This window comes from Typopeltis vanoorti, chromosome 1 (genome assembly GCF_054136105.1).
Source record: "Typopeltis vanoorti isolate ZY-2024b chromosome 1, IOZ_Tvanoo_1.0, whole genome shotgun sequence".
Lineage (NCBI taxonomy): Eukaryota > Metazoa > Arthropoda > Arachnida > Uropygi > Thelyphonidae > Typopeltis > Typopeltis vanoorti.
This window is the reverse complement of record NC_143549.1, coordinates 98,217,398-98,505,755: the sequence shown is the minus strand read 5'-3', so window position 1 is coordinate 98,505,755 and position 288,358 is coordinate 98,217,398. Positions and strand designations below refer to the sequence as shown.

At 36.0% G+C, this 288,358-nt stretch overlaps 3 protein-coding genes across 8 annotated transcripts in view; 2 read left to right on the top strand and 1 right to left on the bottom strand.

The window, feature by feature from the left end:
- Positions 1-39,709, top strand: part of LOC150110248 (uncharacterized) — a 416,889-nt gene extending 377,180 nt beyond the window's left edge. For 2 of the 4 annotated variants that reach the window (XM_090398551.1, XM_090398530.1), the window contains exons 14-17: positions 7,644-7,922; positions 19,613-19,786; positions 29,709-29,812; positions 39,081-39,709. In XM_090398551.1, the coding sequence (XP_090254677.1) occupies positions 7,644-7,922; positions 19,613-19,786; positions 29,709-29,812; positions 39,081-39,176 (653 nt within the window). In that variant the 3' untranslated portion in view covers positions 39,177-39,709. Of the gene's footprint in view, positions 1-7,620; positions 7,923-19,612; positions 19,787-29,708; positions 29,813-39,080 lie in introns of those variants that run through there. The other 2 variants (XM_090398541.1, XM_090398560.1) reach the window with 2 other exon arrangements.
- A 25,959-nt stretch (positions 39,710-65,668) lies between these two features.
- Positions 65,669-218,430, bottom strand: LOC150110247 (transcription factor E2F5-like). Of its 3 annotated transcripts, none has more exons than XM_090392363.1 (9): positions 218,280-218,430; positions 193,311-193,420; positions 189,139-189,418; positions 180,200-180,307; positions 159,264-159,512; positions 132,772-132,958; positions 105,757-105,831; positions 84,305-84,346; positions 65,669-66,910 (listed from the first exon to the last, which is right to left on the bottom strand). In XM_090392363.1, the coding sequence occupies exons 1-9, from the start codon at positions 218,394-218,396 to the stop codon at positions 66,795-66,797; spliced, it is 1,284 nt and encodes a 427-aa protein (XP_090248489.1). In that variant the 5' UTR covers positions 218,397-218,430; the 3' UTR covers positions 65,669-66,794. The 3 variants fall into 3 exon arrangements, with proteins under 3 accessions (XP_090248489.1, XP_090248498.1, XP_090248508.1); XM_090392382.1 differs by lacking the exon at positions 65,669-66,910 and adding an exon at positions 72,713-72,868; XM_090392372.1 differs by lacking the exon at positions 84,305-84,346.
- Positions 218,431-247,781: 29,351 nt separating this feature from the next.
- LOC150110246 (BTB/POZ domain-containing protein 17-like) lies at positions 247,782-286,096 on the top strand. Its single transcript, XM_090392351.1, has 4 exons — positions 247,782-248,180; positions 259,876-260,124; positions 274,226-274,413; positions 282,762-286,096. Exons 1-4 carry the CDS (start codon positions 247,872-247,874, stop codon positions 283,564-283,566), a joined length of 1,551 nt encoding a protein of 516 aa, XP_090248477.1. The 5' UTR covers positions 247,782-247,871; the 3' UTR covers positions 283,567-286,096.
- The last annotated feature ends 2,262 nt before the right edge of the window (positions 286,097-288,358 follow it).

Below are 288,358 nucleotides of genomic sequence, written 5' to 3'. Positions count from 1 at the left end.
GTTTTCAACTGAAGATGAGTTAACTGTCTCATCGAAGAACACCCACTCGAGTTCCCCCCCCCCCCCCCACACACACACCTCCGACAAAATAGCCGTATTGTCAAAAATCCGTTTCTGAGTTAATAAGTATGATTCACTTTCCTCAGCCATAATTCCAGTCTCCAGGTCAGTTAAAATAAGTATTCTGCGAAGCTAGAAAATTATAAATAGAGAAAAGTCACTCTTATCAGAACATATTTTTAAATAGTAATATCTGAAAAATTATAAGTTTCTTTATTTTGCAATATTGATTTATACCTGTAAAAACAAATATTTTTTAAAATGTTCTGTTTAGAACTAAGGTCCTATGCTTAATAAATAACGTAATATATTTCAGTTGAGATTATATTATCTTTCATGAATGGTATTTCTGCAATGTTATGATCATTAAGTACTGAGAAAGTTATCATTGATAAAATTACAATATTCATGACTTAGATGACTAAGTACAGTATATTACATCTGAGATCCTAAAATCTGTAAGCTTTTAAGGGAATTATGGTTCTGATATAATATGTCAAAATTAGCTTCTTCAGTACCTTGACCACAACTCCAAACAAGCAGATTGACCTATAATTCAAAGCTTTAGTCTTATCCTTTATAAAGTGGAACGATTTTGCCATCTTTCCACTCCTTTGGAACCTGGACTAATCTAAGACTTATGTTAAAAATGTATGTTAAAGTTTTGTTAACTCCCTGGAACATTCCCTCAAGACACATGGTGATATACCACCAAGTCTCATGACCTTGTTGGCATCAAGTTTACTCAATTCCTTATATGCCTCCTGCTCTCTCACCTGTTCCTACTGCTGTCAAGTTCTGCATTATTATTGCATCATGTTTTACAAAAATGTGCAGGGAAACTGGCAAAGTCCCAAGAGAGTGGAAGGAGGGCAAAATAATTTCTTTGCTTAAAGGAAGATCTAAGTTTGTGGTAGCCAGTTACAGACCACCTAGTATCCCAGGAGTGGTGGTAAAAGTACTGAAGAAGTTGATGAAAAAGAGAATTCAGGAATGGCTGAATAAGGATATGATGCTCTTATGAGTGGCAGAATGGCTTTGTGAATGGTCAATCACATTAGTAATCTACTAACTTTTTTATAATAGAGTGACAACTGAGTTGGATAAAGGGAATGGCTACATGATGACACTGCTGGAATTTGCAAAGGATTTTAACAGGATACCACATGGAATTCTATTATGCAAACTTCAACAAATTGGGATGGATAAAAAACTGGTGATATGGATAAAAGGGTGGCTAATGGACAGATACCAAAATGTAGTATATGGAGGAGCAGAATCAGTGAGAAGGTTGGTGACTAGTGGTGTGCCACAGGACTCTGCACTTGGACCACTGCTGTATCATTTGTATATAAATGGTGTAGGAAATAATTTGAATGAGATAATTCAGTGTTTTCTGGTGATGCCAATTTGGTAGAGTAATAGTTAATCAAGGTGATGTAGAGAGCTTGAGGATGATTTAAATAGGCTGACAGTGTGAGCAAAACATAATGGATGTCAATTTAATGTGCAAAAGTATAAAGTTACGCATTTGGGATAAAGATTACAAGCTGTACTATCACTACTTCAGTAAATTGGAGTAGTAGTAGAAGATAGAGATCTGAAGTTTAGAGAGCATATTGCTAAGGTAGCCAGGGTAGCTAACAAGATTACTTGGTTATTGAAGAACACATTAACAAGCAAAGATAAGGGAGTTATCGTTCTCTTTATAAAGCCTCGATACAACCACATTTGGATTACTGTGCTCAAGTCAGGTCACCTTGGTTTCTTGATAATGATGATATGGTAGAGATGATCCAGCAGTGAGTGACCAATATGGTGAGTTTTCTGTAGAACTCTCCCTATGAGGATAGATTGAGGGTTTGTAGATTGCAAAAGTTGGTTGATAGACCAAAAGGGGGGAGGGAGTAGAAACGTTTTAGTTAAAGAGACAACTAAAAATGCATTCAGATCACCGTGTAAGCCTAAAAGAAAGGTTTTAGTTAAAGACTTTTATAGCATTGATGCAGGAGAAATGTTTCAGCACTTGGCCAGAGGAGCAGAACAAAACATCTCTAGAAGTTGGGTAAGAGCATGAGGACTACATTTTCTGCTTGGAGAGTGGTGAGTGAATGGAATAGGTTGCCTGAGTCAGTCAAAAGTGCTTTGTCTATTAATGGTTTCAAGGAGGGGGGGGGTATGATATTGTGTTGATAGTTTGGGCCTCCCATGATGAGTCTTAGAATCTTTCGGGTACCCATAAAATAATAATAATAATTGGAAATTCTTATTTATTTATCACCTCAGCATAACAAGAACTATGAGCTTGTTTAAACAAACTAAGGAAATAAAACAGCTGGATAACCACTCACAGCAGGTGCATGTGCTAAGTATGGCATATATAACAGAAAGGAATGAAATAGTAGGCTTAATACATGGAAACTGGTGCTAAATAAAAAATATATAACTAATAATTGATCACAGATGTTAAGGATCAGAATTTCCTATACCTTGAGTATAAATACCATCATTCCAATTCATGTTATTCAATCTGTACATTAATGACATTGGGAAGGATTGGCACATACAGCTATTTGCTGATGATGCAAAGATAGGTAGGATAATTAGGAATGCTGCTGATAAACAGTACTTGCAGAATGATTTAAATAGGCTAGAATTGTGGGCACATGTAAAATGTGGGATTATGCCTTGAAGAAACTGATTAAGCTAGGGAATTTGGAGTTTTAGTAGACAGGAAGTTGAAGTTCAAGAGGCATATAGCAAAAACTATAAATACTACTCATAGAATAATGGCAATGCTGAAACAAACCTTGACATGTAAATACAAGGAAGTCATTTTGCCTCTTTACAAGGCCTTGATAAGACCTCACTTGGATTTTTGTGCATAGGTCTGGTCTCCTGGTTTCCATGGTGATTCTGATACAGTGAAGAAAGAGAGTGCAAAGGAGAGTGTCTAAAATGATATCAGGCTTGTAAAATGCAAATTATGAAGACAGATTGAGAATTGTAGACTGTAGACACTAGCAAACAGGAGAAAGAGGGATGATATGATTGAGACTTACAAACTTCTGAAAGGGTTATACAAAATTTCAGATGACGGAATTTTTCATTTTATGGAAGGTGGGGAAAAGATTCGAGGGCATCTTCATGTCCTTTGGAAGTTAAGAATGAATGCCATCAAGAAGGGGGTGAGGGCTAGATTTTTCCTTTCATAGAGTAGTGCAGGATTGGAATGGATTGCTGTTGGATGTTGTGTGTGCAAGTAGTGTGAATGAATTCAAGAACAGATTTGATAGCTGGTGCAAATAGTATGGCCTCCCTCAATGAGTACATGACTCCCTGGAGGTCTCTCTTAATAATAATAATAATAATAATAATAATAATAATACAGATTAAACAACAGCAATCCCTGAACAGAACACTGTGATACCTTTCTTATCACAGTGGTTTTTTCTTTTCCTTTTTTTTTGCCCATGTGATATTTGCATTCTATCAAATGTCTTTCAAAATCTAGAAAAATTACTGTGGAAGTATCTTTCTATCCAATAGATTTGTCACCCTGTTATAAAATGTAATCAGGCTATGATAACAAGACCTCTCCTTCACATATCAATCTGTTCTTATTAATCCAAGTTTGCATTATATCTAACCAGCTTCTCTACCACTTTCACCACCACCAGCACACCTGATACATAAACTGGCCTCTAGTTTGACACCACTGACTTGGGTTCTGCCCTATGCAGTAGCACTGTTTTTCCCTCCTTCCATTCTTCTGGGATTTTGCTTTTTCTGAACAGGTCAAGAGCACTGTCAGCTCTTTTGCACATTCTCTTAATATACATCAAGTTCCACAGCATTATTGGCAGCAAGCTTACTTAAATTTTCAAACACTTCACTTTCCTTAACTGGTGGCATCACCTCTTTTTTTACCACTGTTATTCCATGCTACTCCAACCATCCAAGTTGAAATACACTGACAAAATGCCCATTGAACATTTCCATTAGGACTTCAATGGATGTAACCTGTATGCCATCTCTATACACTAAATTCCATATTCACCTTTTCTTTTTGCTAGCCACAAAATTGTAGAATATTTGTAGAATTTCAATTTGCTACCCAAGCCAGTGTTCTTTCTTATGGCAATTTCAGTTTCTCCATCTTCACTACTCTCATCACTTGCCTAGCCTATGCCAGTGAGTATCCTGTTCTTAATGTCTGTAACTTTTTTTTCCTCTGCATCCTATGCATAATTCTGTGATTCATCTCTTATTTTATTTATCCTCCTAACTCTTAGAATACAATCTGACATTGCCATCAGCAACTAATTGGAGCAAAATCTCAGACATAAGTTATTTCTCTTTCTCCTTCAACTGATCTGTAATCTGCCATGGCAGATTACCATCTGTTTCCTTAGTTTGTTATAGTCTGCTTCTCTGTAATTCTACATTTCTTTTTTTTTTTTTTTTTTTCCCATTTAAGCCTGCGCCTGTCTAACTGTTTTCCATGTCAAAACACCACAAAAACACCATTGCAACTCATCGAACTGCCCTAAGAGTGTGGAAACCTGACACAGTTTCCACACTCTTAGGCAATACATTCCACTCACCAATCAATCTCCATGCAAAAAATCTGCCTCTCGCTTCCCTGCTCACACCCCAGCTTCCAAGGATGGCCTCTATTCTGTCCTTGCCACCCTCTACTCATAGAGTAGAGTAAAGGGTGACAAGGGTAGAACTTATATGCCTTATATGTCTCAGTCATATTCCCCCCCCCCCTCTTCTTCTGCTATTCACGAGCCTCTGTAATTTGCATTCCCTCAACCTCTCCTCATATCTGATATTCCATAGACCTGACATTAACTTAGAAGACTTCTCTGGACCCTCTCCAAAACCAAGCAACCAAATATGTGCACAGCAGTCCATATGTGGCCTGATCAAAGCGTTATATAAGGGATCCATAACCTCATTCTTTCTGCATGTCAATGTCCTCCTCATTATTGCCTTTGAGATGTTCTTACAGTTTTAGCAATGTGCCCCTAAACCTCAAGTCTCTGTCCACTAACACCCCCAGATCTCTCATCTCCTCCACCTCCTTCAAAAATTCTCTATTAATTGTAACTCTATTAATTGTAACACTTTGCAACATTAAACTCATAGCTCCACTTATTTTCCCATTCACATAGTCTATTCAGGTCACCCTGCAACCACAATGCTTGCTCTGTTTCTCATAGCTGTTCCCAATTTTGCATCACTGGCAGTTTAAGCCAATCCCAATGTCATCAACATACAAGTCAAACAGATCTTCCTAGTGATCTTCCTCTTTTTGGATACCGCTCCATACATAACTGCTGATACCTGTCTGACAGCCAATCAGCTATACAGTTTACTAGTCTGTTGTGTAATCCCATATCTGTTTCAGTTAAGTACTAGCTTGTGTGGCAGTCTGTCAAAGGCCTTTGAAAAATCCAAGTACACCACCATATAGTCATCTCCTTTATCAAGTGAATTGGTCACCTTGTTGTAATACATAAGCTGATTGCTGAAACGTGATCTCTCCTTTCTCCCCTAACAAACCCATTATAAAGAATATTGCTATTATCAACCCACTTCTGAATACTCATCCTCACCAATTTCTCTAAAACCTTAGCAACAACTCCAGACACACATATTGGTCTATAATTTGTAGCCTCAGTCTTATCTCCACTTTGTGAAGTGGAACAATTTTTTCCACCTTCCATTGCTCTTTGAGACTTGCCCTGTTGCAAGATTCATGTTAAATAGGTACCAGAGGTGTGATAAGTTCCATAGAACATTTCCCTCAAGACAGGTGGCGATATACTGAAGTCCTATTGCCTTATTAACATCAAGTTTGCTTAAGTCCTCATATACTTCCTGCTCATTCGCTATCAGTCTCTCCTCCACCATATCCTCTATACTCCAGCTTCTCCTAATGTTGCCTTCATGAGGATGAAATACACTGATAAATTGATCACTGAATACTTCAACTGTATTTTCTGCATCAGTTACCAATCTGCCAGCATCATTCTTCCATAGTATTTTTTCTTCTAGTTGCCATATTGAAAGAACTTTCCAGGATGATTTTTCTTAGCTTGATTAGCTAATTTCTTTTCATACTGCACTTTTTTTTTTTTTTTTTTACCAACCGAGTCATCTTTCTGGCCTGCTCTTTGTACTTTTCATGCAACTGATCATTACCAACATTCATCTTGTGTTGCTTCCACAGTGCCTTCTTCCGGATTTCATGTTTAAATCTCTGTATTACTGGTTTTAACCGAAAAAGCATAGCATTATTAAAAAGCACAAAATTTGAATATAACTAAATATAACTTGATTGTAGATGATTTTATTAATCTCATGTGTAGCCAACTTTCATAACTATTTCTTATGTCACATTTTAATTAAATGATGTTCATTTATTGGATTCATTCATTCCTCCATCTAAGCTTACTTTTTACTTCTCTTAACACATTGAAATGTTTAAATTATTTTATCTCTCTCTCTCTCTTAGTTGTGAAAAGTACTTTCAATTATCGTTATCTGTGAATAACAGCATTCTGTATTTTTCCTCTATTGGATATTATTCTATTTAAAGACAGTTACAAATGAAAAAAAAAAAAATACAAACAAAAATTCCACCTAACCAATTGTAAGTGCAACTACATGTCAAGACACGTTGTTGCTGATCTACTGTTTACTCTGATTTCCAGTGAGCTCAATGAGCTCATAAAAAGAAATACAACGTATATATCTGTTATTTAAATTAATGATTCTAAATATGTGGTCATTTATGGCAGCAGGTAGTTAGGTAATATTTAAAACAGCATAGTCAACTTATTTCCATATATAAATTTTCCACTAGAATATCAGTATTGGCAAAATGCACTATTAGAAATGTTTATTCATCTCCTTCACTGAGCTTAGATCAGGAGATAAGAAACCCAGATCAGTTGATTAGCCACATCCATAATTTTCTTTAAATACTGCTATTCGATTTTAAGTTCCTCACTTCACTTTCAGAAAATGTTTGCCATGCTTTATTCAGAATTCATAAGCATTTGAAGAAATTACTATAAATGAAATTTCTGCATTTGCTTTATTCCTTATAAACAGCTTTTAAGCAGTAGCATCAGACTTCTATTTAAACCCATTTACAGCAGATCGAATTCCTAGACTTGCCAAAACTTTATATTAGAAATCTGAACTTAATTATCACCTGTATTTTGAATAAGTTTTCTTTCATTTTAATCATTTGGCTGATAATAAATCCTTCTAAATATGTATTAAGAAGGGTGTATTACTACTTCACTATATTATACACCCTATAGTGAGAATTTATAAAATTGCAAAAGGCCATTTTCTCTTATTATATGAAAAGTTATATTATAGCTTCTACTCATAATATCACAGTTTAATTATATATTTTCTTTTGCTGGTTATAATTTTCAAACTGATATTAATATTTTTAAAATAATTCAAGAAGTACATTTTTTTTAACTTTTCTAGATATTTTACATCTTTGTATATGAAATGTATTTTTAGAAGTTTTATTCATGGTTTGGCAGCTCATTTAAACAATGCTCCTCCATTAGTTCCTGTTGCACCTACTGCTTCTTCTCCACCTCCCTCAACACAGTTCAAGCTTCATCATGCACAAAAATCTTTATCTGCTTCCTCAGAAAATAGGATGTCTGCTGATGAACTTAGACAGGAGGAATCAAGAGAACGGCAAGTTCTGATAGTATCAGATTCTCTATTACCTGATCCTCGTACTCGCCAACTTAGCAAAGATTTCGTCCAAGAATTCCATGAATCAGTACTGCAGACTACTCAGATGCAACTAGGTATGTTTCTTAATAAACATGTATGTTATTTAAATTAATGATGCTAAAGATGTGGTCATTTATGGCAACAGGTAGTTAGGCAGTAGGCAATTACCACTTGATGAATTTAGTTAAATATTATATATTTGTAACTCCTTGTTAAATTAAATTAAAGATAATCATCGAACTCTATATATAATGATAGGGTGGGAGTGTACTGATACTTTGACAGTTGAATACCATATTTCATCACTACTTCACTCAGCACCTTCATAACCTGCAAAGTTTTACCCCCTCCTGAAAAAGTAGGGTTTATTATTATTATCTGAAACAAATGAACTGAATAGAGAATACATACACAGTTAACAGTTACACTGGCCTCGTGATCTTAATCATTATTGGTTATAATTCTACCAACAGTTTTCTTCCAAACTAGAGTAGTATCTGTCATTTGATGAGGCCCATGTAACCCTATGGAAATGGCATTTGCATCTGTTGTGCTAAACCACCTGAAGAAAGACTATTCTAAGTTCAATTTGAGTTGCTGACTAGAGGAACTTTTTCTAAGCCTTTTATCAACTGGTTCCCAAGTTGGTTCATCTCTGGCATGGGCAAGGATTTTTTTTTTCTCTCCTGTAAACTTGAGGTTTAAATTTCACAAAGTAATTTAGTCTTTGAACTTGCACATATTCCAGACAGTAATAGGGCTAGTGTTAGGGATCATGAAATGATGACAGTTGTCTGCTGTACTCTCTTCCTGGATGTCAATCAAAAATCATTGATAGGGCTTAGACCAGTTATCTTTATTTGGCTACCCTCTAGTTTCATTTAAAAAAAAAAAAAAAGTTGGGGTTAAAGGGCCTTACTTACTGCTTTTGGGGGGAAAAGGTGTCAACAGATTTAGTTGATTATCATTTGATGAGATTTTGCTTTTTTCTATTCCATGATATATCATTACAGATTAGCTGTGCTGAGACATTTTTTTAATGAATTAGGTGATTTACATATTTTAAGCAATCTCATATTAAAAAAAATTCAAAGAGATTAAATGTAAGTATATTAATCTCTTCCTTCCCCATTTACAGTAATATCATTTTTTTTATTTAATTTGTTGTGAAATTTATTGTTGTAATTAAATTTACTTGTCAATGGCTATAATTCTACCAGTATTAATTTTCTGTCAACAGTTTTCTTCCAAACTGGAGTAGTATTTGTCATTTGATGAGGCCCATGTAACCCTGTGGAAATGGCATTTGCATCTGTAGTGCTAAACCACCTGAAGAAAGACTATTCTAAGTTCAATAGTTCAATTCTGAGTTCAGTATAATAAAATAAATATTAATAAAGTCATTTTATAAGATTTAAATATGCTATTAAAATAGTTTGTAACTTAAATTTGTGTTATTAAGGATCACTAAACTTCATTCATGTTTTGTAATGGTGGCAGAGAGAGCCACAATGCATGAAATTGAGTTTTCAAATTTTAAAAACTCTACTCATTTTCAGTTAGCAAATATAAAAAAAAAAATTCATTTACTTTAATCCACTGAAACTGTGGAATAAAACTATTTTCTCTACCTGAAAATTTATTTATCACATTATTTGTCCTGTCTGTACAAGGAGAACTCCGTTAAGTTAAATCAGTCATTTGAAGTGAGATACATGCATGTGCAAACATCCAGGAAGCAGCATAACTGGGCATCAACAGTTGTGAATATTTTCTGTTGTTTTTCTGTTGTGGAGACTGGACTGAAATAGGATTTTGAGAGAGTAAAAAAAAAAAAAAAAAAAAAAAAAAGAGAGAAAGAAATGGATTGGATACCAATAGATACTGAAAGAATAATTCAAACAGTGAATGACCACCACCATAAGGAAAAACTAAAAAAGGCTTCTAAAATATTGTTTTTTAAAAGGTAGTCTAATCTATTTTAGATAAAGTTATTTTCCTTTAGTAATTGGAGTTCTGTTGCTGTACATACTAAGTTGCTGCCAGCAAAATTTTTTAACTGAAGATAGAACAATGTAAATTTTTCTGAGGAATATGCAGTCTTTTATATAGCGATCCTTTATATTTACATTTCCAAGTAAAATATTACTTGAGACAAGGAAGAAATATTCTCAAAACAAAACTTTGCAACAATTGTTTAAAACAAACTGTCAAGTCAAAGTTCTCTCTTCATGCATGTTTTAAGAAGCAAAGTAAATATTTAGTGAACCTTTATAGTGAGGCCTGCTGAGGTAGGACAGATTTATCCATTTTTGTTTCAAGAAAACAGATTCCTTTTTGAACATGGATGATGGTTTGAATTAAAGCAAGGAACTCTCATTTGAACTGACTGTATGTAGATACATATAACTGTAGTGCATGACTAATATTTTGTAAATCTTAAACAAATTAACAAAGGGTTTTGCTTTGTTTGTTTGTCAAACTTAAAACTTTTTTTTTTTTAAATTTTGAAGTTGAATTTAATTTGTATAGTGGAGGGGGGGGGATATTTCTTCAGAATTTTCTGAAATCAAAATTTGATACAATTATATTTGGTTAATTTTTATATTAATTAAACATTGTATTTTCTATATTATAATTCATTTGTCTTACTTATGAGACTAATAAGTGAATGCAATAAATAATAAGTTCAAAATTTGGGAAAACTAATAATCCTTTAGTTTAAATAAATTTTAGATACTGGAAAGAAACTAAATCCTCACATTGTGAACTTTTTTTTAAGTGCAGTTAAGAAAATATAAAATTATATAAATATATTTTATTTTTAAACATTGATTGTCATTGATACCATCTGTTCATGTTTCCATTTCCTTAGAACTCTCACATCTGTGATTGCCAGTTTTTGATCTACCACAATTTTCTTTGTTACCCAACATCTTCAGAAAATGTTTTAAAGTTGTTTAGAATGTTTCTATATTGCTAGTTTGGTGTTCTGACTGATTTCTCACTAGTTCTGTATAAATTTATTCAACTGATACCCCAACTATACCAACTTTAATTATTATTTTGTCTATTCTGGTATGTAATTTCTCATCTTTAGTAAAATTTGTGTCTAAATGTATTACTTGTTCCAGAGGTTAGCATGGAATGCAGAAAGTTTTTTCACTTGGTTACGAAATAAATGACAAGAAATTATATTCTTGTTTAATCCTTTATCCAAAGGTAAGCAAACAAATTTTGTCATGAAGTATCTTCACCACCAGGCTACTTGTATATATATGGCTGTTGACTTAACATCAATTGTCGTAGTATTCCATAGTGCAGAGTGCATTGCTTTAGGATTTGTATGTTGCTGTGCATTAAGGGAAGGTCACTACCCAGACTAGTTTCAGTCTTTATTGAGGTCTCCTCACACTCAATTTTACTCTCTTTATAGAGAGTAAAGTTGAATTCCTCAGAGGAGCTTTTTGTACTTAGGAAAGAGGTTGAAGTCATGGAAGCAGAGTGCGGAAGGATTTTTCAGGTGGTTTATGCAGTGAGAGTATATTGTGTTGCATATTGTCATTTAAGTATGAGCACATCTGTTTTCAAAGTCCTAGATGATTAATTGTTGCTTTTGGAATAAGGACTTGACAGTAATTTTTCCTTCCCTTTTGTCTTTTCCCAAAATCATGGCAATAATGAAAGGCATACTTATCATTTGTTGCAATTTTTGATTTTCTAACACCTTGGATTATTCAAAATACTTGCATGGCCTTTTCACAAAACATTCTGCACATCTGAATAGTATACTTTGATTTTTGGTATTGTGTGTGTATATATATATATATATATATATTAGAGCCCCCCCTCCCCCTAGTGTGTGTATATATATATATATATATATATATATATATATATATATATAATTAAAACAGAAAAAAAAAATTATATTTATTTTAAAATTTTTCAGTTTATTTAATATTTATGGAACTACAAAAATATAACGAAATAAAATATACTCTATACAAAATCAAATAAAAAAAAAACTAAAATAACTATTATCTAAATTTAAAACTAGTTTTTGAATATTACAAATTTAGTGAAAAAACTGGTTTTTTAAATCCGGTTTTTAAAAACCAACAACCTCTACACTCAAGTTCAATGAACAAAAGATGTAGCTATTTAGTTTGGATGCTGATTTTTTTATATGTGATGCAAGGATAATACATACAAAGAAACTAATAAGACATTTGAAATATAATGGAGCAAAATTAATGATCAAGTGACTTTGGCTGTCTTTATATATTTATTAATAATACACAATTCAGTGTTATAATAAATATATCACATGGGGGAAGAGGGAATTGACCTGCTGTGGGACCTGTTCATGAAAGTTTGCCAACAGGTAAATATACCCGAGGAATGGAGGGAGAGTACTCTTGTCCCCATCTACAAGGGTAAAGGGGTTGCACAAGACTGTAAAAATTACAGAGGAATAAAGTTGATGTCCCACACAATGAAAATCCTAGAAAGGGTTCTTGATGGAAGATTGAGGAAGGAGGTGGAGATTGCAAAGGAACAATTTGGCTTCATGCCTGGTAGATCAACAACAGATGTTATCTTTGGGTTACGGCAGATGATGGAAAAGTTTTGAGAGAAACAACAGGAGCTACATCTGGCATTTATTGATCTGGAGAAAGCATACGATAGAGTGCCAAGGCAAGAAGACTGGAGGTGTCTGAGGGAGAAGAAGGTTCCGGAGAAATATGTCAGGTTGGTGCGGGAGATGTACAGAAATGTGAAGACAAGTGTTCAGACCTGTCTGGGACAGACAGAAAGTTTTCAAGTAACAGTTGGCTTGCATTAAGTCCGTTTCTGTTTAACATTGTGATGGAGGTGGTGACAGAGGAGGTGAGAGAAGATGCGCCTTAGGCAATGTTGTATGCAGATGACATCTTGCTGTGTGCAGATTCAAGAGAAGAAGCGGGAACTAAACTGGAAAGATGGAGAAAAATACTGGAAGAGAGAGGCATGAGACCGAGCAGAAGTAAGACAGAGTATATGTGTTGCACAGTGGGCAGTGGCCAGGAGACAGATCTGGAGCTGGAAGGAATTGTCATCAGGAAGGTGAGGGACTTTAGATACTTGGGTTCAACAGTGGAAGAAGATGGAGGAGCTGAGAAGGAAGTGGGATGCAGGATATAAGTGGGTTAGAGGAACTGGAGGGAGATGGCTGGATTGTTATGCGATAAGAGGGTGCCGATCAATCTGAAAGGCAAAATCTATAGGATAGAAGTGAGGCCAGCTATGACATATGATATAGAAACTGTGGCCCTGAGGAAAAATAACATCAGCAGGATGGAAGTAGCAGAGATGGATGTGCAGTGTGACCAGAAAGGATCGTCTGAGAAATGACTATGTGAGGGGAACAGTGAAAGTTATGAACTTAGGAGCGAAGATACAGGAGGCAAGGTTGAGATGGTTTGGTCATGTGATGAGGAGGGAGGGCGAATATGTGGGAAGAAGGGTCATGCAGATGGATGTGCAAGGAAGGAGGAAGCGTGGGCGGCCAAAGAAGAGTTGGAGAGAGCTGGTAGAAGAGGACTTGAGGATGAAGAACTTGGATGTGGTGACAGCTTAAGACACGAGGATGTGGAGGAGACTCATCGTCAACAGTGACCCCACTTAAGTGGGAGAAGCTGCAGAAGAAGAATAAATATATCACATAAAGATGCTCTGAAAGCCACATGGATGTAAAACAATGGACTGGCTGTTGGTCTATTTTGGGTTATTGCCTATGCAACTACAACTTTTAAGACGAGTGGATTATGTCTATAAATCATGTATTCTTCTGGCTAGTTTTTATTAATATTGCATAATTCTGAGCTGTAATAAATATATCACATAAAGATGCTCTGAATGCCACTTACACAAGATTCAGTCAACACTCTCAGTCAAGGTCATGATTTTGCTATCACTGCTAAACAAGTAACCATTCAAGAAACCATGACTACAGGATGTGAAACAATGGACTGACTGTTGGTTTATTTGGAGTTATTGCCTATGCAGCTACGGCTCTTAAGATGAGTGAATTATGTCTATAAATCATGTATTCTTCTGGCCAGTTTTTCCATGTGTTTTTTAATTGGATTGAAGAAAAATCCTACCTTCTGTAGGAGACTGGCAAACTCACCTTCTTAACAAACTAAAGGTCAGCTCTCTATCTCCAAAATTATAACCACTAAAGAATTTGGGAAAAAAAATCAGAAAATGTCATATAAAAAAATTTGGAGCCCTCCAACCACAAAAAAAAAAAAAAAAAAAAAAAATCAGCTGCAACTACAACAGGTTCATGCAGTAATGAATTTATCATCACAGCCACTTACACAGGATGCAGTCAATACTCTCAGTCAAGGTCATGATTTTGCTATCACTGCTAAACAAGTAACCATTCAAGAAACCATGATTAATATTGAACATGGGATCTGTGATTGTCTTCTGCAGTTGTTAACAGTATTCATTTGGATGTGGTATATATTCTGATAAAATCCAAACCTCTCAAGAGCATCATTCCACCAAAAGAAACATCATCATTAAAAAACCTTATACAAAAACAATTTTTTTATAGCCAAAGCAGATAAGGGTGATGCAGTTGTCATAATGAATCAAAACATGATAGGAAAATGAACTGTTTTCTGATAGACTTCTTTACCAAGTTATAGATCAAGATCTACCTAAATCTCAAAAAGGAAAAAATATATAAATTATTTAAAAAAGGGAAAAAAAAGAAAGAAAAAAGTTGTCTTGGCCTAAGGAAACTACCAAAAATTCTAAAACTTTACCATATTAAGCCATCCTGGATATGTGGGGTCCCAAAAACTGACAAATGCAATATCCTCTCCTTAATCCTATAGTTGATGATAGCATAGACAGCCATATATAGAAACTTGCCAGACAGTTAACAAAATCACCTCTCTCCATAGTATTTCATTAAAAATTCTGTTATTTAAAAACCTATAAAAAAATGCTAACCTAAAAAATTGTGGATATTACTTCACTATTTATCAATATACCACTGACAGAGACTCCTGACCTTATTAAGCCAAATCTCCATATTCCATATTTTATATTCCATATAAAATTACTATGTTGATTTCCCAACATGTGAGTTTTGCATATTCTGTTGTCTAATTTGTCATCTTTGCTAAAAATTTAACTGAACTGTTTTACTTCACGTAGTTTTCCACTGAGAATGAAGTGGATATTTTCCATGTTCCCTCCTATTTTTAGTTTTTGTTGATTTTCATTCCAAATTTTTAACAGTTATTCAATTTAGTTGAGCATTTCCAAACACTTCTACTGGATTTATTTAAGAATATAACATCTGCAGTTAGCATATCCAATTTTGATATCAGGTTGGGGGGAATGAAAAGTTCTCTTAGAAACCCTACAACAAAAGTGATATTATAGTAATTGATACCACAAGAAAAAACATATTTTAAAACTCTTTAACCCCCCATTCTTCATCAAATTGTAATAATTTGTTATTTTTCTTTTAGGATATATAAGAAGACATGTCAGAGGTTTGAAGAAATTCAAAGACATAGAAGTGAGGGTTGTCATCAAGTTTTCATACTGCAAGAAAAGTCCGCAACTGAGATTCACCAAACTTTGTGTGAGACTTCAAGGGACTGTGCCCCAGCATATCCAACAGTTGCCAAATGGGTATTCACACCTGAAAAGGTCAATGACTTTTGGGTTCGGAACTTCTTTGGCCGTTGAAAACATTTGTGTCTCCATTCTATTGACTGTTGTTTGTTCTCTGAGTCATAGTGAGCCATATTTCATCAACAATCACAATATGAGCCAAAAAATTTGCACCTGATTCCTCAAAATGACCCAAAATCCCTTGAGATGACAGCACACATTCTCTCATTTGGCATTCAAACATTTTGCTGAGAGCGTCTGCATGTCCAGATATTAGTGAATGACTCCAATTTGTTCTTTGGATATCTCCAGAGTTTGGCCAACGAGTTGGGATCATTATCCACTAATATCTGGAAATGCAGAAGCTCTCAGCGAAGTGGGTTCTCAAATGTTTGAATGCTGACCAAAATCCTTACCAACTACCTCAAAAAAGGTTGAAACTATTACAACAGCAGTTTATTCAACAGCTGTGAAGTAATTGAAGGAGGTACTGAAGGGAAAACCCTGGAAAACTGAGCAGAGGCATGTGGCTTTTGCAGGACAGTGCACCTACTCACACTGAAACCCAACAGACAGTACAGAACTTGGGCTTTCAGTGTCTGTCTCATCCACCCTATTTGTTAGAATTAGCCCCATCTGACTATTCCCTATTCCCAAATTTAAAGAAACACTTGAAAGGAACAAAATTTATGAGGGTGATGAAGTCATATCTGCAGCTGAGGACTGGTTTGTGCAACAAGGGAAAGACTTTCTCTCAGAAGATTGTAAATGATGTAGCAATATTGTAACAAGTACAGTTGACCCTTAAACAATGCAGGGGTTGGGGGCACCATCCTCCCATGTTGTTTGAAAATCCGTGTATAACTTTTGACTCCCCAAAAATTTAACTACTAATAGCTTACTGTTGACTGGAAGCCTTACAGATAACATAAACAGTTGATTAACACCTATTTTATATGGTATGTATATGTATGTATGTGTGTGTGTGTGTGTGTGTGTGTGTGTGTGTGTGTGTGTGTGTGTGTGTGTGTGTGTGTGTGTGTGTATATACACACACGCACACACTATATTCTTACAATAAAGTAAGCTAGAGAAAAGAAAATGTTATTAATGAAAATCATAAGGAAGTAAAAATGCATTTATCATACTGTACTGTACTTATCAATACCATAAGTTTACATCATCGTTTACAAGATGAATCGTATGTCTGTCAGTACCTATATTATATTGTTTTATATGATACAAAACACTGTAGATGTTATATGTATTAATAACACTAAACATGCAAAAATGAAAAGATAATATGGAAAAAAAATCATATTTATTTACATGTATAACGATTCATGCATTGATAACAAAGAAGCAGCAATATGATTCAAGGCTTCATACTGGCACTGGAAATTATTGAATCAGTGGATAATAAATAAACAGGTTGCTTTGAAACTTAGTTTCAAAATTACTGAAGATTGTAACAGAAACATAACTGAGAGTAATCTGATCAGAATCAGAAGTTCAAGTAAAAGGATTATATACAGACTCCTGGACAGAATCCATCCATGTTCATGTCTTTTAACTAGTTCAGTACTTAGTCAACTCATGCCAAAGGTTTCTATTTTTGTAAAGTTTCAGATGTTTATTTACTTTTGGATTTTAAAATAAAAAAGTTATGGAAGGAATTGAAAGAGAAGTGAGCAGCACAAAGCATAGGCCAGATGAGTATTCATATTGTTAAGGAAGAAAATTAGCTGCGCAAGCCCAAAGGTAATCCCAAGGAGTTCTTTCAGTATGTCACAAGTAAAAGGAAGAATGATTATGGTAGAGAGATAACTGAAGCCAATAAAATAGTTGAATTACTAAGTGATCACTTCGCAAGGGTATATCAACCAGTTCAGATCCCACTCGACTGCAGTAACTATATAGCAGAGTTGCATGTCATTCAGCTTGCACCTGTGCATATCAAAGAAAACTCATACTAGAAGTGCATAATTTATACAGACTTTTCTTTACAGGCTATCTCCTCTCCACGGTATAATCCACATCCAGTGTTTCGTGAGGTACTTCAACTCTTATGCAGAGTAAAGAAACCTTAATTTTGATGTTTGGTTGTGTTGGATTCCCAGCCACATAGGAATTAAGGGAAATGACATTGCAGATGCAGCTGCTAGATCAGCTCATACTTTCTCAACATACTGTTTGATGGCCCCTTATACTGACTACATACAGGTTATCAACTCTCAAAGTTAATTGCCCAATGGCAATACTCCTGGCAGGAAGTACTGACAAATGAATTGCATGAGATTAAGCTTGAAATTAAGCACCTGCAGTCTAGTCAGTGTAAGAACAGAAGAAAGGAATTTGTTCTTGCCACACTTTGCATAGGTCACAGTTATCTCAGACATTCTTATTTACTGAGGGCTGACTCACCTTATGTGTGAGAAATGCAATGCCCATCTTACCATTAGTCATATTCTGGTGGAGAGCAAGTGCTTTACACAAAATGACATTTTTACTTATCTGGCTGAGCCCTACATCTCACTTTTTCTTTCTCACTTACTCGCAAGCAAGTTTAAATTTGTTTTTGTTAACTTTGACTTTGAAATATGTCAAGAAAAGTAATAATTTTTATTAACAATTTTAGTTCCGGGCAGAAAATTTTTTTAAATTGTTGATTGTGAACTATGTAATATAAGGTTTAGATATTTTCGAGATCCAAATTTGGTATTAAGTGTAGTGTTAGAATTATAGATAGATTATATTCACCATTATTAGTAAAGATAAACAAGAAGTACAAGTAGTAAAAGTCAACAAAATTCAATTTTTGTGATTGTTAAAATTCACAAAATTTGGATTTGGGCTTAACAAGCTTTAGATTGAGTCTGAGTAATAATTAAAAGAGATGCTGAGTCCAGGTACTCAAACTCCAAAAAACTCTAATATAAACAATACATCATTGAAGAATGCATAGGATGAAAATAGCTATATCATGATAACCATTGACTGGTAATAATAATTGCGACTATTAGACATGTGTATTCACAAGAATGAAGAATCATAATTTTAAAATTAAAATACATTTTATTACAATCTCATTTTATTTTGTAACCTCCCATATGGTGGCATTCTGGCACAGCTCTGTAAATAGGATTAATATTCTTCTTTCTAGCTTCATCTTGTGATTATGCTGATGTCCTATTAATTTTTGGCTGAAATATTTGCAATAATAAGAATTAATATTCTTTATTCTTGTGAATATTTGTGTCTAATAATCACTAATATGTCATATGTGGCATTAAAAGCAGATAATTGTAGTGTATGGTACTGCCTCTTTGAGATAGAAAATAGCAGTTATCATTTGAGTTAATTACACAAACATACCAACTTTTATTTTCAGTTTTAGGATTTTCTTCTTGCTCTTATGATTTTATAGGAAGCATAGCACTAATGAAGAATGGGAAAAGAAAAAGCAGTGAAATGATTCCTCTTGTGATGAAAAAATGCAATATTATACATATTTGGTACTCAATACTTGATTGTCATAAGTGACTGTGAACATAAGTGGGATTTTTTTGCCTAGTATACTGGAGGAAGATGAAATTTTATTTATTCAGAAGAATGATGGGTGTACATCATCCAAGCTTAGGTTTTTTAAAGATAAGAAAAATCGAGTCAAACATCTGCATCAGTATTGGTGAGAAGTAACACACACACCATTGATTCAAGTAAGTAAGATGAGATAAGGTGGTGTAGTCCATGAGCCAGTTTTTGTCTTTTGAGGAAGAGCCCTGTCATCAACTTATCTCTGCCTGAAAAGATTGCTTTTCAAATCAAGTAATGTCAATAAGAAAATTAATTTACAATATCCAAACAAACAAACAAACAAAAAAAAAAAAAAAATCACGATTCTCATAATCTGTGAGTAATTTTTATTTGGAAAAACATGTCAGAAACTCCAAACATTGAGCAGATTATAAAACGATAACCTTTCAGTATGATTTTTTTTTAAATTTAATTATAAAAGTTATAATTGTCATTTAGTGAAATCAATTTTTAAAAAATGCATTTTTTTTCCCTACAGAACAAAAAAATCAACAGGCTCCTGTCAACCATAGTTTTGTTCCCAAAGTAACTAGAAAATTTCTTTGTCCGCCAAAATTAAGAGAATGTCCTCAAGAGTCAGAAGAGGGTAGAAGTTCCTACAAATGGCCTGGCATAGAGACTGTGATGGAAGCATATGCAAAACATGTTATAGGTATTTAATTAATAATTTCTATTTAATTTTTTTTGGTTAATTAATTTATTTGGGCATGTTACAACCATTTTTAAATACAAGTAAACCCAGTTAACACTTAGTTACACCACGTTAACCCTGTGAAAATGTTTAATCAGAAAAATTGCAATAGAAATAATACCTTCATTTTTGTTTACAAAAATGCATAAAAATAATATGAACAGAAAATTACTAACTAACACCAAGCAAATATGGCTGAAGAAAACAACTGAAGTCGGTCCTAGAGTCCTAAAAAGTGCCCCCTAGTGAGATAAATTGGGTTGCCTTGGCTGTTGGGTTGATGTTCTTAGAATGCAAGCTTCCCATATTTGGGACAGTCTCGTGTCCAAATTTGTTGAGGTTTGGGGAGTTTTTAGAGCTGAGGCTGATTCCAGGAATAATCTCTCATATTTATACTTGCTGCAATGCAGTAAAGTGGTTTTCTTCCAGCGTATTTTGTGGTGGCTGTCCAAAGCATGGTCAACAAGTCCTGAGTGGCTGTATTGGTGGAACCAGATATAATCCTTATGTTCAGATATCCTGATATTAGCTGTCCTGCCTGTTTGCCTATAGTAGGACAGTTTACAACTACAAGAGACCTGGTATACTCCAGGTAGGTCTAAATGAAGTGGCTGGTCTTTGGTGGAGCAGATAAGAGATGCTCATTTTTCATTGTCTTTTCCTAAAATATGACAGTTATGTATTACCAATGCATAAGTTTATCTACAAGTATTATTTTAAATTCTTTGTTGCCTGTTAGTGCCCTGGAACAAAATGGGGGACAAAGAGAAATCATTGCTTAGATTGGTGCAAAACACAAAGTGAATGGCATGGATTTTTCAAGAAATGGTACAGTGCTGTGAGTGTAATGTGTATACATGGGAAGATGTTGCAGATGTTCATGTGGATAGGTTGAATAAGAGAGATGAGTGAGTGAGTGTTGGTAGACAGGAAGTGTAGTTGGCTGATGCATCATGAGTATGATTATGAATGTTAGCAAAGCATGGAGAGAAAGGAGTGCAGTTTATGAATGTGTGGGATGAGTTGTTTGAAAGATGAACTATATAAGAATGATGGATAGCATGTGAATGGTTTTTGAAGTGAGTCATCTGGAAAGACTGTTGGTAGAAGGGAGAGTAATGAGTACAGAGAATGGATCTGAGCAAGTAAGAAGGGATATGGAAGAGCAGAAGGGTGTTGAAAGAGGGATTGAAATAGTGCTTATGAATGGACATGTGGGTAGCATGAGTGTGGAGAATGAGAAAACAAGTGTTCAAGACAGGGAAACAGAGGAACTCAGGGGAACACAGCATGCGAAAGGTTGATGCATAAAGGAAGGCCACTACCCTTCCTTTATGCATTAAAGGAAGGGTAGTGGCCCTTCCTTTAATGCATAACATTAGACATATCCGCAAGGAGATGTGTTTTGCATTATAGGAGATACTGAGATAGGAGTGTTGGTAGCTTTCTCCACCTTTACAACGAGTTGCCCTGGTGTGTATCACCTTACCCTAGTCCTGAAGATACTTCAGGCGCAAACTTTGCTTGCTCACACTTGGATAAAGGATTAAACTAATTTTATTATAGGCATACAGTCAGAAATACATATCCATACTTGAAGTAGAAAAAGCCATCAAAGACTTGAAATGTGGAAAGGCAGCAAGAGTAGATGATATTCGACCAGAAATGCTGAAGTATGGTGGTATAAAAGTCTTACAGTGGCTGCACTGCATGGTTCAGAATGCCTGGACAGAGGGACGAATTTCCGATGATTGGAGTAGAGCTGTCATAGTACCCATATATAAAAAGGGAAATAAAACTGAATGTGAGAATTACAGAGGTATTTCCCTATTGAGTGTTCCTGGTAAGATATATGAGTATACTTGAGAAATGGTTGAGAAGAATTGTGGAAGAAAAGCTTGGTGAAGAACAAGGTGGATTCAGGACAAATACAGGCTGTCAGGATCAGATCTTCACTTTACGATAAATAGTGGAGAAATCATGAGAATATAACAAAGATCTGTATTTAAGTTTTTTCGTTTTGGAAAAGGCATATGACAAGGTGCCAAGAGAGAAGCTATTCAATATGCTACAGTTATATGGTGTCAATGGGGCATTATATCAAGCAATACTTAGTCTTTATTTGAGTTGTAAGTCAGCAGTTAGAATTGAAGGAAGTACAGGAAGATGGTTTAATGTTAAATCTGGAGTGAGACAAGGATGTACATTATCCCCTCTGTTATTCATTATCTATATGGATCACATTATGAAGGAAAGTGGTATTAAACATGATATCAAAATTGGAGACGTTAATGTCAGCTCTTTGCTTTATGTGGATGATGTTATACTTCTAAATAAATCCGCTACAAGTCTGCAAGATTCTCTGACTAAATTGAATAACTATTGTAATAGATATGGTATGAAGGTCAGCAATAAAAAGACAAAGACAATTAAAATAGGCAGAATCACTGAAAATGTCAACTGTGTTGTGAATGGAGAACCTGTGGAACAAGTAAAACATTTCACCCACTTAGGCACGATTTTTAGTGAAGATGGCAAATTAAATATAGAAATAGACAACAGAATCAACAAAGCTGGTATGGTAGAAAGTCAATTGAATAAATTCATATGGAATAAGAGAGAAATTAGTTGGAACACTAAATTAGCTGTATACAAGACAGTGTTCAAACCAGTTTTAACGTATAGATCTGAGAGCTGGATCAGAAGTAAAACACTTGACCAAAGACTAGAGACCGCAGATATGAGAGTCCTGAGAAAGATTAGATGCATGAACAGATGACATCAATGGCAATATCATATTAAAAACAAGGATATTAGGAAAGAACTTTATGTTGTCAGCATCCAGGAATGCGTTAGCAGAGCTAATCTCAGGTGGTATGGTCACTTAAACAGAATGGGCGAGGAAAGATTAGCGAAACAAGTGTTCTCTGCCAGGTTGGAAGGAAAACAACCCAGAGGAAGATCAAGATATAGGTGGATTGATACTGTACAAAGTGCCTTAGACGATAGAAATATAAGATCTGATAATGTTGGAGTCTTGACAAGTAACAGACTGATTTGGAGGAAAATTGGAAATAGAGTTAGTAATGATGTAAATTTTTCATGTAGTACTGTCATATCCTGTACACCCCTTGAGGGTACATGGCAGGAATTTGATGATGATGATGATGACTTTTTTATTTTAAATTATTTTCCTAATCTTTAATCATGAGTAAAAGAATTAGTGAGCAAAAAATAGAAGTGTGAAAATGATTCGAAAAATAATCTCATTGGAAGAAACACTTGAGATAATAAAGAAAAATGAACAAGGCAAGTGCTGAATACAATGAGAAAGGTCAGGCTGCTTCAAGTTCATCATGCATGCACTCGAAATCAAAGTATTATAATGATTGAATTAGAGATACTTCTTTTTACATGAATCAAAGATTGTAACCAAAAACGGATCCTGCTAAACACTGGCCTTATTAAATCAAAAGCATTGACTCTTTGTAACCTGGAAAGAAAGGACTATCAATGATGGAAAAGAAGAAGAAGAAGAATTCCACGTTAGTGCTGGGTGATTTGAGTGTTTCAAAAAAAGAAATAGCCTATATAATGTTTTAATCACTGGAGAAGCTACAAGTGCAGATACGGAGATATCCAGAGATTTTGAAGAAAATTGTGTACGAAGGAGACTATTGTGATCAACATGTATATATTTAATGTTGATGAAACCGGCCTTTTTTTGGAAGCGAATGCCTTCCAAGACTTTTCTAGCCAAATCAGAGAAATCTCAGCCTGGTTATAAAGTTGCAAATGCGAATGAAATTACTGCTAGCGATATGCGAGCCGTTTGGAAGCACATTCTCCCACATTGTGCAAATGATTTTAGAGGCTCTTCAAATTTTAGAGGTTTCACAGAAACAATTTGAAAATAGTTTTTGTACAATCGAAGTTTTTAAGCAGCAGTGCTTAGAAACTGACCCTGGTGAAGAGAGAACCAGGGCAGAAGAGTCACTAGGGCCACCATACCGTCCGTTGTATGAAAAAAAGAAACAGAATGCCCGCCAAACTACGTTAGCTCAATTCATTGTTAAGAAGCAGAATAATAAATTTATATTCTGAATATGTTTTATTGTCTTTCAGCTTCATGGTTTTCCTTTAACTAGGCTCTGAGACATATCCTAATTCTTTTATAAAAAAAATTAAGGGTCAAAAAAAAAATCTGAGGAACAAATTATACATTTTCCCATAGGTTATTATATTCGATGAGTGCATTTTCGATTAATGTGCCTGTTTTAAAGAATGCATTAGGCACACTAATCGAGGTATTGCTGTACTATCCAATTGCTTCTACCAGCTGCTTGTGCAAGATTCTGGAAAAAAAATTGGTTAATTTTGTTTTGAACCTAGTCCTAGGTTCTAGGACTAGGTTCAGAAAGTCCTAGAACCTAGAAAAGGTTCTAGGACTTTTTGGTCCTAGAACCAAAAAAGACAATTACTCTTGTCTTTTTTGGTTCTAGGAGGAGGGGGGGACTTTTTTTTTTTTTTTTTTAGAACACAATCTGGCTGGAGGCATTTGTTAAAAATGCCTTCCTAAAATGCAAACATCTAATATCAGTTTTCTTTGATATTGAAAAAAGTATACGACTCTGCTTGAAGATTTGGAATACTGAATGATCTACATAAATTTGGTCTTAGAGGGAATCTACCTCTTTTTTATCAGGAACTTCTTATCTAACTGATTCTTCCAATCAAAGTGGGAAACACTCTCTCCTAACCGTAAAATCAGGAGGAGCGAGTCCCACAAGGCCCAGTTTTTAAGTGTCACGATTTGTGTAATCAAGGTTAACTTAATAACAGAACAACTTCCTCCAACAGTAAGTAATGTCCCCCTCTATGCATGTGACTTCACCATCTTCTGCCATTCCTGTAATATGAGTAATGGAAAGACAGCTGCAACAAGCCACTGATAATCTCTCTCTCAAAATAAGTGCTTGCACATGAGTTCAAGATTTTCACAGCATAAGACGGTTTTGTGTGCACTTTTGCTGCTGATGTGGTCTTCATCCTGACCGAGAACTCTGACTAAGGCAAGTATTAATTCCAGTTGCAGCTCACACAGTTGAACCAGAAGCCAAGTTCTTGGGATTCATATTTGACTGCAAACTGTTTCCTGCCTCATATATGTCAGTTACAAGACAAGTGCTATAAAGCAATAAACATTCTGTGTACCCCCCTATCTTCCATTCTTCGGAGTGCTGATAGATGTTCTTTGCTTTGTTTGTACAGAGTATTGATAAGATCAAAATTTGTTTGTGGGTCCTAAGTCAATGCTTCTGTCAGAGGGAGAGTACACTGCAATGGCTAGAATCTGTTCACCAGCAAAGCCATCGGAATTGCAACTGGTGCATTTTGAATGTCACTGATTCCTAATTTGTATGTTGAGGCAAATGAACCACCTTTATCACTTCAACAACAACAACAGCTATTTTTGTTATATGCAATGAAAATAAAATCCCTGTCAGACCACTCCACACAGCCAACTGTTTTTTGTCCACAATGGGAGAATTTGTACAACATCCAATAGGCTGCCATAAAATCCTTTGATTTGTGAGGAAAAGCTCTCCTACAAGCTCTGAAGGTTGCAATAGACAACATAGCCATGACACCACTAAACACACTTCCACCATGACAGTCATATCATGTAGCTTTTCCTTCACAAACTACCAAAATTTTCCACTCTTCCTATCTGCGAGCAGCTCTTTGAAGCTCATAGAATTGAATACTCTGATTTTTGTGTTCATTTACATTGATGACTCAAAATCAGAGGATCTTCTGCCATCTTTCTAGAGACAGCAGAAGTGTACCACTTTTTGTACCTACTTGCACTAAAATACATCCGACTGCATCACTACTAAAAGTACATAATATATTTAGATTCACAAAGTTCTCTTCAGGCAGTAAAAAAAGTGTAGAGATACAAAAACATCATGTGCTTTCTCAAATCCAACACCTCTTCCTTCAAATATGGAAGCTCTACTTAGATCAAGTGAAATGTTGCTGCAGATACTGCATCAAAGTCAGCTCATTTTTCAAACAAGCCAGTACTATACACTGATTACAGGCAAATTATGAGACATTCATGTCTATCCCAGTGACAGTCATCTTTGAATATAGAGACTAATAATAAGGTCTACCAAATTAAGCCTGGAATTAAATTATGGCAATCTAGTCTGTGCAGGGTTTGAAAAGAGGAAGTTGTACTTGCTTGGCTCCACATAGGTCATAGTCATCTCACACACTCCTTCCTATTGAATGGTGATAACACACCTATGTGTGAGTTTTGTGATCCCAACTCTCCATCACTCATTCAGACTAGAAACTGGTTACATTCAAAATGCACCACTCCAATTCTGATGGCTTGTTGGTGAACAGGTTCTAGCCATCACAGTGTGTGTTCTCTGTCAGAGGCATAGACTTAGGATTCAGAATTCATCTGAGCCCAATACCCTCAGGCAGATTTTATCAGATTCAATAGATGTTTCCTTTGTTTTTATATTTTTACAGACAATTAATATCTTTTACCATATTTAGATCATTTACACCAGTGATTTTCAACCGGTGTGCCGCGACACATTGGTGTGCCATGAGAGATCTTCAGTTGTGCCGCGAGATTTGTGAAAACAAATTAATTGAAAGAAATAATGTCGTAATTTGCGCATTTATTCCCTTGAAGCTCCCAAAAAGAATAAGTAATTACTATTATTAATATCTTCTATATATAAATCAATCAAAATTATGCCTATTTTTTTTGCCAGATCGTCAAAAAATTAAAAGAATATATTTTTAGTGTGCCGCAGAATTTTAATAATTAGTCTAGATATGCCATATTATAAAAAAGGTTGAAAATCACTGATTCACACTATTCTTATTTATACAGTTATTTCTGTTCTCCCATCCTTTAAATTATAAAAAATCCTTTCTTTCATACATTATTAAAAAATTATGGAAACAGCTACCGTGTCATAGTAAAACTTCATATTCTTTACAGGCAGATCATCCCCTTCATTCACCCCCCCCCCACACACACACACACATATTTGAAAACAATTTTTATTGCTTTCAAATTCAAATTCTTAACATTTGTAAAACAGTAAGCATTTCAATGTGGTGGTATAGATGCATATTGTGCATCTAATATCCTTGTGCTTTATCATTTTAATTGCATTTAATTGGTTTACAAACAGGTTGGACAGTAGAAAATTCCTTATTAATGTTGGAAGTTTATTTTCCACTTGGTTAGACTATAATAATAGCTGGCCTGGTTCGCCAAGTGGTTAGCGTATCCGCTCTCCAGCCAAGCCAAAAGGCTGCAGGTTTGAATCCCGCCGTGGGTATGGATGTTTGTGATTGTCTGTGATAATAATGAAAATACTAGTCGTGGTGGTTGCCGGTAGTTGGCGTTGGTGTAGATGAGTTATGGTTGGTGGATTGGTAGAGACAGAGAGTTGTAGAGTAGGTGCCCTTCCTCGATGAGTCTTTGGACTCCCTGGAGGTGTTACATCATAACAATAATAATAATAAATTTAGTTTAATCCTTTACCCAGTGTAGGCAAACAAAGTTTGCACCTGAAGTATCTTCAGGACTGAAGATACTTCAGCACAACACGTGTATTTCTTTTTAAAATATATAAAAAGAATTCATACATTTAAGCTGCATTTTATGGCCTAGCTGAACACATACTTTATTAAAATAATCTGCCAATAATCAGAACAGTAGAATACCCATGCATGCACTGATGTAAGTTTTATAACCTCTCATTTGTGGAATTGATTATAAATAAATAAATAAAAAAAATATCAGTTAAAAGTATGTAGGCTATTATTATTGTTGTTATTATTATTATTATTCAGGCCTCCATGGAGTCAAAAGACTCATCGTGGGAGGTCCTTCCTAAGAACATAAAGTCTGTCAAGACTCATCGAGGGGAGGTCCCCCCTAAGAAACACAAAGTCTATCATACCACTCCTTAAACTCATTGACCGTTCTCGCTCCCACCACTCCATCAGGCAATGCATTCCACTGTTCAACCACCCTCCACACAAAGAAACCACTCCTTACCCTCTTACTCACAGTTTCCTTTCGTAACTTCCAGGGATGTTATGCATAATGCTTGAAAGATTTTGTGCTGGATCACCAGTCACACAAATAGCTCACTGGTCAGGTGTCAGCCTTAGTGAAGTACTACAGTTACTTAATATATCATAGTTGCATGTTTTTATTAATGCTGTGGCTTGTTATTATCCTGCATAACTACCAATGTTGAAGCAAATATTATTATTATTTTGTGACACCTCCATGGAGGCCAATGACTTGAGGGAGAGGTACCTGCTGTACAGATCTCGTCTCCAGTGTGTACACCAATGCCATCTACTGCCCTACAAGGTTGGTCGATTGGTAGAGCCTCTGCTACTAATGGCTCAGTTAAGTAAGTTTGAGCGCGGTTAGTAGTTGGAAGGGGACCACTCGTTCGATGCTGTCGGCACACTCTCCCTCGATGAGTCTTTGGACTCCCTGGAGGTGTCAAAATAATAATAATAATAATAAATTGTGTGTGTTATGAAGGCCGATTTGTGTGCATGTGGGATGAAAACCCCCAATTTCCAGAAGAAAAAATCCTGCTATCTCTGTATGAGATCGGCTAACTCACCTTCAATTGAAAAAAACCCATATAAAGATTCCTCCCATCATGACAAGAATCAAACTTAGGTCTTTTCTGGTCAAAGGGCACAGCGTACCATCATTTTACCAATTGTGCTTGGAGGCACTTATTAACATTTAGGTGGAAGATGAATTTTGTTTGGTGTGAGACTACAGCTCCACCTATGTTACTAATGTATTATGGGTATGACAAAAAATAATAAAAAAACCTATTTATATACTTATTTATTAGTGTGTTTGTCAGTCTGAGGCATAAAGAGAGAATCTTCTGTATTTTATCAGAATATTCTATCATAACAGTTTATTTCTTTATTTATTATTGAACATGATCATTGTTACAATTTTTTCAGTTTTAACATTGAAAATTCATGTCTTGAATCACTTATGGGAAATAAAATCACTCAATTAAAATAAGTGGGCTTTCTCATTTAATTGGTTCCAAAATATTGCAGACAGACAGGACTGGCAAAGTCTTATGTCATGGTAGCCAACTTAGAAAACAATCAAAAAGTATATAGGTTGCATATTTTAGAATCAATATAAAGAAATTAATTTTTTTGGACTAAAAAAAAAAAACAAAAAAAAACATAATTTCTCAGCTTTCCAATTTTCTACATATTCCATTAGTTGATATGAAATAAGTTAATTATTGCTCTCTGCTGAGTACCTATTTTAAGTTACTCTGTCATGATTAGTTGGTTACTATGAGGTATGCTTAAACTCTGTCTCTCTCTCTCTTTGAAGATAAAATGATATGCATGTTTGCCATTATGGAAAAATAAGTGAAACTTGACAAAACAAGCATTTGTTAGGTATAATATATAGGGTAAAAAATACAAAAAAAAACCTATTTACAACATAAACACATCAAAATTGCCACTTTAAATAAAACTCAAATTCCTCTTCTGATTTTTGAAATATATATGAGCTGAAAAACAAACTGTTAATTTTGCGTGGAAAGAGATCTGGTTTGGGTTACAAGATATATTGAATTATTTTGATGCAAGTTAACTGGGTATTTCCTTGAAATCATTTCCCTGTTGTGCTAAAATGTACTGTAAGCAGTGTTGTAAAAATTATTGATAGAAGTATTTTAGTAATTTAATATAAGTTACAATGTTTCACTTAATTTATTTAATGTAATAAGACAAGTATTCTACTTTCTCATTTATTTTACAGAACAAAGTTCAGAGCAAGAATTTCTAATAGATAGATGTCAGCATTTGCGAGAGAACAATCAACATTTGAATGCAGAAGCTGAGTGCCTTGGACAACGAATGTCAGTAAGTATCTGATTTGCTACTTCAGTCTTATAGAGGGAGCAGATATCTTATATTCTCATCCAACATATGTAATTTATTTTGTAAAATTTGTTAATTAAGGATACAAATGAGGGATTAATGTGAATATACAACAATATAGATTACATATCAAGTAATGTGGAAAAATTATATCTACTGCTGTGCAAGGTGAGACAAATTAGAGAACCTCTGGAATGTTGAGTATGAGGAAAGATTGAGAAGATGTAATTTTCAGAGTCTGGTGGAGAGAAGGAAGAGGGGAGATATGATAGAGACCTACAAGTTGGTAAGGGGTTGTTATAAGATCAATGGTGGAGAAGTTCTACAGAGAATAGTGGGAGATCAGAGGAGAACCAGAGGTCATCCCTGGAAACTGTATAAAGAGGGTGTGAGTAGGGGAGTGAGAAGCAGGTTTTTTTCATGCAGAGTTGTGAATGATTGGAATGCCTTGTCTGAGAGTGTGGTGACTGCAAAGAGTTTGAGTGTGTTTAAGACACTGTATGATGAGATGTGTGTGTCATAAAAGGACCTCCCAGATGAGTCTTTGACTCCATGAGGTTTTGGGAAATAATAATAATAATTGGAAGAATAGTTTTTGTCCTTCAAGCCACCATTAAGTAAGGTAGTGGTGTCACTAAATGCAACACCAGGACTCAACACTACAAAAATTTTTGGTAACATCAGACATAAATTTGTAATTGAAAAGTGTTTTACAGTCTCATTCTAGCAAACACCATTATTAGTAGCTTGCTGTAATAAACTACCAGAAGTCTCAGAAGCCTCATAGGTAAAATTCTATTCTAAAGAAAATGCATAACAAACTGTCCACTATCACAAACTTTTCCTGAAAATTTCTTATAGTGAGAGTTGATTGTGCAAACATCTATGCCAAGTAGAATTCAAAAATCCCAGCCTTTTATTGGTAAAGAGGCTTTTACCTTCTATAGCACTGAGGCCAAAATATTCTGATCATTTTGCAGTAAATCATTCTTATTGTTTTTGAAATGAATGACTGCATCTTCTGTATGGTGGTTGGCTCTGCATAGCTTGACTTCAGCTGAAAAATATTGTGCAACTTTGGTGATTAACATAGTATACCTGCTATTTTAATATAGTATCAATAATAGGTGTGACTTCATTGTAGAATCCCTGTGTCCAGTCCTAAACAAAATTCATCTAGGCAGTGTAATCAAAACAAACTAAAATAAAATAAAAAAGCCAATAATAGGCATCAACTAGTTAAATAAATAGTGGCTCAAATATTTTATTGAGAACCAATATCTAAGTATCTTTTGAAAGGATACCTCATTTGCAAGAAAATTTTCTGGTAATTTAACTTCAGTGATTTAACATTGCAAACTGTCAATCCTTTCTCATAAAATAAATGAAAAAGAACCATTAGTACCATGATGTTACAACATAATCAAATGTCATGGTAACTGGTGGATGGCTCTCATGCATTTACACTAATACCCAGAGCATCAGGAATAAAGGTAATGAATTCTTTGAAATGGTAAGTATAAAATGCACAAAAGTTATAGGCATTAGGGAGACCTGGTTGATAGAAGAGGATATCCTTACAGGAATAGAATGTGACTGGTATTAGTATATCCAGGAAGCAGGAACAGAATAGGCAGGGTGGAGAGTATTGCCAATGGATTAAATCCACCTATAGTAGAAATCTTAAATAGTGGTGATAGCATGTGCAATAACACAGACACTGGGTCTTGAACTGAATATTAATTATAATAACTTTAATTATTACTTCCGATATTTCAGCAATGTTATATTGCATTTATCACAGAACAATGATATGTGCATGTCGGCACTAACACTGGATAAATGAAGCCAAAGAAAGGCAACTAAAGTTGGAACTAGAGTCTTAAATGGACTAATGGGTGGTCTTGGCTGTTATGATGAACATCTGTGAGTGCTTCCCATGGTGAGTACTTCCCAAATTTGAGGTAGTTTCATGCACCCAAATTTGTTGAGGTTTGGAAAGTTTCTCGAGGCTGAGGTAGAGTCCAGGAATAATCTCTCATACCTGGTTTATGCTTGGAAGCATCTCAACTTTGGTTATTTTTAAACTTTCTTATATACTTCTCTTCAACATAATATTCAATTTTGTAGAATATAGAAGATAAATATCAGGAAGGTTCAAAATGTGCTGGAGGCTGTTGAAAAAGATTAGAATAGAAATGGAGGAAAGAACACTGCAAATGGAAATGGAGATTATAAATAGTTGTTGGAAGTTTTTCCACTTGGTTATACTATAAATTAAAGATACCAAGAAATTATATACAGTGATACCCCGAAGTTACGCAGTAGGTGGGACCAACGAAAAGCGCGTAAGTTGAATTCGTGTAACTCGTGGTATAATTTTGCATGTAATTTATATATACAAACATACAATTGGGAAAAAAGGTTTATAAAAACACCTATATTTTTTAAGAAATATAATCATAATTGTAGTTTTTCGTACATAAAAAAAAAGAAAGTTATTTCGATGTCGATGGCTTCATAAAATCTAATAGATTCGTCTGACGGCATAATGTCTTTTTCTTGTCACACAAAATTTCTTCATAGCAAGCCAGTGATTTTTTTATTCCTTGCCTTGTGGCTACAATTCGTTCCTTGTTAGAATCTATGTCCTCCAAAATCTGTAAACCGTTCTTAATTAAGCTGAGACTTCTGTTAATTTTGCAATTGTCATGTGCTTTTCTGGTAAAACTGGATCTGAGGTTTCGGTCTCATCAGTAGCGAAGAGTCTCCGATATCAGAGACTCTTCGCTACTGAAGGGTGTCTCCGATATCGGAGACACCCCAAGAATCTTCTATAATCCTTACAGCATCTAAAACATTAAACTGTTTCCAAAACTCTTTAACAGACAGTTGCTCATTTTGCCTCATAGCTTCGTTCAGACTTGCAAACGAACACCATGTGTAGTATGCTTTGAATGTTTCTCTTTTCTTGCTAGCTGTAGAAGAATCGGACTTGCTTCTTTTGGGCAACATTATTATTTTTTATGTGATAAAATTTTTATCAAGAACATAACATTAAAAAATCGCAAGGTTTGTAGACCATAAAAATCGTGTATGAATGGAGACCACGCGAAACACGTCAGTACTTGTTCACAGCATGTGCGACACTGGCGAATGAGGCCAGCACTGGAAAGATATGACTAGTGGTGAGGTGTGACAGGAATACGTACATATAAGAAACCGCATAACTCCGGATTTGCGTAAGTTGGGGTATAACTGTACTTGGTTTAATCCTTTATCCAAGTGTAAGCAAACAAAGTTTGCACTGAAGTTATTTTCAGGGCTGGGGCAACTTGTATATAGAAGCTAATGACTTCACATCACTTGCCTTAGTATCCTATAATGCAAAGCATAATACATATCCTTGCAGACATGTATAATGCTATGCATTATGGGAAGGGTCACTATGTATGTATTTTCATGTTTTCCTTTTTATTCATCGTCACCTTAAAACACAATTCTTGGAACCAAATGAGGGGCAAAGAACATGAGAATAGCAGAAGTGCTTCATTTAATAACTAAATTAAATATGAAGATTGTGTCTACACGATCCCAATTTTGAAACTGTGCATTATGCTACACAGAGAGAGAGAGAGAGAGAGAGAGAGAAGAAAATAGGTTTGGGTTGCATGTAGAAATGACCATCAGTGCTTTCTGGTAACACATCGCTATTGTGGAAGGTCATGTGCATTGGCTTAGTTAACCATTTCAGCACTCATCAGTAGATTGATTTTGAGATACAATTAGCCAACACACACACTCACAGCTAGCTGTGAGTTTTCAGTTTCTATGATGAAGAAAATGTGATCAGCATGATACAACAGATCATGTTTTCTTGATAATGCTAAACCAGTGATATCAGTACTTTATTTAGAAAAGTTATTTTTTTGTTTATCTCTCACTAAAGAATTTTCCACCTAATATAATTAATACCACACAGGGTTAAATTTCAAATGGCTATCTACAAATATAACAGGTTTGCATTATGAAAACTTTGCAGGCAAATAAAAATGGTTCATGCATAACTTGTTTTTTCAGACTACTTTTATAGTAAAAATAAACAAACACTTCTGTAATGCAAGCAACAAAAAAAAAAGCAACAGTAGTACTGCTGCATTCCAGGTAGCACACATATATATTTTGAGTTAGTAAGCTGAGGGGGGGGGGGGGATAGCATCTCTACTCTAGATATGAATTCCACTGTAGCAGAGTGCATGTTTCTATAGAAAATATTTCAATGTTATCTAACTCCTATCCTTAGAACTATAAGTTCATAGCCTTACATGGAGAGTGGGATTGACATTTAAAAAATATTGCTGATGTTGATTCTGGAGTATATTAAGGTATGTGCTGTACATTCTGCAAACCTTACTAAATACAAGAAATAATCAATCAGAGATAATGATCATACAAAATAACTTTTTCTTTTTTTTTTTTCCCCATGCATCTTTTATATATATATAGGGCAACTTGCATATAGAAGCTAATGACTTCACATCACTTGCTTTAGTATCCTATAATGCAAAGCACATATCCTTGCAGACATGTATAATGCTATACATTATGCATTGTGCTTTGCATTATGGGATACTAAGGCAAGTGATGTGAAGTCATTAGTTTCTATATATGAGTTGACCCAGTCCTGAAAATACTTCAGGTGCAAACTTTGTTTGCTTACACTTGGATAGAGGATTAAACCAAGTATATAATTTCTTGGTATCTTTAATTTATAGTATAACCAAGTGGAAAAGCTTCCAGTAAAGTCCCATAGGCATAATACTATTATAAAGGAAATTCACTATAGCAGACTACTTCTGTGGTTCCTACAAATTGACTATACGCATCTCTCAAAAAACATTCTGAATAGTTGTGGTAGTTTTAGTGGTTACCTAAGCAGGACATTATTTATTTCAAAGGCAGATAAATTGTGTGCAAAGAAACATTTAATAAAATTTAATTATTCTGATATGCATTCTTATTTGCTATATTTTCATATGTGAAAATATTTTCCATCATCCTTTAAGATGCGTGCCCATAAAAATCACTACAGTAATCCCTCGATTAGTGCGCTTATATGCATCTTAAAAATAAATGTTACAGATTTTAAAAATTTTGTATCTATACATTTTTTTATGGCTAACTATTTTAAAAAATCACTCACCAGAATGAAATAATTTAGTTACTGATTTAAAACATTTTACAAAGTTATTTTTAATGGCATACTACACTACTTCCATGTATACTATGTTCCAAATTTTTACTGCCAAAATTTATGTTGTCTGCTGTAGTACGTCCACAGATTCGAGACCCTTCAACACTTCTGCGCATGTCACAAAAAGGAGAATCCATTCCGATAATAGAGTAATCAATTCATCTTCTGGGATGAATTGTTTATTATTACACATCGGAAAATGAACTTCTCTTTTGTGATCATTGTAGTTGATCACAAAAATTTTGCTTGTGTAACAACTATTTTGTTAAACAAGCAAAATAGTTGGTAACTATTTTGCTTGTGTAACAGTTGAGAAATTTTATCTATAAAGCACGTGATTTTGCATGTTGGCGACGAATTCGTACGTCCTTCATTTCTTTCTCCCCTTCAATGATAATTAAATTAAATTTAATTTACAAGAGTTAATTAAATCTCATTCTGAAGAATTGAGTGATTCCGACCTGCTAAATTTAGATGCACAGCAGGAAGATCCTGAAGAATATGAAGAAAATTTAACCACTTATAGTCAGTCAAAAGAGATTTCACAGAAACAATTTGAAAATATTTTTTGTGCAGTCGAAGTTTTTAAGCAGCATTGCTTTGAGGCTGACCCTGATGAAGAGAGAAGCAGTAAAATTTGCAGAAAAGTTGAAGAGGCAATAGGGCCATACCGTTGGTTGTATGAAAAAAAAATGAAACAAAATGCCCGCCAAACTACATTAGCTCAATTCTTTGTTAAGAAGTAGAATAATAAAATTTATATTCTGAATATGTTTTATTGTCTTTCAGCTTCATGGTTTTCCTTTAACTAAGCCCTGAGACATACCTTAATTCTTTTATAAAAAAATTAAGGTTCAAAAAAGAAATTTGAGGAACGAATTATACTTTTTCCCATAGGTTAATATATTCAATTAGTGCGTTTTCAATTAGAATGCATTAGGTGCACTAATTGAGGGATTGCTGTATTTCAAAATAAACTAAATTCATATATATATAGAGAGAGAGAGAGAGGGTGGGGGCGTTGTGAATGAACAAGTTTATATAATAGCACTCTTAAAATAGATACAAATGTTTTTGTGATGTGAATTAGTAATTATTATAATTTGCATATTATGACTGACATGCAAATTATATCTTAACCTATATAAAAATATATAAGTTAAGATAGTGTTTCCCAAACTGTGTGCTGTGGCATCCTGGGATGCTTCAAAATATTCCAATATTTTTACTGAAATGACACTTAGTCCATGTTGTTTTAGAATCACCTCTGGATATCTAGGATATCTAACGGATATCTTTCTATCATCATATTGATATCACATCATATTGCAATGTTGTTGAAGTATACTCATCTGTCCAGAAGAAAGTAAAGGTGCAGTGCACAGAATGAAAATAGACGTTCCAATAAGTGCTTCTCTTTTGCTGCCATTCATTCCAAGGACCATTTATACCCATTTTCACATGGGTAGCACTTCTGAAGAAAATGGCATCAACTGTACATTCAAATAAACTTTCCTTCTTACTAGTCGTTTTTGACAAGTGTACATGTTTAATTCCAAGATTTGAGATGTGCAGTGAACAACGAGCTCACCCACCCCACTAATTACGATTTATTTATTCAATGATTTGATTGTTCAAAATATGTACTTATTTAATACTTTTTACGGGAATTGTTTGTGAATTTGAAATATGTGTTTCATTTATTTTTTTAACTTAACCAACCTAACTGCTCACTGCAACTGTTAGGTAGGCCTATTGTAATATTTTTTTGATGGTTGTGGTTTGTTGTAATGTTTGCAATACTTTGTAAATCACTTTTATCAATATGCTTATATCAATCTCTAATTCTATCTTTGTTCTACTTTAAGTATTCCTCCCCATGTCTGGGATCTCTAGATATTTATTTGTATTATTTTGACTGCGCCTCAGAAGTTCCCCTTATTACACAAGAAATCATTAATGCCCTCACTGAACAAAGAATTTACTCATATCATAACTTAGCCACAGTTTGCAGTCATAGCCAAAAATTTTCTATTTAAGCTTCTTAAATCATTAATAACTTCTGGGTTCCCTCCTTACAGTTTCGATTTTATTTAGGATCAGTGCATTGCAAAAGATTAAACTGAGCTAGAAACATTGTATATAAAAAAACAATCAACATTTAATAACAGGTCAAAGAATTATATACAGTGCAAGTAATTAAAGCTTCATTCACAAAAGAAATCCTTATTCCTAAACAAGTATTCAAGCACGATATTCAAGGTACTTTCATATATATATTCTCAGTTAAACTCAATTTAGTACATTCCACTTCACAATTACTAAAAATTCTTCACACATAACAAGGAACTATTTAGGTGCACATAGCAACCGTAATTAATCTTCTAGCATGCACCACACACACATCACATAACTCCTAAGCTCTCACTCTTAACTTTAAAGACTTAGTTATATGATTGGCAATTGTACTGACATACTTTCATCCCTTCTAAGTTAAACATTTCAACAAGAAATTAATTCAGCACATACAAAGATTAAAAGAATTTCAAATTAACCCAATTTCATCTTAAGGAAATTTACTACACTCACGCTTGGCTTGTTTACGATTTAGGACAGATCTATGGGTGACTCGTGCACATAAGAAAAATTGCTAGTTTTTTAATACTAATCAGTTCAGCAGTTCTTTAGGGGAATTATCTAAAATCACACACATAAAGAAAATGAACATTACAGATTCACGTGGGTCTCTGACTGTCTTGCATACATCTTCCCTCCTTGTTTGTTATTTTCTTCCGGTGCTTCAGGGGTCTCTTCTCCGTTCCGGGTTTTTACTTCTTTCCCTTCCTTTACAAGAGTTTCAGGGCACCGATGAGGAGTCGCTTCAGCTAGCGGGATACTGGATAGGTTCTTCCGGCGTCTGGAATTCGACTGGCGAGGAAACTGCGTATGACGGTGGGCATGCACATACTCGAATGGCACGGCAAGGCTTGGATTCACACTGCAAGATTTCTCCTTAGATTGGCCTCCAGATTATCCTTGGCTTCGCACTGGAAAACTGCCTCAGGTGGATGGACTCTGTCTTTCCCCTCCAGACTTATGGCACCTCGACTTCTCGTGGGTAGATCAGGCAAGATGAAAATAGGAAGCCCTTCTTAACAAAACTCCAAGCCTTATATCTCTCATTGCCCCTGCACTTTTTTTCAAGTATTGGACCCCAAATGTCCCCATACATGTCTTGCGCATAGTTACGAGAACCCCGGACAACATCACAAGATTGGCAGTTCTCGAACATTCACCGACAAATCTATTCTTCTCCTTAGATGTCCTTAATCCGATTTTGGCCTACGAGACTTTCCGTGCCGATTGATGCATGCCACACCCTTTCAATACTGACCTTGAATGTCACCTGCTACAGGACTGGTAAATACTTTTCAAAAGAAACTGCTGACTCCTAGATATTACTTTTGGTTTCAACATCGTACTTTTGCCTTTAAATAATGAGCAAGTCAATTCCCTTTGGGCTTATTTTGGTGTTTATACAAAATTTGAACATAAGAAACATAGATACACTTTATGCAAAGTTTTTAAGGTGTGTTCCTACTGTAAAAATCGAAGCACTAGAGTTTTTATATTTTTTCGTGAAATCAAGTTTTTACCCTATGTTCTGACTTTGGGCACAGTGGAAAAATCCTGATATACAAAGGTGTCATGAACCAAAAAATTTTAGGAACCACTGGGTTAAGATATATCTTTACCCATAAAATGATGAATTCAGCCTACAGATTTTCTTAGATATTAATGTGGCACTATGTGACTATCATGTAATTCATCCCATCCCCTCCCCCATAATCTAGTTAGCTTCCATTTCATATGAGAATTGCTGACTTTTTTTTATGTAATACTAGCATAATTATATTGGTATTCTAAGTTTGTTATAGGAGATTATAAATTATGTGACTTATGTAATATATTAATCTATTTCATTTGTGTTTATAGGAGTTGCTACAGCTAAGGCAACATCTTAGTGTAGACAGGCATAGTCTACAAAGTGCCATTGATGAATTAAAAAGGTATATGCGGTTGATGAGATAGTGGTGTTAGTGCAAGTGTAGTTGTAAAGGACATTTTCATCAGCCTGTGAAAGGATTGCAATGTTGTTGAAGTATACTCATCTGTCCAGAAGATAGTAAAGGAGCAGTGCACAGAATGAAAATAGACATTCCAATAAGTGCTTCTCTATTGCTGCCATTCATTCAAGGACCAATTATACCCATTTTCACATGGGTAGCACTTCTGAAGAAAATGGCATCAACTGTACATTCAAATAAACTTTCCTTCTTACTAGTCGTTTTTGACAAACTGTTAACCATATTGACTACTTTACATTTTGACAATGTTTATACATGGTGTTTTCATGAAATGCAGAATAGTTTTAACTCCAACGATCTGTTGCAAAGAAAATTGTTGCACATCTCATATTTTACTGGATGCTTTGCTCCCATATCATTTGCTGTTGCTATTAATAGCATTGCTCATTCTTTGTGATAATATTTTTTTTTCTGTACAGGATGACAATCTTGTAATGCTTTTTTTCTTTTCTTTTTTTTTTTTTTTTTTTTGTGTCCATTTACTTTGTATGGTTAATTATCTTGAAGTAAATCTAGATTATTAGAAAAATTAGATAATACAGTTCTTATGGAAAGTATAATACAGTGGAACAGAATATATGTACATTTTTACATCCTTATGGAGTATCCGAAAATAAAACATACAGTAACGTCAGCACAGAGAATTCCTAAATGTTCAGTTTGGAATTCTCTGTGCTGGCGTTTAATTGTGTGTGTGTGTGTGTGTGTGTGTGTGTGTGTGTGTGTGTGTGTGTGTGTGTGTGTGTGTGTGTGTGTGTGTGTGTGTGTGTGTGTGTGTGTGTGTGTGTGTTCTCTGGCTGGCCTGCTTGTTTTGTAGAATGAAAAACCTTACCATCCTAAAATGAGACCAGCTAACTCACATTCAAATGAAAAAACCTTATAAAGACTTCTTGCATCTTAGATATATTCAAACCCAGGTGTAAGATATAAGAATCCTTTAAGGGTTTTTATAGTTCACCTTTGCAAAATCTCCTGATTTTGCAAAGGTGAACTGAGGTTGGGAGGAAGAAAGGAACTTATTAATTTTGGATTTGAATATCTCTCAATTATGATTAAAGGATACACATAGGAAGAAAGAATGGTCCAAAATATGTTAGTTCACTGTGCTTAAATCTGTGGTGGCTTATTGCCTCATATGTTCCACATTCTTTCTTAACAATGTGAAAAAGGGGAAATCATCAATTTCTTTTATAGGTAAACCATTAATCACATAAATACATGAATTCAACCTGTATTTACGAGGGTGGTCTGAAAAGTTCTCACCCTCAACCAAGATTTTTTTTTCTGAGTTGGTACATCTGTCATAAGCATCCATGTGAAATTGCAAGTCATTCTATGAAGTTTTTTTTTTTTTTTTTTTTTTTTTTTTTTTTTTTTTTTTTTTGTTGTTGTTGTTGTTTGTTTGTACAGCTGTCTGAAGCAAAAGCGTTGTCTGTATCCCTTGAAATGGATAAAATTGAGTATCGTGCTGTTATAAATTTTTTTGTAAAAGACAGTTTAATGCCAAAAGAAATTCATCCGAAGTTCATAAAAGTTTATGGGCACTCTTCTCCTTCATTTTCAACAATTAAGAAATGGACTGCCGAGTTTAACGTGGCAGTACCAGCCTTGAAGATGATCCATGTGAAGGACATCCAAAAAGTGTAACAACACCAGAAATCATTGATCAAGTGCATGATATGGTATTGGATGAATGCTGAGTCAAAATGCTTGAAATTGCTGAGACTTTAGGCATTTCAAAAGAGCATGTAGGATATATTTTGCATGAAGAATTGCAAATGATAAAGCTTTGCGCAAGATGGATATGCTGCGCTTGCTCACAGCAGATCAAAAATGCACTTGCATGAAAATCTCTGAACAGTGCTTGGAGCATTTTAACAAAAATAAAACTGATTTTGTGTGTTGATTTATTACTGTGGATGAGACTTGGATTCACCATTACACACCAAAATCAAAACAGCAAACAGAAGCTGGTTGTTCAGCACCAAGAAAGAGATCAGCAGGAAAGGTCATGGTATCGGTGTTTTGGGATGATAAAGGCATTTTTTTATTAATTATCTTGAAAAGGGTAAAACAATAACCGGGGAATATTATTCCAATCTTTTAACCAGACCAGACGAAAAAATTCGTGAGAAAAGACCCTGTTCGCAGAAGAAAAAAATCATCTTTCGTCAGGACAATGTACCTGTCCACAAAGGTGTTGTGGCAATGGGAAATTTAAGGGATCTGCACTATGATTTGTTGAAACATCCACCTTATTTCCCAGATTTGACTCCTTCTAACTTCTATCTCTTCCCAAAACGAAAACTTTTCCTTGCTGGTCAGCATTTTTCTTCAAATCAAGAGGTGATTGCAACTGTAGAGTGGTATTTTGCAGATTTTACTGAGAACCACTACAGGGACGGAATAATGGTGCTGGAGCATTGATGGAATAAATGTATTAGTCTTAAGGGAGATTATGTTGAAAAATAAAAATAATTTTTGAAATTATAAATTTGTTTTTTCATTGTTAGGCCAAGAACTTTTCAGACCACCCTCATATGTATAAAGTGCAACAGATGCTCAGAAAGTAAATATCCTGTTTTGGGACTTACATTTGTAAAATTTTTAAGTTTATAATCAAATGAAACATCTAAGGAAGAGATTTTTGATAATTCAACTGGATGTTATTTTTTCCCAAATCACTAGTTATTTGCAAAAACACTTACACTTTGTTTTCATTCATTCATATTGACTGACAAATTCCACGTCATTTACTAAAATGGCTATGGAATTTGTCATTTGGAAAGTCACCTACACATAAAAAACATGTTTCTATAACGTGTAGCTTTCAGTTAGTTAGTATGATGTAGATCAAGAATGTAATAAATATAGATGCAGAAGACACAGGTAGTAGTATCTAGCAGTTGTAGATCATAGCAGCTTTGAACATTTTAGTAATAAGTCATAGCTTTCATGTTGCACCTGTGTAGTGTGGAACCTGTCATCTAAATTGAACATATACATGCAAGCCAGCCAACCAGCACAAGCTTTCAGTTTCTATGATGGGCAAATGTGATGCGTGATACAGCAGTTGAAGTTTTCTTGATAATAAAATAAACCTGTGATATTAGGCACTTTATTTAGAAAAGTTTTTTTTTTTTTAATCTTTCACTCAAGAATTTTCCACCTAATATAATTAATACAACACAGGGTTTTAAAATGAGGATGAAGACAGACATTCTCAAGATAAACTGCATCATTGCAGTGTTTAGGTCTAAAATACTGATGAAAGTGATGTTCAGGCTGCTGTAATGTGGTGAAGTTTGGTCAGTTTGCATCAAATCCTCAATTTTCAGCCTAGTGGTAGTGACAGCCTTGCATCTTAGATATATTCCCCAGCCAGCCAGTAGACATTAAATATCAGACCCAGAGTTATATATGTATGAATCGGTGAACCAACACAGGCGGGGATGTATGTTGCTACCCATATGATATAACCTAAGTGTGGTACCGTACCCATCAGAGGTCAAGCATCTGTTATGGTACTAAGCACCACTTCATGGTAGGTGACTTTCAGTTCTTAGCATAATATCAAACTGCTTATTGGAAACTTGAAATGTCTAAATACTAAGTTCACACTCGAGAAAAGACTGTTTACTTCCTCCTCATTTCTTTCTTTAGCATGCAGTATGAATTTTTTCAATTACATAATAGGGATCCAACATCTTCTTTTGTAAGGTACAGCTTTAAAAATGATTATTCTGCAGTTCACCTGTTAGACAGAATATGGGAAACCAAGGTCAGACAGTGAATAATTTTGCAACCACAACTAGGTACACCCAGGTCCAACCTGGTTATGTTTTTAAACTCCATCATGATCAAATTCCTGCCATGTACCCTCAAGGGGTGTACAGGTTATAATAGTAGTACATGAAAAATTTACATCATTACTAACTTCCTATCTACAATTTTCCTCCAAGTCAATCTGTTACTTGTCAAGGCTCCAACATTGTCAGATCTTATATTTCTATGTTCTAAGGCACTTTTTACCATATCAATCCATCTATATCTTGGTCTTCCTCTGGGTCTTTTTCCTGCCAACCTAGCAGAGAACACTTATTTTGCTAATCTTTCCTCGCCCATTCTGCTTAAGTGACCATACCACCTAAGATTAGCTCTGCTAACACATTCCTGGATGCCGACAAGTGTCAAGTCCTTTCCTAATATCCTTGTTCCTAATATGATATTTCCATCTGTTCATGCCCCTAATCTTTCTCAGGACTCTATATCTGCGGTTTCTAGTCTTTGGTCAAGTGTTTTATTGTTAACCCAGTTATCAGATCCTTAAGTTAAAATTGGTTTGAACACTGTCTTGTATACAGCTAATTTAGTGTTTTGACTAATTTCTCTCTTATGCCATATAAATTTATTCAGTTGACTTCCTACCATACTGGCTTTGTTGATTCTGTTGTCTAGTTCCATATTTAATTTACCATCTTCACTAAAAATCGTGCTTAAGTAACCGAAATGTTTCACTTGTTCTATAGGTTCTCCATTCACAATGCAGTTGATATTTTCAATGCTTCCGCCTATTTTCATTGTCTTTGTTTTGTTATTGCTGATCTTCATACCATATCTATTACAACAGTTATTCAGTTTAGTCAGGGAATCTTACAGACTTGTAGCAGATTTATTTAGAAGTATAACATCATCTGCATAAAGCAAAGCATTGACATTAACATCTCCAATTTTGATACAGGTTTAATACCACTTTCCTTCATAATGTGATCTATATAGATAATGAATAACAGAGGGGATAGTGTACATCCACTTGATTTATATAATTGTGCATCACCAAAATGAAGCCTTTTGGCTCTTTATTTTAGTAAACACTTTACGCACTGACCGAGAGTTCGCTTATGAAAAATACACCTCTCCGACACTTCGAGTTCCTTAGTACTAGGAAGATGAGATGGTGGTTTTGACAAGGATGTGTTCACTTTTTTCTCCTAGATAACTACGTTTGATTTCAGTAACATCTCGTGCTTTTCACATTGCACGGGCTCCATCCCAGCTCAAATTTCTACTTTCTTACCCTGTGTGTAAAATGTGCATGTGGTCTATCGCTGTGTAGGCCCACCTGATAAGAGAACCAGTGGTGGATATTTAGCTTTTAGGGAGTTAGAAAACTCTAGCTTAAGCCTAGTGAAAATCACGAGTTTTCCACTGTTACTTTGTGCGTTATTTCTAATGCTCAGTCTTGCTGGCAGCCCTTTGGGATTGCGGGATCTTTCTTTGCTAGTAGATCATTGATTTGAGATAGGGATTTCACATTTGGATTCTTGGACCTGCTTCTCAAACTGTCTACATAATTATCACTTATTATCAATCATGGCAAAATCTAAATGAAACCAAATTCGAAGAGTTATACAAAGAATTCCTAAGACTAGGAAAACTACTAAGTGACAACTGGCCAGGGAAAGTAAAGCTTTTTGATACAATCCCCCCCCCCCCATATCAGCAGTCACAGAAGACAAAATGGGTGACTTAAGTGTTGAAAACATAATGCAGCCACAATCGGACTTAGAATACTCCCCAAATCCAGATGCCTCAACCCAAGACAGCATCCATCAGACTTCAGAAACACACACAGAATTCCAAATAGTCAATAAGAAGAGGAAAATCTCCACCACTACAGAAGCACCCAAAACAATGGAAATGGAAACAGATAATGTACTTAAAGAAAAAGGTACCCCAATCATCCTAAGAGATAAAAATCACTGGGCAACCATTGTCACTATCCTCTGGTCATTAGAAATATCATTTACGAGAGCCACTAATACCAAAGAAGGAATTCGCATCCAACCAAAACTTCCACTGATTACAGAAAACTAACAAAATTACTGGATAATAAGAACCTACCCTACCACACATTTGCACTCAATAGTGAGAAGAACCTCAAAGTTGAGCTCAGAGGAATAACAGAATCAATTCCAGCAGTTGAAACTCAAGCAGACCTCCAAAACAGAGGCTTCAGACCTGTGAAAGTCAGCCGCATGCATAGAAGATTGAAATCATCAAAGACCAGAAACACATCTATGCTCTCCAAACTATATGTGATTTAGTCATTAAGGCTTTGGATTTACTTTGGACAGGATATCAGCTTCTAGTTTTTCCATGAACAAATCAGCGCAGGGAGTGACAAGGGACTGCCCATGGCTAAGCCATTAAGTTATTCATAAATAGTATTATTTACTTTAAAATAATTTGATTTGAGGCAATGGCGAAAGAGCTGAACTATGTCATGTGGATAGAGATTTTCTATAATCTTGATAACTTCTTCAACAGGTACGTTTGTAAATAATGACACTACGTCAAGACTTGCAAGTATGTCTGTATTTAAGATGGTGATTATTATTATTATTATTATTATTACGGGCAGCTCCAAGGAGTCCTTAGACTCATCGAGGGAGACCCAACATCATGACAAGAACAACTATTTGACATTCACACAGTATCTATCATACCTCACCTTGAACTCATTTACAGTCATGGCACGCACAACAGACTCTGGCAGCTTATTCCACTCATTTACCACTCTCCAAGTAAAAATCCTAGCTCTAACACCCTTGCTAGCCACACTCTTACCAAGCTTTCATGGACGGCCCCTAGTCCTCCCACTACCAGTCCTATTCTGAAAAATATCTTTTGAATTAATCTTATAGAAACCCTTCAGTAATTTGAATGTCTCAATCATATCATCCCTTTTTTGTCTATCAACCAATTTCTGCAGCCAACAAATCTTGAACCTGTTTTCGTAAGGTTCATTCCATAGTCCTGCTATTATCTTTGTCACTCTTCTCTGGATCCTCTCCACCTCCACCCCATTGAGAAGAAACCCTGGTGCCTATATCTGGGCACATACACAGTAGTATAGATGGGGTCTTATCAAGACTCGATACAGAGGAATAATAACCTGTTTGTCTCTGCTCGTTAAAGTGTTTTTCAGCAACCAAGTGATTTGATGAGTTGATTTTGCCACTTTTGTGATGTGTCCCAAAAACTTCAACTCCCTATCCACCAACACTCTCAAATCCCTGGCCTCGTCAATCTCCTGGAGTACAGTTCCACCAATGTGATATACTGCTGCTAATCTTTTCACACTAAAATGCAAAACCTTACATTTTTCCACATTAAATAAATTGACATCCGTTTTCCTTAGCCCAGTCCTCCAAACTATCCAAATCATCCTGCAAAATTTTGACATCCTGCGCATACACAATTGCTCTACCCAACTTTGCATCATCCACAAACAGATGCACAGTTCCTCTGAGATCCTTTCCTATATCATTAATGAACAAATTAAACAGTAGTGGTCCATGAACAGAACCCTGCAGCACACCACTAGTCACGGGCTGTCTTTTGGACTCTACTCTTGAATAAACCACTCTCTGATATATCTCCATCAACCACCCTCCTATCCATCTCACCAACCCTATATCCATTCTCATATGTTGCAGTTTACTGATTAGAATTCCATGCGGTATCCTATCAAAGGCTTTAACAAGGTCCAGTAGAATCACTGTAAACCCGTTGCCCTTATCCAGTTCAGCCATCACTGTGTTATAGAATATGAGCAAGTTACTGAGGCATGATCTACCCTTCACAAAACCATGCTTGCCCCCATAAAGTATCCCATTTTCATCTATCCAATCTTGTATTTTCCTCTTGACTATTTTCTCCAAGACCTTGACAACAATTCCTGATATGCTGATTGGCCAGTAATTTTCAACAGCAGTCTTGGAACCTCCTTTATGCAGTGGAACTATTTTCCCCTCTTTCCACCCCCTTGGGACTAACCATACCCGAGACAAAAAATTAAACAAAATGGTCAAAGGCACTGACAATTCTTCAGCCGCTTCTCGTACTACTTGAGCTGGTATACCATCCAATCCCGCAGATGAATTCACATTGAGGTTTTGTAATAGACTGTTCACCACAATTCCCATATAAACTTGGTTCTTCCATTTCTGCAATGTCACCACCTGGATGATATACTCTTGCAAAGTGCTCACTCAGTAATTCTACTATATCAACTGATTCGGTTACCTCCCTGCCATCGGCATTCTTTAAAATCAATCTACCGTATACATTTTTTCTTTTACTTGCAACATATCGAAAAAACTGTTGGGATTCTCTTTAGCCTGCATGGCTAATGTTCTTTCATAATCCGCTTTTGCTTTTCTTACCACTCTTGTTACCCTTCTGGCCTGGACTTTATACCGTTCATGTGCCTGCAGGTCACCTTTCTCTTTAAATTCCCTCCACAGTTGTTTCTTTTTTTCCAGCTCAAGCTTAATGGTGTTATTCATCCATTTAATCCCGACTACTTGAATTATTATTCGGACTCTAGGTATACAGTCAGCCATTGCCTCGTACAAACACTTCTTAACTGCCTCCCATGCACTATCAACATCCAGCCCTTGCAGTTTTACATGCCATGGCAATGAACTAATCAAACTGCTAAGCTTGTCATACTTACCAGCCTGATAATTCCACATGTACCCTGTCTTAATTGAAAATTCCACACCTTTAGCCACCTCCCAAGTCAAGACCCTATGATCACTCTCACCAATTGGTGGCAATGTGGTCATATTCGTTACATTCAAATCCTCAGATGCAATTACTAGGTCAAGCACTCTCTGACCCCTGGTATTTTCCATTACATGCTGTCGCAGATAGTTATCCCTTAATAACCACATAAAATCCAATTCCTTCCTCCCATGTGTCCTCTCCTCCTTCCAATCAATGTTACCATAGTTGAAATCTCCCATAATAATTACTCTCCTTCCACTCATTTCTTCTATTTGCTTATGCATACTATCACCACCATCTAATCCCATCACCTGGTCTATAGCAGCACCCAATTCTATATATTGTTCTGCTGGCATCAATCTGACACCAAATGGCCTCAAATGTGCTCTTTTCTCTATCCTGCAATTCAACTTCTATACTCCTTGGCTGCAGCTCATCAGCTATCATCAATAATACTCCTCCCCCATTTTATTCTCCCTGTCACTCCTGAACACACTATACACCTCACATTCAATCCCACTAGCTATATCATCTTCAGTCAGCCATGTTTCACTAATGCCAATAACCTGTGGTCTGGAAGTGCCAACCAAGGCCAAAAATTCTTCCCTCTTGTTCCTAATACTCCTAGTATTAATATACATGAATTGCAGACCCCCATCCCTACCTTGATGCCTTATACTAACTGTCCCATTCTGATTTGTTGTCCTTATTCGCTCCGGCATATTATACTCATTCATACACTCAACTGCCTCCCTAAGGTCTGCATATCTACTTCCCCCCCTTAATAACTCTAGTTTCCCTGATTCTGCACATCCACTTCATTCAACAACTCTTTTTCAAGTCTCATTACATCGAATCCATTCAAATGCAAACCATCCACCTTATATAGATCCTTTCGCCCATCGAACTCACTCCACGCGACCACAAATTCCACACCACTCATCCTGCATAACCCACGCATACAGTCATTTGCAATTATGGCCATCCTTCTAAACTATTCACTGTCATACCGCGGAAAAAGACTAATCATCCTAACTCTCTCACTCTTCTCTTTTGCTACCTCAAACAATTCCTTCAGGTCCTCTATCATTTCTATTTTATTTCCTTTCAAATCATTCGTACCTGCCATCAGTATCAATTGTTTCACCCTTTACTTTTGCTCCCTAATAGACTCACTTACATCCTTAATGGTCGCACCAGGTTGGTACGATTTTGTCAAATTCTCTTCTATTACAACCTTGTACTAACGAATCTCTATACAGCACTCGCTCCTTCATTTGGTTTACGTTCACAATCATACTCTTATTTTTCCTATCATACGTTTTTTTATTGGCTGGTGCACTCCGTAGACATTTGTGCATACACTCCAGCTGCCGCTTTGCCCTATGTATCGCTCCACTCAACCGTACGAACTCATTGCATCTATCTCATCTTTTTTATTATCTGTAAATTAGGATGCCTTTTAATTTTTCCGTGAAATGCTTAGAGTTCTTTATGAAGGAATCCGATTTCTTTATATTATCTTTCAAAAGACCAGCTAGATATTTAGCTAGTAGTTATGTCAGAGAATTTCTACTGTCGACAATTGGGTGGAGCGGAACTTCAACTTTGTGCACTTTTGGTGCACCATATAAACGTGGCGTCAATGGGTGTAGCGATTTTAGACTTCGTTGTAATTCTGAAGGCCACCTCGTCATATTACGTAATAGGAAATTAGTCTCGTTTTGATTTTTTGTAGTTGGATCTACATCCAATATGCGATAGGTTGGCGTGTCTGAAACTAAATCAGTGATCTTCATTAGGTAGTCTGGTGTTCAAAATAACAGTCGAGTTGCCTTTGCCTTTAGGATGATTTTTTTTGTTCCCTTTTTTAGGTTTGAGAGAGCATGCTTTTCAGGGATTATATTAGGTTTTTGGTGCTTGGCCCCTGGAAAGCCAGTGAATTTCAGAATGAAGCAAAAGTTTTACACATTCACTGCCCATTTCATCGCAGACTACTGAAAATAACCTGTTAATTAACGGTCGAGCCTTAATAAAAATTAACTAGCTTTACAGTGTTGTATAGCACAGTTTTAATTTCTGGTGACATTCCTTTGGAGGCTAATGCTTCCCTGTGTATGAAACAATGTATCCAATTCATATCTGGAGCTACTTCCTTGACCTTAAAAACAACCCCACTATGCCTGCCTGTAAGGGAGCGAGCTCCATCCGAACAGAAGCCTATACATTTTCCCCACTGGATCCCTTTGTGTATTATGTAAATATTGAGAGTGTGAAATATTTCATCTCCAGTTGTTCAGGATGACAAAGTTCTATAAAACAAAAGATCGTCATGAATGATGTTATGATGCGCATATGTTATAGCATATTAACTACGCATCATTTGTAACATCAGTCGTCTTGCCTATTTGTAATGCATAATAAGGGCTCTTCTTAACTCTTTCGATTAACTGAGATTCTTCGTCACCTGCCATATCATTAATTTTTCTGCGATTAATTCTGCGATCGACAGCGTCATTTGAAAGAGGAATCAAATCTTTTAGTAACTTGTTGCCAAACATAGTTTTTCCACATCTTTTATAGCTGGAAGTAGTTAATTTTCCCCGATAGAATGAGGTCTCCCTGTTTTTGCTATGCGCAAACTTAAGAGATAGAATGCTTCCAGTACCTTGCTGTTAATCGAACCCATGGCAGAAACTATATCTTTCCCACGATTTAATGTCCCTAAGCGTCGCTGAAAAAATTCAATTAGCTTATTTTTTACATCACAATGTTTAGTTTCTAAATGTCGTCGGAGTTTTGCAGGTATCAAAGTTTTAATTTTTATTAAACAAATAAATAATATGATATAATTATGTTACTACTTACTTTTATACACTCGTTCGACAACACTTCATAACACAAAACACATTGAGGTTTCTGTTCACTTTCATCCCCACACCAAATAAACCCGAATTACAAATAAGAACTGTTATATTTCCTACTGTATTTTTTCTTTAAACTGCTTGTTTTTTCTATCAGATTTACTCGCCGTTACAAGTGTATCAAAATTAGGGTTTGCATCACCTGTTTCATTTGCTTTTCTTTTCAAAGTCCCAGTTCTATGCCACTTTTCCATTATTAAAAAATGTTTCCGAAAAATATATAAATACTGGGATTAACTCATGACACACTTTGTCCAAGTATCACTTAGCAGTTCTGAATATACAGTATACTAAGCCTTGGTTGAAGGAGGAAAACCTTCAATAATAAAAATGAATAAACAACAAGCATGGATAACATGTTTACTTCAAATCTGACAAAACAGCAAGTTAAGCAATAAAACCATAATTGTTCACTTCACCCATCTTTTATTACTCGTCATGCTGCAGCTGTCGCTATTTATTGTTTTTTTTTAAGTATCCATTTCATTTCAATAATTTTTACTTATTCAATTTTAATTTGTTTTGTTTGGATAATTAAAATATATATATTTATTTAAGTCTGCCTGCGGACCACAGATTGAGAAACACTGTCATAGAACAATGGATCCCACGGATAAACAAACAGTTAACAGAGCAATTAACTAGGTTCGGTATGCATTAAAAGATCACAGAAATCAACTTTGGAACAACAAGATACAGCACCTAAACACGGAAGGTCAATCGGTATGAAAGTTATGAGATCGCTTCGCTAAAAACAAAACGCACTCCCTCCAGTCCGAGGTGAATGTGGAATTGACTATACAGATGAAGGAAAAGCAGAAGCATTTGCAGATAGTTTAGAAAGACAATGTAGCCCCAATTATGCACATGTAGAATTAAACTTCATAAGAAAGATCCACATCCAAGTGCGTAAAATAACTCAGAACGCCACACCCCAATTCAAGAACAAACTCATATCGCCAGCAGAAATGTATCAAATCATAAGAAAGCTAAATAAAAGGCACCGGATCCAGAGGAATCACGAACAAGGCGCTCAAACCACTAAAAAAAAATGGTATTATGCATCTAGTGGTCATCACCAATGCCATCCTACGACTAAATTACTTTCCTAACAGATGTCTTTGTAATTCCAAAAACCAGGAAAAAATATACAATTTCCACAGACTATCCACCCATTAGTCTACTATCATGTGTAGGCAAGATAGCCGAATGCACTATTCTTACACGGATTCACGAGGCAGATAAAAATAACCATGTCATACAAGATGAGCGATTAGGAAGCACCATTCCACAACTCTCCAAATATACAGAGTTATCGAATACATCACCCAAGGTTATGAATGGCACCAACACTGGAGCAGTCTTTCTTGACATTACTCAAACACTCGACAGAATCTGGCATTATGGACTAATTTTCAAGCAACACCAAGTTGGGAATCCCATTACCACTAGTTCTACTCATCAAAGCATATCTGAACAACAGGAAGTTTAGAATATAGATCAATGGAATCAGATCCACTGAAAAAAGTTATGGCTGGAGTCCCTCAACCCTGTCTGCTATCTTGCTTACTCTTCTCCATAATACATAGCAGATCTCCCCAATTTGTCCCCATCCATCACCGCTCTCTATGCCGATGACACGATTATCATAGCCAGGTCCCTCTATCTGCCACTGGCCATAAACAAGCTGCAGATAGCAATCAATGAATTAGAGAATTGAATTACGGAAGTGGCATATCTCAATCAACCCCCCAAAAAAGCTCTGTAGTACTTTTCACCAGACGTAAAGCAGAACCGAACACAACCATACAAATGTTTGGAAACTCATTCCTTGCCACAACTCAACCAAATATCTAGGAATTCAGCTTGATAAATGCCTAAACTTCAAGACACACATAAATAGTTTCTCCACTAAAGCCAATCAGACCATAGCTCAGGTATATCAACTCTTGAATAGGAACAGCTTCCTAAACATAAACAACAAAATTCTCCTCTACAAATCAGTGATGACACCTCAATAATTTACGCTTCACCAGCCTGGGGGACACACGACCAAAAGAAACATCCACAGATTACAAACGATCCAGAACAAATGCCTAAGAATGTCGTTTAATACCGCTTAGTTCACCAGAAAGCTCCATTTGTGCCGAGAAGCCAACCTATCAAGATTTACATGATAGGCATTGCAGAAAAATTCTTCACAATAGCAGCTAATCACTCAGGTCAGGTGATTTGACAGGCATCTGACTAAAAACCCTCAGATCAAACCTTCGAAACATAGACAAACCGAAATCCCTCATCGCAAAAGAAAGTTGATACAGCATAAAATGCTCATAAAAAGATAAAATACACACACTAAATCTCTCACCGTCAATCAAGAAATCAGATAATGGAATGAAGTGTCAAGGACTCATTCCATCAACAAATGAAGTTCCAAGTTCCGTAGTACTGATTGACTGAAACGATCAGAGATGAAAATTGAGTGATTGATGAGATTAGAGTTTTTGCTTGTCATACAACTTTAGCGTTCGATTAGGTTTTTATTTTTAGAGGTGTATGTGTTTCTCACATTGCACTGGCTACTACCCAACTCTAAACCTACATTCTTCCCTCTGGACGAAAATTACATGAGGTTTAATGGCTGTGTAGGCCTCACCCGAGATTAGGACCAACGGTGGATGTTTGGTTTTTATAGGAAGGTAGGAACTTTGAGTTGAAACCAAGTGAATACACGATTTTTTTCCACCTTTACTCAGCGCCTTTTTTTCAAACTCCAAGTCTTGCTAGCAGACCTTCGGGACTGCAGGATTTTCTCTGTGGGTAGATCTTTTGTTTTTATCTACGGGATATCACAGGTGGTTTTTCGGACCGTGAACATTAGTTCCGACTTAACATTTCCTTCCAATAATCATGAGTGAAATTGACACTGACGTCCTCATCGAGTCACTAGATAAAAAGCTGGCTCTGAGTAGTCTACTGAAAAAACTATTGAAAAAGTTTGAACTATAGTGATCAAGCTTTTTGAACTTATACTCCATATCAAGAGACGATGAGGAGGGTGATGGCACCGCTACATTCGCGGAGAAATTGGATTTGCCGGTCTCTGCTCCGACAGATTGCGGCGAAATTCATGTGCACAAGAAGCGCAAAACAACACCTACAGAAACGAAGCAAAGAAACGAAGCGATGTAAGATTATAATCCCATCTCTGACCCTTCTACCTCCACTAAAGATAAGGTACCTCCAATTATCCTTCTTGAAAAACAAAAATTGACATCTCTAAGGCCCACCATGAAAAATCTCTAAATAACATACACTACAGCTAAAAATGAAGACCAAGGTATGAAGATCTAACCCGCTTCAGTGGATGATTACTAAAGATTGACTAAGGCAATGGATAACCGAGGTATTCAGTACCGTACATTCTCCCTAAACTCGGAGAAAAATCTAAAGGTGGCTTCGAGGTATGTCTTAAGACATCAACACAGAGGAAATAGTAGCAGATCTCTGCTACCAAGATCTGCCACCAGTGAAGGTCAGCAGAATGCTAAGAGCTGATAATAGCCCGATGCCACTAGTCCTGGTAGAGATCTATAATTCCTATAAAAACATCAATGACGTAACTTCAATGTGGGCTCAAAATTACTCCAGAACCTTTAAGAAAAAGGGCTTCAACTGGGCAATATCACAGATATCAGAATTTTCGTCATGCTCAGAAGCTATGCAGAGCCAATACAAGTGCTTAAAATGCGGTGAGAGCCATCCCACTAACACTTGCACCAACTGAAAACCACCCTGGCTAAATGTGCAACCTGCAGCGGCCCTCACCCAGCCAATTACACATGATATATTTAACACCCGAAGAACAAGCAGACTGAGTCAAACTTCAAGAATTTGCTCATTCTACCTCTTCCTCTAGTATAAGATCATCAAAAGCTCCAATTCCTCAGTCTCCCAATGTTCAACATAGTGTGACAGAAGTTCATCTACCGAAGTCCGAGAGCTCCAAGAGAAGGAATCATCAACGTCAGAAAAGGACATATTTTGATGTGGCCCATCCTAAAAGGAAAACACAAGATCAGAATCAATCAAAATCACATCCAAATCTAACAGCAATTATTACCGATTCTCTTGCAAATATGCTTCTGGACGTCAACAAATCCAACCCTTCATTAAACTCTACAAATGAGTCCTGCACGATTTCTGATTATTTCTGATCATCAGAAATAATGATCAGAAATAAACTTATCCCAGATTCACTGCAGATTATAGCTTGAAATGTGAATGGATTAAAAAATAAAATCTTAGAACTCCAAGAATTTGCTCAGAGATAATAAATGAATCCCATCTAAGACTGCAGTTAACCCCAAACTAAAAAGATACCAGCCCCACAGAAACGACAGGCTAAATTACAGATGCGATGGCACTGCCATCTTCATTAAAAATTATAATAAACACCACTCATTAACCGACCCTTCAACCACTAATCTTGAGATCACAGGCATATAAGTTCTCACAAACTCAGCTGGAAAATTTAAAATCTATTCTGCCTACAACCCAGCGCTAAAAACTTCGATATTTTCTGATTTAATGCCACCCTTGACGTTAGAGAGCCCATCATTATCGCTGGGAACTTAAACTCCAAACATCCTTCTTGAAACAGCAGAACCACCAACAAAAATGGCCACATCCTTTTCAACTACACAGGAACTAATTACGCTGTTGTGGCAGGCCCCACTGAACCAACTCATCAGAGTTCTGTCAGCACTGCTGACATTCTGGATATAGTAATCCTACAGAATACAGTCTCAGAACATTGAATAAACTATTATCAGACCAGCGAGCCTATGTAACTCAGTGGCTGTGACGTTTTCACACCACGGCGTTCGGCCGCACGAAGGAAGACCTCTTGGTTTCGAATCTAGTCGGCGACTAGAGGAAATTTTTCTAAGCTTTTTTAGCCGGTTACCGAGTTAGTTGATCTCTGGCACTGGTAAGTGGGTTTTTTCTCCCGGAAACTCGGGTTTTTCGTCCTGTAAACTCAAGAAAATCGACCGTAGAACTTACTATTCCAGACATTAAATATATTTTGTTAGGGCTAGGGAGCACGAGATGGAGGCGCTTGTTGAGCCATCTCTCTTCACTGCATACCGCTTAATTAGTGATAGCCTTGGGCCAGCTATCTCTGATTGGGTACCAGTGGAGATAGAACTGCCCACTCAGTCTCCAAAAGTTAGATAGGGCTAAAACGGCCTTACCTACTCTCTATACGGGAAAAAGGCGTTAACTGATGTTTTTTGATCATCAGGTTCTCAGAATATATTTTATCTGTTCAACTGCGTATGTTCTTTCTATCAAGAGTTCATTTTTCGAGATGAAAAACAAGAGTTTCCAGGAAGATAACCTTACACCAACAAACAAGTGAGACCAACAAACTCACGTTCACTTAAAAATCTCTTGTAAAGATCCTTCCCTTGTCATCTTATATGGGGAGGATTCGAATCCAGATCTTTCCCAGCTATTGGCATCTTCGATACCGACTGAAGTAATTTTCACATTTGCTTACTAAAAATGATCATGCAATTCTGCCTGCTTCGGTCAGTGAAGATCCTTTCCTTTTTGCAGAGAATAATAAAGGGGAAAGGAATGAAACTCAGCGGAAAATAAGATGGGAATAATTGGTTTATTTTTGAACAATGCATTTCGAGGGAGTTGTTTGTTAAATCTGCTAACGCCTTTTATTTTCTTATAGGAAAAACCACTAATATCACTAATTTTAAGGGGCATCCAGTGAAGAGACTGGAAAATCAGTGCTGCCGTTTCATAGGTTCGTAACACGATATGTTATTATATGAAATAGTCTGAATTGTGCGGTCGATTATCGTCAGTTTATGCGACGAGAAATCAGGGTTTTTGGGAGAAAAAACATGCTTGCTTGTGTCAAAGATCAATTAACTCGGGATCCAGTCGAAGAAAGATTCAAAAAAACTTTCCTCTAGTCAACGACTAGAATTGAACTTAGGTCTTTCTTCAGGCAGCCTAGTACTGAGAAAGAAGCAAAAAAGCTATTTGCTACACAGGCGTTTGTTTACGGAATTTATTATTATTATTATTATCTGAAACCCCCAAAGAGAGACCACTACTCATCACCCAAACCTTCTGACATACCTGTTAGAGTCATTCATATTAGATAAACTCACTACTTCCACAAACTGTTCCACTTACCCACTGCTTAGTGAAAAAATCTAGCTCTTACGTCTTTGTTAAATACAAAGATACCCATCATGCATGGATTCCCCTTGTTCTCTTCCTACCTTTCATGTAACAAAAAATTTCATCAACTGATATCATATAACACTTATTCAGAAGTTTATAGACGTCTGATATCACCCCTCTTTTTCGTATTAAGCAGAAGTCCATAGTCCACTACTCTCAATGTGTCCTCATAATCTACATTCCATTATCGCAGTATAGTCTTTGTAAATCTTCTTTGCATGCTTTCCACAATTTCCTCATCTCCTGCGAACTGTGGAGATCAAATCTGTGTACAGCAATCCAGGTGCGTTCTTATTTACATGCCAAGGTTCATTTCAACTGCGCAACGATACTACTCTGAGTTGTATTAGCAAGTTTTTCATGTGACTTTTTAACTTCAAATTCCTATCCATCATAATGCTAAGAACCCTAATTTCATCAATTTCTTGTAGCATAACTCCACCAATATAATATGCCTTTGAAAATCTCATCATGTCAAAGTGAATAACTTCACACTTACTAACATTAATCTGAGAACAATTATCATTTGCCCAAATTTGCAGCACATTCAAGTAATGCTGTAACGGCTGGATATCAGCCGCATCCCTGATTGCCCTCCTATCTTTATACGCGAACAACTGATCTTCTCTGGTAGATTCTTTCTAACGTTGTTAATGTATAGATGGAACAACAATAACAGTGGTTAGATGACTGATCACTAGGTTTCCCCATTGGTTGCCTGAAATCTAACACATTCACGCTCAGCTCAGTGGAAGTGGCGCTTGCGTCTTCTGAGCTTCGTTGCTCGAAGTTAGACTTAAGTTCAAGTCTAGTCGCTGACTGGAAGAACTTTTTCTAAGCCTTTCTTCGACCGGATCCCGAATTAGTCGATCTCTGGTATCGGTAAGCGGGTTTTTCCTCCCGGAAACTCGGGTTTTTCATCCCATAAACTCAAGAAAATCGACCGTAGTACCCACATATCTTGTTAGGGTTAGGTACCAAAAGATGGCAGCACTCGTTTGCCGGTCTCTTCGTCGGTGGTTACGTATAATTAATGATAGATAAGGGCCAGCTATCTCTGATTGGCAACTTGGTGGGGATTGAATTGCCCATTCAGTCTCCAAAAGCTAGATAGGGTATAAAGGCCTCGCCTACTACCTATAAGGGAATAAAAAGGCGTTAGCTGATTAGTTTATTTTTATTTATAACTGTCTCTCAACCATCCCCTAAATCCAAATCAAGAGATTATATTCCAAACGCACATTCTCTGGTTTATGCAACGGCGTTTCACGGGGTATCCTAACAAAATGCCTCATCAAAATCCAACAGTATCAGACTGTATTTATTCCCTCTATCCAAGTCAGTCGTAAAATGTTATGAAATATGAGCTCATGACTAAACATGATCTTCCTTTAGTAAGTCATGCATTTCCTTACAGAATAGCTTGTCTCTCAACAAACTTTCGTAAAATCTTCGTTACCACACTAGAGATACTCTTAGATATATCGTTTTAGCGCTACCCTTGTTTACCTGAATTATACATTCTTTCCATTCTTGTGGTATCTTTCATCAGTTGAGACTCAAGTAATACAAACATGTCACAGGCATAACCAATTCGGATGAGCTTTCTTTTAACAAATGGGCTTGTTATACCTATCCTCTGTCCCTATTGCTGAATTCTTATCCAGATTATGGAACAGCTGTTCAAACTCATTCTGATGCACCTGTATCTCTTCATCCGATATAGTAGCAGCTTGCTCCATGTTCTATATTCCTGGTTGATATATCTCAGCAAACAAACATTCAATATTTGAAAAATCTCATCAGCTCCTGGCAAAAGAGTACTAACTGTATTCAGTAAAGTTATTCTTCCGCATTCATTCTTTCGTTTACTTGGGGAATAATGATTAAATTACTTTGAACTGCCTTTCTCCTGCGTAGCCAATTTATTTTCATACTCCAATTTAGGTTTCTATACAATACTGGTAACTTTTCTGGCCTGCATATTTTATATTTCATACTCCTTTCACTCGTGTTCTGGATATATTCCTTTCAGATTATATCTTTTTATAGATCTCTTTTTTATAAGACTGCATATCGATTTCATCATCTTATTTGTTCTTCAAAATATAAGGATACATTCGGATAACGCCTCATTTAAGAACTTTCTCAAATATTCCCATGCGTTATTGACATTTTTCCCAATTCAGTAACTGATATCACGGAACTAAAGATTGATCATAATTTCCAGCTTTGTAGTTCAGCATGCAACTGTTCCCATGGCAACATCAATATAATTAGATACTTCCCAAGAAAGCTCGGCATGAACATTGTCACTAGCTGGTGGTAAAATAGTCATATTATTAAGAAAAACCCCTTTTCACGCTATGAACGAATCAAACACTCTTTGACCTTCAGTTTCTTCTTTCTGCTGCTTGAGAAAGTTGTCTCGCAATAATTCAATAAATTCCCCTTCATTCTTGTTTCGAGATTTCTCTTGTAACCAATTAATGTTTGAATAATTTAAGATTTAAGTCACACATAATGATTACTCGTTAGTACTCATCAGGATCATTTTGCGATGCATTCATCGTCCTCAGGAAATGAACCGTCAGGTCAGAAATACATTCTGACCTGACGAAATACCCTATGAGTCCCTATACAGGGACTCATAGGGTATTTCGTTTTTAGCAACTAAGTGAGAAGAATTTTGAATGCTCTTTCATTATTCTTAGATTCCCATTATCATCAATTTTCTTTACAAAGTCTATAATACCTTGGATTAGGGGACAACTGCTTAAAAAGTTCCTAGCCTCTGGTTTGCAACTTTTTTTGTAATCGTGAACTTTACATGTAAATTGTCATTCATACTTGATGCACAAAACACTTTAAAAACATTTAAAACCCAAGGAATGATTCAGTTGCTAATTTAAACATACAGGAAGTTTGATGCTGTTGCATTTTTATCAGGTCACTCAATATTCCCCCCCCCCCCAGGAAGAAGTATTTAATACTTTTATCTGTTTTTCGTGTTGTCTTCTAACAACGAGAGATTTCTTGCTGATTAAGTGGTCAATGTATTTCTACCCATTTGCCATCACCTTTTCTTCCCATACTTTCTTTTTAAATTTTGCAACATTAATCCCACAAGTAGCGCCATCTCAGAGGAAAGAATTTTAATAGTTAACATTCTGACTGGATCAGTGGATAAATTCAGCCGAGGCCAGGCCCCAGAACTTTTTTATGCACTGGGCCCAGACCAAGAACAATTTTCTGTTTTGCGACTTTTCTCCCTTTATAGTAATTATGCCTACATTATTGTACTATTATTCAACAATTGTTTACAGTTTTGAATATGTATATAAAATCAATATCAACTGTCGCCTGAAAGGGTGGGGAGGTTTGGAGCTTCCTATAATGCGTTATCTTGCAGCGATTAACAAGCAAACATTATTGCAGCGTAGTATGCCTGAATTTTGACAGAATCGTAGCGATATTTTGTCTTTTCTGGTTGGCAACACTGTCAGCAACCAACAACAGATGTTTGTCAGAGTTTATCAGTGATTATGAGAAGCACAAAGAAAACCGTGTAATATTTTTGTGTTTATGTAGGCCTACTACCGTATTTACTCGAATATAACTCGCACTTTTCCCCCCAAAATTAAGGCTAAAAAATCGGGGAGCGAGATATATGCAGGTTTTTCGGAAACTAAAGTTTTCATGTTCTAACCTAGAGAGCGGTTTCCTTGTATGCATCCTACCCAAATAGCATTATCTTCTTTCCCCATTATTTAAAGCAAAAGTTACCAATAATCAGGGCCATCGCCAGATTAGACCGCACCCTGAGGTAAACAATTAAATATCGCCCCTGATGGATTATAAGAAAAATCTTTATTTTGTTCTTATTACAAGAGAAACATTAATTCAAACAATTACATAATATTAATTAAATGTCTGCTCTATGGGGGATATCGCACAATAAAACTGTTTTTAAGTTCTTCTAAATTTAAATTATAAGCTTTGTCAGCCTCTATCGATATAGTTGCTAAACCAACCAATCTTTCTTGAGTCATCGCTATTCGCAAATAATTTTTAATCAGTTTAAGCTTGGAAAATTTTCTTTCCTCACTTGCTATGCTAACAATATCCTTAGGAAAGTGGTTACGTTGGCATAAATTTCTACAAGATTTTGGTTCTGTAGCTCAGTGGATGTGGCGTTTGAACACTACGGCGTTTTGCCGCACGGAAGATTTGGTTTCGAGTCTAGTCGGCGACTAGAGGAAATTTTTCTAAGCCTTTTTTCGACCGAATCCCGAGTTAGTCGATCTCTGGCACGGGCAAGCGGGTTTTTCGTCCTGTAAACTCAAGAAAATCAACCGTAGAACCCACATTATTTCAGATATTAAATACGTGTTAGGGGCCACGAGATGTCAGCACCTGTAGTCGTCTCTCTTCACTGCATGCTGCTTAATTAGTGATAGCCTTGGGCCAACTATCTCTGATTGGGTACCAGTGGAGATTAAACTGCCCACTCAGTCTCCAAAAAGTTAGATACGGCTAAAAACAGCCTTGCCTACTCCCCATATATATACAGGAATAAAAAGGCGTTAGCTGATTTATATATATATATATATGATAAGATTTGGTGAGGACCACTTTTCTCTTATTTTTGGGAGACGTTTTAATTCTTCAAATAAATCTATTGCATCTACATCAGATGTGAAATATCTTGTTGCCATAATCCAGCGACTACCGCAATATGGCTGAACGAGCACCCTTATTAAGTAGTACCATGAGGCAGGCTGCCTCTATGCCACACCCTATCAACAGTACTGGTAGTAATTTACAAGACTAAAGATAAGTATAATGAACAATCCTTCATGAATGACTAGTGAAAAGTGAAAGAAGGGTGCAAAACAGACAGCAATGGTAAGCCAGTAGAGATAGAGCAGTTATGAAGACGTGCATATGATTGGTGCGGTATTAACAAAAGATCGCATGACTGAAAGATAAAAGCCAAAAAATTGAGTTAAAATGCTAATTTTCTTCAACTGAATTCCATGTGAAACTGTCATAAAAACATTCACTATATATATGTTTCTTAGTTTTAACACATTTGGTGGAATTTTATTGCTGCTTTGTGTTTGAGCTGGAGGGACGAATTGGCACACATCTAGTTTTTAGATACTGTGTTTGCCAGTGCAACATATGGTTTTGCTCGAGTTTATACAGCATAGGTTCTGTGGGAAAGGGACATGCGATTCATTAGTGGTTTTTATCCCAGTTGTCTGTAATTGCACTATTTGTTGAGAAATACATTACACAGACTGCAAATGTCTCTGTACCTTATTCAGTGATACAATAAAACTACTTGATTTTCTTGCATGTGCACTCGCTATTGCATGTGGTTTACCATGGGAAACAAGTTACTATCGCCCTGGCATGAATGTGTTTAAACTTTTTTTCCTGTGCGAGGCATAAGCGAAACTTTTTTAATTTCTTTTTTGTAAAGTAAAATCAGGGGTGCGAGTTATATTCGAGTAACTACAGTATTTCAACTATGGATAAGTACATTTAACTTCTTTTAACGGAAAAACAGCTCGGATGACAGTAATAATACAAAACTAGTTTGTCTAGTTTCTGAAGGGAAAGAGGTCTGTATGAATCCACAGAAACACAGAATTCCCATCAGTTGCGCGATAATATTAATACGTTGAAAGAAAGGAAAGATTTGCCGACTTGTTGGACACTCAACCAGTGGATCGCATTCAAAGGTAAATACAATTGGTTATTTTGTAAGGGCAGTGGTTTGGGGTATATAATATGTGCAGAAGTACAGATCCTAGATGCAAGTTCTTCACATCAGGGTATTCACTTAATATCAGAGTAGATACATGAATTAATACGTATTAAAGGGGAAAGGTCTAAACAATGCCAACAAAAGCAACTCAAAGAAAATTTATGAACATAGAGATACCAAATCTCAGAAAACTGTAGAAGCAATTATTAGAAGTAAAAGTGAGAATTCATTGCCACACATTGTAGAAAAACAGAACTCTTTAGCTCAAGAAATCATGTGCCGTGTGTTTCGCACTGCATATCATATTGCAAAGCATAATTGTCCTTTTTGTAGATGATCCAAAATTAATTGATCTTCAGATTCTTAATGGGCTAGATGTGGGGTGTGCTTTACATAGTAATGTGACATGATGAGATAGTGAATCATATTGCAAAACAAATGAAACACAAAATTGCGCACAGCATTATAAACCATAGAATCAAAATTTCTATTATTCTAGATGAAAGTACATTCATATCTAACCAGACTGTTCTGATAGTGTACATACAGGTTGTAATAGATGGTGATGTTATAACACTATTCTTTGATTTAATTCAGTTAGAAAGCAGCAAAGCAATGGACATATTCATCCATTGTTCTTCATAAGCGAGTTCTTATGAAGAACTCAGTTATGAAATGTCTTGAAAAGCAGTCTGAAAAAAAGAAATCCTGCATGAAATTCTAATTGGATGATGTATGGGTGGGGCATCAGTTATGCTAGGGAAACAAGTAGGTTTGATAACATTGATGAAAGACGATTTTCCAACAATTTTAAATCTGTATAAATATCTGTATAAAAAGGCATTATATAAATCATTGCTTAGAACTTGCTTTGCATGATTGAATGAAAGATGTTACGAGAACAGATCATTTTGTGGTGTTTCTTGATTAGGTATATTCAACTTTTAGTATGTCTCCAAAGAACTTACATGAACTAAGGAAATGTGCAGGACAGTTGTTCTGCAGTCTCACCAAAGTGGGAAAAATGTTGTCAACTTGTTGGATTGCATCAAGTTTTCAGGGTGTGAATTCTATTTGGAATAACTATGCATCACTGCACAGTTTCTTCCCACCTTCTTACAAACGAATTGATATAAGGAGAACTATCTTCAAGTTATTACAAATTCTGGCATATATTGCTGCTATGTTACAGGAAGGATGCAAACAGCAGTGTACAAAACCTTTATTATATTATATTCATATAATATATATTATAATAACTGTCTTTCATAGTTAGTGGCAATTCCCCCCCCCCTTGATCTATCTGCAGATGCAACTTTTGCTATTGGTTTTCCAGACTGTTAAATAAAGGTTTCTTTCACCACTGTTTGCATCCTTCCTGTAACATCAGCAGCAATATATATGCCAGAATTTGGGTTTTCGTCCCCTAGAACAGGAAAACCGGCCCGACGAACACACATGGATTACGGTCATGAATACGTCCCAGCCATATGCTGGTCCCGGATAAAATTGGGGCATTGGAGAAAGCAATGGTGAACTACCCAGTAAAAATCTCACCAGGAATACTTTGTGGGCAATGCCTACAAAGTCACCTATGGTCAGAAACGACTAAAAAGGGAAAACCAGGTACGTACTAAACTCCACATCATGCAGCAAAACTTTTCCAAGTAAAAGACATGATTCCATATAAAAAAAAAATTGCTATATCATGGTATCTGCGAATTGCTACTCAGGTACGGAATAAATCTATGCAAACACATCAAACAGCCATCTAGCGAAAATAGAAACATTACACTGTAAAATTATTTCAACAGTGATCTTGAGGCTTCGCATATAACAGCCAATAACCGAACCCTTTATGGCAATGCATAAAATCCTGAGCATAAAAAATCTGAAACACCACTTAATGTTACTAAGGAATTACTTCAACAACAGAGACACATATCACATAACATGACCCACCACAACTCTTAACATCCCTGGATCCTTCAACAACCCATACGGTTCCAGTGAGATCACATCTCATACCTATGCTACTCAACAAAACATGAACTGTGGAAGCTATACCAACACATTAATATTGCACACCTATTTTCACTTCACAAACCACCAGCATTCAATGCCTGCTTTCCACCATAAATAGTGATGCTAATCCCACACTCTTGATAAAAGCTAAACCTAGCTTCAAAGTAGGTGGGATTAGCATGGCTTAATCAAATAATCTCATTAGCCAATCACCATAATGAACTTCCAAGTCACAATATGCTAAACAATAATAAGGATGGTAATTATTGTTATATAAACATTCTGTACATATTTGGAAATGTATTAACATCAGGACATGATGACATCACACTTCATTTGACACATTTGATTAACAGTTTCATAATAAAATTATTACATACAAATAAATTTTAATTATACAAACAATGATTAATATACTTTTCATCTTTAAATACATTTTTCCTTAGGCAAAACTTGTAAAAATGAACATGATACATCATGTGAGATTTTACATCACTCATTACTGTATCAAGTGAAGTAAAATCTTACTGTGTTGAGTGAGATTTTATGTCACTCGACACAGTAACCCATGTGAGGGTTGATTAACTGAAGGTTTGTTTATTTGAAGGTCGAATAATTGATCAATAGTGAAGCATGCTCTGCTGAAAATGCAGAGCTACAAGTTTGACATGACTTCTTGAAGATGCATGTTGAGAGTTGATGAAATAAATCAACACCGTGCAAGAAATGAAAGAGAAGATAATTTAATTTTTTTTTTTTTTTTTTTTTTTAATGATCACAGAATTCATTGTCATGTAATAAAATGTTAACAAAAGCAAAGTTTAGTAATACTTTTAACAAGCTATTTTAGAAAATGATGGCATAAAGTAATAATTAAAATAATCTTGGATTTTATTTAAAAAAAAGTAGCAATGCATTGTATAAAACTGGTCAGGATTCTCTAAACATTAATGCAGAAATGCTGATGAAACTGCTAAACAAATTAATCAATATGCATAAAAAATGTAAGCAATCATAATAAACAACACAAGTTTGTCTGTCATTCCTGCACTCTTAACAATTACTGTAGATTTTAAAATTAAATCAGAAAGCAAGAAGGAACTTAAGAATCCTTGATTCAGTGAAATATGCTTACATATACAAAATCATTTTTTAACTAAACAGCATTATCATGAATCGCAAACAAACCTATTATACAAAACAGAAGAGTTATTTTTAAAAATCCTCCACACAGTAATGTATTTCAGAATATATAAAGATTATACTATGGATTACTGAAGGTCTGCATTTCAAGTAAAATGAAATGCAAGTTATACATGGGGAATTCCCCCCTCAGTCACAAACTTTAGAACTCAAGAAGTAGTCTGCTCTAGGGTGTGAGTTTACAAACATGAGACTTGACTGTAAAAATAGATCAAAATTTTTTGCTGAATCTGAATAACATGACTTGAAAATAGATTAAGATGTTTAGAGAAGCACGATCATTGTTTTGTAAATTATGCATTCAGTACTCTTTAAAATTGTAAAAGGAAATAATTTTAAGATTAAATAAAAGCAAAATGAAAGATAATACATTTTAAAAACGAATTTTTTCAAAAAACACTTAAAAAATGGATTTTGCCATAAATGCATAAAATCATCATCACAGCAGAAAATGCTATGACATTTATTCCACAGTTACAATAAATTTCAAAAGTGGAAATGAGCAAACTAGTTAAAATGACTAGAATATTCTGTATTTAAAAAAAAAAAAAGCACTTAATATACAATTATCACAGATCTTTTCATGCTTATAAGTAAATGCTGTATATAAAACTTTCAAAGACTAGCAGAATCTTCTAAATCAAGAAAAATTACCAAAAAGTAAAATTTCATGAAATAAGGAAAGTGATTCCTCAAGTTCCAGGATTAAATACAGCACAGATACTTTTAAACAATTACAAAAATTAGATGCTATCAGAAGATAACTAGGAGATGTTGCTTATGGTTGCACCATGCGAGCATCAAATAAGTTAGAAACACCTTCATTTCCATCTAGATTGAAGTAGTAATCATGATCATTGAAAACCGGACTAAGTTGCATTGATGACGAAAACACTATAAAGGAGAAAAAAAAAGTTCTGTTTATATATAGTAGTCAAACTGAATAGTGCACAACTTACAGAAAGGCTTATTATGAATGAAGCTTGACAAGTGGCATGTTGTGTAAATAACTTTTATTAACCATGCTATTGTTATGACATTTCATGAATATTTCAGTATGTGGTTCAGCAGTATGAACTGATTGGTATCAAAAGAAGAAACCAAAATAAACTATTTTAAAGAAATTTTATAAGTCCACGTGATCTTTAGACGCCACTAGTCCCAGTGGAATATTCCATATGCATAATTGTTTTCATTAATATTTTCACTCATGTTTTTATTAGTGGGCTCTTTCAACTTGGAGCTAATATTTTCTGAAGCCAAATTCTGTACCTTATAAATTCTAGAGATGTATTCATTAAAAGCTTGAAGAGACCATCAAATTGGTTAATTAGTACTTATGATAATGTCCATGTGCTCAGAACATGGATTAATGCATGAACTCACATTGAGAGAAAATACACCAATAGAAAAAAAGTCATTCTGATTATTGATTGTGGTAATCAAATTAGTATAAGATATAAAAACATGCAAAGGGGGGGGGGGGTTTAAACAGGAAGCGACTCCATCTAATGTATAATAAAATTCTTAAAAAGAATCAAAGTCTGACACCTCAGAATTATTATTCAAGACCTCTGGGAAGCAAGGACTCAATTGAGGAAGGCCATACATCACCCACACTAGCTGTCATACCTTCTCTTAAACACATTAACACTAGATGTACTCCCCACTACAACAGGCAAACTGTTCTACTCACCACTCTGTGAGAGAAATCTAGCTCTCAATTTCTTAACCACATGCAACCTTAACCTCCACATATCCTCTCCCCACTCTCCATATATAAAATTTTATCATCCCACTTTCTCCTGTTTACCAGTGTCTGCAGTCCACTTACTCTGAATCTGTCCTCATATCATTCCCAATATCACCTTTGTATCCTTTCTGCAGCTTCCTTGCTGACACTGAACCTAGGAGACCAAATCTGCACACAGTGGTCCAGGAGCAAAATATCTTCCTTATCCATACATATCAATGTTTGTTTCAGCATTGCAAATATCACTCTGATTTTTGTTTGCAATTTTGCTATATGATCTTTGAGCTTCAACTTCCTATCCAGCATAACTCCAAGATCCCTATCAGTTTTTTTTCCAAGGATGAATTCATCAATATAACATGCCATTAAATCTCATCACACCAAAGTGCATTACTTTACACTTAGTAAAATGACAACCTTGTCATTTTCTCACAGTTCCAGCCTATTTAATGCTGGGTTATTATTAGCCTCCTTGACTGCCTACATTTGCATCATCAAAAACAATTAAACATATCTTATCAGATCTTTCTCGATGTCACTAATGTGTAGAGGGAACAATAGTGATCCAAGGAGAACAAGTATTCCACTGGTTACCTTAAATCCAGCAGATCTGCAACCCTTATATCCACTTTTTTGATATCTGTCCAAAACCACCCACTTATCTAAGTCCCATCTATTCATTGGACATCATCAGATGCTGTATGGTTACTTAGCTGCTTGATGTACTACACCATCTCATTAATAGTCTACCACTTCCTCTTTTTCCAGGAATTTTACCTTTTATTACTGTTTTGAGAAGTCCTCCTTCCATCTCTTCAAAATGTGTCCAAAGTATTTCAATTTTTTTCTGTCAATATCCACAAAGTTCTACTGATCCTTTCTAGCACCCATCCATTTGTCTGCCTTTCAGTATATAATATCCTCAACAGCCTTCTGTTACATCATCTCTAAAGCAGCTATCCTTTTCTTATCTGACTTCTTTAGGTCTATTTCAAGTCTAGCATCCATAAATTGCTGTTGAAAAATAACTGCATCCAAAATCCTCCCGTGGAAATAGATCCATCCTTCCAGATTTTAGACAAGTCTCTGACTATTGTTTTAGCCATTCCAAATTATCTTCTGAACAGCAATTCTTCACATTAATAATGGATCCCAGGTACATGAACTTGCAGACTTCAATTCTTTCTCCACTAAGATACACTTGTTTCTCAGTAACCTCCCTGTCTGTATTTCCTTTGAGAGCCAAAATCTTTGTCTTGCTAAGATTGAGCTGAAGTCTTACTGATCTCATTAACTTTGTCAAGGATTTGTTCTAGTTCTTCCTTGTCATTACAAAAGAGTACTTATCATTACATCAGCATATCTCAGATTACTGATCAAGCTACCACCTATCCTAATTTCTGTGTTAAGCTCATCCAATGCTATACACGACGTCCTGAGCATAGATACTAAACAGGTGAGGAGAAAGTAGGCATTCTTACCTAATTCCCTTTCCAACCTGAAGCCAATCAGTTAATCCACCACCTGTTCTTCGAATAATGTTACTATATTCCTGTTGAAATGCTTGTGAAAGTAGATATAGTGTATCATCAAGAGTAATATTTGTGAAGAGAGACTCTACATCAAAGCTAACCACCATTATATCAAGTGGGTTGTAGGGAAACATTTTTCACTTTATCTAGAAAACTGGAAGATTTTTTTATGAATGAGTGGGAGTCACCAATCTCAGCTTTGATATAGAATCTCTGTTCACAAATATTCCTCTTGAAGATACACTACATCTACTTTCAGAAGCATTTCGAAAGGAGATAGTGAAACTATTTGACTTTGATATGCATGCTGGATATTTTATGTCAAAATAAATTTTACAGCCAAGTTGAAAGAACCGCAATGGGAAGTCCACTCTCCCCAGCACTTACTAAATTTTCTTTAGAACATTTAGAAGACATCCTTTTTCTCATCCATACACCCTCAGTCTTCATTTTGGTTTTGTTATATACACAATGTTTTTGCTATCTAGCCTAATAAAGAAATTACCGACATTACATTACCTTTTTTTTTTTTTTTTTTTTTTAATCTACTGGGTAATATAAACCATGAATTAAATTTACTATGGAAATGGAAAAATACAATAAATTGTCCTTTTTAGATATCTCACTCCTCAACTCGCCATCAAGTGAATTAATTACTTTGTTTATTGAAAGCATACGTTCAATGAATGCTACATTCAACATAAATCATTTCATCATCTATCACAGAAGACTGGAATTATAAAAACGTTATTGCAATGTGCTCATGCTATTTGTTCTAAACTTCAACTACCTGCAGCAGGAACTTTTAAACATCAAACAATATATGAAACTCAATGGCTTCTCAGAAAGAACCAAACAACAGCTTTTTACTTCCTATAATCCTAGCTCAAATAACAAGAAACAGTACATGGAGTTCTAATCCATTACATTTCTGGCATCTCAAAATTAATTTCCAGATTTCTTAAGAAATACAATTTAGTAGCTAATTTCTTCCTATCAAATTATCAGTATGGTTTCCATTTTCAAAAATAAACATATCTCCTCTAGTCTCCCCAAGTTCCTTTTGGTTGTCATTGTTCAATACTTTGGACAAACTGGATGCTCTACAGAATGAGATTACAACACTAATCTTATAATAGTAACAGTAAATCTAAAAAATCTGGCTTTGCACAGCATCCTATGGTCTGAAACACACTTACTTCATCAATGTCAGCATAAATTTGAACACTTGTTTAAATGCTGAGGCCTCACTTCAACTTAACTTGGAACGACTGCACAATACATAGGACTCGAGAGTCACCCATGTGTTTCATTTAATTATTATTATTCGTGACACCTCCAAGGAGTCCGATGACTCATCGCGGGAGGACACCTACAACTGTCTCAACCACTACACCGAACCTCTACTACGAATCATCTCCATCAAAACCATCTACCGCCCACCTCCACGACTACCACAACTAGTATTTTTTGTCTGTAAATTGCGTGTGTTCTGAAGGGCTGATTTGTCTGTATGCGGGATGAAAAACCCTGCTACCACCGTATGAGATCGGCTAACTCACCTTCGATTGAAATCGTCCAGATAAAGATTCCTCCTGTCGCGACGAGAATCGAACTTAGGCCTATTCCAATCGAAGGGCGCAATGTACCGTTGTTCTTCCAATTGCGCTACGGAGGCGCTTAATATTGTGCTGTCTTTGTGTGTTAGAAGTTATTTGTAATCCCTAAAGATGTCTCAGTAACAGACAAAATATTGAAACCATTAAAATTAGTTTTTAATCCTTTCCTAATGCTGTAAATATTCCATTAAATCTTCAACATGATGACCATTGTTTGCATTCTACTTTGTAATTAACTATTGTCACCAATGATGATCTATAATATTCAAGCTGAAATATATGGTCTTAAATAAATAGTATTAGTTATTCCTTGTGTAATGTTAATTTAAAGAAACCTCCGATGGCACGGCACAAATATCTCTTAAACAACAATTAGCTTTATAAAGAAAATCAGGACTCATCTGTAAGCATACTACACAGTGAAAGCAGATAATCAGAGATAATGGTCACTGCAGCCCATGATCTTCCTCTGATGCCCAAGCTTGCAAGCAAGTATACCAGTAGGTTTTATTAAAATGCCTTTCACGTGTTCAATGAAATGAATCATGTTTTTTGTTTATAAAAATTTGTCTTGCCAAAGTGAGGCCTTAGCAAGTTCACTTGATGCCTGGATAACAAGGAGGTTGGGGAATACCTGACATCTACTATTCATCTAGTGGTGTATCCTGCTTGTGTATTTTTGGCATAACAAATTCTTGGAACTGTGGAGAGGGGGGGGGGTTGACATGAGTCATTTTTTGGTGGCTTCAGGCCAGTTCAGTAGGTCTTTGAACATATTATTGTTCTTGCTGTGAGAATGACTTGGTCATAGTCAAGTTCAGTATAGGTTCTTTCACCATTAAGCAGATTTTTTTTTTTTTTTTTTTTGTATTCTTTGGTGTTCATGATCATTGTTGTATTGCCTTTGGTGCCTGCTTTCAGAACAAATGTTTTCACCATGTTTAATATTTCTTAGAGCTAACTGCTCCATTGTTGTAGAGTTTTTACTGGCAGCTTTGATTGAAGAGGTATGGAAGGTGTTTGCATACGAAGAAAATCAGCTATGTCTTTTTGAACTCACTCTTTGAAGTCATTTCTTGACATTAGCCATATCCGACATAGGAATCCTCTCTGATGATAATGTGAAATTTAAACCTCCTGACACAATATTGAGTTCAGACTGATAGTGTGTATGAGAATTATTATTAAAAATACTCTAGATTAGAGACAGATAGTTTTTAATTTATAATATAACCAAGTGAAAAACTTTCAACAACTATCTGTCTGATCCAGAGTATTTTTAATAAGGTATGACGCCTTTTGGCAACTGGTGTATGGAAATATGACTTCTCCATTACTTCCACCTTAGTATCGCCACTTCTGGGTCTGGCCCCCCACTGATGAGATCTCAATTAAGGTCGAAACTGGTCTGGGTAGTGACCCTTCCATTAATACATAGCATTATAGGAAGGGTCACTACCAAAACACATCTCCTTGCATGTCTGCAAGGAGATGTGTTTTGCATTATGGGATACTGAGGCAAGTGATGAGAAGTTATACCACCTTTGCCACGAGTTGCCCCAGTCCTGAAAGATACTTCAGGTGCAAACTTTGTTTGCTTACACTTGGATAATGGATTAAACCAAGTATATAATTTCATGGTATCTTTAACTTTAGTACCAATTGTTCTGTTGGTAAAAATACCAGCAGCACAATTGCATTATGAAGATATAATTAGCTGTGTACTAAGTTACAACTCTACTGAAAAGAATTCAGTAAGAAATAGATAACAGAATTAACGACTGGAAGTGCATAACTAAAAGCTTGCTTTATTTTATATTTTTATTTATTGTACAAATTAAATGTAACTGGACCATTTTGGATAGCAGGATTATTAGAAATCTGGAAAATTTGGTAATAAACAATTCAGCAAACTTCATAATTTAAAGTGGATATCCTTGCCTACTTCCTTTAGGGAATAAAAAATAAAATAACAAAATTTACATTTTACAAATTTCATTTTATTTCAAAATAGTCATTTTTAACAGAAAATACAGCTAGCACTAAACTGACTATTCTGTCTTAACAAATTAGAAATTGTATCTAACTGAATGTAATGTTTCACTGTCTTAAATTTATTATATTGCAGAAAAAGACAGGTACATAAAATGTTTTCTTCAGTACATGAAAATATAGCAGGAAAGTGCCCAATCTGCACACACCACTTTAAAAACAAACAAACACCGAACTAACAACTCTTATCTATTCTCCACACAGACAAACTCCATGCTGCTGCATATATTGTGGTGTGTAAAGTTGCAACATAGCCATCATACACAAACAGGAATAACTGTTAATGAGTGCTTTGAAAAACCTAAGAAATACCTATGGTACCATCATCACTGTAGAAGATTAGGACTGGTGCACATGAACACCTTTTACATAGGATTAAATGAAAGGAAACCATAGCATTATATACACAAAGTCATTACAAGTCAAAAAAGATAATCTGGAAGAAGCATCAACAGTGAAGCCCCTCTCTAAGCCTGAATCAAGCATGGCTGCATTAATTGACCAAAAATCATGGAGACAGTCATTTTACAAACACCTTCAGCCAACAGCTGTAGAGGGTACCAGCCATAACTGGATAGTTCTTTTGTTCATTACCATTATGAACTGCTTCCAACATTTTGATTGTTAGAGCTTTCTGTTTCATAATTTAATGACTGCTTGGTGGGAGTGAAATAGATGTGCAACCTTATTAAGCAAGAGATCTAAAAGAAGATTATGCATAAAGATTATCATGAGAATAAGAGTAATAGTTATGAAATTCATAAAGTGCAGGCCAGAAAAGTAACGAGTATTGTGCAGAAAGGCTAAAGGCAACCTAAAAGAATTTTATCGTTATGATTATGCTGCAAGTAAAAGAAAGAATCAATGTGGAAGAATAACATTACTGAATGCAGAAGGTAATACTCTAGTGTCAGAAGCTAATGCGATTGGTCAATTAATGAGTGCTCACATTGCTAAGATATATCAACCAGGCGTATGTAACATGATGCACAGTCTACTTATACATTGGATGAACAGTTAAAAATGAGAATGAAGAGATATTGTATAATCTGGATAAGAATTTAGTAACAGGGAACAGATGGAATATCAGTGTATGCTAAAAGCATGTTCAGCCGAATTGGAAAGGCCTTTATGTTTGTACAACCTGAGTCTCAGCTCAGGAAAGATACCACAGGAATGGAAAGCATATATTGATAGTTCCATTGTACAAGGATGGTGAAAAAAGAAGTTGGTAAGAACTTGCATACAGAAATGGGTAGACAGACAAGTTATACTCTTCAAAGAACAGCATGGATTTCCTAAAGTTATGTTTTTGCAATTTCCTCATATTTCATAACAATGTTATAGCTGAGTTGGATAAAGGAAATGGATACATTATGATACTGTCGGATTTGCTAACGCATTTGATAGGATACCACATGAAAGGCTATTGCATAAACTGGAGAATATGGGCTTGGAGTATAAACTCTTGACTTGGATAAATGGATGGTTGACAGGCAGATATCAAAAAGTGGTATACAGTGAGTGTGAATCTGCCAGATTTTAGGTGACCAGTGGTGTACCCAGAGTTCAGTCATTGGGCCACAGTCGTTCAATCTATACATTAATGATACTGGGAAGGATATGACGTGCAATTGTTTTGCTGATGATGCAAAGATAGGCAGGGCAATCAGGGATGCTACCGATTACAAAATGATTTGAATAGATTAGTAATTTGGGCAAATGAAAATGGCTATCAGTTTAATGTTATTAAATATAGAGTTTACTAATCACTTTGATAAGATTAGATTTCCAATGGCATATTACATTAGCGAGGTTATGCTACAATTATTATTATTCAGGCCTCCACGCCCCCCCCCCCAAGAAATACAAAGACTCATTGACAAGAAACTGATGAAGGTAGGTATCTTAACATAATGGTGGATAGGAATTTGAAGTTCACAGGTCACACAGCAAAAATCGCAAATACAATCCAGAGGATAATTGCGATATTGAAGCAAACCTTAACATGTAAGGATAAGGAAGTCATTGTTTCTTTACAAGGATGGACTACTTACTGTGTGCAGATTTGGTCTTCTGTGTTCCAAGGGGATAAAGAAGCTGTGGAAAGGGTGCAAAGAAAGTTACAAAGATTATATTGGTATTATGGAATTCAGATTATGAGGACAGATTACCATTAAAATGTGATAAAAATTCCATAAGCATCCACTGCCCCTATGTAATCTCAGAGAGTTCGAAGTTCCACAAAATGCAAACAGGCTAAGATTCCTACCAATAGAAAGCGACACAGAAAATCCTGATGCAAATATAAAGCCAAATGACAGATTCCACTTTACCCATGAGTTCTGAAGATGACACTTAGTCGAAATGGCTTATACCCTGTACTCCCATTTTTTATCTGTTTAATCTTTCCTCTTTTTAAATTTTGTAGTTCATCTTTTATGAGACGATTATGAAATCACTATGTATATTTTGGTTCTGTTTGCATATTTTAATTTCTGCATTTTTAGCTTCCATACATATTTATCCCCATTTTGACCACACCCCCTTTTTTTAAAAAAAAAAATTGTTCTAATGTATTTATTCAAATAATAGTTCTAAATGGTTTTAAAGTTCAGATTTTTATATATATATAAATTTTTGTCAATATATTTCTGATGCCTTTCCGTAAAAAGTTAATTTTGAAGCCTTCTGGCTCTTTATTTTAGTAAATACTTTTACGCACCGACCGAGAGTTTGCTTACAAAAAATACACCTCTCCAATGTTCAAGTTCCTTAGTACTGAGAGTTTTTGCTCTCTTAAGATTTCTGCCTGGTCTCTGACGAAAACCAACCAGTTTGAAACAGCTGTCAGGCCAAGTGAAACCTTATAAAAATGGACCAACGGGAAGCGAATATATGGACACTGTCATCGCAGACATTTTTCTTACAAGATCCGGCTAGGGCAACTCATAAATACTGGCGAGTGTATTCCCGTGAACTCTCTGCTCAAATTTCATATGAACTTTTATAGTTTCTGTATTCGGCTTTGAAATAATGCTGGATTTAATATTCACTTGATTTTTATAAATTCTGCATTGCCAAAGTGAAGCCTTTTGGCTCTTTATTTTAGTTAATCTTGAGGAGTCTACAAAGGTATGTCAAAAAAAAAAAATAAATAAATAAATAAAATAAAATAAATAATAATAATATATATATATACACATACACACACACAGTCGGGTCTCTTTTTATGCGGTAGATACGTTCCACAGAAAACTGCATATGCATACATGGACGTCCCAGATGAGTCTTTGACTCCATGAGGTCTTGGGAAATAATAATAATAATAATAACTGCATATAAAAAATTGCACAAAAAACAGGCCCAACTTAAGTTGAAAAATTAGGGATATGTGCCATAATTTTCTAAAACGCATAAAAAAGTTTATGAAAATTCAGGAAAATAAGAATGTCTAAGTTTGTTTTAAAGCTTTATTCATTTAATTTCATTGAAAAGTAACAATGTTTTTTCTTTTTACATTTTGTCATCAGAATTATCATCGCTATTAGACAATACTCGGCAACGTTTGCAAACTGGTGCAAAATCACTTTCATCACCTGAAGAAATAATCAGCGCATCAGATCTGTATGGTAAAGGCAATGGTTCTTCACAAACAGATTTAGCTTCACCTTCATTCTGTGCTGATTTCTTTTCTTCTGACAATGTAATCAGTGATTAAACTTTGTGATGATGATTTCACTAATTTTTTATACAGCTCTTCAGCTCACATTGGAATTTAAAGGCTTGTTCAGAATTTGTGTCATTAACAAGAAAATGATCGATATCCAATAATATCATCATCACTTAAGGCATTATCCCCAAGCAATTCATCAACATCGTTCTGGCTAAATGTATTAAAACCTTCTCCACCAATTTCATGTGCCAAAGCAATGATTTCAGCTGGTAATGTAATGTAGATGTTGGCATGGTTGGACTGTTTGCAACACATCCAGGTCAAGCTGCTTTCCAGCAGGCATTTAAAGTTTGTGGTCTTATATCAGCGATAGCAGATGCAACATGATTTAAGCAGTCCAAAATAGAAAATTTTTCCCAAACGTCAGTTACTGTTAATGATTCATTTTCTAGTTTATCCAATATAAATAGAAAAGTGTGCTTACCGTAATATTTTTTAAAAGTAGCAATTATGCCTTGATCTAATGGCTGAATAATACTTGTTGTATTGAGTGGAAAAAATACTACCTGCACATTCTAAATGCGGATGACTTGGTGCATTGGCAACAATTAATAAAACTTTAAAATCGAGAGCTTTTTGCTTCATATGTTTCCACTTCTGGTACAAAGCAATTATTGAACCATTCAGTAAATACAGCAGTTGTTACCCAGGCCTTTGTATTAGCCATCTAATGTACAAAATTTTTGCGAAACACTCATCACCAGAGGTCCCACCTTGCATTCCAGGCCACCTACAACTGTCCTTAGAGGGTGCTCCACCTAGATAGGACTTCAGTGTCACCCACGTGGTTGGGCTTAGTATTGTATAATATTTGTGTTCATGTTACATTAGTTGTTTTTGTAATCCCCGAAGATCTCCTAGTGACTAGGATGAAATATAGGAAGTATTAAACCTATGTTAATCCTTTCTGAGTTTTGTAAACATTCCATTAAGCCTCCAACATGATGTCCTCACAGCACTTAAGCCTCTACACACGAAGGTGAATAAGTTTTCTGGGAGAAGTTCTCCTGGAATTTGTCATTTTAGTTTTTTAAGCATTTTTCATGAATAAATATGTTATAGTGGAAATATTAATTAACACAGCATTTCTGTGTTAATTAATATTAACACAGAAAAGTAACCAAGCAGTGTATTTTTAAACGTGGAAGTATTCATGAATTATCGTTAATTTTCACACATTGAAACCTTGCCTGAAAAATTGCCTGCAAATCTATTACAACAATGTGCGGCGTATTCTCTGTTCTCAAAACTGAACAAAATAACATGTGTTGCAAACTAGTGACCAATCAGCAAGGAAGTATAAAGAAAATTTTTCCACTGAAATTCAAGATCAAGGTAATCTGTATCCGGTTCTCAGATCTAGTAATACTGAATACTTTCTTCACAAGTTCGTATTGTAGGGTGAAAGGGCTTGTTTCGAAACCATAGTGCAGTGATTTTTTAAAAGTAATAGGCCTACAGATTTAAATTTTAATATGAATAAGAGATAAGGGACTTTGTTTAATTTTGGTGTTAAGAAATCTCTTATTGAAGGTGTTTGTGATGCAACAGATAGTGATTCAGTCACCTCCAGCCTACAAAGCAATCTCCAAGATGTACAAAAGGAGGGGAAAACTATCAGCACATAGGAGAAAAAGTTAGCATTTACTCGTAAGTACTTATAATATTATAAATTTTTGGTGATCAGAATGGGATATGTCAATGAAAATCAGCACAAATTAATTTAATGATGCTTATGGTTAATCGATGTTTAATTAATTATTAATTAATAAAAAGCAGCTAATTAACAATTATTAATTAATACATTACAAAGTAACCAAGGTGTTCCATGAAAATTTCAGGATTTTTGAAGTTTTCCGTTGTAGGAAAAGTTTGGGAAACACTGGATTACCCTATTATCGGAAAGGATTCTCCTTCTGTTGACATGCGCAGACATTTCGACAATGAAGTGTCGAAAGGTCTCGTATCTGTAGGCGTACCATACTTAAGTTTTGAAGTTATGCGGTGCATAACTTCAAATTCGCATAAAAAGAGACCCGAGTGTGTGTATATATATATATATATTCCTTTTATATTACTTTCCTTTAAGTTATGTTTTTAAAATACAAGTCATCAATGTTTTAATTTAACTAGATAAAAAATGCCAATGTTGTAATACTCCTTAAGAAAATAGTCAAAATAGCCATACGTATCAATATCAATTTTAGAGGAGTGATATGGAAATTTTCCAGAAATATTTATAAATTTTATGTTTTGTTAATTGCCATAACAACGTGCACAGAACAATGAGCGAGCCCAATTGACAGTTCTTATGATACTACATTTTTTTTTTATGCCAATAGTGAGAAATAAGGAGATAGTTATTTTTAGTTAGAGAGGATTTCGGATGGACTAGAAAGTGTACAAGATTGGTTGAAACATAATTTAAAAGTAATCCTGAGTTGTGCAATCGAGGTGCTTGGTGAGACATCTGGAAAGATTAGAGAGCAGGAGGAGGGTTGGTGGTGGAATAATGATGTACAAGTGGCAGTGACAGCTAAGAGGAAGGCAAAGCAGAAGTGGGATGAGTCAAGAGTGGAAGAGGACAGAGAGGTGTATAAAGAGGGAAAGCAAGAAGCCAAGAGAGTTGTGGCACAGGCGAAGGCCATGGCATATCAAGATCTGTATGATCAATTAGAAACAAAGGAAGGACAGAGAAAAATTTACCAAACTAGCGAAATGTAGAAATAAAGCAGCAAAGAACATCTTACATGTGAGGCAGATCAAAGATGCTGAAGGAAGAGTATTATGGAGGGATGTGGACATAAGAAACAGATGGAGAATATACTTTGAGGGACTTTTGAATGAGGAAAATGCAAGGACTCACAGAGAAGATGGGCAGCCTTCTGAGGGGATGGTGCAGAACATTAGTAGAGTGGAAGTGACGGAGGCCATGAAGAGGATGAGGAATGGAAAATCGGTGGGCCCCGACAGGATTCCAGTGGAGGCATGGAAGGCACTGGGGGAAGAGGGAATTGACCTGCTATAGGACCTGTTCGTGAAAGTTTGCCAACAGGAAAATATACCCGAGGAATGGAGGGAGAGTACTCTTGTCCCCACCTACAAGGGTAAAGGGGATGCACAAGACTCTAAAAATTACAGAGGAATAAAGTTGATGTCCCACACAATGAAAATCCTAGAAAGGGTTCTTGATGGTAAACTGAGGAAGGAGGTGGAGATTGCAAAGGAATAATTTGGCTTCATGCCTGGTAGATCAACAACAGATGCTATCTTTGGGTTACGGCAGATGATGGAAAAGTTTCGAGAGAAATAACAGGAGCTACATCTGGCATTTATTGATCTGGAGAAAGCATACGATAGAGTGCCAAGGCAAGAAGTCTGGAGGTGTCTGAGGGAGAAGAAGGTGCCGGAGAAATATGTCAGGTTGGTGCGGGAGATGTACAGAAATGTGAAGACAAGTGTTCGGACCTGTCTGGGACAGGCAGAAAGTTTTCAAGTAACAGTAGGCTTGCATCAAGACCGTTTCTGTTTAACATTGTGATGGAGGTGGTGACGGAGGAGGTGAGAGAAGATGCGCCTTGGACAATGTTGTATGCAGATGACATCTTGCTGTGTGCAGATTCAAGAGAAGAAGAGGGAACTAAACTGGAAAGATGGAGAAAAGTACTGGAAGAGAGAGGTATGAGACTTAGCAGAAGTAAGACAGAGTATGTGTTGCACTGTGGGCGGCGGCCAGGAGACAGATCTGGAGCTGGAAGGAAATGTCATCAGGAAGGTGAGGGACTTTAGATACTTAGGTTCAACAGTGGAAGAAGATGGAGGAGCTGAGAAGGAAGTGGGATGCAGGATACAAGAGGGTTGGAGGAACTGGAGGGAGATGGCTGGAGTGTTATGCAATAAGAGGGTGCCGATCAATCTGAAAGGCAAAATCTATAGGACAGTAGTGAGGCAAGCTATGACGTATGCTATAGAAATTGTGGCCCTGAGGAAAAATAACATCAGCAGGATGGAAGTAGCAGAGATGAGAATCTCTTCTTTGGCCGCTCACGAACTTAGGAGCGAAGATAAAGGAAGCAAGGTTGAGATGGTTTGGTCATGTGATGAGGAGAGGACGAATATATGGGAAGAAGGGTCATGCAGATGGATGTGCGAGGAAGCGTCATTGGCAGCCAAAGAAGAGGACTTGAGGATGAAGAACTTGGATGTGGTGACAGCCCAAGACAGGAGGATGTGGAGGAGACTCATCATCAACAGTGACCCCACTTAAGTGGGAGAAGCTGCAGAAGAAGAAGAAGGAGAGTTATTTTCAGCTTTAAGTGTTAAAACTGTATCTTATGGTGAATGGCATTGAATTTGTTTACAAATTCTTGTGTAGCTCCATTAACTATCCCTGTCATACTACAAAAATGTCATCCACAAATCTGTATCACAATGAAGGCTGCACAGGTAATGTTGCTCAAAATATTTCATGAAATTAGCTGAAATGAAAGTAATAGGACTTCAATTAAAGCATACATTCAACTCGTTTGCTTAGTTTAATCTGAAATAACCAGAGTTAATCACAAAAGTCTAATAATAATACTGAGTGGGTTGGTAATCTTTTACAATGCCATTGGATGAAAGATGAGGTTAAGAAATTTTGTTTTTATAATTCCTGTATTTCACAATTTTTCCTCCTAGAGGAATTAAAAAACTAATCAAATGTGAAGTCAGCATTTCAAATATATATATATATATATATAAAATGATGGAGTAAAGCAAAGCAATTATCAGTACATAAAAAATTTAAGTATCAAGTAATGCATTCTGAGATTCTTCAAGAAAAAGATGGTCACATAGTTAACCTCTTCTTGAGTGGCTTAATATGGACCAGGCTACATTTATGGCCTGATGAAAGTGCCACTTTATAAAGTCATTAGGCAGAAAAGTATATATGCTTTATTTCTTGTTGTATCAAATTACATATGACAGAAAAAGCCAATGGACACGAATCCTTATAGTGCTATAGTTGTTGCATGCTATGTATCTGCTACGTTCCTCTTGATCAAGGATAACATATCCGAAAGATGATGAATAACAAGGATATGAAAGAATGAAAAGAGGGAGAAGATAAAGCTATGTATGAATATAAACAAAGCTCTATACAGGTGTAGTGAATCTCATGTTACACATATTGTCACAAATGGTGATTCCTAAGTAAATAGCTAACTGTTATCCGCTCCTAGCATTGAGTTAACTTAATCTTGGACTGTGGGATTCATTTTTCTATGGGTGCTTTGATCCCTTCCCCCTGACATATATGAAATCAATAGGTACAATACTATGCTGAAAGTTAATTTCTTTCAGCATAGTATTGTACCATGATGAGAAGTGACTGTAATAATAAATTCCAAGATATTTTTGACATACACATCAGATTTATCTATAAATATGGACAGCAATATGAATAAAAATTATCAAAGTTCAAAAGAGAGTCTACTGAATCAGATTATACAAGAATCTCATTATAGCAAATTTGTAAAGACCACAGCACTAGTTTGTTATAGTGAAATACAGTTAATTCTTACTATAGCAAACACCACTATAACAAATTAACAGAGAAAGTCCTAACCAAAGCCCAGTGGGTACACTATTGTGCTAGTAGAAATCTGATACCCTCAAACCATCCATTATAACAAACTATTCATGTGGTGCCCAGGAGTGTTATAATGAATTTTCTTCAGAACAGCATCATTCCAGTGGATTACTGTGTTATATAAGTTACTGTTTTTAATGCATGTTATGTTTTATGATTTCAGAACTGTGGCTGTTGTTCAGATATTTTCAAAGATAAACTGTGAATTGGCTATTTTGAGCTGGCATTAAACCCGGTATAAACAATTTATGGAGAAAGGTTAACTGTAAAAGATAAAAGCTGTGGATAGTTTTCAGTACAAATAGGGACATGTTTCTTTAGGCATTAAACACTTGTAAATAAAATGTGAACGGTTCTGATAGTACGAGTTTTGCTTCTGTAAGACTTTCACTTTCTTCTGTAATGTTTCAGTGTGTAAAGAATTTGAGATACCCTCAAACTATCCATTATAACTAACTATTCATGTGGTCCCTAGGAGTGTTATAATGAATTTTCTTCAGAACAGCATCATGCCACACACACACTGAAAGGCAGACAAATGGATGGGTGTAGAAAGGATCAGCAGAAAATTCAAGGCTCCTTAAGGATATTGACAGAAGAAAGCTGAAATACTTCAGATAAACTGAAAGGATGGAGAAAGCCTTTTTTTGCAAAACAGTAATAGGTTGTAGAGTTATTGGAAAAAGAGGAAGGGGGCAGAAATGAAGGAATTCCTTGAGGCTTTAGAGAAAGCAAATGACACAATGAAAAATTGGAAAAAATAGCAAAGCTAATAATAATAGCAAATACCTGTTGGATTTCTGCTCTGGAAATGGACTGGTTATTACTAACATCATATTCCAACACAAAAATGTGCACAAATTCACATGGAGAGAAGAGGCAAGGAAGTCTCACTGACTTATGTTATGGTTGATAGTGATAATTTCTCCCCCGTGCAGGATACTAAAGTATACAGAGGATCTGAAATTGGAGCTGATCACCATTTAGTGTTGAGCAGGATAAAATTGAATTTCATATTGAAAAGAAGAACATATAAGAAAGTTTTAAAGTGAATAAAAGTTGAGCAGCTCTCAGATGTGAACTGTAGACTAAAATTCACAAACATTATTCAAGAAAAAATGAAAGAGTTTGAGAACAGGAACCAAACCTTGGAGATTCAAGTGGCAAGCCCTGAAGAAAACATTCATTGATTCAGCCAGAGAGGCATGTGGTGAGGTTGTCTACAAGGATAGAAAAATCAGAACTACATGGTTGACACAGGAAGTTAAAGAGCCAGTGAAGGAAAAGAAGAAAGCATATCAAAAGTTCCTGGCAAATAAGTCACCCTGTGCTCTTAGGGAATACAGAGACAAATGTAAGAAAGCCAAACACTCTGTAAAATTAGCTAAAGAAAAGTCATGGGAGGACTTTGGTAAGAACATAGAAAATAAATATCAAGAAGGTGGCAAGATATTCTGGAGGTTGTTGAAGAAACTCAGAAATAGAGGAAAGAGTGCTGTAAAAGGAATTAGAGATGATAAAGGAGAAAAAGATATCCTTGAAGTATGGAGTAATTACTTTGAAAAACTGCTAAATGAAACAAGCAGTGATGACAGCACAGTGGTAAAATACACTGACCAGGCATGCAGTCAGGAATACATATCCATAGTTAAAGTAGAAAAAGCCATCAAAAGCCTGAAACATAGAAAGGGAGCTGGAGTAGATGATATTTGACCAGAAATGCTCAAGTATGGAGCATAAACACAACTGTTTATATTGAAGATGGGTTAACATGACTTTGAAATAAACTTTAAAACTATTCTAAAGAGTGCATGCACACTGTTACAAGGTTGAACAATAAACTAAATATCAACAAACCCTGAGAATTTAATATTTTATATTTACATAGTATTGCCACTCAGTAATGTTTTTAATTAATTTTATATGTTTATTTCGCAGTACATCAGGTACAATATACTTACTTTCAGAGGTCATTAAATCTTCCATATAATTTCCATCTACACCTAGATTCATGTGAGTGGGTGGGGGGGGGGAGAGAGAGAGGAGGAGAGAAAGTAAAAATGCATTTAAAAAAAAACAAGACTGCTATGCTGCTTATCAGCAATTATAAAGCTTCCCAACAAATTAAAAAAACTTAATTTAAATGCTAAGGATGATAAATATTTGTTCTTCCTAATACACTGTTGTATCCCATTATCTTTTCTTTATATATTTTATGTATTTTCCTATAGCCCTACCTTTGTGAGGCACATGGTATCTTAGGAACACAAAGGAAAAGCCCGGGGTTGAGCCAAAACCTATGTGGCAGACACTTTGTTACCAACTTCTCGTTTAGTTCTAAGAAAATTTATCGAAACTGTGCCACTTAGGACTATTAGATTAATTAAAGGATTAATCAAGAAGTTGGTAAGGAGGGCACAAAGATGACAGGAGATATGCAATCGTGACCGTATAATACTTTCTACAAATTTTTCCGCCCAGATTCGTACTTAATTTAACAAGTGGTGCATCGAATTCCATAAAGAGACACAGCAGGATAAAGAAAATAACGTTTAATTAATAAAATGCAGATATTACTAATAATACAAAAATTAAAAGGTTTCATTCAAACTTAGTTAAAGAATATATCAATTCTGATAGCTCCAACACTTTCTATAGAGACGCACATTCAATTTTCATTAACCTTAACTACCATACACAAAATATCCATCTCACACCATAATCTTAAATTCTTGGAATCTCAATTAATCATTCCTTGGGTCAAATCCTCTTAAACATATTTTAGACATATTCAAACTTGTATTACACTTAATCCACTCATTATTCTACACACTAACTCTCTTTCCTATAGTTCTTTCTAAGAAATGTCTCTGAGTTCTTCATTTTAAGTTTACATAACACTAACTCCATGGATTACACACAAGAAAAGAAATGACAAATTTTCTACTTATCTATTCACAATGCTTCCGTTCCTTTGTTGCACTAAATTCTGCCCTCACTGCCTTTTTCTTCTATATAGCACGGTTTAGGCTTCCGATCATCGATATGCTAACGTGATCTTCTATCTGACCTCTTTTGTTACAGCTTTCTGGACACGTACTTTCCTAGACGTTCCATGTGGCATAGTCTGCTGCAGTATCTCCGGATCAGACTTCCTGCCTAAAACCGTCCAATCACATGCCAGCGATGGACCTTGCACCACCGAGCTCCGATTAACAGGAGGTGAAGACTCAGGAACAAGAGAGCACGAGAGGGGTGGGTCTAATCCTTTTATACCTCCTCCCTAACGGCCATTGACGTAACTTTGTCCGTTCACACAGCACGTGGAAATCGCTGTGTATGACGTCATGGCGTCCGGTCGTCTCCCAGCACTTCTAGTTACGTTCCACGAGGACGAGACCCCTTGGGGTAGCTGTCTGCTTCCCCCCAAACATTTACACAGGTTATGTTGGTCTGGCCTTGCATGTTATTTCACAATAAAGTTTATTTTGCATGATAATGTTAGTCTTAACTCAGTTTTAGAATATACATATGATATGTACACACTTTTCTTACATAAGTATTCAGAACTACTCTTACCCAGATATCAAGCATGTTTTAAATGTTTCTTAATTGGGTGTCTGCTCTGTTATACAATGATAAGATGAAATATCTTATGTTTCAACTTATCAGGGTATAACAACACACACACGCAATATGAAGTTATGCTAAAACCAGCTCCTAAACTTGGTGAGAAAGTGGATCAAAACTTCTTTCAATTTTTAATTTTTTTTTTTTTGGCAGGGAACAGAGATCCAGTCTTCAAGATATACATCTTTCCCCTCATGCAAACTAGCAGAGGCAAAGATGTTAAAAAGGAGTGGAGATTCACTAATCTAATTGTAACCAATTAAATAAAATACAAACTATTAAATAAATAATCAGAAATAAAATATCAAATATGTTATTATCATATCATGAATATCCAACTTTATATGTTTGTTTTCCTTTATTCATCAGCCTAACAGCAGTAAAGAAAAAATGAGATATAACAATTAACAATGGCTCAACTATTACTGCTATCATTTCACTATTATAACAACACTGAGTACAAATAATCATAATGCATGCAGGCACTTTCATATGAAAACAAATGTTTAAGCCTGAAGTGTTATGCTGTTTCTAAAAATCTCATGGAGTCTAAAGAAAAGAATGATAACTCCATTGCTATAGTCTATCTTAGCAAGGACACAGACAATGAAACCTATATTAAAGTTTGCCATTTTGCTCAAATTATAATAGAGTGAGTACCACTCTCTAACCAACAAACTGAAGTTTTGAGTTCTGCTGTGGATGTGGATTGATTGATTCATGATTGCCTTTAGGATAACTGCCTTCAATAATAAATCTTTAGGTGTGAAATGAAATTTCATTGTACAGTATACATACTGAAAGGCTTAGGTGTTATTGATTATTCATATCAATGCTTCATGGTATAAACACCACCAAAAGATGAAAAAATTACTTTAGAAAATAAAAAATACAATCTGCTAAGTGTAGTCAATCAGAGATAGTTGGCTCAAGCCTATCACTAATTATATATGGCATCATGTGAAAAGAGGCAGCTGTTGCCTTCTCATGGTCCCTAAACTTAACACTACGTTTTTACTGTCTGACTATATATACTAACTCAGGAACTGGTTGGAAAAAGGCTTACAAAAAGTTTCTCTAGCTGGCGACGAGAACTGAACTTAGGACCTCTTTCTTTGGATGACCCAGTGCCGTGGATGTACATGCTACTTCCACTAGGCTAACTTATTAATATTTTACTGGTTTTTCAACCAAATATCATCACAGCACAAATTAAAATTGTGACAAGCACTACACTAAAACATTAGAACCAATATGTATCTAGCACAGAACTAATGTCCTACAAAGGTGCCCTCTAGGGACCAGTTAACCATAAAGTTGATTTGAGGAAGTCAGGTTATCTGGTCTCATAATGACTGTCTCCAAGATCTTTGGCAAATTAATGCAACCATACTTGTTGAGGTTGGGGGAGTGTTTCATAGCAGATGTTATGAGCACTTTTAAGATGAGGAAACAGTACTGGAGTACTTTCCCCCCACCCCGCCATCTTTCTTAAAGCAATCAAACAATCAAGATACATTTATGTTGTGGATAAATAAACAAAAGGATAATTGTAATTTTGTTTTTATTGAAGGAACAAAAATGTTTTAAACAAACTAAATAAATTGTGAAGAAAAATGGATTTTAATGGGATCCTTCGAGTTACATATCATTGACAAGTCCTTCGTAGTTGGGAATATAAGATGATGTTGCAACTCACAAACAACTTCAAGATGTTCATTCTTTAGTCGCGTGATCTGTATTTAGATTTTATGATGTTCATGGTGGAAAAAAATGACTCATAAGTATGTTGATCAAAAAAGACAATCTTGTATGCACTAATTTTTAAAACAGGAAATCTTTCTCTATCCATCAACCTCCAAAAGTTTTCATCACCTGATTATTATTATTACCTGGAGGTTTCAGATTTCATCGAGGGAGGCTATAAAACACCCAAACCATCTATCATACCTTCCCTTAAATTCATTCACACTAGATGCACTCACTACTCCTAAGGGCAAATTATTCCACTCATTCACTGCTCTCTGGCAGAAAAACCTAGCTCTTACCCCTTTATTGACTGCAAATAAATTTAACTTGAATGGATGCCCCCCCCCCCGTTCTCTTTCCACCTTCCATATAACGAAAAATTTCATCAGTTGATATCTTATAACACCCATTCAACAGTTTATAGAACTCTATTACCCCCCTCTTTCTCCTGTTAACCAGAGTCGGCAATCCACATAATCCAGATATAATCTTTCTAACGCTTCTTTGCATCCTTTCCACAAAATAACTTCCCTTATCCTTACATGTCCAGGTTCGCTTCAACATCGCAATTATCCTCGAAGTTGTATTTGTAACTTTTACTATGTGACCTCTGAATTTTAAATTCCTATCCCAATAAGCCAAGATCCTTTGCCCATTCAGTTTCTTGTAGCATAACCTTGTTAATATAATATGCAGCTGGAACTCTAATTATGCCAAAGTGCATAACTTTACACTTTACTATGAATTATCTACATGTAAACACAAGAAAAGTATATTTAATATCAGCGGTGGCCTGTACTGCAACACCCCTAAGGAAAAAATGAAAAATTTAAATTTTGTTTGCGTTTATAAATAATAACAATGCTTACAACATTATATAAATGCAATACAACATGTTAAAGTCTACAGCTTATGTTTTGACATTGATTGAATAGTTAATAATTGGAATTGTTCAATTAACACTTAAGATTACGAAACAAATGCACTGTGATCTAATGCCGATTTTCGTTTCCGCTTGTCATTGCACGTTACGTCATTCAGACACTGCCCAAACGGCAGTGTATTTTTAGTATCCTTAAGTACGTTATTTCTGTGAGATATGAAACATTTATTATTGGTGCATGTGCATGGTGAACTATTTTTTGTCAATATTATTTTATTTTGTTAAAATAACATATATTTATTTATTATAGATACAAGGCTGAATTATGACGAGCGTCACTGTTGAAAATATGAAAACAATTATATTTTTTCAATTATCGCGAAACAAATGCACTGTGATCTAACGCCGATATTCGTTTGCACTTGTTATTGCTATTGATACGAAACTTTAATTATCGGTGTTTGTTTGTGGTGAGGATGAACTATTTTTAATAAAGCAATTTTTAATATGCAAATTTATTTATTAATAAATACGTTACTGATTAGAATTTTTTTTTTTTTTTTTTTGTATATGCAGCACCCACACTTAAAATTTTCACCGGCCGCCACTGTTTAATATACTGCCAGATATTTTGAAAATAACATGCTATCATCAGTGGCTTAACAGAAAAGTCACTTTCTGTTAAGCCACTATTGTCAGTCATTTTCTTTAGATTTGGGAAATGATTGAGAGATTTCCACTCCAATGATATATCCATAAAGTTAGCTTCTTTTTGAATGATCTGATCACACTTAGCATTATCAGAATTTAATTTTTCTATTATATCTGTAAGGAAACCCACATCCATTAACCAAAAAAATCACTTAACTGCTCATAGTTCTGTCCTTTGGAACTGAGAAATTCTTTTATCTCTTCAATCAAACTCACAAATCTTGTGAGTTTGATTGAAGGTACTTCTGCTTTGCTTAGCCAGAAAACTTCAGAATGAAGAATAAGACCATTTTAAGTTATATGGTCGGTACTCTCAATGAAAGACTGAAAGAGTGGTGCTGTAGAGGAGAGACTCTAATCGAGTTGCTTATTTTTAGAATTGTTTTCATAATATGACTGAAGGAGAGAACTCTACCACGATGAATAATGCAATGGTATGACGTAAAGATCAGAAATAATTTGTCCTCCCTGCAAAGAGCAATAAATCCTTGGGAAGTACCAACCATTGGTGGGGCTGCTAACTTTGATCGCTGTTAACTTTGATCACTGCTAACTTGCTTAGAGGGAAATCTATTGTTTCGATGTATTGTTTAAATGTACGATAAATTTCCACTCCTGTTGTTTGACCATTCATGGGCAATAATTTTAATAGTTCCTAACAAAAAAGTCCTCAAATACTATTCTTACTAAAACAGCCAATTACACTGTATCAGATACATCCGTTGACTCATCAAATTGCAGGGACAAGTATTCACATTTTTCATTTGGATTTGCATGTCAAGGAAAATTGAGCTCAATTACCTTGTGATTGTTTTATTTGAAAGCTGCAGATCTGATATCGGCATCATATTTCTTGTTTGTTTTTAAAGCCCTCAAAGAATCTGCACCTGCAAGAAATGCATATTTTCAATTCACCATTCTGATATTTTCCCTCCCTTTTCGCTATTAAGTGAGTAATTTTATAACAAGCAATGGTGGCATTTTTATGCTTTACTATCAGTCTAATAAAAACTAACTGTTGAGATGTAATAAACTTTAGTTCACATACTTTTTTCTTTCTCAGTTCAGAATTAACAAGATAGCTGTGGTCAAATGAGGAGTGATTAGTCTTGAATGCCGCTTCATATGTTTCTTCATAACTGCAACAGAATTGCCACGTACCAAACACACACGTTTGTCTTTTATTTTAACAAAGCAGTAGGCTTCTTCAAATTCAGACTGATAATTACATATTATTATTATTATTTTTACTATCCACATTCATTTATCGGAGGATGAATAACTGTTTAAAAAACAAGAATTTCTGACAAAAATGCACTCAAACTCACTGATGTTAACACACTGAAAGTGGATGACTTTTTATGTAGGATCGTCCCATGATGATTTCCTGCAATAAAATCAATAGAATAATAGAGGATTCTATATGGCTGAGTGGGCACCAAGGTGCCTGCAGGAATAGGGTTGGTAACCCCTTGGTCTAGTCTATAATAACATCTATATAAAACCCAATGTCTTCTTCCATATAATCCTATGTGAATGGGTATCCAGAGCATGGTTTGCTAGTCCCGACTTGCTAAAGATGATGACAAATGTACCTTTTGCATTCTTCAAGGCAAATGCTAAGTGATCTACCAGTCTGTCCAAAGCAGGCCAAACTTTATAAACTCTGGGATGTGCAAGAGGCTAAAGTCGATCTTTAGGAGAGAGTGGAGATTGGTTGCTAGCTACATGTAAAGTGGCATGGAGATCATATTTAGAGAAAAGGAAAACAGGTAACTCTGTTTTTTTTTTTTTAAAACATTCACTGTATTTTAAAACTTTAATAGAAAATTTAAATTTAACACTGACAGGTTCAGACATCATGGCATGCCTTAATATTATCTCACTGTTTACCAATGTTGTCCTGATATAATCAAATTATGCAAATTCACCATTTATTCCAGTTATTTCTTATGGAAAGGAAAAAACACATAAATAGCTGGATAGGATTGCTAAGGGCTATCCCCCCCCCTCACACTAGCAAACTTCTACATGGAATATTTTGATAACCAAGCACTCAACATATCTACACTCAAATCCATGATCTGGTTGCTCTTTGTTGATGATGTGTTTGCTATTTGGCCTCATGGCTCAGACACATCAAATACATGTTTAGCAAATCACAACAGCAAGCATCCAAAATTAAACTTCACTGTAAAAAAAGAAAGTCACAATTGTCTCCCCTTTCTAGATAGTGACAAGACTTCCTAATGATTCATTATCCTTTTCCATTAACAGAAAACCCATCCACACACATACATACAAGAAGGTACTTAAACAAGCAATCACACCACCACCCATCTCAACAGTATAGCACCCTCAAAACAATTACTCACAGAGCCAGGTCTATTTGTTCAAATGACACAGTCCTTAAAACTGAGCTCAAAGATCTCTGTGAACCTTTTAAGTCAATAGCTACAGCCCATGTAAAATAGATAAAATAATACATGCACCCACTTCCCTCGTACAACTAGCAAAACTATTTTCCAATCATATATATTAAGGCCACATCAGAAAAGAAAGCTAAAATTCTCTCCAAACATGATCTCCATACCATTATACCATTTTTAAAGACTCATGCAGATCAACTTCATCTTCTAGCACATCCTGGAGTGCATCAAGTTTCTTGTGCTGGCAATTTGGTCTACTTTGGACACTGTTAGATCGATTAATATCTTCATTGAAGAATACAAAAAGTACATCCACAATCATTTTTATGGCAATCAGGACTAGCAGACCATGCTCTAGATCAGTGGCTTCTAACCGGTGTTCCGCGAACTGGTTACAAGTGTTTCGCCGGTGAAAGATGTCACATGACATAGTTCTGAGTGTAATTGGCTACCCTGAATAAAAATGTCGATGGAATTATTTCTGTTATAACAGAATAATTAATAATATTGGAAGAAAATATTTCAAGTTACTTTCCTTCCTTAAATACGCACAATTATGACTGGATACAAAATCCATTTGGCACAGTTAAAACATCGAGTCGTGAATTTTTGTTACAAGAAGAACAATTAGTTACCTTGTCAACGGATCGTACTCTAAAAATGAAATTCCCTGAAATAACTCTTGAGGAATTTTGTATTTTTGTCAAGCCAAATACTCAGCTATCCATAAGAGCACTGAAAATTTTGTTACAGTTTTCAACATCATATTTGTGTGTGCTCGGTTTCTCAATATTAACCCATATAAAAAATAAAAAGCGTGAAAGACTTACTAATATTGACAAAAAGATGAGAAGAGCTATATCATATATTAGACCTGATATTGCTGAAACCTGCAAAAGCTGACAAGCTCAAGTATCGCATTAAAATAGGTTCCATTTTTATAAAAGGCGAGTCCATGCACATTTTTATTGTTAGTTTTATGACCCTAATGTTTCTGGTGTTCCTCAAATTTTTCTTATAATCAAAAGGGTTCCATGACTTGGAAAAGGTTAAGAACCACTGCTCTAGATATTCTTTCACATAAGATTATATGAAAGAGGACATCGATGTACACAGAAGTTGCTATAGAATAGATTATAGCAACTTCTGTGTAAAAGACTATTTTTGGAATAATCAGCAATCTGTTATGAAGCACTCCTCCAACCTCAACAAGTATGGCTGCATTAGCTTTCCAAAGATCTGGGAGACAGTCATTATGAGACCTGATAGCCTGACTTCTGCAAATCAATTTTATGGTTAACTGACCCAAAAGTTCTGCATCAGTTACAAACTGAATTGTTCACAATATTGTAGTGTTTGTGTACTTGTCACAGTTATAATTTGTGCTCCGATGATGCTAGAAAAACCAATAAAATATTAGCAAGTTCAATAAATTAATTATTTTTCCATCTCTTGGGGGTTGTTTATACTGTGAAGCACTAATATGAATTCAATGTACAGTGTAAGACCATCAGCCCACTTGCTGGAGGTCTGAAGTGGCTTGGAAAGAGTTTCATGTTTGTTCTCCACAGCAGAGCCTCACATTTATGAAAAAAATAATAAATTAATAAATAAAAAATAACACACACACACACACAGTTACAATAAATTAACAATAAATAAAAAAACTGTTTTAAAAAATACAAATACATAAGCCATATTTTTATTTTCTCGCAGTTCTTTGTAAATGGCATTTCACTTTATTTATAAAACTATTTTGAATTAATCAAATAATTTTTTGCAAGAGACATTTCCCTGAAATTAACTGAAGTGCAATTAAAATTTTTAAAAAATATAAAAACTAATAAAAGAACTAATAAAACTAACAAAATATTATTCTCTGTTGTTAATGCTTAAGTAAGAAAGGATTAACAACTATTTTAACTCTTCCAATATTTTGTCTAAGTCACTGAAGCATCTTCAGGGAAAACACACACACACAAACAAAAGCAACATAATACTAAATGAAAGCTAAATGGAATAATTAAAATAGTTTTTAATCCTTTTAGTGCTATTAATACTCCATTAAACTTCCAACATAAAATGTTAATCTTTCATCTAGAGGAGTCACAAACGGAAATCAGAGAAACACAAGAATCCTGAATTGCAAGAATGGGGGGGGGGAAAAAAAGGAAAAACATGTTGGTGACATACAGATCAACACAAATGAACAACTTCATTCCATGTGAATGAACCAGAAGGTTTATCTACTACATACTACACCAGAAAATCTGCAAAGAAAACAGGAAATGTGGCTAATTATTTTATGTAGTCTCATTAAATAAATAAGACTTGTGATGTAAAATATATGATGAAGCAAAAATCAACTATGTTTTGAAAGTTTTTCCAACTAGAAGCATACTTCTAATAATCTCCAAAGGCCTGAAATATTATCAAATCAAATATATTTGATTTGATAATATTTGACAGCACAGTACTACTGTTACACTGGATGAAGAGTTATAGGTTCGTGAAAATGAGGCTGAAGTGTGTTTCATAACCTGGATAAGAATTTGTCCATAGGGACAGATGAAATATCAGCCCATTAGATAAAGGAATATTCAGCTGAACTGGCTAGGTCTTTCACATGTTTGTATAACTTGAGTCTCAGCTCAGGAACGGAAGGAATATATGATAGTTCCAAGGGTGTACAAGAGTGGTGCCAAAACTGATGTGTGTAACTATCGATCTATCAGTATCTCTGGTGTGGTAGTGAAGATTTTAGAGAAGTTGATAAGAACTCATACAGAAATGGGTACACAAACAAACTATACTCTGCAAGGAGCAGCATGGGTTTACTAAAGGAAGGTCATGTTTTAGCAATTTGCTCATATTTCAATAACAATGTTACACTATGATAATGTTGGATTTTTCTAAAGCATTTGATAGTATACCAAACAAAAGGCTGTTGCATAAACTGGAGAATATGGGATTGGAATATAAGTTCTTGACTTGGACCAGAGGATAGTTCACATACAGATATCAAAAAATGGTACACGGTGGGTGTGAATCTGCCAGATCTAAGGTGACCAGTTGGTGTACCTCAGGGTTCAGTCCTTGGGCCATTATTGTTTAATCTATACATTAATGACATCAGGCAGGGTAATCAGTGATGCTACTGATATTCAGCAATTACAAAATGATTTTAATAGACTAGAAATTTGGGCAAACGAAAATGGCTGTCAGTTATAATTTTTATAACACAGCCATAGTAAGTGTAAAGTTATGCACTTTGGCATGCTTAGAGTTCCAGTGGCATATTATATTAGCAGGGTTATACAAGAAACTGAAGAGGCAAGGGATCTTGGCATATTGATGGATAGGAATTTAAAGTTCAAAAGTCACACAGCAAAAGTTGCAAATACAACTCAGAGGATAATTGCAATGTTGAAGCAAACCTTGACATGTAAGGATAAGGAAGTCATTTTGCCTCTTTATAAGACCACACTTGGATTATTATGCACAGATTTGGTCTCCTGGATTCCAAGGGGATAAAGAAGCTGTGGAAAACTTGGAAGAAAGAGTTACACAGTGGCATCCATGGAAGTTAAGTTTGTTCACAGTCAAGAAAGGGATAAGAGCTAGGTTTTCCTCTTACAGAACAGAGTGCATCTTGTATGAATGAATTAAAAAGTATGACAACTGGTTTGGGTGATTTATAACCCCCCCAACCCAATGAGTCCTTGACTCCCTAGAAGTCTCAGATAATAATAATATTACAATTAAATCAATATTTAATCAATAAATGAGTTATAAATAAATAGATAAATAGTAATGTTGAAAAAGCAGTGGACTAAAATTTTAAAACAAATTTCTCAATTGCTTAATCACATATTACAAATGCCTACTAATACACAGTACAATCTCTATTATTTCATGATTCAGAGTGAATTATAATTGCATATAATGACAATTTTTTTTTACAAGCATTTTGCAATAATTGAAAACTTTATACATATTGGGGTTGTCCAAAACATGCCGCGGTGCGATTTTGTTCAGCCTGCCTGTGGGTTTTGATTTTCACGAGCGAAAAAATAAAATAACAGTATGAACCAAATGCATGTTAGGTATTTTAATTCTATCACTAATCGATAATCTCTATGTTGGTTATTTTATTTGGTGCTTTTACATCACTATATACCCACATGCTTTGTAAATATTAGATGTGTCAAAGAAGCGTTCTTACAGTTTTGTTTACAGTAACGAGCACTCTCACGGGGAATGTGAGAGTGCGATTAGTGCGTGATTAGTGTTTGTTTGTTCAGCTATCGAGGTTGTGACGCTGCTGCTCACTAAATTACTAGATATGTATTGGATGCGGTCCTCGAATAAATCTTTTTTTTTTTTTTTAATGCGGCCCTCAGATTACATAAGGTTGGACAGCCCTGATACATATGATCTTACTAATGATCTGTATAGAATGAATATAATAAATAATCTGTATATAATGGATCATCTTTCCAATATGAAGCATACCAACGTATGCTATTAATTAGAAAATAAATTTTAAGAAGTTGTTTTCATAAACAATTGACTATTTATGACTGACTTAAGAAGTATTAAGTCAATCCTAAATAGTATATTTTTCCATAATCCTTACTGTAAGCCAAACTTGTAGAGTCAACATTTATTAGCCAAACTTGTAGAGTTAATATTTATTAGATTTTTGTGTCCTATAATATAGAATAAGAGAACATATTTTGTAATCTCATCAAGTCAGCAATTCAACAAATGAAGAATTATTTACATTCATAATTAACAATTTGTTGGCTAAATCATCATCATCAAATTCCTGACATATACTGTCAGAAGGTGTACAGGATCTTATGATAGTACTACATGAAAAGTTACATCATTACAAACTTCCTATCAACAATTTTCTTCAAGATTAGCCTGTTACCTGTCAATATTCCAGTATTATCAGATCTTATATTTCTGTCTTCTAAGGCATTTTTAGTCCACCTACATCTTGGGCTTTTTCTGGGTCTGTTTGTCTGCCATTCTGACAAAGAACTTGTTTAGCTAATCTTTCCTCTCTCATTCTGTTTAAGTGGCCATACCACCTGATGACACATTCCTGAATGCTAACAATGTCAAGTTTTTTCCTAATATCTTTGTTTTTAACATGATACTATACTGCCATTGATGCCATCTGTAATTCTCACATTCTTCTTTATTCCTTTTTTTTTTTTTTTATTGGATGGATACTATGAGTGCTCTACTCCAATCATCTGGAACATAACTCTCTGACAGGCTTTCTGAATTATGCAATGTAGCCACCGTAAAACTTTTATAACTCCATGCTGTCTCTGCTTGTTTCATTTAACAATCTTTAAAAGTAATTATCCCATACATGAAGGTTATCTTTATCCTCAGTTTTTACGTCCCCTTAATCATTTCTGATTAATTTTACAGTACCTTTTCCTCCATTTCTGAGTTTTTTCAATAGCCTCCAGAATATTTTACCACCTTCATGATATTTATTTTCTATGTTCTTATCAAAGTCTTCCCATAACTTTTGGTTAGTTAATTTTACACATTTCTTTGCTTTCTTACATTTTTCTACGTATTCCCTAAAAATTCCCTGATTTTTCTATCCTTGCAGATTACCTCACCACATACCTCTCTGGCTGAATCAATCAAAGTTTTTCTTCAGGGTTTGCCACCGAATCTCCAAAGTTTGGTTCTTGCTTTCAAACTCCTTTAGTTTTTTCTTGTGTTTGTGTACACCTTCTGGCAGCAAAATGTAAGGTCTTCAGGTTTGGGACACATCAATGGGACGCTGCATAATCTATTGGAGGAGATATACTGGAGGAAGTAGGGGGGGGACAAGAGATCTGGGGGATTGATGATTGATAGAAACCTGAAATTCAGGGGCCATATTGCAAAGGTCATGAAGGTAACACAGAGGATTGCTGCAATAATGAGAAGGACACTGACCTGCAGAGATAAAAGAGTTATCATTCCATTGTATAAGATTCTTATCAGACCGCGCTTAGACTATTGTTCTCAGATTTGGTCCCCAGGACTTGAAGGGGATAAATTAACTGTGGAAAGGGTGCAAAGGCAGATAACAAAAACAGTTTCAGGACTGTACAAAGTTAGTTATGAGGATCGGCTGAGGGGGATGTGGACTGCATAATTTGGTGGATAGAAGAAGGAGAGGTGATATGATTGAGACTTTTGATGACAAGGGGCCATCTCTGGAAGTTACAAAAGGAAACTGTGAGCAAGAGGGTGAGGAGTAGTTTCTTTGTGGGGAGGGTGGTTGAACTGTGGAATGCATTGCCTGATAGAGTGGTGAGAGCGAGAATAGTCAATGAGTTTAAGGAGTGGTATGATAGACTTTGTATTTCCTAGGAAGGACCTCCCACGATGAGTCTTTTGACTCCTTGGAGGCCTAAATAATAATAATTTGAGTCTACAGTTCAAATCTAATAGCTGTTCAAACTTTGATTTGTTTAAAAACCTTTTTTACACACCCTTCTTTTCAATATGAGTTCAATTTTATCTTGCTTAACACTAAATGGTGATCACTTCCTATTTCAAATCCTTCGTATACTCTTCTGTCCTGAACCTGTGAGGAAATATCACTGTCGACAATAACCTAGTCAATGAGACTTTTCTTATTCTTGCTTCTTCTCTCCATGTGAATTTGTGCACATTTTTATGTTGGAACATGGTGTTAGTAATAACTAACCATGTTCCAACATAACATTTTTTGTTGAAAGACTTTTTTTTTGTGAAAAGTCTATCATGTTTGTATGCAGTGAAGCATAGCAGACCCCCCCCCCCTCCATTTGATTGTATACCGAGTATACAAGGCATGGTCAGCTACTCCTGACTGACTATAATTATGGTGGTACATATATTTCCTGTGTTCTTTGAGATGGATGCTGACAGATCTTTTGATATGATTATGATAGGACAGACTGCAAAGAATAAGAAACTTATATACGCCTGGAAATGAAAGGGAAGAGAGGTGATCTTCAGGAATAATAAGGGAAACAGCTTCAAACAGGGTTTGAAAGCAGTACAGAGATTATATTTCTTTAAAGTTCTAGTTATGTTTTCTGAGGTGCTTTGGAATAATAATAGCATTACTGTAATCTGTAACCATACTGTTGTGGGGGGGAAGAGTTTGTGAAATGTATCTACCAATGTTTAAAGGTTTTCTATAATTTGAAAGAAAGTATATCATCAGGGAGACAAAGGGTATACAAAAGACAGACTACTGTGATTTTATTTTTCTACATTTAACTAGATGTTGGAGTGCTAGCAGTTGAAGTGAAAGAAGAATGAGTCTCATGTGCCTGAGCTATATGACAATAGTGAACATACCATCAGTGTAACTTAGCTAAATAAAAGATTCAAGACCTGTAGTATCAAAGAACATGTTTTTCAAAATGCTCCATACAGTAACAAGCTATGGGAGAAGGGAGGGAAAGAGAGCCCATTGCTGTTACTTTCTATCTGTGCTACTTTCTTTCAATGCCGCATAAATTTTTCTTCCGTTTAATGCATCGACTTTTTACAGAAAGCCACATCTTGAAACCTTGTACAAATATTTCTATTCGTTTTTGTAAACTATTGTGTATAGAATATGAAAAGCCCAAAGGGAATTAGCTTGCTCCTTGCTTAAACAAAGGATGTAAAATTGATGAAACCAAGGGCAATGCTTTGGAATTGGAAGGTTTTTCAATTGATTCAATTCAATTTGATTTTTGTTTATGAGTTCAATCTCAGGCGACCCTCAAGGTCAGCACAGAAAGGGGTGATGAGAATCAAACGTAAGTTCCGCAGGCCACTAAAATTGGATTAAAGACATGAAAGGGGAGACATAAGAAGTCAGAGAAAGTTCGAGAACCAAGAGTCACAAGATGATGTCTGGGGTTCTCATCTCCACATATCCTGCTAGCTGACTCGAAGGTTTCATCGGTACTCCGAGACCCTGAAGGAAGGAATTCAAAACACGAGACAGAAAAGGAAACTTAGAAAGGAGTCCATGTGAGTCATTTTATTGTATACTGTTAAACTTGTGATGTATGAGAAATTCCTAATGGACTGCTAAGATTGATAGAATAAGATAAATATAACCTATGGGTAGCTAGTGCAATTATATGATTGAATTTATGAAAAGATGTGGAACTGGGTAAAGCTAATTTCCTAAGGAGTAGTTTGGGCTAAGAGATCAGTTTGATAATTGTATGTATTCCTAATATCTTTTGTGCTAATGTGTTTATTTTGTTGTTTAAGTCATGTCATTATTTGAAATTGAGGTTAAGATTTAAGCTGAAGTGAATATTATAAACTAACTGAATAATTACAAGATATTGCTTTAAGAGTTTTATAATTTGCATAACTAGAACTGAGATTACAGAGGGAAATTCCCCTGATTTATTTATTGTAATATTCTCTAAATTTCGTAGCTATTAAACATGTTTGTTAATTATAATCAAAGAGTGTTGTCTGATCTCACTTTGCAATGCACTGATCCCAAATAATTCGATCCTATAGGTGGGAAACTAAAAGATAGTTAAAGGTTATGATAGAGGACTAATAGAAGCCACGACTGTAAAAATTTGTTTTTTGGGATAAGAGAGGACATTATTGTGTATGATTAGGATCTACCTGAAGTACTAATATTCCTTGTACCACATCGAGGCATGGTGGCGCAGTCAGAAAATAAAATAAATTTCCATTGCTCTCAAGTGTAAGGGAGTACAGAGTCACCGAAGATAGAATATTAATTGAGAGATAGAGTAGAATAATAACCAGATAAGTAAGCACAACACAAGTTAATACAAACATCGCAGCATAGACAGGATAAACAAACAAACAAACAAAAAAAAACAATAAGAATTAACAACAATATATTTACACTAGCATGGATAGCAAAATTGAAAATATGAGCAATGTCTGTGGGAAAGCATTTTTAAATAAAGATAAGGTTTTATCAAAATGGGAGAATATTGATGAATAAAGAAGTGATGTCCAAACCAACCATGATATCAGCATTGCTTAAAACTATATTCTTGATGAAACATTTGAAGGGGTGGAATTTTTTTCTATATAAGATGAATTATGGATAATTTGGGGCAGGGAAGGTTAAAGAATTGGTTCTTTGGCTAGTCAGTAGTATCCACTGTGGGATGGTTATTAGGTCTACGAATTACTTGGGGTAATCTGTATACTGAAGAGAGAGTGAGGTTTATGTGGTTCCTTGTTCTTGCAATCTTAGAAGACTTGTCAATGCCTGTCTTGAAGAACATAAGAAATATATTGCATACAATTGCGATCATTCAGCTGTAGCTAACCAAGCTGTACAACAGCAAATACAAACATGACAGACTTTTTTGAAATCAGCAGCAGATTTATATATGGTTGTGTGAAACTTCTAAGAATTATTCCTTCCCGAATTTTGGAAAGGAGTAATTCTTACTCCAGGCCAACAGCCAAAGCTACCCACCTGTGCTTGTGGAGGATATTCCTCTAGGTTTTGTTCAGGACATGGACTATTTCTTATTAACATCAAGTTCCAATATAAAAATGTGTATTAATTCACATGAAGAAGAGTACTACACACAAAACAAGGTGATCTTATGTTATCACTGATAATGATACCTTCAAACTAGCCAAAAACAGATACAGAAGTGTACAAGGGATTTGAAATGGAAAGCAACCCATCACTTTGAGTTAATCAGGATAAGATTCAGAGATTGATTGTGAAGGTTGTGGTAATTTCAGGGAAGATAGAAGATAGAATGGGAGAGGAGTACTGCTGATGATGGCATATAAATTGTAACCAAAAAAAATTCTTTTTGGGAGGGTGGCTGTTCATTTGAAGAAATCTGGTGTGAGATTAAGACCAGTAACACAAATATATACAGTTGGTTGTTGCTATAGGCCAATGCGTTCCACAGATGATCTGGTAGACACATCGCCAAATTAGCAATGAGTACAGGTTGAATTAATATTATGGGGGACTTCAACCACAGAGATATAGACTGAAAGGAAGATCACATGGTAGGAAGGAGTATAGATATAGCAGGTGTATAAATGCTGAGAGATAATTACTTTAGGCAGCATGTGAGGGAGGAAACTAGGAGTGGGAGAGTATTGGACCTGGTCATAGGATCAAAAGAGCTATCCATAACCAAAGTGACAACATTGCCTCCAATTGGAAGCAGTCTTGACTTGGGAGATTGTAAAACATGAGGAATATTCTATTAAGAAGGGGTATTTGTGGAACTAGAAGGAAGGTAATTATGACATGCTTAAATCTGTACGATGACATAAAACAATGCAGGGTAAGGATGTTAGTGGTGCATAGGATATAGTTAAGGATCATCTAGAGCATAGGTTCCCAAAGTGGGCGGTACCGCCCCCCCCCCCCAGTGGGCGCTGAAGCCTTCTGGGGGGGGGGGGCTATAGCAGGATCAGAAGCATTTGGGGACGTTCAGGCAGTCTAGGGGTCGGCTCTTTATAGAAAAAATTAATGTATATTTAAAAATTAATTATTTTCATGATTTTGTGATTAGATAATAATTTAAAATTTAAATATTGAATTTTAATTCATCTTATGCTGTCTTACACAATCAATTTTTTTATAAATTTTCTATTTCAATTATTTAATCATTTGAAAATTTACCATGCCAGATAGAAATAGATGTCAATTTTCTATATCAATGAGAAAATTGAACATATCATACAAGATATTTTGACTTCTATTTTTTATATACTTAAAAAATTTATTAATTTTTTGCTATTGTAAAAATTGATCGTGCCATACAGGTTTTAATCTATCCACGCAGCAGACAAGTCTTAACTAGTAGTATGTCAGTCAACTATTACGTAGGTAATTCACTCAATTCGGCATGTTTTGACAGGAATACGGGTGCTTGCAGTGACTTGTTCAAAGCATGAGTGCGATGGTATCGCAAACAAGTCAATGCATGCAAGTCGATTCGGGCTAGATTTCAAATCTATAAATACCAGTGGTTTAGGAATAAGTTTCATTATTTTTTGCGTGCTTTGCCAACAATCATCAGTCGAAAGTGTGATAGATAAGTTGAGTCATACAAAGTGTAAATTAAATCTTTTATTTTGTGAATATTTTTGCAAATTTTATTACTTCATTATGACTGAATATAAGAAGAAATATCGACAGTACAGTATTGAGTATTTGAAATATAGTTTTATTCAGTCTTAAATATTTGAAATATGGTTTTATTCAAACTGTTATAATGGGGGGGTTACAAAATTTATGTCTTGCGAAGTGGGCGGTGGCCCGAAAAAGTTTGGCAACCTATGATCTAGAGGAAGCAGTGTTAATTTATATATCAAGGGTAAGGAGGATTAATTAGGTAGGAGTTAGATGAATGAGTAATATCCAGTGGTGAACTATGGAAATTTTAACAAAGGGCTCGCATCGTCGAAAAAAAAAAAAAAATCCTACATCAACGCTATCAATCGCTGACCGCCACCACTAGTATTTCCAGAGACAATCACAAACATCCATTCCCACGGCAGGATGTTTGTGAATGCTAATGGATGTTCACGGGATGTTTATAAACAAAATAAATTTGTTTTGTTTGTGATAGACGTTTTTATGACAAACAATCTATAAATAATACACAATTATTATCTAAACACAATAATATTGAAATATGTTATATTTCTCTTCTGTTTTTATACTTCAAGTGATAATCAACGGTACGAATCAAGGGACATTATTTTAATGGTCCTATTTATTTATATGAGACTACCAAAAGTGAATTCTTATTTGTAAAATGGTAGTAACAGTAACTATAATATTTTATTTAATAAAATCGCTTTTGAAACTATGAGACGATTTTACATGAAAAAAAAAAAAAAAAAAAAAAAAAAAAAAAAAAAAAAAAACTCACTGTCTGGTGCATATTTACCCAGAAAAAACTCTCTCCTTTAGAGGTTAACATTTACAAACAATTACTTTAAGGAAATACTTATGACAACAGCTGCCACACCTTATTTCCTCCTTCACGTCTTGTGTTCTTCTAGGAGGATCTATAGCCGAGCAATGATTTTCTAGAAAAGATTTGACATAGGGATTCGGATTAAATTCATTAAGGGTTTCCCATTATACATATTGTCATTAAATCCAAAACATGTTATAGTGAGAGAAGATCTCTTCGTTGTTACGATGTTATTCATCACACTAAAAGCTCGTTCGGCTTCAGCGCTGCAAACTGCAATTGTTGCCATAATCGTTTTGGCTTTTTTAGCTGTGCTGGGAATTTAGTTTTGTAACTTTCCAGTCAAAGCCATTTCCACTAAATCTCTAAAATCATTAATTTTAATTTCATATTTCAAAATAAAATTTAAAGATCTTATCTTTTTTTCCCCTTCTAACCATAGACATGTAACTTCTTCCATACTCCATATTTCAGGATAACATACATTTAAAATGTTTTTGTGTTCTTCATCTTCCAAATCCTCATAATTTTCATTTTTAAGTTAAAAATTTCTTTGCTGCATTAATCTATCCTTTAAAGACATTATAAGAGAGTTTAGTAATGTTTCTTGTGGTAGTTTGTGAAATCTGATTTTGCTTTCAATTGCTATTCCTTCAAATTGTTTTGATTTTAACATGGTATCAATTTCAGATTCACAAGAACCTATAGAATTTTTAAAATCATTAATTGCATTAATTGTTCGCATGATTAAGGAGTTAGCTCTTATAATACTTATACTGCGGCTTTGTAGAGCTTCTGACAGATATGATAATTCCTGTAGGATATCAATCATTAATGCTAGATCTTTTAAAAATTCAAATTGAGAAGTCGGTTTAAAAAGCCCTTATATTTATCATTCGATGCAAAATGCTTGCATAAAGCTGGGCAATTTCTCCACACAGCAAGAACCATTCGTAAACTGCAAGCTGCCCATCGTGATCCAAACACACGGCCGATCTTTAAAATTTCAATACCAAGGTCTTTTGCAATCGTATTTAATTCTCGTTGATGTTTTGCTGATTGATGATGAAAAGTATATAATTTATCCATAAATATTTTAAAATGATTTATTTCTTTAATGTTTTTTATCGAATCGTCTAATGCTAATTGTAAACGATGAGCTACGCAATGCCAAATCACAATGTTGGGAAATTTTTGTAGAAGTTTCTTTGACTCCATGAGGTCTTGGGTAATAATAAAGTTTGATTGAAACACCTGATTTGTTTCCTGGCATTACACTAGCTACACCAGAACAAAATGCAATGAGATGATTTTTTCAATTGTTATCAGAAAATCCATAAGAATTTAAAGTAGCATGTCATGTATACATTCAGCAGTGATATTTTCTAGTTCTGCAAGATCTACAAAAATTATACATGGTTCAGTGAGCTCAACTTGTATATGAATAACTAAAACACTTTTTTCTATAATAGCAGACGAATTGACATTATCGATTCGTCTGCTATTATAGAAATTTTGCATTTTTTTTTCTATTATTTTGGAGAATATTTCTAATTTTATTTGTTTAGAAATATGTTCCACTATTCTAATTCATGAGAATCTAGAATTCAATGATAATCCTAAATCAATACCATTTTTAATTTGGAGCTCGATTAAATCTGGCAAATAAGACATTGGTCGGTTTCTTTTCACCAAACTATAAACAGAATTAAGCATTTTTGAAGTTACCAAAATTTCTTTTTAATTTAGTTTGTCAATTAAATTTGGTAATATAGATTTGCTACATTCTTCATTTATTTTTACGATTTTATTATGAGCAAATGATTCATTATGTTTGGATAATTCAGACCTGGTAATAGTTGCTTCTTTAAAAACTTGCTTTCAATGCTAGATCACAGTTGGCAAGGAAAATTTAAGTAACTTATTGCTGAAGCAGTATAATAGTTCTATATGATATTTCAAAGTAAAGAAATAATTATTTGTGGAAAGAATTTAAAAGATTCATGTTTATATACCTCTTGTTGGATCAAACATTTCTGAAAATCCTTTAAGAATTTCTACTGATTCACAGTTGGAACTATTTGTAACACCTATGGGTAAAAAAAAACACTTGTTCATCAGTCATGAATAAAATAAAACTAGAGTATAAAGTGAATTTATACAAGGTACTGATTATATTATGTGTAGATTTTCAAATTATCCTTGCAATGAGAACTCACTATTTCTTCCAAGAGTGATTCAAAATAAAATAAATAAATGCATTATAATAGCAAAAGTTTCAAAAATAAAACCCCATTATACCAAATGGTCCATTATAGTTATCTGGCTAAGCATGTTAATGACAACCCTAACTATGCTAATGATGGTATAGTTAATACTGTATTTATAGTCTGTATGTATGTTCTCTGCCCAGATTACCAGACTCGGGTTTTAAGAGCAAAAATCCAACCATTCCATGTGAGCAACTCACACCTATATGTTTTCCATGTTCTAAATGAGATTTCAATCCATGTCTTTCTCTAACCAATGAATGTTGGCACTGTTGACTATATCATAAAGGCACTTATAGATGAAATCAAATATTCAATTTAGATTTAGTTATAAGGCAAAGTAGTATATCAGTTTACCATATAGAGAATATGGATTTGAATCAAAACATGATTTAAACTGCGAAGCTAGTGAAATTAATTAACCTTACAAATAAATGCTGTAAAAAGAATCCAAGATGATAAAGGTGACATGAAAACTGAAAAAGATATTCTGGATATCTGGATTAATTACTTTGAAAGGCTGTTAAATGAAACAACCAGTGGCATGTGAGTAGTAGAAAATATTCAAGAAGAAGCAAACAGTAGTACATGTCAGTACTTGAGATAGAAAAAGATATCAAAAGCCTGAAATGTGAAAGGCAGCTGAAGTGGATGATATTACTATTATTATTATTATGACACCTCCAGAGAGTCCAAAGACTCATCAAGGGAGGGCACTGACTCCGCAAGTCTCCGCCTCCACCACCAATCAATCCAACTACAATGAACCGCTCTCTTTTCATGATCCACACCAACACCATCTACCGCTGACCACCACCACTAGTATTTTCACAGACAATCACAAACATCCATGCCCACGATGGGATTCAAACCCACAGCCTTTTGGCTGGAGAGCAGATATGCTAACCACTCGGCCAGCCAGGCTGGCATATTTGACAAGAAACTTGAATAAATTGAGTAATAAATTGAAGACTTGAATAAATTGAGTGATTGGGCACAGAAATGGGGATGCGAGTTCAATGTTGCAAAATGTAAGGTTCTAAAATTTGGAAAACAAAGATGGAATGCAGAATTTATGCTTGGTGAGAATATATTGTTGGAAGTAGAGGAAATAAGAGATCTGGGGGGTTGATAGTGGATAAGGATCTAAAATTTAGGGGACACATCACCAAAATTGTGAAGATAACACAAAGGCTTCTGGGAATGATGCCGAGGACACTGACGTGTAGAAGTAGGAAGATTCTTGTTCCGTTGTATTTGATTAGGCCACACATGGACTATTGTGCCCAGATTTAGTCACCAGGTTTTCAGAAGGATGAAGAGATGTTGGAAAGGATCCAAAGGCGACTGACTAAGGTAGTTTCTGACCCCTGGAATGTCGAGTATGAGGAAAGATTGAGAAGATGTAATTTGCAGAGTCTGGTGGACAGGAGGAAGAGGGGAGATATGATAGAAACCTACAAGTTGGTAAGTAAGGGGTTGTTATAGGATCAATGCTGGAGAAGTTTTACAGAGAATAATGGGAGATCAAGGGAGAACCAGAGGTCATCCCTGGAAACTCTATAAAGAGGGTGTGAGTAGTGGAGTGTGAGGCAGGTTTTTTTTGTGCAGAGTTGTGAATGATTGGGATGCCTTGCCTGAGAGTGTGTTTAAGACATGGTATGATGAGATACGAGTGTGATAAAAGGACCTCCCAGATGAGTCTTTGACTCCACGAGGTCTTGGGGTGGTAATAATAATAATATGCCTTTTCCAAATCTACCAAGCTTAAATACAAATCCTTGTCAAGACCCCATCACCACAGAATACGCTGGAAGAAAGCCACTTTATTACATTGCAGCAAGTACAAATATCAAAGATTATTCCTTGAATCAGCCTCAGCTCTGAAAAACTTCCCAAACCTCAACAAATTTGGGTGCACAAGACTGCCCAAATTTGGGAAGCATACATTCTAAGATCGTTAGTCAACAGCCAAGACAACCCAATTTAGCCCATCGGGGGGGGGGGACCTTTTTAGGGCCGACTTCAGTTGCCTTTCTTCAGCCTCATTTGCTTAGTGTGAGCGCCTACATGCACATATCACTGTTTTGTGATCCCTGAAGATGGCAATGTAACATTGCTGAAATATAAGTAGTTATTAATTCAAGTTTTTATAATTAATAATTTAGTTTACATTGTAATTTTAAAAAATTAGAAGTAAGTAGTTGAAAAATCATAGGAAAATAACAAGGATCTATTGCTTAGGTTACAGAGATCTGAAAAACAGCATATGACAAGGTATCATGAGAAAAGCTTTTCAAAACTCTAGAATTATATGGAGTAAATGGAACATCATAGACAAAAATACATAGTTAATCTATATTGAAGTTGTAAGTCAGCTGTTAGAATTCAGAAAATACAGGAAAACGGTTTGATGTAAAATCAGGTTTAAGACAAGAGTGGAGGTCACTTAACAGTAAAAAAAAATGACTGCGAGGAGACCTCGATATTGCCTTTCAGGAATGAAGAGAACTGACTGGGGCCTTTGACTAATGTACAATCCTTACTTTCATGTGGAGTACCCAGTTAGTAGGTATCTACTGGGTACTGAATGAATGAGGATGGGCTGGCAATTTTGGACATAACTGACCAAATTGCACTCTCTATTGACTTAAACCACAAATGCACATGATGGTACAAGATGATGAGATTTCAGGCCAGCTGGGGCATCAACTGGTTAAACAAGGCACTTGCTATTTTTGTAAGAGAAATAAGGTGAATAACAAAAAGATAGCTATTGAAACAATCTCTAGTTCAACATCTAGAAGAAGAAGAAACTCAACAGAAGAAATGAAGACAGGAACCATCAATATAAGTAGTATTAATGGAAAGGAAATTGAACCTGCAGAAGAACTGGAAAGTATCACATGGATATAGTTTGTATTACTGAGACAAAGAGACAAAAACAGATGACATCTTACTAAATAATAATTATAGGATGTTATGTTCAGACAATAATGATCAAGGAAAGGAAGGAGTAGTGATAACATTCAACACCAAACATGAAGATAAACTTCTTGATTGGAAGGCAGTTTCAAGCAGAGTGATGTGGGCACACTTCAAAATGGGGAAATGGACAATGAAACTTATTTGTACCTATGGTCCCACAGAAGGTTCTAAGTAAGAAGTGGAAGAATTTTTCCCCTTCTTACTGGAAGTGGAAAAATAAATACCAGTCATTAGAACAGGAAGCTGACAAAGAAAATAGAAAATGTGGTCCTTGTTGGAGATATAAACCACAGAGTAGGAAATGAATCCCACCAGGCATATAGGAACATTTTGGGAAAATTTGGAGAAAAGGGCAAAGCTAATAATAATCATAATTATTTGCTGGATTTCTGCTCAGGACATGGACTAATCATTACTAACACCATGTTCCAGCATAAAGATGTGCACAAGTTCACAAGAAGAGAAGACACAAGAAAAAAGAAAAGCCTCATTGAGACTACGTCATTGTTCATAGTGATACCTTCATGCTGGTTCAAAAGTGTACAGAGGATTAGAAATTGGAAGTGACCATTACTTAGTGCTAAACAGGATAAACATGGATATTACATTGTTGAAGAAAATTTGAAACAATTTAAAAATAAGAACCAAACCCTGGAGTATCGATGGCAAACTCTGACAATGACATTGATTGATTCAGCTATGGAAGCCTGTAGTGAAGTTAGGAAAGAAAAATAAGAAACCCATGGTGGACACAAGAAGTTAAAGATGCAGTTTTGGAAAAGAAGAAAGCATACCAGAAATTCCTAGAAAATAAGTCAGTATATTTTCTAAAAGAATACAGAGAAAAATGCAAGAGAGCTAAGCTATGTGTAAAAGTAACTAAACAAAAGTCATGGGAAGATTTTGGTAAAAATATAGAAAATAAATATCAGGAAAGTGGCAAAATGTTCTAGAGGCCATTGAAAAAGCTCAGAAATGGAGGAAAGAATACTGTAAAAGGAATCAAAGATGAAAAAGGTGACATGAAAAACTGAAGATAAGGATATCCTAGATGTCTGGAGTAAAAAGAATTTGTTACTCTGTTACAAGCAGAGTAACAAATTCTGTTACTCTGCTTGTAACTAGAACAAAAATGTTCTAGTATGGATTTATCCATACTAGAACATTATATTTTCAAGAGGAATACAAGAGGAGTATATATATCTATACTTGAGGTGAAAAAAAAGCCATAAAAAACTGGACATATGAAAATGCAGTGAGAGTAAATGATTTTTGGTCAGAAATGCTTAAGAATGGAGATATAAAAATTCTACACTGCATAATTCAGAGAGCCTGGTAAGAATGTCAAATTCTAGATGCTTGGGGAAGAGCTCTAATAGTTCCTATCTAAAAAAAAAAGGAAATAAAGCTCATATGTGAATTACAAAGGAATTCCTCTACTATGAGTTCCAGGTAAGATTTATGCAGGCATACTTGAAAATAGACTGAGAAAGATTGGAGAAGAACAAACTAGGTTCAGGCCAAATACAAGGTCAAGATTACATTTTCACTTTATGACAAATAGTTGAGAAATCATGAGAACTTGACAAGGATTTGTATTTAAGCTTTGTAAATTTGGAAAAGGCATATTATTATTACCACCCCAAGATCTCATGGAGTCAAAGACTCATCTGGGAGGTCCTTTTATCACACACAGCTCATCATACCATGTTTTAAACACATTCAAACTCTTTGCAGACACCACATTCTCAGGCAAGGCATTCCAATCATTCACAACTCTGCACGAAAAAAAACCTGCCTCTCACTCCCCTACTCACATCCTCTTTATAGAGTTTCCAGGGATGACCTCTGGTTCTCCCTTGATCTCCCATTATTCTCTGTAAAACTTCTCCAGCATTGATCCTATAACAACCCCTTACTTACCAACTTGTAGGTTTCTATCATATCTCCCCTCTTCCTCCTGTCCACCAGACTCTGCAAATTACATCTTCTCAATCTTTCCTCATACTTGACATTCCAGGGGTCAGAAACTATCTTAGTCTCCTTTGAACCCTTTCCAACATCTCTTCATCCTTCTGAAAACCCGGTGACCAAATCTGGGCACAATAGTCCATGTGTGGCCTAATCAAAGCCTTATACAATGGAACAAGAATCTCCCTACTTCTACATGTCAGTGTCCTCCGCATCATTCCCAGAAGCCTTTGTGCTGTCACAATTTTGGCGATGTGTCCCTTAAATTTTAGATCCTTATCCACTATCACCCCCAGATCTCTTATTTCCTCTACTTCCAACAATATATTCTCACCAAGCATAAATTCTGTATCCCATCTTTGTTTTCCAAATTTTAAAACCTTACATTTTGCAACACTGAATTCACATCCCCATTTCCGTACCCAATCACTCAATCTATTCAAATCTTCCTGTAAGGCCACAATATCTTCACTACACTTCATGGTTCGTCCCAACTTTGCATCATCTGCAAGCAACTGAATATCTCCATCCAAATCTTCACCTATATCATTAATATACAAGTTAAACAGTAATGGACCTAAAACAGACCCCTGAGGCACTCCACTAGTGACTTTGACAAGGCAGAGAAAAACCTTTGAAAACCCTACAGTTATATAGGGTAAATGGAACATTATACAGAGCAATACATAGTTATATTTAAGTTGTAAGTCATCAGTTAGAATTGAAAAAAATGCAGGAAGATGGTTTGATGTAAAATGAAGGGTAAGACAAAGATGCATGTTATCTCCACTCCTAAATACCAGTGCAGGTTTTCAGGATTCTCTAACTAAATTGCATAACAGCTGTAACAATTCAGCATGAAAATCAGCAAACAAGAAGACAAAAATTATGAAAATAGGCAGGAAGACAGAAATTTTCAGTTACATCCTTTATGGAGAGCCTATAGAGCAAGAATATTATTTTGACTATTTAGGCACAGTTTTTAGTGAAGATGGCAAATTAAATTTGGAAACAGAATTAGCAAAGTTGGTATAGTGGGGAGCCAGTTGAATAAATTTATATAGAATTAGAGAGAAATTAGCAAAACACTAAGCTAGCAGACAAGACAGTCTTCAAACCAGTTTTAAGTTATGGATCTGAGAATTGGTTAGAAATAAAGCACTTGATCAAAGACTAGAGACTAACTGCAGATAAGAGGGTTCTAAGAAAAATCAGAAGGGTGAACAATGGCAGCAATGTCAGAATCATATTAAAAAATGAAGATATTAGAAAGGAACTTGACATTTTTAGCATTCAAGAATGCATCACAGATATATCTTCAAAGGTGGTATTTACCACTTAAATAGAATGAGTGAGGAAAGATTAGCAAAACAGGTATTTGATGCCAAGATGGCAGGAAAGAGATCATGGGAAAGACCAAGATCTAAGTGGATTGATTCAGTCAGAATTGCATTAGAAGCATGAAATATTAGAAATGACAATATTGGAGTGCTGACAAGTAATAGACTAACTTGGAGGAAAATTGTGGATAGGAGATTAATAATGTAATCTTAATCATGTAGTTCTGTCATAGTAGTCTGACCACCCCCTTGAGGGTACATATCAGGAAATTGATGATGTTCACAAGGGTGCACATTATATCTATTCTTATTCTTCATCTATATGAATTCTGATACAAGGCCACAAAAGTGGCCTTGGTATCAGAATCAGAGATGAAGAATAAGAATAGATATAATGTGCACTCTGCAGATGATGTTCTCCTAAACAAATCCAGTGCAAATGTACAAGATTCTCTAACTAAACTGAATAACAGCTGTAAGAAATTTCAGCAATAACAGTCTGGTTGGCCGAGTCATTAGCGTATCTGCTATCCAGCCAAAAGGCTGCAGGTTCAAATCCTGCCATGGAATGGATGTCAGTGATCGTCTTTCACCTTCATACACTCATTCATACAAGTGTATAAATACTCTCCCAAAATGGATTGGGTCATCCTGGAAGAAGTAGACCCCAACAACCTCCTGTAATGGGAGAGGCCTTTACCCAACAGTGGGGAATATATAGGCTTATAAAAAAAAAATTAATTAATTAAAAAAAAAAAGCAAGAAAAACACCAAAACTATGAAAATAGGCAGGTACATAGAAAACTTAACTGCATTCTCAAGAGAGAACCTACAGAACAAGTAAAACATTTCAGCTATTTAGCCTTAATAAAATTGTTGTCTGTTTCCATAAATTAAATATGGAAACAGACAACAGAATAAGCAAAGCTGGTATGGAGAAGAACCAGCTGAATAAATGTATATTGAATAAGAGAGAAATTTTCCAAATACAAAAGTGTTCAAAACCACTTTTAAGTTATGATCAAGAGTTATTTCAAGCAGCTTGGATCTGCAAGCTGTGCTAGAAATAAAACTCTTGATCAAAGATTAGAAACCACAGATTTAGAGTTCTGAGAAAAATTAACAGAATAAACTGATAGCATCAGTGGCAGAGTCATATTAAAAATAAACATGTAAGGAAGGACAATTCTTGTTAGCATTGAGAATGTGTGAGCAGAGCACAGAGCTAATAATTTAAGGTGTATTAGCCACTTAAATAGAATGGGAGACAGGATAGGGTAACACAACAAGTGTTTGATGCCAAGATGGCAGGAAAAAGACCCAAGGGAAGACCAAAATATTAGATATGACAGCAATGAAGTGCTGACAAGTTACAGACTAATTTAGAGGAAAATCGTTAATAGGCGATTAGTAATAATGTAATCCTTTCTTTCATACTTACACAGTAATCAGAATACATCTTAAAAATTATGGAAACAACTACCGTGTTAGAATAAAACTTCAGTTTAATATAAACCAAAATAATCACTCGGCGTTTCGAACTTCACATTAAGGTCATCTGGAGTATACACATATACAGGGTGTTCGGGATAAATTTGACAGTTTCGTAAGGAAAAAGAAAATCTTCTTTGTATCTATTAAATTTAATGAATTGACAAAAAAACATTACAGGCAGAGTTAATTACAATACTATCAACAAGATTTACTCAAAATAACCACCATTAGCATCGATCACAGCTTCAATTCTGCTTCGGAACCTCGAACAAGCTGATGCTACAGTCTCCCTGGGAAGGGCCGCAAAAACTGTTTTAATTTTATCCATTAACTGGGCTTTTGTATTACTGGAAGTGCGATTGGTGTCTTTTTCAACTGCGCCCCATACAAAATAATCCATGGGGTTAAGGTCTGGGGAGTTTGGAGGCCAAACATTTGGACTGGTGAAGTCGTAGAAATTTTCAGACAACCATTTTTGACTTTTCCCAGAGGTGTGGCAAGGGGCCGAATCCTGCTGCCATACATACGGCCTACCATTGGCTACCCTTGTTATCCAGGGCTTGACTACAGTGTTTAGCAACTCCACGTAGCCATCTGAAGTCAACCTGAGGCCCTCTTGGAGTTCGTACAGCAGAATTCCGCGAGGAATTCTGCTGTACGAATGCAATCAGATCGTCTGCTAGGGATCTTTCTTCTTGCTACATCCTCGTAGTCACCATTGCAAGTCTCTAGTTCATGCCTGATTGTTTTTACTGTATTCAGGGAGCATTGGGCAGCAGTCGTAATATCCTTATTTTGATGGCGGGCACGAATCATCATGATACAAGTTATTCTCTTCCATGATTCAGGTGGGTTCCAGCTATCCATCCTTTCTGACATCTTGTATATGAATGAAGAAGGGTCCAAACTTTTAAATGAAAAGAAGTGTGTGTTAATACATGTAACTTACGGAAAAATATAATTAATTATAAATATGTCAAATTTATCCCGAACACCCTGTATATATAAAGAAACAAGCTGCACTATAATCTACATGGTATGCTGAAGTTACATTGATTTGGTCAACTGTTAAAATTACTGGCCTGACCTCTGGTGAAGGGAAAAAAAAAACCTTACATCAAAGTTAAAGCCGTGTTATTATTATTATTATTAGGTTACAAAATTAAGCAAGAGAGCAACATGCTCATGCAAAAAAATTTTACTCATAAGTATACATATAAATTAAAACAAATCAGTATGGATGGTGGTCAATAAAAGCTGAAAAACTGCTTCAAGTCCTAAAGTGAGGGTTTGCTGGAAAACCTGAACTAGTGGAGTACCACAAGGATCAGTGCTTGGTCTACTGTTATTCAATCTGTACATTAATGATATTGAGAAGGATTTAACAAGTGACATACAGTTATTTGCTGATGATGCAAAGATAGGTATGGTATTCAGGAAAGCTGCTGATATGTAGTCTTTGCAGAATGATTTGAATAGGCTGGAATTGTGGGCATGGGAAAATGGATGTCAGTTCAATTTCAGTAAATGTAAAGTCATTCACTTTGGCATGATTAGATATCCAATGTTGTAGTATATTGGTGGGATTAGGTTAGAAGAAAATGATGAGGCTACGGATCTTTTAGTGTTAATAGATAGGAAGTTGAAGTTCATGGGCCATGTGGCAAAGATTGCAAATACAACTCAAAAGATAACTGCAATGCTGAAATGAACATTCATATTTAAAAATAAAGATGTTATTTTGCCTCTTTACAAGGCCTTGATAAGACCTCACTTGGAGTATTGTGCGCAGGTCTGGTCTCCTGGTTTCTGTTGTGATTCTGATATATTGGAGAGAGTACAAAGGAGTGTGTTAAAAATGATATCAGGATTGTGGAATACTGATTATGAAGACAGATTGAGAATTTGTAGACTGCAGACACTAGCAAACAGGAGAAAGAGGGATATGATTGAGACTTACAAACTTCTGAAATGGTTATACAGGATTTCAATTGAGAATTATTGAGTTTCTGGAGGTCGGGGAAAGGACAAGAGGGCATCCTTGGAAGCTGAGAATGAAGGCTGCCAAAAAAGGGTATGAGGGTTAGATTTTTCTCTCAGAGGGTGGTGCATGATTGGAGTGGATTGCCTTTGGATGTTGAGAGTGCAAACAGTGTGAATGAATTCAAAAATAAGTATGATAGCTGGTGTGTGTAGTATGTGGCCTCCCTTGATGAGTCTCTGACTCCCTGGAGGTCTCTCTTAATAATAATAATAATAATAATAATATTCTTCTATCCATGCCTTTTTTTTTTTTTTTTTTTACATCTCTCTCTCTCTCTCATGCCCATCAGCTGTTCATTTTATATCACAGTAGGGCATATGGTGTATTCTCTCAATTGGAAGTTCATGAAATGACATCACAACAGTCAGGTATCACAAATAGCAAAGATAACTTATTTCAGTAATGGTGGACCGGATATATTTCTTTGCAGTATAATGAAGTTTCTTTTCCACTTGATGATTATTTCATTGTACACAGTATAAAAATATCTGCAGGTATTTAATTCCAGCAACATAAGAATATCTTGTATATCTTGTTGATTCTTCATGCTGCTGAATGATAAGCTGTTTCCACTGATAACATAGCCAGGAGATGCAGTTTGGCTTAATAGCCTCACTAATGAACCACTAATGCAAAACTACAAGAACTGCTGATACATTCTTCTTACAGTAAAATATTGCATTGACAAATATAATTTTATCAACATAACATTTTTATATATCTTTTATTTAATTTTAAATTACCTAAACAAACAATATGTTCTGTGAACAGTCATGTTAAGATATTTAAATATCTTAACAATACACTATTGGATATCTCATTCCATCAAAGTGCATAACTTCACAATTACTACCATTGAATGGTAGTAATTGTGAAGTTAAATTAAATTAAAACCATTTACATGCCCACAATTCCAACTTATTTCAAGTACAATGGAACCTCGATTGTCAAATGCCTCTCATCTCGAACAAATAAACAAATCGTTTCCCAAACATATTTTCTAAACCAAAACACACTGTTCCCGAACAGAATCTCGGTTCCAGAATAGGCAAACCAACAAACTGAAAGGAGAAATCTTATCCAAACATGAAAATGACGTTCATGTCTCGGATCTTGCTATGCAGCTCGGTATGGTGATATCAATGATCTGTACTTTTTCTTCTTCTACAGCTTCTCCCACTTAAGTGGGGTCACTGTTTGTTATGAGTCTCCTCCACACCTTCCTGTCTTGGGCTGTCACCACATCCAAGTTCTTCATCTTCAAGTCCTCTTCTACCAGCTCCCTCCATCTCTTCTTTGGCCGCCCACGCTTCCGCCTTCCTTGCACATCCATCTGCATGACCCTTCTTCCCACATATTCGTCCTCCCTCCTCATCACATGACCAAACCATCTCAACCTTGCCTCCTGTATTTTCGCTCCTAAGTTCGTAACTTTCACTGTTCCCCTGACATAGTCATTTCTCAGATGATCCTTTCTGGTCACACCGCACATCCACCTAAGCATTCTCATCTCTGCTACTTCCATCCTGCTGATGTTATTTTTCCTCAGGGCCACAGTTTCTATAGCATATGTCATAGCTGGCCTCACTACTGTCCTATAAATTTTGCCTTTCAGATGGATCGGCACCTTCTTATCGCATAACACTCCAGCCATCTCCCTCCAGTTCCTCCAACCCGCTTGTATCCTGCATCCCACTTCCTTCTCAGCTCCTCCATCTTCTTCCACTGTTGAACCTAAGTATCTAAAGTCTCTCACCTTCCTGATGACATTTCCTTCCAGCTCCAGATCTATCTTCTGGCCACCGCCCACTGCGCAACACATATACTCTGTCTTACTTCTGCTCAGTCTCATACCTCTCTCTTCCAGTACTTTTCTCCATCTTTCCAGTTTAGTTTCCGCTTCTTCTCTTGAATCTACACACAGCAAGATGTCATCTGCATACAACATTGTCCAAGGTGCATCTTCTCTCACCTCCTCTGTTACCACCTCCATCACAATATTAAACAGAAACGGACTTAATGCTGACCCTTGATGTAAGCCAACTGTTACTTGAAAACTTTCTGTCTGTCCCAAACAGGTCCGAACACTTGTCTTCACATTTCTGTACATTTCCCGCACCAACCTGACATATTTCTCCGGCACCTTCTTCTCCCTCAGACACCTCCAGACTTCTTGCCTTGGCACTCTATTGTATGCTTTCTCCAGATCAATAAATACCAGATGTAGCTCCCTTTGTTTCTCTCGATATTTTTCCATCATCTGTCGTAACCCAAAGATAGCATATGTTGTTGATCTACCAGGCATGAAGCCAAATTGTTCCTTTGCAATCTCCACCTCCTCCCTCAATCTACCATCAAGAACCCTTTCTAGGATTTTCATTGTGTGGGACATCAACTTTATTCCTCTGTAATTTTTACAGTCTCGTGCATCCCCTTTACCCTTGTAGATGGGAACAAGAGTACTCTCCCTCCATTCCTTGGGTATATTTTCCTGTTGGCAAACTTTCATGAACAGGTCCCACAGCAGGTTAATTCCCTCTTCCCCCAGTGCCTTCCATGCCTCCACTGGAATTCTGTCGGGGCCCATCGCTTTTCCATTCCTCATCCTCTTCATGGCCTCCGTCACTTCCATTCTACTGATGTTCTGCACCATCCCCTCAGAAGGCTGCCCATCTCCTCTGTGAGTCCTTGCATTTTCCTCATTCAAAAGTCCCTCAAAGTATATTTTCCATCTGTTTCTTATGTCCACATCCCTCCATAATACTCTTCCTTCAGCATCTTTGATCTGCCTCACATGTAAGATGTCCTTAGCTGCTTTATTTCTACATTTCGCTAGTTGGTAAATTTTTCTCTGTCCTTCCTTTGTTTCTAATTGATCATACAGATCTTGATATGCCATGGCCTTCGCCTGTGCCACAACTCTCTTGGCTTCTTGCTTTCACTCTTTATACACCTCTCTGTCCTCTTCCACTCTTGACTCATCCCACTTCTGCTTTGCCTTCTTCTTAGCTGTCACTGCCACTTGTACATCATTATTCCACCACCAACCCTCCTCCTGCTCTCTAATCTTTCCAGATGTCTCACCAAGCACCTCGATTGCACAGCTCAGGATTACTTTTGAATTATGTTTCCACCAATCTTGTACACTTTCCAGTCCATCCGAAATCCTCTCTAACACTCTCTCCCTAAAACGATTCCTCACACTCTCCTCTTTTAAGCGAAACCACTTAATTGTCTTCATCCCATGGCAACCAGAAGTTCTTATCTTCGATCTTATTTTAAAGTATGCGCATAGCAGTCGGTGTTGTTGTGCTACTTGATCTGTTGGAATTACTTTACAATTTGTCACAACCTTAAGATGTTTTCTTCTAGTCAAAATGTAGTCAATTTGTGAGCTGTTGTTACCACTTCTAAATGTTATCAAATGTTCTTCCCTCTTGAAGAAAAACGAGTTCACAATTGCCAGATCAAATGCTACTGCAAAGTCCACAACCCTCTCTCCTTCTTGGTTCATCATTCCCACTCCGTGGCCACCATGCACCCTTTCACAGTCTCTATTCTGTCTTCCTATGTGCCCGTTCAAGTCTCCTCCGACAATCACCATCTCATTTTCTTCCAATTCCCTCATTTCTTCATCTAACACGTTCCAGAACTCATCTTTTTCCTCTGCTGTACAACCAACTTGCGGGGCATATACACATAATACGACCACCCGCTCTTCTCCAAGACCCAATTTCATTCGCATGATCCTGTCGTTCCTTCTACCCATGTCCAGTACTTCACCCTTCATTCTGCCACACACCACAATTCCTACACCATTTCTTCCCTCGTTATTCGCTCCAGAGTAGAACAATTTATATCCATCTCCCAGTTCCTTTGCCTTTTCCCCTTTCCACCTTGTCTCCTGCACACATAAAATGTCCAACTTCCTCTTCCTCATCATGTCTGCCACCTCTCTTCCCCTTCCAGTCATGCTTCCAACATTCAGTGTTCCCACTCGCAACATCCTCTCCACCTGCTGGGCTCGCTTCTTTAACCGCACCCACCCTTGATGCGGTAGCCCTCGTCCACTTCTCACAGCTGTAGGGCGATGTGGCTGCGCGTCGCTTAAGGGGTATGCCCTAGCCCTTATATCATTTTCTCTTCGACTCATAATCATAGTTTGAGTTGGCACTGAAGTGATCTGTACAATACTCAAAAATAAAGAGGCAATCAAGGGAGCTGATATTGCAAAAGGAGTTATTGTCCGCCCACTGTTTGTAGGTCTCTGCTTGGCATCTTGCCAAGAATAGTCGTTTCATGCTGAAGGGGAGAAAGAAATGAAGGATGAACGAATTGGTCGCCAACACGCGAAATCACGTGCTTTATAGGTAAAATTTTCCAACTGTTATACAAGCAGCAACATAGTTAACTACAATAATCATAAAAGAGAAGATAATTTTCCGACCTGTAATAATAAACAACTCACAATACAGACTGATTACCCTATTATCGGAATGGATTCTCCCTTTTCTGACATGCACAGAAGTGTCGAAGGATCTCTAATCGGTGGCTAAACTTTACTAAACAAAGATCTCAGACAATTGAAGAAGTGGAAAAATTGTTGCCGATTTGGATAAACAAGAAACAGTTAGCTTGGTTAGTAACAGTTAGTAACCAGACAATTTTTTTATTCAGTGGATCCATGAAGTCTTTGCCCCAAATGTGAGAAAATACCTTCAAAAATTTGCCATTAAAATGCCTTCTTGTGATGGACAATGCTCCTGCTCACCCTCCAGACATGGAGGACGAGTTGGTGGAGGAGTCTGATTTTATCACAGTGAAGTTGCTATTCTATTTGGTGTGGAGTTTCTTAAAGTTCGACTCCTCTAATCCAGCCCATGGACCTGCAGGTCATTTCGAACTTTAAGAAACTCCACACCAAAACACTGCTTCAAAGGTGTTTTGAAGTGACCTCTGACACAGAATTAACACTCAGAGAATTCTGGAAAAATCACTTCAATATCCTCCATTGCTTAATATTCTTGACAAACCTGGGTGCAGGTGACTTACAGGAAATATAATATAAAACTCGGCCTGGAGGAAATTGTGGCCAGACTGTGTAGCAGACAGAGACAGGTCTCTGTCTCAGGGCTTTGAGGCTGAGTATGTTGCTTTTGTCGATGATGTTGTGTCTCTAGGCAAAAAGCATGGGCTTGGAAGTTGTCAATGCTGATGTGGAGGACCACAGGAATGAGAGCTCACCACAGAAGAACTGGAACACCTTCAGAAGGAGCAGCAAAAGATGGTGGTTGAAGAAATGTATTCAGAGACAGAGGAAGGAAGGGAGGATTCCTAGTTCTTTGATCAAAGAAATGTGTGTGAAATGGGGTGAGGTGCTAAGTTTTGTGAGAGATCACCCTTTTTCGTCTATATTTTATCTATTTATTGTGTTTATTCTTTTTATGTAAGATTTTATGCATTTTCATTATTTTTGTATATAATTTTATGCATAAGTACTGTAGTAAAGGTTTAAATAAGCAATCATCTGGGGTTGGGGAAACGGATTATTCCATTTTACATTAATTCTTATGGGAAAATGGTTTCAGTTTTCAACCAAGTTTTCGAACAGCCTTTAGGAACTAATTATGTTCGACAACTGAGGTTCCACTGTAATACATGTTAGTTGCATTTCTAATTATTACCCTGCCATCTTTGCATCATCAGCAAATATATGTTCCCTGTTAAAACCTTCTTGGTGTCTTATGTAAAGACTGAATGACAAGGACTGATCCTGGGGTACACTACTGATCACCATTTCTGATATAACCACAAGAAAGAACATACCAATAGCAGAGCTATGATGGTGACTTATGTTCTTTCTTGTGGTTATATCAGTTGCTTTAATATCATTTTTGTTCTAGGGGTTTATCAGAACTTTTAACGCCTTCGCATATATATATAACATTTCCTTTTAAAAATATTATGCATTATATCAAGGGATTGATTTTTATGCCAAGTGAAAAAGTAAATATCTAGCGATATTTCTGTTTTATGATTATACCATGGTATGTTATCTACATACCATGGTATAACCATATCAAAAATGAGAAAGTACGATATGGTGCTGGATGGTAAGACCACCCAGGCCTGAAGGCATCCAACATGCAACTGGGGAAAGAACAAAGAGCTTCCACAAGTAGAACTAGTTTTTATGATGTGTCCAGGTCAAACCTGGAAGGAAGCTTGGTCACGGATGTAGCTGTTGGAAAAGGGAGGCTCCGTGTTTCACAAGAAACACCACAGGATTGGAACTTGGAATGTTAGAAACATGAACCAAGGTAAGCTGGAAATAATAAAGATAGAAATGGAGTGCAAGAAGCTGGATATATTAGGAATAAGTGAACTTAGGTGGACAGGAATGGGCCATTTTCAGTCAGGGGACTATATGGTGTATTATCAGGACATGAGACAAGTTGTAAAAATGGAGTATCTTTCTTACTCAGGAAAAAGATGGCTAGGTTCCTTCTAGGTTTGACCTGGAGACATCATAAAAACTAGTTCTACTTGTGGAAGCTCTTTGTTCTTCCACAGTTGCATGTTGGATGCCTTCAGGCCTGGGGGGTCTTACCATCCAGCACCATATCGTACTTTCTCATTTTTGATATGGTTATACCATGGTATGTAGATAACATACCATGATATAATCATAAAACAGAAATATCACTAGATATTTACTTTTTCACTTGGTATAAAAATAGCCTGGAATGTATTAGGTTATAATCCAGTGAGTGACAGAATCATTTCTCTCAGAGTGAGTGGACATCCAATGAATATGACCATCATTCAGGTTTATGCACCCACTACAGATGCACCAGAAGAAGACAGTGAAGAATTTTATGGCAAGGTACAAGAAGTGATAGATGCAACACCAAAGTGAGATTTATGGCTACTACTTATCGGAGATTGGAATGCAAAAGTGGAAGAGACTGAGGAACAACGAATAACAGGTCATTTTGGTTTAGGTATTTGTAACACTGCAGGAAAGAGACTAGTTGAGTTTTGTGCAGAGAATTCTTTGTTTGTTGCTAACACCTGCTTTAAACAGCACAAAAGAAGAAGATTGTATACATGGATATCACCTGATGGACAATACAGAAATCAAATTGACTATATACTTGGACAAAGAAGATGGAGAAGTGCAATTCAGTCTGTCAAGACTTTTCCAGGTTCAGACTGTAGAACAGACCCATGAGTTATTAGTGGCTATGATACATGTGAAATTACAGAAACTGAAAACAACACAAATGTCGATCAGATATGATCTGGAAACATACCAGCTGAATACAATATTAGTATACAGAAAACAGATTCAGCACACTCAATTTGTGTGAAAGAGAACCAGATGAACTGTGGGAAGAGATTAACGATATAATTAAAACAGAAGCAAAGAAGAATATTCCAACAGTTTGTAAGAAGAAAAAGAAGTTTAAATGACTGTCAGAAGATGCCATCAAAACTGCTCAGGAAAGAAGGAAAATGAAGGCTACAGGAAATTTGTAGGAAGTACGGCATTTGAATGCAGATTTTCACGACGAACCAGAAGAGACAAGGAAAAATACTTTAACCAGGAATGCCAACAAATAGAAGACCAAAACAAGAAAGGAAAAACAAGAGATCTTTTCAAAAAGATCACAGAACTAACAGGGAAGGTTTGTGCCAAGGTGACAATATTGAAAATTAAACACAAAGGATATCTTACAGAAGCTGCAGACATCATAGAAAAATGGAAAGAGTATACAGAAGCCCTTTACAGAAAGGACTCCAAAATTACTGAGAAATTTGAAGAGCAGGATTACACACAGGACCCAGTACCACAGGAGAGTGAAGTGAGGTGGGCACTGCAACAGCCATCCAGTAAGAAAGCACCAGGAGGAGATGGAATACCTATTGAGCTGCTCAAAGCCCTAGGAGAAGAGGCAGTTAAAATTTTAACAGCTCTATGTCAGCGAATTTGGATCACAACTACATGGTCTAGGGAATGGAAAAAATCAGTTTATATACCTTTATTGAAGAAAGGTGATGCAAGAGTGTAAAAATTACAGAACTATAGCACTGATTTCTCATGCAAGTAAAGATCATGCTTAATTCTGAATGATCATGCTTAAGATCATTCAGAAAAGACTGGAACCATTCATGAAGAGAGAAATGCCAGATGAACAGGCAGGATTTCAAAAAGGCAGAGGAATGAGAGATCAAATCGCCAATGCGAGATGGATAATAGAAAGAGCACAGGAATATCAAAAGAATGTCTACCTTTGTTTTCTTGGCTATAGGAAGGCTTTTGACTCTGTAGATAATGTAAAACTGTGGAATGTGTTAAGAACTGGGAGTACCAAAGCATTTCATTATCCTTCTGAGGAATCTTTGAATGAACAAGAAGAGCTACTGTCCGAGCAGATCTTGGAGAAACTGAGTATTTCACTATAGGTAAAGGGGTGCGACAAGGATGTATTTTATCTCCATACACGTTTACATTGTATAGCAAAAACATTTACAGAATGGCAGGGATGGAGAAGTCTTCAGTTGGAATTAAAATTGATGGAAGAAATATTAATAATTTGAGGTATGCAGATGACACCACCTTGCTAGCAGAATGCAAAGAAGATTTGGAGGAACTTATTATGAAAGTTAAAGAAGAAAGTGCTAAATATGGTCTTAAACTTAACCTCAAAAAGACAAAAGTTATGGCAACATGTGAACTTAATGATTTTGAAGTAGATGGGGAGAAAATGGAAGCACTTAACAATTATGTGCTCCTAGGATCCCAAATTGATAAAGATGGTTATTGTACTGAAGAAGTTAGAAGATTATTACTTGGAAAGAAAGCAATGACAAATTTAAGCAAGATCTTTAAAGATAAAGATATTAGCCTTGCAACAAAAATCAGAATCGTGAAAACAATGGTATTCTCTGTGGTACTGTATGGATGTGAAAGTTGGACCCTGAGAAAGAGTGAAAGGAGGAGGAAAGATGCATTTGAATTACAGGTTTGGAGACACTTACTAAGAATACCATGGACTGCAAAGCAAATCAATAATTCAGTAATAGACAGAATAAAGCCAGATTATTCCCTCAAAAGTTATGATCATCAAGCAAAAATTGTCATACTTCGAACAAATTATGCGAGCAAATGACAGTCTGGAGAAGATGATGATGCTTGCTAAAGTTGATGGAAGCAGGAGAAGAGGAAGACCAAGAATTAGATGGGAGGATGGAGTTAAAGAAGCAACTGGAATGTGCTCGGAAATTCCGAAAGATATCACCAGGGACAGATCTGAATGGAGAATGTATGTTCATAGAATCACCAGGAGTCAAAAACGACTCTGTGGAACATAACAACAAACAAATATTATCTACAAAAACATCTAAAGAAAATAAAGCCAGTTTCACTTAGTAATTCATTAAAACACTGTAAACTATATTATTTTCCACAACTATTTTTTAAAAATTAATAAAACATTGCTTTGAGACTGTGTTCAAATTATCAATAATTCTTTCAACTTGCACTTATTTTATGTTGGTACTAAATACTAATATTTATTTCACATACAGTTGTCATTCTTATTTCCTTCCAGTTAAATTAACAAAAATTAAATCGAACATTATATAGGAAAGTATGGTTATTTTTTCTTTCATTAAATAATTAGATACTTTTATATTATTTACAGAAGAAAATTCAAAATCCTGTAACATAAATTTCTTATATATTTTGGTCTCAAATAAGGTCTGCATACATTACTAGGTTTAAAAATGCAAAAATTTGTAAAATTTCACAATTTCTTATTTCACCTTTTATCTCAGGTGATTTTCAAAAACATGCTGGAATCCGTTGATATTTGCAGATTCTAGCATTATAAGTCTTGCTAATCTTATTGGATTACTAGGCTTTTCTTGAAAATAAACTCCAAAAAATCATCATCAAATTCCTAACATTTACCATCAAGGGGTGTACAGGATATGAAATTACAACATGAAAAATTTACATCATTACTAACTTCCTATCTACAATTTTCGTCCAAATCAATCTGTTACCTGTCAAGGCTCCAACATTGTCAGATCTTATATTTCTATTTTCTAAGGCACTTCTTACCGTATCAATCCACCTATATCTTGGTCTTCCTCTGGGTCGTTTTTCTGCCAACCTGACAGAGAACACTTGTTTTGCTAATCTTTCCTCTCCCATTCTGTTTAAGTGATCATACCACCTGAGATTAGCTCTGCTAACACATTCCTGGATGCTAACAATGTCAAGTACCCTTCTAATATCCTTGTTTTTAATATATTGCAATTGATGCCATCTGTTCACGCCCCTAATCTTTCTAAGGATCCTCATATCTGCGGTCTCCAGTCTTTGGTCAAGTGTTTTACTTCTGACCCAGCTCTCAGATCCGTAAGTTAAAACTGGTTTGAACACTGTCTTGTATACAGCTAATTTAGTGTTTTGACTAATTTCTCTCTTATTCCATATAAATTTATTCAGTTGACTTCCTACCATACCAGCTTTGTTGATTCTGTTGTCTATTTCCATATTTAATTTACCATCTTCACTAAAACTTGTGCCTAAGTAGCTGAAATGTTTTACTTGTTCTATAGGTTCTCCATTCACAATGCAATTGATATTTTCAATTATTCAGCCTATTTTCATTGTCTTGTTACTGCTGACCTTCAGACCATATCTATTACAACAGTTATTCAATTTAGTCAGGGAATTTTGCAGACTTGTAGTGGATTTATTTAGAAGTATAACATTATCTATATAAAGCAAAGAGCTAAGATTAACATCTCCAACTTTTGATATCAGGTTTAATACCACTTTCCTTCATAATGTGATCCATATAGATAATGAATAACAGAGGAGATAATATACACATTGTCTGACACCAGAATTAATATTAAACCATCTTCCTGTACTTCCTTCAATTCTAACTGAAGACCTACAACTCAAATAAAGAAGTATTACTTCATATAATGCCCCAATGACACCATACAAATGTAGCATTTTGAATAGCTTCTCTCTTGGCACCTTGTCATATGCTTCTTCCAGATCTACAAAACTAAAATACAGATCTTTGTTATATTCTTATGACCTCTCAATTATTTGTCGTAAGGTGAAAGACAGCCTCTATTTGGCCTGAATCCTGCTTGTTCTTCACCAAGCTGCTCTTCCACAATCGTACTCAAGCGTTTCTCAAGTATACTGGCATAAATCTTATCAGGAACTCTCATTAGAGAAATACCTTTGTAATTCTCACATTCAGTTTTTTCTCTTTTTATATATGGCTACTATGAGAACTCTACTCCAATCATCTGGAATTCGTCCCTCTGTCCAGGCCCTCTCAACTATGCAGTGCAGCCACTGTAAGACTTTTATACCTCCATTCTTGAGCATTTCTGGTCGAATATCATCTACTCCAGCTGGCTTTCCACATTTCAGACTTTTGATGGCTTTTTCTGCTGGGGTGCTTAAGGGTCAAAGCTGTATAACTGAGAGGAGACCTCCACATAGCCTTTAAAGGAATGCGGAGAACCGACCAGGGCTTCCGACCTAATGTCCAATCCTCACCTTCTCGTGGTGCACCCTGTTGGGTATCTACTTTGATACTGAACGAACGAGGATGGGCTGGCAATTTGGGATTTAGCCGACCAAATTGTATTCTTATTGGTTAAACCAAAATAAAAAATGATGGTACAACATGACAAAATTTCATGCCGGCTGGGGCGTCGCCCGGTTAAACAAGGCCCCCGTTGTTTTCGCCAGGGAACCAGGGCGAACAGCGAAAAGTCAGCTACTGGAACAAATCTGAAAACAAACCCCAACTCAACATCACCAGAGTTAAAGATCGGTACTATCAACGTAAGAAGCCTGAATGGCAAAGAAATGGAGCTAGCTGAGGAATTAGATAAGTACCAGATCGACATAATAGGGGTGACTGAAACAAAAAAGACCAAAACTGGTGAGATCTTTCTGAGCAATAAATACAAAATGTTATATTCAGGCAATAACAATCAAGGAAAAGAAGGAGTAGCCATAGTATTCAACACAAAATACGAGGCTAATCTTCTTGAATGGCAGTCAGTCTCAAGTAGAGTAATGTGGGCAAATATGAGAATGGGGAACTGGACAATGAGACTTATTTGTGCCTATTGTCCCACAGAAGGTTCTACTAAGGTAGAAGTGGAGGAATTTTTTGAGGCTTTAGAAAAAGCAACTGACACAATGAAAAAGGAAAAGTTGGTCCTTGTTGGGGATCTAAATAGTAGAGTAGGAAATGATTGTGAGACATACAAAAATATTTTGGGAAAATTTGGAGAAAAGAGCAAAGCTAATAATAATGCAAATATCTGTTGGATTTCTGCTCAGGACATGGACTGGTTATTACTAAGACCATGTTCCAACATAAAAATGTGCACAAATTCACATGGAGAGAAGAGGCTAGGAATAAGAAAAGTCTCATTGACTATGTTATTGTTGATAGTGATGTTTTCTCCCTGGTGCAGGACACCAGAGTGTACAGAGGATTTGAAATTGGAAGTGATCACTATTTAGTCTTGAGCAGGATAAAATTGAATTTCATATTGAAAAGAATAACATGTAAGAAAGTTTTAAAGCGAATAAAAGTTGAGCAGCTCTCAGATGTAAACTGTAGACTAAAATACAGAAATATTATTGAAAAGAAAATGAAAGAGTTTGAGAACAGGAATCAAACCTTGGAGATTCAGTGACAAACTCTGAAGGAAACATTGATTGATTCTGCCAGAGAGGCATGTGGTGAGGTTGTGTGCAAAGATAAAAAAATCAGAACTCCCTGGTGGACACAGGAAGTTAAAGAGGCAGTGAAGGAAAAGAAGAAAGCATATCAAAAGTTCCTGGCAAATAAGTCAGCTTTTACTCTTACAGAATACAGAGACAAATGTAAGAAAGCTAAACAGTGTGTAAAACTAGCTAAACAAAAGTCATGGGAGGACTTTGGCAAGAATATAGAAAATAAATATCAAGAAGGTGGCAAAATATTCTGGAGGTTGTTGAAGAAGCTTAGGAATGGAGGAAAGAGTGCTGTTAAAGGAATTAGAGATGATAAAGGTGAAATGAAAACAGGAGAAAAAGATATCCTTGAAGTATGGAGTAATTACTTTGAAAAACTGCTAAATGAAACAAGCAGTGATGACAGCACAGTGATAAAAAACACTGACCAGGCATGCAGTCAGGAATACATATCCATACTTGAAGTAGAAAAAGCCATCAAAGGCTTGAAATGTGGAAAGGCAGCAGGAGTAGATGATATTCGACCAGAAATGCTGAAGTATGGTGGTATAAGAGTCTTACAGTGGCTGCACTGCATAGTTCAGAAAGCCTGGACAGAGGGACGAATTCCCGATGATTGGAGTAGAGCTCTCATAGTACCCATATATAAAAAGGGAAATAAAACTGAATGTGAGAATTACAGAGGTATTTCCCTACTGAGTGTTCCTGGCAAGATCTATGCAAGTATACTTGAGAAATGGTTGAGAAGAATTGTGGAAGAAAAGCTTGGTGAAGAACAAGCTGGATTCAGGCCAAACAGAGGCTGTCAGGATCAGATCTTCACTTTACGACAAATAGTCGAGAAAGCATGGGAATATAACAAAGATCTGTATTTAAGTTTTGTCGATTTGGAAAAGGCATATGACAAGGTGCCAAGAGAGAAGCTATTCAATACGCTGCAGTTATATGGTGTCAATGGGGCATTATATCAAGCAATACTTAGTCTTTATTTGAGTTGTGAGTCAGCAGTTAGAATTGAAGGAAGTACAGGAAGATGGTTTAATGTTAAATCTGGTGTGAGACAAGGATGTACATTATCCCCTCTGTTATTCATTATCTATATGGATCACATTATGAAGGAATGTGGTATTAAACCTGATATCAAAATTGGAGATGTTAATGTCAGCTCTTTGCTTTATGCGGATGATGTTATACTTCTAAATAAATCCGCTACAAGTCTGCAAGATTCTCTGACTAAATTGAATAGCTGTTGTAATAGATATGGTATGAAGGTCAGCAATAAAAAGACAAAGACAATGAAAATAGGCAGAATCATTAAAAATGTCAACTGTGTTGTGAATGGAGGTCCGCGCGGTTAGCCTAGTGGCTTTCCGCTTCGCAACCATATGCCTGGGGAAGGAGTGTCCTAGGTTCGATTCCCGTCGGAAAAGTGAGGAGCTGAAGGATCTTCCTCAGCTATAGCCAAGTTAGCCGGTCTTGGGCGCGGGCAGTAGGGTTTTTTCCGCCAATTTATCTGGTGTTTTTCATCCCGCAAGCAGGCAAACCGGCCCTGTGAACACACAGGGATACAGCCAAGAATACCTTGAGGCATAGGAGTGACCATTCTATCCTCGTATTTCGGTTACGAAATCCAAGCATGCTTGGAAGGTTGTGGGCCTTAAAGGCCTGTTAAAGCCATTGGGATAGGATAGTTGTGAATGGAGAACCTGTGGAACAAGTAAAACATTTCAGCTACTTAGGCACAATTTTTACTGAAGATGGTAAACTAAATATAGAAATAGACAACAGAATCAGCAAAGCTGGTATCGTGGGAAGTCAATTGAATAAATTCATATGGAATAAGAAAGAAATTAGTCGGAACACTAAATTAGCTGTGTACAAGACTGTGTTCAAACCAATTTTAACTTATGGATCTGAGAGCTGGGTCAGAAGTAAAACACTTGACCAAAGACTAGAGACCACAGATATGAGAGTCCTGAGAAAGATTAGAGGCATGAACAGATGGCATCAATGGCAATATCATATTAAAAATGAGGATATTAGGAAAGAACTTGACATTGTCAGCATCCAGGAATGCGTTAGCAGAGCTAATCTCAGATGGTATGGTCACTTAAATAGAATGGGAGAGGAAAGATTAGCAAAACAAGTGTTCTCTGCCAGGTTGGCAGGAAAACGACCCAGAGGAAGACCAAGATATAGGTGGATTGATACGGTGCAAAGTGTCTTAGACGATAGAAATATAAGATCTGATAATGTTGGAGTCTTGACTAGTAACAGACTGATTTGGAGGAAAATTGTAGATAGGAAGTTAGTAATGATGTAATTTTTTCATGTAGTACTGTCATATCCTGTACACCCCTTGAGGGTACATGGCAGGAATTTGATGATGATGATGATGATGATGAGTATTATTATTACGGGCGACTCCAGGGAATCCTTAGACTCATCAAGGGAGGCACTAAACATCATGTCCACACAACTATTCGACATTCTCACAGTATCTATCATACCTTGCCTTGAACTCATTCGCTGTCATAGCACCCACAACAGACTCTGGCAGCTTATTCCACTCATTTATCACTCTAAAAGTAAAGAACCCAGCCCTAACACCCTTGATAACCACACTCTTGCCCAGCTTCCATAGATGTCCCCTAGTTCTCCCACCACCAGTCCCTATCTCAATAATATCCTCTGAATTAATCCTATAGAAACCCTTCAGCAATTTGAATGTCTCAATCATATCTCCCCTTTTCTGCCTATCAACCAATTTCTGCAACCCACAAATCTTCAACCTATTCTCATAAGGTTCATTCCATAGACCTGCTATCATCTTGGTCACTCGCCTCTGGATCCCCTCCACCTCCTCCCCATCAAGAAGAAACCTAGGTGACCAAATCTGGGCATAGTTGAGATGAGGTCTTATCAAGGCTCGGTACAGAGGAACAATAACTTGCTTGTCTCTGCTCGTCAAAGTATTTTTCAGCAACCAAGTGATTGGATGAGCTGATTTAGCCACTTTTGCAATGTGTCCCCTAAACTACATTTCCTTGTCCACCAACACACCCAAGTCCCTGGCCTCAATCTCCTGGAGTACAGTTCCACCAATGTGGTATACTGCTGCTAATCTTTTCACCCCAAAATGCATAACCTTACATTTTGTTACATTAAATTGACATCCATTCTCCTTAGCCCAGAACTCCAATCTATCCAAATCATCCTGCAAGATTTTGACATCTTCTGCATTCACTATTGCCCTACCCAACTTTGCATCATCAGGGAACAAATGAACCATTCCTCTTAGATCCTTCCCTATATTGTTAATGAACAAATTAAACAGCAGTGGTCCAAGAACAGAACCCTGCGGCACGCAACTAGTCACAGGCCGTCTTTTGGATTCTACTCCTGAATGAACTACTCTGTGATATTTCTCCATCAACCACTCACCTATCTATCTGACCAACCCTATATCCATTCCCATATGTTGCAGTTTACGGATTAAAATTCCATGTGGTATCCTGTCAAAGGCCTTAGCCAGGTCCAGCAGTATCACTATAAACCCATTATCCTTATCCAGTTCAGCCATCACTGTGTTATAAAACTTGAGCAAGTTACTGCGGCATGATCTACCCTTCACAAAGCCATGCTGTCCCCCATACAGTATCTCATTTTCATCAATCCATTCTTGTATTTTTCCCTTGACTACTTTCTCCAAGACTCTAGTATGGATATGTATGGATCTGTATTCCTCTCTAGTATCACTGTGCTGTCATCACTGTTAGTTTCATTTAGCAATTTTTCAAAGTAATTATTCCATACTTCAAGGATATCTTTTGTTTCTTCACTGCTTGTTTCATTTAGCAATTTTTTGAAGTAATTGCTCCATACAACAAGGATATCTTTTTCACCAGTTTCATGTCACCTTTATTATCTGTAATTCCTTTTATAGCAGTCTTTCCTTCATTTTTGAGCTTTTTCAACAGCCTCCAGAATATTTTGCCACCTTCTTGATATTTATTTTCTATGTTCTTATAATCACATACATAAAAAATTAATTCACATATTCAACATGGCATATAAATTAAAAGCAACTGTAGGAAATAAAGTTAATGATTCCATACCTGCACATTTGTCTTCTATAGCATGTGAACTTCTCTTTGATTTATGGACAGGAGTAAGTTTAGGCTTCTCAAAATCTGCTTTCCTAGGTTCCCTTTTTGGAATTTTACTGTTCCCATCATGTTGCTGATAAGATCTTGAATCTTGGTGCCTGATATAAGTGGATGTATAATTACTTTGTCTGAAATCCTGAAAAATAATACAAATCCATGTCAGCATTTATAATAAAATCTACTAGGAAAAAAACTAAATAATAAACAGTGTATCCAGATATTTAAATTAACTGAACTGTTGAAAACACACCATATAATATGTATGTGTTGTTCATACTTAATAAACTATGGCTTCTTAACCTACAAGTCTTTCCATACAAGATGCTACTTCTCACCTGTAAACAACTATTAACACTATATAAATCTCAAATCACCCAGTTTAGAATACTTTCCTCATATTCCTGATAATTCATTAAAAATGTTTATGCTTTATTTAGAAGAAAGTAATCTACTTAACAGATGACCTCCTTCTCTCTCTCTCTCTAATGCACACCCACACACAGATTCACACAAAATATGTTGTTGAACATATTTGAATATACAAATATTATTCCAGAAAAAAAAATTAGTGAAAATAAGAACTAAACCTTCGGAGACTCTGTGGTAAGCTGAAGAAAATATTGATTGATTCAGCCAGAGGAGCATGTGATAAAGTTGTCTACAAGCATAGAAAAATCAGAAAGTTCCATGCTGGACTCAATAAATTAAAGAGAGTGTGAAAAAGGAGAAAGCATATGGAAAGTAGCATGTGTTCTGAAAGAACACATGCTACTTTCCATATGATATGAATATAGTATGCTACTTTCCAAATGATAAGAATATAGAATATAAATACTAGGAAAGTGACAAAATGTACTGAAGGTTGTTTAAAAAAGCTTAGAAATAAAGGAAAGAGTACTGTAAAAGTAATCAAAAACGATAATGACGTGATAATCGAAAATCTAGATGTTCTCTCAGTCTCTGTGACTGAGACGAAATATTGGAAGCAATAAAATTAGTTTTAATCCTTTCTCAGTGCTGATAATATTCCATTAAACCTCCAACATGAATTCTTCACAGCACTCAAAGGAAAACAATACAGTAAGTCGAAACTATGCTTATCGAGGCAATTAAATCGGCTGGCCTTTTTAAAAGGATGTCGGGACTCAAGAGTTATCCCTAACTGTGTTAGACTTAAAATCAAATTTTAAGCAGATTGCTGCAACTCTGCTCTCATGCCCAGCTGCCATGAAATCTCATCATGTTGTACCATTATATGCACTTGTGGTTTAAGCCTACAGGATGTAAAATTTCATCAGATAAGTTCCAAATTGCCATTCCATCCTCATTCGTTCAGTACTCAGGAGATACCTACTAACAGGGCACACAATATGAAGGTGAGGACATTAGGTCAGAAGCCTGAGTTGTTTCTCCATATTCCTGAAAAGCAATATGGAGGTCTCCTCCCAGTTATTTAGCTTGGCCCTTAAGCATCCCAGATATCTGAAATGCAATTCAAACTGATTTCAAGTTATATATTATATATGTTAAAGATAACATATATGGGGTGCTAGTGAGCCAAGCGCTGCGCACGCAATTTGAAGAGCTCCTGATTCAGATAAGTTTTACTAGGAATAATTAAGTATATATGCATAATTGTTTGAGTAAGAGCAGCTGTAAACGTTGTATGCTACCGGTATTATTAATGTGGGGGATTTTTCTTGCCTAAACTAAATTACGAAATCGTTATTATTAGACCTAGTAACCTGCAGAGAGAACAAAAAAAAATGGCGGCGGCATTGTCATTCCATGATTTTAATTTAGATTTCAGTCGTTTCGTTAAGTGTGAGGTCTGTTATATGTATTCCTTCGATTACATAAATGATTTGTGGATGTTTAGTGTGGATGGAAGAAGGGTGTGTGCAAAGTGTGACCTGAACGAGGAACTGACGAATGCAAATATGAAATTGATGACAGAAAGTGTTAGTACCGATTGTGTCACGAGTGCATGGCTAAAAGAGAAGGATGGTGAGAAAGAGAGGCGAAAAAATGTTAAAAAATCAGGAAAAAAGAAAAAGAGCGATTTGAAAACCGTAACGGATGTTAAAAGTGAGACGGAAAGAAACGAAATTGAGAGAACGAATGAAAGTAGAATGGCATGATGCAGAAATCGCAAGTGAAAAAAACTGAAAGAATAAATGATAGCTAAAAAAGAATGAATGATGGCGAAAGTTGGATGCATGTTGGACTGAAAGTACTGAAACAAAGAAAGATAAATGAGAGTGAAAGTGAGAAGAATGATAGTGAAAGTTGGACGTATGTTGGACCGAAAGTACGGAAACAAAGAAGGATGAATAAGGGGGAAACTGAGAAGAGGGGGTCGAGAGTAAGAAAGTTAGAAAGATTTAATGATAGAGAGAATATGTCACGAGATTCGGAAGCTGAATTGGATTGGATAAGACAAGAAATGAAATGGATGTGGAATGAAATTAAGAGAATTCAGGTCAAAACTATTAAAATAAATCATGATGGCATGAAAGAGTTAACGAAAGATGAGCGAGTGGCGTTGTATGGCGACTCCATTATTAAAGGTGTGCTAGAGGATAAAATGCACAAGGTATGTTTTCCAGGCGGTAAAATGAGTAGAGTGATTGAGGCATTGGATATGAGGTGGGAGCGAGCAAAAGAGTTAATTGGTACAAATGATTTCAGAGAGAACAAAGAGCATGTCAAAATGAATGTCGGGAGACTGCTTGGAAAGATAAAAGAGAATAGTGTGACAGGAAGGGTAGTCAGTGTGTTGCCTAGGTATGATTGTGGTGAAATGAGGCAGAGAGCAAGGATTATGAATGATATTCTGGCTGAAATGTGTGAGGAGATGGGAGTACAGTTTGTTAATGTGTGGAATGAGTTTGAGGGATGAAGTGAGCTGTATGGGAGCGATGGACTGCATTTGAGTGGTTATTGTGTGAGTCGCTTGGAGAGACTGCTGCTGGAAGGTAGAGAAGTGAATAGAGAGAATGAATCAGATCGAGAGGGGAGTGATGTGGAAGAGCAGGAGAGATTGAAGAAGTGGAAATGAATGGGGAAGTGAGTGGTATGAGTATAGAAAAATGAGAGAATGAGTGTGCAAGAGGAGCAGGGAAATGGGGAGGCTCAGGGTGGACAGGGGTACACAGCGATGGACTGCATTTGAGTGGTTATGGTCCAAGAGGAGGTGAGAGCATGTGTAGGTAGGAAAGAAATGGGATGACCAGGGATCAAGAGGAAACAGATGGAATTGCAAAGGGTTCTAAAATGAAGAAGCAGAAAGGGAAATAGCCCTAGTCCAGCATGGAGAGATCACATCGAGTGAGTGGTATCAGTGGAACTAGCTGTAGATCCAGAAATGATCTGTTGTGTTTGTATACCAATGCTAGAAGTATAAGAAACAAGGCAGATGAAATGGTTGCACTAATTGCATCTGTGCACCCAAAGATTGTTGGAATAAGTGAGACATGGTTAGATGAGGATGACATCCTGACAGGAATAGAGATGGAAAGGTATGATGTGTTTTGTGAGGATAGAAGGGGTAAAAAGGGAGGGGAAGTGCTATTGATGATAGAGAAAGAGTTATGTCCATACAAGGTAGAGATGCAAGAGGGAAATAGGGCCAGTGGTTTTGAGGCAGTATGGTGTGAGATAGAGGTGAATAGAATCAAATACTTGGTGGGATGTTGTTATAGACCTCATAATGTGGATGGTGGTGATAGTGAAATGCGATTTTAATTATGGCAATATAGACTGGAATGAAGAGAGAGCAACTGGAAGTAAAGAAAATGAGTTTCTTGAGTTTTTGAGGATAACTACCTCAGACAGTATGTAACAGAGGGCATATCAGGATTAAGGGTCTTGGATTTGGTCATCTCATCAGAGGATATAATTATAAATGAGGTGTCAAATTATCCACCAATTGGTGAAAGTGACCATGAGGTGATTACCTGAGTGGTTGCCAGCAGTGCAAGGACCCCTGTGAAAAAAGGGTATATGTGGAACTACAAGGGGGGGGGGGGGTGATTATGAAGAGCTCAGGAGACAGCTTGCAGGTAGCATGGAATGAGGAGTTAGCTGGAAAAGAGATCAATGCAGCTTGGGGGATTTTCAAAAACTATTAATAGATGCAATGTCTAAATGTATACCACGGGTGAGAAGGTTAAATAAGGTAGGTGGTGTGAGATGGATGAATAAAAAGATTAAGCATGTGATACAGAGAAAAAGGGCATTGTGGAGGCAGCATAAGAGAAGTGGAAGTAACCAATTTCATGAGGTCTTCAAAGACCAGGCAAGGAGGATGACTTGGTTGGTGAGAGTAGCTAAAGAGAGTTATGAACAGCAGTTAGCTAATGAAGCCAAAAAGAATCCTATGGAGTTATTTCGATATGTAGCCAGCAAAAGAAAGAATGATTATGGAAGGATGACATTGATTGGAGGAAATGGTATAAAGACAGCTGTTGCAGAATGTGTGGTGGAGATACTTAATGAGCAGTTCATAAAGATCTTTCAATCTTGTGAATGTGACTTCATGGAGAGATTGAGAGCAGTTGATGATGGGGAGGAGAGACTGACTATAAGTGAGCAAGAGGTGTTTGGGGAGTTGACTAAACTAGATATAAATAAGGCTGTGGGACTTGATAATATATCACCATGTATTCTGAAGGAATGTGCCAGAGAGTTGACACCTGCCTTGACATATTTTTTTAATACGAGTCTTGCACTTGGTCAAGTTCCTAAAGAGTGGAAGGAGGTGATCGAACTCAAGCATCAAACTATAGGCCTATCTCTGTGTCAGGTGTTGTGGTTAAGTTGTTGGAGAACCTTGTGAGAACTAGGATCCAGAGTTGGGTTGACAACAAAGGTATAATCTTTGATGGACAGCATGGATTTGCTAAAGGGATGTCATGTTTTAGTAATCTACTTATTTATTACAATAAAGTGACTGCTTCCTTGGACAGAGGAGAAGGATACACAGTAATATACTTGGATTTCGCAAAAGCTTTTGATAGAGTACCTCATGATAAGTTGACAGTCAAACTAGAGCAGGTGGGATTGGATATTAGATTAGTGCATTGGATTGGAGACTGGCTATCTGATAGGTATCAACAAGTTGTGTATTGGGTGCGATATCCAGGAAAAGGAAAGTCACTAGTGGAGTGCCACAGGGGTCTGTTTTAGGGCCATTACTATTTAACTTGTATATTAATGATATTGGCGAAGATTTGGATGGAGATATTCAGTTGTTTGCAGATGATGCAAAGTTGGGACGAACCATAAAGAGTAGTGAAGATGTTGTGGCCTTGCAAGAAGACTTGAATAAATTGAGTGATTGGGCAAGCAAATGGGGATACGAGTTCAATGTTGCAAAATGTAAGGTTTTAAAATTTGGAAAACAAAGATGGGATGCAGAATTTATGCTTGGTGAGAATATATTGTTGGAAGTAGAGGAAATAAGAGATCTGGGGGTAATAGTGGTTAAGGATCTAAAATTTAAGGGACACATCGCCAAAATTGTGAAGACAACACAAAGGCTTCTGGGAATGATGCGGAGGATGCTGACATGTAGAAGTAGGGAGATTCTTGTTCCATTGTATAAGGCTTTGATTAGGCCCCACATGGACTATTGTGCCCAGATTTGGTCACCGGGTTTTCAGAAGGATGAAGATATGTTGGAAAGGATCCAAAGGCGACTGACTAAGGTAGTTTCTGACCTCTGGAATGTCGAGTATGAGGAAAGATTGAGAAGATGTAATTTGCAGAGTCTAGTGGAGAGAAGGAAGAGGAGAGATATGATAGAGACCTACAAGTTGGTAAGGGGTTGTTATAAGATCAATGGTGGAGAAGTTCTTCAGAGAATAGTGGGAGATCAGGGGAGAACCAGAGGTCATCCCTGGAAACTGTATAAAGAGGGTGTGAATAGGGGAGTTAGAGGCAGGTTTTTTTTGTGCAGAGTTGTGAATGATTGGAATGCCTTGCCTGAGAGTGTGGTGTCTGCAAGGAGTTTGAGTGTGTTTAAGACATGGTATGATGAGATGTGTGTGTGATAAAAGGATCTCCCAGATGAGTCTTTGACTCCGTGAGGTCTTGTTTAATAACAATAACAAGCAATTTTATAAGCTAGGTTTTAATCCTTTTTCCCAAGTAAGCAAACAGACAAGTAAGTCAAGTTTGAGCCTGAATATATATATATATATTTTTTTTTCATGTGCATCTTATTTAAAAGCAGAAATTGGAAGGAAATTAAAAAGTTTGGAAAAGACAGGAAGAGAATTAGATGAACTGTGGGAAGAAACAATGTACAGTCAGAGAAGCAGAAAAGAAGACTAAGTAAAGCAACAAGAAAGAAATATTGTAAATGGTTATCAGAAGAAACTATTTAAATAGCAGAGGAAAGAAGTAAAATGGAACTTAGAGGGAAAAAAAGAAAGAGTTAGACAACTAAGTGCATATTTCCAGAGAAAAGCGAGAAAGGTAAGGAAAAACATCAAAAAAAAAAGATGCAATGAAATTGAAGAAAGCAGTATTACAGGTAGAACAAGAGATCTGTTTAGAAAAATAAATGATGTCACAGTTTATCCCTAGATTACGAGTTGTAAAAGATAATTCAGGAAAATGTCTGATGGAAGAAGAAGAAGCAGTGAAAAAAAAACAGATGGAAAGAGTATATAGAGGATTTGCACCAGAAAGATGATAATATTGAAGGAGAATTTGAAAGGAGAGAATTTGTTGAGGAACCTATGATAATAAAAAGTAAAGTGATATCAGTAATGGAACAGCTGCCAAAAGGAAAAGATCCTGGAGCTGATGGAGTGTCAGTGGAATTGTTGAGAGCAGCTGGGGATGAAGTAGTGAATATACTGATTAAATTTTGTCAACAGGTTTAGAAGAAAATATACTGGCCTAGAGTTGGAAAACATCAGTATTCATCCCAATTCCAAAAAAATGAAATCCCAGATACTGTGAGAATTATATAGCCATTACTTTAATTTCACATGCAAGTAAAGTTATGCTGAAAGTGATCCAACAAAGGCTGGAGCCATATGTGAATAGAGAAATGCCACAAGAACAGGTAGGCATTAGGAGAGATAGAGGAACTAGAGACCAAATAGTAAACATGAGATGGATTATGGAAAGAACAGGAGAATTTCAGAAGGAAGTATTCATCTGTCTTATTGATTACAAGAAAGCTTTTGATCGCATGGAACACAGACTGTGGATTGTAATGAGATAAATGGAAATATTAGTTAAGAGGGAAAGTAACAAAGCTGGGCTTAATTTAAACATAAGTGAAACTAAAGTGATAGCTTCTGGCAATTTAAATGAATTTAAAATAGAGGGAGATAAAATAGAAATCGCTGAAAGTTATGATTTACTGGGATCTGGAATAAGAAGTGATGGTAAATGTGAAGATAAAATAAAAGGGATAGCCATGGGGAAAAAAAAAAAAGCTATGTTAAACCTGACAAAAATTATGAAAGATATAGATGTAAGGACACAAAAGTTAGACTTGTCAAAGCAACGGTATTTTCAGTAGTGACGTATGGATGTGAAAGCCGGACTATTAAGAAGAAAGACAGAAAGCGAATTGATTCATTTGAATTATGGGCATGCAGGAGACTATTAAGAATACAATGGACTGTAAGAATGACCAATAAGATTTTTAGAGATTATAAAAACAGATGATCCTTGGAGGTGATGATCACTAAACAGAAAGTGATGTACTTTGGACATATTATATGAGCTGATCAATTACTGGAAAAAGCAGTGATGTTGGAGAAGATTGAGGGAATGAGAAGAAAAGGAAGACCACAAGAGTTGGATGGATAACATAAAAGAACTTACTAACTTGAACTTACAATTGCTGAAAGAAAGGGCAAGAGATCGAGTGGGATGGAGAACCTTTTTTTCACAAAATCACCAAGAGTCAAAAATGACTAGATGGTACATAAAAACATGCATCTTTTTTGCTTTACATAAATTGTGTGTTTTCTGTACCCAATGACTACACTATAAATAGTTGTCATATGTATTTTATGGAACTGAAAATTTGAAAGAGGATGTAAGGACAAAATGCGTTTAGTTACTGCTATATTAAGTGCTACAATAAATATGTTTTACTTGCATGAATGCTGCATAGTCTGTGAGAGGAGTGTTTTTCCATTACACTAATTGTTGCTAAATATAGTACATAGACTGTAAATATATCTGTACTGTAGTGATAAATACAACTATTTGTTTTCCTTGCTTCTGCTGTATGGCATCTGTGGAGGTTGGAATGTTTTTACAGCATAGGAAAATTTTTTATTCCAGTCTTTGGAAGCATCAGATGTAGTAAAAATGTCTATTCCTTAATAAAAATGAATACTTCTAGGTATTATAAGAAGTGGTTGATCTACGCCAAAACACCAGCATATGTGAGAAATCTATTATATAAGACAGAAGAGCCACTGACAAAAAAGTTATGAACGTAGGATTCACAATGGTATGAATAATTCCAATAATGATAGGATATGTATCCTATTACTATGTAAAATGTATGCTGATCGTCAGCAAACAAAAGAAACTTCTTAGAAAATGAAGCCAAAGATAAATACAACAGAGAAATAAATACACATAACAAGCACAACAAATTTTACAAGATGATTTGCTGTTTCATCAACCCACATGTATTCCTGCTTCCTGCAACTCGCTACAGTTATTTAGTGAACTACCAAATGTATACAGCAGCTGTTTATTATTGAATAGTTATTTCTACTTTGCAAACAATTCTCTTTCTCCCATCTCGTAAATTTTTTTTTTTGTTGTCATAAATTTACTTACAATATGTCTACAATTTATAGGATCACATGCTATTCTCTCCATCCAGCAATTTATGGGATCAATACATATATCACAAGTGTTAATTATTAATAATTCATTTGACATTAATGAAAGTATTTGTACTCACACTTGTTCTTATTTAGATTTCTGATTCTAACATGGTTATTATTAAAATATTTACATCTTTGAGTAATTCAAATATACCAACCAAATATAGCAGTCTCTTTCATTACTGTTTTCTAATATATCCTAAAACAAATACATTGTTTACCCCTGCCATCTATTCAGATTTTGTTACATTAAAGAACCATTACAATAAATAGCAATGTCGGCGAAAAACACAAGCACAAAATCTGATGGGGGTGATGGCGTGAGAGCTGATCACTCCAACATGAATGTGCTAAATAATGCTGCACATCCATTTACCCCCCCCAACTGATTTACTTTCCTGACTATGAATAGCAGTTTTTCATGATGCTGCTCTGCTCAAAACTGTCTCCTTAATTTGTTGTAATTAACAGCTTTGTAATTACACATTGTATAATCCTTTTAATTGAAAATTCCATATGCTCAGCGACTTATTAAATTAAGATTGCATGATCAATCTATCCAAATAGTTACCATTGTAACCAAAATGAGTCATAACCCTCACAGTTGCAAACTACATGTGTAGGAAACAGATCCATCTCCTGATTATAGTAAAAGAGGGTTATTTATTCTTTCAATAAGCAGCAGATGTTGATGTATTAGAATTCTGTTTTAGATTTCAGGAATGACATACTATAACAGCAACTACAAGAGGAAAATATATAATGCCAGCTTTCTACCACACAAATAATTATTCATGTAATTTAAACAGTTCATTAGAACACATAATCACCAAATGTACTTAATGCACTTATACAAATAACTCACCTTAAACATGCAGTTTAAACAGTTTACTTTAAACTACTTCAAGTTAATTATCTCTATTATACTTTTAGATTTCTAAGTGTTAATCATCTTAAGTCCTACTTGATTATTTAATTACAGCAATCAATACTTATCAGTTACTTGGCTAACAAACACTCAAACTACTATTCACAAAGGAAGTTCAATTACAAAGCATGAGCATTAACTTCATAAGTGCAGAGATAAGCAGTCTATGTAAGATACCAAATTCTTTGTCAGCTCTGAGAGACAAGTCTGGAACATTTCTTACAGGACAGTCATTTCTTGGCTTTCTGTATGAGGAAATAATGGAATGACATGCTCTTCTTAACATGGGAATATCTAAGGTTTGAAATGTCAATTAAACTTGCAGTTAAATCCCCTATGAGATTAGTAACATTTTGTAAGTTTTATATTTATGAATAGTTAATTTAGTTAAGAACAGTTTTAGTAAGTAATTCTGAGGACAGACTTCTGATATGAGCTTTGGACAGTGGTCTCTTCTGGACATGCTCTTCTGTGAGTATTTCAGAACAATATTCATGGAGACATCATGGAGAAAAATCATAGGCAAGATCCCTTTTAACAGAAGTCATTTTATGGCAAGAATCTTGGCAGAAACTTTCCTTAATAGGAAACTGTTTTAGTAAATACACTATAATAACCTTTTCTGGGCACTCTGCTTCAAGCTGGTAGCCTTACCATTCCTGATCTTAAGACAGTTTCAATTCAGATGATTCAGGCACAATGCTGATGACATCTAGCTAAGTACATAGCATCATTTCTTCTAGTCAATCTTTCTTCCTCACTTGCTTCTAGCTAATTTGCTCCTTGCTATATCCTGCAAATCTCCTCCCTGAACTTATTTCTGTTTTCTATTTTTCTTTCCCTCTCAGCTCCCAAGTCCCCCCCCCTCTTCTATCTGAATGAAGCCTGACAGCTTGTTTTATATTGCTATTATCCCATGAACCAGGTGATTTAATTTGAATGTGATGGTATGCTCTCTGTCACAGGGGGTGCTGTTAACCACAAAAATCACAAGATGTGATTTTTCAGTTTTGCATCACTTGACATACAAATAACTTTTTTGAGAATTCAGTCATAGAAATAATATCGGCTGTGAAACTGAAATCTATCACAATTACTTTGGTTATGGAAAAATTCTCTCATGCTATCACCAGATCAATTGTCAAACCCCAAGTATCTTTCATCACATGCTGTTTTAGGTAATTATCTCTTGGTAGCTTATTCTATTTCCTTTCCACATGCACCCTTTCCTTCTTCCAATTTATATCCTAATAATTGAAATCCCCCATAATGATCATGTGTCATGCAACTCAGAAGGGCTAATTTGGTGACACAAGACATCCATACTTCCTTGTGTTCTCTGGTCTACAGCAGGAATCGACTATGTGTTTTGTCCAATCAGCTTTTAGTTCAAAATAAATGGCTTCAAATGCACTCTCCCTCAATTCTACCTTAATGCTGACCTTTACTTTCGCTAATGATTCTTCTGTTATCATTAGCAAAATAATAGCAGAAAGTCCTGTTCTCTCTCTCTCTCTCTCTCTCTCTCTCTTTCCTGAAAATACAATATCCCTTAAATCTATCCCTGTTACAATATCTACCTTTGTCAACCAGGTCTCACTAATATCTATGATTTTCAGTCGATGCAAGCTCCAATGCCAAAAACTCCTCACTCTAGTTCCTGATACTTCTGGCCTTAGTATATATGCACTGATATCACTTCATATCCTTGAATCTTTTAATGGATGCCTCATTCAGATTTGAGACCTTGCAAACTACACTCAGCATTTTTATGATCTTTCACATTCTTATAGTAAGTCACTTCAAAGGAGTTTGTATACATGTTCACATGTATCCTCTCTAACATCTTTAGTTTTTCATTGATTTTAAATGTCTGTTCTCTTACTGAACAAAACTTCCTCCAGACAAATCCATTGAAGTGTAACCCAGAAGCCATAAAAATTCCTTTCATCTATCAGATCCACTCCAAACATCTAAAAACTTTACACTGTTTCTTCTACACAACCTGATAATCACATTCTTCAATCTCAAGGACAGTCATGAACTGGCTGATGATGTCTAGATACAGTGCACTGTTCATTATTTGGTGGCTCTCCAAGTACTGCCCTATGGCATATCTGTCTGTGCAGAGAGTTTTCTAAGATTCGTTGAGGGTGAATATTGCAACATGTGTGTACCAAGGTCACTTTAGCCTCAGACACCACATAAAAAAATGGGTCCAACAATGCGACAGTGTGATACTGAACACCACACTGATTTTCAGAGAATACAAGGGTGTTTCATGGAAAACAGGAGGATTTTCCAATGACAAAATTCTGTTATTTTGGCTATTGACATATCCACTAAGGTGGAACAACGCTTCTTCACCGAAAGAAACATTACGAACTCCACTTTCTTCAACAAATGTTATGTTGGAGGTTTAATGGATTTTTTACAACACTCAAAAAGAATTAAAATAGAATTTAATACTTCCTATATTTCGTCCTAGTCACTAGGACATCTACGGGGATTACAAAAACAATTAATGTAACATGCACACAAAAACTTACAATACTAAGCCCAACCACGTGGGTGACACTAAAGGCCTATCTAGGTGGAGCGCCCTCTAAGGGCGGTAGTAGGTGGCCTGGAATGTAAGGTGGGACCTCTGGTGATGAGTGTTTCCCAAATCTTCGGAAGCTTAATGCAACCGTATTTGTTAAGATTTGGTTGGTTTCTGAGAGCTGCTGCTGATTCTAAGAAAAGTCTCTCTTTCTTGAATTTGCTGTGGTGGAGCATGGTGGTTTTCTTCCATGATACTCTGTGGGTGGTGTCCACAACATGGTCAGCCAAGCCTGAATGGCCATAGTTGTGTTTAACGATGTACGACTTGTGTTCCTCCAGGCGGATGGATGCTGATCTGCCTGTCTGTCCAAAGTACACAAGCTTACAGGAACAGGGTACTTTGTAAACTCCAGGCAGAGAGAGAGGAGGGAGCTGATCTTTCGTAGAACGGATAAGTGTAGCAAGTTTGCGGTAGGACTTATATGCTGTGTGTAGGTTATACTTTTTTAGTATCTTGGTTATTTTTTCCGAAGTGCCACGGATGTAGGGTATGGTGATGGCATTTTTAAAATCTTGTTGACGAGAGGGACAGGGAATGGGGGAGGAATTGATTATTTTTTTGATACTGTGTTCGCTGTAGCCATTGGAGAGGAAAGTTCTGTGTATGTGGTTAAGCTCAGTAGTGAGGGCGGTTCCACTGGAACAAAGATTGTGGGCTCTCTTGGTAAGGGTTTTAATGATGCCATATTGTTGTGAGGGGTGGTGGTGGGAGAGTTTGTGAATGTATCTGCCTGTGTGTGTGGGTTTTCTGTATACAGTGAAGGCAAGTGTATCATTAGGCAGGCACGTGACTAAGGTGTCTAGGAAGGGTAAACAATTGTTCTTTTCCTTTTCCATAGTAAACTGGATTCTTGAATGTAGGCTATTGAGATGACCGAGGAAGGAGTCTAACGTATCTGGGCCATGAGGCCAAATAGAGAACACATCATCTACATATCTTAGCCAGATAGAAGGTTTGAGTGGGGCTGAGTCTATGGCTCGTTTTTCGAACTCTTCCATATAGAAATTGGCAAGGGGGAGGTGAGAGGGGGGAACCCATGGCGGTTCCCTCTATCTGCTTGTAGATTTTGTTATTCCAAGAGAAATACCCAGAGTTGATGGCAAAGGAAAAGAGATCTAAGATATCAGTTAAGGGAATATTGGTAAACAAAGAGGAGATATCAAAGCTTACTACTATGTCTGTATTATTCAAGGTTAAATTTTCTGTGAGGGCTTTAAAGTGGGTCGAGTTTTTTATATAGGAAGCTGAATTTCCGGTGAGGGGGGACAGAGAGTTGGCCAGCTGTTTAGACAGTCTGTAACAAGGTGCATTGGTGGCATCTACTATAGGTCTGAGTGGGGAATTGGGTTTGTGGATTTTTGGTAAACCGTATATTCGGGGGGGGGGACGGGAGCAGAAAGGTTTAAGTTTTTCGTGACGTCAGGGGGCCAGGAGGTTACTTTTTTAAGTAAGATTTTTAATTCCTTAACTTGTGTTTTTGTGGGGTCGTGTTCTAGCGGGATGTAGGTAGCGCGATCACGGAGGATAATGTTCATTTTACGATTGTATTCGCTGGTATTAAGAACAACTGTGGCATTACCCTTATCCGCTCTGGTGATGACGATACTTTTTTCTTTGCGTAGTTTCTGGAGAGCCATGCGTTGGGCATAAGATAAGTTACTTTTTGGAGGCGAAGAGTGAGCGAGTGCGGGCATAAGTAACTTATCTTATGCCCAACGGCTCTCCAGAAACTATGCAAAGAAAAAAGTATCGTCATCACCAGAGCGGATAAGGGTAATGCCACAGTTGTTCTTAATACCAGCGAATACAATCGTAAAATGAACATTATCCTCCGCGATCGCGCTATCTACATCCCGCTAGAACACGACCCCACAAAAACACAAGTTAAGGAATTAAAAATCTTACTTAAAAAAGTAACCTCCTGACGTCACGAAAAAACTTAAACCTTTCCGCTCCCGTTCCCCCCGAATACACGGTTTACCAAAAATCCACAAACCCAATTCCCCACTCAGACCTATAGTAGATGCCACCAATGCACCTTGTTACAGACTGTCTAAACAGTTGGCCAACTCTCTGTCCCCCCTCACCGGAAATTCAGCTTCCTATATAAAAAACTCGACCCACTTTAAAGCCCTCACAGAAAATTTAACCTTGAATAATACAGACATAGTAGTAAGCTTTGATATCTCCTCTTTGTTTACCAATATTCCCTTAACTGACACTTTATCTCTCTTAGAAAAAGTTTTCCCCTCTGACATCTTAGATCTCTTTTTCCTTTGCCATCAACTCTGGGTATTTCTCTTGGAATAACAAAATCTACAAGCAGATAGAGGGAACCGCCATGGGTTCCCCCCTCTCACCCTCCCCCTTGCCAATTTCTATATGGAAGATTTCGAAAAACGAGCCATAGACTCAGCCCCACTCAAACCTTCAATCTTGCTAAGATATGTAGATGATGTGTTCTCTATTTGGCCTCATGGCCCAGACACGTTAGACTCCTTCCTCGGTCATCTCAATAGCCTACATCCAAGAATCCAGTTTACTATGGAAAAGGAAAAGAACAATTGTTTACCCTTCCTAGACACCTTAGTCACGCGCCTGCCTAATAATACACTTGCCTTCACTGTATACAGAAAACTGCCTGTGTGTGTGGGGGGAACCCACACACACAGGCAGATACATTCACAAACTCTCCCACCACCACCCCTCACAACAATATGGCATCATTAAAACCCTTACCAAGAGAGCCCACAATCTTTGTTCCAGTGGAACCACCCTCACTACTGAGCTTAACCACATACACAGAACTTTCCTCTCCAATGGCTACAGCGAACACAGTATCAAAAAAATAATCAATTCCTCCCCCATTCCCTGTCCCTCTCGTCAACAAGATTTTAAAAATGCCATCGCCATACCCTACATCCGTGGCACTTCGGAAAAAATAACCAAGATACTAAAAAAGTATAACCTACACACAGCATATAAGTCCTACCGCAAACTTGCTACACTTATCCGTTCTACGAAAGATCAGCTCCCTCCTCTCTCTCTGCCTGGAGTTTACAAAGTACCCTGTTCCTGTAAGCTTGTGTACTTTGGACAGACAGGCAGATCAGCATCCATCCGCCTGGAGGAACACAAGTCGTACATCGTTAAACACAACTATGGCCATTCAGGCTTGGCTGACCATGTTTTGGACACCACCCACAGAGTATCATGGAAGAAAACCACCATGCTCCACCACAGCAAATTCAAGAAAGAGAGACTTTTCTTAGAATCAGCAGCAGCTCTCAGAAACCAACCAAATCTTAAACAAATACGGTTGCATTAAGCTTCCGAAGATTTGGGAAACACTCATCACCAGAGGTCCCACCTTACATTCCAGGCCACCTACTACCGCCCTTAGAGGGCGCTCCACCTAGATAGGCCTTTAGTGTCACCCACGTGGTTGGGCTTAGTATTGTAAGTTTTTGTGTGCATGTTACATTAATTGTTCGTGTAATCTCCGTAGATGTCCTAGTGACTAGGACGAAATATAGGAAGTATTAAATTTCTATTTTAATTCTTTTTGAGTGTTGTAAAAAATCCATTAAACCTCCAACATAATGTCCTCACAGCACTTAAGCCTCTACACAAGGAATCTTCAACAAATGAACAAAACCATCTACAGTACACAACATGTTTTTCCTTATCTAGTGGATTCAATTTCAATTCCTCAGTCAAAATGGATAGTCTTCCATGCCACTGTTTGTCTGCAACTGATCCAGTTTTCCTAAAGCATTCGATTAATCTCGTAAATGACAAATTTTGAGGAACAACACAGTCAGGATACTTGTGACGAAACTCCTCCACTACATTTGCATAAAAACGACAGGCAAAATAACATTCCAAAATAACAACTCATTGTTCCTGAGAAAGTACCATTTCGCTTTCCTCATAAACAAAACTACACAATACCCAACACATAGCAGATAGATTACACGATCAAGTTCTAGAGTGCCATTTGTAGGCGAAACAAATCATTAGAATTGAAACACTTCGATGCTGCTCTCGCTTCATCTTTGATGTGTGTGACTTCACCCTGTAGTTAGCATGCTTTGCACTAATTTAAAGACATGACCTCTGCCTACGGAGTCCATATATTTGCCTTTTATATTAGTGCTTTCAAGTTTCACTGGCCTAACAGCTGTTTCAAACTGTTGGTTCTCATCAGAAAAACTATTCAACAATAGCAATTTCATGTTAGAAAGTTATACTCTTCATTAGCCATATTAGCCGTGTGTGTATGTGTAAAAATTCAATTGCATCTATAAAATCAGGAACAAATATGAAATTTTCTATAAAAAGAGGAGTAAGACAGGGAGATGCCATTTCAACTAAATTATTTACAGTAGCCCTAGAAGAAAATTTTAAACACCTAGATTAGAAAAATAGAGGAACTAAGTTAAGTGGAAAAGAACTAAATCATCTACAATTTGCTGATGACACTTTTCTTTTAGGAAACTCTTCAGAAGAACTTCAACATATGATCAATGAATTGAATACAGAAAGTAAAAAGAAAGGATTAAATATAAACAAAGACAAAACAAAAATAATGCATAATAAATATGTCACCCAAAAGTCAATACAAACGCAAAACCAGAAAACTGGTATAGTAACCTTCTATGTTTACCTACAGCAAAAGATCACAGTAGAGGGATACTGTGAAGAAGAAATTATACATAGAATTGAACTTGGTTGGATAGTCTTTGGAAAACACTGTGAAGCACTCGAAGGAAACATCCCAATCTGCCCTAAAAGAAAAATATCTGACATTGTACATTTCATCATGACATATGGAAGTGAAATGAGGACTATAACTAAAAAAATGACCACCAGGTTGAGGATTACCCATAGGAAAATGGAAAGTCATTACTCGGATATATTACCATTCTAGACAGAAGTGTAATATATGGGTCAGAGCTCAGACTAGGGTGAAAGACATTATAACACCCATTCTTCTTCTGCAGCTTGTGCCACTTAAGTGGAGTCGCTGTTAATGAGTCTCCTTCACATCCTCCTGTCTTGGGCTGTCACCACATCCAAGTTCTTCATCCCCAAGTACTCTTCTACCAGCTCCCCTCATCTCTTCTTTGGCCATCCACACTTCCTCCTTCCTTGCACATCCATCTGCATGACCCTTCTTCCCACAAATAGTTTGGTCATCACATGACCAAACCATTTGTGGGAAGTTGAGATGGTTTGGTCATCACATGACCAAACCATCTCAACCTTGCCTCCTGTATCTTCGCTCCTAAGTTCGTAACTTTCACTGTTCCCCTCACAGTCATTTCTCAGATGATCCTTTCTGGTTACACCGCACATCCACCTAAGCATTCTCATCTTTGCTACCTCCATCCTACTGATGTTATTTTTCCTCAGGGCCAGTTTCCATAGCATACGTCATAGCTGGCCTCACTACTGTCCTATAGATTTTGCCTTTAAGATTGATCGGCACCCTCTTATCGCATAGCACTCCAGCCATCTCTCTCCAGTTCCTCCAACCCGCTTGTATCCTGCATCTCACTTTCTTCTCAGCCCCTCCATCTTCTTCTACTGTTGAACCTAAGTATCTAAAGTCTCTCACCTTCCTGATGACATTTCTTTCCAGCTACAGATCTGTCTCCTAGCCGCCGTCCACTTTGCAACATATATACTCTGTCTTACTTCTGCTCAGTCTCATACCTCTTTCATCCACTACTTTCCCCCATCTTTCCAATTTAGCTGCCACTTCTTCTCTTGAATCTGCACACAGCAAGATGTTATCTGCATAAAACATTGTCCAAGGCGCATCTTCTCTCACCTCCTCCATCACCACCTTTCTGTCATCAAGAAGGTGGTGACGGAGATCACAATATTAAACAGAAACAGACTAAACTGCTGTCTTAAAGTTTCTGATGAAAAGGAAAAGAAGAAAGCATATCAAAAGTTGCTGGCAAATAAGTCAGCTTGTGCTCTGAGAGAATACAGAGACAAATGTAAAAAAGCTAAACACTGTGTAAAACTAGCTAAACAAAAGTCATGGGAGGACTGGCAAGAACATAGAAAATAAATATCAAGAAGGTGGCAAAATATTCTGGAGGTTGTTGAAGAAGCACTAGAAATGGAGGAAAGAGTGCTGTAAAAGGAGTTAGATATGATAAGGTGACATGAAAATGGGAGAAAACGATATCCTTGAAGTATGGAGTAATTACTTCGAAAAATTGCTAAATGAAATAAGCAGTGATGACAGAACAGTGGTAAAAAACACTGACCAGGCATGCAGTCAGGAATACATATCCATACTTGAAGTAGAAAAAGCCATCAAAAGCATGAAATGTGGAAAGGCAGCAGGAGTAGATGATATTCGACTAGAAATGCTGAAGTATGGTGGTATCAAAGTCTTACAGTGGCTGCACTGCATAATTCAGAAGGCCTGGACAGAGGATTGAATTCCCGATGATTGGAGTAGAGCTCTCATAGCACCTATATATAAAAAGAGAAATAAAACTGAATGTCAGAATTACAGAGGTATTTCATTACTGAGTGTTCCTGGTAAGATATATGCAAGTATACTTGAGAAACAGTTGAGAAGGATTGTGGAAGAAAAGCTTGGTGAAGAACAAGCTGGATTCAGGTAAAATACAGGCTGACAGGATCAGATCTTCACTTGACGACAAATAGTTGAGAAATCATAGGAATATAACAAAGATCTGTATTTAAGTTTTGTCGATCTGGAAAAGGCATATGACAAGGTGCCAAGAGAGAATCTATTCAATATGCTACAGTTATGGGGAATTTATATCAAGCAATACTTAGTCTTTATTTGAGTTGTAAGTCAGCAGTTAGAATTGAAGGAAGTACAGGAAGATGGTTTAATGTTAAATCTGGTGTGAGACAAGGATTTACATTATCCCCTCTGTTATTCATTATCTATATGGATCACATTATGAAGGAAAGTGGTATTAAACATGATATCAAAATCAGAGACGTTAATGTCAGCTCTTTGCTTTATGTGGATGATGTTATACTTCTAAATAAATCTGCTACAAGTCTGCAAGATTCTCTAACTGAATTGAATAACTGCTGTAATAAATATGGTATGAACGTCAGCAATAAAAAGACAAAGACAATGAAAATAGGCAGAATCATTGAAAATGTCAAATGTGTTGTGAATGGAGAACCTGTGGAACAAGTAAAATATCTCAGCTACTTAGGCACGATTTTTACTGAAGATGGTAAATTAAATAGACAACATCATCAACAAAGCTGGTATGGTAGGAAGTCAAGTGAATAAATTCATATGGAATAAGAGAGAAATTAGTCGGAACGCTAAATTAGCTGTATACATGACGGTGTTCAAACCAGTTTTAACTTATGGATCTGAGAGCTGGGTCAGAAGTAAAACACTTGACTAAAGACTAGAGACTGCAGATATGAGAGTCCTGAGAAAGATTAGAGGTGTGAACAGATGGCATCAATGGCAATATGATATTAAAAATGAGGATATTAGGAAAGAACTTGACATTGTCGGCATCCAGGAATGCATTAGCAGAGCTAATCTCAGGTGGTATGGTCACTTAAACAGAATGGGGGAGGAAAGATTAGCAAAACAAGTGTTCTCTGCCAGGTTGGCAGCAAAACGACCCAGAGGAAGACCAAGATATAGGTGGATTGATACGGTACAATGTGCCTTAGACGATAGAAATATAAGATCTGATAATGATAATATTGGAGTCTTGACAAGTAACAGACTGATTTGGAGGAAAATTGTAGATAGGAAGTTAGTAATGATGTAATTTTTTTCATGTAGTACTATCATATCCTGTACACCCCTTGAGGTACATGGCAGGAATTTGATGATGATGACTAAATTTCTTATAGTCTAACCAAGAGTGAAAAATAAACTTTCAACACATCACAAGGATCTTCATGCTTAGCTCTATGATTTGTACTCAAAAATAAAATGCAAAGAGAATAGAGCACAGGTCAGTAAGATATAAGTACATATATTACTTAAAATTAGTGATCTGGAAACATATTAGAACCAGTACTATGGAAAACCAACTCATCTCCCAATTATACAACCCATGGTGTCATGAGGCATTTTGCCTCTAAATGTAGTAATATATGTTACTTCATTATGCAGTAAACTAGTGCTCAAACAGTTGCAAGACATCACATAGATAATAATCCTACAAAAAAACACATATCTGTTCAATCCTAACTGTCAGTGAAATGAACAGAGTGACATTATAAACTTTTTCACTCCCTAACTCACCAACCACTTGGAGGAAGGGTCAGCTTAGAAATCCATCACTGATCCCTGCCTACTAGGCTATGCATCCATCTTGAAACCATATCACCATTCTCTTCATGTGTTTAATATTTATTTGCCATAGCAGAATTTTGTGGCATCAAAACTCCTGGGTTTCATATGGGATCATATTTCTAAAATTGAACAAGAGTGCAAAATCACAATCAAAAACTTCAGCTATACTTGTGACCATTTGACCATTTTCAACAAAGAAAGAAGAGAGATAAAAGAGGTCCTATATCTGCAGATCAGTTATCACAGCTGGCCCTCTACTAGGTAGTGTGTATGTGGATGTATAGTACACAAGTACACAGTTCCTGCAATCAATGCTGTTAGCCAGAATAGAACTCAAATACCTTTACAAAGTCCTGAGAGCATTTGAGTGTGCTCATTTCATTATTCAAATGGCACAACTATTATACAGAGAATCACTTTTCTGTTTAAAAGTAAACATCCTTTGCACGTGCACCTTACCTTACATCTGAGGAAGAAAGCAAAGATACCCTCTCTTTATTGTAACTTTTTATATTTGGTCACTTTACATTAAGTATGAGATATTTTCCTTTTGGATTTGACCATAGTTATTCATAAATATACAGTTGTCGACAAGCTTCGCCAGCTAATTCTATCTGGTTTCTTGGATAAGAAAATAGGTACACTAACGTTTACTGGTAAAAAAGAAGAATGGAGTAACAACAGTTAAATTAATTAAAATTGAAAATGACGCATAACATCAAGAGCATGGAGTGTCATTGTTTGTTGATCGCATTTTATAGTTTTCTACCACTGTCTCAAATCAAACTATTTTAAAATAAATAATATAATGTATTGAACAACTTGATGGCTTAGCCATGTACAGTCCCTTGTCACCTCCTTGCGTGGATCTGTTCATGGAAAAACTAGAAGCTGACATCCTCTCCAAACTAAATCCGAAGCCATTAGTCTGGTGGGGATAATGTAGATTATGTCTTCATTATTTGGAAAGATGCAGAAAATGTCTTACATGAGTTCCTTAAAAAAATAAATCTTTCCACCAAAAAATCAAGTTCATGTTAGAGCTGGAAAATGACAATCGATTACCGTTTCTAGATACACTGATAAAAAAAAGCAAGAGAATGGACAAATCAAGCTCACAAACTACCGCAAACTTACAGACACTGGACGTTATCTGCACTTCAAATCTTTTAACCAACATGCACAAAAACTTAGCATTATACATATGCTTAAAAATAGAGCAGCAAATATTATCTCAGAAGTAAAAGATCTTCTTGATGAACTCTCTCTCTCATATCTCAAACTCTAGTTAGCAATGGTCACCCAAAAAATATAAGATCTCCTAAGGACAATATTGCCTTCTACAAGTACGCAGGTGTATATAACATCCCATGTTCCTTTGGACTGAATTATATAGGCCAAACATCAAGAAGCCTAGAAATCCAAAAAAAAGAACATATGGGGAATGTCAACAACAACAACAGAACAGATACCTTAGGATTAGCCCACCCATCATTTCTCGATTTTGAACCACTTCATCGATTGGGATAACAGCTGCATTCCTTACATTGAAGAAGATTTCAGATGTAGAAATTTTAAAGAAGCTGCAGTGGTACTCCAGACAGGAGATAATCTAAACAGAAATCAAGGCATGATACTGAAAGACATTTGGAAAAGCTTAATAAATTCACTAAGCTTAGCATAATTTAATTTTGCGGAAAACTATAAAATACGATCAACAAACAATGACAAAGACTCCATGCTCTTGATGTTCTGCATCATTTTCAATTTTAATTAATTCAACTGTTGTTACTCCGTTCTCCTTTTTTACCAGTAAACATTAGTGTACCTATTTTCTTGTCCTGAAGGAGCCAGACAGAATTAGCTGGTGAAACTTGTCAACAACTGTATATTTATGAATAACCATGGTCTACTAATAAATCCAAAAGGAAAATATCGCATACTATTCCCTCTCTTTCTCTGAACAGCTGTAATATATACTAACCAGTTGTTCTTGGCAAAAAAAGTACTCATCGTCCTGTTCTGAAAATGAATTCACATCACTGATTCATATCTCAAGATCACAAGGAGGTTGTGGTTGTTTGTAGTGGTTTTGAATTGTGGCCAAAGCAACCAAGGCTGTGAGGACAGTGTATCCTGTCTATTAGCTGTGGACTGGTTTGCTTATTTTATGGGATAAAAAACTAGTTTCCATGAGGGAAACCCTGCTCTTCTATATGAGACTTGCCATTTCATGTTCAGGCAAAAGCCCTTTATAAAGGTTCTTCACATCTCATACAGGAGTGGAACCCAGTATTGTCTTTGCTGGCTGAACTATGCAGATTCTATAACAAGGATAAATTGAAACAGTAAGTTATATTTGTGTGATTTTTTTGAGGCTTTTTCTAAAGCCTCAAAAAATTCCTCGACTTCTACCTTAATAGAACCTTCTGTGGAGCCATAGGCACAAATAAGTCTCATTGTCCAGTTCCCCATTCTCATATTTGCCCACATTACTCTACTTGAGACTGACTGCCATTCAAGGAGATTAGCCTCATCTTCTTTTTCTTGATTGTCATTGCCTGAATATAACATTTTGTATTTATTGCTCAGGAAGATCTCACCAGTTTTTGTCTTTCATTTCTTCGCTATTCAGGCTTCTTATGTTGATAGTACCGATCTTTAACTCTGGTGATGTTGAGTTGGGGTGTGTTTTCAGATTTGTTCCAATAGCTGACTTTCCGCTGTTTGCTCTGGTTCCCTGGTGAAAACAATGGGGGGGGGGGTCTTTGTTTAACCGGGCGATGCCCTAGCCGACATGAAATTTTGTCATGTTGTACCATCATTTTTTTATTTTGGTTTAACCAATAGGAATACAATATGGTTGGCTAAATCCCAAATTGCCAGCCCATCCTCGTTCGTTCAGTATCCAAGTATATACCCAACAGGGTGCACCACGAGAAGGTGAGGATTCAACATTAGGTCAGAAGCCCTGGTTGGTTCTCCGCATTCGTTTAAAGGCTATGTGGAGGTCTCCTCTCAGTTATACAGCTTTGACCCTTAATTTAGTTTAATCCTTTATCCAAGTGTGAGCAAACAAAGTTTGCGCCTGAAAATATCTTCAGGACTGAACATGGTGTTGTACTACCTTACCGGGGTAGCTAGTACAACACCGGGCAACTTGTAGCAAAGATGGTGCAATTTTTACTATCCCAGTATCTCCCATAATGCAAAACACATCTCCTTGCGGATATGTATAATGTTATGCATTAAGGGATTGGCCACTACCCAGACTAGTTTCGACCTTTATTGAGGTCTCTTCAGTGGGAGCCAGGCCCAGAGTTGGAGATACCAGGCAGAAGCAAGTGCAAGGTCATATTTACCTATAGGAGTTGCCAAAAGGTGTGCCACCTTTTTTTTATTAAATTATTCTGGATTCAGTCCTGAAGATATTTTCAGGTGCAAACTTTGTTTGCTCATACTTGGATAAAGGATTAAACTAAATTTATTATATCCTTGTCATGTATTTGAGCTATTGTTAATTTATGAGAAAGACTATCTCATGCCTTCCACATGAAAAAAAAAAAAAAAAAAAATTGTCTAGTAGTTAAAGATCCCTGAGTGTGCAGAAGTTCACCTTCAGCTTCTAGGATATCACATCCATGCATACTTTCTGCCTCATTATATGGGACATCTATTCACCAGAAGGAATTAGTTTTAGAATTCCCCAAGATAAGGATGAATACCCAATAACAGAACTGCTTCTTTCCTCAGCTGTTGTGTACTCATGGGTGCAGTTGTTTTTTCGTGTAAAATTTTGGAAGTTGTCAGCTCTGAGGTTAGTATTTTTGATTCATTTTCCAAATTTCTATTTATCATTAATAACTATGCTTTGCACTAATTGTCTGCTTCTAATTCTTTGAGTTAGTATATCTGTTTCTGTGTCACTGGAAGCACAGGAACAATTCTTTGTGATGTGACCCTCTTTATCATAGTAAAAACATCACAAAATGAATAAGTAAAACATTCTTAATCCTGCTTATGTAGTGACGAATTTTGGCAAGTTGTTTAGTGCATCATTGTTTCAGTGCTTTGGAAACTTCTGATGTAAGCAACAGTGCACATATTTTCAGTGATTGCTAAGTATCTCAGTAAGAATTCTCTGAGAAACATCAATTTTGTAAACTCTTGGTCCTAATATCATGTTTGACATGCCCCCTGAAGAGTGTCACCTGCACTGCATATAAGGGAGTGGGAAGATTGACGAACAGTAACTGGAGACCAACAGAATAAAGTCATTAATGTAGACCTAGTTAGCATTTCTTCCAAGTTGAGGATGTATGTTTATAGTAGAAAAACTCAACGAATTTGAGTTTTTCTACTATAAACTTTTTCTACTATATTTGAGGCATATAGAAACATGCAACACCATAAAAAGGTAAAGATGTCTTGGCTGGGAGAGGCTACATGTTGTGCATACCAATCCATCAGTAAATATGTTTATGTAATTATGCAATTATTCAAAATTTACTTCTTTTTTTTTTTTCTCCAAAATTTCCTTTTTATTGGTAAAAAGACATTCTGATACCTTTCTAGAGACATGAAGATTCATGAAAACATGTATAAAAATGAAAGTTATGGAAATATCAGCAAAACTGATATCCTTAGTATACAAACAATTCACATATACATAGAGAGAGAGAGAGACAACATGCATGCACACCATCAAATTCTTAGTCAACTCTCAGTATAACTAAGAAAACCAAAACATTAGCTCATTATAGATGAATATTTGCTTCCAATGAATTCACTAAAGGAAGAGTTGACTACATTATGAATTTAATGGTGTGATCTTCCTAAATACATCACCACCAGTCTTCAGGGCTCTAACTAAATTAAAAGAGTTGCTATGACAAATATGTATGAAATTCAGCAATAAAAAGAAAAAACTACAAAACAGGCAATAATCCTGAAAACATCAACTACATTCTCAGTGGTAAACCTAGAAAAAGTAAAGCATCTGGGTCATTTAGACAGTGTTTAGTTAAGATAAATGCAGAAATAGAAAACGGAATAAGCAAACCTCTTGTATGTAGTTGCTAAATATATTTGCATGGGACAAGAGAGAAATTAGCCAAAACTATCAATATACAAAACAAGGTTCAAACTAATTTTAACTTATGGATCTAAGAATTGATTTAGAAAAAAAAAAACAACAAAAAAAAACACTTGATCAAAGATCACAGATGTGAGAATTTTGAGATCAGGAGCCAAATCATATTAAAATAGAAGATACTGAAATGGAACCTGACATCATTAGCATTCAGGAATATATGCAGGGTAGTATGGTCACTTAAACAGAATAAGAGCAAAAGGTTAGCAAAACAGGAAAATAGCAAGAAAAAGACACAAAGGTCTTAAGTGGATTGACAATTAGCAGTGCCTTATAAGACTGAAATACAAGATCAAACAATCCATTCACAAAAATTGACCAATAACACACTAACTTGGAAGAGCACTGCTAATAGCTAGAAATAATGTAAACTTAATTATATAATACTATGATTTCCTGATATGTACTCTATTCAGGTACATATCAGGAAATGAACAATGTGCTCACTGTTCTATGAAATATTGAATTGTTAAACCAAAGAACTTAAGTAATAAATCAAAACATATTAAATATATAAAATCACTTACCTTATTAGCATTATACTTGTGCAACTTGATTGTAGACTTTCTCTGAGTTCTCTTTCTGGGTGATTCTTTAATTCTTTGAATTTTCTGGCTGTTAGAAGATTTAATTGTGCTGCTTTCATTCTGTCCATTTGACCTCTTATGCTTATCAATAATAGGAGATGTGATTATTATTTTTTTTCTATTTGACAAGCATTTAGTGTCCTTGTTTACTTCAAGACTTTTGGTAAATAATTCTTTTGGAGGAGGAACCTAAGTTTTGCATAACAAAAATATAATGAAATATGATGGTATATAGAAAAAATACGCAAAAGAAAATAAATTTTATATGAATAAAAAAAATGAAATTTTATACTGCAAGTAGTCTGATATAAGTTAATATGTCTAAAAGTAGCGATTTCATAACAATTCTGTTATGAAATCGCTACATCAAAGAACTTAGTTCCCAATTACTGAGCATATACCTATATAGCAGATAACACAACCTGGTGAAAGCATCATCACCTTGCTTATTGAAGCAATTGCTTCAACTTTGCTTATTGAGCTCAGGTGGTTAAGGAAAAAGATCCATCCAATGATTGACAGTAACAGCCTCTCTTTTTGGCAAATACTAAGGTGAGCAAGTGATATTCTTGACTTCAGTAAATACTCAGTAATGCTAAAAAAAAACACAAATCAATATAAACACATGTTACATAATTTAACGATTAACAAAGATTAAAAAGTTAAAGTTTAGAAACAACAATGCTACTTAAACTAGACTTCACAGTACACTGCAATATGTAAATCTTTATAGTAACTTTAATTAATAACGTTAACTTCTATGTAGGTCTACCACATAAAACAATATGTTTAACATATTTTACTATAACTGATTAACTAATTGCTTACTTAAGTAGTATTAACTAACTTCAACACATTGTTTGCTTACTGCAAAGCATTATTATTTAGTTTTATATATACATATGAACCTTCCATGAATGAACTTTTCTTTGTCTGTCAGACTATAATCATTAACCTTTTGACACTAAATACTGTCTGACAAAATTCATACAAATTCACCATCTTCTTTTATAGTGAAAGAATGGATGGCTCTCTAGCTAATATTACATGAGAGGAAATACCAATTGGAGAATTCTTTGCAGCTCCAAACATCTCTGAGTGATTACTTCAGGTGAAGAGCTATTTTCAAAATTTAAGTCAAAGGGGAAAATCTATGTCTCAGCTATAAAATCTTCACAGCATGTTCTTTCTAACATACTGTCTCTGTTTGGAGTTCTTAAAACCAAAACTACAGGACTTACAAATTATAACTACAACATTCACAGCACAGTTCACTTTCCACTTTTCTTTAGTCCGAATACTTTCTTTCAGCAAAAGGTGTTGATTATTTGTTTCTTATCCTCTCTCTCTGTCTAAAATTCCTCTGTCCTTCCCCTCCTCTTTTTTCTTCCCTATTATGTAAAGCTTATATCTCACCCTTTCATAGTCAGAGGATTAATAAAGATGAATAAGATGACTGCATATAGGCATGCCTCCTTTGACTTGTGATGTCACAATCGATGAAAGGTCCATACTGCTTATTTGCAAAGGAGTTAGCACATTACATTCAAGACAGTAGGTATGTCGTATCTTTAAAATTCTTCATCTCTTTCTTAATGCATTAGGAATATTGTAAGAATTTGGACTTATGTAAATATTTATTATTTTAAAACTAAATGCTGAAAAACCTCACTTTGAATTTTAAAAAAAAAATTCTGCCTTTTGTGATCTCAAATTATAGGGGCAATGCATTAGAAGAATTAGTTTTCTTTCCATTTCCTAATTGTCCTTGATTATGCAGTAATGGCTTTCTTGATGCAATGAGAGGTTGAGATATCTTTGAATCAGTATGCACAGTATTATTAGAATGATGCATTATGTTCTCAGTATTCTATATCACTGAATTAAAAATTGTAGGTGAGATTAGTTCTTGTTCTGTACTTAAATGAGGCTGACCACTTGATTTCTGTTTATGAACTTTCTTTGTATCGCCCTCAGAAGAAGTAATTAGTAGATTAAAATCAAAATGGTTGTAAAATAGTACTACATCCTCATCTTCAGCATGTTGCCTTCTTATTGATTTTGGAGAAAATTTTTTTCTCTGAGTTAGCATGATGAGGAACTAGCATTAAGGTTATTTTCATCCATCAATAGTTTTCTTAAATTTTTGAAAATTAAAGTAGTTTATTGTGACCTAATTATACTTTGTTTGCCCTACACTTCACTTGTGAATTGAGGTTATGATTGACATAAATTTCCTTTGGAGTTTCAGCCTGAAAAAGTTCCTTTTTCTGATCTAAAATCTCTTAATCAATGCATGTTTCAGAAATCTCAAATTTAAAAAATTTAAATTTGAAAATTTTAAAAATATTAAATGCTGCAATATTGGAACCCTAGAGTTCAAAGAATAAACAGGGTAGGAGTGAAATGGATATATAATCTTATTAAGCAAGATATTCATAAGAAAAAGATGTGGAAGGAATACCATATGCATAAGGATGATGTCAGTTATGAAAATTATAAGAAGGCCAGAAGTCAAAACTGTTGTGCAGTTCTGTTTATCAAATGATGATAAGTAGTTTGTTAAATTACAAACTACTTATAGTAGTTTGTAATTTAACAAACTACTTATATTTATATATGTATATAGTTATGTGTAAGAGTGCGGGAAAAGTTGTTTACTAGTTTTGTATATAAGAGTTGTTTGCTGTGCTAACACCTTTAAAGATAGTATCTAAGAGTGACGTGGAAACTTTAGAGAAGTTGCCGCGGCCCCGAAAGGAGAAGCAAAGTATCAAAGAGGTCTGCTAGTTTTAGAAACAACTTTCCCCACCCTGCAAAATACGATCAAAAGATCGCAGGAGAACAAAGAGAGGGTTAAACTTAAAAGAAAAGAGTCGTGCCGAATTCTTCGGGATTTACTAACCTTAGTGCAAGGTCACGAGATCTCAAAATACAAGGAGACTGAGTGAAGCATAAGGGGCTTCCAGGTTCCAGTCATCGCCAAAGAGGAGCTTCCAGGCCAGAGAAAGGGCTTCCAGACGTTGCCCAAGAAGAAAGGCTTCCAGAAGTTGCCGAAGAAGGAAAGGCTTCCAGAAGTTGCCGAAGAAGGAAAGGTTTCCAGAAGTTGCCGAAGAAGGAAAGGTTTCCAGAAGTTGCCGAAGAAGGAAAGGCTTCCAGATGCCAAAGAGAGAGGGATCCGGTTGAGAGTTGGCAGCAGTTCGAGCTATTGGAGACAGCAGTTGTCCAGGCATTTTTGGCGAGCCAAAGCAGAGGAGAAAAGGTGATGTAAATTACCCGAGGCAGATTCGCTCGGAAGTTTTTCTTTTCGCCGTGGGAAAACAACCTTGTGCCGGAGCTGAATGAGTACCGCAGTCCGCTATTTTCCCGATGAGATATTACTGAAGCTAGACATTCCTGAGGATGAAATCTGAGATGAAAGAACTGTCTTAGATGAAAGAACTTTTTGTGCAAGACTTTTGACTGAATGTGCGATACAGATTACCTTTGTTACAATTGCCTTTGTAAGTTCAATACTTTTGTACAATTCCTCTTATAGTGTGTTATAGAAAGACTTTTAAGAATTTGGTTAATAGCAGTAAGAAGTGTCATTAAGAGAATCGATTGGCATGTTGGAAGTTGATATAAAAATTGTAAGGATAACTTAACAGAGAGTTAGCTAACCTCTTTGCAAGTAAACTAGAAGTTTAATAAGTTGAATTTTGTAAGCGGAAAGTAAATAAGATTGTGAGTTAAAGAAGTTAATTAGTGTTAAAGTAAAAAGGTTCTAATTTATGCTAAAGATTTTATAAATGGATAGAGAAAACAATCTTCCTATTGATTAATTCATGTATAATTTGTAAATAAATGTGTTTTAATTATTTGTTAAAAGAGTGCTGCCTGATCTTTTATTTTACAACTGCACTGTTCTTAAATAAATCAGACTTGTGAGCGGGAAATAATTTAAGGCAATAAAAATGCAGTTCAGTTACTTACGAACCACAACTGTTAAAGTAAACATTGATAAAAGAAACTTCCCTCGTGAGAGAGAAGGAAAGCTACTGGAAGTTTTATTTAGTCTTATGCCAATTAAATGATATATTGGTGGCGCAGTCTGACAAATAAATTTCAAGTATTCATAGGCATTCGACTAGTAAATATGGAAGGTGGATAATCATAGTACGCAGTAGAGTAAATGAGAAAGGATAAGAGAGAAAAAGCACATTAGAGTAAATCAATAAAGAATTAAGAATAGAATAAAGATAAAGAGATATTACATATACTGTATAGGCAGAAAAAATAACAAATGTTTACTATGGTGCAGACAGCAGAAGATATTACACAACCTTCAATAATAAAAATCAATAAACAAGTAATTGGTTGAAATGTGGATAACACATATTCACTTCAAATTTGACAAAACAGCAAGAAAGGCAGAAGCAATAAAATGATATTGTTGTTCACTTCATCCCTCTATTATTCGTCATTCTGCAGCTACAAATTTAGTGGCAGAATGATGAATAATAAAAGAGGGGTGAAGTGAACAACAATATTGTTTTATTGCTTCCACCTTTGAACATTCTGACACTATCTGTTGGTTTTTTAAGTCTCCATTTGATTTCAATAATTTTTACTTACTTATTTAATTTTAATAAATAATATATAATCACCTGTGGTCCGTGGACCATAGGTTGAGAAACACTGGTTTAGAAGATTCAGTATAATTTGAGAGTTTACACTAGGTCAATTTATGAAATCTAAACAAGGTTATTTGTGAAAAGTGACAAAGGTCTTTTGTCATCTTTCACAAATGACTGCAATCATTTATAATCAATTATCATCCTGTCTACTGTGTCATTTATGTTACCTTATCCTGATGGGTCATAAGATTAGTGTGAGGTGAGTGGTTAGGGAACCAGAGCAATGGCCTCAGTGATAGTAAGAGGGATTCTCTTTTTGGCATACTGTAAGGTGAGAGGTTAATATCATTCAGACTGGTAATGCTAAATAATAACACAATTTAATATACATATTTGGCATATATAGGGTGCTTAAGGGTCAAGCTGTATAACTAAGAGGAGACCTCCACATAGCCTTTAAAGGAATGCGGAGAACCGACCAGGGCTTCTGACCTAATGTCCAATCCTCACCCTCTCGTGGTGCACCCCTGTTGGGTATCTACCTGGATACTTAACAAACGAGGATGGGTTGGCAATTTGTGATTTTGCCAACCAAATTGTATTCTTATTGGCTTAAACCAAAATACAAAATGATGGTACAACATGACAAAATTTCATGTCGGCTAGGGCATCGCCCGGTTAAACAAAGGACCCCCCCCCCATTGTTTTCGCCAGGGAACCAGAGCAAACAGCGGAAAGTCAGCTACTGGAACCAATCTGAAAACACATCCCAACTCAACATCACCAGAGCTAAAGATCGGTACTATCAACATAAGAAGCCTGAATGGCAAAGAAATGGAGCTAGCTGAGGAAATAGATAAGTACCAAATCGACATAACAGGGGTGATTGAAACAAAAAACACAAAAACTGGTGAGATCTTCCTGAGCAATAAATACAAAATGTTATATTCAGGCAATGACAATCAAGGGAAAGAAGGAGTAGCCATAGTATTAAACAGTAAATATGAGGCTAATCTTCTTGAATGGCAGGCAGTCTCAAGTAGAGTGATGTGAACAAATATGAGAATTGGGAACCGGACGATGAGACTTATTTGTGCCTATGGTCCCACAGAAGGCTCTACTAATGTAGAAGTGGAGGAATTTTTTGAGACTTTAGAGCAGTGGTCGCCAAAGGGGTCGATATGACATTGTTAGGGGTCGATTGGGGGTCGACAGAAAAATATAAGACATCATTGTATGGGTAATATTTAATTCGGTTAACTTGGATTACCTCCATGACAAAAGACATGGAGTAATGACAATGCAATTAAGAGTGAATCGTGGGATCAGTACCTCCATCTCACAAGTCCATGAATAGGACCTGTAAGATGGAGTAAGGTCATGAAAATAGTTACTGAGGCCAATCAAGTAGGCAAAAATGACGTATTTATCAATAAACGGATGTTGGTGGTTCCTGCCGGCCGGCGCAGTGGGAGCAAGATTGCAACACGTGCGTAGTTCTTATTTACTGATGCTTACAAGTATTCGATCCCAGTCTCATTTTTGCACATCGACATACAAGTGAGTATTAATGTTCTAAAATTCATCAACATACATATTATAATTCAATCGTTATTCATTCATGAATTAAACTTCTCTATGTGGAAGAGTTGAGCAGCGCTGGTAGTAATACCAATGATATTATTACCAGTAGTTTATTAATATCACTAGTAATACCAGTGATAGTAATAGTAGTAGTAATAGTAATATAATAATACATACTATATTATACATACAATAAACACTAACTATAAAATAAACAATCTAAAAACTCACAAAAGTGTCGTTTTTTGCTTGTCCTATTATAATTACGTAATAGTAAAATATAGGGGGTCGATGAAAAGTCAAGAAACGCTTGAAGGGGTCGACGGGCAAATGACTTTGGCGACTCCTGCTTTAGAGAAAGCAACTGACACAATGAAAAAGGAAGAGTTGGTCCTTGTTGGGGATCTAAATAGCAGAGTAGAAAATGATTGTCAGACATACAAAAATATTTTGGGAAAATTTGAAAAAAAGAGCAAAGCTAATAATAATGGCAAATACCTGTTGGATTTCTGCTAAGGACATAGACTGGTTATTACTAACACCATGTTCCAACATAAAAATGTGCACAAATTCACATGGAGAGAAGAGGCAAGGAATAAGAAAAGTCTCATTGACTATGTTATTGTTGAAAGTGATGTTTTCTCCCTGGTGCGGGACACCAGAGTGTACAAAGGATTTGAAATTGGAAGCGATCACTATTTAGTCTTGAGCAGAATAAAATTCAATTTCATATTGAAAAGAATAATATGTAAGAAAGTTTTAAAGCGAATAAAAGTTGAGCAGCTCACAGATGTGAACTGTAGACTAAAATACACAAAGATTATTTTTAAAAAAATGAAAGAGTTTGAAAACAGGAATCAAACCTTGAAGATTCAGTGGCAAGCCTTGAAGAAAACCCTGATGGATTCAGCCAGAAAGGCATGTGGTGAGGTTGTGTGCAAGGATAGAAAAATCAGAACTCCATGGTGGACACAGGAAGTTAAAGAGGCAGTGAAGGAAAAGAAGAAAGTATATCAAAAGTTCCTGGCAAGTAAGTCAGCTTGTGCTCTTAGAGAATACAGAGACAAATGTAAGAAAAGAATCATATTGAAATATTTAAAAGAATAACATGTAAGAAAGTTTTAAAGCGAATAAAAGTCGAGTAGCTCTAAGATGTGAACTGTAGACTAAAATATACAAAGATTATTGAAGAAAAAATGATAGAGTTTCAAGAACAGGAACCAAACTTTGGAGATTCAGTGGCAAGCCTTGAAGAAAACCCTGATTGATTCAGCCAGAGAGGCATGTGATGAGGGTTGTCTGCAAGGATAGAAAAATCAGAACTCCATGGTGGACATACAAAAGGGAAATAAAATTGAATGTAATAATTACAAAGGTATTTCTTACTGCACTTTCAGGTTTCTCATACAGATTCTTTATTCCCTACTGAGTGTTCCTGGTAAGATTTATGCAAGTATACTTGAGAAACGGTTGAGAAGAATTGTGGAAGAAAAGCTTGGTGAAGAACAAGCTGGATTCAGGCCAAATAAAGACTGTCAGGATCAGATCTTCACTTTACAACAGATAGTTGAGAAATCATGGGAATATAACAGAGATCTGTATTTAAGTTTTGGCGATCTGGAAAAGGCACATGACAAGGTGCCAAGAGAAAAGCTATTCAATAAGCTACAGTTATATGGTGTCAATGGAGCATTATATCAAGCAATGCTTAGTCTTTATTTGAGTTGTAAGTCAGCAGTTAGAACTGAAGGAAGTACAGGAAGATGGTTTAATGTTAAATCTGGTGTGAGACAAGGATGTACATTATCTATATGGATCACATTATGAAGGAAAGTGGTATTAAACATGATATCAAAATTGGAGATGTTAATGTCAGCTCTTTGCTTTATGCGGATGTTATACTTCTAAATAAATACGCTACAAGTCTGCAAATTGAATAACTGTTGTAATAGATATGGTATGAAGTTCAGCTATAAAAAGACAAAGACAATGAAAATAGGCAGAATCATTGAAAACGTCAACTGCGTTATGAACGGAGAACCTGTGGAACAAGTAAAACATTTCAGCTACTTAAGCACGATTTTTAGTGAAGATGGTAAATTAAATGTGGAAATAGACAACAGAATCAACAAAGCTGGTATGGTTGGAAGTCAACTGAACAAATTCATATGGACTAAGAGAGAGAAATTAGTCAGACCACTAAATTAGCTCTATAAAAGACAGTGTTCAAACCAGTTTTAACTTATCGATCTGAGAGCTGGGTCAGAAGTAAAACACTTGACCAAAGACTAGAGACCACAGATATGAGAGTCCTGAGAAAGATTAGATGCATGAACAGATGGCATTAATGGCAATGTCATATTAAAAACGAGGATATTAGGAAAGAACTTGACATTGTCGGCATCCAGGAATGCGTTAGCAGAGCTAATCTCAGGTGGTATGGTCACTTAAACAGAATGGGTGAGGAAAGATTAGCAAACCAAGTGTTCTCTGCCAGGTTGGCAGCAAAACGACCCAGAGGAAGACCAAGATATAGGTGGATTGATAAGGTTCAAAGTGCCTTAGATGATAGAAATATAAGATCTGATAATGTTGGAGTCTTGACAAGTAACAGACTGATTTGGAGGGAGATTGTAGATAGGAAGTTAGTAATGATGTAAATTTTTCATGTAGTACTATCATATCCAGTACATGGCAGGAATTTGATGATGATGACTTGGAATATACAGCACAAAGTTTAGATTACATAATCTCACACTGGTGGTAATGGTCTGCAGGAAATTAGGAGTAAGTCAGACAGAGAACTGAAGTTCAAAGGGCATATTGCAAAAGTCGACAAAATAGCCGAAAGGACTACTTGTAACACACAAGTGTAAATAGAGATTTTTATCCCTCTTTATAAGGCTATGATTTGGCTTCATCTTGATCACTGTGCACAGATTTGGTCACTTGGGTTTCTTGCAAATCAGGAGATGATGAAGAGAATCCACAGGCAAGTCACCAAACTGGTGATGTGTCTGTACAATGCTCCCTATGAAAACAGATTGAAGGTGTGTACATTGCAAAGTTCAGTTGACAGACAGAAAAGAGGGGACATGATAGAAATTTATAAGTTACTAAAGGTGCTCTATAATGACACAAATTTTTTTTTCAATACATGACAAGTAAAGAGAACTAGGGGTCAATCCTGGAGGTTGTGTAAGAGTGTGGTAAATAAAAGCAATGTGGACTAGATTTTTTTTGGAAAGTACAATATGGAAAGAAAACAATAACACACATACTTAACATGGCTGTTCAACTAATTGCTTATGTAATAAGTATTAACTACCTTCACTACATTGTTTGCATGGTGCAAAGAAGTATCGCTCAATTTCATATTTACATATAACTTTCCATGAACGAATTTCTCCTTACATTACAGACTATATTGCAAAGTTCAGTTGACAGGCAGAAAAGAGGGGGACATGATAGAAATTTATAAGAATATATTTTCTAAAACAGCAAATTGCTGTCTGCAATTTGCTGTTTTAGAAAATTAAAGTCATTATAGTTAATGACTATAATCATTAACCTTTTTACTAAATCACATCTTTGTTATAAGAACTTCCTCTTGTTAAATCCTCTTTCTTTTTATGCTCTCTCTTCTGTAAAACTTATATCTTGCTATTATTATAATAACGGCTATTATAGCCTGTTTTTGTTTAGGTGTATCCCTTATTTTAAATACATTGGCTATTATTATTCAAAAAAGGAGTATATATATTTTAGGGCATTAAGGGTGAGTATAGAAGGCAATTATAGCAGAATAAAAGAGGTGGAAAAATTTTGTACATACCTTGTTTTGATTCCAGGATGTCTTCCAATTTCATGATCCCGCTTAAGGTTGTTTATAAAGAGGGGGGGAGGAAGGAGGCGTGGGGGTGTTTTGATGAGGGAAAATAAATTTGGAAACTCAGGTTATGTATTAATAATATATATATATATATATATATATATATATATTATTGTGTTTAGGGGTGCATTTTGTGGGGGAGAAGGAGAGAAGGGGAAGGGTTTACTTATGTGGAAACTGGAGCGGGGGGGTTTAACGGGGTGCGGACCGTTTCAGTCGACTGACCATCATCGGAACTTTTTTGGAATGACCCGAAAATTTTTCCTTGTCAAAACACCCCCCCATGCTCCCTTCCTCTTTATAAACAACCTTAAGTAAGATCATGAAATTGGAAGACATCCCGGAATCAAAACAAGGTATGTACAAAATTTTTCCACCTCTTTTATTCTGCTATAATTGCCTTCTATATTCACCCTTAATGCCCTAAAATATATATACCCCTTTTTTGAGTAATAATAGCCAATGTATTTAAAATAAGGGACACTCGTAAACAAAAACGGGCTATAATAGCCGTTATTATAATAATAGTGTTTAAGAGGAGTAGCATGGGAATTTTCCAGAAACTATACCAGTAAAACTCGGATTCGTGATGAATGGTAAATCTGGTGAAAGTCTTGATCATTACGCAGAATGAATGCTCGCTGAAATTAACTCATAGCTCTTTTTTGCAATGCCGATGACCTATTATACTGTAGTATATGATCTAACTAGAAAATTATATTTGCTTTCAAACACTAATGTTGTACTTGTTCTCTCACTTCGGGCACATTTTAAAAAAAAAATGGATACCACCCAGCGGAAACTTTGCTAAAAGAAGTCCTAAGCGTCGTCTGCTTCTGTTGTTACGACTGCCGTGCCTCCTCGCCACCAGTACACAGTTTAAAGAGAATTCGCAAGTCTTCGTGACAAAAATCCTTACAACTCCCTTTGGGGGAAGCACATCCGTCACAGGAGTGTCGATGTTGCATCTAAAAGAAAACTCAGGCGAGTAATTGACTCTAAAATACAAGAAATGATGTGAGAGCTTTATGGTGCGATGCAGCTCCCACAAACAAACAAAACAAAAAAAAACTATATAATCATCATTAACTAAACATCAAGAAAATATATAATCATTATTAAGAAACAAGCCAATAACATTAATTAATTATATCAGTTTTAATCTGAAAAGGGCATCGGCGTTACCATGACGACTACCCTTTCTATATGTAACGGTCATATTATAACGTTGTAGGGCTAAAGCCCATCGGGACAACTTGGCACCATGAGGGGCACTTTTAGTTAGATAGGTCAGAGGGTTATGATCTGAAATTACCTGTATTTCAGCACCAAATACCCATGTGTCAAACTTTTTCAATGCCCCCAAGACGCAAAAAGCTTCCCTTTCAATGGTTGACCATTTCATTTGACAGGAATTTAGTTTCTTACTGAAGAAAGCAATGGGCAATTCTTTTCCTTGTTCGCTGTTTTGAGCTAAGCATGCGCCAATTGTGTTGCTGATGCATCCGTATACAACTGGAACGGCTTGTCGAGATCTGGAGTATGCAAAGAAGGCATTTTTATAAGCTCTTCTTTGAGTTTCGTAAAAGCTTCATCAGCATCAGTACTCCAAGGAATATTGTTTGGGACACTTTTCTTAGTCAGATTTGTCAGTGGTAATACAATTTGGGAGAATCGTGGTATGTAGTCACGGTAGTAGCTAGCCAGCACAAGTAAACTTCTTACTTCCTTCTTTGTTGCTGGTGTCGCTAAACCTTTTATAACCTCGACCTTCTCTGGGTCCGGGGAATGTTGACCAGATCCAATCAATGACCTAGGAACTTCACTTGATTTTTCCCGAATTCGCATTTACTGTTAAACCCACCTCTCTTAATGTTTTGAAGATTTCATCTATATGAGTGAGATGTTCAGACCATGTTTTAGAAAATATAGCCAAATCGTCGATATAAGATCGGCAGTATGCCTTATGAGGAGCTAGTGCTTTATCCAATGATTTCTGGAATGTACTTCCAGCGTTCTTCATTCCAAACGGTAAGACGTTCCATTGATAGTGACCAGAATGTGTCACGAATGCAGTGAAGGGCTTTGCTTCCTTTTCCATAGGGATTTGCCAATATCCCTTGGTGAGGTCAACTACAGTGATAAATCTTGCTTGTCCTACCTCAAATAATAAATCTCTAGCTATTTTCATTGGATAAGCATCTGGAATAGTAAAACTATTTAGCAATCTAAAGTCAATGCATAGTCTGACACTTCCATTTTTCTTAGCCACACAAACCACGGGATGAGCCCATTCACTGACACTTGGCTCAATGAGACCCATATCTAACAGTTCTTTGACTTGTCGATCTACTTCCTTTTGTAGAGTGATTGGCACCCTATAGGGTTTGAGTCTCTTAGGGGAACAGTTCTCTGTAACTTTGATGGAGTGTCCATCAACTTTGGCATGACCAGGTTTGGAACTAAAAACATCTGCATATTTCCGGAGGATGTCAAAAAGTTCTTGTTTTTGTTCTCCCGTCAAGAGAGCTTTCATATCCTCAAGGTGTTTCCTAATATCTTCAACTGATTTATTCATCTTGACAGCGGGTGCATAGTGGAGTGTTCCAAAATCTTCATCTAGCTCGAAAACTAGACCGACATGATTAATTCTTTGAATATATGGTCGAAGCTTATTTATGTGGAGCTCCCTGATACTTCCATCCTTCATCTCAACCTTCGCAGAATGTGGTCTAGTAAGTTGGACGACTGTAGCAGGTCCTGTTCAAGTATTTAGAAGCTTATGAAAGGATGAAGATAACAATACTAAAACCTTTTCACCAACAATGCAGGATTTTTCTTTGGAACGAAGATTACATCTGGAGGAGTATTGTTCTTGAGACCCTTTGGCGTTCTCGGATGCAATTTCATGAGCTTTTCTTAGATTTTCAAGAAGCTCTTGTAAATAATTTTCAATCGAGCGAGAGGCAGTGGTTGGGATGCCTCGTCCACCAGTCCAAATTTCCTTTAACAAAGATAAGGGGCCTGGAGGTAATCTTCCATATACCATCTGGAAAGGTGATAACCCAGTAGTGCTATGTGGTACTTCTCGGTATGCAAATAGAAGATAGGGAAGATGTAAATCCCAGTTTCTTCCATGCTCCTGTATATTCTTATTCATCATCTCTTTTAAAGTTCTGTTCCAACGTTCGACAGCGCCCATACTCTCAGGATGTCCTGGAGTGGAAAAACGTGGAGCTATGCCTAGCAGATCTTCAAAAGCTTGAGTGAGTTTAGATGTGAAATTCGTACCTTGGTCGGTACAGACCAATTTAGGAAATCCCGTCTGAGTAAAAATCATCATCATAACATTACATGTAGTTTTAGCACTTATTTCCTTGACAGGTATGGCTTCGGCCCATCTAGTGCATAAATCAACAGCACATATTATGAATCGATGTCCTCTTCCCGATGGAGGTTCTAACGGTCCGCCACAATCCACGCTCCATACCTCAAACGGAGTTTCTGGTCTGATGATAGGTCGTATGAGGATTCTATCTCTATATATAGCAGTCCTTCTCATTTGACGTTCCTTGCAGCTTTCGCAATATTTTTTCACATCTTGTTTAATGGTAGGCCAAAAGAATGAGTACTTGATTCGCTGACGGGTTTTCTTTTAGCCGAGATGGCCAGCAAGAGGGATTTCATGTGCTATCTTTAAGACATTTTCTCGTTTCACATACGGTAGTACTACTTGTCTAATATTCTCGCCACAAATATGTTCGTTATGAAGCAGAACCCCATTGTCAAACGCATAGGCATTTTTCTGCCTTTTTGCCCATTCAAAACACCTTCGGAGCGTCTCATCATCCTCTTGAAGTTTGCCGAATTCGAATTTTGTTTTTTCTGGTATACACTCATTTTCTGCACCTGGTGGGGACTCTATCGTACTGACTGCCAATGCTGTACTGGTTATTTTCGAAGGCATGTCTTCGTCTTCATCATCTTCTGACCGTTTATCACTTAAATCTTTTGATTTCAGAACTGGTGTCTCCCAATGATGACTACTCTCATGTAGCTCGACGCTTTCAACCAGTATTTCATAGGCAGAGGAGCTCAGTAGCAGATCGGTAACCAGTCTTCTTGAGACAGCACATGTGACTGGAACATTACCATGTAAATTATCATCAATTTTCATTTCAAAAATTCTCAAGGGTGTTATTTCATTTTCTCCGAAAGCAGAAGATATTTCTATCTTACTTTCTCCATCATGGGGCATATCTGCCACTAAATCTTCGCGCCCTACCGATATTTGCGTTCCCGTATCTATTATTCCATTTAAAACTCTACTTCCGCATTTGATTTTGACAACCTTCAAATCATCTACGTTTCGACCAATGTCCACTGATTTGGATACTGGAATGGAAATTTTGGCAGTCAACACACCTGATTTATTGTCATCCCCAGTGGTAGACGTTTGAACTAGGTTACTGTGTGCTGTAGCAGGAATACCTTTTGGCTGACTATTTTTCATACAAAACTTGGCGATATGACCTTCCTTTCTACAAGTAAAACAAGTTGGTTTGTAGTGAGGCTTGTATGAATCATCAATTCGCCGCAGCTGGTACCATCTTGGTGGACTTTGAGAGGGAGATAATAACTTATTCTTGAATATTCGCTCAGCAGGTGGAGTATAAGGTCTAAACTTTTCAGTAACCTTGTCCTTCGGAATAGCTCCAATGGGCTTCCTTGATGTACTACGAACACTGTCGTATTCGTCCAATCTGTCAGCTAACTTGGTTGGAGAAACGAATTTTGCCCAGTCGTCTAAGAGATGTTCTCTCACTTCATGTGGTACTTTCTTCTTCAGTTGATCCGTAATAATTAGATCTTTTAACCCTTCAAAATCCTTGATATCAAGGCCACTCTTCGAAATAATTAGTTATTTCATAACAGAAATCCCTCCAAGATTTTTCAGCAACCTTTTGGTGCATCACAAACTTTTTTCTGAAACTTTCAGGATTCAGTCTAAATCTCTTTAGTAGAATTGTTTTAATATATTCATAATCTTCGCAATTTTCTTCTGACTCTACCAATTAATTGGACAATCTCAAATGGTAACAAAGTCAAGAGACATGATATCCAGTCTTTAACATCTATTTTGGTTCTCTTAGCTTGTCTTTCAAACAGGGATAGGTATATCACAATGTTATCCTCTTGTAATCTAAACCTAGGCATTAGCTTAATTAGTTCAAGACAATATGGTTTATTGTCACTGGATACTGGAGTTGAGGTTGGTTGAACACGCGCTTCAATTTCCAGTTTCTTCAACTCAAACTCCATTTGTTCTCTTTTCTGTTGGGCTCCCAATTCATCTTTCTGCCATTGGGCTTCTAGTTCTTCCTTCCGCCGTTGAGCTTCTAATTCTTCTTTCTTCATCAGTTCTTCCTCGAGTCTGGTACTAATAATCGTCTCCAACATCCCTTTAACAAATTCTTCTTCATAAAATTTACTTCCCGTAATAATCATTTTAAGATCTATCACATTCATTTCAACAGTTGGCTTCTCTCCCAATTCTTCAGCCAATTTACGTAAATCTTCCTTTCTACCTTTGGTTAAATAAGCCATGGTGCTTAACAATAACTCTCTTTACTGATAAAAAAAAAAAATCACCCTTAAAAGGAATCAATTTCAATTTTTTTTTTTTTTAAATGCCCAGAAAGAGATGTATATATTTGGCGATTATGGGACTCATAACTAAATTTAACATATCATTTGTAAACATAGATAAATCTTACAATATTATCAGATAAAAAAAAACAAAAAAACTTCAACTACACAATTTACTACACTTTCAAATACACAAATATATATATATATATATATGTTAAAAAAAAAAAAAAAAAAAAAAAATATATATATATATATATATATATATATGTTAAAAATACCAAGCAATTTTAAACCTGGTTTTACTCCATTTCCCAAGTAAGCAAACAGACAAACAAGTCAAGTTTGCGCCTGCAAGTGATGCAAGTCTAGCTGATCCTACAGGTGGTGCAAGACCGAGGCAACTCGTGGTAAAGGTGGCATAAGCTCTGATCACTAATCTTAATATTTACCCTTAATGCCAAAACACATCTCCAAGAAGGGGATATATGATGTTTTGTATTAAAGGCAAGGGGCAACTACCCAGACCGGTTTCTACCTTTATTGAGGTCTCGTCAGTGGGAGCTAGGCTAGAAATATCAAGATTTAGTAATACAGAGCTTATATATTACTATTATTACTATTATTACGGGCAACTCCAGGGAGTCATTAGACTCATCGAAGGAGGCCCCAAATCATATTCATCACAACTATCTGACATTCATACAGTATCTATCATACCTCGCCTTAAACTCATTCACTGTCACAGCATCCACTACAGACTCAGGGAGCGCATTCCACTCATTCACTACTCTAAAAGTAAAGAACCCAGCTCTAACACCTTTACTAACCACACTTTTGCCCAGTTTCCATGGATGTCCCCTAGTCCTCCCACAACCAGCCCTGTTCTCAAAAATATCTTCTGAATTAATTTTATAGAAACCCTTCAGTAATTTGAATGTCTCAATCATATCTCCCCTCCTCCGCCTATCAACCAATCAACCAATATAAGTATTTTACCAGAACAAGTTGCCATAAGGTGTTTTAACCTTATTAAATAAAAATCTCTGGAGGAGATATAAATGTAGAAGGTATTTTACCTTGGGTATAGTATCTGGTAAAATACTTATATATCCAAGAAACTTCAACGAGCATGATAATGAAAATTTTTTTCATTTAGAAGAAACCTACTGCAAAAGATGATTATACTATTTCAGACCATTAACAGATTACAAACACCACCAAATAATATTACACATTATTTAGGAATGAAATTCAAAACCAAATAATTAAAATTATAGCAACTGCAATGAATGAAGTCATTTTGAATCAGGTAAGATATGTTAAATATTACTTAATTATTCTTTAAATAAGATCCCTGATGTAAGTCTAAAACATACGGATTTCCAAGATACAAATGTTTCTATATGTAGACATTGGGGAAAGGAGAAGAATATTTCCAGTAGATGACATGATATTGGAGGATTATACACATTTTTAGTTGATCATTTACAAAATCTGAATCTAGACAAAAATAATTCGATAAGCCAGGGATACCACAGTGCTGCAGATATGCATGAAAAAATTGAACTGTAACAGATTTTTGAAAAAAAATTCTAGGACATCTATATTTCTTGTTTTGTGAATTCTTTAAACTTGTTAGTGAGCAATGCAGCAAAAAAAAAAAAATTTTTTTTATATCGTCCAAGAAGTATTACAACGGTCAGCTTCAACAAAACATTGCATTGTATTGAAAAATCTTTTACCGGACATAAATTTGAAACCACCGGACTGTCCAATGTAGTATTGTGCCACTAAAAACTCAGATGCAGGTATGCAATGCTCTTTTAGAAATTGTTGATGATATTATAAAGATATAGATTCCAGAATGCAAGCCAAAGATATATCTTCAAAAATATCCACTATCAATTTTATTTGCTCAGTACTATTTTGGCATGCTGTTTTAAATAAAATACTGCAACTAAAATTCAATGTACATATTTCCCTTGCAAACACTAAAGGAATTAAGAAATTCTTCATAAAAAACAAAGTGATTATCTTTAAGACTATATTATGCTAATGAAGATGCTAATTACAGTCTCTTGACATTTGATGACTTCTCCAACACAGAAACTACTAGAAGAGAAAGGAAAAGACTCAATTCTGACTGCAAATTTCATAATCAGCATATCTATGACCCAAACTAAATTTCAAAATCTGCCTTTTTTTTTTTTTCTAGGCATGGAAAAATTCAATTGCAAACCTATGTGTGTGTGTGTGTGATACATCTCATCTTTAAAAGAAAAGTGATCGATACAGAAGAATATGATGGATATATCATCTAAAAGAGAAAAAGCCTTTTAGATGATATATACTGTATAAACATTACGATGAACATGAACTACTTACAACTATGTAAAAATTTACAATTGAAATTCACTGAGCATAATACTTTTGTAGCTATAAATTATATTTAACTTTTCCAATATTGGTCGCCAGCTGAAGTAATTTTATTTAGAATTAAATAAAATCTAGTATCCATTTCTACAGAACTATATAGTTCTAAAGGACTGGTTAGAGGGGATAAATTCCAGATGATTGGAGTAGAGCTCTCATAGTACCCATATATAAAAATTGAAATAAAACTGAATGCGTGAATTATAGAGGTATTTCTCTGCTGAGTATTCCCGGTAGGATTTATTTAAGATTTATTCAAGTATACTTGAGAATGATTGTGGAAGGGAACCTCGGTGAAGAACAAGCTGGATTCAGGGCAAATAGAGGCAGTCAAAATCAGATTTTCACTTCACGACAAAGAGTTTATTAATTGTGGGAATATAACAAAGATCTGTATTTAAGTTTTGTTGATCTTGAAAAGCCATTTGACAAGGTGCCAAGAGAAAAGCTATTCAAAAGGCAGCAGTTATATGGTGTCAATGGCACATTATATCAAGCAATACTTAGTCTTTATTTGAGTTGTAAATCAGCAGTTACAATTGAAGGAAGTACAAGAAGATGGTTTGATGGAAGTACAAGAAGATTATCCCCTCTTATTAATTATCAATATGTATCACATTATAAAGGAAAACAGTATTAAACCTGATATTATCAAAATTGAAGATGTTAATCTCAGCTCTTTACTTCATGCAGATAATGTTATACTTATATTTAAATTAAGGGGATATTAAATCCCACATTGTTTCAAAACCGAATAAGAAACTCAAAGATCGGAATCAAAGAGTTTCAGACCGGTTTCAACCTTTATTGAGGAAACCGGTCTGGGTAGTGACCTTCCACCATAATGTATAACATCATATATCTTCTAGGAGATGTGTTTTTACATTATGGGAAATACTAAGAATAATGATCATAGCTTTACCCACCTTTGCTATGAGTTGCCCTAGTTTGTACTACGTACTTTGGCTTACGCTAGTATCCGCTGATATTTTTATAGTTTACTATATTCGGCATGAAACACTTTGATTCCGATCTTTGAGTTTCTCATTCGGTTTTGAAACAATGTGGGATTTAATATCCCCTTAATTTAAATAATGTTACATCGCCGAAATGAAGCCTATTGGCTCTTTATTTAAGTTATACTTTTAAATAAATCTAGTTCAAGTCTGCAAGATTCCCTGACTAAATTGAATAACTGTTTTAATAAATATGATATGAAAATCAGCAATAAAAAGAAAAAGAAATGAAAATAGGCAGAAACACTGAAAATATCAACTGCATCGTGATATTTTAGAACCTATAGAACAAGTAAAACATTTCAGCTACTTAGGTACAATCTTTAATGAAGATGGTAAATTAAATATGGAAATAGACAACAGAATCAACAAAGTTGGTATGGCAAGAAGTCAACTGAATAAATTTATATGGAATAGAGAGAAATTAGCCAAAACACTACATTAGCTGTATATAAGACAGTGTTAAAACAAATTTTAAACTTATGGATCTGAGAGCTGGATTAAAAATAAAACACTTGATTAAAGACTGCAGATCACAGATATAAGAGTTCTGAGAAAGATTAGGGGAATGAACAGATGGCTTCAATTGCAGTTTCGTATTAAAATGAGAATATTGTTAGCAAAATGGTAAAGGAAAGATTAGCAAAACAAGTATTGTTTGCCAATTTTGCAAGAAAAAGATCCAGAGGAAGATCAAGATGTAAATAGATTGATACAGTAAAAAGTGCCTTGGAAAACACATATATAAGATCTGATAATGTTGGAGTCATGACAGATCGCAGATTAACTGGAGGAAAATTGCAGATCGGAAGTTAGTAATGATATATAATGTTTTCATGTAGTATTATCATAATATCCTGTACATATCAGGAATCTGATGATGATGATATATATATATATATATATATATATATATATATTTTTTTTTTTTTTTTTTTTTTTTTTTTTTAAATTATTTATTTATAAAAGTATGCAGACCTATAGTGCATTTTATATATTTTTGTATTTTTTATAAATTTTTTTTAGTCTGAAAATCCTGAGACAAAACAAATTCAGGCCTCCAGTAAGCAGAGCAGCAGTCTCACCCAGCACTGAAATTCATCTTCCACCTAAAGACAATTACAAGCATCCATGCCCATTGCGGGATTTGAGCGTGTAGCCTGTGGGCTGGAGAGTAGGTATGCTAACCACTCAGGGCAGCAATTATATATAATGCATATAATATATAATTACCATTATATTATAGTTCGCCCACTGTTTGTAGGTCCCTGCTTTGCGTCTTTCCAAGAATAGTCGATTCATGCTGAAGGGGAGAAAGAAATGAAGGACGTCCGAATTGGTCGCCAACACGTGAAATCACGTGCTTTAGAGGTAAAATTTTCCAACTGTTATACAAGCAACATAGTTAACTACAATAATCATAAAAGAGAAGTTAATTTTCCGACCGGTAATAATAAACAACTCATCCCACTATACGGACTGATTACCCTATTATCGGAATGGATTCTCCTTTTTCTGAGATGCGCAGAAGTGTCGAAGGATCTCTAATCGGTGGGCGAACTATACTATAGAGCTACTGTGAGCACATGACATTTTTTCAATTTCTGTCAAAAACAAGTTTTAATTATATTAAAGACAGCTGTACAAAGAGTATTCAACTTAAAGGAATTACAATCTTACCTGAATGACAAGTGGATATTCCGATTCTTTATTCTTATTTATAAACAGAACACTTAATGGTTTTGTATAAGATCTGAGATGAATAGTGTACTTTGGTTTACAAACAACCTATTAATAAAAACATAATATACGGTTTATTAAAAATATCTCCTAAATCATGGAGCTAATGAATAAACGTAATCTTGAATTATATTAAAACGGTAAGCAAATTTCACAAATTAGCAATATTTCCACTTTTAAGGATAAAGGAGATTTTTTTTTTTTTTTTTGCACATTTACCTGATTTGAAAAAAAATTTACAGTAATGCAACAAATTATTTCAATAATAAAAATAAAATCATATGTTGATTATTTTCTAGTTCTCTTGAACCATATAAATAAGCATCCTCATGGTGGAACAATGAATATGTAAGTCATCAATCAGAGGACAACACACAGTACAATCCCCCCCCTCCACTATATTTGATATCTGTAAACTGCGCATTCTCTGGCTTATTTTCCAGCAAGGAATTCCTGCCACTTCTGCAGAAGACTTACTCACCACTATCTGTGCATCATCGTTTTTTTTTCCCCAATCAAAGAGCATCACTACAGAGAGACATTACAATCATATCTAATACTTTATACTGAAGGTATTATTTTAATTATAATATTTCTGATTCCATATGATAATGTATAGCATTTCTAAAACAAGCCTGCATACCTACCCATCTCCTTTTTATTTGTGCCCTATGAACACATAAGGCTGAGATCCATCTTCTCCAGTTATCATCTATCTTTTGCAATTAATTCTTCTCTCCATCTCTCTTAACCCAACCATCATATCCTAGGAATTTCTCCTCTGTCCATTCCCAGTGCATCTTTTTAATTCACTGGCAATATTTTTTTTAATTCGTTTCTTTACATAACTCATCATTTGCTATACATTGTGGGCAAACATTTTTTTTTTTTTTTTTTTTTTTTTTAATTTCATAGAAACACTGTAGTTGAAAACTGTTTAATATGGTTTCCTGATTCTTTGTCAATTTCAATGTTTTGACCATATAATAATGTAGCCTTCACATTACTAAAAGATCTTTGTTTTATTTTATTATGATGCCTGAATTATTTCCACATATATTGTTTCAAGAAGAATCTGCTTTCATCTTTGTATTTCTCACAAGAAATATTTTTTGCTTGGGCATTTTTCTTTTTTTACTTGGCTTAGGCATTAGACTCATCACAATTTACTGGATGTACAAGACTAATGTATTATAAATCATGCGAAATAATAAAATCATGACTTGCATAGAGATCAAACATGAATTAAGCCAAGTCATAAAGAGAGAGTTGAGTCTGTTGTAAGCTAACCAGGTAAAATAAAACTGACCACGTTACACTACAGTCATGAAATAAATAATTAAAACAAGAACATGGTGCATTTTGCAATACCTAAAATGCAGGAGCAGTAAGTAACAACTATGGATTAAGTTGAGTTTGTGACTGAGGAAGGGAAGATAAACAGCTAGGAATATCCATGATTACATCTGCATATGAAAGGAGAAGGGGTAATGCCAAATCAATTTCCAGAACTCTCCCCATGTGCAATAATACTAAAGCTAATAGATGAACACATTCTATTTTCCATGCATTCTTGAGTGAGAAAACAGTTCTCAATATAAACGCATTTTTCAGAAGTTAAGATTCTATCCTGAAATTTTCAAACAGAACCTTTTTTGAAGATCAACTAATCAGAGGTTTTTCTTGAATGTCAATGAATTATCTGTAAATTTCTTTGTTTGGATAGGAATACTGAGTAAGCTCTTCTGACCACTTAATTGTAGATTTTATTAATTTGGAAATTTCAAACAGATATATATTATCACTATCTTGCATAGATAACCAAGGTATTTCCAGTTATACCAGGAAAAATGCACTGCATGCTTGCTTATAGCCTTCGGCTGAAAAACATCAGTTTTTTCGTCGATGTCCTTTGGTTGGAAAGGCCTGGGTTCAAATCTCGTCCAGTACACGAAGAACCTTTATCAGGGCTTTTCAACTGAAAGTGAGGTATCAAGTCTCATATGGAGGTGGCAGAGTTTTGCTTCCTGGAAACTCAGGTTTTTCCTCCTGCAAAAACAGGCAAACCAGCCATTAGACCACATGCAATTAACAGACATAATATACTGGCTGCATATCCTGGGTTGTTTTGTCCATAAATTCAACCAAACAAGCATAAGAATATTTAAACTTGGCCAAAAAAACTTCTTTCCTGATAGTAATCCTCCCCCCCCCCTCATTTGTGCTTAACAGATGTATGCCTGTACTAACTTTATCATCTCTACCCTATATTATATATATAGCATGAGAAACAAGTCCATATTCAGCCCACTCTGATAAAGAGAGGAATTAAATGTCAATAAAAGGAGATCAAACTATCAACATATTGCTTTGCCATCAGAGCTCTATAAAGTTATGGAGAAGATAATCATGTTAACCTTTTTTACCTGCAGAACTATCAGCTAATTTTGCAATTCAAAATCCAGAGATCTTATCTGCATGTCCTGAGGTGGAGAATTGGAGAACCTGTGCTGTTGCACAAGTTTCTCTCAGAAAATTGTCATCTTATCTGTGTTCCTAATCCTTTGTAACTGAGTTACCCAATTTTCTCTCAGATCATTTAATGCATGTAATAGTGGATGATGTGTCCCTCTTCAAATTTTCCAAATGCAGGTGTTCCTCAGATCTGTTATACCACTCATTCTTCTTCATATACACAAATATAATTCCCTGATATCAAACTCTATCATAGTTCTGGCAATGACAGCACTCTCTCCATTCCTCCAATTCATATGACAAACTTCGCAATGTTCAAATACCCCACTTAGTGCTCTAAACAGTGATTTCCATATAATCCTTATGGAGTGATGACAACTTAGTCACCTTTGGCTTCCAAAACATAACCATCTTTTTCCTTGCAAAAAATACATTAGTTCTTCTCTATAAAGTTATGGAGAAGATAATCATGTTAACCTTTTTTTAACCTGCAGAACTATCAGCTAATTTTGCAATTCAAAATCCAGAAATCTTAAAGCCATAATGTCAAATCTTAACAGCAAAAAGGATACCAAGTTTTGTGGAGGCTAAGGATGCTATAGCATCCTTAGCCTCCAAAACACTTGTATCCTTTTTGCTCGAGATGTTACTTTTCTCCTGTCCAGTACTAAGTACAAATCACAGATCAGTCCATCCTCAGAATGCTGTTCCTACATTTGGAGAATGCACCAAAAACATCTCTAAACTTCTTGAAGCGTACGCACTGCGAAAATGTCTGAAAATGGCACCAATGCCTTGCTAAGGAATCAACAAACTCAGCACGCATGTGCACCATTGCGATCACAGCACTGCACTGAAAATATTTAAAAATGGAACTTACTTTCTGGACGTCCCTTGTACACACACACACACACACATTGCTTAGCCAGGTTGGCCAAGTGAATAGCATATCTGCTCACCAAACAACAGGCTGCAGGGTTGAATTCTGACTAAGTAGAGATGTTTATGAATGTCTTTTGGTGAGAGATGAATTTCATCCCCTGGTGTGTACTGTACTACAATCCTGCTTACTAGAAGCCTGTGTGCAATTCAGTCAGTATTGAGAATACCCTTTTGTTAGGAAGACCTGGGTTCAAATCCTGTGTGGGATGCAAAGGACTTTTATAAAGGCTTTTCATCAGGTGAATTAGCCAGTCTCCTATGGAGGTGGTAAAGTCACCCCCCCCCTCCTGGAACTGATTTTTCATTCTGCAAAAAGAAGAGTGCAGAAGAAGCACATAAGCAATTAAAGGATATTATACACTGGCATTGTAGCCTTAGTTGCTTCAGCCATATCTCCAAACAACTACAACTTACTGAAGGCTTGAAAAAGTTCAGTGTTTGGTTTCTAGATTATGTAAAACAGCAACAACAATAATAACATATAAAAACTGGCCCACCATACCATGGGTTTACAACCTTACATGGATGGGAGTCACATAAACACACAGAGCAATAATCCATCATTATCCAGCCTTACTGAGAAATCAATTTGCTGGTTGATTAAATGAAGATACTGTTACACTGTGATGTATTACCATGAAATCAATTTACAGCAAACCTATTCAAGAGTAAGTTAATTGAAGGTAGGATTATTTAGAAATCAATGTATATGCACCAAAGAGCCAAAACATTATGACCAAGGCATCTTGATGCAAATCAAAGCAACTGCAGAGAAATAAAGCCCCATGTGCATGAAATGGTATAAATAACACCTGATACTGCACTCTGTTAATCAATGTTATTCTTGTGGCAGTGGACTTAAGCAAATTTGACAAAGGCCAAATTGTGATGGCCAGATGACTTGGTCACAGCATTTCCGAGATGGCAAGGCATGCTCACAATCAGCATTGGTTAGTACCTTCAAAAAGTGGTCTGAGGAGGAGGGAAAAACCACGAACCGCCAGCAAGGTGTAGGCTGACCACAGTTCATCAATACTCAAGGTGAGTGAAGGCGATCCTGGATGGAATGAGCCAACAGAAGGTTGGCTCATTCCAACCTTCTGTTGGAACACGAGCATCAAAACTGGACATGGGTGGAAGAAGGTTGTCTGGTCCGATGAATCTCATTTCCTGTTGCACCATGTGGATGGCCAGATACGTGTGCATTATTTACCTAGGAAAGTGTTGGCATCAGGATGCACTATGGGATGAAAATAAGCCAGTGGAGGCAGAGTAATGTTTTGAGCAATGTTCTGCTAAGAAATCCTGGGTCCAGTAATTCATATGCAGGAAACATATCATCTACCATCTATGAATTGTTCACAGAACATGAAGAAGACTTCCAGGTATTGCCCTGGACTCCAAATTCTCCAGACATCAATCCAATCAAGCATTTGTGGTTTGTGTTGAAACAGCACAATCGCCATCCTCATGGTAGCATGTCAAGAATTCCAATACACTGCCCAGCCGATTCACTTTGTGTGTGTTGTTCAGTAAGCAACTTCGGCACCCAGCATGCACACAACTCCTGATAATTTAGTTTCTCTGACAATTTCATGAAGATGAACATGAAACTTCTGGAAATTGCAGCGAGAGAGTGACGTTATAGTGAATCCCCTATTCTGTCAAATCTTCTCTGCAGCGGCTCAACTATGTAACTTACAAGAGTTAAAGGATTTGCTGGTTACATGTTGGTACCAGATACTACAAAAAAAAAACTTCAGAAATCTTGGCAAGCTGTTTTGCCAGCACTTACTTATATATATATATACAATCCATACATGAAAAGCCACAAGACCTAGCACATTAGTGCTGTGTGTGGGCAAGAGGAATAGAAGAGAGGAGAAGTCTGTTCCCATTTTGCTTGAACAGCTGAGGGTTGTCATTTTTGGGGAAGGCAGAGTGGGGAGACTGTTCCAAAGGAAAGAAGTAGATGGAATAAAAGAGGAGGCAGTGAGGTTGGTTCAGTGAGTTTCAGAATAAACCATAAAAGGGTGTTGATTAGCAGTGGCTCCTGTTTTAATGATTTTGGAGGGGGAGTGGAAGAATAAAAGTGGCCAACCAACACCTCACTATCCCTGTCTGCTTGATCGGTGAAACTGGAGAAGGGGAGCCAATATGAGTTGTGGACGTTGAAGTCCCCAAAAAGGATGACCTCACTATTGGGGTATTTAGACTGCAGAAAGTCGAAGAGATCAGAATGGTTGATGAAGTTTGAAGAGTGATAGAGGGAGTATACGAAAAGGGTACATTGATTTGGTCAAGAAATTTTGAGCCAAAGCAGATCAATAGTGAAGATTCAAGGATTTGCAGTCCCTGGCATGGTATTTCAGTTCTGATGAATGCACAAGTGCTGTGTAATGTGTGTGTATGTTTGGGCAGTTGAGGTGTATAGAATGGCTGTTGAGAATGCCAGTTAGGGTTCTAAAGGAATAGTAGTTCTGGTTTAGATGACTGTAGATGGTGGTGCACATTGTTTATATTGCAGTTTAGATGGACATCGATGAAGTGGATGGCAAAACTTTTTTTTTTTTTGGTAAGAATTAGTGTTGGTGCATTGTTTGGTTTGGATTTCTGTTGTCTTTTGTGATTTTTTTTGTTTGGAATTTTGATTTTTTTATGGGGTTTTTTTTGGACTATTTTGTGTGGGAGAGTTTTTGAGATCTGCAGTAGAAACTGCATTTCTTTTGGTTGTGGTTCATTGTGTTTGTTGAGGAAGAGATAAAAAAAGGAAGGGACATGCACACTGTTACACAGAGGGGAGTCAGTCTCCTGTCTATATGTGGCCGTGACAGTTCCCCTTCAGCCACAGAATTTGGTCTCCCTCTAGTCACGAACTGGCAAAATACATGGCTGCAGGATTTGTCACTAGCTGATCAGAAAGCCTCTGGGTTGATTATTACCTGGTTCAGTCCCATGTACTAACTAGTGGCTGGCCTGTGGAACTGTTTTACTGCTGAACCCTTGAATGGGGGGAGGGGTCCAGTGTCCCTTACAGCTAGATTAGTTCATTGAAGGTATCACTCTCAGTGCATGTGGGAAGAGTGGGTGGGGAGACAAAACCAGAACCCTTGCTCGCAGCAAAACATGGCCGCAGCCACTTCAGGTCTCTAATAAGCCAAGCGGTAGTATTTCACCAAGTGATAAAAGATCTCTGCGATATGCATGGAGGACCAACATCATAATAGATAGGTAGTTATAATGTTTTGGCTCTTCGGTGTGTGTGTGGGTGGGGGGGGGGAACTGTTGCATGCAAATGTAAAGACATTGTCTAGCAGAAAATCTTGTCAGTAAAGTTAATAAAAGTAGCCATGATTAAAGTTTCAGTGACACTGGCTATCAGTGCAACAATGGAGAAACAGGATTTAAAACATTAGCACAAAATTTATTTATATAATACACTAAAGTACAATACAAAGATAAAAAAATAATGAAGAATAATAACTGCAATAAATACTGGAAGTTCAAAAGAAAACATCTAGAATTAATGTTTTCTGCAGAGCAGAAGGAGAAAGTTTAAAAATATAATATATGATGCATAAAATAAACCATGCGGCAGAAATAAGATGGCATACTGCCTAAGTTCAGTATAGTATGTGTTTATACAGTCAACTTTCATCACAGCAAATTCATATGAACAACAAAATAGTTTGATATATAGTGGATAATTTGTTATAGTGAATTTCTTTAAGCATAGCATTGCACTTATGATACTTTGGTCGGCACTTTTCAGTTGTTTACTATAACTGAAATGTCACGAGCACAGTATCATAGGTACATGCTATAACAACTTAGAGATCCTGTGAGACCATATGCAAATAATGATTTTCTACAATTCTTCAATCTAAAATCAATAAATACAAACAAAAAAAAACTAAACCAAATGGATAACAGATGATTGTCTAAATCACTATATATAAATAAAATGGAAAATGGAAAAAACTGGAAGACCAAAAAATAAATGGCAGAAATCCATGACAGGAGGAAGAAAACCTTAACTTCCTGAAGAAACATAAATTTGCAAGTTCTTTAATCTTCTTCTAAAGCCAACATTTTCATATACAAGAATTCTCATTCTTGTGGAAAAAAGGTATTTTAGAGTGTCTGATATGCCTATACGGAGCATGTTGGTCAAACTAGTTAGTCATTTGAAATTATAATAAAAGAATAGCAAAGAGGAAGGAAAAAATCAGGACTAGATGTATCTTAACACTTGACCAACTGCAAGTCCTACAAGATGCTCCTTTTTCAAATGTGCAACTTCATTTCTACACAAGATGAATGGCAAAATAATACTCTAAATTAATTACAGCACACACTAGTAGGAGATCATACTGTTCAGTGGATACATAAGTGAACCAAGTAACAAAATTGGCATGCATGCAATCAGGTTTCAATCAGGAAGTTGAAAGTTTTTTGTGTTCAGAAACTTGCAACTGCTGATGCATGATCATGCTCTTATTTTTGAGCTAAAGTTATAAAACTGCAATTGGATGTAAAGGTATGAGAGAGAATTTAAAATTAATTTGCATGAAATAAAATCAATACCTTATATCTTGATTTCATGTCGATAATTGATCTGCACTAAATCTGTACATATCTCACATATTACATAACACATCTGAAATAAGATGCATATCTGATAAACATCCTCAATACAAAATATATTATTTCAAAATATATAATAACTTAATGTTTGTCAATGAATCATGAATGACTCAGTGACAAACATCATAATTCAGATATGATGTGTCTATTAATCTATTAGCGATAGGAACGATCCTATTGGACAAATGAGTCCAGTAAGTTTTGCTTTGCACTGCAATGAGAAAGAAATGTTCAGTAGAATTGTACCTCCTTTTTCCATTCCCCCCACCTTGTCACTTCAACTAACAAAATTTCTATGATTTCATCCTCAAATAGTGATCATTGCATAGCAATACAATTTCAAAGATCACAAACTTCAAACTCAGACAGTTCTTAATCAAAATGCATGCTTAACTACAATAATAATGAATAGAAAAATGAAAAGAAGACAAAGGATTACAGTTAAAAACTCCTAACATATTCAAAGATTAACACCCCAACCAGCCAGGACGTATATGTGTGTCCAGATAAATCTGGATACAATTCTGCAACACCTATTAAATAACATGGATAAGAAGTGCAAGTTGGTCTCACTATTTAATCCACCTCGGCCGGTAGAGAGGTTAAAATACTACAAGCACGTAACAAACCAAAACTGACTGTATTATACAATGACTTGATACAATTCAGAAGTGCAAGGATAAAAAGCTGCTACTCTCCCAATTCACTGCAACTGTCACCATAATGAATTTTTTCTGCTTGAAAACATTTGTTACAGTGTGAGTTCAATGTAATATAATTAACCTGAAGAGCATTTAAAAAAAAAATCAATATACCTTATCTTTTGGTGAGTCAGAAATAGGGAAGTCCAATAAAGTTCCAGGTGGTGCTTGAATAGAAATTATAATATCATTACCAAAGCACTTACAGAGATCGTCATAGAAAATATATGCTAACTGTCGGCTTTCTGGAACTTCTGTAAATTCATCAATACTTTCTTGAATAAGCTTAATTGAAAGATCCAAGTTCTTTTCCTCTTGTTCTAAAAGCTCCAGTTCTTTCAGATGACATTCACATCGATTTTCAATATCTTTAGCAATCTTTTCAGTTGGTCCACTAATAATAAAGAAAAAAGTTACTATAAAAATTTACTTCAGATTTAATGATCCTCAACTCATCAGAGCAAATGATATTATGGTGAACTCATTCACACAGTATAAAAAAAAAAAAAAGTCTCCAGCATAATAATGAAGAAAATCATTTTCAAATGATATCATTTCTTAATACAAGAAGCAAAATATATATTGATATTTTTTTTTTTTTTGTGTGTGTTAAATCATTATCATTTTTCTAAGATCATCCTTTTCTGGTGCATACTCTCATGGGGCTGATATATACCAACAAGTATGATAGCACAACACTTTTTTTTTATTATATGCAAATTCCACCCAGAAAAGAAAAGTAATCCTATAATGCAATGTTTCTCAACCTTCTTTCATGTGTGCCCCATTTTTTAATATTAGTTTTTGTAGTGCTCCCCCCCCTCCACCTCCTTGCAATTCTCATGTTGAGACACTGACAAAACCATAAAAGTTAGCAAAAAAAAAAAAAAAAAAAGAATTTAAATTTTTAAATATTCATAAAAATTTAAATACGTCATCAGATCTGGCATCACTGCACTGACTGTTGAATTGTATTGGCCTTTCAGAAACATTCGCGATTTCATCACAGGAAGTCTCAAATGTATTGGAAATGTTTTTGCGAGTATAAATAAGGTTTGAAATGGCAAGACTGCAGTAATACTGCAACAGTGACCAATAGTGAGAAACCAATGGTCGGCATTGTTTTACTCCTATTCACAACAACTGTGATGCATGGTATAAAAACAATCTTTTCTAGTGTAAAAACATGGATAAATTTTTAATTGGACGTAAGCAGGCATCTGACAACTGTGGAGTGTCGACATCAACAAATTCAGGTTCACAGAATATCATTCCAAAAGTAAAATCAAGAAAGTATGCAACAGAATATTTAGATTTCGGTTTTACAAACAAAGACTGAAGTAAATGATGAAGAAAGACCACTGTGTGTTATTTATTTGAAAATTTTGGTGGCTAATGGCATGAAACTGAATAAATTTAAGACATTTGGAAACACTTCATAAAGAGTATGTTAACAAACCTCAAGAGGTCTTTGCTGCCAAATTGAAATGTTTTGAAAAGCAAAAATCTAGCACTAAAAAAAGCTTTGTCAGTAAATGAAAAAGCTTTACTAGCATGCATCTTACAAAGTTGCATATAAAATATGCTAGGTGCAAAAAGTCCTGCACTTTTGATTTCACCCTCATCCTTTGATTTCCACTTTATTTGCTTTCTTCACGCCCCCCCCCCCCCCCTTTATGAATTTTGCACCCCCAAAAAAGGGGCGCGAAATACATTTCTCAACCTATGGGTTGAGAATCACTGCTATAATACGTATAGTACCATCAGTACATTTGAGGTTAGATAATCCATAACTTCGATGCTACTCTACAGAAAAAAATTCCACTAAAACTATTTTACTTTGGTCCCAGCAAATTCACCATAATGACAGCTGACTGTATAGCAGAAATATGGTGTAAACAAGAATTGGGATTTAGGTGCACACATGTTAGACAGATTTAGAAACTCATGCAACAAAAGGATCCTATGTTACTATGATTATTATTATTAAGAGAGACTGCTAAGGAGTTCAGAGACTCATCAAGGGAGGCCACATACTATATGCACCAGCTATCATACTTGTTCTTGAATTCATTCACACTGCTTGCGCGCGCGCACGCACGCACACACACACACACACACACACAATATCCAATGGCAATCCATTCCAATCAAACACCATCTATGAGAAAAAAATCTAGATCTCAGCCCTTTCTTAGCAGCATTCATTCCAAGGATGCCCTCTTGTCCTTTCCCCACTTTCCGTAAATTGAAAAATTCCATCAACTGAAATCCTGTATGACCCTTTCAGAAGTTTGTAAGTCTAAATCATATCACCCCTCTTTCTCCTGTTTGCTAGTGTCTGCAGTCTACAAATTCTCAATCTGTCTTCTTAATCAGTATTCAGAATCACCAGGGAAACCAGGAGACCAGACCTACACACTCAATAGTCCAAGTGAGGTCTTATTAAGTCCTTGTAAAGAGGCAAAATGACATCCTTATCTTTATGTGTCAAAGTTTGTTTCAGCATTGCAATTATCTTTCGAGTTGTATTTGCAATCTATGCTACATGGCCCCTGAACTTCAACTTCCTATCTACTAATGCTGTGGGCTGATGTAATAATGCAGTTTAAGATAGTAATTACTCAGAAACTAAATGTGCAACTAGTTTGTCTGAACATTTCATCATATCTTCTACATTCTAAAGTTTATAACAATCATCCTATTAAATATACTATTCTACTTCACAAAAGCTGCAAAATCTTCACTTGTACTGCTATTTTCCACATCTATTCTTAGTAACAATTCCTCTGCTCTTATTAACAGAATTTGATTTGTTTCCTACTCATCTTTCAGGAAAACTATATCCCTCCATTTTTATTCTAACTGTTAAAACAAAGGTGAACTATTAGATAAAAATACTGTGCTGCACACTGTCAAACATGTGACTGACAACTAGAGAGGTTCAGTGATGTTAGAAAAGTCTCACAAGTATTGATCACATCACCTCAGCCATACAAGTGCATGTAGATAACACAAACAGATTTATGATACCTATACCCAGTGATGAGCTATGGAAATTTTAACAAAGGGCTCGCATCGTCGAGAAAAAAAAAAACTTCTAAAGGCTATCATTTTTAAACAAATATTTCATGATCTAAACATGAAATATTTGCACACAATCAACTGTGTTAATTTATAACATAACAAAAACATTTTTTAACTATCAAAATATAATAAGAATGAAATCTTTTATAATCTTTTATAAAACATTTGATTAGCTACTGGCTTTACTATACGATTGGCTACCAGAAGGGAGAAGGGTAATAGCGCACACATTTATTTTATTTCCAAACTTGGGTGCATTCGTTACAAAGGAGTTGAAACAATAATTCCAAATAATCTATACACTGCCGAATAGACTAATTTTTGTTAGGCTACCATATGAGTTTATCGCTTAATATGTTTCAAAAAAGAAATTTTTTGAAAAAATAAAAAAGTAAACAAGAATAAGGGGCTCGCAAATTTGAGAAAAATTTAACAAAGGGCTCGCGCAAGCCCCTTATAGCTCACCACTGCCTATACCTACACCAAAGAGCATGATAATATAATTATCTTTAATCATAGTGATCAAGAACACTGCACACTGGTAACAATGATATATCATATCCATCAAAGAAGTTATCATGGAGGCATTATCATTCTTAAAATTAAAAAGATTTTCGTTCAGAAAGTTAATTAACTTTTATCGAATAAAAAATATTCTATTTTGTCCTTGCCATAGGTAAGTGGGTGATTATTTGTTAAGCCCTGTGTGTGTATAAAGTAATCAAAATCTACTACAACTACTTTATTATAATTAATATTATTATTTGACACCTCCAGGGAGTCCAAAGACTCATCGAGGGAGGGCACCTGCTCTACAACTCAGTCTCTACCACTCAATTCACCAAATGACTACATCTACCGCTGACCACCACTAGTATTTCCACAGATAATCACAAACATCCATGCCCACGGTGGGATTCCTCAATAAAGAGACCTCAATAAAGGTCGAAACTAGTCTGGGTAGTGGCCCTTCCCTTAATGCATAACATTATACATATCCGTAAGGAGATGTGTTTTGCATTATGGGAAATACTGAGATAGGAGTGATGTTCACTTGGTCCACCTTTGCTACAAGTTGCCTGGTGTTGTACTACCCTAGTCCTGAAGATATTTTCAGGCGCAAACTTTGTTTGCTCACACTTGGATAAAGGATTAAACTAAATTTATTATATGTTTAAAATTTAATTCTTAAACTTTACCTCCACTGAATACTGTTTTTGGAATTCTTTACTATAAGACCAATTCCTTCCAGTACATTAGTGATATCATAAATTCGTCTCTTTTGTCGTACAGCTAAAACATCTGATGCCTGAAATGAAAAGATACTAATTTTAAATATATAAACTTAATTTGGTTAATTTAATAAATAATAAAAGCATTTTGAATTAATATACTCAGTATTACAATTTAATATTCTTGCAGAGCTTTTAAACGGTATTCTTAAGTACTGTTTAAAATTTAATTCTTAAATTAACAAATAATATTCATTATTTAATAGCTTGACATTTGCTATCAGCACTCAACTAAATAAATTTATACAGAATAAGTGAGAAATTAGTCAAAATGATGCTGTTCAAACAAATATTAACTTACTAATATGTGAGTTAGGCTAGAAGTACAATAAATGATCAAAGACTAGAAACCACAAATATGAGAAAAGCTAATCTCAGGCAGTATATGATCATTTAAACAGAATGGGATAAGAAACATAAGGAAAGCAGGTTTGATGTCAGAATAACAGGAAAAAGACCCAGAGGAAGACTAAGATCTAGGCAGATTGATGCAGTTTGGCATCTAATGGGCAGGCAATGCACAAATACAGCCTCTCCCTGTCAAGTCAACCTAACCTTCTGGGAATCTTTAGGCATTGGAAGGTCACATATCACTTCACAGACTCCTCATAAGGATGCACACTTCATATATGATTTTGCTAAAATTATAAAGAGGTCATATGCATACAGTATGAATATTAATAGCACAACATCAAAAATCTATTCAAATTCTTGAGTGTTTTAATGCAAAAAAAAAAAAAAAAAAATTAATAATTCAAGAATGGAGTTCTACAAACTAAACAGCAACAGTTAATAAAACACTATTTTATTATATTCTAGGGATACAAGATTGAATATTCTGCCACACTTCATATATTGATTCAGTTTTGCCATGTAGACAAACATTTAGCTGGCTTTGTTTTGACATTACAAATGCAGCATTTCTGCAGAAATCCTCTTTAGAAAATTCACAAAGTTTATTTTGTCCCATGTAAAAATTTGTAATTTGTTTTCATAGTGCTAAAACTTTTTCTAAGCTTCCTTATGACAACCAGCATACTTTTGATAAAGAAGATTCACACCTAATGTTTTTTCATCAATTTGAAGCACACTGCAAAACATGAGGATTCTGTTGATGTACTATATAATGAAATGAAATCAAGTTATTGGAATTTTGTATTCATTTTCTAGCAATGCAACAAATCTTCATGTTTTTCTCTCATAGAACAAGCACCATCTGTGCATGCATTCACTTACTAAATTACACAAATCAAGCTTTGCTTCCCAACATTTATCTTTAAAAATATTATGAAAGTCAATTCCACATGTTCTTCCCATGAGAGTAGCCAAAGTTAGAAGCTCCTTATAACATTGAAAATCTGCAGTTATAATGCGAATATGAAATAAACTTGTGCTGAATCAGTAATATCAGGGGCTCATCTAGGACAATCGAAAAATAAGAATCTTCATTTGAGCAAACTTTTTGAAGTTGTCAGCAGTACTAACACATTGTCATTTGGTTGCAGGTCTTCGTGAAAGTAGAAGCTGTTTGTATTTATGAACTTTATCTGAATTCATATACTACAAATTCAACAATGCACCATTTTATGATTTCCGCACAACTATATGGTGTACCTTTTCTCCCAAGTATATATACCCTACTTTATAAGTTGCTTTGGCAATTTCATTACTTCGTTCTGTTATCACTTGAAATAATTGTTCTTGGTTTTTTTGAAGCTTCATATTTATAAGTAGAGATTTTCTTGGTTCTCCTTCCAATTTTTGTGGTCCTTATGTGTACCATAATACTAACGAGCATTGTATCTTTTCACTGTTGAAATCACAATATCACAAAGTTAAACACACCATCTTATTTTTGACTGCAGCTCTTATTCCTTATTAAATACTATATTATCCTCCTAATTTCTTTTCTTCGTATTTGGCATATTTGAGATAAAGTAAAATTTTTAAAAATTAATAAAAAAAATTAAACAAAAACTTCTATTCATTTAGATTGTTATAAAACAACAATACATACAACAGCTGCATGTGCAAAACTAAACTGTTTCATTTCTCTCTCTTTTTTTTTTTTTTTTTTAGAATTAAGCTGACATCATGCTAAGTGCTCATAGTGGCCTCTAGTAACAAATTAATCTAATATGATAGTACACTAACCATTCAACAATGGATAAGGATGAAATGCTGACAATAGAACAATGTATAGATCAATAATAGCAGTTGATTTTTTAACATTGTGCTTTAAAAATAACGATTTTTAAATATAATTAATTAAAATGCATGCCATTTGAAGAATGTATAATTCGTATAAAGTTAAATATTGCCATCCTTTTAGAACTCTAAAACTGAGTAGCAAGTTTTCACTACAGACATACATCGGTCTTCACAGATGGAATGTTTCAGCACTGTGCCTATCGCACAAGGAATGCACTCAATTAGACCACACAAAAAATTAAACTATTAGAAGACAGCTAGATTAAACTTGATAATATAAATAAGGAAAGATCATTTATATAGGATGGAAAGATATCAGCTACCAAAAGAAGTGGATAAATATAGACTAAAGGGGAAAAGTGAGAGAAAAAGACTAGTTATAAGATGGAGAGACCGTGAAGCTGGAACAGGCAAATACCTAATTCTTGATAAGAAGACCTACAAGAAAACTAAGCCAGCCTGGCTGACTGAGTGGTTAGCATTTCCGCTCTCCAGCCAAAAGGCTGCGGGTTCGAATCCCACTGTGGGCATGGATGTTTGTGATTGTCTGTGGAAAAACTAGTGGTGGTCGGCAGTAGATGGCATTGGTGTAGCTGCGGTCAGTTGGTGGATTGAATGATGGAGATGGAGAGCTGTAAAGTAGGTGCCCTCCCTCCACGAGTCTTTGGACTCCATGGAGGTGTCTCTCCAATCTCACCCAATTCCTCTTGATCATTTCATTACTAATAATCCTGATAACTGTATTCAAATTCTCACTATACCAAACCTGCAGAGACTACAGAAATAGTTTGTTATAACAGATAACTTTCTACAGTGCATTTTTTAACACAGCATTGTACCTATTCAACCTTGGCCACTTTGTACTTATGGTGCTTTGGTTAGGACTTTTCAGTAATTGTCATAGTGAGCAAATTTGTTGTGTAGCAGTGCTTGCTACAGATGACTGCATATGTTGATCTGATTTAGACATATACAAATTTTGAAAGAGATTTAGTTTATAAAGATGAGACAGAGAAAGAAAATTCAGGAAGAGGGAAGAAACTGGTCTGTGTTAAATTTGAATGCTGTAGATTGCACTTTTAAATAGGAAATATCGCAATCTACCATATTTCTCCCCTTCTTATTAGAGGACTAAAGTGGCTTGAAAAAATCATGAAAAGTGTGGTCTCTAGAGCAGATTTTTCAGATTATCTAACTGTTAGCTTGCCCAAGATGTAAACATGAAAATACACATGATTATGACCATTAATTGGTGTAATTCAGAAAGAAACACAAAAAAATATAGAGACAAAAAAAAAAAAAAAAAAAAAAAAACATCAATCCCAACTGTTCAAATCTTCAATCATCCAACCCCTCTTTGATCTGTTCAACCTTCAAAAGATTCAACCCTTGAGCCTTTAAGCTTCTGATTTTCTGCTGGATTACTCCACTTTTGATTTCACTTAGCATCTTTTGACCTAAACGCATATATTTGCTTCATATTATTTTTATTATGACACCTCCAGAGAGTCCAAAGACTCATCGACGGAGGGCACCTACTCTGCAACTCTGTCTCCACCAACAAACTGCAGCCACACGAATGCCATTTACAGCCCACCACCACTAGTATATTTTCACAGACAATCACAAACATCCATGCCCACAGCGGGATTCAAACCCGCAGCCTTTTGGCTGGAGAGCAGATAAGCTTGCCACTCGGCCAACCAGGTCGACAATTAGAAGGATATTGCTACTGTCAGCAGGCCACAAAATTTTATCTAATATTACACTAAAAAGAATCTTACCTTATGCTGAAGAAAATATACATGATTACCAAAACAGGATTCTGAAGAAATAGGTCGACAGTTGACTAAATTTTTCCACTTAGTTAGATAGGAGAAAAAAAATGGGAATATGCAGGTCCATATTTTATTTATAGATTTTAGAAAAGCATAGAGAAAAAAGCATTCATAGAGAAGGCCTTTTGGGAGTATTAGATGAACAAGAAATACCTCATAAGATATGTTTAATCAAAATTATTATTATTATCATTATTATTCAGGCCTCCATGGAGTCAAAAGACTCATCATGGGAGGTCCTTCCTAGGAAACACAAATTCTATCATACTCATTAAACCATTCTTGTTCTCACCACTCCATCAGGCAATGCATTCCATGGTTCACCCACTCTCCATGCAAAGAAATCACTCCTCACCCTCATGCTCTCAGCTTCCTTTTGCAACTTCCAGGGATGGTCCTCTTGTCATTGCTCCTTCCTGCTGTTCCACCAAGCAAACCAAGCAAAAAAAGAACACCCCAGTGTCAATCCTGTAACTACCTCTCAACAGTTTAAAAGTCTCAATCATATCACCTCTCTTTCTTCTATCTACCAAATTCGGCAGTCTACATTCCATCAGCCGATCCTCTTAACTAACATTATACAGTCCTGAAACCATCTTTGTTATTCACCTCTGTACCCTTTCCACAGTTAATTTATCCCCTTCAAATCCTAGGAAACATATTTGAGAACAATAGTCCAAGTGCGATCTACTCACGGTCTTATACAAAGGAACGATAATTTTTTTATCTCTGCAAGTCAGCGTTCTCAGTATTGCAGCAAGCCTCTTGGTTACCTTCACCACCTTTGCAATATGTTCCCTGAATTTCAGTTTTCTATCAATCATCATCCCCAGATCTTTTGTCTCTCCTACTTCCTCCAGTACAGTTCCTCCAATCGAGTATGCAGTCTCCTATCGATGTATCCCAAATTTCAATACTTGACATTTTGCTGCATTAAACTGACACACCCATTCATTTGCCAATCTGTCTAGTTTATTCAAATCCTCTTGCAGGGCTGCTGCATCTGCTCTATTACGAATAACCCTTCCCAGCTTCACATCTCTGCAAACAACTGAATATCCCCACTGCAATACAATGACAATGTCATTGATATAAAGGTTAAACAATACAGGTCCCAGTACTGAGCCCTGTGGGACTAATGGAAATTTTTTCATTTGGCTATGCTACTAATTATAGATTGGGTTTTATCCTTTATCCAAGTGTTAGCAAACAAAGTTTGTGCCTGAAGTACTTTCAGGACTGGGGCAACTCGTGGTAAAGGTAGTATAAGCTCTCATCACTTGCCATAGTATCTCCCACAATGCAAAGCACATCTCCTTGCGGAGATGTATAATGCTATACATTAAGGGAAGTGCTGAAGGGTGTCACACCCTATTAAGGTGTGACACCCTTTGGAAACTCGTATAGGTAAATATGACTTCTCCATTACTTCCACCTTAGTATCACCACCTCTGGGTCTGGCTCCCACTGATGAGACCTCAATAAAGGTCGAAACTGGTCTGGGTAGTGGCCCTTCCCTTAATCCATAGCATTATACATGTCTGAAAGGAGATGCGCTTTGAATCATGGGAGATACTAAGGTAAGTGATGAGAACTTATACCACCTTTACCACGAGTTGCCCCAGTCCTGAAAGTACTTCAGGTGCAAACTCTGTTTGTTAACACTTGGATAAAGGATAAAACCCAAGATATAATTAGCTCTGTGGGACCCCACTTGTAACCTTCTGCCTCCTTGATACTGCCCCACCATACACAACTCTCTCCGATACCTATCAGACAGTCAATCCTGAATCCAATTGGCTAACCCGACATCCAAACCCATTTCCACTATTGACAGCTGAAGCATGGGTATATTATTATTATTACCCCAAGACCTCATGCAGTCAAAGACTCATCTGGGAGGTCCTTTTATCACACACACACACAGCTCATCATACCATGCCTTCAACACATTCAAACTCCTTGCAGACACCACATTCTCAGGCAAGGCATTCCAATCATTCACAACTCTGCATGGAAAAAACCCACCTCTCACTCCACTACTCACACCCTCTTTATAGTTTCCAGGGATGACCTCTGGTTCTCCCCCCAATCTCCCACTATTTTCTGTAGAACCTCTCCAGCATTGATCCTATAACAACCCCTTACTTACCAACTTGTAGGTTTCTATCATATCTCCCCTCTTCCTCCTGTCCACCTCTGCAAGTTGCATCTTCTCAATCTTTCCTCATACTCGACGTTCCACAGGTCAGAAACTACCTTAGTTAATCGCCTTTGGACCCTTTCCAACATCTCTTCATCCGTTTGAAAACCAGGTGACTATATCTGGGCACAATAGTCCATGTGTGGCCTAATCAAAGCCTTATACAATGGAACAAGAATCTCCCTACTTCTACGCATCAATGTCCTCTGCATCATTCCCAGAAGCCTTTGTGTTGTCTTCACAATTTTGGCTATGTGTCCCCTAAATTTCAGATCCTTATCCACTATCACCCCCAGATCTCTTATTTCTTCCACCTCCAACAATATATCCTCACCAAGCATAAATTCTGCAACCTATCTTTGTTTTCCAAATTTTAAAACCTTACATTTTGCAACATTGAACTCACATCTCCATTTCCATGCCCAATCATTCAATTTATTCAAGTCTTCTTGTAAGGCAACAACATCTTCACTACTCTTGATGGTTTGTCCCAGCTCTGCATCATCTGCAAACTGAATATCTCCATCCAAATCTTCACCTATATCATTAATATACAAGTTAAACAGTAATGGCCCCAAAACAGATCCCTGAAGCACTCTACTAGTGACTTTCCTTTTCCTGGATATTACTCCCCCATACACAACTTGTTGATACCTATCAGATAGCCAGTCTCCAATCCAATGCACTAATCTAATATCCAACCCCATCTGCTCTAGTTTGACTATCAATTTATCATGAGATACTCTATTAAAAGCTTTTGCGAAATTCAAGTATATTACTGTGTATCCTTCTCCTCTGTCCAAGGAAGTAGTCACTTTATTGTAATAAGTAAGTAGATTACTAAAACATGACCTCCCTTTAGCAAATCCATGCTGTCTATCAAACATAATACCCTTGTTGTTAACCCAACTCTGGATCCTAGTTCTCACAAGTTCTCCAACAACTTAACCACAACACCTGACACACAGATAGGCCAATAGTTTGATGCTTGAGTTTGCTCACCTCCTTTATGAAGTGGCACAATCTTGCCCTCCTTCCACTCCTTAGGGACTTGACCGAGTGCAAGACTCGTATTAAAAAAATGTCAAGACAGGTGTCAACTCCCTGGCACATTCCTTCAGAATACGTGGTGATACATTATCAAGTCCTACAGTCTTATTAACATCTAGTTTATTCAACTCTCCATACACCTCTTGCTCACTTACAGTCAGTCTCTCCTCCCCATCATCTACTGCTCTCAATCTCTCCATGAAGTCACATTCACAAGATTGAAAGACCTTTATGAATTGCTTATTAAGTATCTCCACCACACATTCTGCAACAGCTGTCTTTATACCATTTTCTCCTTTCAATATCATCCTTCCATAATCATTCTTTCTTTTGCTGGCTACATATCGAAAGAACTCCTTAGGATTCTGTTTGGCTTCATCAGCTAACTGCTGTTCATACCTCTCTTTAGTTACCCTCACCAACCAAGTCACCCTCCTTGCCTGGTCTTTGAAGACCTCATGGAATAGGTTATTTCCACTTCTCTTATGCCGCCTCCACGCGTGCTTAATCTCTTATCCATCTCACACCTACCTTATTTAACGCTGCATTGATCTCTTTTCAAGCTAATTCCTCATTCCATGCTACACCTGCAAGCTGTCTCCTGAGCTCTTCATAATCATCCCCCCCCCCTTGTAGTTCCACATATACCCTTTTCTCACAGAGGTCCTCACTGCTGGCAACCACCTAGGTAATCACCTCATGGTCACTCTCACCAACTGGTGGATGATTTGACACCTCATTTATAATTACATCCTCTGATGAGATGACCAAATCCAAGGCCCTCAATCCTTGCATGTCCTCTGTTACATACTGTCTGTAGCAGAGGACATTTATTTTTGAGGTAGTTATCCCTCAAAAACTCAAAACACTTATTTTCTTTACTTGCAGTTGCTATCTCATCGTTCCAGTCTATATTGCCATAATTAAAATCACCCATTATGATCACCCTTTTCTTATTTGCTTGACTAATTTGTTTTGATTATACCGTTCATTATCACCACCACCATCCACATTACCTAGTCTATAACAACATCCAACCAAGTATTTGATTTCATTCACCTCTATTTCACACCATACTGCCTCAAAACCACTGGCACTATTTCTCTTTTGCATCTCTACTTTGTATGGACATAACTCTTTCTCTATCATCAACAGCACTCCCCCCTCCCTTTTTACCCCTTCTATCCTCACGAAACACATCATCTCTATGTGTTTCGTGAGGATGATATTCCTCACGAAACACAAAAGAGAAGGGTATTCCATCTCTATGAATAGAGATGGAATACCCTTCCATCTCTATTCCTGTCAGGATGTCATCCTCTTCCAACCATATCTCACTTATTTCGACAATCTTTGGGTGAACAGACGCAATTAATGCAACTTTCATCTGCCTTGTTTCTTGTACTTCTAGCATTTGTATACAAACACAACAGCTCATTTCTGGATCTACAGCTAGTTCCACTGATACCACTCACTCGATGTGACTCCCCATGCTCGACTGGGGCAATTTCCATTTCTGCTTATTCATTTTTAAACCCTTTTCAATTCCAACTGTTTCCTCTTGATCCCAGGTCATCCCATTTCTTTCCTGTCTACACATGCTCTCACCTCTCAGAGCATCCACCTTTCTCACGCTGTGTACCCCTGTCCACCCTGAGCCTCCCCGTTTCCCTGCTCCTCTTGCACACCCATTCTCTATACTCATACCACTCACTTCCTCATTCATAACCACCTCTTCAATCTCTCCTGTCTTACTCTCCTGCTCTTCCATAACAATTCCTGCTTGATCTGATTCATTCTCTCTCACTCTACTCACTTCTCTACCTTCTAGCAGCAGTCTCTCCAAGCAACTCGCAAAATAACCACTCAAATGCAGTCTATCGCTCCCATACAGTTCACTTCTTCCTTCAAACTCATTCACACATTAAGGAACTGTACTCCCATCTCCTCACACATTTCAGCCAGCATATCTTTCCAGTTGGCAAATGGAATTTATTATGTTGAAAGTTTATTCCTTTATCCAAGTGTGTGCAAACAAAGTTTGCACCTGAAAGTATCTTCAGGACTGGGGTAAAGTGGTACAACACCAGGCAACTCCTTGCAAAGGTGGAGCAAGCTACCAACACTCCTATCTCAGTATCTCCCATGATGCAAAACACATCTCCTTGCAGATATGTATAATGTTATGCATTAAGGGAAGGGCCACTACCTAGACTAGTTTCGACCTTTATTGAGGTCTCTTCAGTGGGAGCCAGGCCCAAGTGGAGATACCAAGGCAGAAGCATTAGCAAGGTCATCTCCTCCTATAGGAGCTGCCAAACGGTGTGCCACCTGTTTATTAAATTACTCTGGATTTGGAGAAAGATGTTGAAAGTTTATTTTTCACTTGGTCAGACTATAATAAATTTAGTTTAATCCTTTATCCAAGTGTGTGCAAACAAAGTTTGCGTCTGAAAGTATCTTAATAAAAAGGTGGCACACCGTTTGGTAGCTCCTATAGGAGGAGATGACCTTGCTAATGCTTCTGCCTTGGCATCTCCACTTGGGCCTGGCTCCCACTGAAGAGACCTCAATAAAGGTCGAAAGTAGTCTAAGTAGTGGCCCTTCCCTTAATACATAACATTATACATATCCGCAAGGAGATGTGTTTTGCATTATGGGAGATACTGAGATAGGAGTGTTGGTAGCTTGCTCCACCTTTGCAAATAGTCGCCCGGTGTTGTACCACTTTACCCCAGTCCCGAAGATACTTTCGGGCACAAACTTTGTTTGTACACACTTGGATAAAGGATTAAACTAAATTTATTATGGAATTTATTATTTTTATTATTATTTGTGAACCTCCATGGAGTCAACAGACTCATCATGAGAGGCCCACTCAACTAGCAACATGTCTATGATAATGAGCAATGAAGTTATTTACACTACCTGCACTCACAATACACCCAGGCAATGCACTCACTAAAAAATCTACTGCTCACACCCTTCTTCCCCACGTTTTTATACAACTTCCACGGATGACCTCTCGTTCTTCCCATCTTAACATCCACTCCTTTTATAATTTCTTCTGGATTAATCTGATAGAATCCCTTAACCTACTTGATGGTGTCTATCATATCTCCTCTTTTCCTCCGATCCACCAACCTCTATAATCCAACTGCCACTGCCTTCAAGTATCTCTTGGAATACTGATTACTTGAAATAATAAAATTAGCACAGAAATAAAAGGTAGAATACATGCCTCCAATAGATCTTATTCACTATTTTTCAAAATTCTATCAAGCAGAGTTAAAGCAGAAATATACAGGACAATCATCAGACCTTGTTTTATATGGAAGAGAAACCTGGAGCATAACAGACCAAAATGCAAACATTTTGCAAATCTTTGAAAATAAAATTCTCAGAAAAGTATGGATCTGTAAGTGAATGGAGAAGAAGACGACATAATCTAGAACTATATGAACTGTATAGATTCCTACTTTTAGCTGATGAAATCAGAGCCAAAGCCAAGAGTTCCAAATGGGAGATACCACCTGCATCTGAGGAACGTTTGCATTAACATTTCTGGCAAAAGCAAGTAGAACATCCTATGGAGTGATGAAGCACATTTTTATGAATTTACATGAAAATGTGTTTCATGTAAATACTCAAAACTGCTGCATGTGGGCTACAGAGAATCGCAATGCATTTCAACAAGTTCCCTTGCATTCACAGCATGGATAGGATTTACAGCCAAGTTCATTATCAGGACAGCTTTCTTCGAAGAAATCCATGAAATCAGACCTGGAACCTGCATTATCAGAACATAATCGAGCAGGCTTGTTATCCCATGTTTCAGTGTAACAAATCCAATGCATTTGTCACCCTGTTATAATAAGTAAGCAGATAAGTAAAACTATCCTCCTTTAATAAACACATGCTGATCATCGGAGTATTTTTCTGTTTTATCAACCCAATTCTGAATCTTGGTTCTAACTAATCTCTCTGGCACTTTAACCGCAACTCCAGCCACAGACACACAGACAGACAGACAGACACACACACACACACATATATGCATGCACACAGACTGGACTATAATTCAAAGCCTTAGTCTTATGTTAAAGGTATCAAGAAATTAAATACTTGTACTTGGTTTTAATCCTTTTCCGAAGGAAGCAAAACAATGTTTTGCGCATGAAATATATTCACATCTGAGCTACTTGTATATAGAGGCTAATGATTTCATATCACTTGCCTTGGTATATATATATCCCATAATGCAAAACACACTCCCCTTTCAGGAGTGTAAAATGGTATGCATAATGGGAAGGGTCAGGAGTGAATATATTTCACGTGCAAAACATTGGTTTGCTTCCTTGGGAAAAGGATTAAAACCAAGTACAGGTAACCCTCATATAAAGCAGATGTTAGGTTCCATAGAAATGCCACGTTATATAAATTGCGTTATGCGAGACTCAGATGACATAGAAAAAGTAGGGTTATCTTCCGAAATTGTTTTTTTTTTTAAATTATATAAACAACAATGACATATCGAAGAAAAAATTTTTATATTTTATAATTCAGGTAATTCATGTAAGTTAAGAAAACATAAACTATGAAACAAATACATAGTATAAAATTATAAAAATTACATATTGTACATAAACTTAAAAGTAATTCTATCTTTGGAAACTGAATCCAGATTGCACTCCAAAGAAATTTTCTTTGGAGTGAAATCTTCTATTCAAATCATTAGAAATTTCTCCATTTTTTCTATTAGAATATCGTGTACACGAGCAACGCACTTTGCACTTACCGTTGCCCCAGCAATAACACTTTCTCGGATTTTGTGTTCATTTTGTTTGATTGTTCGAATTGTTGATTCATTTAAATTCAACATCCATACAACAGCTCTTGGTTTTTCTCCATTTTTCAACCAATCCATGATTTCAATTTTTTCTTCGTGAGAAATGAATTTTCTTTTCAATGTTGGTTTTTCCCTTTCGTTGCAGTTTGTGGCCATTGTATGTAACTCACCAGAAAATAAAGTGCTCAGCTTGAGATTGATACATTTATGATTTTTAATGCGCTTTCCTGGCAGAAAACGAAGACAATTTTCTACAATAAACTTTATATGATAAACAATTGACGTACATGTGTAGTAAAGGATATTTCCCCTAAAATAAATTCACTACTTATAACTACATGCAGAATATGGGCACACACAAATTTAACGAACATAAAATTTGATTTTTAAGTTGCACGGTGAAAAACATGAAAAGATAAAAGGTTACTACAATTTGTAGACCATGTTTTTATCGAAACCGCGTTGTATAAGTACCGCATTATATGAGGATTACTACAATTTGTAGATTGCTTTATATTGAAACCGTGTGTTGTATAAGTACTGTGTTATACGAGGGTTACCTGTATATAATTTCTTGGTATCTTTAATGTATAATAAACCCAACGTAAAAAACTTTCTACGAGCTTTAGTCTTATCGCCTCCCTTATGAATCAGAACAATTTTTCCCTCTTTCCACTTCTTTAAAACTTGGCACAGTACAAGACTCATGCTAAAAAGATATGTAAAAGTTGCTGCTATCTCCCTGGAATGATCCCTCAAACACATGAAATATCAAGTCCTACAACCTCATTAATACCAAGTTTATTCAATTCCTCACATACCTCCTGCTTGCTTCCTAACAGTACCTCCCTCTCCCTTCCCACTGCATTCAAGTTCTGCATGATGTCACATTCACAAGAATGAAATACCTTTATTACTTGCTCATTAAATATCTTAACTATATCCTCTGCAGCGATTATCATTCCACCATTTTCACTAATCAATGTCATGCTTCCCTAATCATCCTTTCTTCTATTAGCCACATATCAAAAAAAAAAACTCTCTAGGATTTTTTTTTGGCCTCATTAACTAACTGCTGCTCATACCGCACTTATACTACCCTTATCCAGCAAGCTGTCTTCCTTGCATGCTCTTTGTACTCCTCATGCAACTGGTTGTTACCAGTCATCTTGCGCTTCTTCAATAATAACTTCTTCCAGACTATATACCTTACTTCTTTATTTATCCAGTTCACACCTGCTCTATTTAACCTCTTGACCTTCAGAATACATTCTGATAGTTCCAACACCAGATAGTTCTTGAGCAGGGCTCAAGCAGCATTGATATCCTTTCCATCCAGTTCCTCATTCCAAGTTATTGCTGCAAGTTGTCTTCCAAACTTTTCACAATTACCAGTCTTCTAATTCCACATACATCCCTTACTAACAGAAGTCCTCATATGGCTGGCCACCCTGCAAGTGATCATCTCAGTCACTCTCACCAATTGGCAGAAGATTTCATACCCCCATTTTTAATATCATCACCTGATCAGATGATCAAATTCAATACCCTTGATCCTTGTGTATCCTATGTTACATACTGCCTGAAGTAACTCTCTCAAAAACTCCAGAAATTCATTCTCTTTGTCTCCAAGATACAGTTTCTTCATTCCAATCTATATTACCATAATTAAAGTCACCCACAATGATTATTCGTTTCTTGCTAACCAGACTAATTTGCTTATACATTTCCTTCTCACCACTTTCCAACATTACCAGATTTAGAGCAACACCAAACTAAACATTTCATCCTGTTCACTTCTACCTTATACCGCACTGCTTCAAAACTGATGCCACTATTTGCCCCTTGGAAATCTGCCTTAAATGGCACAACTCATCTGCTACTATCAACAGTACTCCTCCTCCCTTTCTTCCCTGTCTCCATGAAAAATATTATAACTGCCCTGTCACGATATCAACCGCGTCTAACCATGTCTCACTTATACTAACAATTTTGAAGCAAATAAAGTCAATCAATGCAACAATTTTGTTCCCCTTATTTCGAATAATTCTGGCATTAATATACAAACAACAATTCATTTTGGTTCTACAAATCCTACTGACATCACATTCACATCTAAGAAGTGATGTCTTATTGCCATCACTTCTCACATGACTCTTTAATACCTTCCCCAGTCACTTTCTCCATTTTACCATTCTACATCTTTCCTCATACCCAAACTCTCCCATCCCCCTCTCAGACCACCACGATCCTTTTTTGCCTACTATTCATTTCTGAATCCAGCATCCACACTTTTCATAGTGTCTCCCTATCCACCCTGACTCCCCCATTTGTGTTGTGTTTCCACCCTCTCAACCATTTTACTTATAACACTCACCTCACCTCTCCATTCACAAACCTCCCTATCCTGCTTTCTTACTCTTTCATATTACCTTACACCACCTGAGATCTATTCATTACAGTCACTACCACTCCTTCCAGCAACAATCTGTCCATCTGACTTAGGCCAAAACCATTTAAATGCAGTCCATCTTCTTTACGCAGTTCTATCCATTCCTCAAATTCATTCCACACATTCACAAAATGCACTCCTTTTTCCTCACACAGCTACATTAACATAGCATCCATAATCATTGCTTCACCTTAATTCATCACTATCATACTTGGGCAACACACTACTTTTCCTACCAAAGTGTTATCTTCTATTAAACAATCTCCTGATATCCAATCCAACATTTTCCTTCTTCTCATTCAAATTACTCATCCCTATGACTACCACCAACTTTTTTTTGTTTGCTTATTCTTCATGTCAAATGCTTCAATCACTCTGTTCATTCTATCTCCAAGAAAATAAACCTTATGCACCTTCTTATTCACTACACTTTTAATAATAAAATCTCCATAGAGAGCTACTCTAGAACTTTTTTTTTGTCAAAGTCTTTTGATCACCGAGTTTAGGTAGGGGTACTTTAATTTGAAACACCATGTGTGTGTGAGAGAGAGAGAGAAAACAGTGCTTGTCTATTTCCCAACCTAATGTAAACGTTGTGCTATTTTTTCTTTCTATTTATAAAGCCTGCTTGGTTACTGCACCTTTGAAATACTGTTATTCTAATTAGCAGTGCGCGCGTTCTTTCTTGTAAACTTTCTTGCTTATACTATTGCGTACTATGTTTATCTACCTTTCGCACTACGAGTCTTATGCCTATTGATACTAGAAAATTTATTTGAGACTGCACCACTAATATCTTTTAACTGGCATAAAACTCAGTAATACGGCCGGTTGATTTCTCGGTTGATGCTTCAGCTATCTCACTTGGTTTCCTGCTCATCCGATAATTTTTTTTTTAGGAACAGTGCATTGTAAAAGAAACAATCGGGCGGCACTCTATTGATATATAATTGAAACACATTTATTTACATTAAAAATAAAGTACATTAAATAAGCAATAGGGAGGTTACTCTCTCTCTCTCTCTCTCTACCTATCCTTTTGGTATAAAGAAATAAACTTTCTCTTTTCAATATTAAATGATTAAACAATATATATATATATTAGCCATGCAAGCTCCCAAACAGTTTTTTCGATATGCTGCAAGTAAAAGAAAAAATGTATACGGCAGAATGATTTTAAGGAATGCTGATGGTAGGGATTATCTATATCAACTGAATTAGATGATATAATGGAATTACTGAGCGAGTACTTTGTAAGAGTATATCATTCAGGTGGTGATATTGCAGGAATGAAAGATCCAACAGGTTATACGGGAACTGAGGTGAATGAAATGGAGTTGAATACTAAATTACAAAACCTTAATGTGAATACATCTGTGGGTTTGGATGGTATACTAGCTCGGGTCTCACGTGAAGCGGCAAAAAAATTGTCAGTGCCCTTGACCATTTTGTTTAATTTGAGTCTTGGGTCTGAGTTATTCCCGAGGGGGTGGAAAGAGAGGAAAATAGTACCACTGCATAAGGGAGGTTCCAAGACTGCTGTTGCAAATTATCGATCGATCAGCACATCAGGAGTTATTGTCAAGGTTTTGGAGAAAGTAGTCAAGAGAAGAATACAGGAATGGATAGATGATAACGGGATACTGTATGGGGGACAGCATGGTTTTGTGAGGGGTAGATCATGCCTCACTAACTTGCTCACATTTTATAACACAGTGACGACTGAGCTGGATAATGGGTTTACAGTCATACTGCTGGATCTTGCTAAGGCTTTGACAGGATACCACATGGAATTCTAATCAGCAAACTGCAGCATATGGGGATGGATATAGGGTTGGTGAGATGGATAGGAGGGTGGTTGACGGACAGATATCAGAGTAGTTCATTCAAGAGTAGAGTCTAAAAGACGGCCTGTGACTAGTGGTGTGCCGCAGGGTTCTGTTCTTGGACCACTACTATTTAATTTGTTCATTAATGATATCAGAAAGGATCTGAGAGGAACTATTCATTTGTTTGCTGATGATGCAAAGTTGGGTAGAGCAATAGTGAATGCACATGATGTCAAAATTTTGCAAGATGATTTGGATAGATTGAGGAAACTGGGCTAAGGAGAATGGATGTCAATTTAATGTGGCAAAGTGTAAGGCTATGCATTTTGGGGTGAAAAGATTAAGCAGCAGTATATCACATTGGTGGAACTGTACTCCAGGAGATTGACAAAGCCAGGGATTTGGGTGTGTTGGTGGATAGGGAGTTGAAGTTTAGGGGGCACATTGCAAAAGTGGTGGCTAAATCAGCTCAACAAATCACTTGGTTACTGAAGAATACTTTGACAAGCAGAGAAAAGCAAGTTATTGTTCCTTTGTATCGAGCCGTGATAAGACCCCATCTTGACTACTGTGCCCAGATCTGGTCACCAAGGTTTCTTCTTGATGGGGAGGAGGTAAAGAGTATCCAGAGACAAGTGACCAAGATGATAGCAGGTCTATGGAATGAACCTTATGAGAACAGGTTGAAGATTTCTGGGTTGCAGACATTGGTTGATAGGCAGAAGAGGGGTGATATGATTGAGACATTCAAATTACTGAAGGGTTTCTCTAAGATTAATTCAGAAGATATTTTTCAGAACAGGTCTGGTGGTGGGAGGACTAGGGGCCATCCGTGGAAACTGGGCAAGAGTGTGGTTAGCAAAGACGTTAGAACTAGGTTTTTTGCATGGAGAGTGGTGAATGAGTGGAATAAGTTGCCAGAGTCTGTTGTGGATGCCATGACTGTGAGTGTATCCACACAGTATCTATCAAGGCAAGGTGTGATAGATACTATGTTGAAGCTGAATAGATGTTGACATGATCTTTAGGGCCTCCCTTAATGAGTCTAAGGACTCTCCTTGGAGTTGCCCCTAATAATAATAATATTTACTCTGTTACTTCTCTGCTTAAGAAAACCATATTGCCGAGGCTAATTTACTCATAAAGAGATTAACTAGCTATGGGAAGTTATCTTACAATTTATATTCCAGTTAACAACTCAGAGGACTCTAGAGATTAGCTAGTTATCTTACAATTTATATTCCAGTTAACAACAAATCAGAGAACCCTCTTATAGATATTTCTTATTACTATTTCTTATCGGTTCATCTATGACATATCTCCTAGATATACAAAAAGAATGTACATTAAAGGTCTGAACACACTTACGGAGGCTCTTTGTCACGACACCTTCCAAAAGTCTTGCATCAAAGTCTCTGTGATTTTTCTTTCACCTCAGGTCTTGCTTCAGGGGACTTTTCATCAGAGTATTAGCAATTCCTGGACTGCAATTTTCCCGGTACTCAAAAGCTCAGGCAAGAAGCATTATAGGCTTGAAGATCATTCTGCAGCTTTTGGCTTCGGTTGACTTCACAATTTTTTTTTTCTGGTGTGGGTTCGCCATAAAGTCTGTTTCTCTGGGTCAGTATGCTTCTGGTTCTCCACTGACTGCCTCTGGCTCTCTTTGGTAACAGCGCTTCGCCTCTCCTGCTTCAGTAATTGGACCTCGCCTCCTCTCGACTGCCTCTGGTTCTCTGCCGAAAACTGCCCTCGATGTTCTCTGCCGAAAACTGCCCTCGATGTTCTCTGCCGGAAACTGCCCACAATGTTCGGCTCAGGTCCTCTTTTACAACTAAGGGTTGTAAAAGAGGACCTTATAGCTCACCACTCGGGCAAGCCCCTTATAGCTCACCACTGTTTACAACTAAGGGTTGTAAACAGTGGTGAGCTATAAGGGGCTTGCCCGAGCCCTTTGTTAAATGTTTCTCAAATTTGCAAGCCCCTTGTTCTTCTTGTTTACTTTTTCAAAAAAAAAAAACATGTTTTGAAATATATTAAGCAACAAACTCATACGGTAACCTAACCAAGTGATTTTATTAAATAAAATATTAGTTACTGTTTCTACCATTTTACAAATAAGAATTCACTTTTGGTAATCGCATATAAATAAATAGGATTATAAAATAATGCCCCTTGATTGGTTCCGTTGATTATCACTTCAAGTATAAAAACAAAGAGAAATATAACGTACTTCAATATTATTGTTTTTAGATAATATTTATTTATTATTTATATATTGATTGTCATAAAAAACTTCTATCGCAAACAAAAGAAATTTATTTTGTTTATAAAAAATGTGGACTATTTCATATGTGTGATTATAAAAGATTTTTTTCTTATTATATTTTGATAGTAAAAAAAAGTTTTTCTTATGTAAGATAAATTAACATAGATGATTGTGTGCAAATATTTCATGTTTATATCATGAAATATTGGTTTAAAAATGATAGCCTTTACAGGTTGATTGTCCCTTCATACTTTTTGATTGGCATTTGTACACAAGCTGTATTAATGAAAGTTTCTGTGTGAAATACGGCTTTTTTTTGCTCGACGATTGCGAGCCCTTTGTTAAAATTTCCATAGCTCACCACTGGTCGTAAACTCCAAAGAAATCGGCAGTTCTCCTTGATCCTTTTGTTAAGGCCAGACCGTTCTTTTTTTTTTTTCCTCCATGCACTCTTTTTTCCTTCTCTTGTCAGGCAGTGGAAACTTCTCTGAAACTAGCACACCTCTTTGATACTAGCTTTGAAGGTGTTCATGCGCAGAGCTTACAAACAACTTTCTTACACACTTAATCATAAACAACTTTCCTGTGCTCTTATACATAGCTATTATACATTATACAAAGTTCCGATAGCAAAGTATTGCCTTTGTTTTTGACATTCTAGAAACTTTAGTTAAAACTGTAAATACAATCAATTCCCACAGGGTTATTTACATTAATATTTAACATACAATACATAGAGACAAAACAAGGTTATCTTTTGTAGCTTTCTCATTAGACTTGACCTCTGTTAAAATTGATGTAAAGCGCTTTGGTATTTTTAAGCTACATAGTTTTACACTAATACTTAACATTGCAGTTTCCAAGGATTGAATGTCTTGGTTGGATGGCCCCAACCAACAACAACAACAGACCTGTCTAAAAAATTACCTCCGTATTAATTTTGTAAATCCCTTCAGAAATTTGTCTCAATATCATCCCTTTTCTGCTGTCAACCAATTTCTATAATCTACAAATCTTCCACCTGTCCCCCATAAGATTCCTTCTAGACCTGCTACCATCTTGGTCACTTGTGTCTAGATCCTCTCCACCTCCTTCTCATCCCCAAGAAACTCAAGTCACCAGATCTGTGTACAGTAGTAAAGATGGAGTCTTATCAAGACTCTATAAAGCGGTATAATAACCTGCTTGCCTATGCTCATCAGCCACTTGTGTAATATGCCCTCTAAACTTTAACTCCATATCCATTAACACCCTCAAAATCCTTGACTAAATCAATTTCCTGGAGTACGGTTCCATCAATGTGGTACACAGCCAGTAATCTTTTCATTCCCAAACCACGTATCCTTATACTTTGCCACATTAAACTGACATCCATTCTACTTTGCGCAAAATTTTGACATCATCTTTATCAATTATTGTTCTACTCAGTTTTGCATCATCAACAAACAACTGAATATCTCCTATATTCAGAACAGTAGTCACAGGCCTTCTACTGGACTCTACTCCTGAATAAACTACGGTCTGTTAAGTGGGAAGTAATGGTAGACTGCATACCTAGAATATCTCCATCAACTGCCCTCTTATCCATCTCACTAACCTATATCCATCCCCATGTGCTGCAGTTTATTAATTAGAATTCGATGCAGTATCCTGTCAAAAGCCTTTGCAAAGTCCAGAATTTACAGTAAACATTTACTGTAAACCCATTACTTTTATCCAACTCAGCTGTCACTGTATAAATAGAAGCAAGTTACTGAAGCATGACCAACCTATCACAAAACCATTTTCCCATATAGAATTTCTTTTCTGTCTGTCCATTCCTGTATTTTACTCTTGACCAATTTCTCCAGCCTGACTATGACTCCTGATATGTATTGTCAGCAATGTGCTATATCAGTCTTGGAATCCCCTATATGCAACGGAACTATTTTCCCCTATTTTCATCTCCTTGGGACTAACCCAGAGCTGAGACTTAGATTAAACAATGTGGTCAAATGCACTGCCAAGTCCTTAGCACCTTTCGTAAAACTCAAGCTGATATATCATCTAATCCCATAGTTATATTCATATCAAGGTTCTGTAATATACTATGCACCTGCAATTCATTTACCTCAGTTTCCATGTAAGCCTTTGCTTCTCTTGTTACTACAATATCTCCACATCACATGGATGATATACTCTTGCAAAGTGTTTACTTAAATATTCTATTATTTTGCCTGATTCAGTTACCTTCCTACCTTCTGCATTCATTTAAATCATTCTGCCATGAATATTCTTCCTTTTACTTGAAACATACCTTTGGCCTGTACTGCTAATTTCCTTTCATACTCCGTTTTTGCCTTTCCTACCACACTGGTTACCCTTCTAGCCTGTGCTTTGTACCACTTATGTGCCTGCCAATCACTTTTCTCCTCTAATTCCATCCAGAAATTTTTCTTTTTTTGTAGCTTCAGCTTAATGATGATATTCATCCATTTAATTCCCACTTGATTTATTCTCCTGACTCTAGGTATACAGTCTACTATTACTTCCTTCAAACACTTCTTTACTGCTTCCCATGCACTATCAACATACATCCAGCCCATGCAAACAATCTCCCACATCCCAGGTCAAGACCATATAATCACTCTCACTGATTGGTGACAATATGGTAAAATCATTGTTATAGTTATATGCATTGGTTATATTCTCTGATGCAATTACTAGATTTAGCATTCTCAAACCTCTAGTACATTCCATGACATGCTGTTTCAGGTAATTATTCATTAGTAGCTACATAAATTCCATTTCTTTCCACCCATATGTCCTTTCCTTCTTCCACTCTATGTTCCCATTGTTGAAGTCCCCCATAATATTTATCCACCCTCCACTCATTGGAACACCATTTATTAATAGTTAATATAAAGTTAATTAAAATGAACATTATATTAAATTATATATTATATATATTATATTAACTTTATATAATGGAATTCTTGTTTTGGTCTGTTATATTATAACAACCAGAAAAAATAAACTAAATATTAAAATGAGCACCTTCAGTTAATTATTTTTTTAATATTCTGTTAGATTGAAGCAAGCCTAACTATCTACTGTCTGACCACAGATCAGAGAGCTTAGTCTGGCAACCTGTCAAGAAGAGTCAATTCATGCTGAGGGAGAAAAAGAAATAAAGAATCCACAAATTGGTCACCAACAGGCGAAATCATGTGCTTTATATGTAAAATTTTCCAATTGTTATACAAGCAAAATAGTTACCACTTTAAAAACTACAACGTTCATAAATGAAAAGTTAATTTTCTGATGTGTAATAATAAACAACTCAATAAGTAGTCAATGGCAGCTGATTAGACCTAATCATTACCCATATTTTATTACTTTTACATAGGCAATTCCATGGAGTCTATAGATTCAGTGAGGAAGGCCCTAAACACTATGCCAAGTACTAAAGTACTTGGCATAGTACATTCATACAGTGTGTTATACTTCACTTTGAACTCATTCACCAAGGCAGCTGAAAGAGTCTGCAACCTATTTCACTCATTCACCACTTTCCAGGGAAAAAATCTACTCCTCGTACCCTTGTAATCACACTCCTCTTTGACCTCTAGAGATGACCCAAGTTCTCCCCAACTAGTAGTGTACTGAAAAATTTCCTCTGTATTAATGGGAATTAATACAGAGGAAATATATATATAGACACATGGAAGAAATATGTATATCTTTATCATATCCCTTTTCTGACTATCAACCAATTTCTATAGCCCACAAATCTTCAATCTACCCTAATCCTCATAAGGAGAATTCCACAGACCTGCCATCATCTTGATCACTAGACCCTAGATCCTCTCTGCCTCTTTTTTATCATGAAGAAATCCAGTTACCAGATCTGTGCACAGCAATCCAGATGGTGTCTTAAAGCTGTATGGAGTTATAATAATCTCCAAATCTATGCTTGTCCAGAGTGTTCTTCAATCATCAGGTAATACTATGAGCTATTTTAGCTACTTTTGTAATATGCCCTCTGAATCAACTGCCTAACAACGAACACTAAATTCCTAACTTCATCAATTTCCTAGAGTACAGTTCCATCAGTGTGGTACACAGCTGGTAATTTTTTCATTCCAAAATGCATAACTTTATATTTTGCTGCCATTCTCTTATGCCCATACTGCAATCATATCATCCTTCAAGATTTCACATCATTTTTACTTCAACATTTCTGCATCATCAGAAAACAACTGAATATTTCCCCTGAGATAATTTCCTAGATCATTAATGTACAAATTAAATAATAGTGGCCAAAGTACAAAGCCTTGCAGCTCATACTGGTCGTAGGCCAGCTCATGCTGGCCTGTGTCCAGCATGAGCTGGACTCTAGTGAATAAATACTGTCTAATATCTCTCCATTAGCTATTCTCTTATTCAATTTACCAAACTTCACATACATTCCCATTTGCTGCAATTTACGTAGTTAGCAGTAATTTCAAAATATTGCAATTTGGAGTTATATTGTATGATTTTTAATTGTACTTATAAATTATGTAACTGGTAAAGAAGCAGGTGGTGATGAAAGGTCATTACATGCTGGTACAATTGGATGCATTTTTATATTTTTCATTAACAGATTCACCGCTTATAGTAAGGTGTGATCATCCAATTTCCATTCCAGGTAGTTAGTGAACCTGACCTCCAAAAACATATACAGAGCAATTTGCAACAGTGCTTTTTTCAAACAAGTCACTAGAGCCTATTGTGTGTGTGTGTGTGTGTGTGTGTATACAGACTTGCCCATCTGCCTGTGGGCAAGTAGCTGAAGACCAGACAAAATAGAATATTTTTTCATTTAATAAAAATAACTTTTAAATATTGTTTTTTCTTTAGACAAACATAGAAGAATGTACATAATATATAGGGCCAATCTAATAACAAAAATTAATTTAACAAATAATGTTTTCCAAAAAAATCAATGTTGTTTTTAGATAGACATATACTATGTCTATGTCTATTCAATGTTGTTTTTATTGTTCTTCCTATTCTTATTATATTTTGACTTTTCCTTTTTGGGCTGGTTCTTGCACAATGGAAACGTTCGGGGAAAACAACACCACTAATCACTTTATGGAACTTCTATTGAGTTATTATTATTACATGCAGTGCCGCACCCAGAGGGGAAGCCAAAGAACCCCCCCCCCAAAGAAAAAAAAAACACTAGAAAATCTTTTCCTAATTAAAATTATTTTTTTTATTTATCTTGTGTCGTGTCTTCTATTTCTATACTACTTATGAATTAGCGATTATTGCAGATGCTAAATCATAGGTCGTAAGTGTGTGTATTTTCAAATCGCCTACTCAACTCTCCCCCCCCCCCTCCCCTCCCCCCCCCCCCCCAAAAAAAAAAAAAGATTAAATCCTGAGTGCGCTACTGACTACGTGACACCTCCAGGGAGTCCAACGACTCATGGTCGGAGGGCACACAACTCTACTTCGCTAAATACATCTCAACCTCTCCACTATTACTCAAATCTCCAACTACGACACCACTACCATCAACGCCAAGTTATTCAGGCATATCATTAAATAAATAAAAATAAAACGGGAGAGGGTCTTGGGTGTGTACAATTTGGCATAATTTGTCGAGCCCTGTCTATATATAATGCATTGATATCTACTCAAAGCACGATCTCTCGCATATCGATTCTTTTAAACAGCGCTGTATCAAACCTATTCATGACAGAGGTCGGCGTCATATGCTCGGTAAATCATTACGCAACTATATCAACTTCCAAGAGCTTCGATTTCTTAATGCAAACATTATCTCGACTTCTATACACAAAAATCTGTATTTTCCATCCAATGGATGGTAAATACGGATTTCAGTCCTTTTAATAGTTTTACTACCCTGCTGAGTGTCCTTCTTCACTTATCACATCGCGTACTAATTATAGGTATGAAAGGTGATGACACTTCATGATTGTCTGATCTCCACCGATTACATATATTTTTATATTTATAAGCATATTAAAAATTCAAAATATATGCATACCACTTCAGTACTTACATTCTTGGATAACAATAAAATAAAATAATACTATTTGATGGAAAGCACGCAAAGTGAAGAAAAGTAATTGAACCGAGAAATTGAATTACGAGACCATTATTAAATCAAGATACTAACCACTTTCAAATTCAAAACACCATTTTCTGCTTCCTGAAGCAAAGATATAAACTTAGTTGTTAAATGTCCTAAACTCTTAGTGTGACGACTGTCACTAGAAACTAAACGATCTGCCATGTTCACTACTCATTACGTTCGATACTCAACATCAAATTGCGCGCCAAGAACTCTCCACTAATAACCAGCTGGACGTGAGACATCTAATGTGTCGCATATCGATAATAATTAAATTTCAGGAATACGGGAAAAAATAAATAAAATAAAAATAAACATTTAACAACAAGCAAAAGCATAACTCGAGTAAATGATTCATGAAGTTGTATTACGAGAAAAACATTTAAAAAAAGATACTAGCCAGTTTTAAATCCAAATCACCATTTTCTCTTTTCTTGAATATAATTATTTTTTTAATGGATAGGCGTTGGATAAAATGTAATATCCGCAATCGCGTTTTATTCTACACAGGGCTAAAACTTGATCAGTGCTAGGCACGGCTTAAAGTATTGTTATTATTATTTGGTCTATTGCAATGTGAAATGAACAATTATCTAGCTCTGAGAGTTTATAAAGTTTCAGCTGCGGAATAATTGATTAAGATGATGTTGGTTACCAACAGGATAAAGAAAATAAATTGACACTGTATACTAAAAAAATCTCCCAGTGAAGGAAGATGCAAAAGTGACATAAAAGCAAGAATAGCGATGGGAAGAGATGCCTTTAATAGAAAATGGAATTTATTCAGAAGTAAAATGGACAGAAACCTAAAGAAAAGACTAATAAAATGTTAAATGAGGAGCGTTGCCCTATATGCCGCTGAAACTTGGACATTGAAGAAAGAAGAAATTAAGATTTGAAAAAGCTTTGAGAGCTACACAAGCTACAGGCCTGTGTAACTCAGTGGAAGTGGCGCTTGGCCTCTTGAAGTTAGACCTAGGTTCTAGTCTAGTCGCTGACTGGAGGAACTTTTTCTACGCCTATCTTCGACCGGTTCCCGAGTTAGTCGATCTCTGGCACAGCCAAGCGGGTTTTTCCTCCCGGAAACTCGGGTTTTTCGTCCCGTAAACTCAAGAAAATCGACCGTAGTACCCACATTATTGCAGACAGTGACATATCTTGTTAGGGTTAAGTACCAAGAGATGGCAGCACTTGTTTGCCAGCCTCTTCATCGGTGGCTGCTATAATTAGTGATTGACATGGGCCAGCTATCTCTGATTGGCTACCGGTGGAGATTGAACTGCCCACTCAGTCTCCAAAAGCTAGATAGGGTATAAAGGCCTCGCCTACTCCTATTAAGGAATAAAAGGCGTTAGTTGATTTTTTTTTTGAGATGTGGATTTGGAGAAGAATAGAAAAAATCAAATGGAGAGATAAAATAACTAATGAATAGGGTCTTAAAAAGCGTAGTAGAAGAAAGAAGTCTGTTAAAGAGGGAAAAAAGAAGAATGAGAAACTAGATCGGACATATTCTAGGAGGAAATGTAATCATCAGAGATTCCATCGGAGGAAAAATAGATGGAAAAATACCCACAGGAAGAATAAGGAAAACAATGCTAGATGACATACTGAATGGAGACAGATACACAACCTTGAAAGAGGAAGGCCCAGAACAGAAGAGAGTGAAAGGAAAGTTTTTGCTACTAAGATAAGAACCTGCTCATTTGCAGAATACTTAAGAAGGAGAACCTCATCTACAAACATTATATAAAAACACAAGAAATCAACTAACAACAAAAAGAGGTTAAAGAGAGGTGGATTTGATTATGTCAAAGGGCATTTCAGTTAAAGACTTAACTATTCTTCCTCTGGATGGTGACAGCGATCATGCGGTACTCACTTGGGAAGTGATTAAGTTTATGAATGTTCCATTCAGAAAAGATTACATGCGAAACTGCAAAGCAGGAAACTATGACCAACTGAAAAGGATACTGAGTTCAGCGAAATAGTATTGGTTACTGGATAGGAAGCATATCGACAGTGCATGGCAAGCATTTAAAAAAAAAAAACACTTAAATTATGCAATATCAGAATGTGCCCCGAGAGTTCGAAGAATAAATAGGATAGGAGTCAAGTGGATGAGTAATCGTATAAAGGAAAAGATTCGTAAGAAAAGGATAATGTGGATGAAATGCCATGTGCATAAGGATAATCCGTTATGAAAATTATAAGCAGCAGGCTAGAATAGTCACAACTATTCTAGTCATAACTGCTGTACGGAAAGCAAAGTCTGATTATGAAAATAAACTGGCTCTGCATGCTAAAGACAACCCAACCGAGAGAAGAATTCTCTCGATATGCTGAAAGTAAAAGAAAGAATGAACATGAAAGAATAACTATTTTAAATGCAGACGGCATGAGGGTTACAGATGCAGAAGAGGTTGTTCAACTAATGAGTGCCCATTTTGTTAAAAGCCATCAAACCTATATACACGACATTGAGCTCACTGCTACCTCTTCACTGGATGAAGAAACTCAGGTGTATGAGGACAAACAATTAGAGCTATTGCACAATCTGAATAAGAATTCAGCAATAGGGATTGATGGGATATCAGCACCTGTGCTAAAAGAGTGTTCAGCTGAATTGGCTACTCTTTTGATCAGGCTGTATAATATGAGTCTCAGAACAGGAAAGATTCCACAAGAATAGAAAGAATGTATGGTAATTCCATTGCAAAAGGGTGGTGCAAAGACTGATGTATCCAGCTGGTAACCAATTAGTATCTCAGGAGTGGTAGTGAAGATTTGGGAATAATTGACTAGGGCTCGCATACAGAAATGGGTTGACAGCAAATCTAATTTGCAATGAGCAACGTTGATTTAGTAAGAAAAGGTCAAGCAAATTGCTCACATTCTATAACAATATTACAGTTGAACTAGAGAAGCAGAATGGATACACCATGACACATTTAGATTTTGGTAAGGCTCTTGACAGAATACAGCAAAATAACAGTTGCATAAATTGGAGAATATGATTATGGGTTATAGAATTTAAGCATGGATAAGAGGATGATGATGACAGACAGTCATCATCCTCTAAAAGTGGTGCACGGGGTTGTGAATATCAAAAAGTGGTATACAGGGGGGTTGTGAGTCTGCAAGGTTTAATTTAACAAGTGGTGTACCACAAAGATCAGTGCTTGGTCCACTGTTATTCAATTTATACATTAATGATATTGGGAAGAATTTGACAAGCGACATACAGCTATTTGCTGATGATGCAAAGATAGGTTGGGTAATCAGGAATGCTTCTGATATGCAGAAATTGCAAAATGATTTGAATAGGCTGGAACTGTGGGCATGGAAAATGTATGTTAGTTCAATGTCAGCATATGTGAAGCCATTCACTTCGGTGTGATTAGATATCCAATATCCTGTTATATTGGTGGAATTATGCTTGAAGAAACTGATGAGGCTCGGGATCTTGGAGTGTTATTAGATAGGAAGTTGAAGCTCAGCAGCCAAGTAGCAAATATTGCAAATACAACTCAAAAGATAATTGTAATGTTGAAATAAACAATCACATGTAAAGATAAGGATGTTATTTTGCATCTTTAGCAGGTCTTGAAAAGACCTCACTTGGACTATTTTGTGTTAGGTATGGTCTTCTGGTTTCGGTTTTGATTCTGATATACTTGAGAAGAAAAAATTGCAAAAAAGGAGAGTGTTAAAAATTATATCACGATTGTGGTATACTATTATGAACACAGATTGAGAATTTGTAGACTGTAGATACCAGCAAACAGGAGAAAGAAGTGGGTTAATTTGATTGTTACTTACAAACTTCTTAAAGGGTCATACAAGATTTCAATTGATAGAAATTTTTAATTTATGGAAGGTGGGGAAAGGAAAACATGGTATCCTTTGAAGCTAAGAAGGAGGGGTAGATTTTTCTCTCACAGGGTGGCGCATGATTAGAATGGTGTGCCATCGGATATTATTAGTGAAAGCAGTATGAATGAATTCAAGAATAAGTATGATAGTTGCTGTGTGTTTAGTATGTGGCCTCCCTTGATGAGTCCTTGACTCCCTGGAGGTCTCTCTTAATAATAATAATAATAAAATTATTATTATTATTATTATTATTATTGCAATTAGATTCTTGGGTAGAATCTTAATTGTTCTGTATCAGCAGTCAAATTGTTATTTAATTAATGTTGTCTAAATCTTCTTTTGACTGTGTATCAATTATGTGAATAAATAAATAATAATAAAAATTTCTAAGCCTTTCTTCGACCAATTCCCGCGATAGTCCATCTCTGCCACGGGCAAGCGGGTTTTTGCTCCCGGATTCTCGTTTTTTTTATCCCGTAAACTCAAGAAAATCCACCGTAGTACCCAGATTATTTCAAACAGTAACATATCTTGTTAGGGTTAGGTACCAAGAGATGGCAGCACTTGTTTGCCAGCCTCTTCATCGGTGGTTGCTATAATCAGTAATAGACATGGGCCAGCCTTCTCTGATTGGCTACCGGTGGAGATTGAACTGTCCACTCAGTCTGCAAAAGCTAGATAGGGTATAAAGGCCTCGCCTGCACCCTATAAGGGAATAAAAGGCATTAGCTGATTTTTTTTAATAATAATTTATCATTTCAGTTAACAATATTCCAATATATTTCAGTTATCAATTAAATTGACATGGGTAGTATTTACAAAATAGCTAGATTTTTCATCTATCTATTTTGTAAAGAATAAACAAAATAATTAAAGATATATAATGTTGCATTAATGGCAAACAAAAATTATAATAAAATGAATTCGAAGTTGAAACACTTTAAGAAAATAAACAGAAGTCTTTGGCAGAACATAATGAAAGCCCACAAGTATACCTGAGTTTGAAGGTATTTTGAACTGAGTTCAAATTTTTACATTAAAAAAGATGCAGAGAGGAAACTGTTAGTTTTGAAATGAAATGCTACAGTAAAATGAACAGAAGTCATTGGACAGAATATAAAACTAATGCACAAATACTGCAAGATTTGAATATCCCCAACTTAATAATTTTATAAAAAATAAAAAATAAACCAGGTAATGCCTTTTATTCCCGTATAAGGAGTAGGCGAGGCCGTTATAGACTATCTATTTTTTGGATAGTGAGTGGACAGTTCAGTCTCCACTGGTAGCCAATCAGACATTGCTAGCCCAAGGCTATCACTAATTAAGTGGCACACAGTGAAGCGGTGGCTCAACAAATGTCTGAAATAGTGTAGGTTCTTAGATCAATTTTCTTGAGTTCACTGGACGAAAAACCCGAGTTTCCATGAAAAAAATCCACTTATCCTTCCCAGAGATCGATGAACTCTGGAAAGGGTCGAAATAAAAGGCTTAGATTTTCAGGAGTGGGGCAACTCCAGAGGTGATAGAGCCAGACCCAGAGGTGATACGACAACTCGATAAAGGATTAAACCAAGTATATAATGTCTTGGTATCTTTAATTTATAGTATAACCAAGTTAAAAACTTCCAAGAACTTTCTACTCTAGTCGTTGACTAGATTTGAAACAAAATGCTCTTTCATCCGGTCAATCGTCGTGGTGAGCAAACTCTGCATCCAATGAACTACCCAGGTTCTTGAGCTCCAACTGCTCTCTTAACATCAACTTCGTTGGTTTGTTAATTTTGCGAATTGAACCATTTGTCTTCCAAGGCTGGTATTTGTATCCTCCATAGGAGAGCACTATGGAGGGTACAAAATTTGGTGGGGAAGACCAAGATTAGCCTGGCATAAAATTCCTTAGAACTCCATTGTAGTTTCAAAAATGTCTGCATATGAAAAAGCTTGCTTTCAAGAGAATGGTCGAAGGCTATTGTCTGTGTGGAACATAACCAGTCTTGAGAATGGAGGAGAAGAAAAAAAATCAGCTAACGCCTTTTTATTCCCGTACATGAGGAGTAGGCGAGGCCATTTAGCCCTATCTAACTTTTGGAGACTGAGTGGGCAGTTCAATCTCCACTGGTACCAATCAGAGGTAGATGGCCCAAGGCTATCTACTAATTAATTAAGTGGTACACAGTGAAGAGAGACGGCTCAAATGTGTCGCCATCTCGTGGTCCCTAACCCTAACACGATATATTTACTGTCTGAAATAATGTGGGTTCTACGGTCGATTTTCTTGAGTTTACAGAAAGAAAAACCCGAATTTCCGGGAGGAAAAGCCCTCTTGCCCGTGCCAGAGATCGACTAACACTGGAACCGGTCGAAAAAAGGCTTAGAAAAATTTCCTTTAGTCGCCGACTAGACTCGAAACCAAGTCTTCCTTCGTGCGGCCAAGCGCCGTGGTATGCAACGCCACATCCACTGAGCTACACAGTCTGGAGGAGAAGAAGAAGAAATTGAAAAAAAAAAAAAAAATTATATGGTCAAGTAAATACATAAAAGAAAGAAGAAATCTAAAAATGGGTATTATACAGGAAAATCATTTTCCTATCATTATACACCCTCTGTCCAAAAAGAAATATTCTTTTCGAAAATAGACGAAATTAGTGGCACCATCTGTTGTATCTTTTTGTTGTCGAAAGCGGCAACCTTCATTAATGTTGTGTCAACTGTTTATGACATTAGTTTCAATAGAAGCCGAGTTATAGCGCCAAGAGTGACAGTGTATTTTGACGAACGGTCTGTCGTCACAATATGCATGCCGTACACAACGAATTCTCACTATCAATCGCTTCAAAACTTCGAGATAAAACTCACCATTGACCGTTTGGCCAGGCGGAATGAATTCTTTGTGGATAATGCCCTTGGAATCGTAAAAACAAATCGGTATTGTTTTTACTTTTGATTTCTCCAAGCAATTTATTTTCGGATGCCCCTCTTATGGTTTCCTCCACTCAGCACACTGGCGCTTTGTTTCGCGCTCATACGCAAAACACCACATTTCGTCACCAGTAACAATCGTTTCCAGGAAGTTTGACTCCTTACGAGGGGTTTTAATGAAGTACTTGCAGTGTTTAATTCGATACTTTTTTTGGTCGTTGGTCAACTTTTGGGGAACAAATCGCGAATTCAATTTACGAAGGCCCAACCTCTCGGTCAAAATGTTGCTCCCAGTTGATTTTGTAATTCCTAATTCATGTTTAATCAATCTCACGGACGATTTTGGGTTTTCTTTGATGAAATCAAGCACTTTTTGGATGTTAACTTCGCTCAGTGTAGTTTTTGGATGGTCTGGCTTTTCGTCGTCCTCAAGCATCTCACGACCACTTTCAAATTGCTTAAACCACACATGAACTTGAGTAAGCAATCATCACCGTACGCTTTTTTAAGCATTTGATGCGTTTCGGTAAAACTTTAACCTAGTTTAACACAAAAGTCAATCGCAGCACTCTGTTAGAAACTCATTTTCCGACCGTTCATCAAAACACACTACCACTCTTGCATTATAACACGGCTTCTAATGAAACAAATGTCATAAACAGTTGGCACAAAACTAATGAAGGGTACCGCTTTCGACAACAAAAATAATTAACTGCTGGCGCCACTAGTTTCTTCTATTTTCGAAAAGTTCGGTTTCTTTTTGGACAGAGGGTATAAATAGAGGTGGTTAAGAGGAAATATTCACTTTGTGTTCGTTATCCTGGCAAAAAAGATGTAATGATATCAGAGTCCTCAGTGATATTATATAAATATGTAGTAACATTTTTGGGAGGAATTCGGTATTCATTTGATTCTTTCATGCAGTGCTGTTATAATATCCTGCATATTGCCGCGGTATGACAGTGAAGAGTTTAAAAGGTGGGCCATAATTGCTAATGACTTTATGCGTGGGTTATGCATGATTAGTGGTGTGGAATTTGTGGACGTGTGGAGTGAGTTCGACGGGCGAAAGGATCTATATAAGATGGATGGTTTGCATTTGAATGGATTCTGTGTACCAAGACTTGAAAAAGTGTTGTTGAATGAAGTGGACGTGCAGAATCAGCGAAACTAGATTTATTACGGGGTGGGGAAAGTAGATATGCAGACCTTAGGGAGGCAGTTGAGTGTATGATTGAGTATAATACGCCCGAGCGAGTAAGAAGGACAACAAATCAGAATGGGTTAGTTAGTATAAGACATCAAGGTAGGAATGGGGCCAACGGAGGTTTGCAATTCATCTATACTAATGCTAGGAGTATTAGGAACAAGAAGGAAGAATTTTTGGTCTTGGATGGGACTTCCAGACCACAGGTTATTGGCATTAGTGAAACATGGCTGACTGAAGATGACATAGCTAGTGGGATTGAATGTGGGGGTATAGTGTGTTCAGGAGTGACAGGGAGAATAAAATGGGGGGAAGGAGTATTATTGATGATAGCTGATGAGCTGCAGCCAAGGAGTATAGAAGTTGCATTGCAGGATAGAGAAAAGAGCACATTTGAGTCCATTTGGTGTGAGATTGAGGCTAGGAGAACAAAATATACAATTGGGTGCCGCTATCGACTAGGTGATGGAAAAGATGGGAGATAGTATGCATAAGGGAATATAAGAAATGAGTTGAAGGAGGCTAATTATTATGGGAGATTTCAACTATGGTAGCATTGATTGGAGGGAAGGAAAGGACACATGGGAGTAAGGAATTGAATTTTTACGCGGTTATTAAGGGATAACTATCTGCGACAGCATGTACTGGAAAATGCTAGGGCTCAGAGAGTGCTTGACCTAGTAAATGCATCTGAGGATCTGACTGTAACGAATATGACCACATTGCCACCAGTTGGTGAGTGTGATCATAGGGTCTTAACTTGGGAGCTAAATGTGTAAAATTTACAATTAAGACAGGGTACATGTGGAATTATCGAGCTGTAAGTATGACAAGCTTAGGAGTTTGATTGGTTCAGTGCTATGGCATGTAAAACTGCAAGGGCTGGATGTTGATAGTGCATGGGAGGCAGTTAAGAAGTGTTTGCAGGAGGCAATGGTGACCGTATATCTAGAGTCCGAATAATAAATCAAGTAGTGATTAAATGGATGAATAACACCATTAAGCTTGAGCTGGAAAAAAAGAAACAACTGTGGAGGGAATTTAAAGAGAAAGGTGACCTGCAGGCACATGAACGGTATAAAGTCCAGGCCAGAAGGGTAACAAGAGTGGTAAGAAAAGCAAAAGCGGATTATAAAAGAACATTAGCCATGCAGGCTAAAGAGAATCCCAACAGTTTTTTCGATATGTTGCAAGTAAAAGAAAAAATGTATACGGTAGATTGATTTTAAAGAATGCCGATGGCAGGGAGGTAACCGAATCAGTTGATATAGTAGAATTACTGAGTGAGCACTTTGCAAGAGTATATCATCCAGGTGGTGACATTGCAGAAATGGAAGAACCAACAGTTTATATGGGAATTGTGGTGAACAGTCTATTACAAAACCTCAATGTGAATTCATCTGCGGGATTGGATGGTATACCAGCTGAAGTCGTACGAGAAGCGGCTAAAGAATTGTCAGTGCCTTTGACCATTTTGTTTAATTTTTTGCCTCGGGTATGGTTAGTCCCAAGGGGTGGAAAGAGGGGAAAATAGTTCCACTGCATAAAGGAGGTTCCAAGACTGCTGTCGAAAATTACTGGCCAATCAGCATATCAGGAATTGTTGTCAAGGTCTTGGAGAAAATAGTCAAGAGGAAAATACAAGATTGGATAGATGAAAATGGGATACTTTATGGGGGCAAGCATGGTTTTGTGAAGGGTAGATCATGCCTCAGTAACTTGCTCATGTTCTATAACACAGTGATGGCTGAACTGGATAAGGGCAACGGGTTTACAGTGATTCTACTGGACCTTGTTAAAGCCTTTGATAGGATACCGCATGGAATTCTAATCAGTAAACTGCAGCATATGAGAATGGATATCGTGTTGGTGAGATGGATAGGAGGGTGGTTGACGGAGATATATCAGAGAGTGGTTTATTCAGGAGTAGAGTCCAAAAGACAGCCCGTGACTAGTGGTGTGCTGCAGGGTTCTGTTCTTGGACTACTGTTTAATTTGTTCATTAATGATATAGGAAAGGATCTCAGAGGAACTGTACATCTGTTTGTGGATGATGCAAAGTTGGGTAGAGCAATTGTGTATGCGCAGGATGTCAAAATTTTGCAGGATGATTTGGATAGTTTGGAGGACTGGGCTAAGGAAAACGGATGTCAATTTAATTTAATGTGGAAAAATGTAAGGTTTTTCATTTTAGGGTGAAAAGATTAGCAGCAGTATATCACATTGGTGGAACTGTACTCCAGGAGATTGACGAGGCCAGGGATTTGAGAGTGTTGGTGGATAGGGAGTTGAAGTTTTTGGGACACATCATAAAAGTGGCAAAATCAACTCATCAAATCACTTGGTTGCTGAAAAACACTTTAACGAACAGAGACAAACAGGTTATTATTACTCTGTATCGAGCCTTGATAAGACCCCATCTATACTACTGTGTATGTGCCCAGATATAGGCGCCAGGGTTTCTTCTCAATGGGGTGGAGGTGGAGAGGATCCAGAGACGAGTGACAAAGATAATAGCAGGACTATGGAATGAACCTTACGAAAACAGGTTGAAGATTTGTTGGCTGCAGAAATTGGTTGATAGGCAAAAAAGGGATGATATGATTGAGACATTCAAATTACTGAAGGGTTTCTATAAGATTAATTCAAAAGATATTTTTCAGAATAGGACTGGTAGCGGGAGGACTAGGGCCGTCCATGAAAGCTTGGTAAGAGTGTGGCTAGCAAGGGTGTTAGAGCTAGGACTTTTATTCGGAGAGTGGGAAATGAGTGGAATAAGCTGCCAGAGTCTGTTGTGCGTGCCATGACTGTAAATGAGTTCAAGGTGAGGTATGATAGATACTGTGTGAATGTCAAATAGTTGTTCTTGACATGATGTTGGGTCTCCCTCGATGAGTCTAAGGACTCCTTGGAGCTGCCCGTAATAATAATAATAATAATCACCATCTTAAATACAGACATACTTGCAAGTCTTGACGTAGTGCCATTATTTACAAACGTACCTGTTGAAGAAGTTGTCAAGATTATAGAAAATCTCTATCCACATGACATAGTTCAGCTCTTTCGCCATTGCCTCAAATCAAATTATTTTAAAGTAAATAATACTATTTATGAATAACTTGATGGCTAAGCTTGAGTTGCAAAAAAAGAAACAACTATGGAGGGAATTTAAGGAGAAGGGTGACCGGCAGGCACATGAACGGTATAAAGCGCAGGCCAGAAGGGTGACGAGTGTGGTAAGAAAAGCAAAAAAGGATTACGAAAGAACATTGGCCATGCAGGCTAAAGAGAATCCTAAACAGTTTTTTCGATATGTTGCAAGTAACAGAAAAAATGTATGTTGCAGAATGATTTTAAAGAATGCCGATGGCAGGGAGGTAACCGAATCAGTTGATATAGTAGAATTTGTGAGTGAGCACTTTGCAAGAGTATATAATCCTGGTGGTGACATTGCAGAAATGGAAGAATTAACAGCTTATACGGGAATTGTGATGAATGAAGTGAAGGTGAATAGTCTATTACAAAAATTCAATGTCAATTCATCTGCGGGATTAGATGGTATACCAGCTCGTGTCGTACGAGAAGCGGCTAAAGAATTGTCAGTGCCTTACCATTTTGTTTAATTTGAGTCTAGCGTATGGGTTAGTCCCAAGGGGGATGGAAAGAGGAAAAATTGTTCCACTGCATAAAGGAGGTTCCAAGAATGCTGTTGAAAATTACCGGCCGATCAGCATATCAGGAATTGTTGTCAACGTCTTGAAGAAAATAGTGAAGACAAAAATACAGGATTGGATAGATGAAAATGGAATACTATATGGGGGATAACATGGTTTTTTGAAGGGTAATTATGCCTATGTAACTTGCTCACGTTTTATAACACAGTGATCGCTGAACTGGATAAGGGTAATGTGTTTACAGTGATTCTACTGGACCTTGCTAAGGCCTTTGACAGGATACCACATGGAATTCTAATCAGTAAACTGCAGCATATAAGAATGGATATAGGGTTGGTGAGAAGGATAGGAGAGTGGTTGATGGAGAGATATCAGAGAGTGGTTTATTCAGGAGTAGATTCCAAAAGACGGCCTGTGACTAGTGGTGTGCCACAGGGTTCTGTTCTTGGACCACTACTTTTCATTTTGTGCATTAACGATATAGGAAAGGAACAAGCAAACAAGTGAACACTTCCTGAGAGGAAGTGTTCACTTGTTTGCTGATGATGCAAAGTTAGGTAGAGCAATAGTGAGTGCACAGGATGTCAAAATTTTGGAAGATGATTTGGATAGTTTTGAGGACTGGACTAAGGAAAATGGATGTCAATTTAATGTGGCAATGTGTAAGGTTATGCATTTTGGGGTGAAAAGATTAGCAGCAGTATATCACATTGATGGAACCGTACTCCAGGAGATTGATGAGTCTAGGGATTTAGGAGTGTTGATAGATAAGGAATTAAAGTTTAGGGGGGCGCATTACAAAAGTGGCTAAATCAGCTCACAAATCACTTGGTTTCTGAAAAATGCTTTAACAAGCAGAGACAAATAGGTTATTGTTCCTCTGTATCGAACCTTGATAAGACCCCATCTAGAGTACTGTGTCCAAATATGGGTGCAAGGGTTACTTCTCGATGAGGATCCAGAGACGAGTGACGAAGATAATAGCAGGACTATGGAATGAACCTTACGCGAACAGGTTGAAGATTTATGGGTTGCGACATTGGTTGATAGGCGAAAAAGGGGTGATATGATTGAGACATTCAAATTACTGAAGGGTTTCTATAAGATTAATTCAGAAGATATTTTTGAGAATAGGACTGGTAGTGGGAGGTAGGGGCCATCCATGGAAGCTTTGTAAGAGTGTGGTTAGGAAGGGTGTTAGAGCTAGATTTTTTACTTGAAGAATGGTAAATGAGTGGAATAAGCTGCCAGAGTCTGTTGTGGGTGCCATGACTGTAAATGAGTTCAAGGCAAAGTATGATAGATACTGTGTGAATGTTGAATAGTTCTTGACATGATGTTGTTCCTTCTTGGATGAGTCTAAAGACTCCTTGGAGCTGCCCGTAATAATAATAATAATATTCCGTGAAGGTATATTATTAATTTGATGAAGGAGATTACAGTGATGATGAAAATCCTATAAGAACATTATAGAAATACTATAAACACTTTTGGAATGACTGTCAGTCTAAAATGATTATTTTAACTGTTAAGTATGCAATGATTCCCATATTCAAAAAAAAAAAAAAAAAATGCATAAATTGAATAAAATTGAAAAACAAAAAAAAAAAAGGAATACATGATCAAGGAAGCCCATGTAGTCCAATGAAATCCTCAACACTAGTCCGATTTTTTGCAAGTATTTCTTCAACTTGTTGTCGAATTATTTAATATTGAGTACAAGTAAGCTATTTTTTCTCATCTTTATAAAAAAATTTAAAAAATCCGCTAACGCCTTTTATTCCCTCATTGGGAGTAGGCGAGGCATTTATACCCTATCTGGCTTTTGCAGACTGAGTAGACAGTTCAATCTCCACCGGTAGTTAATCAGAGAAAGCTGGCCCCTGTCTATTACTGATTATAGCAGCCACCAATGAAGAAGCTGGCAAACAAGTGCTGCCATCTTTTGATACCAAACCCTAACAAGATATGTTTCTCTTTGAAATAATGTGGGTAGTACGGTCGACTTTCTTGAGTTTACGGGATAAATAACCAGAGTTTACGCCAGGAAAAACCCGTTTGCCCGTGCCAGAGATTCACTAACTCGGGAATCGGTCGAAGAAAAGCTTAGAAACAGTTCCTCCAGACGGCAACTAGATTTGAATTTAAGTCTGACTTCGAGCGACCAAGCTCAGTGGACGCAAGTGCTATATCCACTGAGCTACACAGGCGTCCTCTCCTCTTTATTTTTAATTTAGTTAATTTATTATTATTATTATTATTATTATTATTATTATTATTATTATTATTATTTTGAAACTCGTATTTTTCGTCCTGTAAACTAATGAATACCGTAAATCAATACTTTTTAGTCAAATATTACATTGTTAGGTACAGTGTCCACGAGGTGGCGGCACTTGCCTTCCTCTTCCTCGGATGTCGTTATAATTGAAGACTTAGCAATGAGAAGGAGAGCTTCAATTTTATTAACTTTTTAAATTCCATGAACACGATTCCAAAAATATTTTTAGACTATTACTTGAAATGCTTTGCCAACGTATTACATTCATATGAATACACGTTTGGACTGTTATTAAGTTAAAATCCTTTTTCCTCAGAACCTTGTTACATACGAGTGTGGTCTGAAAAGTTCTCGGCCTCGACCATAGATGGCAACACTATCGAAACGAGTTTTTTCTCCTAAGTTGGTACATCTGTCATAAGCATCTATGTGAAATTTCTTGTCATTCTTTTTTTTTATACAGCTGTCTGAAGCAAAAGTGTTTCCTGTATCCCTTGAGATGGATAAAATTGAGTATCGTGAGGTTATAAAATTCTTTGTAAAAGAAGGTTTAACTCCAAAAGAAATTCATTCAAAGTTCATAAAACTTATGGGAACGCTTTCCCTTTGTTTTCAACAATTAAGAAATAGGCTGACGAGGTCGTGCCAGCCTTGAAGATGATTCACGTGAAGGATTTTCAAAAAAGTGTAACAACGCCAGAAATCATTGATCAGTACACGATATGGTATTGGATGACCGACGAGTTAAAGTGCGTGAAATTGCTGAGACTTCACGCATTTTAATAGAACATGAAGGATATATATTGCCCGAAGAATTGCATATGAAAATTCCATATTCTTCGAATCAAGAGGTGATTGCAGCTGTAGAGGGGTATTTTGCAGTGGTTACTGGGAACCACTGCATGGACAAGATAAAGACGCCGGAGCATCGCTGGAATAAATGTATTAGTCTTAAGGAGATTATGTTGAAAAATGATAATAATTTTGAAATTATTAATTCGTTTTTTCATTGTCAGGCCGAGAACTTTTCAGAGCACCCTCTTACAGTGCAACGCATAACTCAGTTTTTGAGCTAAAATTGAGCTGGCTCATTTTTCAGCAACGCCATCAAGTAATAATAGGCTTGGACCAGCTTTGTCTGATTTGCTACTGGTAGAAATTAAACTGCATCCTCAGTCTCGGAAAGTTAGATGCAACCTCGACTACTTTCAATAAAGAAATAAAGGTTTTAGCGTTTTTTATTATTTTACATATGAGAATTTGTGTGTGCACATGAATACAAGAAACGGTTTAATTACTTTTTTTAAATTAAAGGTATACATTTGATGAATAGGTCGTTTCATGCAAATATATAAATAGATGTTATCAGTCTGCATATGTGTCTTGAGCTTGAGTAATATTTTCCTGCAGGTATGTTACAAGAGAACAACAACGGCTGTCTAATTAACTTTCTCATCACAATAACAGCAATCTTTTGAATTCTCTCCAACACTTTCATATTGTCGATTCGAAATTTCGATGCCATTAAGACTCGGTTCTTTAACAGCCAACTAATTCGGTATGCAGCTTACCACTTCGATTTCAAAGTGAATTATTCTGTAAATGGCTTATTCTGCTTATATATGAATTGCTTAATTTGTTTGTTTTTGTGAATTTTAAATATGGATATATAGTGTAAGGATATTTGTTGTCCTCTTTGGTGATAGTTAAATTATATAATTTCTTGCAAAGTTTCGTATTAATTTGTAGGTGGCAGTTTGTGCCCCACAGTAGTGACGGCGAGTAGGGTAAGTCTGATTTCAATTCGACTGTGTTATGTTATAAACTTGGGGTGATCAATGACGAGATGTGTTTGTACGTCCTGTCGTTTTGTGGGATTTGCTTTGAGTAGTCTTCGAACTTATCCGGGTACATATTTGACAGAGTAGATCACTTGAATGAATTAAAACTTAAAGCCAGAAATTTTTTATTGTTTTTTTTTTTTTTTTTTCCCACTCTTCGTACCATTTATAGAAAATATTTCTACTAACCATATTTTGAAGTGTTGCATATTTTAAATTCACTCGTTTGGATTTTTAACTTACGTGAACCTTTTGGAAATGACGAACTCAACATAGCTTCTTGTCAGATGCAAATAACTATTTTAGTCAAGGCAGATTTTAAAAGAAGAGGCAAAGGCAAGTATATTGATAGTCAGGGATTTTTCCGGATACAGTGCTGATTTTACAGTACTTGGTAGGAGTGGAAATTAAGAGCGAGAAGCAGATTCGTGATAGAGAGCGAATAAAACGTCTTGCCAGAAGGAATGATTATTGTGTTATTGGGGGGGGGGGGTGAACATTTAGTGAAGCATGACATATTACGAAAGACAACAAATCCTTTGTAATGAATCTGAGAATTAATGCGAGTATTCAATTAGCAATATATTATTATTATTATTATGGGCAACTCCAGGGCGTCATTAGACTCATCGAGGGATATATATATATAGTGAAAGTAAACTGAATTATATTGATAACTTTCTTGTGTGGATTTAAAAAGAAAACCAACATATTCAACTTCAGTTCGATTGCCAAATCTGAAAAATTGCTTTTCTGCTGATATTGCAGAGGCTTATTATTCCTAGCCAAGGCTATTGGGAACCACTTCTGCCCTTTCATGTTTCCACCTATGTTTGCATGTCTTCAACCTCTTTCTTCATTCCATCTACTTCTGTTCTTTGAAATAGCCTTTCTCATACCATCTCTCCTCCCTGTCAGTTCAACCCTAGCTCTTCAAGAACCAGTGGTGCACTCGGATTTAATCTTGGGTGTGTGCGTTGGGTGGCAGGGTGAGTTGGGTAGACGATTTGAAAATACACACTAGCATCTGCAATGATCTAATTCATAAGTTGTATAGAAATAGAAGACATGACACAACGTAAATAAAAAAAAAATTAATTTTAATTAGGAAAATAATATTTTCTAGTGATTTTTTTCCCCATTTTCTTTGGGGGGCCAGGGCACCTTGCCCCCCTCTAGGTGCACCACTGTCAAGAACCACATTAATGGATTCCTTCTCTTTAACCACTTGTCTACACATGAGATGACACTGGCATGTTATAGATGTTGTGACTTCTGATGTATGGAGTTATAAAAAAAAGAAAAAAAATGATCTATAGTTAAGCCTGACTTGGCACTATTATCTCTAACTCTTGTATGATATGTTGTCTTTACAGTCCTTCATATTTGCTGTCTATTCTACATTGTAAAAGAAAACTTATGTTCTTTCATCTTATAGTAGAAAAATCAATATCTATCATCATGTTTTCCTCATCTCAGTTCTCTTAAAAATAATGGAGAAGGTTATCAAAAGCTCATTTCTTTGCTACCTGGAGGCATACCAGTTGGCCATGTTAATTAATGTGGGTTCTAACTACTCTCACAATGTAGCAGGTATTGAGATGTAGCCGACATTGACTTTTGGATACAAATCATGGAAAGGATTAGAGAAACTATTGTGGTTGTTCTTGACATAAGGCATTTGATTGGGTTTGGTATAGATGCCTAATTATAAAGTTATTATTCATCAGAAATTCATTTTCCTTATTCCCAAATGCTATCTTTTCATTCCAGTCAATACTGCCATAATTGAAATTGTCCTAATAATTACCCTTCCTTTGTTCACTAATCCAAGTTGTTTATACATTTTTTCATCACCATCCTCAACATTTCCAAGTCTGTAGTAACATCCAACTAACTTCTGTCTTCCAATCAGCCTCCACTTTGCATCACGCTGCTTCATAACCATTGTCACTATTTCTCTCTTTCATGTCTGCCTTATATGGACATAATTCCCCACTATAATCAGCAGTACTCCCCCTCCCTTCTTGTCCTTTCTAGCCTTACAAAAAATGCTGTATTCTTCCATTTCTATTTCCGTTAGAATATCATCTTCATTCAACCATGTTTCATTTATTCCAATGATTTTGGGGTGAATAAACTCAATCAGTGAAACCATTTCATCTTCCTTATTTCTGATACTTCTGGGATTTGTAAACAAATACAGTAATTCATTTTTAGGTCTGTAACGTGCTATCCAAACAACTTGTTGGTTGTGATTTCTCGACCACACCTGCCCGATCACCTTTATTACCACTAACCACACACATCGCTTAGTCTCAATTTCCCCCACCCACATTACAGTATACACTTTCAACACCCACTCTCCCTGTCCATCCAGCCCCCCCCCCCATTTCCCTGTTCCTTTTGCATTCCCGTTCTCTCTTCATCTCTCACACTACCACTGTTTTCACTGTCAAGCACTTCTGTCTCTTCAGTACCACTCTCCTGAGTTTTCACTTCATCTCTTGCTTGCATCACACACTATACTTCACACACTGTGCTTCCATCCAGCAACACTTTCTCCAGTGCACTTACTCCAAAGCCATTCATATGCAACCCACCTGTATAATTTCAGTCTTTCCTCAAACACATACAATACATCCACAAAATGTACTCCCTTCTCACATAGCCCTGCTAGTCATTAAGCACTACTCTTGATATTTATTTAAAAGATGAAATCTTCTCAGAAGCCTATATATATATATATATCCATTCTATTATTGTTTTTGATATATTTTAGTGGTCTGACAGCTGTTGCAAACTGTTGGTTATCAACAGAGAAAAAATAGAAATCTTATGAACTAAAACTTCTTGGTATGATGGAATTCCATATCTGTATCAAAAGCAGTAATAAAAGATTAATGGTCTGTCCAGCACTATATTTGTCACATATGGTTGATAGTCTGAATCTGCTTTGAGGTATAATAGACAAAAATAGCAATTATAATTTCTGTCACAACTGGACTACAATGTTGTCATTTCTGTGATCTTTCCCTGCATATTAGATCCAGTTTCTCTTACTACCAAGCAATCTGGTTTTATGTGCCTAATTTTTGTAATGATGGGAAAGTTAATTCATTATTTTTGGTTTGCAAGTTTATTTATGCATTCTCTCAGGGAAAGAGAATTGCACTTTTTTTCTTTTTTGTTTAAATCAGTAGGCATTCATTCTCTCTTCATTTTCACCATCAAGGTTGACCACATTTTTGTGTATGTTTGGGATAACAGGCAATGTTTCATGATTATAACCAGTATTTTATTAGTCTTTTTTCTTTGTGCTGTTTGATAGTCGATTTGCTGAGCTATTGGTTAAAAATCAAAGTGTTTTTCATAAGAGAAAACATACTTGTTCCTGCATCAAAGATCAACTGACTGTGGAATTGGCTGGTGTGGATCAGAGCCCTAGAAAAAGTTCATGATTACATGGCCTATGCAGACTTTTTTTCTGGAGATGAAGTGTCATGAAAGTTTTCACAAGGCTACACTGTCATAAAACCTAAATATTTGTGAGCAGATACCTTGCTAGTACCAGCACCTTACTGATTGTGGTATGAGACTCACCTAACTCATATTCCATTGAAAGATCCTTATAAATATTCCTCCCATTATAGATTCCTTTCTAATGTTGTATTTCCCTGTATTTTTCCAGCTGAATGATGTCTTTGCTATTGAGCCACTTGCGGTTAAATTACTACTGGTCTGGTTTGTTGAGTAGATACTGTTGCAGCTCTGACTGAAGGTTGTGCGTTTGAATCTCACTGTAGCCTAGATGCATTGGTAAACAGTTGTTTGGCATGAAACTTCTACCACTCTGTTTATTGGAGGCCTGACGTGGCAAACTGTAAATGAGTAAGGGGTGGCATGATGGTTTTGTGTTGTCTGAAATACACCCCTAATGACAAGTCTTGCAACTCCATAGATCCATGGAGGGGGTCCTTGATACTAATAGATTACATTCAGAAAAGGCAACCTTTTCTGCTCCTGTCAGAAACACTTCACAAATACATATATGACTTCAGTTGCAACCTCACTTAAATCACTTCCATCTCCATTCTGTCCAGTTACACTATTTTCCATCAGAAACTCATCTTTCAACTTCTTCATTCACTCTTCATCTCACTTTTCCAGATACACAATTCTTGTTGTTTGAAATGTAAAAGAATGAACACAAACTTATGTTTTATCCTCTATCTCACATCCAAGAGTGTCCATCATAGAATTTCTTCTTTTTTAACATTCTTGGTTAAAAAATATTTTCTTTTCCCAGTCTCTCAAATTTGTTTCTGTTGTTCTAATGCCACAGTATTATCACTTTCTTAACCATTATAAAATTTTTAATTTCCTTTTTTTTAAAATATGGTTTTTCTCCTATAGTTGCAAAATCATCTTCCTTGGAGATTTTAATTTCAAAATTCAGCTGTATTGATTCAGCAGGGAAATCCTGAGGCATTTGTTATCACTGGAGATCTAACAAATTACATAGCTACCAGATTATCCTAATTGCTTGTCAGTCACTCTTTATCTGCTCCTTATCTTTCTAAGTATGATACTCTCTATGAGAATAGGTTGAGGAGGGGTTTGGGAATCTGATAATAGCATCAGAAGATATATTCATAACCAAGGTAAATACTCTGAGAAGCTACAAAGAAAGAATGCCAGCGGTTCATGGCAAGTGGTCAGAGATTGTTTCAGAGAAGCAGTATCAGACTGCATACCCATGGTCAGGAGGATAAAATAAATTAAGTAAGAATTAAGTGGATGAGTAATGAGATAAAGCAAGAGCTGCAAAAAAAGAAAACATTGTGGAGGAAATATAAAGAAAAAAGTGATCAGCATACTCAGTAGAAAGTGCATAAGCAGTAGAAAGTGCAAGCAAGAAGAGTGACTAGCATGGAAGGAAGACCACATCAGGCTATGAGAGAGAATTAGCCAAACAGGCCAAAGTAAACCCAAAACCAAACCCCTTTTTTTTTGTTGTTTTGTTATGTAAAAAAGTAAGAGGAAAAATGACTATGGCAGAATGACAGGAAGGTGATAGAGGCATAAGAAATAGTTGAGTTGTTGAGTGATTATTTTGCAAAGGTGTATCATTTAGGTGGTGGTGATTTGACAGTTGCTGATGTTACAGAGATGCATATTAACATTGAAGTAGATGAACAGGAGGTGTTCAGCATATTAAAAAATATGAATGCGAACACAGTAGTGGAATTGGATGGCATATCAGCTCATGTACTACGTGAATGTGCAAGAGAGGCATTGCCTCTGACAAAGTTGTTAAATCTAAGTCTCATTTTGCAAGGTTACAAGGGAGTGGAAAGAAGGTAAGATAGTACCATTGCATAAAGGTGGTTCCAAGACAGAGGTAGCAAACTACACACCATATATATTGGGAGTAGTTGGAAAAGTTGGTGAAAAATAAAATACAACAGTAGGTGGATAGGGATGTGATACTCTATAGTGGGCAGCATGGCTTTGTAAAGGTTAAGTCCTGTCTTAGCAACTTATTCATATTTTATAATATAGTGATGTGGTGGAATTGGATAAAGGTAATGGCTACACCATGATACTGCTTAACTTTGCCAAGGCATTTGACAGAATACCACAGAAAACTATTACAAAAATTAAAGCAAATGAGAATGGATATGAAGCTGTGGCATGAATAGCAGGATGGCTGACAGATGAACAAATGAACTGGTACTGTTACTTGGAAACAATAATCTGTTAACTATACCCTAAAAATAGTCTCTTCCAGAGCATCTTACATGAACTAATCTTTTCTCTGCATTGGGAATCTCAATATTGCACACATCAGACTGCTATTCACCTTTTTGGTATGCATGTTAAAAGATCATACAAGCTATTGGCATGAATGTTGACAACATTACCTGCACAACATAACAGCATTTCTCCAAGGCAGGATGGTTGCATTCCATCATGCAACCTCTCACTGTGCCAAGTAAGGAAGTCTCACACTCCATTGAATCCTCTAATATGCTACATGCAGCTATTTAATGCACACAGAGCAGAACAGTGATATTTCCTTTCCATCTGTACTAATAGTTCAAATGATCTGAGACTTCTTTTGTGATGCTGTATTTTCTGTCTAAATCATATCCAATCAGATCCTGCTTGCTTGTAGCAATTATACAGCAGAGTTGCATGCAATTCAGCTTGTACATATAAAAGAAAACTGCTACCAGAAGTGTATTATTTATACACACTCATTGAGTTCCCTATAAGCCATCTCTTCTCCTGTGTATAATTCACATCCAGTACTTTGCAAGATTCTACGACTGTTCTATAAATAGAAGTTCTTTAATTTTGACATTTGGCTGAGCTGGATTCCCAGCTATGTTTCCAGTGTGGCTGGGAACTAGAGTCAGTTTATAATGATCAAAACTGATAATGCAGTGGCAGTCATCATGGACAGGAAGTGCCGAAAAATAAATTGCATGATTTTCAGCCTAAAATTAAGTATTTGCAGTCTAGTCAGCATAGAAAGAGAAGAGAGGAAGTGGTTCTTGCTAGGCTCGACATAGGTCACAGTCATCTTAAACATTTGTATTTACTGAGAGCTAATGATCCACCTATGTGTGAACAGTGCATCATGGTGTCTCACCATTTATGTGTTGGTTTAGTGCCAGCACTTCACTCGAGAAAGGAATGATTTTTTTTTACTCATCTGGCTGAGCCATATATACTCAGGCAGATGTTATCAGACTCAGACAAATTGCATAAGTTTTAAACTTTTAAAGGGAGGGGATAATGATGGGTATAGAAGCAGGGATATTTTTATGCTTTATACTAATGCAAGGAGTATTTGGAATAAAGGAGCTGAATTGGTGGCGCTGATAGCATCAGCCTGGCCAAAGATTATTTGAGATCTCTGAGATGTGGTTGACGGAAGATGATATAATAACTGGAATAGAAGTAGCAGGGTAAAGCATTTTTCGGCAGGATAGGAAGGGAAAACTTGGTGGTGGAGTACTGCTTATGATAAGTGACGACTTATGTCCTCTAAGAGTAGTGGCTTTGGAAGGCAGTGACATTAATGGTTTTGAAAGCATATGGTGTGAGGTAGAGGTGGGCAAGACAGGATATTTAGTGGGATGTTGCTACAAGCTAAGGAGCACAGAGGGTGGGAAGCAGGAGATGTTTAGGCAGTTGAGCTTGGTTCAAGAAGTATGATTGTTATGGGAGATTTTAACTACAGCAGTATAAGTTAGAAAGAGGAATGTGCATGTAGTAAGTGAATGGAATTTCTGAAATTCTTGAGGGGACAGATGTCTTAGGCAACATGTAATAGAGGGAACAAGAGGTTCAAGAGTTTTGGATTTGGTCATAGCATCAGAAGTGCTAATAATGACAACTGAGATGACATCTCTCCTCCTGTTGGAGAGAGTGACCATGTGATTTTGACTTAGAAGATGAATAGACATGCAGGAGTATCAAAGAAAAGGGAACATATGTGGAATTATAAGGCAGGTGATTATAATAGTCTTAGATATCAACTTGGGGCAGTTCCATGAAGGGCAGAATTGGAAGGCAGGGATATCATTAGTGCTTTGGAAATTGTGAAGGAATATTTGTTAGTAGCAATAGTAAGCTGTATTCTATAAGTGAAGAAGAGGACACAATTTGTTGTAAAGTGAAGTGGAGATGACAAACAATATCAAACAGGAACTGCAGGTGAAAAAAGAGGTTATTGAAGAGATATAAGGAGAGGGGGTGGAGAGCAGATAAATGAAGAATATAAGACTCAGGCCAGGAGAGTGACTAATATGGTAAGGAAGGTGAAACTGGAATATGAGACAAGATTGGCACTAAGATCCAAAGATAATCCTAGGGAATTTTTTTAGCTGTGTAGCCAGTAGGAGGAGAAATGGCTACTGGAAAGGTACCTAAAGAATGGAAGGAAAGTAATATAGTGCCATTGCATAAGGGCGGTAGCAGACTGGATGTGTCTAACTATAGGCCAGCTTGTGTTTCATCAGTAATTAATATCTTTGAGAAATTAGTGAGGGACCATTGGATAGATGAGGTTAATGTTATCTGTGAGAGTCAACATGGATTTGTTAAGGGGTGCTCTTGCTTTTGTAATGATTGCCTTTTATAATCAAGTGATAAGAGCAGTTGTTGAGGGAAAGGCATATACTGCCATTTTTTTTTTTGGATTTTGCAAGGGCATTTGACAGGGTGCCATATGATAAGCTGATATTTAAGTTGCAGCACATGAGTTTAGATGTCAGGTTAGTCAACTGGATTCAGGATTGGCTGTTTGATAGGTATCAGAGAGTTGTGTATGGTGGTGCAGTATCAAGGAGTCAGAAGGTTACAAGTGGGGTTCGACATGGCTCAGTACTGCAACCTGTATTGTTCAACCTTTTATCAATGACATTGTCAATGGATTGCAAGGAGATATTCAGTTGTTTGCAGATGATGTGAAGCTGGGAAGGGTTATCAGTAATATTGGGTTGTTGCAAATGAAATGGCTGATTTTAAGGACGATTGAAAAAGGAAAGAATAAAAAGAAGAAGAATACCTGTTTAATCAAAGTAATCTCCAGCAGCATCAATGCATTGTTGCCAACATGTGGCAAGGTCATTTATACCACATTTGTAAAAATCAGTGTCTCTGGAAGTGATGAAGTCCTCCACTGCCTGATAAATTGATGCGTCATTGGCAAAGCATTTCTTGGACAAAAAATGGCTCAAGTTCCAGTAAAAATGGTAATCTGTTGGGGAAATGTCAGGAGAGTATGAGGCACAATTTTGTATCCCAAATTGTTGATTTGCTGTATGGATGACAATGCCGTATGTGGTCGGGTGTTATCCTGAAGCAATAAGACTCCATGTCTATTCACAAGTGCTGGTTGCTTAAGGCACAATTTTGTCATGCATTTGCCGCATATCTGTACAATATCTAGCTGCATTTATCGTTTCACCTTGTGGAAGGAATGAGTAGTGAATAACACCAGCAGAAGACCACCATACAGTAAACATCTTCATTGGTTGCAGAGGTGCCTTTGGAATCCTTCCTGGAGCGTCTTTCACTGCAACGAATGTGTACGATTGTCATAGAATATCCACTTTTCATCCACAGTCACAATTTGTTGCATGAACCTTTCTTCTTTACTTAAGAGAGAAGAGCACACTTCCAAATGCTGTGCTTTGTTTTCATGCGAGTTTGTGAGGCACCCACTTGTCGTGCTTCCTTATTTTCCTATTATTGCCAAGTGCTCTGAAACAGTTGAGAAGTGTACATTTAGTGTCTGGGCGATCTCTCGTACAGTTTGTCGTGGATGTGATTCGATTAAATCCTTTAATTCATTCGAATCAGTGGAGGAAGGACGATTGCCATGGGTTCATTTTGTAGCCTCAAATCTCCTGAGCGAAATTTTGCAAACCAACTGGCGAGTGGATCTCTCATTAGTTGTTCCTCCACCGAATGCTTTATTGATGTTTTTTATGCAGCAGCTGCAGAATTTCCTAATTTGAACTCGTAAAGGTATAGCAACCTTAATTGACTGGGTTCCATGATTGACTTGATGTCGGTAGTATTCAATGTTTAATGCTTGTTGAATGAAACAAATACTACAATTGCATCACCCACATGTAATGCTGTCACATGACATAAAAAATTTGCATATACCTCAGCGCTTGCTTTCTTCAGCAACTAGTAGAAACCTGACAGTCATTAAATGGCCATTTCAGCAACAATCCAATAGTGCAGATGCAGCAGCCCTGCAAGAGGATTTGAATAAACTAAACAGATGTGTGAATGAATGGAGGGCGTCGGTTTGCAGCGAAAGGTAAAGTCTTGAAGTTTAGGATCCATCGATGGGAGGATGCATATGCGATTGGAGGAGCTGTACTGGAGGAAGTAGGAGAGACAAGAGATCTGGTGGTGATGATTGATAGAAAACTGAAATTCAGGGAACATATTGCAAAGGTGGTGAAGGTAACCCAGAGGATTGCTGCAATACTGAGAAGGACGCTGACCTGCAGAGATAAAATAATTATTGTTCCCTTGTATAAGACTGTGATCAGACCACACTTAGACTATTGTTCTCAAATATGGTCCCTAGGATTTGAAGGGGATAAATTAACTGTGGAAAGGGTATAGAGGCGAATAACAAAGGTGATTTCAGGATTGTACAATGCTAGTTAAGAGGATCGGCTGAGGGAATGTGGACTGCATAGTTTGGTAGATAGAAGAAAGAGAAGTGATATGATTGAGACTTTTAAACTGTTGAGAGGTAGTTACAGGGTTGACACTGGGATGTTCTTTCGCTAGGTGGAACAGCAGGAAGGAGTGATGACAAGGGGCCATCCCTGGAAGTTATGAAAGGAAGCTGTGAGCAAGAGGGTGAGGAGTGGTTACTTTGCATGGAAAGTGGTTGAACCGTGGAATGCATTGCCTGATAGAGTGGTGAGAGCAAGACTTATTATTATTATTATGGGCAACACCAAGGAGTCCTTAGACTCACCGAGGGAGGCCCTAAACATCTTGTCAAGAACAACTATTCAACATCCACACAGTATCTATCATACTTTGCCTTGAACTCATTCACAGTCATGGTACCCACAACAGACTCTGGCAGCTTATTCCACTCATTCACCACTCACCAAGCAAAAAACCTAGTTCTAACAGCCTTGCCAACCATACTCTTGCCCAGTTTCCATCTGTGGAAACTGGTCAATGAGTTCAAGGAATGGTATGATTGACTATGTGTTTCCTAGGAACGACCTCCCATGATGAGTCTTTTGACTCCATGGAGGCCTGAATAATAATAAGATTTCATTATACGTTTTGTTTATATATAGATACTGATTTTCTTAACTTAATTTTTTAAAATTTGTTTTTTTCATATAACATATTTACCTATCGCTATAATATTAACTTGCATACTGTTCAATCTTTTGTGTGGTGCAGTATATGACCTTTGCTGCCCTTGCATCAATCAATAAATCAACCAACCTTAACCACTACTCTTGAGCTACTGATTAGCCTATAATTTGTTACTTCTGTCTAGCAGCCTCCTTTATGCAATGGGACTATTTTGTCCTCTTTCCACTCATTGGCACCTACCCATTCTTAGGCTTAATTAGCTTGGAAACAGGGACTCATAATCCCCTTGCACAGTCATGTAATACATGAATGTGCAAGGGGATTATGAGTTCTCACATCACTGATGTGATGTGAGAACCTCCAGATGTTCTCACATCACATCAGTTGATGTGAGAACATCCTCAGAACATGAGAACATCAACAGTTGATGTGAGAACATCTGGAGGATCAGTTGATGCGAGAACATGCTGCATCTGATCTAAAGATGTAAAGTGTCCTGTTTTTTGTGCCCTCTAATGTTGTAAAAAAAAAGGGGACATTAAAAATACGACTTTTAGATCTTTTGTCTGTTACAATTGCATTGTTTCACTTGCTCACCATCGCGTGTACATATGTGTCATTCTCTTATGATGCCGATTTGAAATTCAGCCAAATATAGGCAAGTTAATAAAACATCTTTTTATAAAATAGTTCATTTGGAGTTGTTAATACCATTAAAAATAAGTCATGAATAACCATCAACACCTAAGCTTATCTATTAGACCGAAATATTTCAGTGTATGACAAGTAGTCATAGAACTGTCTGGACCACATTTTTTGCATGGGGAGTGGTGAATGAGTCTAATGGATCGCCAGAATTAATTGAGTGCCCTTACAGTTAATGAGTTTAAGGAAAGTTATGACAGGTTTTGTGTGTGTGTGTGTGTGTGTGTGTGTGTGTGTGTGTGTGTGTGTGTGTGTGCAGTAGTTAGTTTGGGTCTCCCATGATGAGTCTCCAGAACCCTTGGAGATACCATATAATAATAATATATTGTGTATTAAAGAATAAGATATCTTATTCTTTTCTGTCCTTCATTACCTTCCTTAATGTTTTCTTGTATTCTGTTTCCTTGTTTACCTTTCTTGATTACTTACCATGTGGTTTTCCATGTTTTCAATCTTTCCAGCCCTCACCCATATGTAACATCCTTGGCTTTCTATTTCTGTAATTATATTCTCTTCTATCAAAACTTAACTGATGTCTATCATTTGTGGCCAAGTCGAACTAACTAATGCCAAAATCTCAATCCTCTTTTTCCTGATTCTTCTGAAATTACTATACATGAATTTCAATATTCCTTTTCATCTTTTAATGACTGCTCCATTCAAATATACCTGAACTACATTCGGCATTCTGTGATCATTTCCATTCTCATGCTGACTCTCAGGAATGCCTACATACACACTCGCATGCATCTCCCCAAGAAGCTCTAGATTTCCTGCACAAACTGCACAATAAGATACCAACTCCAGTTTAAGTGCAATCTATCAGTCCTTTCATCCATCAGATTCACTTCATACATCTAAAAGCCACACACACACACCATTCCTGCTGCAAAACCTATGCATTGACTCATTTTGCATTAATGATTCTTTTTCATTTTGCCCCTATCATACCGTGCAACAAATTTATGTATACTCTTTAATTCCCTTTTTTGTTTTTTGCTTCTTCTAGGAACTCTTTCACATCATCCTTCATTCCATATTTGTCACCTTTCAAATCATTTGTATCTGCCAAGACAATTGAGCACTTTTACTTTTCCTCTTTTCATCCTAATTACATCACTAGCATCTTTAATCTGGAAAACAAACTTCCATAATGAGCTTACAAATCACACTTCTGATGATGGAATTATGATCAAATATTGTCTCCTTTTACATGCACTCTCTTTCTCTCTCATTTGTGCTCTCTTTTATGTGTCTCTGTACTCTTACATCTCTGCTTTCTTTCCTCTTCTCTGCTGCACCTCTTGTCAGGAACATCTCCTGAAGTCAACACCTTGTTCTTAATTATTAAAGCATATATAATTTTTGGTCAAGCTAAACTTGCCACTATAAAGGGTACCTGTGCACCCAAGAACATATGCAGTTCATGTATACTATTCACAGAGGTGTCAAGAATAAGAAAGAAGAACCCTTTGAATATGTCTCATTTACATTTGAGACCCGAGAGACTACATGCAGTGTTCATTGAACATACCCATTCTTGCACTTATTGATCTCAAAGGTGCCTGCACTCATCACAGTTAAACTCCCTAAGCAGTGGTGTCTTGGTTATCATTATTCTGTTAAGCTTGGGAAAGAAATAACTGCACTGTATTCATTTACCCAAATAATTGAAGCAACAAATTATCTTAAGCTTTGTTCAACAAATATTGTAATGACCAGTGCTAGTAGAAACAATCAGGAAGTATAGCTTTTATAGAATATTGCTACATGTCATATTAAAGACCTTGTTGCTGATATTGAAAGAATTACTTTATGGTCAGTAAGTAACTCTTTTGCTTGTCAGCAGCTAAGTCTTTGCTGATTGCCACCTACTTATTTTTCCTTTGAGTATTCTATATCCCGCAAATCCCACTCTTCTTGAACTAGCATTTGGTGTGTTCAAAATTAGTCATATAAAGTAATGAAATTAATTACATTCAAACAAAACAGTACAGTTCATTGTCAAAATGTTTTCCTTTTCCAATCTGTAAGGTAATTTGCTATCTGAATAGTATTACTTAAAGAGGAAGTGCAGATATGTTCCTGTATGCTTAATTTATTAAATATTTGTAAAAATTAAATCCTGTTTTTTGATTTTTTTCAGAATTAATGAGAATGCATTACTTGGGGAAAAAATGTGGCTTGTCATGAAGCGACACTGGGAGTGTTTTTTTTTTAATCGCTAATTTCTGATTAATAATGTTTCGAGGAAACCCACTGTGGTCTTCAAACTATAGTCCTAATAACAGTAGAAATTCTGATACTGCCAATAATCCTTTGAGACAGAGATCTAGTGAAAATGTCAAAGAATTTTCAAGCTCATCAGCAGAAGGGCATAAACTTTGTGATGAGGAACATGAACAGCAAATAGATAACTCTTCAACAGTTCTTGAAAAGATAGCAAGTTTATATGCAGAAAGACTGCTTAGTGATATAATCCTTGAAGTTGGAGGAAAACAATTTGCTGCTCATCGCCTCATATTATGTGCCTCTAGTGACGTCTTTCAGGTAGGCGAGCTTTTAATTAACTTGTGATGTTTAGAATATGTTTATTATATCACTCCATTATTTTTGAAAATAAAAAGTGCAAGAAAACTTTTTATACACAGTTGAATGTCAAATTCAAAAATATCAGTGTATGACAGAGCATATTTTTATTGATTGCTGTGGTGTAAAAAAATCTGGTATGTGAAGACTGAGCAGTCTTTAATGAACATCCCAAGTAAGTTTATCTTCTATGATTTTTGTTACATCCCTTATTTTACTTTAGTGTTAGTAAAAACGTGATTGATGGTCACCATTTTTTGCTTTCATTGATTTCAGTCATCTAAATGAAATTAATTTAGATGATCGTTAAACACTTTAAGGTGCAAACATTTGAATTTGTAATCCAAAAATGTTCATTTTATAACTTTTATTTATTTATTTATTTATTACAGATATGCATGCATTTGTATGTTTTTGGAATATTTTGGGGATTTGCAAGACAAGATGATCAGGATCTGCAAAGTATTGACAAGATAATATGACAATGTATTACTCTGGGAATGATGAGAACAAACATCGACATGGTGTAGCTGTAATTGTAGATGAAGAAATCAGTAATAAATTGGATCCCATTTTCTGAAAGGATAATGCTATTACAACTTAAGGGAAACTTAAGTTGTAATAGCTGACAAAAGTAAAGAAGTTGAAGAGTTTTATGAACACCTATTCATAAAAGAAAGAGATTAAAAACCTAACAAAGAGACATGAGATAAACATAGTGATGGGTGACTAATGCTAAAGTGGGCAGAGAGGGTGATGGAGAAATTGTTGGAGAGCATGTCCAGTTCTCTCAGGAAGAAGATCTAACATTTGCAAACACCTGGTTTAAACTTCCACCCAGAAGACTGTACACTTGGAAATCACCTCAAGATAGCCGTCGTCAGAAATCAAATTGACTACATACTGATAAATAAAACATTCCGCAGTAGTATAAAGAGTGCAAAGACTTACCCTAGAGCAGATATCTCATCAGACCACAATCTCATAATTGCAGAAATACATCTTAGATTAAAATCAGCCAAAAAATCACAAAAGAAGGGAAAAAAATTGATGTAGAAAAACTAAAAGATCTGAAGATAAATAAAAGAGCCAAGACACAACTTAATCTGCGATCACAACAGATTAACATGGAAGAAAGTGAAAGAGTGGAATCTCTTTGGAACAGCTTAAAGAATGCCATCGTAACAACAAGTATTGAAGAAGCAGGTTATGTGAATAATGTAAAACAACAGGAATGGATAACAAATGAGATTCTTTCTCTTATCGATACACGTAGAATGTACAAAAACAAAGACCCAGCTAAATATACAGAAACACATAACATCATCAATAAGAAAATAAAAGAAGCAAAAGATAATTGGATGAAAAATTTATGTACCAAGATTGAACTACTTCAGAAGAAACATGACTATTTCAATCTGTATAAGAAAATCAATGAAATTTCCAGAAAATTCAGAAAAAAAGCAAGTAGTGTCTCTAAGAGATGAAAGTGAAAAAATAGTTCTAGAAGAAGAGAATAAAGAAGCACAGGTTTGGGTAAAATATATAACAGAACTCTTCAATGATACTAGACAGCCTATAAATATAAATGATAACATTCAATGACCAGCAATTCTGAAATGTGAAATAGAGAATGTATAAGATCAGGTAAAACAGGAAAAGTCAGTGGACCAGATGGTGTGTAAACAGAATTTTTAAAATTAATAGAACCAGATAACATCAAGCTTCTTGAAAAATTGTTCAGTAAAATATATGAAAGTGGTGAATTTCCACCAGATTGGCTGAAATCTACATTTATCACTATCCCAAACATACCTAAAGCGAAATCTTTGGCGACTTATTAGTCTAATGAGCCAAGCATAAAAATATTTTTGAAAGTAATCAGAATCGCATCTATAGAAAAAGTGAAGTTCTGAGTGAAACGCAATTTGGCTTTTGGAATCGTTTTGGTACTAGAGAGGTTCTTTTCTGTGCCCAAATATTGATACAAAAATGCATAGAAAAACAAAACTGTCTTTATATGTTTCATAGATTTTGAAAAAGCTTTTGACAAGGTCAGACACACCAACTTAATAGAAGTCCTTCAACAAATAGGGTTAGACAAAAAAGACATAAGACTAATAAGCAATCTGTATTGGAATCAATCAGCTACCATTCAATTAGACAGCATTACCACCAGTGATATTAACATCAAAAGAGGAGTGAGACAAGAATGTGTGCTCTCTCCATCCTTGTTCATCATATACTCAAAGGTAATCTTTAAAAAGGCATTGGAAGAATATCCAAAGGGAATCGCAATAAATGGAAAGATTGTTAACAACCTACTATATGCAGATGACACCATAGAACATAGAAAGCCAAAGAATGGGAATAAATATAAACATCAAAATGAAATACATGGTCATCAGCAAACATTCAACCTCATCAATGAAATTGACACTCAATGGGAAAACTATCGATCAAGTGTCAAGGTATAAATATCTTTGTTGCTGGCTTAATGAAAGGTGGGATCCTGAAATAGATATAAAGACAACGATTGAAGTTGTACGGCAGTCTTTCATGAAAATGAGAACATTATTCTGCAATAAAGATCTAAACTAGAAGTCAGATGCAGAATGCTGACATGTTATGTCTGGTCCATTTTGCTCATTGGAGTTGAGACATGGACATTGAAGGCGTCAACCATCAAGAAAATTGAAGTCTCTTTGAGATGTGGCTACATCTCAAATTCTAATCTAAAAATATCATGAGCAGAAAAAATATCCAATGAAGATGTCTTAAAATCCATTGGCAAAGACAAAGATCTCATACAAACTATCAAGAAATGAAAAACATATCTTGGCCACATCATGAGAAATGGCAAATATCAGCTACTACAAACCATTTGGGTAGGAAGAATTGATGGCAAAGGAGCTAGAGGATATAAAAGAATATCTCGGTGGTTTGACAGCATCAAGATGTGGACAGGAAAGAGCAGCATACAATTGCTCAGACCAACACAAGAACGTAGTTTGTTCGCCAAGATGGTCACTGACCTTTGATAGACGATGGCACCATAAGAAGAAGAAATATTTTATTATTAATGATTAATATCCAAATTTTATATCATCATCACCTGGATGAATTTTGTTTCCACTCCTGCTTATTGAAGGAATGAAAAAAAAATTCCACTCCATGTTTTTGCCCTAGGTAGAATTTCTGGATTGTGTAACTCTAGCCCACCAGTGGTGTAAATGTGCAATAGATTTTCAGCTTTTTTTTGTGTATGTGATTCATTATATATATATATATATATATATATATATATATATATATTGGCTGGGTGGTTAGCATATCTACTCTCCAGCCAAAAGGCTGTGGGTTCAAATCCTGCCATGGGCATTGATGTTTGTGTGTGAAAATAGTAGTGGTGGTGGACAGTAGATGGTGTTGGTGGATGAGATTGAGTGGTGGAGATGGCGAGTTGTAGAGTAGGTGCCCTCCCTCGATGAGTCTCGGACTCCCTGGAGGTGTCAAATAATAATATATATTAAATGAAATTTGGCCATTTTTTTTAACCTGTTGTGATTGTTAAGGCATAAGCAGTTGTGTTCATGCATGCATGCTCATAATTCATCTGAAATAGAAAATTGAAACAGCATGCTTATTTCATATTTTGAAAAACTAAGAATAAAATTTGATGCTGTCATGATATAAAAAAATAAATGAAAGTAAAAAAAAAAAAAAAAGAAATAGTGCAAATTTGTTGTAGACTTTGCAAAAACAAGCTTAACAGCATTTTTTTTTAAAGTAGTAATTCCAGATTGATAGCCTGTTGACAGTATTACTATGAATAGAATGAGAAAACTTGTTAATACTAGATGTTCCAAAAGTGTTGAAGGAAAGAATGATGTCTCTGTAGCACAATTGAAAGAACGACAGTATGTTGCACCTTTCAATTGGAAAAGGCCTGAGTTTGATTCTCCTTGTGACAGGAGGAATCTTTATATGGATTTTTTCAATTGAAGGTGAGCTAACCAATCTCATATGGAGGTGAAAGAATTTTTTCTCCCAGAAACTCAGGTTTTTCATCCCACATACAAACTTCAGAACACATGCAATTTACAGACAAAATATATTGGTGATGCAGATGGTAATGGTAGTAGAAGTTTGATGTAGTGGTGGAAGTCCACTATGTGAAAATAGTTAAAAACATCAGCTGCATCCTGAATGGAGAACCTGTTAGAAACAATTTTTAGTGAAGATAGCAAATTAAATATGGAAATAGACAACAGAATCAGCACAACTGAATAAATTTATATCGAATAAGAGATAAATTGGTAAAGACTCTGAGAATAATGTTAAAAATGGTACACTAGTAAAGTAAAATGGACAGGATAAGCTGAGGTGAAAAGCACAGATGAACATAGTAAAGTTTTCAGACATGTCTACAGAGAAAGAAAAAGCTTTAGTGATAATGAATGTATTAAATTCAGGAAAGTAGGGTGCATAGTAATTGTGAGAAGAAATTTGATGCTAGTGAAGGAAATGACAGATGTAAAAATGGCACCTACTGATATGTCTATATACAAATACATTAGGAACAAGGGGGGGGGTTTGTGGGGCTAATGTTGTAAATTGTGTTCTTGAACTCTGGTGAGAAAACAGTGTTTTCAGTTTTGTGTGGCTTTTTTTCAAGCCACACAAAACTGAAGATGTTCTTCAGCAGCAATTGTTATCTTAATTTTGTTGGTTTGTGTTGTTGCTGCTTGCTTTCTTGTTGGTGTTAGACATTCTGAAAATGGCATCCACAAGGAAACGTATGTTAGTGGTACATAACTTGAGAAAGCTTTGACTTGAGAATTGAGTATTGCCCTGGATTTTTATTCGTAGATACACTGCAAAAATTGTTGTGTGTGCATCAAAAAAATGTACAAGGTTTGTGGACTGCACAAAAAAGAAGGAAAGTAATAATGTGTGAGAAAAGTGTGATGATAGACTAGAGCATTTCAAAAAAAGAATAGTATTGGCAAGAGTAGTAGTAGTAGTGAGAAAGCAGACAAAAGTGATAGTTGATAGCAAGGGAACCGAATGCAAGAGTTTAGGTAAGAGTAAAATGTAGTGTCTGCTGGATGAGATTGAATATAAAAAAAAGATTGGCTAATATGAATGAAGCAAAGCATAATTATGTAGCATTATATGGTAATTCAGTCATTAAAAGTATAGTGAATAATAGCATACACAAAATATATTTTCCAGGTGGAACATTGAAACATAACTGATACTTTGTGCATAGAAGGAAGAACAATCATCAGAGTAGTTGTGGACACAAGTAACTTAGATGGTTAAAAAAAAAAAAGTGTGGCTAAGGATTTGAGGAAGTTTTTGCAGGAGGTAAAGGATAATGGTGGTGTTGGAAAGTAGTTAATGTGTTGCCAAGATATGATAATAGTGAATTGAGAAGGAAAGCAGAGGTAATGAATGACAAGATGGTTGAGTTTTGCAGGACAAATGATGTTCGTTTTGCATGTATGGAGTAAATTTGAAGGGAAGTTGATGGTTTGCATTGAATGGATTTGGTGTTGGACATTTGGAGAAAATCTGTGGTTTGTTAAGAGTACACTGAGTTGAGATCAGGGAGTGTTTATAAAGCAAATTGGAGAACTGAGTATGGCAGGAGAGTAGTGGAATGCATTAAGGTGGAGATGAGAGGGATATGAATGGAAATCGATCATAATCAGGGAAATGGGAATGGTCAAACCAGAGAGAGAGAGAGAGAGGTGTATTACAGCAGCTAGGTATGTTGGTGGAATGGTCTCAAAGAGAGTGGTAGTGTTATGATTGTATGAAAGAGAATCAGAAATAAAGGAGCTGAGTTTTGTTGCACTGAATGAGTCAGCATGCCCGAAGATAATTGTGCAAGTGAAACTTGGCTAGCTGAAGATGAAGATCATGGCAGAGGAACTGTGTGCACTAGCTGCAGAAGTTAAAAATAGTACTATATGAAGATTTTGATGTGAGCCTGAAATCAATTTGTATATCTAACAAGTCAGAGAATATTAAGAGCACTGATTGTGTGAGTTTCAGTAAAATGACTGAGCATATAAAAAAGGTGATCCTAGTGGGAGATTTTATTTATAGGAATATGGATTGGAAGGAGGAGATAGTGTATGAGAACAAGGAGAATGAATTGATAAAATTTTTAAGGATAAGGTATATTAGCAGCATGTAACTGATAATTGGTGGTAATCTCCTGACAGGAGATGAGGTTTTTAATGAGGTATCAGCACTACTGCTAGTTTGTGCAATTGATCATGGGATGCTGGTTTGCAAGGCATTCAAACTGGAAAAAGTTGCTGTCAAAAAGGGGATGTTTGTGGAATTATAGGGTGAGTGATTATGAGATATTCCATGGTCAATTAGCATTAATACCTTAGGGGGGTTGATGAGCTGTGCAGAAAAGTGGATGAGAGCATGTGAATTGATTGATCAGCATCTGACTCAGGCATTGCACAACTGTATTCTAAGAGTTAAGCAAATATAGAGTAGGAGAAAATGGATGAACAGTGAAATCGGATAAGTGATGTTTGAAAAGAAGACGTGTAGGAAGTGCAAGATGGTTGGTGCATAAGGAATATCAAATGTATGCAAGAAGAGTGATAAGCATCGTAAAGAAAGAAATAAGTGCAATATCTGAGGAGATTGCCAGTCAGGTCAAAGGTAATTCAGTTGTAACCAGTGAGAATTCAGCTGTATGGCAAGCAAGAGGAGAAATAATTATGGAAGGATTATACTGGTGAGTATGGTAGCAGAGTGACCATTGCAAAGGATGTAGTGAGGTTATTTAATGAGTACTTGATCAGTATATTTTATACTAGTGTAAATTATGATACATAACATTAGAGGTGAAGGAATCAGGTATGTTGATGAATCAGATGTTAATAAGGATTTGAGAATGGATGACATATCACCACATTTTTAAGGGATGTGCAAAAAAAAAAGAAAGTTACTATTCCCTTACAATGGGAAAAGTTTAATTAGAATACAGGAATGGGATGATTGACATAGAATTCTTTTATTATTATTATTACATGACACCTCCAATGAGTCCAAAGACTCATCGAGATAGGGCATCTACTCTACAGCTCTCCACCTCCACCAACTACAGTGAACCACATCATCTACACCAACACCATCTACTGCCCACCACCACCACTAGTGTTTTCACAGACAATTGCAAACATCCATGCCCATGATGGGATTCGAACTGCAGCCTTTTGACTGGAGAGCAGATACCCTAACCACTCAGCCAACCAGGCCGGCATTTTATGATTTTATGAAAGGTTAGATCTTGTTTTGGCAATATGCTTGCATTTTATGATAGGGGTGACAAATTGGTTAGATAAGGAAGATTCATGTATAGTGATATTCTTGGACTTTATAAAAACATTTAATGGTTTTTTATATATATATATATATATATATATGTAGAAAGTATTTTTACCTTGGGTATAATTATGTTAAAGATACCAAGCAATTTTAAACCTGGTTTTACTCCATTTTTCCCAAGTAAGCAAACAGACTTATTAAGGGTAAATATTAAGATTAGTGATTGGAGCTTGCTCCAATTCTTGTTCCAATTGGAGCTTGTTCCACTTCTACCACGAGTTGCCTTGGTCTTGCACTACCTGTAGGATCAGCTAGTCTTGCATCACTTGCAGGTGCAAACTTGACATTTTTGTCTGTTTGCTTACTTGGGAAAAATGGAGTAAAACCAGGTTTAAAATTGCTTGGTATCTTTAACATATATATATATATATATATATATATCTGACCTACACACGAAAGGTCCTGAGACCTATAGCAGGTCAGTGCCACGTGTGAGCAAAGATTACCTCATGATAGGTTGGTGTACAAGATGCAGAAGATGAAATGGATGATTTAATGGATTGGCTCTCTTAACAATAGAGACAAAGTTATGTATGATGGGAAAGTGTCTGAGAAAAGAAAGGTAACAGGTGATGTATCCCAGAAACCCATTTTTGGGGCTCTATTTAACTGTTTGTTAATGATATTTCATGTAGATTAACTCGTGATCTTCAGTTGTTTATTGATTATATACAGTTGGAGATAGTTATAAAGAGCATTGCTGATGTTTATTCCCTTCAGGATGATTTAAATAGACTTTTAGCTTGTACAACTGAGTGGGTTGTTGCACTGTATTGGCAGAGCTGTGCGTTCAGGAAGTGAACGAGTTTCAAAATCTGGAGGTGGTCATTGACAGTGGGCTGAAGTTTAGAGGACACATTGCAAATGTTGTATAGACTGCATATATCATTGCTGCTATGATGAGTATATTGACAACTACAGATAAGGAGGTTGTTATGTCACTGTATAAAGTATTGATCAGAATGCACTTGAACTATTGTGCACAGATTTGGTCATCTAGTTTTCATTGGGATCTGGAAACATTGGAGAAGGTTTGGAGATGGAGAAGGATTGGAGATGAGTCACCAAGGACTGTGGTATGTTAGTTATGGAGGGAGAGGTTAAAGGAACATAAATTGCAGAGTTTGATGGATAGGTGAAAGAGAGGTAATATTGATAGAGATGTTTAAGTTAGTGAGGAGATTTTATTGAATTAATACAGAGACAGAGAGGATTATAAAAAGAGTAGAATGTGGGGGGGGGGGAACAGAGAGAACAGGAGGTCATCCCTGGAAGCTTTGTAATGGTGTGAAGAAGGATATAAAAGTAAATTTTTTTAATTTAATTTAATTTTATTTTTACATGGAGAATTTTGGTGAGTGAAGCATACATCACCAATCACCGGAATTGTAAATACTGGGAGTGTTTAGGATTTTAAGGTTCAGTATGATATATATGTTGTTAAGTGAACCTTCCATGATGAGTGTTGATTCTGTGGAGGGTGATGTGATGATAATAATATTTAGTCCATATGTTACTGATGTTAAAGGTCAAATTTGAGAGGACACCTCTGTGTCGCTTTTTAGAAATACAGAGAGCCAACTAGGGCTTCTGATCTAGTTTCCAATTTTTGGCTCCTGGTGTACTCTCTTACTAGATATTCATTTGGATACTGAATGAACAAGGTTGGACTGCCAGTTTGGAACTTACAACACGTGTTGGAAGTTCCATTGATGGTACAACATGATCAGATAATATCCTTCCTGAGTTGTTGCCTGTTTATCTGAGACCTTGCTGCTTTCATCATTAGTCAGATATCTGCTGCTTCTTTGAACAACTTCAACAGAATTGAAGGTAGGCACCATCAACATAAGAAGTTCAAGGAAAAAGACAAGTGGAGGTAGAAGAACTAGAGTGATTGTACTACTAAAGCTAGCTTGTTTTATGGTAATTTCAGCCGAGAGAGAAAGCTATGCAAAACAGGATGAATGGCAGGAAAGAGACAAAATTGAAATATAATCCAACAATGTTGGATGCTGAATGGATAACCTATTAATTTAGAAGAAATACATAAAGAAAGGCTGTGTTGCTCATTATTCATAACAAGAGGGAAAAAAAGATATACATTTATTAAACTCTTTAATATTTCACTGGTTTTTTACCTAGCATCATCAGAGCATAATGATAACTGTGACAGGCACATAGCACTAAACTTAGTAATTGTAGAAACAATTTAATTGTAGAAACAACCTAAATTGTAACTGACAACTAATGTCCTTACATTATGCTCTATGGATTGGATAACTACAAAGTTAATTTAGAGAAGTCCAGCTATTAGGTCTTAAAATGATAGTCTCCCAGATTTTTGGTAAATTAATGCAACTATACTTGAGGTTGGGAGAGTACTTCATAGCTGATGCTGATTCTAAGAATAGACTCTCAGACCTATAACGACTTCTACGTAATGTTTTTTTCCATCTGATCCTATGTGAAAGAATATCCAGAGCATGGTCTACCAATCCCGACTTGCCATACAGATGATCTCAGACGTAATTTTTATGTTCTTCAAGGCCGATGTTAACTGACCAAAGCAGATCTTCCAAAGTAGGCTAAACTGCAGGCACAAGGAACTTTATACACTGCTGGATGTTCAAGAAAATGTAGTTTAGAAGAATGTATGAAAGTAGCTAGCTGAATGAAATGTTTGATAGTAGTAGGGATATCATATTTGCAGAAAACTTTGGCTATTTCTTCTGATGTACCCTTAACATATGGGATGAGAATGGTACCACACTAAAACCAACAGTTTGGCTGTGTGCTATGTTGATGATGTGTTTGCTGTTTGGCCTCATGGTCCAGACACGTGAGATACATTTTTGGCATATCTTAACTGCCAACATCCTGAAATAAACTTCACCATAAAAAAAAAGAAGTAATAAGTCTTCCCTTTTTAGATGCACTAGTGACACCACTTCCTTATGGCTCATTTTCTTTCTCCATCTACAGAAAACCCTCATACTGGCAGGTATTTACATAAACGATCATACTATCACCCTTCTGAACAGTATGGTATCTTCAGAACTCTTGCTCACCGAGCCAGGGCTATTTGTTCAAACGACGTAGCCCTTGAAACTGAACTCAAGGGACCTTTACAACACCTTCTTAGCCAATGGCTACAGCCCATATAAAATAGATAAAATATTACATGCACCTCCTATACCCAACACGGAAGATCACAGCAAAATCATTGCCATCCCATATGTTAAGGGTACATCAGAAAAAATAGTCAAAATTCTCTGCAAATATGATGTCCACACTACTTTCAAACTTTTTATTTAGCTAACTACTTTCATATGTTCTCGTAAAGATTGACTACATCCTCTTGAACATCTGGGATGTATAAAGTTCCTTGTGCCTGCAGTTTAGCCTACTTTGGACAAATTGGTAGATCAGTTAGCATCTGCCTTGAAGAACATTAAAATTACTTCCAAGATCATCTATTTGTATGGCAAGTTGGGATTGGCAAACCATGCTATGGATGCTCCTTCACATAGAATCAGATGGAGAAAAACATCTATATTACATAGAAGTCATTACAGGTCTGAAAGTCTGCTAGAATCAGCATCAGCTATGAAGCACTTTCCCAATCTCAACAAATATGGTTGCGTTAATTTACCAAAGATCTGGGAGACTATCATTTTAAGACCTAATAGCTTGTAGTTCTCTAAATTAACTTTGTAGTCGTCTGACCCATAGAGATCACCATGTAAGGACATTAGGTGTCAGTTACAATTTAAATTGTTTCTACAATTACTTAGTTCAGTGCTGTATGCCTGTCACAGTTATCATTGTGCTCTGATGATTATGCTAGGTAGAAAAACCAATGAAATATTACTGAGTTTAATACATGTATATTTTTTCCTCTTTTTTTTTTTTTTTGGTGTTGGTTATGCCATTAAGCATTATGAATTTAGAAGAAATTTCTAATAGGAAGCTAATAATTTTCTAAACACAGTGTTTTGTGTACCCCTTGCAAATATATATCAGGCAATTATGCAGATACAAAGTAGACATGACATAAGATAGGAGATATTCTGATTTAAGATGTTTTGATGAAATTTTAACTAATATGTTATTGTTTTAGATATTGAAATTATTATAGCACTTTGTATGGCTGCCTGTAGTAGTTCTGAAATAATTACTGTGTGTGTGTGTGTACACGTATATAATTTTTTCTCCCCTTCTTTAGGTCATGTTGATGAATCCAAACTGGAGTGAATCACAAGAAACAAGGATTGTTCTTCAAGAAGATCCTGCATGTATGCTTGTGTTTGCAGATTTTTTGAAGTATTTATATACTGGAAAACTGCATATTAATCATTTTCTAGTTCTTCCATTAGTAACACTTGCTGATAAATATAATGTGAAAGACTTGGTTCATTTGTGTGTAGACTACATGTGTCGTCATGTTGTTTCTGCAACTAAACATAACCAGCTTGTGAGTATTTTTTTATATACTGTAAATCATAATTTTTGTAAATAAAAAACTACTGATGTTTAATTTGTTTTTAGAAGATGGATTTGAAAAGTACTTTCTTATATACATGTTCAAAATTGCACATAGCTTGTAGTTCCAGTTTCACTGGCTGTTCTCCACCCCACTCATTCTTACTGAATGAACTTTTTCTTTCCATTGTTGTGGCTGTTCTGCACATTGGTAGAGAAACCTCTTGTTGAGAAATCAGAGTGAAATATTGTGAGTTATCCTTTTCAGCAGCAAAAATGAAAGCTGTTTTTGTATATAATTGCATCATACATTAAATTTTAAATAAATGTTAATAAAAAAAAATTGAAGTATAAGAAAGTTTAAGAGGGTTTTGTTGCCCATTCTCTCTCCCTCAAGTCACTGGTTACCAGTGGCAGTCTGTGAAGTTTAAAGTGGAGGTGCTGCCTTATACAAAATAATAAAAAAAAATTATTTTTTCCTAATTAGTAACCAATTTGTTAATAAATAAATCTGTAGATTTATTTATTAATAAATTGGTTACTGATTAGGAAAAAAAAAATTTTTTATTATTATTTGTATAGGCAGCATCCCCACTTAAAACTTCATGGGACGCTACTGCTGGTTACAGATGATTATCATCATTCCTTTGTATACTAATAGTTTGATTACTGAAAGCGAGAAGTGACTGAGTAGACTTCAGTTCTTTCTAGTTATGTATGTCCTTTAATGGTCTAATAAACATTCTTGAGAGATCCAACATCTGCATTCTGTGTATTGGCATTAAAATTGATATCACACACAGGTATCCCTCAATGTTACCGCATATATCAAAATCGCGTTAATCAAATCCAATAATCAATGGTAAAAATTACAATTCGTCCATGATCGATTACATTCGTAGGAGGAATGACGTTCATCATGATCACGCCACGAGGATTACATATTTTTGCGTGGTAAATGTAAGCCTGCGGAGCTCACGGTGGTAAAAATTGCAGCGTAGGTCGCGATGTATCTGAGAGATACATTCATTACTAGTATGTGCAGAAATGCAATAAAACAAAGAAAAAACACACAAATATAATACATGATGGTACAAATTAAATGGATATTGAATCCAACATTATTTTATAGAAAGCCGAATATAGAAACTACAAGAGTTTCGTGCTGAATCAAGGGATTGCGGCAATTAATTTCGGCGCATTAATCAAATCCTGCGTTAAGCAAGGGATACTAAAAGTTTCGAAAAATGCAAGCTTAATCAACCTTATGGGCAACTCGTAGTAAAGGTGGAGTAAGCTCCAGATCACTTTCCTTAGTATTTTCCATGATGTAAAGCACATCTCCTAGAGGACATGTATGATAAATAAGCCTTTGGCTCTCTATTTCAGTAATACATGATGGTTTATTTATTTTCAGTTACATTCTAGAAATTATTGAACAAAGAATAAAAAAACATAACTAAACCATACTATACTGACATCGGAGGTTGCGGTATCGCTCAGATACAATTTGTCAAATATCACAAACCTTTACATAACGTGTTAAACCAAACTGACAGCAAAAAGCAGTGCGGAATATCACTCGTAACATATGAATGCACAGCTACTCATGACCTCCAAGCTATACGCTGAATTGCGTAAGAATATTTGTATTAAATATTTTGCATGTATCTGTTAGATCAGCTGCGAGCTCCACAGAGTTGAAGGTACTTTAATCAAAACTCTTGCTGCATATATCAAGTGATTGCGACAATTAATTTTGCCGCGTTAATGAAATCCAGCGTTAAGCAAGGGATATCTGTATATGAAAAGCTCTCATAGAACCAGTGCTATTGGCTGAAGTAATTACTTTGAAAGCTGTTCAGTGAAACAAGCAATAAAAGAACAGTGGTAGATAATATTCCAGATGAACAAACAGAAACATGTATCAATACTTAGGTAGCTATCAGAAGCCTGAAATGTGTTAAGGCAGCTGAAGTAAATGATATTTGTCCAGAAATGTTCAAATATAGAGGTGTAAATGTTTTGCTGTTGCTACACTGCATAATTCAGAAGGCTGAATTTGATGTGATTGGAGGAGTGGAGCTCTCATAGTTTTATTTGTAAAAAGGTAAATAAAACTGTGTGAGAATTATATGTGAATTTCTCTACTAAGTATTCCTGGTGAGAGGCTAAAAAAAAATGGAAAAAAAACTCGATAACAAGCTGGGTTTGGGCCAAATAGAGGTTATCGAGATCAGATTTTCATTTTATGATAAGTACTTGGGAAATCAACGAAATATAGCATGGATCTGTATCTAATTTTTGTATATTTTGCCAACCTGGTTGGCCGTGTGATTAGCGTATCCGCTTTCCAGCCAAAAGGCTGCAGGTTCGAATCTTGCCATTGGCATGAATGTTTGTGATTGTCTGTGGAAATACTAGTGGTGGTGGGCGGTAGATGGCGTTGGTAGTTGCGGTTAGTTGTAGTTGATGGATTTGAGTGGTGGAGACGGAGAATTGTACAGTAGGTGCTCTCCCTCACTGAGTCTTTGGGCTGCCTGGAAGTGTCAAGTAATAATAATATCTGGAAAATGCATACAACAAGGTACCCAGAGAAAAGCTTTTCAAATACCACCATCATATGGAGTAAATGGGACATTATATGAAGCATTACACTCTGCATTTAAGTTGTAAGTTAGCAGTTAAAATTATAGGAAGACCAGATCTGTGTACAGTAGTCCATATGCATGGCCTAATCAAAGCCTCATACAAGAGAACCATAACCTCTTTGCTTCTGAATCTCAATGTTCTCCTCATTATTGCCATAATCTGTTGGGATGTTCTTACAATTTTAGCAGTGACTCTAAACTTCAAGTCTCTGTCCACCATCACTCTCAGATCTCTCATCTCCTTCAAAATTTCTCCATTAATTGTATAATATTCATTCTAACCTTGCCTACCATATTTCAAAGCTTTGCAACATTAAACTGATAGCTTCACTCATTGTCCCATTCACAGTCTATTCAGATCATCTTGCAAGACCACAAATCTGCTCTAGTTCTCATCCACAAACAGCTGCACATCTCCAGTTAAGCTGGTCCTGATGTCATTAACTTATAAGTTAATGACCTTCCTCTTTTGGGATACCACTCCACCTGCTGAAATTTTGAATAAATTCAAATTCAAGTCGAATAAATTTACATGGAATAAGACCCAAAACACTTAATTGGCAATATACAAGACTGTGTTCATACCATTGTTAAATTATTGATCTGATAGTTGGGTTAGAAATAGTTAAGCAAAGACTGGAGACCACAGATATGAGAGTGCTGAGAAAAATTAGTCCTGAAAGATGCCATTTGTGAGCAGAACTTATCTAAGGCAGTGTTCACTTCGACAGAAATGGGAAAGGAAAGGTTAGCAAAGCAGGTGTTTAATACCAAGATGGCAGAGAAAATACTGAGAGGAAGACTGTGATCTAGGTGGATGATTCAGTCAGATGTGCCCTAGAGACTGAAATATTAGATATGCCAGTATTGGTGTGCTGACAAGATAGACTGATTTGGAAAAAACTGTTCACAGGAGATAGGTAAAAATGTAAACTTAATCATGTGGCATTATCATAGTCTCCTGTACACCCCTTGAGAGTATGTATCAGAAAATTGGTATCAGAGTATGTATCATCACACTAGAAAAAAAAAAGCGATTTATTAGTTAGTTTTGACATCTCTTCCCTTTTCACAAATGTCCCAATCAATGATACAGTTCTTCTTTTACAGAACAAATTTTGACCCAATATCATAATGCTCTTTGCCTATGTACTACATTCTGGCAAAATACTTTTTACCTGCATAAAGAAGGCACAGCCATGGGCTCACCATTATCCTCCATAATTGCTAACTTTTATATGAGGCTTTTGATCTAGGTTCTTTTTTGCTGTTGATTCCTTTATTTTAACACCCAAAGTTTGGCTTAGATATGTTGATGGTGTTTTTGCTATCTGGTCTCAACCGAAAAAAAAAAAAAACCTTAATGTGTTATCTGGATCAAACTTTCTCATATTTTTGATAAGGATAGGCAATCATTTTGATTCAAGTTAGGACATTGAAGTAAGGCCCCAGCACTCTCTTTGAATAGGCATTCGAATATATAGCGACATCTGTGTAGAAGGCGAGTCCTAGACTAGAGAATGTTGTGACTTGTCTCTATCCCGTGTTGCACCAATCCAGACTTATTTGATTTGTTGTGAAGAATGTATGATTGATGTTCTTGTTCAAGTTCAGTGTAACTGCAATCTGTCGTACTTTGGACAAACCGGATGCTCTATAGAAAAAAGAATACAAGAACATCAATCATACATTCTTCACAACAGTAAAGTGCATATCTTTGCACTTAGTAAGATTGAATTGATAATCTTTGTCATTTGTCCATAGAACAGTTTTTAAAACTAACTCACTGACATCACTAACAGCTTAAGAGTTCTGTCCTTAGAATTGACTGTGATTATAGAATGCTCTTGAACAATTAAAGAAGAAATTTTCTCTGGATTAGAGAAAATAGAGATTTTTTTAGAGATTTTAAAATGGAGATTTCTTAAAAAATCTCTTAGAAATAGAGATCTCCTTAAAGATTTTGGCTTGCATTCTGACTGCATAACAAGAGTTACTAAAGAACAGTAACAGGTGGTACTGTCTCACCTAACTTAATTTCTACATTTTTCATCTTGAAACACATTTGTTTTCAAATATGATGATGCAAAGTTAGGTAGAATTATCAATAGTGCTGATGTTAACTCTCTACAGGGAGATTTGAATAGGCATTTAGCTTGGAGAAATGAGTGGGGGTTTCAGTTTTAATGTTAATAAATGGAAGGTGTTACACTTTGGGATACAGAAACATTAGACTACATACTGTATTGGTGGAACCGTACTTCGGGAAGTGGATGAGATTTGGGATCTTGGAGTGATGGTGGACAGTGGACTGAAGTTCCGAGGGCGCATTGCACATGTTGCAAAGACTTCACATCGTATTGCTGCTATGATGAAAAGTACATTGACATGTAGGGATAAGAAGATGGTGGTGGTGGTGCATATATATATAAGGCATCGGTTAGACCACATATGGACTATTATGCTCAGATTTGGTTGCCTAGTTTTCATTTTGATGTGGAAACACTACAGAATGTCAAAAGGCAAATAACCAAAGTGATATCAGTACTCAGGAGTGTTGTTATGAAGAGCATTTGAGTGAATATGGATTACAGAGGTTGGTGGATAGGAGGAAAAGAGGAGATATGATAGAGACCCTCAAATTAGTTAAGGGATTCTATCAGATTAATGCAAAAGAAATTATAAAAAGAGTGGATGTTAAGATGGGAAGAATGAGAGGGGCCATCTTTGGAAGTTGTATAGGGATGTGGTGAAGAAGGGAGTGAGGAATAGATTTTTTATGTGGAGAGTTGTGAGTGTGTGGAATGCTTTACTTGAGTGCAGGTAGTGTAAATGTAGTGTAACTTCAAAGCTCGTTATAATAGTCATGTTGCTGGTTGAGTAGGTCCCCCATGATGAGTCTTTTGACTCCATGGAGACTAACAAATAATAATAATAATAATATCCCCAACCTTCTGATTGATATTGTTTTGTGGATGAGTTTACCATTTAGTCTACCTCTAAAGATGAACTTCAAACCACCTTCCTGGATGGATGAAAATAAATATCCATTGAATCTGATGATTCAATGGATATTTATTTTCCCCAGATAAACTTGGGCTGAAAGTTTGTAATTTCATAAATTCTTGATAACCCATTAAAATTGTTAAAGTTTAATGTGCAAATATTGTTACTTGGAATAAATGAATAATGGATATTTATTATCCTCATGTGTAGTAAGGGAAGTTTTAAAAAGAATTAAAGTTGAGCAGTTTTTACAGGTATACCATAAACATGATTATACAAACATTATTGAAGAAAAAACGAAACAGATTGAAAGTGAGAATCAAACCCTGAAGTCTCAGGGGCAAACCCTGAAGAAGACATTCAGCTATGGAGGTTTGTGGTGAAGTTGTCTGTAAGGATAGAAAAATTAGAACCCCGTGGTGGACACAAGAAGTTAAAGAAGCAGTCATGGAAAAGAAGAAAGCATACAAAAGTTTTTAGCAAATAAATTGGCAAATGCCCTAAAAGAATAGAAAAAAAAATGTAAGAGAGCTAAGCATGTATAAAAGTAGCTAAAGAAAAGTCATGGGAAGACTGTGGTAAGAATATAGAAAATAAATATTAGGTAGGTAGCAAAATGTTCTGGAGGCTATTGAAAAAGGTCAGAAATAGAAGAAAGAAAGAATACTGTAAAAGGAATTAAAGATGATAAAAGTTACTTGAAAACTGCAGATAATGGATATCTTAGATGTCTGGAGTAATTAATTTGAAAGACTGTTTAACAAAAGAAGCAGTGACAGAGCCATACTAGAAAATTTTCAAGAGGAATGCAAAGAGGAGTACATATCAATACTTGAGGTAGAAAAGCCATCAAAAACTTGAAATGTGGAAAGCCAGCTATAGTAGATGATATTCAAACCAGAAATGCTCAAGCATGGAAGTATAAAAATTTTGCAATGGCTAGACTGCATAATTCAGACGGCCTGGAAGGCAATGTCATCAATGGCAGAATTATATTAAAAATGAAGACATTAGAAAGGAATTTCATATAGTTAGCATGTAAGAATGTGTCAGCAGAGCTAATCTAAGATGGTATGGCCACTTAAATATAATGTATGAGGAAACATTAGCAAAACAGGTGTTTTATGCCAAAGATGGCAGCAAAATCCACAGGAAGACCAAGGTCTAGGTTGATTGATTCAGTCAGAAGAGGAGTCTTAGAAGCATGAAATGTTAGTTATGACAGTATTGGAATGTTGACAAGTAATAGACTAATTTGGAGGAAAATTGTGGTAAGGAGATGATGATGTGAAGTTAATCATGTAGTGCTGTCATAGTAACCTGACACTCCTTGAGGGTACATGTTAAATTGATAATAATGTTTAGTAAGGTTAGTTACGAAGTTGCAAGAGACTCTTGTTTTGTTTTTTCCCTTCATGAATACATCTTTTTACTTAAGTGTATTTTGCATTTGATAAGGCAGAAGTTGCTTATTTTGTTTAGTATGTATAAAGATTTAGAGAATTTAACCCATTCTTTTAAGACCATTGCTCATGATCTCAATTGTTATGTCAAACTCGCTTATCTCCAAGGGCCAAATTAAGAATTATACATCAAGCCGTGGGCTGCAACAGAAAATAAACTCAAAATAAAGAGGAAACAGATTTTTTTAATATTAACATTAGAGTATATAAGTACAAAATATAACCATGTTACAAAACTGCCTATAAAATATAAAGTTTACATATTTAAATAAAATTATACATATCATTTTTTTCAAGAAACTCGACGTTTTTCATTAACGAAATCTTCAAAATTTGTTTGAATTTATTGAGCTGTAGTTATTTTCAATATTGCTTGCACATGCTGGTCTGTTAATCTTGATCTTTCTCCAGTTTTATTATTATTTAAAGTGGAAAATAGTTGTTCGCATAAATATGTGCTACCGAATATAGATAAAATATGTCTAATTGCACATAACACATTGGGGTATTGATTGACTGATAAATAATTATAGAACTTTGGAATTCCAACATCCACATGTTATTGTTTCAGTATGGAATCACACTGAATTTCGATTAATTCCAATTGTAAATTTCTGTTTGAAAATGTTAATATTGTCAAATAACATGGTAACTACTTGATGTTCTCTTGTAGCTTAAGATTAAATTGACTAAGGTGACTTGTAATGTCAACTGAAAAAGCCAGGTCTTTTATCCATTGATCATTTTTTAATATTTCACATTCATGATTTTTCATTTCTAAAAAAAAATGATAATTCGAAGAATCGCTTTAAAACTTTGACTGGAAAGCCATCTAATTTCTGTATAATATTCACGTTCTATATCTTCTAGAAAGTTACTAAATTGGTGATGATTAAGCCCATGTGCACAAATATAATTTACAATTTTACTGACATTTTTTAGTCCAATATTTAAAACTTTGGAGCATAGTGTTTGCTGATGAATAATGATTTTTCAATTCTAAAAAAAAATGATATTTCGAAGAATCGCTTTAAAACTTTGACTGGAAAGCCATCTAATTTCTGTATAATATTCACGTTCTATATCTTCTAGAAAGTTACTAAATTGGTGATGATTAAGCCCATGTGCACAAATATAATTTACAATTTTACTGACATTTTTTAGTCCAATATTTAAAACTTTGGAGCATAGTGTTTGCTGATGAATAATGCAATGAAAATGTTGAAAATTATTATTACCTTGTTCTTTGCATTTTTCTTTTAAATTTGTAACAACTCCTTTAACAACACCAGTCATGGCAGGAGCATCATCAGTTGCAAGACAAATTAGCTTTTTTAACGGTAAAATTGTATTCATTCAAAATTTCCATAAGGGCATCAAAAATATCAACTCCAGTGGTTGTATTGTGCATAGGAATAATTTCTAGAAGTTCTTCACTTACTTTTAAGTTCATATCACATCCACGAATAAAAACAGCCAGCTGAGCGATATCCCGTACATCTGTACTTTCATCAGTTGCAAGGGAATAGGTCTGAAATGTTGGAATTACTGATTTTAGTTGATTCATTAAGTTCCCGGCTATATCATCAATTCTGCTAGCAATGGTATTTTGAGATAAGCTTATATTTTTAAATTTCTGTAATTGATCAGGACACAACACTTCAACTGCTTTAATAATACATTCGCAAATAAATTCTCCTTCAGTGAATGGTTTAGACTTGCTTGCAATTAAATGTGATAACAAATAACTGGTTTTTACCATAGATCTATTATCTTCAATAGGTTTGGTAAATACACTTTGTTGATTTTGAAGTGTCAACGTTAATTATGACAATTTATCTTCATGTAGTTTCACAATATATTTGTCATGGTTTTCTTTGATTTCTGTCATAATGCCTTTGAATATTATATTCTTTGCAAACTGCAATAGAGTTTCTACATATCAGACATCAATTTTTTTTTTTACTTGAATAGAAAAATATTGTAACTCCCATTTTTCTTGAAAACTACGATGTTCTTCCTTAATTAATCGCTTTTTACTCATACTGGTTGAAGGTTTCGACATTATTTTTATAAATTCTTTATTACTTATAAAGAAAACACTACACTTTCTTATGACTTGAAAATTGCTAACAGCTAGCCTCCGATTGCTGTGGTCAGCAGATATAGCCGCGTACTTAGACTTGCTCATTAAAATTCGATAAAATTCTATATTTATGCGGTGGTGTAACAAGATTATTTGAAATGACAAATAGAACATTATTTCCTTTAGAAATTGCAGAGTCGTTTGGCATGTAAAATAATCATCATCAATTTCCTGCCATGTACCCTCAAGGGGTGTACAGGATATGATAGTACTATATGAAAAATTTACATCGTTACTAACTTCCTATCTACAATTTTCCTCAAAATCAGTCTGTTACTTATCAAGACTCCAACATTATCAGATTTTATTTTTCTATCATCTAAGACACTTTGTACCGTATCAATCCACCTGTATCTTGGTCTTCCTCTGGGTCGTTTTCCTGCCAACCTGGCAGAGAACACTTGTTTTGCTAATCTTTCTTCGCCCATTCTGTTTAAGTGACCATACCACCTAAGATTAGCTTTCCTAATGCATTTCTGGATGCTGACAACATAAAGTTCTTTCCTAATATCCTTGTTTTTAATATGATATTGCCATTGATGCCATCTGTTCACGCCTCTAATCTTTCTCAGGACTCTCATATCTGCGATCTCTAGTCTTTGGTCTCTAGTGTTTTACTTCTGACCCAGCTCTCAGATCCATAAGTTAAAACTGGTTTGAACACTGTCTTGTATCAGCTAATTTAGTATTCTGACTAATTTCTCTCTTACACAATATGAATTTATTCAATTGACTTCCTACCATAACAGTTTTCTTGATTCTGTTGTCTATTTGCATATTTAATTTAACATCTTCACTAAAAATCATGCCTAAGTTGCTGAAATGTTTTACTTCTTCCACAGGTTCTCTGTTCACAATGCAGTTGACATTTTCAACGATTCTGCATATTTTCATTGTTTGACTTTTTATTGCTGACCTTCATACCATATCTATTACAACAGTTATTCAATTTAGTCAGGAAATCTTGCAGACTTGTAGCGTATTTATTTAGAAGTATAACATCGTCCGCATAAAGCAAAGAGCTGACATTAGCATCTCCAATTTTGATATCATGTTTAATACCACTTTCCTTCATAATGTGATCCATATAGATAATGAATAACAGAGGGGATAATGTAATTCCTTGTCTCACACCAGATTTAACATTAAACCATCTTCCTGTACTTTCTTCAATTGCAACTGCTGACTTACAACTCAAATAAAGACTAAGTATTGCTTGATATAATACCCCACTGAACCATATAATTGTAGCTTATTGAATAGCTTCTCTCTTGGCACCTTGTCATATGCCTTTTCCAGATAGACAAACTTAAATACAGATCTTTTTTATATTCCCATGATTTCTCAACTATTTGTTGTAAAGTGAAGATCTGATCCTCACAGCCTCTATTTGCCTGAATCCAGCTTGTTCTTCACCAAGCTTTTCTTCCACAATTCTTCTCAACCGTTTCTCAAGTATACTTGCATAAATCTTACCACGAACACTTAGTAGGGAAATACCTCTGTAATTCTCGCATTCAGTTTTATTTCCCTTTTTATATATCGGTACTATGAGAGCTGTACTCCAATCATTGGGAATTTGTCCCTCTGTCCAGGCTTCTGAACTATGCAGTGCAGCCACTGTAAGACTTTTATACCACCATACTTCAGCATTTCTGGTCGAATATGATCTACTCCTGCTGCCTTTCCATATTTCAAGCCTTTGATGGCTTTTTTTACTTCAAGTGTGGATATGTAATTACTCCGTACTTCAAGGATATTTGTTTCTCCCATTTTCATGTCATCTTTATCATATGTAACTTCTTTTATAGCACTCTTTCTTCCATTTCTAAGCTTCTTTAGAAACCTCCAGAATATTTTGTCACCTTCTTGATATTTATTTTCTATGTTCTTGCCAAAGTCCTCTGATGACTTTTGTTTAGCTAGTTTTACACAGTGTTTAGCTTTCTTACATTTGTCTCTGTATTCTCTAAGAGCACGAGCTGACTTTTATTTGCCAGAAACTTTTGATATGCTTTCTTCTTTTCTTTCACTGCCTCTTTAACTTGCTGTGTCCACCATGGAGTTCTGATGTTTCTATCCTTGAAAACAACCTCACCACATGCCTCTCTGGTTGAATCCATCAGGGTTTTCATCAAGGCTTGCCACTGAATCTCCAAGGTTTGATTCCTGTTCTCAAACTCTTTCATTTTTTCTTCAATAATCTTTGTGTATTTTAGTCTACAGTTCACATCAGAGACCTGCTCAACTTTTATTCACTTTAAAACTTTCTTACATGTTATTCTTTTCAATATGAAATTCAATTTTATCCTGCTCAAGACTAAATAATGGTCACTTCCAATTCCAAATCCTCTGTACACTGTGGTGTCCTGCACCTGGGAGAAAACATCACTATCAACAATAATATAGTCAATGAACTTGCCTCTTCTCTCCATATGAATTTGTGCACATTTTTATGTTGGAAAATGGTGTTAGTAATAACCAGTCCATGTCCTGAGCAGAAATCCAACAGATATTTGTCATTATTATTAGCTTTGCTCTTTTCTCCAAATTTTCCCAAAATATTTTTGTATGTCTGTCAATCATTTCCTGCTCTGCTATTTAGATCCCCAACAAGGAACAACTTTTCCTTTTTTCATTGTGTCAGTTGTTGCTTTCTCTAAAGCCTCAAAAATTTCCTCCACTTATACCTTAGTAGAACCTTCTGTGGGTCCATAGGCACAAGTAAGTCTCATTGTCGAGTTCCCCATTCTGATATTTGCCCACATCACTCTACTTGAGACTGCCTTCCATTCAAGAAGATTGGCATCATATTTAGTGTTGAATACTGTGACTACTCCTTCTTTTCCTTGATTGTCATTGCCTGAATATAACATTTTGTATTTATTGCTCAAAGATCTCGCCAGTTTTTTTTTTTTTTTTGTTTCAGTAACCCCTATTATATCGATCTGGTACTTATCTAATTCCTCATTTAGCTCCATTTCTTTGCCATTCAGGCTTCTTATGTTGATAGTACCGATCTTTAACTCTGGTGATTTTGAGTTGGGGTGTTTTTTCAGATTTGTTCCAGTAGCTGACTTTTCACTGTTCACCCTGATTCCCTGGTGAAAACAAAATGGCCTTCTTTAACCAGGCAATGGCCAGCCAGCATGAAATTTTGTCATGTTGTACCATTATTTTTGTATTTTGGTTTAAGCCAATAAGAATACAATTTGGTCGGCTAAATTCCAAATTGCCAGCCTATGCTCGTTCGTTCAGTATCCAGGTAGATACATAACAGGGTGCACTACGAGAAGGTGAGGATTGGACATCAGGTCAGGAGCCCTGGTCCGTTCTCCTCATTCCTTTAATGGCTATGTGGAGGTCTCTTCTGAGTTATACAGTTTTATCCCTTAAGCACCTCATATAAATAAGTGGAAATGTTGATTCTTTTAAATATGTTTATTTAATTTGGCGTTGTCAAAAGTTAAATAACGATATTGGTTACTAAGTTTGGCAGCCTGCATGTTACTTGTCGTGAGCCTCATGCAGCCCTAAGGCTACATGATTGATTATCATGTTAGTGTCTGTAAAATATTATTCACTGTAGTTTTTTACTGTTTTATTATGATTACTTTTTTAATACACAGTTTACATTAAAGTGATGATTCCTGATTTGAGTTTATGATATCATGATCAGTAATTCCATGTTGCATAGATCTTGAGGAAATACAGTGTACCTTGAGCTGCATGGAAGTTTTTTCATTTGGTTATACTACCAATTATATATTTGATTTAATCCTTTATCCAAGTGTAAGCAAACAAAGTTTGCACCTGAAGTATTTACAGGACTGGGGCAACTTGTGGTAAAGGTGGGATAGGTTCTGATCACTTGCCTTAGTATCCCATAATGCAAAGCACATCTCCTTGCGAACATGTATACTGCTATGCATTAAGGGAAGGGTCACTACCCAGACAGGTTTCAACCTTTATTGAGGCCTTGTCAGTGGGTGGCAGACCCAGAGGTGGTGATACTATGGTTCTTAAAGTTCTTAAAAGAACTGGGCGATGGTCTGAGTCCTTGACTCTTTATCCCATCATCTGAATGAAGAAAATCTGTGTGGATGGAGTGTTATTGAGCTAAAAAGCTCTAGTCATGGCTGGGTAATGGCAATAGCCGAGTCTCAGTTAAAACTTCATTGGCTAGAGCATTGCCATTTGTTACCCTGGAAGTCCTAAAAAGGACTTTTCACCGAACCTCTCTTAATATGCTGTGATACTATGGTGGAAGTAATGCAGAAGTCATATCACCATATGCCAGTTGCCAAAAGGTGTCAACACCTTATCACTAAAATTCTTTGGATTAGAGATAGTTGATGGAAATTTTTTCACTTGGCTATGCTACCAATTATATATTTGGTTTAATCCTTTATCCAAGTGTATCCGGGTCTGGCTCCCACTGACGAGGCCTCAATAAAGGTTGAAACCGGTCTGGGTAGTGACCCTTCCCTTAATGCATAGCAGTATGCATGTCCACAAGCAGATGGGCTTTGCATTATGGGATACCGAGGCAGGTTATCAAAACTTATCCCACCTTTACCACGAGTTGTCCCAGTCCTGAATTTACTTCAGGCACAAACTTTGTTTGCTTACACTTGAATAAAGGATTAAACCAAATATATAACTGAGCTGTAATTAGATATGCTAATGTTGTTGTGGTTTAATATCATGCTGGATTTGCCTGTTGACTAATGATTCATAAATGTATAAAATTATATATTATGTATACATAATACATAATGTATAAAATTGTTCATATTTAGAATATTTATATCTATATTTTTGCAGGTCTCTTGGATGCAGTATACTTTAAATTGTGGGCATGTTCCTGTTTATAAATCCTGTAGTAATTTTATCACGTGGAACTTTGAGCTTGTTGCTCATATGGAAGATTTTTGCGGTTTGGAAACTGATGTCCTTATTAACTTCCTTCAAAAGTCTGATCTGGTCATTAGAGATGAAGTAACAGTATTTCAGTAAGTATTGTTGTATTTATATTAAAAGTAGTATGTAAGTTGACATGTTTTAATTTGATCTGCATTTTAACGTTTGATACTTTTTTTTTAATATGGAGATTGCAGCTAAGTTGTGACCTGTCATATTATTGTAGGTTTATATTTCTAATTTGAATATCTGAATCCATTTCAGACTAACAGACATCATCAAATTCCTGACATCTACCCTCAAGGGGAGTGTACAGGATATGATAATACTACATGAAAAATTTACATCATTACTAACTTCCTATCTACAATTTCTCCCAAATCAATCTATTGCATTTCAAGACTCCAATGTTATCAGATCTTATATCTCTATCTTCTAAGGCACTTTTTACTCTATCAATCCACTTATATCTTGTCTTCCTCTGGGTCTTTTTCCTGCCAACCTAGCAGAGAACACTTGTTTTGCTAATTTTTTCCCTCCCATTCTGTTTAAGTGACCATACCACCTGGGATTAGATCTGCTAACACATTCCTGGATGCCAACAGTGCCAAGTCCTTTCCTGATATCCTCGTTTTTAATATATGCCATTGACGCCATCTGTTCATGCCCCTAATCTTTCTAAGGACTCTATATCTGCGTTCTATAGTCTTTGGTCAAGTGTTTTATTTTTAACACAGTTATCAGATCCTTAAGTTAAAATTGGTTTGAACACTGTCTTGTATACAGCTAATTTAGTGTTTTGACTAATTTCTCTCTTTTCCATATAAATTTATTCAGTTGACTTATTACGATACCAGCTTTGTTGATTCTGTTGTCTATTTCCATATTTAATTTATCTTCACAAAAAATCATGCTTAAGTAACCAAAATGTTTCACTTGTTCTATAGGTTCTCCATTCAAAATGCAGTTGATATTTTTAATTCTTCGCCTATTTTCATTGTCTTGTTATTGCTGACCTTCTTACCATATCTATTACAACAGTTATTCAATTTAGTCAGGAAATCTTGCAGACTTGTAGCAGATTTATTTAGAAGTATAACATCGTCTGCATAAAGCAACGAGTTGACATTAACATCCCAAATTTTGATATCAGGTTCACCACTTTCCTGCTGACTTACCACTCAAATAAAGACTAAGTGTTGCTTGATATAATGTCCCATTAACACCATATAACTGTAGCTTATTGAATAGTTTCTCTCTTGGCGCTTGTCATATGTCTTTTCTAGATCTACAAAACTTAAACACAGATCTTTGTTATATTCCCTTAATTTCTCGACTATTTGCCATAAAGTGAAAATCTGATCCTGACAGCCTCAATTTGGACTGTTCCTGGTAAGATTTATGCAGGTATACTTGCATAAATCTTACCAGGAACACTCAGTAGAGAAATACTTCTGTAATTCTCACATTCAGTTTTATTTCTCTTTTTATATACGGGTACTATTAGAGCTCTACTCCAATCATCTAGAATTCGTCTATCTCTCTAGGCCTTCTGAATTATACAATGCAGCCACTGTAAGACTTTTATACCTCCATACTTGAGCATTTCTGGTCAAATATCATCTACTCCTGCTGCCTTTCCACATTTCAAGCCTCTGATGGCTTTTTCTACTTCAAGTATGGATATGTATTCCTGATTGCATGCCTGGTCGGTGCTTTTTACCACTGTGCTGTCACTGATTGTTTCATTTAGCAATTTTTCGAAGTAATTACTCTATACATCAAGGATATCTTTTTCTCCCGTTTTCATGTCACCTTTATCATCTCTAATTCCTTTTACAGCACTCTTTCCTCCATTTCTGAGCTTCTTCAATAACCTCCAGTATACTTGCATATATCAAGAAGGTGTCAAGATATTCTGGAGGAATATCTTGACACCTTCTTGATATTTATTTTCTATATTCTTGCCAAAGTCTTCTCATGACTTTTGTTTAGCTAGTTTTACACAATGTTTAGCTTTCTTACATTTTTCTCTATTCTCTAAGAGCACAAGCAGACTCATTTACCAGGAACTTTTGATACGCTTTCTTCTTTTAAATAAATTAAATTAAATATTAAATAAATGAAAAGATTTATTTAACAGTATAACATCATTTGCTGCCTGGCTGGCCAAGTGGTTAGTGTATCCACTCTCCAGCCAAGAGGCTGTGGATTCGAATCCTGCCTACGCATGGATGTTTGCGATTGTCTTCCACCTTCATGCATTCATTCATACAAACGAATAAACACTCTTCCAAGATGGGATAAGTAGATCACTAACCCTCCCTCAGTGGGAGAGGCTTTCACTCTATAGTGCGTAGAAAATAGGCTGATCATCATAACATCATTTACGTAAAGTACAGCCAGGTTGACTATCACTATTTTATTATTAATTCAGTTTTTTAATATTAGGTTTAATGCCGCTTTACTTCATACTGTGATCCATAGGAATAAGAGACAGAGTGCATGCACCCTTTTCTGTCACCTGATTTTACACAATATCATCTTCCAGCCTGGTTGATCAATAGCATATACCATTTTCCAACCATCAGGTTGCAGGTTTGAATCTCATTATAGGCATGAATGTTTACGATTGCTTCAGGTGGGAGATGAATATCATTGCTCAGTGTGCAACCACTACCCCCACCTATTTGGAGACCTAAAGCAATCGAAAAAGTTCTATTTTTGGTCTTCAGAGCAGGATTTCTGGATTATGTAAAAAAATAAATGAAAAAAATACAAAAATAAATAAATAATAAAAAGGGAGGGAAAAAATCCTTAGATACCCCCCCCCCCCCAGTTTACAAATTTACTATGGATTTATAGAAGCCTTTTGTGGGGTGGAAGCTACATAATAAAAAAAAATATATCATCATTGCCATATGCCTTTTCTTTAGAGGACTTCAAAACTTAAATACATATTATATTCTCATGATTTCACAACTTTTCTTAAAATGAAACTCTGATTTCATAACATTATGATATATAATGATACATCAAAAAAGTAAGGTCTATAATGATAAAATGTTTTAAAAAATTCACAGGTAATGAATACCATTTGGAGTATTTATTAACGCTTTGATTTAAATAGTGCTGAAAAGATTTTAGGTCTCTAGCAATCATTGTTTTGATTATATTTTCTTTCAGTTTATATTTTGGTGAATTGCTTTTATTGATGATTAACTGTGGTGATGAATTGCATTTCAAACAATTGCTTTTATGATTAGTTGCTCTTTGAATAATGTGTTTTTGATTAATTCTTGGTTAACTGTGTTTTGATGAATTGTTTAGAGTGAATTTCCTGCATGCCAACCTACCTATATGTGGAGTGGTGATCTCATGTTATGTGTACTGATTTGGCACAGTAGTTGCTACTCAGTATATGGCTTACCTACTTTTTTTTTTTTTTAACAACAAAAAAGTTAATTTTTGGCAGTGGTGCTGGCACTAATTTTCTTCTCTCCAAGTGATCTAATTTTTTTCTCTCTTATAAAACTGACCTGTTGAATACATTTTTTTTTTTATAAATATAAACTAGGAATGTGGGCCATTGGAGATCTGAAAACAAAGTTTTATTAGATTAGAATGTATGATTGAGCACTTAGAAGAAAATTTTCTTGTTTTATTTCCTACTGACATTTTTATAAATGGTTTCAGAGTATGGTGTTTTGGTTCTTATTCCATATAAATTCAGCTGACTTCCTACCAGACTAGATTTGCTAATTCTGTTGTATATTTCCATATTTCATTTGCCATCTTTATTAAAAAAAATTGCCTAAATACTTGAAATGTTTGACTTGTGCTATAGGTTCTTCATTTGGAATACAGTTCTTTTCCATGTTCCTGCCTTTTTTCTTTTTATTGCTGATTTTCATATATTTTCTGAATTTGTTATAACATCTTTTCAGTTTAGCTAGGGAGTCATGCTTGTTCTGGAGTTATTTAGGTATATAACATCACCTGCCTAAAGTAAAGAGCTAAGATTAACTTCACATTTAATGTCAAGTTTATTGCCACTTTCCTTCATAATGTGATCCATACAGATGATGAATAAGAGTGCAAATAATGTGCACACTTGTCTCACGCCTCATTTTACATAAGACCATCTTCCTATACCTTCAAGTAGCTGCATATTGTTCTATATAATATCCCTCTCACACTATATAATTGTAGCATTTTGAACAGCTTTTCTCATGGCATGTGCCATGTGCTTTTTTCAGATCTATAAAACAAACGAGTACTCTACTCCAGTCAACCTTCTGATCAGGCCTTCTGAATTATGCTGTAGCCAGTATAAATTTATATACCTCCATTTTTGAGCACTTCTGGTTGAGTATTATCTACTCCAGCTGCCATTCTACATTCTGTTTTTTAATGGCTGTTTTTTTTATACCTAAGTATCGATATGTATTCTTAATTTAATTGCTTTCCCCCTCTTGAATCTCTTCTACTTCCATTGTACAACCTCTTCTTTCATATAGCAGTCTTTGAAAGTCATTACTCTAGACACATCTAGAATATTTATTTTATTGTTGTTAGCATGTGGAAATATCCAGGATGCCAGTATTGGCATTTGGATCCAAGATAAGGTATTGGTCGGAAGTTATTACTTTCTAGCCGGGACTATTGCAGGCTACCATCATTCTCCGAAGTGTTCAATGTCTGTAGATCTGTGTTCATGGGGCCAGTTTTCCTGTTTTTAAGGGATGATAAACTCGAGTTTCCAGGAGAAAAAAACTCTTCACCTTCCTTTGAGACCAGCTAACCCATCTTTTGTTGAAAACACCTGATAAAGGTTCCACACATTATAGATGGGAATTGAACCCAGTCTTTTTTGACCAAAGGGCTTAATCTATACAGACTGAGCTATGGAAGCTCCATCTCTATCTTCCGTTTTTGTGTCACCTTTATCATCTGTGATTCCTTTTATGTTAGTATTCCATTCTAAGCTTTTTTAATATCCTACCGAATATTTTGTCAGATTTCTGGTATTTATTTTCTGTATTCTTACCAAGTTTTTTTCCCATGACTTTTTGTTTAACTACTTTTATACGTTGCTTCACTTTCGTACGATCTATCCTTGCAGGCAACTTCATTACATGCTGTCCTAAATCAGTCAATGGTTCTTTCAGAGGTCTGCCACTGAATCTTCAAGATTTATTTCTTGTTTTCCAACACTTTTACTTTTTCTTGAATGATATTTTTATATTTAAGTCTGCAGTTTACCTTTAAGAACTGATTGACATTGGCTTTTTTAAAAAGCTTTCATATTTTTCTTACTTTTCTTTACTTTCTAACTAAATGGTGATCATTTCTTGTTTCACTTCCCTTTTGTACTCTGTTATCTTCTCTCCATGTGAATTTGTTCACATAGAAAGAAGATGCAAGAAATAACTTATTGACCATTTGTTTATTGATAGTGACTTCTAGCCATGGGAATTTGTTCACATCTTTGTTATAGCATAGTTTTACTAATGACTAGTGCATGTCCTGAGCAGAAATCCAGCAGGTACTTATTATTACCTTTTGTTCTTTCTGTCAATTTATCTAAAACATTTCCATGTATTTCTATATGTCTGGTATTTATTTCCTACTTTGCTATTTAGATCTCTAACAAGGGCCAACTTTTCCTTATTTTCTTTGCTAGCTGCCTTCTCTAATGACCTGAAAAATTCTTCCATACTTGTTCCTTAATTGAGACAATAGGCACAAATAAGTCTTATTATTCAATTTTCCATTTTGTTGTTTGTCCACATCACTCTACATGTTATCACCTGTCCTTTAATGCAATAGCTGCACCTTTCTTTCTTTCTCTGATCATTATTTCGCATAACGTCTTGTATTTGTTACTTGAAGAATCTCATCTGTTTTTGTCTTGTTTGTTTTAGTGATATAAATTATGTCATTGTGGCATTTCTTTAATTTTGCCTCCAGTTCCACTTCTTTTCCATTGATACTTCTTACTGATAGTGCCAAGTTGAATTTCACTGATCTTGAGTTGAAGTTTGTTTCCGTAACTGACTTTTTCACTCTGCACTATGTTCCTTGATGAAAAATAGCTGGGGTACTTTGGGCTGTTCTGAAGTCTGATTGACATTTTATCTTGTACCATCGTTGTCTTTTGGTTTAAGCCAAATAGAATATAATTGGTTCAGTCCCAAATTTTCTAGCCCATCCTTGTTTGCTCAGTATCCAGGAAGACTTGTAATGATGTGCACTACAAGAGCATGAAGTCAGAAGCCCCAGTCAGTTTTCTATATTCCTTAAAAGGCTATATAGTGGTCTTCTCCCAGTTATCTTTGTCCCACAAATGACCCCTAAATCATTTAACAACAGTAAAAAAAAATTATATATATATATATATATGTATATATATACAGGGTGTTCGGGATAAATTTGACAGTTTCGTAAGGAAAAAGAAAATCTTCTTTGTATCTATTAAATTTAATGAATTGACAAAAAAACATTACAGGCAGAGTTAATTACAATACTATCAACAAGATTTACTCAAAATAACCACCATTAGCATCGATCACAGCTTCAATTCTGCTTCGGAACCTCGAACAAGCTGATGCTACAGTCTCCCTGGGAAGGGCCGCAAAAACTGTTTTAATTTTATCCATTAACTGGGCTTTTGTATTACTGGAAGTGCGATTGGTGTCTTTTTCAACTGCGCCCCATACAAAATAATCCATGGGGTTAAGGTCTGGGGAGTTTGGAGGCCAAACATTTGGACTGGTGAAGTCGTAGAAATTTTCAGACAACCATTTTTGACTTTTCCCAGAGGTGTGGCAAGGGGCCGAATCCTGCTGCCATACATACGGCCTACCATTGGCTACCCTTGTTATCCAGGGCTTGACTACAGTTAGCAACTCCACGAACAAAGCCCGAATTCCAATGCCAGGGTTCTTCAACACCTGTTCCTGCAGATTTGCGAGGAATTCTGCTGTACGAACGCAATCAGATCGTCTGCTAGGGATCTTTCTTCTTGCTACATCCTCGTAGTCACCATTGCAAGTCTCTAGTTCATGCCTGATTGTTTTTACTGTATTCAGGGAGCATTGGGCAGCAGTCGTAATATCCTTATTTTGATGGCGGGCACGAATCATCATAATACAAGTTATTCTCTTCCATGATTCAGGTGGGTTCCAGCTATCCATCCTTTCTGACATCTTGTATATGAATGAAGAAGGGTCCAAACTTTTAAATGAAGAGAAGTGTGTGTTAATACATGTAACTTACGGAAAAATATAATTAATTATAAATATGTCAAATTTATCCCGAACACCCTGTATATATATAAGGTTACAATTAATTACACAGAATTATAATAAGTTCCAGCCATGTTTCATAACTGTAAGATTCTCTTCTCTCTTTTTTCTCATAAGTATGTGCTACTGCAGCTAACTGATAGTAAAGAATATTCTCCTCTGACTTCTTGCATTATGAGGAATTATATTTGGATCTCACTATATTTGAAGACACTAATTTTTCTTCTTTATGGTTCTCTCAATATATATGCTTTATTTTATTTTTTTAAATAGGACTTCATAGTTTTTATAATTTAGCATAGATGGCAGGGCACTGTAACAAGATGCAGTTCATTTGTGTCTACTCTCTGCCACTGAGAGACATCTTCTGGTTTTACCCAGAGGATGATGTTGATATATTAGCATCAGAATATTGGTATGATTAAATGATTATATCATCTACGCTGAGTATCTGCATAAGGTTTTTGACACCACCGTTTCAGCTCATAAGCTACAACAAAAGTGTAATTAAGCTGTTTCCCAATAAGATTGTTTCATAAGCACCCAACTGATTAGAAATCTTATATTTCTAGTACTACTTTAGAAATAATATCTAGTCAAACATTGCACATCCAAGGATAATATCAAGCTTCCTGCTATGCAGAAGTTCTTCTAATCACAGATATACTGCATCTATTACTTTAACAAAATGTATATTTTTTAAGAATATAACAAATTCCTTTGCCTCTGAGGTCTCCTGGTGCTTACTTTGATACTGTGAATCTTCTTTGTGTGAGAACAGGTTAAAGAATGTATTTATATTCCACCCAAGAAAATGAAAAAATGCATTTTAAAAACCATCACTCAGTGAAATGTGAATATATTACCTGGAAGCTATCAGAAGTTTGAATATAATTTAGATATTGCATATTACTAGAAATGAGATCTCCATAACTTGCAACATTTGGAATAAACACGTTTTTGTTTTGTTTTATGTTTTTTAAGACTTTCAAACTGTTCACCACAACTACTTCATGATTTGCGTGGCATGGATATATGCACAGAAGAGCTAACTCATTTTCTGTAATTAATATATATTGATATAGAATAAATGAATGATTTATTTACAAAATTTAGTTTTCTTTTCTTAGATGTGTTGCCAAGTGGCTTTCTATTCAGGAGCAGAGACTGAAATTATTGAATGAAGACAAAGACGTTGATAACCACTTTGCAAACCTGGTTGTTGAAGTGATGTCTCATGTAAGATTTCCAATGATGACTCCTCGTCAATTAGCCAGTTTGCTTATCCATCCACTTACTAGTCGTTTCAAGGATTTTTTTGTAGAACAGATGGCTGTAGCAATGGCTTTTCATTCTAATCAGGATGACGAACGTATTCACAATATACTTCTGACACAAGATGGTAACCTTTTGTTTACGCCTCGTCTTTATACTGCCGAGACATGGAGTGCTTCACTCTCTATAGAAAATTATCCATTGCTTCCCATTTATGGAGTAAGAACGTTAGTTTTCACTACTCCTGCAAGTTTTGCTGAATGGGATTCAGATCACACTTATGAATGGACAGTTGATGTCTACCCAAAAGGTGTGTGGTTTAAGAAATTTTATCTTATTGTATGGCAAGGTACTCTTGAGATGCCAGAATCTGTTTCAAAAACCGTGCGTTTATCATTAACTCAAAAGGATACAGATGACATTGCTAGAGTCTCAGTGGGAATTCTTATATGTGGTAAACAGGATGGCTTGGATCACATACGAAGAGTTGTAAAAAGAAACTTTGTGTTTTCTGAAGAAGAACGTATGTTAAATATAAATGATTTAATTCCTTATGACGAGCTTAATGACCTAAGAGCAGGTAGATCTCCATATTTAGTGGGTCCAAATTCGGATGTTTTGAAGCTACATATTGTTATCACGCCCTTGTGTTCCATGTAAAATAAGAGTGCATCGTATGCTATTATGTAGTTGTTTTAAGAACGGTACCGTATTTTTCGATAGATAACGCGCACGTTATTTATACAAAAGAGTCTTAATTCATTAAAAAATGAACATGTGCGGTATACATTTGAAAGGTATGAGAGGTCAAATGTAATAACAAAACTAAGGTAGAAGTATTACTTAATATTTATTGAACATTACACTATTCAAATCAAAAAAATTCTTCATCAGACTCAATATCGAAAGAATTGATTGCGTTAAAAATTTTGTTTGGTAATCAGCTTCCATTTCGAAAGATACAGCGTCATGTGCATAATCATTGTCACTGGACACCACTGCATTCCCTTGTGCTTTAATGAAACCATTTCTTAAATTGTTAAAACACTTAAATTGTTTCTCTTCATAAATCCAAAAACCCAAGATGGGTAAGCCTTGAAATCCTTTATATTATCGTTTTGCGCAATTCTTTGATTCCTGCAACGCACAGACAGTAGATATTCTCATACCTTTAGCTCTTACACTAACAACCCAATCAAACAGTTTTTTCCCTATGGTTGGCCACAAGCACCTTCTAAACCTCATAGCACGTTTCCTCGTATGTAAACATTTCAGGACTGTTTCAGCCTTTCGCCATTCATGAACTACTTTCTCCAACAATCTACCAGCTTCACGATTCCCTTTTTTCCTTTGCTACTTCTACCACTTCAATCTTCGACTGCACTGTGTAGGATTTTGATGTATAGATGTTATCTATACGTCAAAAGGCATGATGAAAATGTTATGGGTGCACGTTATACATTAGGTGCATGTTATCTATAGACAAATACGGTAATTTGTGCCTTTTACAAGTTTTTTTTTTTTTTTATATGAATTGTAAGATATGAATGTATAGCTATATATTCATATTTAAACATTTATCTCATCTTAAAAAAAAAAAAAGACTGTTATGTGATTAGAATGATGTTGATTATTGTTCTTACTAGTGTTGTCTCCTCCAGAAACAATTTGGATTATAGATATTATGTAATTAGAATGAATTTAGATCTATGTTATAAGTATAGTTACTATTTATGACATAAGGATCAGTAAGTGTGCTTCTGTAATTTTTGTGTATAAGTCTTAATTAAAGGATTACCTGTTTTTATTGTGTGTTATTTTCAAGCCAAAATAGATAAGAAGCCCCTTAAAATTATTTATTTAAATATTATATATTTTTATTGATTTTGTAAATGGATTGTTCTAGTAAAACGCTCTTATGGTGTCCCCTCCCCCCCGCTTTAAAGATTTAGTTCCCAAAATGAATTATAGAATTCCTTTCTGTGTACATGAATTGTGCAGGAAACATGCAAATAGTTTTAGTTGATTTTAATAGCATCCACAGATCCTTATGGCTTTTTTTTTTATATATATATAATTATATTAGTCTGTTCTTTCATCTACGGATTTGTGAATGTAGATTTTACACCATCATACAGGTGCACTGGAATGATAACATAACCATTGTGGAGAAGTGCGAATTGTATTTTACAGTACACTGATGATGAATGTATTGTGCATTTAAAATGTATCGGATTTCATTATTTGTGAATGTTTAGGAATTATGTACTAATTTTTTTTGCATGTGGATGCATTTAAACATGATTATATGCAAACTATTTATGTTTGTATTTTCTCAAAATTTTTATGTAACTGAAAGATGAGAAATTAATATTTTTCATATAATTTATCAGTTCTACATTAATGAAATGCAAATGGAATTGTGATAATATTTCAAAAAAAAAAACGTGATTAGAATTTTTTTGTACAGATAAATATTTTACATAAGTTGATCTAAAGTGGGATATCAAATACCAGTTACATTACTATTAGGCTGTACTTTTTGGGCTTATAGGCATTTGCAGGATACACCTAGTGTTTTCACCTTAAATTTTCCTTACTATACTGAGTATATAAGTATATCAAGGAATTATAATATCTATCAAGTAAAATGTAAAACAGCAAGCTACACTAAAATTACTGAGTTATATGCGGCCCTCAGGTTTGGGATCCCTAATCTTAAGCATTTTTATTTGAAAGTGTTGATAATGACTGTGATATGCTTGATTGTTTAAAATTATGTGGTGTGTGATGTTTACTTTTCTGATACATGGAAAAAAATAATATGAAATGTAGAGTACAATTCATCTTCTGTAAGAGTTAGTTTGGTTCATTAGTGATCAGTGCAGAATCAAAAGAAACTAACCACCATCATAGTGCTGTATTCTCAACCCTTTCATGGGGTCATTATGGCACTCTGCAGTTTTTCATTTCAAATTATGACACTCATTTCTGTAGGTCTTTTGTTAAGTATTATATATAACATTTGCATTCAGTTTCATTTTCATGTTAAAATTTAAATATTCAGGTATTGATTAAAGTTTAATAACATAATATATAATACAATGTTTCGCTTCATTTCAGAGCTGTAATAAAGAACATTGATGTTTGGCTTCATTTCAGAGCTGTAATAAAGAACATTGAAATTTTATCCTTAGCGTGATTGTTACAAGTGTTTAAAAAAAAAAAAAAAAAAAAAAATCTGATTAATAAATAAATCTCACTCGAATATCTAAAGTTGCCAGACCTCAAAAAGATGAATATTTCATAGAGCTTTTACTCAGTTTGTATTATCATTTATACTTTAAATTAATTTTCAATTTCAGCTAGCCATATTTTCACTGTTTCTTTGAAATTGCATCACTAAATATTGTACTTATCAAACGAGTATACATTTCTAACAAACTTTCATAAATACAGTCCTTATGTGACATGACTGTACTCATGTAATGAATTTTGCTAGAGGTTTAACTGATGTTGCTTCTCTGTGTTGAGAGATCACAGTTACATTGGAATGGGTACCTGGTCACAATGCCACAAGAGAGGCTCCCCCAGGCCCTCTTTGCCAAGCCAGAGGGTGGAAGGCCAAGGACTCGCTGGATAGATTATATCCAAAACCTTGGGTGGACACATTTGGGAGTCCAACCAGAAGACCTGAGCTTGGTGGCAGAGGATTGTGACCATTAGAAATTCCTCTTGCAGCTGCTGCCTCCACAACCCAGTTAGGAAAGGTGGGCCTTGAAGATGAATGAAAATTAACTGACATAATTTATGTCAGTTAAACCTCTAGCAAAATTCATCTGCAGAGAAACAGTGCTTAAGCAAAATTATCAATAAATATTAATTTATCATTCTTCATCAAATGTTACTTCACTTGAAGTTAAGATAAATCACACATTAGGTAAAAATGTGTGTAAATGTCACATTAATTTTCAAATTTGTTTGCTAGAACAGCCATTAGGAGCAACATTAGATATCAGTACCATTCAGTGTGTGTATAGTGCTTGTTCAAACATAAAAAATATATATACAGTTTAAAATATGATTTCAAATGTATTTATTTATTTATTCAAAATGCTGTGTTGTAGGTGATGCGATTAGCTGATTAGACAATCATGCTATTTACAAGGCACATGGATATCTTAGGGATGAATGAAGGCATGTAATATTTTGATGAACCGAATTGTGTTATGATGTGAATTATGTCTTATATTTATTTGAGTGTTTTGTATAAGGCAGTGTTTCCCAAACTTTCAGTATCGGCATATCCTTTTTAAAACCTTAGTAACGCTCCCCCCCCCCCCCCCCCCGGAAGTTTATTTTCCACTTGGTTAGACTATAATAAATTTAGTTTAATCCTTTATTCAAGTATGAGCAAACAAAGTTTGTGCCTGAAAATATCTTTAGGACTGAGGCAAGGTGGTACCTCTGTTGGCAACTCGTAGCAAAGGTGGACCAAGCTCTCATTATCTCCCACCATGCAAAGCACATCTCCTTGCAGACATGTATAATGCTATGCATTAAGGGAAGGGCCACTACCCAGACCGGTTTCGACCTTTATTGAGGTCTTGTCAGTGGGAGGCAGACCCAGAAGTGATGACACTAAGGCAGAAGCAATGGAGAGGTCATATTTACCTATACGAGTTGCCAACCGGTGTACCACCTTATTATTAAATTATTCTGGATTTAGACAAAGATGTTGGAAGTTTATTTTGCACTTGGTTAGACTATAATAAATTTAGTTTAATCCTTTATTCAAGTGTGAGCAAACAAAGTTTGTGCCTGAAAATATCTTTAGGACTGAGGCAAGGTGGTACCTCTGTTGGCAACTCGTAGCAAAGGTGGACCAAGATCTCATCACTCCTTGTCTCGGTATCTACCACCATGCAAAGCACATCTCCTGAGACAAGGAGTGATGAGAGCTTTGTCCACCTTTGCTACGAGTTGCCAACAGAGGCACCACCTTGCCTTAGTCTTGAAGATATTTTCAGGCACAAACTTTGTTTGCTCACACTTGGATAAAAAATTAAACTAAATTTATTATGGCATACCCCCTCTTAGGTGAAGTCAGTTTGGAAGAGTTTTTAATAATATTTCACTCAAACAAGAATTATTATAAAGTCATTAATTTTTAATGACTTTATAATAATTATTTTGCCTGTAATAAATTACGCATGAAATATTTTTAAATTATTGAATACATTTTTAGTCGTATGAATCCAGTATGTATATATTAGATTTAGGAAAGGGATTTTAAGGAAATTTAGGAGATAATTTGGACCACATACTTCAGACTGTTTGAATTTAAACTTTTAATGCAAGCAATTTGAACCATATGGAGTGTGAGTGTGCCATCAGCCAGAAGCAGTCTTATTTGGAGGTTGGCTAATATGTGACAACAGACATGTTTGTT

Bases quoted from the DNA above. Each gene is read 5' to 3' on its own strand.
- LOC150110247 (XM_090392363.1), bottom strand. From the start codon at position 218,396: ATGGCAGATCGTTTAGTTTCTAGTGACAGTCGTCACACTAAGAGTTTA. The intron at 159,513-180,199 runs GTAAGATTGTAA...TGCAAAACTTAG, and splicing joins AATATCCACTTGTCATTCAG to GTTCCTCCTCCAAAAGAATT. The intron at 66,911-84,304 runs GTAAGTATATTG...TCTCCTTTATAG, and splicing joins AGATTTAATGACCTCTGAAA to TGTTTTCGTCATCAATGCAA.
- LOC150110246 (XM_090392351.1), top strand. From the start codon at position 247,872: ATGTTTCGAGGAAACCCACTGTGGTCTTCAAACTATAGTCCTAATAAC. The intron at 260,125-274,225 runs GTGAGTATTTTT...ATATTTTTGCAG, and splicing joins CAACTAAACATAACCAGCTT to GTCTCTTGGATGCAGTATAC. The intron at 274,414-282,761 runs GTAAGTATTGTT...TTCTTTTCTTAG, and splicing joins GATGAAGTAACAGTATTTCA to ATGTGTTGCCAAGTGGCTTT.